The following is a 250,007-nucleotide window of genomic DNA, read 5'->3' on the forward strand; positions in this document are numbered from 1 at the left end:
ATTTGATCAGAGAAAACAGTGTATTCCAATTTTGAAATATATATATGTTTGTAAGAATTTCCTTATAGACACATGATTCAATCTTAATGACTAGTAAATGTTGAGTATTAGAGATTGCCGTCTTAGATTTGTAACATGTATATACAAGAAGAAATGAACAAGTTTTAAAAAATCTCAGTATTGAGTTTTACAACATAAAAAAATTCTGTCATTAATAACTGTTTGATTTTATCTGGAGCCATAAAAATCAATGCACAAAGTGTCATATTTATATTATTTGAAATGCGTGACACAAATAGGCAACCACTGAGTACCAGTGATGAGATGTAGGACATGGTGACATTTTATTTATTTATGATACACTCTGAAGTATGCTCTGTCTGCATTTTTGGGGTGTTATTTCATACATGTACATGCAATGCTTTGTTAATGCTCATCAATCCACAGAATGTTTTGCCTGCAAATCCTGTGTTGACCATCATGCAGTGTTATTTCACAGTTTATGCAAAACAAACTTGTTTATGATGCAACAGACTTGTTGATGTCCAAGGATCATCAATTGTTTATTGCAGTTGACAAGGCCATTTTGTCTTATGTGGCCTCTTTTGCAATTGGCTGAATAGAGGATCATTGAATTAAATACATAACAGTCGTGGCAATCAGATTATAACATGGAGTTAAAACGTCTATAGAACACCAACTATTGTGATCGTCTTTAATAACATTACTTTAATTTCCAAAATTGTATAAACATTTAAATAACATGATCTTCACAACGTAACTCTTTAGTTGCAAAAGATTAGAGCCTCTATCCCCTTAAAAAAAAGACGTTCTGTCAAACGCTTACTACATTTTACTTGTTTGTGGCATGAATATACCTACTGGAGTTTTCCTCTAAGAGGACTGCAACATACACAGTCATTCCTATTGGATTTCGGATCAGTTTCATAGAAAGTTTTTCAGAAGTGGCGAAACATTAAGTTATCACAAATACTCGAAGAGCAATTAAATTGATAGCATGGGCCTCGTCATACTTATTGGACGTAATGTTGGATAAAATTAATTTTCTAATAGTACCGCATGGATAGTTTTATGGCATATCCTTGTAAAGCTACACAGTGATGACTCTCGAGGAGACAACGGATTGGCCATTGCATGTGTAATGATATCAGAAGTGGATAAATGTAAATAGTTTCTGTATTTGGTAAAAGTTCATTACATATATTGAAAAAGAGTTTTCTTGTGTGAGTTGAGCACTTACTGCTATAGGTGTAAAGAGTGGCATTTTGAGTAAAAAGGGTCTGACGTGGGGTTCAATGATTGGAGACATTTAATAGAATTCAATCAAGTAGACACCTATTGAGAGTTTAAGCCGCAAAGGATGTGATATTATACATTTTGATCCAGGGAAGGGATGGAGTTTTTCAGTTCTGTATAATAGTAAGCTTATACCCATTTTACTGTGTGACAAGTTCATTAAAAGACGAACTCAGGCATTCTGAAATCCACCAAAGAATAGACGATAATTAGACTATATTCATTGGCTGAAGACTGGATTTAATTCCAAAATTTGTATAGTGGATGGATAGTGTTTTTGATTGATGTGATTTTCATCCATTTTATTTTGACGTAAAGTCAGTTAATTATCGGCTAACTGGAGAGCAGTTAAAGTCTATATTGCATTGTACTCTCTGGAATGCGCACAGAGAAAGTCTGATTTTTATGAGGCACTAAAACGTATGATTAAAAATGGAAGTGAATTAAGAAGTTACAAAGCATTGGATGTAACATTGTGATAATTAATTTGGTTTATGCAAAATGGAGGACAAGTCCAAAGGGCGTCGATTTAGCGTGGCTCCTGGTCAGGGAGGCCGGCGGGGAAGTATCCTAATTCCGGACAAAGTCTACAGGGTAAGTAATAGAAACAGTGGATAGGACACAATCTCCAGTATTTCTTTTTTTTTTTTTTTTAACAAAAAGGCAAATGTAAAGTATTCTTTTGAAAACATATTGAATAGGTTTCTAGGAGTTTTTCAAATTTTTTGAAAGTTTGAGAATAGTTTTTAATTTTTTTTTAATAAATCAAATTGCAATATACTTATTTTAGAAATACAAATTCTTCATACTATGTTTTGAGGATGATATTTAATGGAATTTGTAGTTATCCCATTATCCCATTACCAGCAAAGGATTATTTATTAACTTAATGCGTAAAATAGCCTTTTTGATTTCCAGTTTAAACAAATGCCCACTTGTCTATGATTTTAAGCAGAATTTTAAGTAGAGAATTCATATATTATTATACTCTAAAGCAATCATTGAAATTCATTTATTTAAGAACATGGGCATTTGTATTTCAATGAGGTTGTGCTCAGTGCAGAATTCTGAAGCATATATGATTTTTTAAAAACTATTTTGAACAAAAATCTGACAAAATGGCTTATCTATAATAGCTAAATGATGTCTGAATTAATGCATAAACTACCTTTAAAATTATGTCTTAATCAGAGATTTGTAATCACAAGGTACTTTCTTGATATTTTATATCCTGAAAAGTAAAAATCATCAATTTTATTTAATATTTTTCACAAATTGACAGGGTTAAATAAGGCTTGAAAGTGTGTTCTGCTGAAGTTGTAGAATTCCTGAATATATATGGGCAATTATTATTTTAAATTATTTCATTGTGGTCATACTATTTCTGTGATGTTTAAAAAACAAATTTTATCTCTTGCTTATGAAATATGCATTCAGATAAGTCCCCCTGTTTCAATGTCTTTTTTAAAGTTCTTTTTATTTTGGACATTTACCGTCAACAAATGATTGAATTTCTAGATCTAGATATCAATCATTCACCTGTCACTTATTTCATTGGCCTTATTGAAGGAAAGTTTTAAAGTATTTTGTAGTTATGGGAACATTCGAATTTACAGATTAAAGTCGCTTAGGCGAGGAACAGTTACGTACAGTTATTAAAGTAGTTTTACAAAAGATGTTCATTCAGGTTTCCTATTCTCATAGATGCTAACAAATACTGTGTGAAAACATCACACAATGTTGAAAAGATTGTTAGCTATTAAGAAATATTATTTCAAGCATTTCAGTCCGCATTTGTAGTATCTGATGAACTTTTAATTTTGGAAAGTTTTATATTTAATCTTAATGAGCTTATATCGAAATACGATCACCATGAGGGCAATTTTCTGGATTCTCCATTGAATGCAGCAGAACTAAACAGGTTCTTGTATGTTTTACATCATTGATTGGCTTTGTGGGTGTGTCCCATACAAAGGAAAATAATTTCTTTTGTCATCCTGAATATTGGTCCCTTTTTCAACATGGAGGATTAGTCTACCAGTAAGCCATAGTGTAATTGTATTTCCAACAGAATTTTATCTCCATGACTCCTGGGTCAGAGGTTCAGACTCTAGGGTGGGGCACTATATGGATCATAAATTGAAAATGCATTGAATATTTTTCTAACTCCTGAACATTTAGCACATTTAAAACTGGGTATATATAGATATAATGAACTATGAAGTCTCCTTCAACTTTGTGAGATGCATTGTCTCATGGACAAGGATTCAGACCCCAAAGCAGTCGGGAAAGGTTGGGAGGGGGTACTGGGAGGCGATATTGATTGCATCAGTAAAAATGAGATCTTTTAAAAAATTTTTTATTTACTCTAGAGCAATTTAGCAAGTAAGCTCGGAGCATGTTTAGACCCCCTGCAAACAGTGTAGGTAACAAGGAATTTCCCTATGTGTCTGTTGTTCTGTCCTTGAGTATTACAACATTGTGTGTGTACTGTGAGTTGGGGTCATGACTTTAATGGAGTCAGACATCATTAGGTCATTACAATATTCAATGTTTAACATTAACTAATCAGACAGTGTGTCAATTTAACCGAGAGCATTAAGTTAATTTAACATGCTCTGTTTACTGGTATAATGAATCATATTTGAAAAATGATAATTGAAACCTATATCCTTGGGGGCTTCACTCATTCCTTCGTTCATTTGGCGTTCTTTCCAGGGGAATTCTACCCCCAAGTCTATATTTGGTTTTGCTTATTATTATGGTATATACCACAGTTTTATCATCACATATAACTTATTGTACATAGGTAGTTTGTTAAATTTTTAATAGAATTTGACTAGTATGTAGTGTTTTCTTAGACTAACAGAGTTTTATGCCTACTGGGAATCAGTCCCAGGAATACGTTATCGCTCCTGGGTTCAGCTCAGAGTACTTGTTCCCTTTTGTTGCCTGCTGGGATCAGCCCCGGGCATGGGTCACTTTCTTTGATGCCTGCTGGGATCAGCCCCCGGGCATGGTTCACTTTCTTTGATGCCTGCTGGGATCAGCCCCGGGCATGGTTCACTTTCTTTGATGCCTGCTGGGATCAGCCCCGGGCATGGTTCACTTGTTCTGTGATGTCTGCTGGGATCAGCCGTAGATGCCTGCTGGGATCAGCCCCAGTCATACACTCCTGGGATCAGCCCAGAGTGCAGTCTGCGTATATTAATAATAATAATAATAATGATTGGTTTTATATAGCGCCTTATCCAGCGTATGCTGCTCTAAGCGCTTTACAATAATCAATGTACATTATTACCCCGGCAGACCTTATATCAATCTAGAACTTTCTCAGCCTCCTAGGAAGCATACAGTGCAAGCTGCCATTACAAGCGCTAGAGCACTAACATTCTAACAATATCTTTCACTGTCTATAGCCAGGTACCCCTTTTACACTTGGGTGGAGTGAGGAAATTCATGTAAAGTGCCTTTCCCAAGGACACAACGTCAGCCCTGCCGCGGCCAGGACTCGAACCCACGACCTTTTGGTCGAGAGTCTGACGGCCTAACCACTCGGCCACCGACGCCACAATATTGACCCTAGGCAGGGTTGTTTACTCTTTTACTTCAGACAGTTTTGATGATAGGATCAAGCCAGATATTTTTATTAATAATAGATTGTTAAGAAAGGAATGAGTAGCCCCCAAGACGCCAAATTATTAGATAACTTTGTTCAGAAATTCTTAAAAATATTAAGGTGTAATATGAATGAATTTGAAAGTGAGGTCTTTACCAAGGTCAAGTTAGAAATATTTGTCTGGGCCATACTTTCATAATTTAGAGATTATATGTTACTGAATAAAAGTTTGCACTGGAACAAAGACATTTTATGATTCGGGTTAGAATAGGACCTCAGTACCCCTTACTTGTTGTAAGAGGTGATTAAATGGGGCGGTCCTTCGGATGAGACCGCAAAAACTGAGGTCCCTGTCATAGCAGGTGTTGCATGATAAAGATCCCTACCTGCTCAAAGGCCATAAGCGCCGAGCATAGGCTTAAATTTTGCAGCCCTTCATCAGCAGTGGTGACGTCTCCATATGAGTGAAATCTTCTCGAAAGGGACAGTTAAACAATAATTAATGAATCTTATGGCTACACATTGTGCCCTGACCCTTGTTAGAAGTTAGTATTTGGCATAAAGGCAGCTTATGATTAGGGAGTAAGTCTTAAAATGTCTACTGGCTAAAGTCATGGTCACTTGGCAAAATTGTTAGAATTATAATATTCCAAGCCATTTCAGGTACTTAGTATTATTAGGAGACTGTGGAAGCTCATATCGCTAATAGGTTGTTTCATATGAACAGACAGATGTAGTGATTGGCTCAGAAAAGCTTAGTGTTATGAACAGATCTAGTGATTGACTCAGAACAGCTTAGTGTAATGAACAGATCTAGTGATTGGCTCAGAACAGCTTAGTGTTATGAACAGATCTAGTGATTGGCTCAGAACAGCTTAGTGTTATGAACAGATCTAGTGATTGGCTCAGAAAAGCTTAGTGTTATGAACAGATCTAGTGATTGGCTCAGAACAGCTTAGTGTTATGAACAGATCTAGTGATTGGCTCAGAAAAGCTTAGTGTTATGAACAGATCTAGTGATTGACTCAGAACAGCTTATAAGTGTAATGAACAGATCTAGTGATTGGCTCAGAAAAGCTTAGTGTTATGAACAGATCTAGTGATTGGCTCAGAACAGCTTAGTGTTATGAACAGATCTAGTGATTGGCTCAGAAAAGCTTAGTGTTATGAACAGATCTAGTGATTGGCTCAGAACAGCTTATAAGTGTAATGAACAGATCTAGTGATTGGCTCAGAAAAGCTTAGTGTTATGAACAGATCTAGTGATTGGCTCAGAACAGCTTATAAGTGTAATGAACAGATCTAGTGATTGGCTCAGAAAAGCTTACTACATACATGGCAACTTTTAAAAATCCCCATGGGGGATTTTGCGCGCGACGACCTTTTTTCAAAGCTCAATATTCACGACATTTTACCATGAAAATAAATATTTGTCTTTTCAAATAAAATATAAATCTAATCATTGTACAAGTATCATATATTAACACAACATCAAGTGTGTTTGACCATTAACTTTAACAAAACTATACAACAACAAAAAAACACTTTGAAAGATATCCATAAATATTTTATTAAAATCATCTATTCAGCAAAAAATCCTCTCCAACAACAAGTCACATACATATTATCAAATCCTTTTACACTATATAAACAATGGCTGGTCTATATATCAAAATTTAAATGAAAGCACATGCATTTAGGTACGACTACAAAGGCGATCTTGCTTGTCTGTAAACATGGGCTTGCAGAGTCTGGTGGAACAATCTGCATTGCAACCAGAAAAGAAGTGATCTGCCCTGCTATGAAGTTTGCGAACAAAAGCTTTGCACCCATGACATCTGAAATAATTACCTGGAAAAACACATCAAAATATACGTTTTTACTTGTAAATTAAGGCTACTTGCTAATATTAAATTCAGTACAGACTTGTGCGAATTACTCATCACAAAGTCTATTGAATACTACACTATATAGACTATATAATACATCGCTATGGACAGATATATTCGGATAGCCTATATTATTATAGTTGGAAAAAATATATATTTGACGTACCTTATTGCATATTTTGGATGCTGTCAGCGAGAGGCAAAAATCGGGAATGTCCGATTGTTTGGTGGTGACATTATCATCGTTGTCATTCACGTTTGTGCAAAGGATATGTCAATTTGAAATCCGTCTTCTCGATTAGTAATACTAGTGTTATGAACAGATCTAGTGATTGGCTCAGAACAATGCTCATTTTCATGCAGTGTAGTTCATGGTCTCCTGTCATGTTATAGTATTATGTTACATAGGAATATTTAGGATTTTTAAAGATTTTCATTCATTTGAAAGCACAAATGCCTTAAGAAGAATCTGTGTTGTGCATTCTTTGTCCTTTCAAATTTTGTTACCCAGCTGGCATTAGATAAGTGGGCTAAGTAACAATATGTAGATTGTGAGTTCGAGTCCCACAGGGGTTTTTCAATGTATTTTTTCCTAAGTGGCTAAATTTTTTATTAAATAATGTGAATTGTAGTTTTCAATTTCAAATATTTTTGTGCACTTCATCCAATTTTCATCTGATAGTTTTTGGATAGTGTAATGAAGTCTTTATTTCAAGAAGGTAGTTATTGATATGAGGTAGTTATTGATATGAAAGTGTTTTTATATAGTATTGGTTTAATTTTCTTCATTCCATAACTTGCAGTCAAAACAGGTTTGACTCAAGTGAGCACTTTGGCCCAAATGCCTATTGTTTATGATCATTGTAAAAGTTTGTATGAGTACCTTTGATATTAACTATTTGTTTTGACAGAGAACGAATTCAATGGTTTTTAAACCCAGAATGACAGCTAAATATTCCATTTACAATTGTGTTAATGTTGCTAATGTATTGAAGAAAAAACCTGATCACACAGTCTATAATTTGAAATAGCTTACATTGAAAAAGCACATATATTTATTGAAGTAAGTTTGCACTCTGCTATTCAACCCGGATACTGTATGGTTATCATAATGATTATTTTGAATTCAAGATAGTAACTGTTGATGGGTGTAAGATTTTAGAATCTTACAATGGTTTACGATATTCAGTGTGATATGATAATCAAAGTTTAGAAATTAGGAGATAAAGCGGATGCATGTACAGCAAGAATGACCGTATTTTGAGCGGGAGTGACCGTATTTTGAGCGGGAGTGACCGTATTTTGAGCGAAAATTACCATATTTTGATTGTGAGTAGTGGTAATTAAAAGGCAGAGTGACAAAAAGGCCCACTCCAGAGGGATTCAGGAAGCAGTTAGAAAGCTTGTTTTACAATATTTGAGGAGAGAATATATTAAGATACAAGATATTTTGATTTTAGGATTGTATTAAATCAAAAACAGTTATTTTTGTGTTTCTGCTACATGTAACATCCTAGACAAAATTGAGGTATGTATGTAGGAAATAAATTGCTTAAGTATGATTTCTTCCTCAAACTTTACAATCTTCTTGCGACATATTATAACATAGAGCACAAGAGGCTCATTTATCATTGTTAATTTAAGTAATTACCTCTGAAGTTGATAAAAGTGTCAACTGTATAACAATGTTGATTCAATAATCTCTTCATAACAATTTGTTAAACATTACATTTGTAGGGTAGGGGTTAGAGTGGGTCAGGTTAGCAGAAACATGGAAGCCTCATTTTATTTAAAAGATATGCATGTTGTAACCATGCAAGCAGTAATGGATATATTTGGATCTATTGTGACATTTAGAATGCAATGGAATAATTTGGTCCCCTTTTTTGGTCATATAGAAATTTTTGTTAGCTGAGGTTCCTTGAATCTTCAACATATCCAGGGAAGGTTGCATTCACCAAGATTTCTTTCAAAAGAATATGGAAAAATGGACTATTCCACAGAGATGCTGATATATATACATGTCAACTGCAGCTTGAAAATACTTGCTATTTTCTGCAGGGTAGCAGACTTCAGTATATCATGTTAATTAGGTTAAGACTAAGCACTGGATTTCACCAATGTAAACAGAAGAAGACCCTTTCAGCAAATTCACCCAAAGGACTTTGTGTTAGTTTTGTGAATGATTTAATCACTGAACATCTGGTGAATTTTGAGGCAGTGCTGTATGTATTCCATTTAAAGTTTTTCAGATCAGTAATGCAATAATTGACATTCTATAACTTCCTAACTTCCATTTAGATGCCTACAATTAAACCACTATGGAGGTGGAATATCTCAATTCATTAATGTTATAGTTCAGATCCATTCAGCAACTAACTACAAGTGTTTTGAAGAGCAGTAACATAAATAAACTTTTGCAGTTACTTCCCTTTGCATGTGAGGAAAATGAAAGTATTTTGTTATGTTGTTGCTAGGCGATCATGAGCTTATCGCTCTCTAACCACCCTATTGTAAACTGAACAGAACTTTAAAGTGTAAATAGATACTTATACCTAGACTGTCAAAATGAAATTTTTATGAGGTAGACCAGAAAATTCACATAACAAACAAAAGCCAGCATTTTAACAGCTGTTTTAATTGAACATAATGCATATGAATACATAGAACGCAGAATATGAAAAGACTTGGAGATTGAGAGGAATGATTAAAGATATACAAAAACAAACTTAAATTTTTTTTCAACTACAAAACTTCTCTGTCTGACTCATGGTTGCCAAGGAACATCACTCTTACATAATGGAGGGGGAGAACGGAGTCCTGGATATTTGATGAGGCAATTTTGTGTTAGAGGGAAAGAGGAAGAAAACTGCATGGTCTGAATTTAACCGTGAAGTTGGAATGAATGAGTTTAATAAATTTTTGATCAATACAGACTAGGCAGTGTTTATATGGGAAAATTATTGGAGATTTCCTGTCGTAGATTGTGGTTCATCGATTGATCCAATTAATTGTTATATGAAATGATACATTTGTCGTGGAGTTGTAAAAGTATAGATTATTGATAATGTCACTCTCATTAAAGATCAATGTTTAATTATAGATTGTCTGTACTAAATTATACAACCAACTATCATAAATTAGCATGTAATCATTCAGTATATGGGAGGTTTTATGACTTATCTATAAATTGAGAAAATAATCAAATAATATTATGAATGAATTTTTCATCTTGATGTTGGAATACATAGGCTTCTTATAATGAAATAGATAAACTGCCAAATTAAGTATTTTGATGACTTTTTGATCAACACATGTCATTCTTCTATTCACATGTGTTAACAGGATGTCTTATGGTAAATTGATAGCTGTATAGAACCTACTCCTCCATTTTGTATATAGAGCTCACTCCATCATTAACTCTACGATCAAGATGACCTTAATTTTTTTGTTACTTATACCAGGCAGTCTCTCCAAAATATACCATTTATATAAACATTTTGGCCACCAAACAGTCCAGTGTGATAGCTCATTTCATTGTCCAGATTGATAGAATTATAAACTCATTTATTATATAGGATGGTTGCATGATTGTATATTGTTAATAACATCCCGCCACTCAAGAATTCTCCACTCATATGGAGACATCACCATTGCTGGTGAAGGGCTACAAAATTTAGGCCTATGCTTGGTGCTTACGGCCTTTGAGCAGGAAGGAATCTTTAAAACACTTGCTATGATGCTTGGCCTTGGTTTTTGCGGTCTCATCTGAGGCACCGCCCCGTTTAGTCGCCTCTTACGACAAGCAAGGGGTATTGTATAGGATATTAGATTTGATTAATTTGCCAAGTGAAAGGTTTGTGTTTCAAAAAACTCTATAATTATGGTAAAGGCTTTGAATTTTATCAGCTGGAACTGACTTTTAATATTTTAAAGCAAAAGATTTGTTTTGATGAATAGTATCAAAAAGATGTTGTAGGTCAAGGTCACAGTCATTGATTTTATTTGTAATAATGTTGTGAAAAGATTATCATCCAATCAAAAGCTTTTGTTCTCATTCTTGCTCATTATTGCTTCAAAGAATGCTGATAAGAAGAAAACAGTCCAATTGACTACTGTATGGGGTCAGAGGGCCATAAAGGAAAAATTCAGTGGGTGCTAATATATAAGATACTTAAATTTCTCTTTTCATTAGTTAGTGAGTTAGTAAGACTGGGAAGAGAGGATGCCTATTAATTTTATATTCAAAAGCTGGACTTGTGTCAAGGTTATAATAGTCAGAAATGCTGTTCCAAAATTAGAAAGGATACGATTTGATTATATCATGTATACTGTAGATGGGAGGATTTTGTTTTTGTATGTTGATTTACACCCCTATTGAGAATTTTGCCTTTAGAAATAGATTCATCAGATTTAGGTAAAAAGACACAATTTTTGCCAAGATGCATGGCACCCAAGGTCACAGCAGTATGATATATTTATCATGCCGACACCTACTGTAACACAAGACCTCTGTTTTTAAGATGAAATCCAAAGCCCCTTGACTTGCACTAATGTTGGGTGCTTTGTTTGCTAGGTTTGATGTGGTGCTGGGATTGAGAATCGAACACAGGCCTCTATGTGAAGCAAACTCCCTAGTAACCACTAGACTAACAATGACCAGAGATACCTGTAAATTTCTAAGTCAAAAAGTTATAGGTCAAGGTCATATACTATACATGACAAACAATGTTGTAGGCACAATGAAATTTAAAATAACATTCAATCTTTCAGCTTCATACATTCTATGTGAGAATCAGTATTTAATAATCTGGGTCAAAGGTTAAGGTTTTAGTAATTAATCTTTGAATATTAATGGTGGTGCAAAGTTGCAAGAGGATGGTTTTTTTTTGGTGGTGCCCTTGTCATATATTGATTTTGAGGGGAGTTTTTGGTTGTGTAAATAGGGTATTAAAATCTGGATCTCCTCAGTGGTGTTCTCTCAAAATTAGGGCCCCACGAAGACACAGGAGTGCTGGATTTCACTGTTTAAAAAATCTTATATTAGACTTGTAGTGTGAATGAATTTTAATGATTGCATGTATTCTTGTTGCTTTGGATTCAGTTTTGATCCATTGAACATCAAAGTCAATAATCCTTGTTTCATAGAATTATGAACCTGACTTTATTTTGATAGCTCTCTGGCAATTAATTGCTGAAACATAAAATATGGAATACAGAAAGCTTATAAAAACAATGCATTGTTAATTTCCTCAGAGTATCATATGCCCCGAAGTGAGAATCTGTCATTATAGATATATATATTGGTGAGTTGCTGCAACACATAATTCCTGTAGTTCTAAGTGTGAGGTTAGCTTTAACCCTAACCCTGAAGTTTGGTTAATTCTGTGAACAAGACATCTCGTGTGTAATAGGATGTATCTCCGGTGAAAATGGTTGATTTTATAAACAAAGGATTTGTGGATCACTTTAGCACAACTCTGTGAGCCCAAACCCAAAATATAACATTTTGAAATCGGTGTGATTCATGCATGGTGACAAACCATTCTCGAGGAAATGTGAAGTTTTTCCTGACTTGTACAAATATCAAAAATTGAATTTAAAAAATGATTTGAAGACTTAAATTTGTGTAATAAAGATTCCTTTGGTGTTTTTAAAATGGGTAAATTGCCTGATATCAAAAGAAAATCGAGATGAACTGGAATTAAAAAGCAAAAAGGATTTTAAAACCATTTTATTGACTGCATGGTATGAAGCTGCGGTAGACCATATGAAATTAGTGACAATTTGATGCAAATATTATGACCTCCGTGTGAAGGGGAAAAAAGAATTGGAGATTTTACTTTCATGGTTTATCTTCGAGTACAACCACAGGAGATCAAAGAAAAATCTTACTGTCACATTATTATGAAAAAGTCAATATTGTATCATTAGGATTTTGTGTAAGAAAACATGTTCAAATTGGAAGTTAATTGCTTCTGAACATTTGGGAGTGAAAAGCTGAAAAATGTGGAAGTCAAGTGGTAAATGGAAAGTGTTAACTGCAAAAGCTCTGGGTAAAAACCCACAGGAAGCACTCAAAGGAAGACCTCGTGTTCAGGGAAGCATCTCCATCTTAAATCTGCAGGTATTGGGGGGGATTGTTTACAAGGGGTATTTCATGATACATTTACATGTATAGTTATCAATTCTTCTTTCTATCCAGATGAGCTGATATATCGTCGACTGCCCTATTTCAATGACTGACCAGAATTGGTGACCTTTTGTTTACGTGTTCGTGTTGTCGTTTCCGGGTGTAGATTGTATCATCAATTTCACCATAGTGTTTGCAAACATATATAGAGTACGTCTTCAATTTTTTTCTCCAAAAATGAACTACTAGAAGGAGAGCATGCAAAAAATCAACATGGGGACCTCAAAAATAAACCCATTTACTTATTACTTTTTCAAGCAAACCTTCAAATTAATATGAAGTATACCAAAAATCTAGAATTCTACACTATGTTATTTTATTCATTGACGTTTAGTTGCACATTCCTCCTATATATATTTTTAACAGTTACAAACTTTTGGCATAGGTGATGTCACCGGTTTAGGAGCACTAAGTGTCATGTTTACGAAAATATATTTAATTTAACGTACCAATGGAATTGGAATTTTTGGATGAAAGTAAAGGAATTTAATTACTTTAAAGGTAGGTGTATTATTTATTTATTTAATCCAAGAGATTAATGAGAAAATTGTGGTTTATCACTAAAGTCACCGAAACTGGTCAGTCGACGATATATATTCATATAGTTTCTTGAAAAAATCTGAATGAAAAATAAAATTGGGAACACTCCCATTATCTTTTCGTAATTATAATTTTTATGCCCCCCTTTGAAAAAGAGGGGGTATATTGTTTTGCAACTGTCGGTCAGTCGGTCTGTAGACCATGTGTTGTCCGCTCAATATCTTTTGACCTCTTTGCTTGATAACAACCAAACTTGGTACAGGGGTTGCCCCTGGAGAGTAGATGATCCTTATTGATTTTCAGGTCACATGGTCAAAGGTCAAGGTCAAACTGCTGGTCTTTACCCCATGTGGTAGACCATGTTTTGTCCACTCAATAACTTTTGACTCCTATGCATGATAAATACCAAACTTGGTACAAGGGTTGCCCTTGGAGAGTAGATGATCCCTATTGACCTTCAGGTCACATGGTCAAAGGTCAAGGTCAAACCTCTGGTCTTAAGCCCATGTGTTGTCCGCTCAATATCTTTTGACCCCTTTGCTTGATAATAGCCAAAATTGATACAGAGGCTTTCCTTAGAGAGTAGATGATCCATATGGATTTTCAGGTCATGTAGTCAAAGGTCAAGGTCAAACTCTTGGTCTTAACCCCATGTAGTAGACCATGAGTTGTCCGCTCAATATCTTGAGAACCATTCACTTGATTGTAATGATATTTCATATGTAGGTTGGTTATAAAAAGAAGAGGACCCATATTGTTTTTCAGGTCAAAAGGTTAAAGGTCAAGGGTCAATCTACTCTGGACATAGGAATATACTGTCCGCTCAATATCTTGAGAACCCTTTGCTTGACAGACATCAGACTTGGTACACTGGTATATCTTTAGAAGAAGATGACCCATATTGATTTTGAGGTCACATGGTCAAAGGTCAAGGGTCAAACTGGACATAGGAATATACTGTCCGGTCAATATCTTGAGAACCCTTTGCTTGACAGACATTGAACTTGGTACACTGGTACATCTTCAGGAAAAGATGACCCCTAATGATTTTGAGGTCACATGGTCAAGGGTCAAACTGGACATAGGAATATACTGTCTGTTCAATATCTTGAGAACCCTTTGCTTGACAGACTTTAAACTTGGTACACTAGTACATCTTCAGGAAAAGATGACCCCTATTGAATTTGAGGTCACATGGTCAAAGGTCAAGGGTCAAACTGGACATAGGAATATACTGTCTGTTCAATATCTTGAGAACCCTTTGCTTGACAGACATCAAACTTGGTACACTGGTACATCATCAGGAGAAGATGACTACTAATGAATTTGAGGTCACATGGTCAAAGGTCAAGGGTCAAACTGGACATAGGAATATACTGTCCCTTCAATATCTTGAGAACCCTTTACTTGACAGACATCAAACTTGGTACACTGGTACATCTTCAGGAGTTGATGACCCCTATTGATTTTTAGGTCACATGGTCAATCCACTCTTGACATAGGAAGATATTGTCTGCTCAATATTTTGAATTGATGATACTACTCTCAATTAAATGATGTGTGTGTGTATAACCCTTTTCAATTTTGCACCATGGGGGGCATATGTGTTTTACAAACATCTCTTGTTTAAAATTAACTTTGAAAATGTTATTGTAGTTTGATAAAAGAACTATGCGCACTAACTATGGATTCCTGCCTACATTTTCAGCTCATATATTTTTAAAAGCTTTGCAATTTTGCTAATGATATTTGCTTAATAGGGCTATTGATAATCAGGTGACCAATAAGGCCTGTGGGCCTCTGATTATATTGATTGTAAGAGAAATCACTTTTTAAGAAGTCTGCACAGTAGGTGTTTCCGACGTAGTCATTTTTAACAGATACATCATGCACATACTAGTTTATGTTTTAATATTTTGGAAATTGGTAACATAAAACATGTTAGAGAAAAAAGCTTGGATATTTTAAAACTTGATGTTAAAACTTGATGTTAGAAGTGTTAGTTTATAAAGTTGATGCTCATGCATTCGTTCAAGGTATTGGGCATCTCTTCAATTATTAATTTCATCTGATGAGATGCAAGGAGATAAAATTTCAACTTTTCTAAGCTAACAAAAGCAGAAAATTCTTGACTTCATGAATAATTCCTTGAATTATCTAGTGTACATTTGATACTGCGGCTTTGAAACAGGGAGGCCCACCCTCCCGCTTATATTGAGTTTTAAATTATTGCAATAAACTTTCAAAATCAAGGAAGGCAAATATAACCCCTGTAATATTATAACAGGTGCCCTAAAAGTTAATCATTGAGAAATACCAGGTACCTCAGAAGGACTTGTCACAGATAGATGTTGTATGGCCACAGATATTTCAAAGCAATAAAAGGGAGTGACCCTGGAAATTCTATTGCAGTTTTTTTTTTCATTTGGATTAATGTGTGAAAAGTGTTGATGTTTTAAACATTAACTGTGTGTGAATAATTTTACCTTCTACCAGTGAAATTTTCAATCTGCAAAGTCTTCGATGCACTGTTGATACTTTAATTGATGTGGAACAAAAATTGGATTTTGAGAATAGTACTTCGTTTGGCCATATTAGTCAGTGTTAAGTTGGACTTGAAATCTTTATTTAGACCAAATCATCCTGGTTAATGCTGCTGTATGACTGTCTAACAGTAATGCATGACTGAGTACTGTGGTGCTTTATCACCTTTCCATTTCATCAAAGTTAACTCTCCAAAATAGGAGCGATTATCTTCATTACTTCAGCAAGGCTCCACCATTAATTAAACTGTTATTGCAACCATTGATTACACTGTGCCAAGAGATGCTTTTCCATGCGTAATAAATTGTTCAGATATGGACAATGTCAATTTTGTGCAATAAGATAAAGCCTCGCTCTCTAGATATTGCCATAAAATTCCTTGTCATTGATGCAAATCAGAAGAACTAAGTGTTGTTATGCACTCTCCTCTGTATTAATCTCCAAGTAATTTACATTGGATTGTTTCATAATAGTGTCAGAAATACGTTCTAAGCTCTCCTGATGCTGTTAAGCGCTCTAAGCCATTGAGTATGTCAAAGACTTCCTATGACTGTTTTCCGGAGTGTATCTGCAATTCCGTCTTGAAGGATCCAAATTGGCTCTTGCTGGTCTGCAGTACAGGTTTGTAGTGAGGGAAGTCAGACACAGTTGTGTGAAGGCTTGTACTGTAAAGTGATGGACAAGGATCAGAATGGGATTTAAATATTTGAAATTGGAAAATATCAAAGTTGATGATTATTGTGGTAGTCCACTCTGAAAAGAGGAGACAGGAACGTAATTGAGAGTCACTGTATTTTGGCAATGTCCAGAATAATGAAGAAAGCTGTTCTTCGAGTGAGGACCCGGATACGGCAGCAGAGAGTTCTGGATGTGATTGTAAGTTATGTACATGCATGGAAAGAATAATATACATGTATTGTACATCCTGATACACTGCAACAGTCATTAGATAAGTAGCAGTAAAATTGTAATTCAAATTGAACATACATGTATGCCTGGTGTCCATTTATAGGATTGAGGGGGTTAAAGGCAAGGGCTTCTGTTCCCTCTTTCACAGTTGATAGATATGATATTTTCTACATTATGATTATTGAAATGCTTGTTCAGCTTGTTGGTACTTCTTGTCTACAGTTTGAGCTTCAGTGACTGGTAGAGTGTGTCCACTTATGTCTGTTCTCACAAACTAAACTTCTTCATATGACATCTTAAGAGATTGATCACTGTTCGTCATCTTCGCCTATCATCTTTCACCTCATGGTTTTGAATGCTTTATATGACCTACATTTTGTTCTTCAGTGAATCTGGTTAAGGATAAAATTGGAAGCTTTTCTAGCTTATTATTTTATCAAGTGATATATCAACAAAACTCACTCATGGCAACAGCAGTTGAATGCATTTTGGTATAGCTATTATTTAATATCTTCAGACTTCTAAGATGAACACAAGGGGAGATAATTAATCTTGTTAGGACAGCTGTGGTTGATTTAGACATGTTCTTCTAGCGCTCTCTCTAATTCTGTTCGAAATTGATGTTACTGAATTAAAGGTCTCTGCAAGTGAATTAGAATTCTCTTTAGATTCAGTTGAAGTGAGTTTCCATATGAGCTCTCGCTCTCTCCCCCCAATCTCTCTCTTTACATACATATACATACAGGTACTTTGACAATAGTAAACTTTCTCTAATTATTCTAAGATATTTAATTTTTTTGCTTTATATAATTTCTATTTTGACCTTATATCTAGATTGGTTCCGACACTTTCGGGTTTAAGTTTTTAGTATTTCTTGTATCTGTCCATCGTTGGTTACCCACGGGTGCTTCTAATCGATTCTCTCCATCTACATCATTTTGAGGGAGTGTGTGTGGACTCAAAACCGTGGTTTGCGACGATGGTAACTGTCTATCTTTGTATAATTTCCAAATCATATCAAAGCTAAGAATGAATGTGTTAGGTATATGAGGGATATGATTTTTTAAAAACAATTATTTACAAATTCAACCCCACATTTCCATTATTTTCGTATGCCATATAGCCCAATACTATCAATAACCTATACATTTTTACATGCACATTAAACAGAGATTATTAGTATCTAATTAGTATTCAGAAATGACATTATCCTATATAGTGTGCTTCTGTTTGTTTGCCATCAGCCTTGGGACAGTTTGATGATAAAATGTGAATTGTCCTGTGCACATCATATCATGTAACTGCAGAGCATCACAGATTGTGGAGTTGTTATGATCTTTTGAAATCAGCTGCCTCCACTAATTATGTTTAAATTTCTGCTTCTTCAACCATTGCACAAAACTACCCATGTCTGCACTCTGAAGAGCCGGATCAACATTTATTGTAATTTGAAGCAATTTGTGTTGTCCCAGGTAGAATTGGCCATTTCCATGTTGTGCACGGATATGATGTTCTTCCATTTCCTTGGTGGCTTCTCCTGTGAATTTATTATTTATGTCATTGTCATTCAGAGAAGGTGACCGAGACAGACGAATCATCATTACCCTCGACCACCTGATAAATAGTTATTGGAAAACAGTAAGAAATCAGTTGTAAATTCCCCAGAGACTGTACAAATGCCGCAAAGGTATCATGAACGGCCCATAGTCTATCATTGCCTGGAACATAATGCGCTTTTTCACGACATGGTCTATCATGCTTTGGGTGTGCTTGGTACATAAATTGGCTATTTTGATTTTGTGACTCTCTTGAATGTGCTTTTTCACAAGAGTGACATGCTATAGAGTACGTACTTTTGATGGCTGTATCTGTCACGCTGAAGATTTTATGGTTCTGTCAAACTTTGCACTCTAACAGTAACTGTTGAGGAACTATGGTGAAATGTGAAGACTCTGTTTACCTGTGGTATTGAATGAATTTGTCTACTGGAGCACTGATTAATTGCAAAGGAAATAAGTTTTTAAAAAAATCATGGCATCGTGGAAACAGATGATAAATCTCCATAGGGAGAGAATAGCCCGTCTCTCTGCTGTTGGGTCCAGGGGCAAATATCGAATTGCTCAGCAGTTGGTAAGATGCAGTCATTGCAAGTCTGGAATATTCTAAGTACATGTTCAAGATTAAGTAAAAATAACCAACTTTTCATGTGATAATAATGGAAAAGTATGATACATATGAAAAAAAAATGGAGGAGGGGCAAACATAATTATTTTTGTGTACATTTGAGTAATTGCAATGCAGGTCGAGCTGGCTAAAAGTTTTGTACAGTTATATAATTTCTGGAAATTACTCTTTAATTCTTAGAAAATTCTGTAATTGACACTTAATTACATTCAGATATAGAAAATTTTCTATCTGTATTCCCTATATTGATGCTATGAATTGAGGATTGTGTCCGCTGTATTCAGGGGAAATAACTTGTGCCGCATTTTGATTGATTGATTGAATATTGTTTAACGTCCCTCTTGAGAATATTTCACTCACGTGGAGACGTCACCACTGCCGGTGAAGGGCTGCAAAATTTTGGTCATGCCACACCAGGTGCTGTGACACGGGATCTCGGTTTTTGCGGTCTCATCCGAAGGACCGCCCCATTTAGTTGCCTTTTACGACAGGCAAGGGGTGCTGAGAACCTTTTCTAACCTGGATCCCCACAAGATTGCATTTTGAAAAATGTATCTCTATACATGTATACTTCAGATGTAACTAAAGTAAATTGGTCTATAATTTGATGTTATTTTTGTTAGTTAATTTTGACTAAAGGATCCCCCCCCAGTTTTGTAAATTCTAAGAATCAAAATAATTCCAGAATCTTAATACACAGAATCTGATATATATGATTTCATACGCTCTAATCTCGGTGTGTGTGTGTGTGTGTATATTTACTAGGGTTGAGTCTCTCCATTGGGCCTGTAATACGCAATTTCCGAGTTGCCCAATAGTTCTCTCCCTTTGTGGAACTCTTATGCACAGTGAGACGCAAACATATTATTGCCAACATTCGATGGGTACAAATGCTTATCGCTGCCTTGATATATTGTCTAATTAGGCCGATTATCAGACATCATGCAACCACCCAAACTGCAGGGACACACAATATTAGTAAATTTATTAGTATTTAATAATAAAATAGTTCAAACAAAAATCGATAATCACCATTTCACTTGTGCAGAAGAGGAAATAAAAGATAATTTCATTTAATTTCATGGCCTAATTCAATCAAATATTATTCTTGATATGGTCAGTTTAATGTATACCAGCGGCTGATATAAACAAAATTGACACTTTCATTACTGTTATCCGTATTATCGCAATTCACCTTTGAATTAGAATGCTTTACCTGATATAGTATTGCGTTGTGTGACGACACAATTGAATGAGACGATCGAACAGTTTGAATGACATGTTCGATGTAATACAACAAGAGTTTTCATTGGCCGATTACAGCCCGCCCATTTTCTTGGGCTGATTCAGGTGACCGGTGATCATGCAGATAAGATGGACGGACTAGAAAATTATTACCTGGAGAACTGTAGCTCTCTGAAAAAATATTGTGACGGAACAGAGCTACAGATCCAGCTCTTATAAAAACCTTCGATTTACGGGGCACCAAAAGCTGCGCACGGTTGAGGCCTGATATCGCGTTATCGGTGTATTCTTGTGTTGCTGTCTCATAAATTCAATATAAAAAAATCTTATTAATAACATATTTTCCTACTATACTTGTGTCCAAACATACCTTCAAATATTCATTAAAGCCACACATGACCCGAAAACTCGCAGCTTCAAATGATTTTGTTTGTTGACGTAACCATGTTAGGTAGCCGGTCAATTCGAACTCTGTTACTATTGGTATCTATTCATAAAATTGGTTGCAAGTAATGTATTCGCTCTTCATTTATTATCAACACGAATAATTAATAGAAATTAAAAAATAATAGTTTTTGTATAGGTAAAATAAGCTCTTGGTTAATGAAAATGCTACATAAGCCCATTATGGCCCTTAACACTCGTGTGGCAGAGATGGAGACCGGCCCTGACTAATGAAAGCAGTGAGTTTAGCTATTTGAATAATTATCATTTAATGGAACTGGGATGATATATTATTTAAAATATTTAGCTAAAATATTTGTGGGGGTATTAGTTCACATCTAGACGCTATTGTGCCAGTATGGAAATGAAACGGGATTCGAATTGACTGGCTACCTAACATGGCTACGTCTACGAACGAAATCATCAAAAGCTGTGGGTTTTTGGGTTGTATGGGGCTTTAATAAATATTTGAAGGTATGTTTGGACACAAGTATAGTAGGAAAATATGTTAGGAATATTTTGATATTAAATTTATGAGACAACAACACGAGAATACAACTTTTTCTCTTTCTTCCTTTGAAGTTTGTTTCCATTTGGCCTTCATGTTTTGTAATGCTGACTACTCCCATATAAGGGAATTTGGGCGGACTTATACATATGGACCAATGAGAGTTTCTGTTGCATTTCGCAATTGTATTACAAACAGATTCAATTGTGTCGTCACACAACGCAATACTATATCGGTCAAAGCGTTCTAATTCAAAGGTGAATTGCGATAACATAGCTAGTCCATAGTATGTGTATACATCTTGTACCCACCCAAGCATTCATCAGAACACTGAACGTACCTCTATCACAGAAGAGCTGATATCTTGGAAGTTGCGTATTATTTGGGGGGGGAGATCAGTCAGTGAGAATTTGTCCACAAGCATATTTTATTCTCCTCCTCGTCCCCTTCCTATGAACTTTTCTACAAGCTATTCTACAACTCTAAGTAAGATCAAATTGCCTATTAAGGATTAACTTTAATTTTGAGTATTGAGAATTTTTTTAAACTTCAATAATTCAGGAAAAAATAAATGAATTTTGACATCGTGTATTCTTACTGTCGTAACTGCCATATATCATCATATGTACATACTAAATGGTAACTGCAATGTTTATCAATGTTATAAAATCCGAAAGAACTATTCAAATCAAATTTATTTTGAAAATGAAGGAAAATTAAGAAAGAAAATTGTAGATAACTTTACCACTGAGAATGGAGTTGTCAATTTCAGGCTAGCTACACACACCTTTTCTCATACAGTCAGTTTCAGGCTAGCTACACACACCTTTTCTCATACAGTCAGTTTCAGGCTAGTACACACACCTTTTCTCATACAGTCAGTTTCAGGGTAGCTACACACACCTTTTCTCATACAGTCAGTTTCAGGCTAGCTACACACACCTTTTCTCATACAGTCAGTTTCAGGCTAGCTACACACACCTTTTCTCATACAGTTTCAGGCTAGCTACACACACCTTTTCTCATACAGTTTCATTCATGTTTTTGAATAATTATATTATTATCTTCAAATTGTAATGATTGCCATTTCCTCATAAATTTGTTGCAGTTTTAAAGAATGTGTGTATGAGTACAGATAAATATAGTATGTCTATTTAATTGCTAAAAACTCTTACAGAAATGAAAGTGGAGTGTGAATTTAAGAAATGAACTTCATTAAGTACAGGAGGGTAGGAACAACAAAGCTTCATGCTGGCATACTTTTCATAAACTGCACATGCCAGCGTGAATCATTGCAATTCATACCCGCATGTAATTTATTTCTTAAATATCTGTACTAAAATGATATATGTACTTAATGTGGCGTCGGTGGCCTAGTGGTTAAGGCTGTCAGACTCTCAACCGAAAGGTCGTGGGGTCGAGTCCTGGCCATGGCAGGACCGATGTTGTGTCCTTGGGAAAGGCACTTCACACGAATTTCCTCACTCCACCCAAGTGTAAAAGGGGTACCTGGCTATAGACAGTAAAAGATATTGTTAGAATGTTAGTTCTTTAGCACCTGCAATGACAGCTTGCACTGTATGCTTCCCAGGAAGCTGAGAAAGTTCTAGATTGATATAAGGTCTGCTGGGGTAATAATGTATTGTAAAGCGCTTTGAGCAGCATGCGCTGGGAAAGTGCTATATATAAAAACCAATCATTTTTATTATTATTAAAATGATATGTAAAAAATTGCATTGTAAAAAGAATTCCATCTGTAAGTATATTCAAATCGCTAGTGCTTTCTGGATTTTAACATCCATCCTCAGGTGAATATTACATGATATGGACTGAGGATGCCGCAAATTAATTGAGTACCAATATTATTTATATTTAATTATTTAAATATTTAATTGACAGGGAGTGATACTTTATCTATTTATAGTTATAAGTATAATTCATGAGCATGCATTTCATGTACTTTAAATGTATATGTTTACGTATTACCAGCATGTAGTGTATGTACACCTTAATAATTTACCTATGAATAAGCTATTAAGAGGATTAATATTACATTAAACATTAATCGGGCATTAATGAGAGAAAATTAGGTCTTTAATTGACCGATGCTGGATTAATAAATAATGTTGATACTTCAGTGTATCTCACAGAGTGGTTGAACTAGAACATTAATACTATTATAATCCAATAGTTCTCCAGATTTGGCCTCGGTTACTTTTTTCCATCTTGAACAATGCAGTTGATTAAACCCCTTAAACAATATTTGTACTTGAAGAGAAGTTGTATACCAGTAGACAATGGCTTGTGAAGAACTACTCGGGATATGTACCGGTAGATAAAACTGATCTGTCCATGCAAGTTAGAGAAATTGACATTTAAATTTGGAACAGTATGCCGGCTTTGTATTTGGGCACTGACTATTCATATTTTGTTTGATCGTTTTACTCTCTTATAGTTCTTATCTGTGACATGATTGGTTAATTTTCTCAATGTACGGCACATGGAAACCGTTCAGTTATGTACTGTTTGTATATGCTTGTTATGTAGAGAGAAATGAATCCTGTCCAATATTTAATGTGGCTTTATGTTAGCTTTGGTCACCAGATTTGACAATTCACCACTACGGGCGATTATAATATTTACAAAACACCAAAACTTGTCTGCCTGTTAATGTCAGTTCAGTCACAGTGATATTGGATTTTATTTATGGATTTTCACCTGCGGTATGGATTTGTTTTAATTAGTATATATCCAGAGGAATTATAATACAAAAAAATCAAAATGGCAGCGACTTCAACGGTGAAAGCCAATAGGGAACTTCAAATGGTGAGTTTTGACAATTAGAATTGATATTGTACAAATGTATGTGCAAGCTATGTATCAGGGCTCAATGTTCATAAAATTCTGTTAATTGGTATAAAAAGGGGAAAGTATGAGAACATGTTCTCTTCCAGAAGTATAGTTACTGTTGAATCAATGTTTGGCATTATTAACTGAGAAATAAAAGTTTTGGAATAATACTGGATAATGATTTATATGAAAGTTTGATTATGTTTATTTAATAAATGAATGTTGAAACCTTCAAACGGTGACTCATCATAGGGTATTCTACATGCAGTTACAATTCACACAATTCAAAAGCTAAATGAACACTAAATGTATGTTTTTACAGAATTGTTTGTGATATTGGCTGTGTAATTATGTAGATTTTGATAAAGGGATGGGATCCAGAGGACTGTGGGAATGGCTCTGTTTATCTATCAGATAATGTCTCCATTTACACTGGGATTCATGCATGATTTCATGTTCTCCCTATTACAGTATTGGACTAAATTTAATTTGCTGTTGTTTATAAATAGTTTGGGAAGGCATCTGTCAAAAGAGATCTACTGATTTATTAAAGTCCTGACCTAATCAGAGATTTAATCGAGGAAAACAGCTTTGTTACATAACTTGAAGAATTGCATTTAAAACATGTGTGTCTACAATAGATGCATTCTTGAAAAACAATGTTGAACTTATTGATTAAATTTCATTACAGTGATTCAGAAAAAGAACCCATGATAGTGGCTCTGAGAATAAAATCTCTGTCAACTGTTTAGCATCAAAATAATCTTGGTTGCCATGCACAGATATGTATAATTTTTTCCCAAGTAGGAGGATGGATGGTTACCACCCCAGACAATTTCTTTCAGGGGATCCAACTGAAATTACAAAGGTTCTAAGAATTGGTTGCATTTTTTAGCAATCTCTTGGGGAGAGGGGAGGGTATGTGTGTGGCTTAGACTACTCTCACCTTATCAGAAATTACAGGCATTGTATGTAGCATTTTTGAGGGTTAGAGGAGAGAGAGGGAATAAAAATTGTGATTTCGTAGTCCTTGTCCCTTTTGGCCCTTATTAGGCTTGGGTCGCTTGGGCCAAGACCTCTTAAAACGGAGCAATTTAAAAACAAATGAGCCCAACTTGGGATGAGGTATACAAGCCCAAATTGGGAACCATACATCATAGAAGTTCAGACAAGTTGTCAGCATGGCATCATTCTAAAAGAATTAATCAGAGAGCACAATTTGAGAGATGGTCATTCTAGGGGTGGGAGGGATGGAGTCACCAAGTAAGGTCTTAGTAAGGTAGTTGCATGGTGTATCATTGGAAAGGTTGTAAAGAGGGGATGTGGTGAAGCGTGGTGTACCAAGTGCAGAACTTCAAGTATTGACATCGTGATGCTTCAGGTCCTAGTTGTGCACCTGAGAAACATAAGCACCACTTCTTGGTTTAGTTTCAAATTGTTATGTACATGACTAATTGCACCTCTCATGTCATGAATCAACACTAATATTCATTTTAACTAGATGATGCTGTAAAAGAATAGGTGTTTCAAATTGTAGAACAAATATTAATCAATTGTCATGTTTCCATTTCCCAGTTTCATTGTAATATAGAGAGTGGATCATCATAATTTGCTTCATAGAATATTTGCACTCATTGCTTTTGATGTGTGCAAATGGATGACAATATTATAGATGTCTTGCATTCTTTTTAAATATTAAATGTTACAATGCCAACTTTTGCATCAACTATTTGAAATGCCCCATGTATACTTGAATTTATGAAACTGCAAGGACATACCATTTTCAGATTATATAGCAAGCTTTAGTACTTGATATTGTGAAATGACTTGTATATGTCAAACCGCGAGAATATAAATTCGCGAGTGCTCTGTTGATCATGCAAGAGTCTTTACATGTATTTTAGCAATATAAAAATAAAAGCGAATAATTTTGAATTGCGAGTGATGCTTCTCGCGAAATTACAAGATAAAATAAATTCCTCGCTTATGTTTAGGAATTTACAGTAATGTTAATCTGATCATAGAACTATGGTCCAATGTTTGGGCTTTATTTTGAGGACAGCACCACTGCTTGACAAGGCAGCAGTATTGACTTTTCTTCTGAATATATCTGTAAACATTCTAATACACAAATCCCTGGCATCTTTTAAAGCTTATTCACCTTAATTCCATAGACACTGCCCTCCATTGTGCCACCTTTCTGACCAGGTGAAAGAAAGCACCCTTCCATTTAATTATACTCTGTACATTTGTAAGTGACAAAACAGTGGGTAGATTTTTGTATAATTTGTTATTGATTGTCCTTGTAAAACTGTCAGTCAACATTGAAATGTACAACAAATTCTGTACAGAAAAAGCAGAAAAGCTGGCTTACATAGAAACCTACAATCAATGTCAGATCAGCAGGTATTTTATTGGCCAGATCATGGACTTATCAGGTTATCACCAAGAAATCTTAACTGTTAGATAAACTTTAATAAATTATCATGACATCAACATTTTTCAAGGACCAGGTTTAAGTAAATACGGTGAAAGTCTAGAACAGTTTCATCTCAGTGTTAAATGAGATTAGTCACTGAATGGATCGAGGAGAGCACCTAAATAAATGGATGAACAAATTTTCAAGAGTTTGTTTTAGGTAGGTTGGCAAGTAAACCCCAACTGGTTTGTTCATGGAATTGGTTATTTCAAGTACTGTTTCCTTGAACGATTTTTTTTTCTTGGTTTGATATTGATTGTCTGTTTGGTCGTCTGTTAGCAGGATTATCTCCCAATACATATCAAAGACAAACATACTTTGGGACACAATTAAAAAGGGACTTTTTTAGGGGTGGCCTGTCATTACCCGATGGGGTTTCTCAACCTTGTTCGAGGTTGTGGTCTGTAAATGACTCTTGATTTACAAGGTACTAAATTCTGTTAAGTTTCCACTTTGTATGGAAATGTCAGTGTGTTTTCTTGCAAGTTATTCTATTTGCAAGCTTAAAAAGAAACTCAAGGTCATGTGGAATTTCAATAAGGCTTGTAAAGGTATTCAGGATCTGACAAAAATGTATTGAATTCTATTTTAGTTTAAGTTCACATTATGTAGCAGGCAAAAACTTCAAAGAACAGAGCCCAAATTACTTTCAAGTCAATACTTGTTCAATTTACACTGCCACTGCTTGTAAAAATACAATAGTGCATTGTTATACATGTTAAGAAGAAATAAACGTACAGGTATCATATTTTTGTGTCGATGAACACTGAGTGTGTGGTGAATGCTGGTCAGAACCAGTACATTTCAGTCATATATTATAGTACATGTAGATCTATCTACTTCTGTTAATAGCTAATTGGACATTAGCAATAAAATCTGTTTGACACAATGGTTGGAAAAGAACTTGGCAATAGTGGTTGCAACAGATAAGATAAGTTTATTCCAATTTTGGGCCCAGAGGGCATAACAGCAAGACAGCTTATAAAGAAGGAAATTTAAAAAAAAAAGTTTACAACATTATAACTACAGATTACATGAACTGCAAACTACATGTGGATGTAGCATGTGGGGGAAACAAGTACATACATATGAATTGCAAATCAGGTGAACATTTCATACATGTAATGGCCTGATGAAATCACTTTCTAATAGGATTCATGTTAGTAACAGTGATAAATATCCAATGAGAAGTCACTAAGAAGAATGATCTCTGAACATTTCTTTCTTTTTTCTCCAGCAAAAGCTGAAGGAGGAGAGGGAGGCCAAGCGAGCGCATCTAGATGAACGTCACTTCTACATCCTCCAGACGGTGGCCGACAGCCTGGGTCTGGAGCTCACAGAGGTGGAGGATGCCATATTGGAGGGAAACCAGGTAAGTCATCTCTGGAGTCAGGGGTTCTACAAAAATTGTAAGTTAGACCTAAATATTTTTGTTGCACACCAGGCGGGAAGTTATTGAAATAATGGTGAGGAGAGATGATAGCATCATAGTGTTGATCAATCTGATTGTAATCAGATCTTTATCTTTTCTTAGTAGTAGGAGCAAATGAGTATATCTCATTGTAATTAGATTGTAGTAGGGTCTAGTTTTTATGTAGATGGTAATAAGAGCAAGAAAGATATAATTTTATCAGACTTAACTTGAAGGAACAGTCTAAATAACATATATGCTGAAGTAAATGACATTTTGTTTGATTCATGTGCAAGTCCATCTTTGTCACTGATCATAGCAATCTGGTTCTTTCAATCTAATCTCTCCCTCTCTGGTTGTAGATTGAAATGATGGACCAATTTCTGAGTCCCAACAGTGTCAGCCAACTGTTATTCTACTACCAGGAACCAGAACATGTGGAACCAGGTATGGTGCTGCCATGGTGATAATAGTCTGCAGTGTGGCTAGTCAAAGTGTAGAGAACAATTGTATCAGAAAATATCTAGGAATGAAACGATCTTTTAATGGAATGATTGTTTGATAGTTCTATCAATTGTGCAATGTATTTAGATGCTAGATATTGACTGTGAATTACCTGTAAATCGTACTGCGATATCAAATGCTGATATTGGTAATGGTGGATGATAGCTAGCTAGTGCACAATTTTGTCAGTAAATGTTCTGTAAGGTGCTTTGACTCTGCACTATTTGTTGTATTGTCTCCGAATTCTAGTCATTATTTTTCTATTCCTTCCAGTGCACGCAGGCATTTACATTCCACTATCAAACCGAAGAAAAGAATCAAATATATGTATGATCATTCAGAAATTTGGGTGAATTTGTTTCCCTTGAAAAAGGAACACACTGGTTGGAATGACTATTCACTACTCAAATGTTTGAAAACTTACTGAGTTACTAATCATAGACGTGACCGGCAATTTTCTTCACATTAATTTTTGTTCAAACACTGTATGAAATCTAGGGTGGTAGCTATGTGCTTGGATCAGTCCAACATGATGGGGAGTCGTCGCTTCAAATGACGCACCAATAAGAATTATACAGTACATGTAGACCATTAGTTCCAATCTATTCTACAATAAAAATTTAAAATTTGCACAAAACCATTGATTTATGTATTTTTGTGAGTTGTTTGGTATGGTTTGCCAGTGGTCAACACTTATAAAACAACATGAGTTTTTCATTATATTTGCTGTGAAAACGGAATGAAAATACTGAAGTTGTCACCAAATATGAGTCATGTCCTTGTTGAATGTATTATTAATTTATAAAACATTATACTGAACGAAATTACAAAAAATATAAATGAAAGGCAGATATTTCATATGAATGGCGATTGGATGTATAACTTTCAAATAGTATGATCTAAACCATACCTTGCTACTCAGGTTTAGATGCTCATGATATTTCACCACATTTGGCAATATAAGTACCACAATTCCTTTATTTTGATAAGATATTTTTCCACCACTAGAACTGAAGTTTACATGTAATGGTTTCTAACTGCTTTAAACAATGACTTTCCGCACTGTTGGATTTAAACAAACATATATAGGCCTGCCATAGATGCCATACAGTATCCATTGTGGAATTTGAAAATCTTAAATCTTAAATTTCTTTTCATACTTAATATTTTAAAAATGTTTGGAGTGAAAACAGAGTGCGCACAGGTGATGGTTCTAAGTTCAGGGATTGGACAGGGCAAAAAATAGATATTCAAAATACATATATTCATGGAACAATTACCCTCATTGCTTTCATAAAGAAACTTGTGTGTTACTAATGTAATTGTTCTAAATATTTAAATTTTATTTTAGCAACTGGAGTACAATGTGATTTAAATTGAATTTTGAATTATTGTTAGGTCCAGTTGGCATGGAGATAAGACTCTGGGGTTTGTGTTGAGGGGTGTTTATGTAGGAGTTGACTGTATTTAGTTATAACCAAACATTTGTCCTTCTGGCATTTCAGTGGCTGTTGGATTTCATATTCCACAAACTGCTGAGTCAAGGAAAAAAGACCAGAATATTTGTATGGTTCAAAGTCATCTACTTCAGGCTCTGATATGGACTTTCTAATTAGTCACCATATATCATTTTGAAATTCCAATTTCTATAGCCATGATTGGCAATTTGTCAATATTTGGCATTTCACTGTACACAAAGCCATTAGGTGTAAAAGTAATGGGTATATTTAGATATAGGGGAATAAAAGGCATGAGGCCATGCTTAAAAATTTATTGCTTGCTGTGATGTGACTGATTCATTCATAATCTAACCCCTCCCTATTTCAATGTCCAGTGTTTTGTGCTTTTAACTGAATTGTTCAACTTTCAAAAGAGTCATATCGTCAGTGACAATCAATGTATTGAACTTTGATATGTAGTATACTTAATTGTTTGGATTATATAAAAAAAATGGCTTCAATGTGTAATTTTGAGTTTGACCAAAAATGAAATTACCCACCTCCCTTCTTACTACTAAAATGATGAGTCACTTTACAAGAAAAAAGGATGGCCTTAGTTCGTGTGTTAGAATTTGGAAGCACAAGGGGTTCAATGTCCATATCAGAACCTCTCCTATGTACCTGTATAGTCAGAACATAGAGATGTTCTCAAATATTATCTCTCAATTTTTTTTTAATGTAGAAATTATTCACTACAGCTTAGTTTGAAGCTTTCACCCTTAGACAATGAGTCAGATATTCTCATATAAAACCATTGGAATGTATGCTGCAATCTGTAAAAGTGAAATAAAAGAGAATGCCACAAGCTTCATCTCAAAGCTGCACACCTAACTTTTGCATTCAGTTTATTTCAAATTATTCTTTTCTTCACGTATTGATTTTAACTGAAACTCTCTTGTTCTAAATCCCCCCTTCGTCAGCTGTAACCTTAATTACACTTTAACCCCTTTCTCACTTGTTCATGCAGGCAATTTAACCAGAGAATTTTAAGTATTGTTTTGTTTTGATTTTTAGAATGAATTCTTCTTTTTACCATTTTTTTTTTGTTAATATTTTATTTTCATGTTATATACTTTAGCTAGGAAATGTGTTTGTTGTATTTTAATCTTATGGTTAAGTTTGAATTTCAAAATAGAATTTTTATGCCACATAGCAAATTTCATAAACATTTTATTGGTACAAATTGTGTTTTTGTGAATTGTACAAGATTACTAGGATGTCAACCAAGAGCACAATACTGTAAGAGTTTTCACAGAAAAATCACATTGGTCAGTATTGCATATATAAAATGATAAACGAAAACAGGGTGATTGAGTAGAATACATGTGCTTTCATTTCATCTTCAGATATTTTAAAAAGTCATTTTACACTTATATTAGTTTTTAACTCAAGTACACGATTTATTATGCCTATGTAATCCTTCTGTTAAAGAACATTATGAAAACACATAGTGTAGTATTTAACTTACTAAACTGAATTGAGATAGGTTTTAGTGATTATGCATGATTAATGTAGAATTGGACAATGTAGTTATTCATAGACTCATAATTTCATGTAAGCAGTCTGAAATAAAAATGAAATCAGATACTTAAATTATATTATTTTTGTACTTTGGAATAAGAGAAAAAACTGTATTAGTACATGTGGTTGTTATAACAGTTTCTAAACAGTGTACCCTGCTTTTGACAGTGGACCATTTGAGAGTGGGCCCCCCACAACCCAAAGTTTCCAAAACATCCAAACCAAAAGTGTTTGTCACCAATGGCCGTGACACTCCATTACGAGGAGTGGCCCTTGTGTTTACCAAAGTGGCTGATGCAGACGTCACTATAACGGAAGCCAACATCATGAAGGTAGTAATTTTCGAAGAACTGCTATAATCACATGACTATATAGTCCAATGAAATCTAGTTGGAATGAGACAACTTAGTTGACTCCCGATCATTAAAACATACAAAGGTTGACTTTTAAACATATCTTTGCACAATTCTAAGCTACTTTCTGTAATTGTGACTTTGAAAAATTCCTTTCATTAAAGTTGTATGGTCCGAATTTCTACAAAGGTTTTCCACTGTGTAAAAACGCTGTTAAATCATTGGACGTACATATTTATGAAGCTGTACGACATGTTATACATTATTTCACCTGTTTTTACCAGAATTATTTGAATTGAAATCGGTGTTTACAAACAACCGTCACTCTGCCGTTTCAAGTAACAGTCGCGTGTTCAGACTTTCAGATCATCAGTGATCGTATCTGTGTAAAGCTGTGTATTTTGTTACAACAGTACCGTGCTATAAGTTTAAGAGAAATAAAAATATAAAATACCTCTTAGTAATTTGTTTTAAGCTCTTTCAGCCTTAAAGTTAGACAGATGTGTCGGAGTTACACACATTATGTTGAGATTCCCCTGACACATGTGGGGGCTATTTTTAGACGCATAACAGACAATGTAATTTATGTGTACCCGCTATATTTAATTTTTAAGTAATCTTTTCACTGTTTTCTTTTACATGCATTTGTTTTCAAGCAATTAAGGGAAAGTTAATAACTTTAAAAACTAACAGATCTGCTTTAAAGTCATTCTTTACTTGAACATTGGATCATACAGCTTTAAATTTCCTTATTTTTATACTGGCATGAAGTACTGTCCCTCTTTATGACAATTGTAATTTTACACTGCTGACAACTGTAATTTTACCTATCATTATGCCTTAATGAATATTTTATAACTCATATAGGGCAGTATTTGCTGTCATTTTGTCATGATTTGTATAATCATTTCTATATCACAAATATTGAATCTGGATAAACACCTAGACAAAGTGATACTGTATGTAAAAATTTGTTGCCTAACATCTGATCATCATTCATGATTGAGATAGAGGTATCGTAAATGAATATAGGAAATGTAGCAATAACATCCGCATTTCTGTAAAACTCTATCCTTGTAAAATCTCATAAAAAGACCACCTGTCATTTGGAAATTTTTAAAATTATCTCCCTTGATTGGCCAATTTATGTGGGTTTGACTTCTGGTACTTCTTAAAATCACTGCTGGATACTTTGTTACAAAGGCAAAAGGTAGAACAGGGGGAGCTAAATGATTTAGCTATTGATATTTTGGATTGTTTGACTGAAACACGTATATCACATTACATATACTGGGTGATTTGTGATGACAGGAAGTGACCTTCACACGTTTGGACACCAGTGGCAATGGGAAGAATGGAAGCGGCCTTCTGCATGCTGTGGAGACGCTTCTATCTTCCATCTTTATCCCCGCCCTGAAGAACCTTGATAAAGGATGGGGAGCCTTAGGGACTCCCTCTGGTGAACAAGTCAAGCAGGATTTCCTGAACACACTGGACTCATTTGTCTCAGTTCTAGTGGGTGAGTACTTGTAAAATAGTTCAGGTAAATTTGTAAATTCTTATCACTTCATATCTTTAAATCAAGTAAATTACACATTGCTTGATGAAATAAAACAAATAGAATGGGAAATATTTATGTCCAAACTACATGTAGCTTTTACTCTGCACATTCCTTAAAATGACAATGTACATCTTATAGACTGTGTGTAGGTTCCTCAGTGTATTACAGAAATGTTTTGTTTTTCAGGTGCACAAGAAAGTTTGGAGGAAAAGGTGACTCTCAAGCCCTGTGAAACCTATGACCTGTCTAAGATTCAGACCCCAGCAGACTACCAGGCAGTGGCTAACAGCTCAGAGGCACTGGAGGGGATAGAGAGCACCATGAATGTCTGGCTCAAACAGCTGGAACAGGTCCTGGCAGAAAGCGAACAGATGAGGAAGGAAGCAGACGACATTGGACCTCGTGCAGAGCTGGACCATTGGAAGAAACGCATGTCTCGCTTTAACTACCTCCTGGATCAGATCAAAGGTCCTGATGTCAAAGCTGTTCTGGGTGTTTTGCATGCATCACAGTCCAAGCTCATAAAGGTATATGAATTTTGGGAATATGTCAACACATCTACCATAGACACATTTGAAAAAAAATCAGAACAGGAAGTATCTTTATTTTGTGTGAATTTTGTGTTGCAGCAATGGCAAGAACATGATAGACGAATCACTGACCTAGCCAATGAGGCTCGTGACAACGTCAAATTCCTGTATACCCTGGAAAAATTCTGTGATCCTCTGTACAACAGTGACCCTGTATGTTCATCTCTGCACTTCAGCTTTTTCTGCTCTGTCCATTTTGTAGTATCTCTGTATTACAGATTTTGATTGGCATTACAGGTCGGCATGTTGGAAGGCATTCCTGGTCTGATCAATGCTATCAGAATGATCCACTCCATCTCAAGGTACTACAACACCTCCGAGAGGATGACCTCTTTGTTTGTCAAGGTAAGCAGCCCTATTCTTAATCTCTATATCGACATAAGCTATACCATATTACAAATCAGCACTCAAAGGTAGTGCCAAAATACTGGTTTGCTCTACCAACGAATTTAGATAAGATTTAATTGAAAACCAATTTAAAAACAATGAAAGGATCAAGGAGGTACTGGACATTGTCATAATTAAAGGCTGACTTCCTTTTAAAACATGGATGAAAATATGATAATCAGCAATATTTGTCTATTCATGTAAAACATTATCGCCTAGCTGAGTAGCGCAGTAGGTTAGCACGTCGACTGCTGAACTGTAGATCGCGGGTTCGAGTCCAGCAGGGGTTTTAAATTTTTTTTCAGATTGCTTTCTACTAAAACTTCATATTTTGACTAAATAAAATAAATTTGGAAGTTTTCAATTTCAAAATATTGTTGTACATATCCTCCACTTTTCATCCATATCAAATTTCTCTAATGTGTATATGTATGTAGATGAATATGTGATATATTAATTTGATATAAAATGTGATAGTTGACTAAATATTAGAAATTAAAAAATTTTTCTCTGGTGTAGCATACCTCCTTAAATTGAATAAAATTTTGTTTGCAGATTACCAACCAAATGATCACGGCCTGTAAGTCCTACATCAGCTGTCAGAAGACCGAGACTGTCTGGACACAGCCCCAGGCAGAGGTCGTCCGCAAACTCAATGACTGCATCAAGCTGAATGAGGAGTACCAACGCTGTTTCCACAAAACTAAGGAAAAGCTCGAGAAGATGCCTAACGAGAGGCCATTCGAATTCTCCGAGATGTACATATTTGGAAAGTTTGACACCTTCACCAGGAGGCTGAAGAAAATTATCGAGATGTTTGAGACTATCTCCATGTACTCCCATCTGTCCGAGTCCAAAATTGAAGGTATATGTTGTTGTCATTTACTTTCTTGATACCGTTTATTGTACTGAATTTTGTTTGTATCAGCCATTGATATAAATAATCATCTACTTGTATTCAGGGTTGAGATATTGTAAATTATATCAAATTTTTTAACAGGAATTGAGCAGTCAGCAACAAGATTCAATGTCATTGTTACAAACATGAAGAAGAAACCGTATGATTTCCTGGATCAAAGAAAGACGGAATTTGAGGTGGACTTTGATGAATTCAAGAGAATGGTAGCAGAGCTTCATGTAAGTTAGTGAGAGGGTCTAGTGTGTATGCAGCAGAGCTTCATGTAAGTTAGTGAGAGGGTGTAGTGTATATGTAGCAGAGCTTCATGTAAGTTAGTGAGAGGGTCTAGTGTATATGTAGCAGAGCTTGATGTAAGTTAGTGAGAGGGTGTAGTGTATATGTAGCAGAGCTTCATGTAAGTTAGTGAGAGAGTCTAGTGTATATGTAGCAAGTCTAGTGTATATGTAGCAGAGTTTCATGTAAGTTAGTGAGAGAGTGTAGTGTATATGTAGCAAAGTTTCATGTAAGTTAGTGAGAGGGTGTAGTGTATATGTAGCAGAGCTTCATGTAAGTTAGTGAGAGAGTCGAGTGTTTTAACAATATCGTATTCTAATTACATCAGCTGTTACTGATCGGATATTTTCAAATTTCAGCAAAACATCCAGCTGTTTATGGATCAGAAGTTTGAGAGAATTGTCAGCACCACCAGAGCCCTGGTTCTGCTCCAGAGGTTTGAGAAATTGAATTTGCCAGGACTGGGTATCTATGACAAATATCAGAGAATCCTCAGCCATTATGGGAAGGATATTGAGAATGTTTCCAAACTGTACCAGAAAAACAAAAATGATCCACCTGTGGCCAGAGATCTACCTCCCATTGCTGGTAAGCCTAACTAAATTAGTTACTATAGATTCCTTATTTTATCAATATGGCGAAATGACTCGTATATGTCAAATCGTGTGCATGCCTGTTAATCAAGAGTACTTGCATGTATTGTAGCACCAGAAAATTAAAAGCAAATAATTTTATTTCGCGAGTGATGCCTCTCGCAAAATTATGTGATAATAAATTTCTCACATATATTTAGGAATCTACATTAATGATTATATGAGAACGTTGGTTAATAAGATGCCCATTTGTCCTTTTAACTATTTTAGGTGCTGTAAACAGATCATGTACAGAGTATTTGAAATTTTTTTGAATTTTATAAAACAGGCAAAATAGCATGGGCTAGACAGTTGTATCGTCGTATTCAGGATCCCATGGAGGTTTTCAAACAACAAGGTAAACTCCTTGAAATTCCTGAGGCGAAAAAAATTATCAAGAACTTCAACAAACTGGCCAAAGTCCTACTGGAGTTTGAGATGCTGTATCACAGGGGATGGCTTCGACAGGTACGTTACTCAGTGTTATAGTCTGTTGGTATGAAGATTAAAAAAATATAAATCTCAGTACAGCTGTGCTCGTAATTTCTTGGTGCTGATTTCTTGAATGAAATATTCTTGCAACTTTTTGTAGATTGAGGCTGCTAGATCTGGCCTGCAGGCATCACTCCTGATCAAACACCCAGAAACTGCCGAATTGTTTGTGAACTTTGACCCCCAGATTCTGACCATGGTGAGAGAGACTGAGTGCATGGCCAGACTGGGGCAAGAGATCCCACCTCTGGCAGTCACGATGAGGGCCAAGCAGACCGAGTACAAGGAAAATTATAATGCATTGCAGGTAATGTGTAGATGTTTGAAAATCTGAACCATGTTGTATGGTGAAGCGGAAAACTGACATTATTTTTAATATTTGTTGCCATAATCTGCAATCTACGTTTCAATATGAATAAACTTTGTTGTACGTTATAGATGCTACTGCAAGAGAACAAGCGGGTGAGAAGCAAGATTCCAACAGCCTTTGAAAGTTTGATGGGTCCCCACATCAGTAAAGTGGACAAAAGACTGGAATCTGGCCTTAACAAACTGTCGTGGACCTCGCTCAACATCCAAGACTACATACAGGAAGTGTACGGTGTGCTGGGTGAACTAGAACTGCTGATGGACCGTGCCCATGACCTGATGGAATTCCGTATTGATGCTGTCCTGAAAGAGATGGCCACCACTAAGTTGTGTCAGCTACCAGAGGATGAACCTTGGCTGTGTGATGCCTTCATAGAGAACACTCAGGTAGGAAGTGTGCCAGTACATTAGACTTCTAAGTTTGTCATTGTGAACAAGGGGAAGGAACTCTAACTGTATTGTGTGGATTATAAATGTAGACTTGTAAGTTTGTCATTGTGATCAAGGGGAAGGAACTCTAACTGTGTATTGTGTGGATTATAGATGTAGACTTGTAAGTTTGTCATTGTGAACAAGGGGAAGGAACTCTAACTGTGTATTGTATGGATTATATATTTAGACTTGTAAGTTTGTCCTTGTAATCAAGGGGAAGGAACTCTAACTGTGTATTGTGTGGATTATAGATGTAGACTTGTAAGTTTGTCCTTGTAATCAAGGGGAAGGAACTCTAACTGTGTATTGTATGGATTATATATTTAGACTTGTAAGTTTGTCCTTGTAATCATGGGGAAGGAACTCTAACTGTGTATTGTGTGGATTATAGATGTAGACTTGTAAGTTTGTCCTTGTAATCAAGGGGAAGGAACTCTAACTGTGTATCGTGTGGATTATAGATGCTGTGTGCCAAAGGAGCAGTTGCCCTGCAGACAAAGTCTTTGGTAGTAGAAGAAGCAGCCAATGAGTTGATCAACATGTTGTGTCCTGCTGATATGGAGGTGGATGAGGAAAAGATGGAGATTGAGGAGGATGAAGGCAAGATTTAGAATAAAAAAACAAACCAGTAACACTATGATAATACAGACCTATTTAAATCAGAAAGATAAATGTAACTTTTTGTGGTCCTTGCATCTTATTCTTGTGTAGAATTTGAATTGGCTTTTGAAATGATATGTGTACCTGAATAGATGAACAGCGGAGCCAGAGTGGTAGCCCCACTGAATCTCAGGGTGCTAGGACAAGTAGCAGGAAGTCGCGGCCAGTGTCCTCAAAAGCTAATCTTGTCGCCAAGAAGAAACGAGAAATGAGGGAGAACATTGAAGAAGCAGCCAATGAGCTGCTAGCTCACTTCAACCACAGGAACCAGGATGCTCTCCTAAAGGTCACCAAGAACACGCTCGAATCTCTACGTAAACGAATCACGTCCAGCTCGATGGTCCATTATCTGGGTAGGATGACAATCGTATTCAAATTTTGTATTTTTCTGAGTAGTAATAGATTTGATGGAATACACAGCTATTCTTATAGGTAAATGAAATGATTCATTTTATGATCTTTGTAGGAGATACTGGAAACTTTGGTGATTCTAAGAAAGACAGTGGCCCTTTCTTTAAGACTTTTGCTACCTTAGCCATCCCAAACATTGTCATGCAACCTGCCTTAGATGAAGTTCAACAAACTGTAAACAAAGCAGCCCAAATGATCATCTCAGTAAGCAAGGGTGTGGCTAAATGGAGTGAGGAAAGAAAACGTACCCAGAAGTCAGCAGCTGAGCGGGAGCATGCTGCAGCTGCAGAACGTAGACATAGTGTTGTCAGTGCTGCTTCTGATGCTGCAGGAGAGAAGAAGGAGGAGGAAGCCGAAATAAGGGTCTACACCATCACACAGCAGGCCAAAAACTACTTCAAAGCTGTGTCTGAAAACAAGGATGTCACCAAATTAGTGTCTCTTTTGTCCACCTCCATTAACTCTACAAAGAAGGTAAACAATGATAAACAATCGAATTATTTTGTAGAAATCTTCTGATGTGAATGCTGTTGTGTGTTATTTTGGCATGAACGGCAGGTATCCAATAGGTTTGATTGTACTTTACAATTCTACAGGAGGTTACCACTGCCTTGGACAGATTCTCTGGTTATCATCCAATCTGGGAGAAGGACAGAGAGGAGGATCTGGTGGAATTCAACAAAGAGGACCCCAAACTATCGGAATATGAAACCAAGATCAATCACTACGAGGAGCTGGAGGTGGAAATCAATGGACTTCCAGAGTTTTATGATGTCGGACCAATTGCCTTGTACACAGGTACGACAGAAGTAGCTTAGGTGCACCCAAACATTTTTCATAGGCAACGGTGAACAAGGAAGTTTAAGTTCAACCTGAAGTTTAATGGATGTTAAGATACAATATATCATTTTTCAGATCCTTAGTATATATCTTTAATTTGTCAGTTAGCAAAAGAATTTGGAAGTTAGTAATATTTCAATTTCTTTACATGATTTTTCAGAGAATCTCAAGCTTGGTTTGACCACAGAGACTAGAGCCTGGAAGCTTCACTATGGTAAAGCTTGTAACCAGAAATACAGTATGGAGATGGAAAGAATCTTTACCTTTATTGAGGACCTCACCAAGCGTTTGGCTCGTCCCCTCAAGGACCTAGATGACGTCAGGTTTGCCATGGCAGCCCTCAGAGAGATCAGAGATGATGAGATTAGGATAGACATGCTGATTGGTCCTATTGAGGTTAGTGGACTTAAACCTTTCTCAGAGAAGAAATTGGAAGATATGCTAATTGAAAAACAAAAATTCATGTTTTACCAAGTGATTCTGATAATTGGACAACATTTTATTTGACAGTATTTGGGTTGTAAATTATCTTAAATCTCTTTGATGCTTAGGAATCTTATGCCATGTTGATCAAACATGACCTCCCGGTCAACAAGGAGGAGACCGAGAGATGTGACACGCTGCGTTACTCCTGGGAGAAACTTCAGGTTCAGACTTCAGAAGTTCAAACTGAGCTTCTACAAGTTCAACCACAATTCAAATCCGAGCTCATCGAAAATGTCAAAGTGTTTAATGTCGACAGTGCAGACTTCTATGCAAAATATGACGAAGTAAGTATAAGAGTGATCAGAAATTTAAATAAGTATAAGAGTTGTTAGAAATTTAAATAAGTATAAGAGTGGTTAGAAATTTAAATAAGTATAAGAGTGGTTAGAAATTTAAATAAGTATAAGAGTGGTTAGAAATTTAAATAAATATAAGAGTGATCAGAAATTTAAATAAGTATAAGAGTGGTTAGAAATTTTTTATTCTGAATTTTGTGTGTGATAAATACTTTAGTACGAAAACAATTTTTGACTCATTTTTAATGACAGATATCTCTTTGCTTGCTTGTGATTTGTGCATTGGCTTATCACTTGATATATTTTCGTTCCATTTTGCAGCAAGGACCCATGGTGGCTGGAGTTCCCCCACGGGAGGCTTCTGACAGACTTGTCATCTTTCAGAACAACTTTGATGTTCTCTATAAGAAGTTCATCACCTACACTGGTGGTGAGGAGCTATTTGGGTTACCAGTGTCAGACTATCCCAAGCTTGGCCAGATCAAGAAAGAACTCAATCTGCTGCAGAAACTGTACAACTTGTACAACAACGTGCTGGAAACTGTGCATGGATATTATGATATACTGTGGACTGACATTAATATTGAGAAAATTAACAATGAACTGCTGGAGTTTCAAAACAAGTAAGGATTCTAACAGGAATGTAGAAAGAGGTGCATTTGGACAGTATCATATATTGTTTGTTTTTTTCCCCCGTGGGTGTAAAATATAGTGATTTTATAGCTTATTGGTATACAAATAATTTTCGGGGAATAAATTTTGGCAGACATGGAGTTCCAAAACATAAGAATAGATAAGCAGTGTAGTGCTTATAACTTATTCTGTAAAATGTTTTACTGTTGACAGAATCAACTGACCGAATAAACAACAACAAAAAACTGCTATACAGAGTTATCTTTCCTGCAAAAATATAGCAAAGTTACTTGTAGCTATTAAAAATTTGGTGTCATGATAAAAAACTGCTAAAATAAGCCAAAATGATCACTCCTTGGAAAAAAAATACTATGCAGTATATTATATAGCTCTGAAAAGGACAAAGGAAAGTTAGTGAAAATGCAAGCAAACATTTTTGATAAAGATTTTTACCACTTACTCAAAAGCATGTTGGTAAAATATATATTCTGTTGAATAGATGCAGAAAACTTCCCCGTGCCTTAAAGGACTGGCCTGCTTTTGAGGATCTGAAGAAAACAATTGATAATTTCAATGAAATGGTGCCTCTCCTGGAGCTGATGACTAACAAAGCCATGAAGCCTCGTCACTGGAACAGAATGGCTGAGGTCACAGGTCACGTGTTTGATGTGGAGAGTGATAACTTTGCACTGAAGAACATTCTGGAAGCTCCTCTTCTTGAATTCAAGGAAGATATTGAGGTTTGTCTTATTTTTGTTTTTTAAACATAGACTTCATTCAAACATTGCAAGGATTTTTTTAAATTTATGATGAAAGGATGGTCAGTAGAAAACACTCAGAGTAAAACAATTTCATTAAGATTGTAATGCATTGCAGGATATATGTATCTCAGCTGTAAAGGAAAAAGATATTGAGGCCAAACTGAAGCAGGTCATTGCCGATTGGAACAACAAGGAATTCACCTTCGGACAATTCAAGAACAGAGGAGAGCTCTTGCTCAGGGGAGACAACACATCAGAAATTGTCTCGCTCATGGAAGATTCATTAATGGTTCTCAGCTCGCTGCTCAGCAACAGGCATGAAATACTTTAAAACTTAGCAGTATAAGAATGTAAAAATATATATACATTTTTGCTTTAAATAAAACCATCATTGAAATACTCGATGGAGTTAATACATAGTGTTGGAAATAATGCTGGCAAGTAATATCACCCTTACTTAGTGTTGGAGAAATACTGGCATATACTATTACTTCTGATGTAATTTACATTGACAGAATGTGCCTCTTCTTTATAGGTACAATGCTCCATTTAAGAAGAACATCCAATTATGGGTGCAGAATCTGACCAACTCCTCTGAGATCATCGAGAACTGGATGACTGTACAAAACTTGTGGGTGTACCTCGAGGCTGTGTTTGTGGGTGGAGATATTGCTAAACAACTGCCAAAGGTAAGTTATTCTTTGTAATTTTTTAAAGTTATCATTATTACATCTCGGTATCCATAAATACAGTAAAACAGTTAAAGCAAATCTCCAGGCCGGTGAAAAACAGTTCGTTATAACCAAACATTGGTTATAACCAATTAATGTTTTGTTATTTTCTTCTCATAGGGTAAGAAATATGACTTTAATTATGAGCATGTTTTACTGTAGTTTATGCAGGTTAACAATATATAATTTATCTTCTTACCTTAAATAGGAAGCCAAACGATTCAGCAACATTGACAAATCGTGGATTAAGATCATGACCCGAGCTCATGAGACCCCCAATGTTGTCCAATGTTGTGTGGGAGATGAAACACTGATGCAACTGTTGCCTCATCTTCTGGAGCAGCTCGAGCTCTGTCAGAAATCACTCACCGGGTAAGCTAAATGTTTAACGAAACAAATGGTTACAAAATCAGGAATCACTCACCGGGTAAGCTAAATGTTTAACGAAACAAATGGTTACAAAATCAGGAATCACTCACCGGGTAAGCTAAATGTTTAACGAAACAAATGGTTACAAAATCAGGAATCACTCACCGAGTAAGCTAAATGTTTAACGAAACAAATGGTTACAAATTTTGTACCGTTTGACAGAATTTTTTTTAGAATGATTCTTTTTCAGAGTAAACTGACCTATATATGTCTTTCATTTATGTTGTTAAAACAATTATCAAATACAATGTTATTTTTCCACGATAGATACTTGGAGAAGAAGCGACTGCTGTTCCCACGATTCTTCTTTGTGTCTGATCCCGCCTTGCTTGAGATTCTGGGTCAGGCTAGTGACCCACACACTATCCAAGCTCACCTGCTGTCTGTGTTTGACAACATCAAATCAGTCAAGTTCCATGAAAAATTCTATGACCAGATCTTGGCTATCTACTCCTCAGAAAATGAAACTATTGATGTAAGCTATTATTAGATTTGCTTATGTTGACCGGGGAATTAAAGCTATTTTGATTTTCAAATGACCCTGGGTATGATTTATCTTCATTTTGTTGCAGATTACATACATTAATAAACTATTATATCAAATTTTCATGAATATTACTGAAATACTTAGCAAAGTTTTAAAAATATTTCACGTTATCATACCTCTGCTGATTTTTCACTGTATAAATGTAAATCGACATTACCATACAACCTTGTCAAATACTGTTGATTCCAAAAAACTTATTTGAAAAATTTCTAGATTGAAATTGTATTTTGTTAATATAAAAAAAGTCTTTCTTTGGTTGATACGAGATTTTTTTAAAACTTTTACCTTTGATAAAGAATGTTTTTGCCAGTAGTAATCAACAAACAGTATATTAATCATTTATATGAAATATCTTCTCTATTCTTTAAGCTTGAGAAGCATGTCAAGGCAGAAGGCAATGTTGAAAACTGGCTGATGTCTCTGATGTTGATGTCACAAAAATCTCTTCATGGAGTCATTCGTACCGCTGCCATGTCAATCCAGGACAGCAGCTTCCAGCTCCTGGAATTCTTAAACATGTTTCCTGCTCAGGTACACATCCCACACGGTTCCTCATAGAGTGTTCTTTTTCTAGCTCATAAAGCCTATGGCTCTAGTGAGATTTACTGCTCAGAATTTGTCCATCGTCATTTACTTTTCACATTTTCAATTTCAACCAAACTTGACATGAAGTTTTCTTGGTAAAGGGCAATTGAAAGGTCAAGCTTCTTTCCGAGGGGAGATGATGTGAAAATATGGTGGTCTGTGTAAAAATTTAACTCTTATCAAGAAACACTGAATCTGGAAAGCCAAAGTTTGTATACATGAAAATTTCCTTATATAGTAGATTAAGGTTTTTTTCAGTCAGTACCCTTGGAGCCACAATAAGGGTTTTAAATTTTGCATTGGAATGTATAGGGGATATTTTCAAAAGATGTTCTTATCAAGAACCACAAGGATACCATTTACCCAATTAGTATGCTAGCATCTTCATCTAATGTAGATTTATGTGTGTCCTGGCCATAACTGAGAATAGACTTAAGTCAAAATTTTGATCACATATATCTTAAAGGGAAAGGCAACCCTAACCACATTGTTGCATTTATGAATAAAGTATTACTTACTGATATCGTAAATGACAGTCTTTAACAACAAAAATCCTTGCTCAACAATTAAATCAATATTAATCTATCATATATTACAAATTACCCGCCGCTAAGAGAGCGGCCATTGAAGTTTAATTTATTACGTCACACCGTCGGTTCCAATTTATTTTATCAGCAGCAATGTAAACATGACAAGTCACGAACAGTTAAGTTTGGAGCTGTATAGATTTGAGGCCGTTCTTTCGCAAGAAGAATTTAAGAAAAGAAGACGTTCAGTCGAGTCGCAGACCAGGCAGATGGTACTCGTTTCTTTATACATGTAAATGTCTCAAACCTGAACTTGTCATTACACAAATGATGGATCTACAGTTTACATAGTATTTTCTTTTTCAAATAACTTTGTTGGGTCAGGAATTTCGGGGGAAAAAACTTTTTTCACATCTCCCCTTCGCATTGTAGTGTAATTAACTGCTTGACAGGAAGGCATCCACATATTTACAATGTATTCAGGATTAAAAATATTCAAATGCAAACATATACTGAAAATTGTATTTGTTTATGAAAATTATTTCAAAAGTTAGTTGGATATGAAATTTAGACTTAACTATTCTCAGTTTGTGGTCTTGAGTCCTGGGCTCTGGACAGGGTCTCCGTAGTGGTTTAATATTTCACAAAGAAGTATACAGAAATACTTTTCAAGAACTTCAAGTACAGTTAGTATTAATAGTATGAAAGTGTCATCATGTGGTGCAGATTCAATCTCTCTCATCTTTAACCCTGTGAGAGTGAGACAACTCGGGTGAGCATTGTGGCCCATTGGTCTCTCTTTGATTTTTTCCTTTTAAGGCAAACATTTTTACATTATATTTCTTTTAAATGCAGTATGAATTTTTATTTGTAAATGAATACAAAAGCAACATTTATTCTATATTTAGTGATCTTCTGGTAAACTTGTTTTTAGCCTTCCTTAATTTGGTGTTTATGTATTGAATTATTAGGTTGGAATTCTGGGTATCCAGATGATCTGGACGCGCGATTCCACGGAAGCCTTGACCCATGCCCGCTACGACAGAAAAATCATGCAGCAGACAAACCAAGCCTTCTTGGATCTGCTGAACATCCTCATTAACCAGACAACACAGGACCTCACCAAAGTAGAGAGGACCAAGTTTGAAACACTCATTACCATTCATGTGCATCAAAAGGACATTTTTGATGACCTGGTATGAATGCAATCGAATACCATATAGCGGGTTTTTTTCTGCGGGGTTATAAATTTGGCTTATTTTAGCGGTTAGATAACTTTCTGCCAAAATTTCACTTGCCAAATATGCACCCAGTTGTGACTTCAGTATTTAAAAGAGAGACTACTCTTCCCTGTCTGCCAAAATTTACTATGCTAAAATTATTAGCATACATATTTTGAGCCAGCAAATCGGCAAATTTTAGACCCGGGGAATAAACCCAGTATGCGGTATTAGATGTTTGATTTTAATGAATTCTTAATGCTTATTTAAATGATTGTTGACTTTAATATCAAAGACAGTCCATTAGTTAACAAAATTGATGGGAGAAGTAAGACAGAATTTTTCTTTTGTAGTGTCGCATGCATGTCAAGTCCCCCACAGACTTTGAATGGATGAAGCAGTCCAGATTCTACTTTTTGGAAGACCAGGACAAGTGTCAGATCTCTGTTACAGATGTGGATTTTATCTACCAGAACGAGTTTTTGGGCTGTACAGAGCGTCTGGTCATTACCCCTCTTACTGACAGGTAAGCTCACTGTTATCATTCACTGACAGATCTATTTCTTCATGCTCTGTTGGTTTTATTTCAATATTTATTTTGATAAAGCCCAATTCTGTGAAATTATATGATATTTGTCTTGCAGATGTTACATCACTCTCGCCCAAGCTCTTGGAATGTCAATGGGTGGTGCCCCAGCTGGTCCCGCTGGTACTGGAAAAACAGAGACCGTCAAAGATATGGGTCGATGTCTTGGTAAATATGTGGTTGTCTTCAACTGCTCTGACCAGATGGACTTCAGAGGTTTAGGACGTATTTACAAGGGTCTGGCTCAGTCCGGGTCTTGGGGATGCTTTGACGAGTTCAATCGTATTGATTTGCCTGTATTATCTGTGGCTGCTCAGCAGATCGCTATTGTGCTGACGGCGAAGAAAGAGAGGAAGAAGGCTTTCATCTTCACTGATGGTGATAATGTGCTGCTCAATCCTGAATTTGGAATTTTCCTGACCATGGTATGTAATTTATACCATAAATTTTTTAAATTTTGTACTGGTTTGGTTTTTAAAAAATTAAATTAGGACAAAGTGCGATAGGTTTATTTTTTGTGCTGAAAGACGTTGTTTTAAGGATTATTTTTTTTGCATACAAAAATCTCTTTGAATTCAGTAGACTGGCAAAATTGCTACAAAATTTGATTTATATGCAGCAAAATTATCAGATTTAAGATTTTTTTCAATGGAATCATGAAGTGATTTTTCAATCAAAAGTTGCAATTTTTATCAGATATTTAAAGAATTAATTCACAAATTCATTCATACAGAACCCTGGTTATGCGGGTCGTCAGGAGTTGCCAGAAAATCTTAAGATCAACTTCCGTACAGTTGCCATGATGGTACCCGACAGGCAGATCATCATCCGTGTAAAGCTTGCCTCAGTTGGTTTCCTTGACAATGTCACCTTAGCCAGAAAATTCTTCACCCTATACAAGCTCTGCGAGGAACAGCTTACAAAACAGGTCCACTACGACTTTGGTCTGAGAAACATTTTGTCGTGTTTGAGAACCCTCGGTACTGTCAAAAGGCAGAATAAAGATGACCCAGAGGCCATGAGTGTGATGAGAGTGCTAAGAGACATGAACCTCTCCAAGCTTGTAGATCAAGATGAACCTCTATTCTTGTCCCTGATCAACGACTTGTTCCCAGGAATTACACTGGACAAGGGAGGCTACCCAGATCTGGAGGGTGCTATTGCCAGACAGATTGATGATGCCAAATTAGTAGCTCATCCTCCATGGACTCTCAAACTAATCCAGGTGTGTATGAATATATGAGAAGTAGAAATTTTATATTTTAAATAATACAGTACATCCTGTGTACATCTTTACCCATGATTTACATACACAATCTTGGTTGAAAGTCCTAGGGTGTTTAATTGTTTGGCTTTTGACATAGTACTTATAAAGTGAAATCCCTGTATATTTATTTGTGTTGGACTATATGTTGATTGTAGCTGTTTGAGACCCAGAGAGTAAGACATGGTATGATGACCTTAGGACCCAGCGGAGCAGGCAAAACCTGTTGTATTCATATCCTGATGAAGGCCATGACAGACTGTGGCGAACTCCACAAAGAAATGAGAATGAACCCCAAGGCCATCACAGCCCCTCAGATGTTTGGTCGTCTGGATGTGGCAACCAATGACTGGACGGATGGTATCTTCTCTACTCTGTGGAGGAGAACTCTCAGAGCCAAGAAAGGTACTCTTCTGCTTTATAAAGTCATACTCTACGTGATATTTCTTACACATTGTATAATATTATACCCATTTCTATACATAGCCAAAGCTTCTCTGTGTCAACACCAATATCTTTTACATTTCGTAAATTAATTTTCATGCAATGTACTTGAAAAAAAATGATTTGAAATGTTAAAGGTGAGCATGTCTGGCTGGTGTTGGATGGACCGGTGGATGCTATCTGGATTGAGAATTTGAACTCTGTGTTGGATGACAATAAGACTTTGACCCTGGCTAATGGTGACCGTATCCCTATGGCCCCCAACTGTAAGATCATCTTTGAGCCTCACAACATTGACAATGCCTCTCCTGCCACAGTCTCCAGGAATGGCATGGTGTACATGTCCAGCTCAGGATTAGACTGGAAACCAATTCTGCAGGTAACAGGAATAAGATGTATCTTTATTCTTGGAAATTCTACTTTGATTTATTTGAATTCTGAATGATAATTTCATTTGTTTTGATGGAAATTTGTGAGGGGCAAACTAGCTTGCATGGAAACTTTTGATTTAAACATTTCTGTTTCAGTGCTGGCTGAATTCCAGACCTATTAATGAGCAAGCCATCATCATGGACCTGTTTGAGAGATCTTTCCCATTGGTGCTGCAGTTTGCTGTTCAGAACTTGACTTTCAAGATGGAAGTTTTGGAAGCTTTCATAATTTCCCAGGCCTGCAAACTTCTGGAAGGATTGATCCCGTCAAAGGACGACAAGGACACCGGCTCTGTGAGTCAGTCTCACTATGAACATTTGTACATCTTCACTCTTATGTGGACCATTGGTGCTTTCTTAGAGTGGGATGATAGGATAAAAGTAGAGGAATTCCTTCGACACAGTGATGACATCACCTTGAATTTGCCACCCACCAATAAGGACGCTGATGAGACTATGTTTGATTACATGGTGGATACCTCTGGTATGTGGGTCATTGCTGGCAGAACTTGTCATTTACTGCAAATCCAGTAAACTGTTAAAAAAGGTAAATACCCCAGATATTCAGAATGCTTTCAATTTTTTTTGTACAGGCCAATGGCAACACTGGAGCAACAAAGTGGAGCCCTATCACTACCCCTCCGACAGCACACCAGAGTATGGCTCTATCTTAGTTCCTATGGTGGACAACGTCCGTACAGAATTCCTCATCAACACTGTTTCCAAGCAAGGAAAGGCTGTGCTGTTGATCGGAGAACAAGGAACAGCAAAGACTGTGATGATTAACGGTTACATGGGCAAATATAACCCAGAATACCACATTGCTCAATCACTCAACTTTTCCTCTGCCACTACACCTCTCATGTTCCAGGTGAGTGTCAGTTTTATGCTTGATTAAAAAAGGCAAATTAAGGCATAAACATGCATAAAAAGACTTTAATAAAATGCTACCATGAACTTTGCCTATACATGTACATATAATAGAAAATGAATATGGTTTTCTTTTGGATTAAAATGAGCATCTTTTGAATTTATGCAGAGAACAGTTGAGAGCTATGTTGACAAAAGAGTGGGCACCACATATGGCCCGCCGGCTGGTAAGAAGATGACCGTCTTTGTTGACGATATTAACATGCCAGTCATCAATGAATGGGGTGACCAGATCGCTAATGAAATTGTCAGACAACTGATGGAGTACAAAGGATTCTACAATCTGGAAAAACCAGGAGATTTTACCAACATTGCCGATGTCCAGGTATTTAACATGAATAGAGAGTGTCTCCCATTTTCAGGATGGGCAAAGTGAAACATTCAAAGATGGGTTCACTGTCTACCAAGGAAATGCATGTATTCAAATTATAGGATTTTATTCATTTTCACTCTAAAATGTGTATACATGTACTTGATAGTGATATTTATGAACACGTGGTTTGATTTTTTGTAGTTTCTGGCCGCCATGATCCAGCCAGGAGGAGGTCGTAACGATATCCCCCAGAGGCTAAAGAGACAATTTGTTATCATTAACTGCACCCTTCCCTCCAATCCATCCATTGACAAGATCTTCAGTTGTATCGGCTGTGGTCATTACGTGAAGGACAGGGGATTCACACAAAACGTCATCGACATGACAGCTAACCTGGTCCCCATCACCAGGAGACTCTGGCAGCTGACCAAGGTTAGTGATTCATTGATTGTATATTGTTTAACATCTCTCTTGAGAATATTTCACCCATATGGAGATGTCACCATTGCCGGTGAAGGGCTGCAAAATTTAGACCTATGCTTAGTATATATATTTATGGAGGAATCTTTGTCGTGCCACACTTGCTGTGACACGGGGCTTCAGTATTTGTGGTTTTATCCCAAGGACCACCTCATTTAGTTGCCTCTTATGACAGGCAAGGGGTACTGAGGACCTATTCTAACCTGGATCCCCGGGGGTGGGGTACTGAGGACCTATTCTAACCTGGATCCCCGGTGGTGGGGTACTGAGGACCTATTCTAACCTGGATCCCTATGCGATCCAAGGTTAGAGTGCCAGGTATTGGGTGATATTGGAAATGAATCTAATACACAAAACATGATGTTTCTGTTCCAGACTTTAGATTTGAAATCTTTATTATTATCTCCTTGGAATACAGATCAAGATGTTGCCAACTCCAGCCAAGTTCCATTACATCTTCAACTTGCGTGACTTATCCAGAATATGGCAGGGCATGATTAACACAGATAACACCGTCATCACATCCGAGAAAGAACTACTGTGGTTATGGAAGCACGAGTGTAGCCGAGTTGTTGCTGATAGGTCAGTCTGGTTTTGTTTTGAGAAAGTTCTGTCAACAACTTGAGAATTTTATGATAATGAATATTATGGTACAGTAAAACATGCTTATAGTGAAGTGCTGGGGATGAAGAGTCGCTATAAATATAATTCGTTATATCTAATAAGTTCATAATAAAACTTCAGGGAATGAAAAATCCATTTGCTGTAAGCGTAAATTCATTATAAGCGTGTTTGCTGTAACCATGTTTTATTGTGACAAAAGAAATTTAAGTATGCATAATAAATTGATCTGTTATGAATGGAATATTGATGTTGCAATTGTGTTGATCAGATTTACAAACTTTGAGGACCTGGCATGGTTTAATAAAACCATGATTCGGGTCATCAATGAAGAACTGGGTGAGGCAAATGGAACAATGGTTGAATCTACCCATTATTTTGTGGACTTCATGAAGTGAGTTACCTCCACCTAACAGTCTCTCTGTGGATTGCACAACCTGGGGGTGACCTCACCCTGGCTTTCTCCCTTTAATTTGCTTATCTTACCATCACCAAATGATGCTTTCACATCCTGAGGACCATGAATGATGGAAGCATCTGACACAGTGATTTAGCGTCACTCCTTTTTTCTTTACTGTAGTTTTCTTTCATTTGAACTTTTGTTTTTTTTTTCTACTAACACACAAATGACAGGTTCACGACAGCAGAAGATGCACAATGGTTTGAGAAAACCTTGTTGCGAGTTATAGGGGATGAGATGGGGGAAGACAATATAGAAATTGTCAAACCCACTTACTACTTTGGAGATTTTATGAGGTACTTAATTTTTCATTTACATATTCATGATATGGATAGTGAAATTTGGTTGATATGCTAAGGGCTATTCCAGAAATAAATACATGGGGGGGGGGGGGGGGGGGGGGGGGGGTCGGGAGGCACCTTTTGTATATACCAAGCACCCATAAAAAAAATATAAAAAATTACCCCATGATCCATCAAATTAATAAACTCATTTTACAATGACCCATCTAATAAAAAAAAAAAAAACTAACCAGATCCACCACAAAAATATTTTTAAAAATGAAAACGGTACAAATCTCGCGAGGTTTTTGGAACAAACATTCTAGTCAATGACGCGGTAATGCCTGTGCGACATTGTATCACAGTAGTTCTGAAGAAACAATGTCACATCAACAATCAAAGGCATCAATGGCGGGAATGTTGGAAAGATTGGGAGTCCAAACGATGCTATTATCATGAAATGGGTATGGATATGTTTTTCCACGAATCGTTCGTCTTCTAATGGAGCCCGCGCCCGGAGGCCTCTATATCACCATCACACCGACTGATAAATATAACGCATCGGTACCCTCGTATAAATCAACTAAGGTTTGCCTATTTTTATTAGAAAACGGAATACCTATTGGTTTCAAAATATTCCCAAAATCGATGCACTGTAAACTGTAATAATCTACAGAATCAGAGTTCGCCGCCATCACGTCCAAAGGGACCCTACTAAACGCGCCTCTAATTTGAAGAGTGCCGTAATGGAAAGTTATGCGCTGCAAAGAGCGACAACTCGAATAGTTCTATGTTACTTCCGATTTCCGATTTCGAAAGTAGCATTTCGAAAGCACGTTTTCAATTTTCCCTCCGACGTTTTGTAACCAACACGACAAGAGCGACAATAAAAATATTCTGAAAACTCAACACCCACGTGGCACAAAATAAAACAATAGAAACTACCCACTACCCATAATAAATATTTTTTTAACAGTCCAACCACGGACCAATTAAAATATGAAAAAATATGACCACCCACACAAAAAAATATCATTTGCCACCCGACCCCCCCATTTGATCATTTCTGGAACAGCCCTAACTGGTTTTTAGCAAGTCGGGTCACAATAATGATTACATGTAATTGAGGAAAAGTTGAACTAAAATGACATGTAGATAGTTTTCAGTCCTGATGACAAGGTTTTGGTAAGACCTAATAGAATTAAATTTTGAAGAAGATGGATTATGGGGGAAAAAAAGCCTTTCCCTCTAGAAGTGATGCTTTTTTGATATAGAAAATTTATTAGATGTAATATCTTTGTTCCTCTTGCTTTGAAAATTTTGAAAGATAATTACTGACAATTTTTAAAAAGCTTGTATTTCCAAATGGTGTTTGGTTTGGTAGGCACAGCATCTATTTTGCATTTGTTTTTAAAACTGCATTCATTCGCAAATTTTATTTCATTGTGTTATAGTTTCTTGATTTCCATGTTATAATGCACAATTTAATATTTGATATACTTTCAATTTTTCATAATTTTGTACATCACAATGCCCCCTCTGTATGCACAGGTTCATAACTTCCTTATTAACAGTGTCTTAGAATTTAAATCTGCATTTCCTTTCCAATTCTTTTTTATGCATAGAACTGTATCTAGGACATAAACTTAGATCAGTATAATACTAAACATACTTCAACAGAAAATTATATAACACAACTTTATCAATAAACGTTTATTGAATCATTCATGTTTTATAAAGTATGTCTGTTTATCTTTAAGAACTTTTATTTATCCATGAATATAAATCCTTGTAGACCATATGACTTTGTTTAGACCTCATGACTTTCGCCGCTGGTTAAATTGACTCTCCGTTTTTCTGTAGGGATGCACCGGAAGCTACTGGTGATGAACCAGATGATACAGACTTTGACATGCCAAAGGTTTACGAGCCGGTTAGTTTATTGTATTGTGTGATTTATAAAGCGGCTAAGTTGTGAGAAGTACCGTACATACATGTAACTAAGTCAATACTCTACACTTAATATTCGTTTATTGGAAATCAAGGTACATGTATACATACAGGGTTTGACACTAAGGCACGTCCGACCGACTGAGTCTACTAAATGATAGGTCCGGTCGGGTAAAATGTCGATTTACTAGTCCGACTGGTCGTGTTGAAAATATAAACAAGAAACTTTACTTTAAACCATAAGATATTTTATTCTTACCAAAAAATGAATAACTGTAGAGTTTGCGAGAAATTTTGAACCGCATGATGACACAATCTCTTTGTTTAGTTCTAATAAATAAGTCGCGGTTGGAAATGATGTTTTACATCTACTCTATGTAAATGTGTGTAAAGTGATGTTTTAGATGAATTTATTTTCATTTTTTTTTTAAAACCCAGTTTATTTGAATCAAATATAAGAAAGTGCATGTTTATCAAATTAATAAATTACGTCGTAAACAGCCATTTTTTGGTGTTGACATATGTGCGGGAATGTCTCTATATTCAAATACGACTTCTCGTCCTCAAGGAAAGATGTTCCAAAAAAAAAAGTAAAGAAGAAACAAAGCAGGGCTTATGAAATAGAGATTTAAAAAAAAAACCGGTTGAGGTCATTTTATTTTAAATAGACTAGAGAATTTCTGTGCCGGGTAGAATTTAAAGAAACAGAAATTGTGTTTGAAAATGAAAGCATTAAATTGAATGACGAGACTAATTTGTAAAGCTCTTTTTTGAGACAATTAAGTACGTTTTAGTTCATGCAAACTTAATGTTTGTCATTTGAATTAAGTACATTTAAATATGGAGAAACTATCAGTTTTTGGAAAGTTGGTCGGGGCTAGTGGATGTAAGGTCAGGTCTAGCAAAAATCATTTGAAGTAGCCCGACTGGTCTAGTGCTCAAAAAAGTAAATGTCAAACCCTGACATATTTAAGTTATAAAAAAATACACCATGAAAGTAGACAAGTTTATACATTTTCCTGTGTTATTACTTCAAGAGAAAAGATCTTTTTTAAGTCCTGCTATTTTATGACAGATTCCCAGCTTTGAGGTCCTCGAGGAGAGATTACAAATGTTCTTACAACAGTATAACGAGGGCATCAGAGGATCTGGCATGGACTTGGTGTTCTTCAAGGATGCCATGATACATTTGGTCAAGGTGTCTAGAATCATCCGAACACCTCGTGGTAACGCCTTGCTGGTTGGTGTTGGGGGTTCAGGAAAACAGTCCCTCACCAAACTAGCTTCTTTCATTGCCGGCTACAAGACATTCCAGATAACCCTCACTAGGTAGGTAGCTTCAGATAGAGTGTAAAGGGACCCTTCTGCAAAACCCTAATTTTAATGACGTAGACTCAACAGTATTGATGAAATTTTCATTGCAGTTTTAAAAATTTACCCCATTTTGTATTTGTGATTCATTTTTCATCCAATTATCTGCCAGTGGGGATGGTGGAAAGAAACAATGGTAAAATTGTCCACTCAGTATTGTATAGAAAAGTGTACGGTATAAAGTATGGTGTCAAGTCACAAATCACTGCATGCCCAGGTTCTCGAAACAGTAGCACATAACACTGAAAAGCTTGGTTGTGAGTAAACACTGAGAGATTACAAAGTACGTTGTTGTCAGCTGCTCCACACCGGAGTGTATCTGATATTGTGTAACTTACCCATTCTGGGATATTGTTTGGTTTCAACAAGTTCCTTTTTACATAATCTACAACATATAAAAGTACCATGCTGAACGTCTTATATATAATTAAGACAGTTACTTCTTCGGTTGCCCTTTCTACAGAATTTTTAGACAAATTTCATCAACATTGATAAATTACAGGTCCTACAATGTGTCCAATTTACTGGAGGATCTGAAGTACCTGTATCGTACAGCGGGCGCTCAGGGCAAAGGGATCACCTTCATCTTCACTGACCAGGAGATCAAGGACGAGGCCTTCCTCGAGTACCTCAACAATGTCCTCTCCTCGGGAATTGTAAGTATAATGACTAGGGTACCTCAATATTGTCCTCTCTAAGGTACCTCAACAGTGTACTCTCCCTGGGAAGCACGCTAACTAGGAGTTTTCATGAAGTATTATTGGATTGCTTTTTATTTCAATGAAATTGAAATGTTCTTTGCAACTGCAAAATCACAGTTATACTGTGAAGAAATGTTTGTTGTGTCAGAACAGTGATTGTAAACAGGTCCATTGTCAAATTTATTTAGTGCCATATCAGAACACAACAATTTGATGAAGTATTAAGTTTGAATGATATTCCTGATCTTGAAAATCAATTTGCAATAGAATTTCATTTGTAAAACTGCTGTGCCAATTGAGAACAACGGGCTGTATCCCTGAACTGTAAAGATACGCAACAGTCAAAATATTTTGTTTCCCAACAGATGTTAATGTTTCTTATTTTGACAGATGTTAATGTTTCTTATTTTGACAGGTGGCTAACTTGTTTGCAAGAGATGAGATGGATGAGATCATGGGTGAACTTATACCAGTAATGAAGAAGGAATTCCCCAAACGACCCCCTTCTAATGAGAATCTCTACGAGTACTATCTGACCAGAGTCCGGAACAACCTTCATGTTGTTCTCTGTTTCTCACCAGTAAGTCCTTGTCAATTTGTGGATAACTATCTGTTAAAGGCAGTGGTTTTAAGTATGGGAAGAGAATGTTATCACTAGGTCACTTCAGTGTCCTATGACAATTACTTTCAAGATCTGTCACTTACATTTACTCAATGAAAGAAGAGGAGATGAATGTTATTCCTCTGAAAAACTCAAAACACCTTCAAGTATATCAACAGCAATTTTCACGGTCTCCATTTCTTCTCCCCTCTTCAGTTTTGAAATACATTTAGTGTCACATATCATTAGTAAATCTAATGTAATAAAAAAAAAATATCTGTGTATTCTCAACTAGAAAGTTTCAACATATCTGATTATTTTCCTCAAGGTTGGAGAGAAATTCCGAGCTCGAGCCTTGAAGTTCCCTGGTCTGATCTCTGGTTGTACAATGGACTGGTTCCAGCGCTGGCCAAAGGATGCTTTGATCGCAGTAGCCGACCACTTCCTGTCTAACTTTAACATTGAATGCACAGCTGAAGTTAAGAAGCAGGTCATCCAAACCATGGGTCTGATCCATGATGGGGTAGCAGAATCTTGTGTTAACTACTTCCAGAGGTAATTGCCAAATCTTTTTGAAATTGATGTATAATAATCTTGATGTGCATTTTGCAAAACAGTATTTACTTGATGCTATTTTCAAATATATATGGCCCTTTTTCCTCTTAGGTACCGTCGTTCCACCCATGTTACTCCAAAGTCCTACCTGTCATTTATTAATGGTTACAAGACAATCTACTCAGACAAGAAGAATGAAATTGGTGAATTGGCAGAAAGAATGAACACTGGATTGGAAAAACTCATTGAAGCAGGACAGCAGGTTGCTAAACTAAAGGAGGAATTGGCAGAGAAAGAAAAAGAACTTGCTATTGCTTCTGAAAAGGCAGACAAAGTGTTGAAAGAAGTGACAGTCAAAGCTCAAGCTGCTGAAAAAGTGAAAGAGCAAGTGCAGAAGGTCAAGGACAAAGCTCAGGGCATTGTAGATGCCATTGAGAAAGACAAAGTCATTGCATATGAGAAGCTGGAGAAGGCTCGACCTGCTTTAGAAGAGGCAGAAGCTGCCTTGAACACCATCAAACCGGCTGATATTGCTACTGTCAGGAAGCTGGGTAAGCCTCCACATCTCATCATGAGGATCATGGACTCCGTACTGCTGCTGTTCCAAAAGAGGGTGAACACAGTGGAGATGGATGCTGAGAGACCCTGTGTCAAGCCATCGTGGTCTGAAGCACTCAAGGTATAATTTGAAGGTTTTCTTTTCCATAATCTGCAGGCTCTTTATTATTTCAAAAATGATTCTAAACTTTCAAGCTTTGATATTTCATTTATAAAGTAAATGTATTGAGAATGTCATCATCTACAGCATGTATGCATAAGAAAATCTGGAAGTTACTTGTAATGCGTTTCTTTTTTCTGTAGCTTATGTCGGGAACCAACTTCCTGCAGACTTTGATCAACTTCCCGAAAGACAGCATTAATGATGAGACTGTAGAATTGCTGGACCCCTACCTCTCACAAGAAGATTACACCCTAGAGGTGGCCAAACGTGTCTGTGGTAATGTGGCTGGTCTGCTTTCCTGGACACGGTCCATGGCTGTGTTCTTTGAAATCAACAAAGAGGTCTTGCCACTGAAGGTATAATTGATAAAAAACTTCAAACCTTCTTTTCTTACCCTTTGTCATTTTGTATTTAGGGGATCATGTATTTAAGGTTTACTTTACTTCTATTTCTTTGAATTTTTCTCAAGGCAAACTTGACCGTTCAAGAAGCCAGACTGAGTGTTGCTATGGGTGATCTGCAGAAAGCTCAAGCACAATTGGATGAAAAAGAGGCTGAGTTAGCCAAAGTGAGGGCCATGTACGAACAAGCCATGAGAGAGAAACAAGTGAGTTTTTCAATAAGTTTAAAGAATGGTACAAAATATTATTATACCCCCCGCAACAAGTTGTGGGGGGGTATACTGGAATCGGGTTGTCCGTCTGTCTGTCCGTCCGTCCGTCTGTAGACGCAATGGTTTCCGGACTCTAAAGCATTATCCTTTCCACCTACCATCACCATATCATATATATGGACTACCCATGGGATGAAGATGTTCCCTATCGATTTTGGGGTCAAAAGGTCAAAGGTCAAGCGCACTAGACATCGAAGTAGCAATATGGTTTCCGGGCTCTAAAGCGTTATCCTTTCCACCTACAGTCACCATATCATACATATGGACTACCCATGGGATGAAGATGTTCCCTATTGATTTTGGGGTCAAAAGGTCAAGCACACTGGACATCGAAGTAGCAATATGGTTTCCGGGCTCTAAAGCGTTATCCTTTCCACCTACCATCACCATATCGTACATATGGACTACCCATGGGATGAAGATGTTCCCTATTGATTTTGGGGTCAAAAGGTCAAAGGTCAAACGCACTGGACATCGAAGTATCAATATGGTTTCCGGGCTCTAAAGCGTTATCCATTCCACCTACAGTCACCATATCATACATATGGACTACCCATGGGATGAAGATATTCCCTATCGATTTTGGGGTCAAAAGGTCAAAGGTCAAACGCACTGGACATCGAAGTATCAATATGGTTTCCGGGCTCTAAAGCGTTATCCATTCCACCTACAGTCACCATATCGTACATATGGACTACCCATGGGATGAAGATGTTCCCTATCGATTTTGGGGTCAAAAGGTCAAAGGTCACGTGCACTGGACATCGAAGTAGCAATATGGTTTCCATTTAAATTCTTTAATGGCTTTTTTCATCGCATGGAGATGCTGTGTTCCTAGATACCTTTTGGATCATAATACTGAAGTTTTACCTATTACCAACACCCTTTGGGAGATTGGGGTAAGCGGGGGGTATTCTTAGTGAGCATTGCTCACAGTACCTCTTGTTCTAAACAGACACATGCCATTGATTCTTGTTTGACATTTATTTTGTGGTGTTGTAGACCTTGCTGGATGATGCAGAGACATGTCGTAGGAAGATGACTGCTGCTGCAGCTTTGATTAATGGTCTGCAGGGAGAGAGAGACAGATGGACAGAGCAGAGCAAAGAATTCAGGGCACAGATTGGAAGGTCAGTGGTCATTTTTTATCAATATTGTGGCCTTGAACTTTAATCAATGATGTCAGTTTTTACCTTTCTTATTATTCTTTTAATGACATGTTTTCATGTAGTAGCAGTTGTCCTGTCAGTAGTGTTACAGACTACTGCCATCCTTTACATCAAAATTTCCTTCTGTAGCTTTAACAAAATCAAATTGTTTTCCTTTATACTAACAAACTCATTAATTAGTTTGCAAAGTTTATCAGTGATATTCGTGTATTAACTTTTTACCAGTGACAGCGGTGGTAGCAGGTGATCTGTATTGTGTCACGATTGTATTATTTGTATGGTATTATTTGTTCATATTATCTTCACAAGTGTGTATAATGAAAACTTTAATTAAGAAAAGACGTTTAATACTTCAAATTGTACTTCACAAGTGTATGCTGTTAGTACATGTGTCCGTAAAGCAACATAGGGACTGCATGATTTGTTCGTATTCATTTACAAGTGGCACTGAAAATTGGTTTTACTACAGCCCCAAAATGATCTTATTCCTCACTCACAGGAGATAAATCAATGTACTGTAGTAGGTTACCTATATTAATAAAGAATTGATAGTTCATACATGTTGCATGTATTGGGCAAAATTCTCTCACTGTGTTTGCATGGATTTTTGATAAGGAATATCTATATGAACAATTTTTGTGTTCTCATTCTGAAGTCGTGAAATGCAGTTTCTGACATAGTTTGCACCTAGATTTCCATGTCAATTGGATTTTATTTGATTTACAGACTGGTTGGAGATGTTTTGGTTTGTACTGCTTTCTTGTCATACGCTGGTCCATTCAACCAGGATTTCAGACTTCTGTTGAACCAGAAATGGTTCAAGGAGTTGAAGAACCGGAAGATTCCATGCACACTAAACCTGAGCGTCATCGATATGTTGACTGACCCCACAGTTGTAAGTTATAAACCCTAACTTTCTGTACGTGTACCTGTATTTTGGCCGAGTTTGGGTTGCTCATCTTAGAAATTATTTCATTACTTAATGAGTGGTTTTTTGTCTGTACATTTAAATATTGATGGTACTGCTGTTTTATAGATTGGTGAATGGAACTTGCAAGGTCTGCCCAATGATGAACTGTCCACACAGAATGGTATCATTGTCACAAAGGCCTCCAGATATCCGCTCCTCATTGATCCGCAGGGTCAGGGAAAGAACTGGATCAAGAATAGAGAAATGCACAATGAACTCCAGGTAAGCATTACACAAGATCAATCGGAACTCCTCGAATGTCATTAGACAAGATAAATGAATATGTTTTCAAAGGTGACATGGATGTTTTCAGCTTTTCTTTATCTTAACTGTTGCTTATTTCAAATATACTTACATAGAGGTGCCTCATGTAATATGGTGTTAGTTATACTGTAAAATGGGGCTAATTTTTCAATGAGACTATAGGTGCAAACCAAAGAGTGTTTTCAATGTCTGTTTGTCACATTTTTACAATGTTTACCCAGTTTCATATTCTTAAGGAGCACTTTCCATATGTTAATATATCCTACATGTGATAATGTACACATCATATTTTAAGAAAACACCAAATAGCAATTTTACCAGAGGATAGCATTGTTTAGATTTTGTCAAAAAGAAGGCTTTATTGATAAAGTTGTTATATTGTTATAGTCAACAATATTTTGAAATGCAAAAACAATGTATAGTGAATTACATATCAAAGCCATGTGCAATGGAACGTAATTCATGAAATTAGACAATTTTCCCTTCCGTAAAACTGACCATGTAGATGCAAACATATTCTGTGTCCTCATCAATCTGTGACAGTCTACTGAAGAAAAAATCTTTTATTTCATAACAGTTGACTTCTCTGAACCACAAATATTTCCGGACCCACCTTGAGGACTCCATGTCTCTAGGGCGACCATTACTGATTGAGGATGTAGCAGAAGAACTGGACCCTGCCTTAGATAATGTACTGGAGAAGAACTTCATCAAAGTTGGGTCAACACTGAAGGTCAAGGTTGGAGACAAAGAATGTGACATTATGAAAGGTTTTGTCCTGTATATCACAACCAAGCTGGGTAACCCATCCTACACTCCAGAGGTGTCAGCTAAGACATCCATCATTGATTTCACCGTCACCATGAAGGGACTTGAGGATCAGTTGCTTGGAAGAGTCATCTTGACAGAGAAAGCTGTAAGTTTCGCAGTTTTCATATTAAGAATGAAAAAAAGATTTTTAAGGGTTTCAAACAAGAGGTGTCTTTCTTGCATCACAGTTTCCTGCACAAAATCACGTTGATAACTATTCTGTCTGTTTTAGGAACTTGAATCAGAAAGGGTGAAATTGATGGAAGATGTCCAGTCCAACAAGAAGAAGATGAAGGAACTTGAGGACAACTTGCTGTACAGATTGACCAGTACAAAGGTAATGGACACTGATCATCTAATTGAAATTTTGAAGCGATTTAAGTTTTCAAAATAAAAGCTTTCATTCCATACATATTTGTAAAGTGGATAATTTCTCCTGAATTTCTGTGTAGCTATGGCAGAGTTAGTGTAAATGTTAGTGATGTATTTTGTGTAAATGTTAGTGATGTATTTTGTGAACAGGGCTCTCTTGTTGATGATGAAGATTTGATCAATGTCTTGAACACAACCAAAACTACTGCACAAGACGTCAGTCAGAAGCTGCAGGTAGCAGCTGAAACTCAGACCAAGATTACCACGGCCAGAGAAGAATTCCGACCTGTTGCCGCCCGAGGCAGTATTCTGTATTTCTTGATTGTGGAGATGGGATTGGTCAACTGCATGTACCAGACGTCTCTCAAACAGTTCTTGTACCTGTTTGATTTATCTATGGCTAGGTAAGAACCTTGCTTTGCTTGCTCACAAATTTATTACAAAAAATTTAAATAGCCCCTTGTGTTTTGATCTAGCCTTCATTTGAATACCATATCAGCAGAGTTTTTAGCAAAGACCCAATTTTGGCATTATTGAGGTGGCTGAAATGGCTAAGATTAGTATTTATAGTGAATAGAGAGAAACATGAATGCGCATAATGAGAGTAAGATGATGGCTCAAATACATTAGAGGTTTAACAGTTAATTAGGGATCATTGTTGTAGGATTACAGGTACTTACAAGCAGACAGGCTAGTTCACACTTTCTCTATAACCTCTGCCCTCCAATTGTACATAAAAAAAAGTTAATGTCTGGATTGTTGACTTAATTTTGAAAAAAAAAATTAAACTCTTGAACATTGTAATGTGTCATAATTTTTTAAAGTTCTGAATCATTTGCTAAAAATAGATACCCAATTTTTTTTGGGGGGGGTGGTGTGGCTAACTTTGTATGTATTTAGAATGACACTTACATGGTAATCCCATTGGAAAACAGGTCTGCCAAATCTCCAATCACACAAAAAAGAATTCAGAACATCATCGAGTATATGACCTTTGAGGTCTTCAAGTATGCTGTGCGTGGCCTCTATGAAGAGGACAAAAACACATTCACTCTGCTGCTGGCCCTGAAGATAGATCTGGCACTCGGAAAAATCAAGCATGACGAATTCATGACTCTCATCAAGGGAGGCGCCTCACTAGATCTGAATGTTGTACAACCCAAACCTCACAAATGGATTGTAGATCTGACCTGGCTCAACCTGGTGGAACTTAGCAACCTTCACCAGTTCTCAGGAATTTTGGAACAGGTAATTTTGTGTAGTTAGAAACTTTACATTTTAGTATTATTTTGAAATACATGTAAGTGTCTAGTTTTGGGTATCGACATTAGACAGTCAATTGTGAAACACATGCTGAAATCTGTATTACAACTGACAAACTACCTGCAAATGTAAATGTTTCCATTGGAGAAGTCGATTTTCTCTAACTTTGCACTGTAGAACATACACTGCCAGGTAGAAATGTTCCAGAGATTACAGGTATATATGTACTTGAATAGGTGAGCCGAAATGAGAAGCAGTGGAGACAGTGGTTTGACAAGGAGGCTCCAGAGGAGGAAATTATCCCAGATGGCTACAACAATTCACTGGATGTATTCCGTCGTCTGCTGTTGGTCAGATCCTGGTGTCCCGACAGAACCATGTCCCAGGCCAGAAAGTACATCGCTGACACTCTGGGTGAGAAATATGCTGAGGGAGTGATTCTGGACTTGGAGAAAATGTGGAATGAGAGCTCAAGCAGAACTCCTATGGTGTGTCTTCTGTCTATGGGATCAGATCCCACTAACAACATTGAAGCCCTTGCCAAGAAACTCAAACTAGGTTAGTGGAGATTTCAATATGGAAACTTATATTTGCATTGAAATAGAAATTTAAAATGAAATTCTTTTTAGTCTGTACTGTATAGACTGAGACAGAATCGCTCTTGGTATTGCTCACACAGCCTTTGAAAATGGATCATTTTCTGCTTTCAGAATGCAGAAACATTTCAATGGGTCAAGGTCAGGAGGTCCATGCTCGTCGTTTGATGGCCCAGGGAATGGCTAATGGTGGATGGCTGCTACTTCAGAACTGCCACTTGTCCCTGGATTATGTGGAAGAAGTTCTTGATCAGCTGATAGAGACTGAGACCATTCACCAGGAATTCAGACTGTGGGTCACCACGGAGGTTCACAAAAAGTTTCCTATCAATTTCTTACAGGTAAAGATTTCTTAAAGATATGTGTGTGATTTACATGTACAGTGACACATGTCGAATGCAACAAGCTCTGGAAGATGAATTTTGTGTCAGATGTTGGATTGCCTAGTGTAAAGAACATTAAAAAAACAACTAACAATTTAGAACGAAAATAGGATCAGAATTAACAAGAGTACACAGGTGTCAGACAGGGTTTACTGTATGTGTACTAATCACACCTGATTATACCTATAATACCTATATAATAATGTGTACTAATTACCTGTTTTCAGCTCCTTTTGAAAAACAATAAAAGCATACAGTGTACACCTGGAATTCTTATGTACCTTGCACAATTTTTTCCACACTACATTTACATTACATGATTAATACAAACATTCACAAATTCCTGATAAGCACTGTTTTAATACCACTTCTGTTGTTTTGAAAGATTTCCATTAAATTCACCAATGAACCCCCACAAGGCATAAAGGCTGGTCTGAAGAGAACTTACACTGGACTGAGCCAGGATTTCCTAGATATTTCCAACATGCCTCAATGGAAACCAATGTTGTATGGAGTGGCCTTCATGCATACTGTGGTACAGGAAAGAAGGAAATTTGGACCCCTGGGATGGAACATTCCATATGAATTCAATGCATCTGACTTCAATGCCAGTGTGCAGTTTGTCCAGAACCACCTTGATGATATGGACATCAAAAAGGTAAAAGCTTTCAAACTTCAAGCTGAGGTTGGATGGAGCTCTGTTTTCTCTCACATATGTTCAATTTTCTTGGGACTTGGATTATTCAAACTAGTTGTTAAGTCAAAATTTTCCAAAAAATGGGTAAACACGAAAGTAATTATGATATTTTTCTGTTGTAGGGAGTTAACTGGACGTGTGTCCGCTACATGTTTGGTGAAATCCAGTATGGAGGTCGTGTGACAGATGACTATGACAAGAGGCTGCTGAATACGTTCTGTAAAGTTTGGTTTGGAGAGAACATGTTCCAGAGTAACTTTTTATTCTACAAGGGCTACATCATTCCAAAGTGTGTCAAAATGCAGGAATACATGGAGTATATCAACAACTTGCCCGGCACGGACACTCCCGAGGCATTCGGACTGCACTCCAATGCCGACATCACGTAAGCTAGGACTAAGTCATGTACACAGTGTTATTCTTGACATGATACTGAATTTGATAGAAGCATGCACAATATGAGAGGATACACACATGGTACGGTAAAACAAATGATTATCATGAGAAGTGCAAAATGTGAGGAACGAGTTTGACAAAACATGCAAAATGTGACACTAACGATCTTTACGCTACACACAGATACCAGTAGGATATGTGATGTACATTTTATTGACAGTAATTGTTTATTAAGGAAATTTAACTATATTTAGATTTTTTAAAAATTGTAATTAATGAAATAGATCAAATTTAAAATCCTTTCATTATCATTTGTATTAAATGTAGAATAATTGAAATTAAAGTAAGAATACTTAGTAAACTACTTCAGAAAACTATTTTAACAAAATCTTTTTAAAAAAACATCGAAAAACATATAAAAATTTTAATATTCAATACACGAGTAATGGAAATAAAACTGAGTAATGTAAGAGGTCTCCAATGTGTTTTGCACAAATTTATAAACAAACAATTGTCTGCATACCAAGATTGATACACTAGTAAATAAACATGGCGATTCATAGACAATTTGACCCTTTTGTTAAAGTCACATTGATATAATCCATCAACTCAAACTAAATACTTGGAATAGTGTTCAAAATAGTAGACCTTACAATTTCAGTTTTTTCGTCAACAAAACACATCTTGCGTTTCGGAAGCTGCCATGACGACACGAATTGACCTAATTCATAGCTGTACAAAGAAGCAATCAGCTGTGTACGCCTGAGCCAAAGTAGAATAGAAATAAAGTCCTGGTTTTCGTGAATGATCTTAAAAGTTGTTCGGCAAATGTCACAGCTTTTATATTTCAATACATTTCTCGACCTCAGAGGTTATCCTACAACATCCACAAAAATGTATACGTTAAATATGATGGATGTTAAATCCTGGAACCTTGTATATACAGGAGAAACGGAACACACAGTATATATTGCTGATAAATGACGAACCTGATACATGTAAATGCAAATCAAGATAAACTAAAAATCTGATATCGTACACTCACTATTTGATAGGATACAAACACAACAAAGTTGTCAAGAATTATGTTGTTGGTACTCTACCATCATTTAAAAGTGTCTCTCACAATATCATGGGAAAATCTTAAAAATTCTGATTTATATTTCCAAAATGTACGTTTTTTTTTCTGACAGTTTAAAATGTATTGTAAATGATATGACAGAAATTATCTTTAATCCACAAATAAAGCCAAAAAGAAATAATGCAAGATCAAATACATTTTATCCGTGAAACTTTAGCATTTCTGTTGTGTAACTACAGGTACCAGAGTAAATCAGCAAAGACTGTGTTGGACACAATTCTAGAAATCCAGCCCAAGGACAGCAGTGCGGGAGGTAGTGGGGAGACTCGCGAGTCCATTGTCTACCGCATCTGTGACGACATGTTGGAGAAACTACCCAATGACTACGTACCATTTGAGGTCAGGGCCAGATTAGAGAAAATGGGTCGTCTGCAGCCAATGAACATTTTCCTAAAACAGGAAATAGACCGCATGCAGCGTGTCATTTCAACAGTCAGAAACACTCTTAGTGACCTGAAACTAGCCATTGATGGAACCATCATTATGAGCGAGGCTTTGCGTGATGCCCTAGACTGCATGTATGATGCCAGGATTCCCAAGCTGTGGCAGAAGGTTGGTTCAAATTCCGTGTGTTCTGTAACTTAACAGAAAGAAATTGTCAATGGAAACCATGTTCATTTTTGGTCTTTAGAAATACGAGTAAAGATTGTTACATGTATAACATTTATTCTTCAACTTGTGCAGATTTCCTGGGATTCCAGCACACTTGGTTTCTGGTTTACCGAGTTGATTGACAGAAACGGCCAGTTCCACACTTGGTGCTTTGATGGTCGACCGGTCACTTTCTGGATGACCGGATTTTTCAACGCTCAAGGATTCCTCACAGCAATGAGACAGGTAAATTACCAACAATCACAACATGGGCAGAGTTAATGATACTCATCAAACAAGAATGTAATCAAAAAACAAATTTTTAATATATATTAATATTAATAAATATATCAGATTGTTTTTTTCATATCCAAAGTAGGTCAAGATCTTGCCGATATATTATGTTTGATGATTGTGTTTCAGGAGGTGACTCGAGCCCACAAAGGCTGGGCGTTAGATGGAGTGATCCTACACAATGACGTTACTCGCCAGATGAAGGATGATATCACCACACCACCCTCAGAGGGTGTGTATGTGTATGGACTCTTCCTTGAAGGGGCTGGATGGGACAAGAGAGGCAGCAAGCTCATTGAACCAAAACCCAAAATCCTGTTTGAGCCCATGCCGGTTATCCACATTTACGCCATCAACACTACATCAGACAAAGAAGACTCGAGAATGTACAAGTGTCCAATCTACAAGAAACCGCGCAGAACGGACTTGACCTACATTGCAGCAGTCTACCTGAAGACCAATCAGAATCCTGATCACTGGGTATTGCGTGGTGTTGCACTGCTCTGTGACATTAAGTAAACGGTTTTTACTGAACGATTATAAACCAAAGTGAATGTTCCCAAACAGCAGATGCACAGTTTCTAGTGATATCTGGATACAAAGTTTATATTTTCTTAATTATCAATAGCATGCAGTTACAGAAATAGTAATATTTATATGACATAGCTCATTTTTAGTCATTTACTCTATTGCCAGAATATTTGTTTAAGAAGATGAACAGATTATACATTTTGATTTCCTCCGTCCATTGCTTTATTTGTTTACGTTGGATACATGTTGTTATTAGTATTGGTGAGGTCTTAGTTGTGTCTAACATTCAGCTGCCTTTCGTTGCACATTAGCTTGATATTGTTTAAAATCTAAAACACACGAAGCTATTTGTACATCTTTTCAGACTGGATTCTTCTTCTGAAGACCTTACTTATATTAAAAAGGTCGCAATCATAATTTTGCAGATTATGCAGAGAAAGGATTGAAATGTTGACACAAACATGTTATTTTTCTTGAAAGTATAGCGTAGTTCTTAAAAAGTTAGCATATTGAATTGATCCAGTGAACTGTGATATAATTGGTCAGTGACCTTAGTCATATGACTAAATTAACCGTCCATTAATTCTTTTAGATTTCAGCGCGTTATGTTGTTGTTTAAAAGATATTTATTCTTCATTAGTAACAGATTTTTTTTTTTACATCTTTTTATCTGTAGCATACGTTAATAATTTATCTGATCTTCACATCTCGAGGTGAAATGTTCATATTATTTTATACCAATGTTTTCAGCCGACTACTTCTGTAGTTCTGTTAGATAATAAAATATATTAATAATCCCTGTTTCATGTGTGGTGATCTATTACAAGCTCTTTTGATGTAAAAACAAGGTGTTACTTTTTAATTACATCATGAGTTTAGTAAACTGTGGTCTTGCACTTCAGAACCTTGCTGGCTTAGGAATCTAGATAATTAGTATGTATAAGCACTCCGCCTGTGAGTGTGAAACATCACAAAGTTTACATACAAATCACTAGCAAAGATATTAATTTTACCACCTCAGAACTGCACTTGTTGCACCAACTTGCAGTTAATTCCACTGCTCGTGATTATTTGGAATTTAGAATTTCTAATATGTATGTGATGATTTTTTTCAAATCTAACAACAGATGAAACACAGACCTACTTCTTGTATCTGATTTACCATCACAATATACAACTGATGGTGCTCACCAAAGTGGTGACTGTAGATTTGCTGGTCAATGAGTGAATGTTTGTACATGATAATTAAAGTCTTGAATTGACTGATAGTAGACAGATTCCTTGTCCAATCTAAAGCTGGCCAATGAAAATGTTCTCAGCAAAAGTCTTTGATTTGCTGGTCAGCAAGAGGATTCTTGGGTAGAATCAATTTCCTGGTCAATTAAAGTATTCTTCGTGTACATGAAGAAATTTTGATTTATTGGTTAGAGGTTTTCTAGTTCATCTTCAATTTGCTGGCCAATGAAAGGGTCCCTTGTTTGAGAATCTTCAATTTGCTGGCCAATGAGAGGGTCCCTTGTTTGAAAATCTTCAATTTGCTGGCCAATGAGAGGGTCCCTTGTTTGAAAATCTTCAATTTGCTGGCCAATGAGAGGGTCCCTTCTTTGAGAATCTTTAATTTGCTGGCCAATGAAAGAGTTTCATATTAAAATCTTTGATTTATGGGCCAGTGAAGAAGTTCTTATTTACAATCTTTGAATCTTCAATTCATTCACCAATGAGAGGGTGTTCTATTTCTGGCTGATAAGGGTTCCTAGTTAGAACCTTTGGATTCCCTGGTTAACGAGACAGTTCCCAAATAAAATCTTTAATTTACTCGCCAAGGATGGAGCGTAATAAGAATCTTTGATTTTGTTGGTCAATGAGAGAGTTTCTAGTTAGAATCTTTGACTTGTGGGTCAATGAGAGGGTTTCTAGTTCTAGAATCTTTTATTTGTTCAAGGAGAGGGTTCCCAGTTAGAATCTTTTGATTTGCTTGTAAAGAAGAGACCTAGAGGTTCCCAGTTGGAATCTTTTAACTTTCTGGACAGTGCGGGTTCCTAGTTAGATTCCTGAATTTGCTTGTTAAGGCGAAGGTTAATTTAGTCTTTGATTTGCTTGTCTAGGTTAGGCCTAGGGGTTCCTTGTTGGAAACTTGGTTTGCTGATCAGTTTAAAGGGGGTTTTCCGTTACAATATTGGATTTGTTGTTGAGGAGAATTTTCTCTATTGTAAGCTTGATTTGCTGGCAAATGAGGGTTCCTAGTTATAGTCTTTAATACCGTGGCCAATTTCAAGTTAGTTTGTCAAGGTTCAGTTAGTATTTGATTTACTTGTCAAGGTGAGAGTTCAGTTAGTATTAATTTGATTTGTTTGTCAAGGTGATGGTTCAGTTAGTATTTGATTTGCTTGTCAAGGTGAAAGTTCAGTTAGTATTTGATTTTCTTGTCAAGGTGAGGGTTCAGTTAGTCTTTGATCTGTTTGTCAAGGTGAGGGTTCACTTTGCCTTTAATTGTCCTGTTTGCCAAGGTGAGAGTTCAGTTTGCCTTTGATCTGCTTGTCAAGGTGAGAGGTCAGTTTGCCTTTTATCTGCTTATCAAGGTGAGGCCTAGGAGCTCCTTGTTAGAAATCTCCGATTTGCTGATATATCCTTTTGACTGGCGGAGATTTAAAAGGATGTTCTGCTGAAGGGGGTGGGTAGAAAAAAATCCATGAAAAATGTGAACCACTGTATCAATACATACTCTGCATCAAGGAAAAGTATGTTTAACGTCCTACAGAATGAGCATCAGAATCTGTCTTATAGTGCTAAAAGGCCACGGTGAAGGGGTCACTATTACAAGTGTGTGGGAAAGACAAAATAATTTTTTTTTGTTTTTTTTTGTTTTTTGCTTTTAGGATGTAGTTTTTTCCCACCTTTCATCCTCCCCTTCTTTTGTCACCTATCGAGTTTTCTCTTTTGATGCCTGGATTGTGTGTGTGCCTAATAACCAGAACCTACATGTATACTTGTCCAATTCTGAAGGGTATGTAAATCCGGAAAAATGCTTTCATGAAAGTCCTCTGCTTGACACATAATTAAAGATCTACAGAATTGGAAAGAATAAAAGCAGACTTGTAATTTTCACAACCAATAGAATACAAATCCCTCTTCCGAACTATGCTAAATATTAATGGTATCCTCCCTTAGAGCCCATGCAGTGCTGCTGGTCATGGTTTCTGTTTTTTGGCCATTATGCATTTCTATGCTATGGCTGTGGAAAGGATATGAGAAATTTACCAGTTGGAATCTTTGATTTGCTTGCCAGAGAGTTCTCCAGTCTTTTATTTGCCGAAGAGTTCTCCAGTCTTTTATTTGCCGGAGAGTTCTCCAGTCCTTGACTTGCCGGAGAGTTCTCCTGTCTTTGATTTGCCGGAGAGTTCTCCAGTCTTTGATTTGCTTGTCAATGAGAGGGTTCCCAGTTACATGTATAATCTATAATAATTTAAAATTGTGACAGGGGATGATGTTTATATTTTTGATCTGCTTGGTTGGAGAATATACTTTATTGATTTCTTCTGTTTATTGGTGCCAACAGAACAGTTTTGGATTTTTTGCCTGGGACCTGGTATCCAATATTTTAAATACCCAACAATTTTAAATGTTTAAAAATTAAATGCATGTATTGGCCAAGTGAACTATTGAAAATGACATGCTTTAACTGATGAAAATATCACAATGGCTAAATTTGCATTCTTCTTAATACACATGTATCAAAGAGATAATCAGGGAAAGGCTATGGGTCCTTATAGTCTTTATACCAAAAACTAGTACTTGAACATCCTAATGCCATTCCATGATACTTGTAGCTATTGTGAGATATTAACTGAACAATTGAACAGAATTGCTTGTGTATTCTGGATTAGTCACTGATCATCTTAAAAAAACCCACCCAAAACAACAGATGGACAGGATGAGAAAACACATTTAACAGTCTCAATATCAATACAGGCTCAACTACCACTGACACTAATCTTTTGATCTTTTATGAATGGTATCCATTTTTTAATATTAAACAGGCAGAAATGTTTTCATAATGTAAATCTTATTTACACAAGTTATATATCAAAACGTATTCAATACATCGGAGAAGGTTGTAATTTATATGATGTAGATAATTCAAAGGAAATACACAAATAGTTTATAATTATTGTATACAAATTACAAAACAGACATTACGTATTGGATAAAAGTGCACAACATCAAGCCTAAATCTGTATACACAACATCAAGCCTAAATCTGTATACAGCTTGGGGATTTGGTGCAACAAGTTTTCTTTGTGTTGATATCAAATTTGATAAATGAGTGTACTTTCTTTCGACACCTAGAAGAAAAAGTAATAAACACACGTCTATCAGAATAAAACCCATGTATCTATACCAAATTAATTGGGTCTCATAACCACTATAATTGCTGTTTACTGTGATGAATTGTGTAACATGTGTGCATGAAAAAGCTTAAAATCAACAGTGGACATGATGATAAATTCCACCAAAATCATTATCAACATTGATTTCGAAGACAGAAAGTGAGTTTATATGTAGAGCAAAATTTATGGTTGGATATCTGGTTAACAGCTGGGCCTTTCATGTTTTAGCTTTTCAATCAAATAATGTCAAATCTTGCATATTAGCATGATCATGTGTATGATGTATGTTTTCTTTTTCTTTACACATTACTCCAGAAAAAAATTAAACAAGAGGCCCATGGGCCATATTGTTCACTGGAGTCACCTTGGCCCTTTTGTTGAGATTTTTAATTTAAAGATATTTTGCAATCTTTAATACCATGAAAATTTTGATCCCATATTGTGGCCCCACAAAGGATCATGACATATATAGCCATGATACAAGATTACAAACCATGTTATGAAATGTAAGGTCTATAAACACCAAAACCCTACCTTGAACAGTTCAGATTAACTTTTAGTTGGTCAGAATCCAAAGTCAAGGTTACAAGGTTAAAAACCACCAAAAGAAAAGTCTTGTCACAACATATATGAAATATGAAAGATATGTCACTCACTGGCTATGAACAAGGTTATTATAAAGTTCTGAAATCTGGATTAAACTCCAAGGTCACACATCATAGCATCAAAAGAAAGTTCTTGCCTTAATGAATCTATATTCAAAAATATGAAAGCCCTACCTTAAATAGGCATGGGGATATTATCTAGGCTAGGTTCTCTTAAAAATAGGTCAAATGCCAAGGCCAAGAGGTTAAAAACCTTGGTACCAAAAAGAAAGGTCTTGTCACAAGGAATGCACACTTGAAATATGAGAGCCATATCATTCACAATTCAAAAGTTGCGAGTAAGGTTAAAGTTTTAGACAGAAAATGCCCTGCCCCCCCCCCCCCCCCCCCCCACTTCCCATCTTTAGTCACGGGGCATTTAAAAAAAATTGAATCCACACATCTTAGGAATGTTTGCATTTTGATATGATTTAGGTGTCCCTGCTAATCTTGAAAAGAATTTATTTTAATCAATTTTCTATACAATCCCATATAACACTTTGATCTCATGTTGTTGGCCCCACCTTTCTCCTGGTTACCCTGAATTAAACAAACTTGAATTTGCACTACCTGAAGATGCTTGCATATTAATGACGTATCATGCATGGCCCTGCCGTACTTGAGAAGAAGAGTTTGAAAGTGGTTTTAAAGATGTTTCACTATTATATATTCCTATATAACTTCGATCTTGAGATCCTGTTGTGGCTCCACTTACCCAGCCTTGAGGGTCATGATATAAACAAACTTTAACCTGTAGTTCCTGAAGATGCTTGCATATGGATACGAGTTTTCATAGCTCTACTGTTATTGAAAAGGTCTATAAAGATTTTTCCTATATATTCCCATGTAAAACTTTAATACCCTATTGTGGCCCCGACCTACCTCTGGGGACCAAAATTTGAACAAACTTGAATCTGACTACTTTGGGATGCTTGCATATTAATATGAGTAACAATGGTCCTGTTGTTCTTGAGAAGAAGCTTTTTTAAAAAAAAAATTCCTGTACATCCCCATGTAAAACTTTGATCATCTATCAATTGTGACCCCAACTGGGGAACTTGATTTGAACAAATATTACAAATACCTGCATGATCAAGATATAGGGCTCACAGTGGGTGTGACCGGTCGACAGGGGATGCTTACTCCTCCTAGACACCTGATCCCACCTCTGATGTGTCCAGGGGTCTGTGTTTGCCCAGCTATCTATTTTGTATTGCTTATGGATTTATGATATTGATCACTGTTCATTATCCCCACCTTTCATGCATGTAAATTTCAACTTTTCTGCCAAAAGATTTCAAAATGACCCAATCCTATTTTTCGCCCCCTTTCCTTGATTATTTTTATTTGGAGGGAGCATGACCCTTCATTTGAACCAACTTCAATCCCCTTTACCCAACAAGAGGCCCATGGGCCACATCACTCACTTGAGTCACCTTCGCCCAGATTTTCCATATATATTCGCATGTAAAACTTGGTCCCGATTCTGGCCCCAACGGCCATAATTTTTACAAATTTGAATCTGCACTATGTCAGGAAGCTTTCATATGTTAATGTAAACGTCTTTGACCCAATGAATCTTGAAAAGAATATTTTCTCCATATACTAGTATGTAAAACTTTGATCCCCTATTGTGGCCCCGTCCTACCCCTGGAGGGCCATGATTTTAACAAACTTGATTCTGCACTATGCAAGGAAGCTTTCATGTAAAAGTAAACTTTTCTGGTCCAGTGATTCGTCAGAAGATTTTTAATGATTTCTCTATATATTTGTATGTAAAATTTTGAACCCCTATTGTGGCCCCGTCCTACCCCTGGGGGGGCCATGATTTAAACAAACTTGATTCCGCACTATGAAAGGAAGCTTTCATGTAAATGTAAACTTTTCTGGTCCAGTGATTCTTCAAAAGATTTTTAATGATTTCCCTATATTTCTGTATGTGAAAATTTGATCCCCTATTGTGGTCCCATCCTACTCCTGGGGGGGGGGGGGGGGGGGGGGGCTATGATTTTAACAAACTTGAATCTGCACTATGTCAGGAAGCTATCATGTAAACTTCTACTTTCCTGGCCCAGTGGTTCTTGAGAAGATTTTTAAAAGATTTTCCCTATATATATTTGCATGTAAAACTTTGATCTCCTATTGTGACCCATCCTACCCCTGGGGGCAATGAGGTTTACAAACTTGAATCTGCACAATGTCAGAAAGCTTTCACGTAAATGTAAATTTCTTTGGCCTAATGGTTCTTGAGAAGAAGATTTTAAAGATTTTTTTCTATACATGTGTATTAGTATGTAAAATTTTGATCCCCTATAGTGGCCCCATCCTACCCCCAGTGGCTATGAGTTTAACAAACTTTATTCTGCACTATGTTAGGAAGCCTTCATGTAAATTTCAGCTTTTCTGGCCCAATGTTTCTTGAGAAGATGATTTTAAAAGATTTTCCCTACATATTTGTAAGTAAAACTTTGATCCCTTATTGTGGCCCCATCCTACTCCCAGGGGTCACGGTTTTAACAAACTTGAATCTGCACTATGTCAGGAAGATTTCATGTAAATTTGAACTCCTATGGCCCAGTGGTTCTTGAGAAGATTTTTAAATGACCCCACCCTACTTTTGCATTTTTGTGATTATCTCCCATTTGAAGGGGGCATGACCCTTCAAACTTCTTTATTCTCGGGAAGAAGTAAAAAATGATTTGAGTTTACAGATGGATGGATGCCAGACAAAAAGTTACCAGAAAAGCCCTCTTGAGCTTTAAGCTCAGCTAGGTGAGCTAAAGACCAGCATACCTTTGCAGCATGTTTAAATAAATCTTTTTTCTACTTTGGAAAACGATTTTATTAATAATGATAGCAAAATCATTTGGCTTCTATTAAAGTTGTCGTGTCAAAATACAAAATTCTTTTACTACTACAGTCTGTTATTTTCATGCACCTTTTTCCTTTACATCATAATACCTCACTCAATGAAGTTGCGGAAGGTATAATGTTCTTAACCCATCTGTCAGTCCCTTTTTTGCAGGCACAACTCCTCTGAGACCACTCAACAGAATTTCGTGAAACTTTGTAGTTGATAAGGACACACAGTGCAGATTCAAAATTTTTTCTGGAAGTTATGCCCCTTTTGAACTTAGGATTTCGAGCCTGTCTGTCCTGTTCTTGTCAGCACAACGTCTGTGAAACAGCTCAATAGAATTTCATGAAACTTTGTAGTTAATAAGGAAACATTTTGTAGGTGTGCATATTCCCATAAAATCCTGATTCAATAATTTTTCTGGGAGTTATGCTCCTTTTGAACTTATAATTTCGAGCCCGTCTGTCCTGTTCTTGTCAGCGCAACTCCTCTGAGACGGCTCAACAGAATTTCGTGAAACTTTCTAAATAATAAGGACACACTGTGTAGATGTGCATATTCCAGAAAATTCTGATTCCATAATTTTTCTGGGAGTTATGCCCCTTTTGAACTTGGAATTTCGAGCCAGTCTGTCCTGTTCTTGCAGTAATGCATAGCATTACCATTCATTATGTGAGGCATTGTCAAGCAATGTTGGAGCGTGGGGTATGTGAGCTTGTTCATTTTTGCTTTCTTTCATTAAATCTCAAATGGTCATTCGTAATTGGGAGGTCTTGAGTTCAATCCCGACTCGTGCCATGACCACGTCAAACCTCATTGGTTCATTAAGAAATGAATATCTAGATAAATTAATCAACCATGATCACAGCAGGTTTTATTCCCAATAGATATATTGGAGAAAATACAAGGCTTACTTATGATATGCATTACACCGAGGAAGAAATTGAAAATATACCAGGTTTATTATCACTTATCGATTTCAAAAAAGCTTTCAATAGTGTCCTGGGATTTTACTCAAAAAACACTTTCTTTAACTTTGGTACCTCTATTCAAAACTGGGTTTTACTATTTTGTAAAGTATAAAATCAAGGTGGTGATCTCTCTGAAAGAATCAATATTCAGAGAGGGTGCAGGGAAGGTGACCCTTTGTCACCATATACTTTCTTAATTTATGCAGAAATACTTGCAATTAAGATTAGATTAAAAACTATTAGGGGTATCACTGTAAACAATATAGAAAAGAAGATTTCCCAGTTGACTGATGACACTTCACTTATCTCTCTTAGAAACATTGGAAACACTAAAACAATTTTTAGAAATGTGTGGACTCCATATCAATTTTGACAAACTCCATATAGTTTCTATTGGTATCATGTGGGAGAAAAGGATTTTGACTCCCATGGGAAAAATCAGTTTAAACCATATCTTAACGACAATTCCAAAGCCCTCTGAACAATACTGTAAAACTAAAACATTTTTTTCTTTCATATGGAATAATTCAATTCACAGGGTATAAAAGAAGTAATTGTTAAAAGATATGAAAATGGGATATTGAAAAAGGTAAATCCAATGTCTTTTATAGCTTCCAAGTTATTTTGAATAAGACATCTTACCGGGTACTCAATCGGAATCTTGCACACTCGACATAGATCTCGGATGTAATACGATGGTATCCATGAGGGAATTTGATGCATTTTAATCTGTGACATATGTAGTGTAGTGGTCTGTGATGTCATAGTTAACAATACATCAATTTCTCTAATGGATGCCATCGTATTACATCCGAAATTTATGTTGAGTGCGCGAGACATTCAAGGATTTCCGATTGATATCTTACTCCTAAGACATCCCTCAAGTAGAGGGATGGGACTGTTTATTCCCAATTTTCAGTTGAACAAATTTATTAACTGGGATTAAATATATCACCACTTTCTTGAAAACATTGAAAAATTAATTTTGGATTGATGTATTCAAGTCCTACATCATATTACATAATCTTATTGATGAGTCTACTGTTGCTGCTGATTCACGTCTGTTTTATGATCCACTTTTTAATAAACAAATGTTTGACAGTAACATCAGACTGATTAATGATGTTATTGATGTGTTCAAGATGGTTCTCATTTTAGCTTTGAACATTTTAGTGATAGTTATACAAATTTTAAGATAAACTTTTTAGAATACAACAGCATTTTATCCATGCAATAAGAGCGTGGATTACATGTATAAAAATTTTGGCCCTAAAAACATAATTTGAAGCTTACAAGTCCATAAACTATGTCAAATATATGTACTTGTACAATTTTTAAATGTTAGAAATCAAAATTATGCTATGGATCAACAAAATAACTCGGGTCTCCGGTGGCAGAACAAACAAGAGCTAAATTGGATGAAGACAATAGGGAATGGAGAATAATCCACAAAATCTCCTTCAGAGTGACAAATGACTGTAAACTCCACCAGTGTCAGTACAGAATTATAAACCTAGCTACAAACTCATTCTTATTCAAAATAAAAAGAATAGAGTGACTCTAAATACTGGGAACCTTTGCTACTCTGAGGAGGAAACAGCACGTCTTTTATGGGAATGCGATAGTTTACAACTATATCTAGTAAATTTTCAACAACTTTTGGAAGATAAGACTCGGGGACAGATATCAATCACAAAGAAATCCTTTATTTTAGCTTGATATATAGAATACTATCATTTTAAGGCTGAGGTATTAGGTTTATACTACAAACTGCACCGAGAAAGAAACCTCCAAACTTGTCATCAGCTGTAATGTCACAAATGGAATTTTTTTTATGAAACACTGAAATATATCTTTTATAAAAATGGTGAAAAGGAAAAGTTTGGTACTCAATGGAACAGAAGGAACTAATATTTACTTAAAACATGCCCACATCTCTCCCCCTCTACACATAATGATACTTAAAGGGACTGATTCACGATTTTCCTCCAAAGAACAAGGTACGATTGTATGCATAAAATGGCCCAACATTTTTCTCTCCATAAAATGTGTCTGGAATTAACTTTAATAAGTGTTTTAAGAAAGTAAAATATATGCCAGGTATACTATGTCAACAAAATCAGAATGATATTTCTAATTGGATAGCATTATGACATCATGAATAAGAGATTTCCCACCTTTTTTTCAAAATAAGCCCGAAAACTGTCAAATGTCATACAGATTATTGCTCAGGAAAAGATGTGCGCATTTGTCGAGCAAAATAAAAATGATATATATTGTGTATTATTTTAAGATGAAAAACATACTTGAATATGAATTTGCTCGACACATTCGCTGTATGTTTTCTGAAAAGAAAACCACCTGAATTTGTGGATATTTTCATTGAAAATGGCATTTTTGCAATTTTATGCCAACTTCTAGCTCTCGTCATATGACACAAATCATTTTGCTGATCAAACTGAGCGGATTTTGGGTTTGCTAATCCATTTGAATGCCAGGGTTTGAGCTCCAAGTGAAATCATCGATATTTTGGGCCAAATGACTTTAGAGACTGTACCTACTTCTTTGTTTTTCACTTTAAATGATCAAAATCTACAGTCTAATATGTATAGAAGGTTTCACAAAAAAATTAAAGTTATTCATCATGACAGAAGCTCATTATAGAGAGTTTGTTATTTGCTTTGAAAACAAAGATTCAGGTGCGTTATTGTTTACGGGGTTTTCAAAATAAATGGATATTGATCCAAGTTTATTATTATACGTAAGGTAAAATGTGTCATTTAAAAGTTAAAATTTGTGATTGCACAAAATGAAGATGCTTTAAATTACAAAATTAACGTTTGACTGGTTTATTTGTTTACATAAAAAGACTCGAGTCTTTGTTTACATAACACAGAATCAAAGCTAAAATATTGCTCTTATCCTTGCATTCAGACGGTCCAAATATTGGTTGTCAACATTAAATGAGCTACATCTATAATATTTAACATCAAAAATGAAAAACATTTCTTTCGAAAAACATGAACCAGTCCCTTTAAAGTATTCATGTGCTTTATTTTGTGAAGAAAAGCCAATAAAACTTTAAAAAAAAATTCATTTTGAAAATATATGAGCACATGAACTGTGATGCTTCATGCAGGCATACTTCATGAAGCGTGTTGGTTCTTCATGAAAGGCATGCTGGCTTGAAGCATTGCAGTTAATACTCTCAAGTATTTTAAAAATGAAGTTTGATTTTCATATTTACATTATAAATACTTTCATTTCTGTTGGAATTCCCAGCTATTTAATAGATGTACTATATTTTTCCGTTCTCATATGGACATTCTTTACAACTGCAGCATGTTCGTAAGGAAATCCTGCGGTGGTCAAGATAGTGACATCAAAGCCGTGTGTCGATAATAATAAAGTTTTGTTAGGTAAAAGTAACTACCAGTCTTAACAACTTAGGTCTGGCTTTGATGTCACTATCTTATATTCTGCAAGCGGAAGGTCAGGGTTCAAATCCCGGCCGCAACAGACTTAAGTTGTCAAGACTGGTAGTTACTTTTACCTTGACCTGAAATAAGCTTTGATCTTGGCCTTCTGAGTCACCAAATTAATGATTAGTTGTGGACAAACATAAAGGCAAAAAGGATAAAACCCAATATTCAATAGTGGGGATATAAGCACAATATGGCTTTCAAACTTATAAATTACCGATGACACTTGACTTCAATGAGAGTGTTCTGATTTATTCTACGTAAAATCTTTCATAAAAATACATCAGATTGATCAGATCAATAAACTCTTTTAAAGACTAAAAGATTTTCACTGGAAAAATTATCACTCTTCAAAATGGAGTGCGGTTAGCGTCACTACATTTATTTCTGCATATCTGGAAACTGCACAGGTCATACATCACATCATGAGTCATATCACACATGTCACAAGTCCAGGCGTGTCTCGAGATTTTACTAGCGTTACACGTCATAGATGTGTTCACTATAAAGCTCATGTGCTTTACAAGTACAAATAAGCCCGCCTCTCTTTCGAGTCCATCAAACCTTTCCCATCATCCTTTCATCAGTCATCATCAGTTCTAGCTCGTTTCGCAGCTATTTCTCTCTCCTAAAAAAGAAACAAAATTTTATTATAGAACTGACACACGGCTTTGATGTCACTATTATATTTTGACTTCACTGTGATCAGAGATTTAGTATGTCTACGCACTATACCAATTTATCAATAGGTAAATATTATCTACCTTCTATTCCCATCCTCAAAAAGGATCTACCCATTAATTAATTCTTGTTCATTAATTCATCCTCTGTCAGCACTTTGCTCAAACCATTAAGTTACACTGTTACCACCTTTTCTAAAGGAATAAGCTTTCATTATTTACAGGATCCATTGAAGATTCTTTGGAAGAAGCTGTTTATCCTGAAATTACTGTTAGATTTTGTGTATACATATGAGAGTAGCACAGCCATTTTCCCTGTGGTTAGATTTTGTGTATACATATGAGAGTAGCACAGCCATTTTCCCTGTGGTTAGATTTTGTGTATACATATGAGAGTAGCACAGCCATTTTCCCTGTGGTTAGATTTTGTATATACATATGAGAGTAGCACAGCCATTTTCCCTGTGGTTAGATTTTGTATATACATATGAGAGTAGCACAGCCATTTTCCCTGTGGTTAGATTTTGTATATACATATGAGAGTAGCACATCCATTTTCCCTGTGGTTAGATTTTGTATATACATATGAGAGTAGCACATCCATTTTCCCTGTGGTTAGATTTTGTATATACATATGAGAGTAGCACATCCATTTTCCCTGTGGTTAGATTTTGTATATACATATGAGAGTAGCACAGCCATTTTCCCTGTGGTTATACACTCTGACTGCACATGAAGCATTACATTTATACTGAGGATTCTATCAAGTAATCAACTCTGCTCATAAATGAACATATGAGTTGTGGTAGTTTGGGTTTTACTTTTACTTTTATTTCTGGATTTCGATGCCGATGTAAATTATTCACCCGTTGTATTTGACCATGCCCACTTTATCTTTTAGCCAATAACTTTAATGACAGCTTATATATTGTTTAATTTGCTATATAAAGCCATGCAGCTTACAATTCGTGGAAGCGAGACAGCTGGCCTTGCTTGCTACATTTCTCCTTCCAATATTCCTATATTGGAATTACGTCTTCTTCATCTACTTTGCCCCTTTTTACTTACTAAATTATTATTATATTTGGGTTGGGAGATTTCTTGATAGATTCTAGGCTTTAGGAGTGTGTTTTGTCACATTCATACTGGTAATAAATTCGTAAAGTGTTATTTATCTTATTTTCATTTCTATTTGAATTTATTTTCAAGTTTCTAATCATAGTGTAGTTGGGTCATTTCGAAGTCGCCACTATCAAAATAAAATAAAACAAACACAACGCGAAGTACAGACTATACGAACGCCAGACCTGCTACAGAGTACTTTTCAATCAAATTACCCAACAGAGAATTTAATTTTTGATAAATCCACAAAAATTGATGCCCACAAAGATCATAAAACCAAAGTTATTCAATAATTCATTGACAAATGAGAATTCAATTTGACATCAACAATGAAAAACACATAAAATGCTTTACACCATCCAAGAAATAAATGTTCAATTATCAATGTTCAATAATGTTCTCCTCTTTCACTACACACAAGGGGGTTCATAACTCTCAGCTCTAACATTTAAATTATAAAGTTGTTCTTTTTAATATCATATCAGAGTCCTCTGAACCAGATTTGGATTTCTCAAAAGAATTTTAAGTTGGAGATTTCTTTTATTTCAGCAGTCAAAATTGGAGTAAAATCTGAGACTTAATCTTTTTTTTTTGTTTTTTTGTGTTGAGAAATCCAGGTCAGACTGTAGATCTTAAATTTTGCTGCCATGCTATAGAACATTTATACAATCTACAGCTACGAATGTCACTCCAAGTTAATTTATTTTTCTAATCTGTCCCTGCACTTAACAATAATATTTTGTTGAAGCTTAAAAATACAAAACAAGAAGCCCATGGGCCACATCGCTCATCCGAGTCACCTTGGCCCATATTCAAAGATTTTCCTTATATATATATTCACATGTAAAACTTTAAATCCCTATTGTGGCCCCACCCTACCCCCAGGAACCATGATTTTATATTAGAAACTTGAATCTTCACTATGTCAGGAAGCTGCCATGTAAATTTGATTTTTTCTGGCTCAGTAATTTTTTAGAAGATTTTTAAAAAATTTTCCTACATATTTGCATGTAAAACTTTGATTCCCTATTGTGGCCTCACCCTGACCCCTGGGGCCATGATTTTTACAAACTAGAGTTGACACTATGTCAGGAAGTCTCCATGTAAATTTAAACTATTCTGGCTTCTTGGTTCTTGAGAAGATTTTTAAATGACCCATCCTATTTTTGAGATTATCTCCCTTTTGATTGGAGCATGGCCCTTCATTTGTAAAAAACAAAAACAAACCATGAATCCCTTTTACCCAAAGATAATTTGTACCAAGTTTGATTTAAATTGGCCTGCTTCTTCTGGAGAAGATTTTTAAAATCTGTCGGTGTATTTTCACTATTATCTCCCCTTCGAGAAGAGTGTTGCCCTCATTTGATCAAACTTGAATCTCCTTCACCCAAGGATGATTTATGCCAAGTTTGGTAGTGATTGGCAAAGTGGTTCTGGATAAGAAGATGAAAATGTGAAAAGTTTACAACAACGACAGACAACAGAAAGTTTTGATCAGAAAAGTTCACTTGCGCCTTTGGCTCAGGTGAGCTAACATTAATACTTTCATTACTGAAAGACAATGATTATTGTAGTTGACCACTTTTGCCATTACTAACAAGAGGGCCCAGAACCACAATGCTCACTAGAGCCACTTTGTTTTTACAGAAATATATGATTTCTATAGGCTTTGAAGTTGTACGTCTACAACAAGACCTATATTGGACAACTGTCAGAATACATGCCATGAAAAATACATCTAGAGGACAAACCCATTAAATACAGAAAAGAACATTATTTGTTAGTTACACAGTCAGTTTGGGGCATGATATGGAGACATCCAGGGTGTGAAATGGAAATCGGTATTGGGCAAGGCAAAGTTGAATTTATCCCGCTGAAGACCTTTAGAAAGTTTGTTAAGATTTCAGTAACATATTTGATAAATATTATTCAATTACTAAATGGGCGAAGGAAAGGGAAGGGGTGGAGGGGATCAACAGGGTTACAGAAATTTCAGGCCTTATAAGCGAGATAACCTAGATCTAGCCCAGTACTAGACAGAATAGTGTGATTATATCATGTGTTAATTTAATACCAGTGGCATAGCTTGCTCTTTAAGGAGGTACACTGCATTGTTATAATGGCTGAAATCTTAATAGACAGACCTAAATATATCTGTCTGTATTCACTCCTGAGAGACAGCGTCTAGAGAATAACTGGTACTTACAGTTCCAAATTGGTAGAAGTGGGGAGCCAATTCAGACAACCAGTCTGGTTCAATGACTGTGATGTCCCTCATGTAGTCTCTGTTAGTCTGGACAACATCATTAAATACCACCCTAAAACAAAATTCAAAAGGTTATGTTTCCCCCTCATTTCCAACAAGGAATTTCAAATTGGAAAGAATTGGTGGGTATCACACACATGTCTGTCCATGTAAAACACATTTTCTGAAGATCATTACTTACACAACAAAGATACTAATCAAGATTGAACAATGTAAATCTGAATTACATTGATGTTCTAGATGAAGTTACAGGTGATAATTTTCATTCACAGTTGCATTGTAGAAAATGAGGAATTTGAGCTTACAATGAGCTTTGTTCTTAGCATTTGTTAAACTTCCTTTCACAATGAAACTCTAGCAGAGAAACAAACATCTCATTTATTTTGACAAACAACAAAGTGTAGGAGTACAAGTGTATTGCAAAAACATTTCTGGTATTTGCAATGGTGTCAAGCGACCTGCCATTATCTCAGTGGTAGTTTGTAAGGTACTGTTTATCAGGAATTTTATCAAATGTCTGTTTTGTTCTCGACCACTTTCAAAAAGTATATAAAAAAGTATAGAAAACAATTAAGAATGTAAAAAGTTCAGTCAACCATGAAGAAGTCTTACAATCTTTGCTAGAATAAGTCAGCTGTAATGATAATAAACCTTAACATGTATCAATCTACTCATTTCCTAAGTTAACACATAAAAATAAAAAGTCCGGTAAATTACATTTTGCACAAAGTCTAACAAATATCGTAAAAATTCAGTTTTGTCACAATAGACTGCTTTTTAGTTTAGGAATGAAATATCTATAAAGCAACACTAACAAGCTAATTCAGGTAATTTACTTTCCCCGCTAAAGGACAAAATAAGTGAGTGGATTACCTAAATACATGCAGATGGAGCAATTACCCATGGTACCCCCCCCCCCCCCCTCTCATAAATGATATGTGCATGTATCAGCCCCAATAATGATATGTATCAGCCCCAATAATGATATGTGTCAGCCCCAATAATGATATGTGTCAGCCCCAATAATGATATGTCAGCCCCAATAATGATATGTCAGCCCCAATAATGATATGTATCAGCCCCAATAATGATATGTATCAGCCCCAATAATGATATGTCAGCCCCAATAATGATATGTCAGCCCCAATAATGATATGTATCAGCCCCAATAATGATATGTCAGCCCCAATAATGATATGTATCAGTCCCAATAATGATATGTATCAGCCCCAATAATGATATGTCAGCCCCAATAATGATATGTCAGCCCCAATAATGATATGTATTAGCCCCAATAATGATATGTATCAGTCCCAATAATGATATGTCAGCCCCAATAATGATATGTCAGCCCCAATAATGATATATATCAGCCCCAATAATGATATGTCAGCCCCAATAATGATATGTCAGCCCCAATAATGATATATATCAGCCCCAATAATGATATGTCAGCCCCAATAATGATATGTATCAGTCCCAGTAATGATATGTCAGCCCCAATAATGATATGTATCAGCCCCAATAATGATATTTTGATCCCATATTGTAGCCCCACTCTAATCCTGGGGACCATGATTTGCACAAACTTAGATCTACTCTATGTCAGGAAGCTTTCAGTGGTTTTTGAGAAGAAGATTTTAAAAGATTTTCCCTATATATTCACATGTTAAACTGTGGCCCTATACCCTACCCTGTTGGCCATGATTTTAACAAACATGAATCTGCACTATATAAGGAAGGTTTTATGTAAATTTGAACTTTTCTCACCCTGTGGTTCTTGAGAAAATTTTAAAAGATTTTCCCTATATATTTGTATATAAAACTTTGATCCCCTACTGTGGCCTCATCTTACCCCCAGGGGCCATCATTTTAACAAACTTAAATCTGCACTATGTCAGGAAGTTTTCATGTAAATTTCCACTTTCCTGGCCCAGTAGTTCTTGAGAAGAAGATTTTAAAATATTTCCCCATTATATTTGTATAAAAAACTCTGAGATCCCCTGTTGTGGCCCCTATCTTCAGGGACCATGATTTTAAAAATCATGAATCTGCACTATGCCAGGAACTTTTCATGTAAAATTGAACTTTTCTCACCTTGTGGTTCTTGAGAAAAAGATTTTTAAATGAACCCATCCTATTTTTGTGATTATCTCCCCTTTGAAGGGGGCATGGTCCTTCATGTGAGCAAATTTAAATGCCCTACACTCATGGATGATTTGTACCAAGTTTGACTGAAATTGGCCAAGTGGTTTTGGAAAGGAAGGTGAAAATGTGAAAACTTTATGGACAGACGGATGGGCAGACAGACAACAGACAGGTGATCAGAATAGCTCACTCGAGCTTTCAGCCATCATCAGAACCCACAGGTTTCCTCCCTGTTACACTACATAATGGAGAGAAAACCTGTGGGTTCTAACAATGAGGTGAGCAAAATGTGGCTAAATAGGAGACATATTTCAAGCCCTATAAAATTCAGGGGCTTTACCCCTGAACCCAATGGGGCAATAAGCCGGCCCTCAGACTCCCTGCCTCATGAAGTTACATCCCCCTCCCAACTTCAATTCCTGGAATCAAGACATGATATCCCCAACTGCATGCTAAAGCTGGGGACAAAAATCAGTTAACTGATGAAACATATTGGTACAATAGCAAATCAAATTAAAAATTTCAGCTTCCTAAATCAATACATGGTGAAACTAGAGATTGTTTTCATGAAAAACTAATGTCTCCCCATCTCCCCAAATTGGAAGTGCTCCAAATGAAAGGTTCCTTCTCCCTTTAATGTACTGCATGGTATGGAGGAGAAAGCATGAGCAGGAACATAGACATTATGAACTTCCATAACCACATAGGAAATGTGTTCACAAACTGTTTTACACCCTCCACCCCTCAGATCCACTATAACTTAAGGAAAACAATTGGATCCTCCTGTCCCTACAATATGCACATCTGCAAATGGCATTGAAGTATTGTACAAAATTTCAAGTCTATCGGAGAAGACATATAGGATGAAAAGCATTCACAAGCTATTCTAATATCCTCCATCCCTCTTAGATCCACTATAACTTTTAGGAAAATAATTGGATCCTCCCGTCCAACAAATATGCACATCTACAAATGGCAATGAAGCATTGTACAAAGTCTCAAATCTATCAGATAAGCCATATAGGAGGAGAAGTGTTCACAAACTATTTTACATCCTCCATCCTTCTTAGATTCACTATAACTTTTAGGAAAATAATTGGATCCTCCTGTCCCAACAATATGCACATCTACAAATGGCAATGAAGCATTGTACAAAGTTTCAAGTCTATCCAATAACCCATATAGGAGGAGAAGTGTTCACAAACTATTTTACATCCTCCACCCCCCTTAGATCCACTATAACTTTTAGGAAAATAATTGGATCCTCCCATCCCACAAATATGCACATCTACAAATGGCAATGAAGCATTGTACAAAGTCTCAAATCTATCAGATAAGCCATATAGGAGGAGAAGTGTTCACAAACTATTTTACATCCTCCATCCTTCTTAGATTCACTATAACTTTTAGGAAAATAATTGGATCCTCCTGTCCCAACAATATGCACATCTACAAATGGCAATGAAGCATTGTACAAAGTTTCAAGTCTATCCAATAACCCATATAGGAGGAGAAGTGTTCACAAACTATTTTACATCCTCCACCCCCCTTAGATCCACTATAACTTTTAGGAAAATAATTGGATCCTCCTGTTCCGACAATATGCACACCTACAAATGGCAATGAAGCATTGTACAAAGTTTCAAGTCTATCCGATTACCCATATAGGAGGAGAAGTGTTCACAAGATTTTGTGACAGATGGACGGACTGAAAGTACTCAAAAAAATATGTCTCCCCCTGAAAGAGGGGAGACATAAATAGTCCTGGAAACTGAGTTGTAACTGATAGAGGGAGAGGAAACTAGTAGTCCCTTGCAGCTTTACTGGTACGGGACTTAAAATTGCATGGGTTAGTCCAAAGTCAGAAAAATGAGTGCAGGTTCATATTGCTGCAATCCCTCATATTTATACCTAATCCTTATTACTTTATCAAATATTCCGAGGTAAACAAAACATTCATTTAAACAAGAAAATGCTTTCTTTGTTGTTTCATTGGATGATGAAGGTAGCTTGCATTGCAGAAAAAAATGTGGGTTAGGGCAATGCTAGCTACCTTCATTACCCGGTGAAACAACAAAGAAAGACATTTTATTGTTTATATTTTTATGTATTTTCTAAAAACATAAATTACAGACCCTGAAGCGTGCTACTACACCTCCAAAGCGTTTCGTTTCGTTCTGTGCAAACCGTTCACCGTTCCGTGCAGACCGCTCAGCGTTTCGTGCAAATCGTTCAGCGTTTCATGCAAATCGTTCACCGTTCCGTGCAAACCGTTCCCCGTTCCGTGCAGCGTTTCGTGCAAACTGTTCCGTGCAGATCGTTCAGCGTTTCATGCAAACCGTTCACCGTTCCATGCAAGAATCGTTTTGTACCGTTCCGTGCAAGTGGTGTAGTAGTACGCTTCAGGGTCTGTAGAATTAAGTTCTAAAATATCATGGTTGACCCATTTGTTACGTTAAACCGAATACCCTTTGACCTTGATGATGGTCCATAATTTGTAATGATTATGCAGACAGGTGGTACTAGAAAAACAGATCGAACTAGTTTGCAACAAACATGAATTCATTGTATGATGAAAGCAATGTCAATTTAAAAAAAAATATGAGAGAAAAGATTTAGTGAATGTAAATGTTTCCAATTGTTTTCTCTGTAACCACTTTTTGAAGTGAATCAATGCATTATTTTTCCAAATACTAAATCAGTATGTAAATTTCTCGCATGCAAATCAGCAACTTGTCATGACATCAGTGGGCGGGGATTATGGAAATTAACATCAATTGCCATGCTATTAAAATTTTTGACATTCGATTTTATATTTCATTTCATCTTTATTTCAAATATATCAAGAGGTACTGTGAGCAATGCTCACTAAGAATACCCCCCGCTTACCCCAATCTTCCAAAGGGTGTTGTTAATAGGTATAAATTACATCTTTCCTGAGTGTAAAAATATGGTATGCCTTTGTAGAAGAAAATGGAAGATATAGTCCGAACACAAATCCATGGCATAAACCTATAATTTTGACCTTGAGATCAAAGGTCAAGGTCATAAAGAGGTCATGAATGTACATGACACAGTCTCATGGTGATACACCCATGTCTTATGGTATGACTATGTCAAAACCCTATAAACAATTTTGACCTTGAGGTCAAAGTTCAAGGTCATATAGAGGTCATGAAGGTACTCAACACATCGTCTCATGGTGATACACTCATGTATCAAACATGATATGCCTATGTCAAAGAACAAAGAAGTCATGGCCCTGACATGAATCCATTGTCAAAACCTTTAATTTTGACCTTGAGGTCAAGGTCATATGGAGGTCATGAAGGTACATGATACATCGTCTCATGGTGATACACTCATGTGTCAAATATGGTATGTCTATGTCAAAGAACAAAGAAGTTATGGCCCGGACACGAATCCATTGTAAAAAACCTTTAATTTTGACCTTAAGGTCAAGGGTCAAGGTCATATAGAGGTCATGAAGGTACTCAACACATCGTCTCATGGTGATCCACCTGTGTACCAAATATGGTATGCCTAAGTCAAAGAACAAAGAAGTTATGGCCCGGACACGAATCTGCACAGACGGACAGACGGATGGACGGACATACAGAGTGATTCCTATATAATTAACTACAATGAAAAACATGAAAGGCTTCATTAATCACTCCATTTCGCCAACAAACTAGACAGTGATTCCTTAATTCATAGCAATGATATTGCCTAATGTCAATAGACCCTAGTGATGTATCGATTGTCGCCGACTTTCGATTGTTGGTCGCTATAACTGAAACGATGTGAATAATCGATTGTCATTTTGAAAATCGAAAATTGCCGACGTCGGTATTTTTTTTTTAATGATACGAATATTCCTGCCGCGACTTATCAAATATGGATGATGAAGCTGAATCATCCGATAAGATTGAATGTTTGAATATTGTTTAACGTTTCTCTTGAGAATCTTTCACTCACATGGAGACGTCACCATTGCCGGTAAAGGCCTGCAAAATTTAGGCCTATGCTCGACGCTTACAGTCTTTGAACAGGGAGGGATCTTTATCGTGTCACACCTGTTGTGACACGGGGCCTCGGATTTTGCCTCTTACAACAAGCAAGGGGTAATGAGGCTCTATTCTAACCCGGATCCCATAAGAACAACAAAAGTCGAGAGATCTATCCCTATCCTGGGAAAATAAAATCGAAAGTATGGGATTATTAACTTCATATTTCAAATTATGATTTTTGACGTCTCCATATGAGTGAAAAATTCTCGAGAGAGATGTTAAACAAGATACAATCAATCTAATTATTTTATTCTAATTAACTTGATATCTAGGGTAAAACATAAAGTAAATTTAATATATTTATGCCATAAATTTGTAATCATTAAAATTTGATTATTTTTCGATTAATCAATTGAAAAGGTACATCCGATTAATCCGATCTTCGATTAACCTTTTTTTTCCCGATTGCCCATCACTAATAGACCCAAATGCATAATCAGATTTTTAATGTAAAATCTACCCAAAATATTTGTAAAATATATATGGCCCCTCACCCAAACTGAATCCATGTATAAAATATAAGGTGTCAACTTTCAGACAATGGAGATATGCATGCTTGTGTAGCTGACAGACATGTACAGGTTCGATCACCAATAGCCATATAGCTCAGCTCATAGATCACCTGACTGGAGATTCAGGGGGTCTGGGTTCAAATTCTGGTATGGTCAGATGCATTTTCTCCATTCCTATTACATTTAGTGCCGTAGACCAGTCCCTGGAACTGACAGGTGAAAATGCCTGCCAGGTAATAAAGATCCCGGGTTGATGTATTCAAGTGTGAAGACATTTAAGGAGGGAGAATGTAGCAGTCAGGCAGGCTTGATCGCTGGTGGCCATTTAGCTCATTTGGTAGCTAGAGCACCTGACTAGAAATTCAGGGGGCCCAGGTTCAAATCCTGGTCTGGTCCATTGCATTTTCTTCTTTCTTGTTACACTTGCATGGTAGAAAATGTCAAAACTTCAAACCTTTTAACTTGAAAAATTGTCACCTATGACCAACCTGCCTATAAAGTTTGCCAACTATCAGTTAAAGAGCTTTCTTGGAATCAGTCTGATAGGATATTGTTTACCAACCTATCAACATACATGTAATTTGAATGAGCAACCAACATGTGCAAAGCAATATGATTAGGTGCTGATTTGCAGGAAATGAGATTGTGATTAAAACTCAACCAATTAAAATCAATCACCATTATAAAAGATGAAACATATTGCAGCATAGTGAGAAATGTACTGACCATTTTGGTGGATCTGTAAAAGTGAGTACGGATGTAGGATGGATGTGAATTTCGTGGTCATCTCTGACAGTTCTGTAAGTTCCTGTGTAGTGGAGGTAGGCAGCATTAGCAAAGAATCCAGAGGTTATACAACGTCTGACCAGGTCTACATTTTCTGCAAGACAAAATAACAATGTTGATTTTATTTGCTCTTTCAGAGGAGTGCTGCACTTGCACAGTAGATGTAGTGTTAAAATATTCAAATAATGATCTTAAAGTCATTCTCCCATTATAATTTTTTTGTTTCATCTCTATATTGTTCGTTTCATGGTTTAACTAACATGTTATAAAACACCTGGAACAATTCTGATAAATTGTTTTTCATTTTTCAATCTTAAAACTTTTCCCTTGTATGCAAATGTATTTCATTTCAACAGATCACCAAGAGCACTTGCATGTAAATGTACATTTCAATACAGTGACATTAGCAATGAACAACCCCCAAGTCCTGCGAGTTGAAATCAGCGCGTCCGCACGCCCACATATCAATCCTGACCTTGAGGTTATAAAACTTTTACCATACTCATACTCAAACACAGCCATGTTTGTTTTGAGTACAACTCTGAGCAAGCCCCGAAGTATACTCGAAAAATCTTGAACTTTGAAGAGCCATAGAGAGAAAGCTCTTTGGAATAAATGTGAAATCTTCATCTGAATTTATATACATGTGTGTGTGTGTGTGTGTGTGTATATATATATATAGATGTACTAATTTCCAACAACACAAGATACCTATAGAAGTGTCAGATCCACAATGCGGTTACAAAGTCGCAAATACTAAATAATTATATAAAGCACTAAAATGACCAACAACAATCATCTGGTTGTTCGTGTTATTGGTCATTAATTAGTGCTTTGTATATATATATATATATATATATATATATATATATATATATATATATACATGTATATATAAATATATATATTGAACTTGTGTAACCTCCAATTAAATGAGAGTGCTCTGCCTGCTGAGCCATAGATGCAAAGTTGATAGATGAAATATAGAATATCTAAGGAATGAAATAGAAATGTGACTATTTAATCAAGATTTTACAATGAACTGTCTGCCATGAAAATTAACTCTTATTTGAAGAACTCTGAGGAAGCCACTTTAACATCTAAGTCTTCTCTGTCAGAGCTTTGCGTCATGTACTCGTACTATCCCTTATCTTAAGCAAAATTCATGCTGTAACGTAAGGCATTCAGGAAATTAATTATTAAGATTTTTACAGATTCATAATCACCAGCAATTTATCATTTCACAAATTTAATTTGGAGATTGTCCAACCTTTTTTCCCCTGTGTATATTAAGTAGAATTATTTCCAAAAAGCATCTCTTCTGTGATTATGAAGTTGTTTGGTACATTTTCCTAGTTCGATGAAATTTTTCAAAGAGTGTTTTGAAACAAATGTGCATGGCTATATGGAGATGACATCTGTAAGTACTATACGAAATACAGGTACTTCAGTTTTCAAAGAACTAGTTCAGTTTCAAAGGACTAGGAGGTCTCCATATGAGTGAAAAATTCTCGAGTGGGACATTAGCAATATACAATCACCAATCAATTAAAGAACTAGACATTTTATGAATGTGATATGAACTGTGACATATTTAATGAAGCGAGTCAGCACTACATGAAAAGTATGCTGGCGTGAGGCATTGCTGTTTATACCCTCATGTATTTTCAAAAATGACATTAATTTTATTTTTTATATTATCATTCTATTTTGAAAATCGTTTCTGTTGGAAAAATCCCAGCCATTAAAATAGTTCTGCTGTATCTATCACGATTCATACGCACACGTTCACTTTCATTTCAATTAATAAAAATATCAAAGGCAAAAACATTGGTAATATATATAGATTACTTAATATCATGTTTAAAACAAAATGACAGACAGACATACAGACACACTGCTTTAAACAAAACTTTTACTACTGTATTTAACCTATATAAATAAAAACATGACACAAGCTTTGTTTACATAACAAACAACTATGAGCTCTGTATCTCTCTTATAATTCGACAACTGACATTCAAATTTTTACCAACCATTAGAAATACCTTATAGTTAAGCATTGTAAACGTTAGAAATGGAAAAATGATGCCTCTTTAACATGAAGAAAAAATGAAGATAATATGATTTTTTTTTTTAACATTTTAACAAATATTCCGCTCATTCAATTAATGTTTAAAGAGGGTGTTGCACCAAAGCGGGAATTTTCCCTAATCGGAGCTCCGTGACAGCACTCGTGACGTAGAACTGACCTTCATCCATATTTATACTCTTATTGCGTATTTGCCATTTAAATACCTGTAGGATTCCCCAGTACTAAGGGCAAGCCTAATACATTTTATGTGTCAATACATTATACATGTAGTCTAAACATAATTTTTGTATTCGTGAAAATAGAATTGTCTTTTTAAGCGCTAAGCGTAGCTTAAGCGCTTATTGCCGCCATGCAGTTGGATTTTGCTTTCATCATCATGTTTCCGGTTTATCGCCACCTATAGGCGAATTTATGCATCGCTGTAGTCAACAAGTCGTGTTTAAAGTAGTCGTAATTTTGCAACCGATCTAGCACGGGGATAACATTCATATCTGCAGTTGCATTTTCCCCCCGGAAATACAGTTCGTTGAACAGTGAATAAAATATGTATAAAAAGGGTGATATTTTTGTCCTCATTCTTGGGGAAAGTGAGACACAGATGCAGGTCATTCTTCAGTTAAAATTCCCATTTGAATCTGCGTCTGTAATAATTAAAGTGATTCAAAATCTAAAATTGAATAAGAATATGTATATGAAACTGTTTTAGCTAGGGTGCCTTTGCATTGTTACCTTCGCATGGCGCTTAGAGGCCAGGAAAATCAATTTGCATGGTGCAATCTATAATTAGAAGCCATGTCATTAAGCTATACATGATAAGTCAGGAGGGTTTTCCACTTGTGTTTTGGCTGCTGTTCCGACTCAGTAAAATTTTTGTCCGACGCAGCAAAAATGTGTGCAACACAGTAAAAAATTAACTGATCCGCGTCCATTGTGAATGAGAAAGAATTTGTGCACGATTATGCTTTGACAGCGAAGGACAGAGATCGGTGTCTCAGAAGGATGATATTGCGTAACTGCTTACACCTTCCCCGATCATATATGTAAGTCGGTCATGCAGAAATTTAGAGGATGCAACAGTGTAACTTAAGCTTACTTTATTATTTCTAAACGACCAAGACATTCTTCAGAATCATCGTCAACACAATCAAATTTGATTTCGTGATTTAGTTTCAAAAATGAGACTAAAAATAATAGTCTTGGGGCAAGGAAAAGATAAAAGGTACAACATTATATTATATTATATTATGGAAGACAATACCCCGGTTTCAAAACACCGCGTGGAATTTTACGAGGGCTGTATACTGAAATACATATGTTTAGATAAACATTGCCATTGTGTCAAGCATGAATGTGAAATGGTTTGCGGTCCACAGCACGCTACATACAAAGAAAAGTAATCGTGTTTTCAATTTCTTTGTACCTCAAACAAACAATTGACAATGACATGCATATTCTACATGTATTTCCGAATGTACAAATGATAAAGAAGGGGGAGGGGCATGGATGTACTGTCATTGTTCCCTGTCCCCACATTTTGTTTTCGCTGAACGATCTTTTCATATAAAAAAGATGCATTTAGTTTTTTGGTGAGATGCCTCTTCATTATTTCTAACAGCGGTTTGAACATTACCGTTTGAAAATTACTTTTGTAACTTTTCAGTGCCTAGTTTGGGATTCTCATTTAGCTACATTTACATGTTGTAAATCTTGCATATTTATTGCGAGTCACTTCTGTTATGTTTTTTTTTTCATATTAGAACTCCTACACAAGCTTCAAATCTTATGGTTTTTTGCTAAGGTTATTAGCATTTTCATATACAGAACTGTTTTATAAAATTAAAACAATAGCAATGTGTATTATGTCTCATTCAGACAAACGGACGAGTCTCCTTTGCAATATGAATATGAGCTTTTACACAAGAAGTGTAATACACACAAGTTGATGAGTACAGCGTTTAATGTACCTGTGTACAAACTCTTGGTTTTTGTTGTTGTTTTTTTTAGATTTACATATAACAAACAATCACTACAATTGCTAAATGTAAATCCATGCTTATATGTTAGTCTAATTCATCATCATATTTGAATTAGTATATCCTCTTGCACTAACTTTCATGTTAAAAATGAGCTATCTCCACTCTTGTTGATGACACAGTATTCAGTTTCAAAGTAATATTGCACATGTATAATGAACATCTTTTCTAAATATAACTTCCTAAATTTTGTTTTCAGTTATACATGTATTTATCGGACTTATTTGGATTCAGATTCTCTCCAACCTGATTTTGAATTGAAAATAACTTCATTATTGATTACAAAAAATAATTCCACTTTCATGGTTTGATTGCTATTTACAGATAATTATGCACTGGATTCTGTAGTACAAGTCATACAGATGCATGTTTATTTGTGTATTTAAATGATTTCTGGTAAGGTAATGAAATGGATGTAAAGCGTTTCATAATCCTGCATTATTGATGTGTTTTGACATGTGGCATTTGTTAGTGTATGTGGTTATGTGTAATTTTCTTTTTTGTCCAGTTTGTTTGTTCCTTTCTATTATAAGTAACTTACATATATGTATCAAACTATTGATTTGTTTCATTTCAGTTGTATTCTAAAAATATTTCATACACTATTTAACTGGAACACAGCAGTAAGTTAGTTGCGTATATAATAACAATTGAACACTTTATACCGAAAACTACCATTACAACTGTTTTCACATTTTCTGTCAAACCTTGACAAATTTCCCAAAAATATTCTCCTCTACAGCATCACATCTGTAAGGGAAAAACATGCATAGTCATGTAGATCATTTAATGATCCAGGGACCGGAGCAGAGCGGATCAGAAACCCTTGCCTTGGGAAGATGGGTGGGAGCTAAACAGGATATAAAGTGTTCATTTGTCAAATATTTGAATAACATAGCCTTAAATGCTATTGATTGATTGTATCTTGTTTAACGTTCTTCTCAATAATTTTTAATTCATATGGAGACGTCACCAAGACCGGTGAAGGGCTTCAAATTTAGGCCTATGCTCGGCGCTTACGGCCATTGAGCAGTGAGGGTTCTTTAGCGTGCCACACCTACTGTGACACGGGACATCCGTTTTAAAGGCCATCTCCGAGGACCCGTGACATTCACACTTGATGCCGAGAGTTTGGTGATGGAACTGTCACTACCTGTTTAACGAACTAGGTCTGTCGCAGCCAGGATTCGAACCCCGACCGCCCGCATACAGAGCGAACACTTTACCTCTGGACCACCGCAGCGGTGCATGGTAATGCTATTGATACTAAATTCTGATTATAGATATTTAATAAGAACAGGTGTCCTTTACCAAAATTGTAAATTTCATGATCCAAGGACAGGGTTTTAGTTTAGTGTGGGATCAAAATTATCATAGTGACCATTGTTTTAACCACATCATATAAAATTTATATTTCAATGTGTTGAAAAGTTTCAGGACATTGCTTCTAATCCATATTTTTTATTTTCTTACAGAAAATGTACTACTTAGTTATGCGAAAATAAAGAATAATGCATAAACCTTTTTTTAATGTTGTTCCTGCTCATTAACATTACATACAGAATTCATGAAGTCAGCTTAGCGCTTTTCAGTACTTTGATTCTTCTTCTGAGTATCAGATACACTTAATGTATACGATTATATGTTACTAGTGTATCAACTATTTATCGCAATTCACCTTTGAATTAGAACACTTTACCTGATATAGTATTGCGTTGTGTGACGACACAATTGAATGAGACGATTGAACAGTTTGATGTAATAGAACAAGAGTTTTCATTGGCCGATTACAGCCCGCCCACTTTCTCGAGCGGATTCAGGTTGACGGACTAGAAAATTACTAGCTAGAAAACTGTAGCTCTCTGAAATTTTTTTATGACGGAACAGAGAGCTACAGATCCAACTCTTATAAAAACCTTTGATTTACGGGTCACAAAAAGCTGCGCACGGTTGAGGCCTGATATCGGTGTATTCTTGTGTTGTTGTCTCAAAAATTCAATATTTAAACAAGAGGCCCAGGGGCCTTATAGGTCACCTGAGTATCATGTAACAACCTTCCAATGTTTGAATTAGGTTTGTGTTTAAATATAAGAATTTTACTTTTGGATGGAAGAAACATTGAATAGCTATGTGGTCAGCCCCAGCTTTGCACCAGAACCCCTGACCCAGGGGCCATAAATTTCAGTTTTGAAAGAAGCATCCTTGATCATCATTATCATACTATTAGTTTGTCTACTTAATACCCAGCAGCAGAGGAGAAGATTTTCAAAGAAATAAAATGCATTTTCACTATATGATCAATAGGGCCCCACCCTAATACCAGAACCCCTGACCCAGGGGCCATGAATTTCACAATTTTGAAAGAGGCATCCTTGCTCATCATAACCATGCTATTGGTTTGTCTACTTAATACCCAAGGACAGAGAAGAAGATTTTCAAAGAAATAATGCATTTTCACTATATGACTTATAGAGCCCCACCCTAGCACCAGAACCCCTGATCCAGGGGCCATGAATTTCACAAATTTTAACAAGAGGTACTGTGAGCTATGCTCACTAAGAATACCCCCCCCCTACCCCAATCTCCCAAAGGGTGTTGGTAATAGGTATAAACTACCTCTTTTCTGAGTGTTGCTACTTTGATGTCCAGTGAGCATGACCTTTGACCTTTTGACCCCAAAATCGATAGGGATCATCTTCATCCCATTAGTAGTCCATATATATGATATGGTGACTGTAGGTGGAAAGGATAACGCTTTAGAGCCCGGAAACCATATTGCTACTTCAATGTCCAGTGCGCTTGACCTTTGACCTTTTGACCCCAAAATCGATAGGGAACATCTTCATCCCATGGGTAGTCCATATGTTTGATATGGTGACTGTAGGTGGAAAGGATAACGCTTTAGAGCCCGGAAACCATATTGCTACTTCAATGTCCAGTGCACTTGACCTTTGACCTTTTGACCCTAAAATCGATAGGGAACATCTTCATCCTATGGGTAGTCCATATGTATGATATGGTGACTGTAGGTGGAAAGGATAACACTTTAAAGCCCGGAAACCATATTGCTACTTCGATGTCCAGTGTGCTTGACCTTTGACCTTTTGACCCCAAAATCGATAGGGAACATCTTCATCCCATGGGTAGTCCATATATATGATATGGTGACGGTAGGTGGAAAGGATAATGCTTTAGAGCCCGGAAACCATTGCGTCTACAGACGGACGGACAGACGGACAACTCGATTCCAGTATACCCCCCACAACTTGTTGCGGGGGGTATAAAGAGGCATCCTTGCTCATCATTACCATGCTATTAGTTTGTCTACTTAATACCCAGAGACAGAGAGGATTTTCAAAGAATTTCTACATTTTCACTATATGTCCAATAGAGCCCCACCCTAACACAAGAACCCCTGCCCCAGGGGCCATGAATTTCACAATTTTGGTAGAGGGCTCATTGCTCATTATAATTATGCCCACAGTTTGGCTTCTTGATGTCCAGGAGTAAAGAAGAAGATTTTTTAAAATTACACTCATTTTGATGGTTTTTGCCATTTTCACTATATGACCAATAGAGCCCCACCCTAACACAAGAACCCCTGTCCCAGGGGCCATGAATTTCACAATTTTGGTAGAGGGCTCAATGCTCATTATAATTATGCCCACAGTTTGGCTTCTTGATGTCCAGGAGTAAAGAAGAAGATTTTTTAAAATTACACTCATTTTGATGGTTTTTGCCCCACCCCTCAGGCCCCAGGGGGGCAGGGACCACGAATTTCACAATTTTTGTTCCCCTTCACCCACAGATGCTATATGCCAAAATTGGTTGAAATTGGTTCAGGGGTTTCAGAGAAGAAGCTGAAAATGTTCAAATGTTAACGCACGACGACGGACAAAAACAGATAGCAATAGATCACCTGAATGAATTCAGGTGACCTAAAAATCTTAACATATTTTCCTACTATACTTGTGTCCAAACATACCTTCAAATATTAACGCTGTGTGAACGCTATTTAATTTAAATTAATTCAATGTGCATTATTTTACTTTGCATTAGATTTGATGTGAAGTAAAATTGAATGCGCATCCGTGTGAACAAATTAATTAAGGCATAAAATTTGAAAATTTTCAGCTCAAAATGTTTCCATGCCCCGGCCTTTAAAATATGAAATAGAACTTCAAAAAGTGGGATTGTAGCTCAAATTTTGGAATTATTGGTCAAAATGCTGAATGTTGGTTTAATTAATTTAGATTATTTTTAAGAATTGCTACTCTGTTTGGAAAAGTATATCAACTATTAAATCAATGAATTTACAACATTTGAATTAGTTCCACTTAGTCTCTACTACTTGTATCACATAAAATACAAACTTGAAATGAACCTTTAGGAGTATAAATTAATAGATATGAGTATTTATTGATATACTGGATAAATCAGAAACTCAGATTGGAACTTTCTGATTAAACAATCTAAACCCTTTCAAAATTTGAATTGAAAAAAAAAATTAACTGGATAGATTTAAATTTGGATCAATAAAATAAGAATTGAATCTGAGTATTTACATAAAACACTATATCTGACTGATATGAACATCTTGAAATTGGGTGAAACTACTCAACATGCACTGTCAATACCCTTGAACAATTAAGCTTGATGTATTTCCCCTTCCATGTATATAATGATTAGTTACATAAAGATGAAGGGAGGGGGTGGAAAGGAAGGAGGAAGGTAAGTACGAGAGAATAGGAAGGAGAGAAGAAATGACAATATCATTAGTAATGGAGTGACATATGAATTGAACTTATGCACGGCTCCTAATGAACCCTGTCTGTATCATATATTTCAAACATATTCCCCTTAATACGAAGTGTTCAATGCTTAGTACCCTAGATTAATAGATGTAACCATGGATTGTCCATCGATAAAGTTCTTACAATGTTTTATCAGTTAAATCTTAATTTATAGTGCATCAAAACTCTGTGAGCTTTTTGGACAACCTTGATACTTTTTCTTTTTAGATATTTGAATTTCATATTCAGATGAAGGTCTCATAATTAATCTGCATCAGGAGGTCCATCACTCACAAAGGAGTGTCCATTTGTTTCTGTTGACAGGAGAGGAAGTGACTATCGGTCTCCTCCGGTCAATACCCAGTGTTTGTTACTCTGCTATCCACATGAGAGCAATCTCAAGATGATATTATAAAGACCAACAAAATGATTACAGCAGTTCGTTCATCTGAGGATGCAGATACAGGTACTACCAACAGAGCTTACAGAACGGTATGCCTGTAGTATTTAGGGCTAAGTATGCAACAGAAGTAATAATTAATCGACAGATGCTATGCCCCACACAAAACTGTAATGCTAAAACTCACAGTGAGGCTATAATTAATTTATAGGCTCTGGTAGTGAAGAAGATGGAAAAATCATTTGCAATAATTTTTCATTAATACTTTGCAAATGATGAGTCTATCAATATATGCTCAGCTTCACTGGACATTGCAAAATATTTACCTTTCACACAGGTCTGAGATGAAAATGAGAGTTAATTGCAAAAATTGAACTATAACTGCCATAAATGGGGAAAATATCCCTTGCAGTGTGCATACCATGAAATGGACATACTCAAACTCTAAATTTATACTCCTTCCAGGGCCCTTCACCTTTGAGATACCTGATTTGCTATCTATGAACTAATATTTTAGGTTAACAACAGTGGTGGATTTAGGGGGGTTTGAACCCCCCCCCCTCTTCTTTTTTTCCCCCCATACCCGAACCTATAAAGGATGTGGCGACTATAAATGAAAGGAGGAAGGAACAAGAATTTCAGTAGAAAATGCATCATTTTAAAATTTTTGGACCACTGGACCCCCCCCCCCCCTATGGGAGGGGGTTAATCCCTCCCATGCCCTTTCCCTTTGACCTTCAACTCCCCCCCCCCTCCCCAGTAAGATCTAGATCAACCACTGAACAACATACTTTCTCCCATGTTGCATCAACAAAGTTTGATAGTCTTACGCCTCACAGTGTGAAAAATATGATCCAGACACTATTTTTATAATTTCAGAAGATTGACAGTGACCAATGTTTGGTTACATGTAATATGTCACATTTCCCCCTCAAAGATGCATCAACTGACAATGTTTGGTAGTCCTCGTCCTTACAGTGTGAAAGATATGAACAGATCAATGCATGCATGGACTCAAAAACATTTTACCATATAATATGGCCCATCAAAAGACAGGCTCAACAGATGGGTGTATACAATGTATCAGAGACCACATTAACATCCAGCCTATTTTTCAAATTAAGAGTAAGGAAATTTAATCCTCATTTTTATACAAGATAAAATGTAAATAAAAAATAAAACCAAACAGTTTCATTTGATACTGAACATCTGTCAAGTTTCATTCCAATCAAATTTAAATTGTTAGCAGACACTGCATTCACAATTATACCTACATGTAGCTGGTATCACAATTACTAAATTCCATATCATTATGTACTGAAAATTTCAAAAAACTGATTTCATCCCCACCCCCCCAAAAACCAGTGTCTTAATATTGCATAACTAGAAAAACCTTAGTTATAAGGCAGGACAAAAACAATGCATATGTCTATCCCAGAGGGTGGGGGAGACGTAATTAAATATTTCATTCCCAAACTACAGAATGGTAAATCCAGTGATTTTAGGTCTGGGGTTCCCATCCCTAAACATGTGCCATTTCCCATGAATATCTAGAAAACTATATTAGCTTGTCCTGTTGACACAGTTGTCTTGCTGTTCTAACCAACAAATCATTTCTGCATTGAGACCTGCATTTCTGTTTTAAATTTGAAGAATATGAAATCTGAATTATAATGCAACTTCATATAATGTTATCGATTGACAGGAAATTTTATGAGCCTTCCAGCAAAATTATTGAACTGACTTAATAAAGAAATTAAAATCTATCACAAAACAAGAAGCCTATGGGCCACAATGTTCACCTGAGTCACCTTGACCCTGGTATTCTTCAAAGACTTTTAACAGATCTTCTTCACCTTCTTTGATCCACTATAATGACCACACTGTAACCCTATGGGGTTATGACTTAACCAATGCTATTAATATTACTAACATAGCCTTCAGCTCAAGTGAGGTCAGAAAAACCAACAGGCTACTACATGAAAGTCTCAGTAGCCCCAATTAGAACTATGAGATCTATAATAATTTTCCTGTTCTGCTTTTTAAAGCTAAAAATGATTTATTCATCAGTATAAAACAACAAGTGTTCTTAATACACAAGTGCTCCCCAAAATGCCCATACTGATGAAAGACTTAATTTACATAATATCAAATCTTAACACTATTCATGGTGAGCTTACTCTGGATATTGAAATTCTAGGGACCATTCATCAACCTTTTTCTTTCAATATAACAGAAGTTCAAAATTAAGACAAAATCAGAATTAAATGTTGACCATGTTGGAATCTTTGGTTTAATTTGCATCTCAATTCCAAATATGAAAACAGAATGCATTTATAACAAAATTTACAACATTTGCATAATAGAATAAAATTATCATAGCCCATTCAGATTTTGTTTTTAAAAAATCTGTGAGTTTTGATTACTTTTGTTTCATATTGAACTGATTCAACAATGAATATTTCAAATTCTTGCCAGTGTACAAACACTTTGTCATCAACATTTGGGTAGTTTCTGTATGTACAAATACAATCGCGAGTTTGATTGTAGGTCACAATTTACAAATACATCCCGAGCTTGATTGAAAGTGCACAATTTACAAACACAATCATGAGCTTGACTGTAGGTCACACTTTACAAATACAATCGCGAGTTTGACTGTAGGTTACGTTTTACAAACACGATCGCGAGTTTGCTTGTAGGTCACAATTTACAAATACAATCGCGAGCTTGATTGTAGGTCACGTTTTACAAATACAATCGCAAGCTTGATTGTAGGTAACATTTTCGTCTGGAATGTCTAAATTTTCCTTCTTACTCTCGTTGCCAATATTATCCTCGCAGTATGATTCTACAATTATAACATCAGTCTACTAGTTCCTTCCTGGAGATAATCGCTGTGTCAATATTTGTACAGTCTACCATCAGAATTTCAGAACCGTACTTTTCTTTCAAGTTCACTATACGATCAGCAAGTGGCATATCTGTTATAGGGACTTTAGTTTGTGACTCAGGTGAACTAAAACTGTTGAGACCATTCCGAGCCATCAATATCAGATTTTGGACTGCATAAGAGCCTTCATGCACACATTCCAATCACACATCTGAACAGCAGTTAGGACTGTCCATCTGTCAATTCCAGACCACATCAGTTTGACCTTAATCTTTTGTAATTCAACACCAGCAACAATCACTGGTAAGAAAGTTGTCAATTTCATAGTCTGAATTTCAAAATCATGCATGTAGATAACTTTTGACCTTAATTACTAGTCAGATAAGTTCAAAAAGTTCAAAAGGGCATTCAATTATGTGTCATGAGGGGTGATTGCATGAACCTCTTTAACACTAGTACCAATGTTTGAACTGAATTTCATTTATAAGCTTGTATATTGAAGACTAATCAATTACATATATTTAGGTCAATTTTCACACCCGATAGTTGTCACTACAATATCGGACTGATTAAGAAAACAATTCTGATGGCCTGGACAGCCCAATATTAGGAACTTTATTGTGGAATTTAAAAGATTAATTTAGTCTGTACATGCATGTAGTTATAATGTATTTGTTCAAAGTGGTAGTGGGTTATCGAAACAAGAGCATCTCTCCTGCTGCAAAATCTGTCCATCCAGTAAAGCAGTGTTATTTTCTCCCTCAGTGCCTTCGTCCGAAAATAAATATTTTCTTGACTATTTGATTATAAAACAAAACAGAAAAAGTAAATAGGTAAATGTAAACTTTTCTGGCCGAGTGATTTTCAGAAGATTTTTTATGATTTTCACTATATGTAAAACTGTAATCCCCTATTGTGGCCCTATCCTATCCCCAAAGGTCAAAATTTTCATTAGAACATTTGCCCTTCATTGAATAAATTTGAAAGCCCTTCCCCCAAGAATGCTTTTTACCAAGTTTGGTTGAAATTGGCCCAGTGATGAAAATGTGAAAAATTTACGACGACACCGACGACGACAGACAACGGACAAATTTCAATCAGAAAAGCTCACTCAAGCCTTTGGCTCAGGTGAGCTAAAAAGGCCAGAAAACTCTGGAAAACTGTCAATGCATTGAAACAAACAGTCGGACTGATAAAGTGGGGGGGGGGGGGGGGTCTGAATTATATATTTACACTTGTTTACACCATGAACTCATAAATAATTCACTGTTTTGAAGAAAACGATTTCTTTTCAATAGAATTACGTAGAAGTTCTAATTTACCTGTCCTCTCCCCCTGTACTTATCTCTCTGGGTGAAAAATTCCTTGCCATAACAAACCTAATTATTGTATTGTCTATTTACTTCTGTGTGAGATGTGGGTACTCTTGATAATCAACGAGATCTAGGATTCAGGAAGTGATTAGCTTTGTTACACAGTGGAATATACAAGGCGGCCACAAACCCACGCAAAAACCTGTACTCTCTACTCTGACAACAGGGAATTCTCATTTGTTGACAAACTTGATTTTGAAAAACAATAATTATTATCAGACACAAAACAGCAGAAAACAGAAAAAAAAGTAATGCTGCTGCAAATCCATTGCTGGTGCTTTTAAGATGAATTTGTCACATAGAAGTGGGTTATCTCCCCTTCCTTAAGGTACAATAAAGTACCTGATCAACTCCTGGCTAGTAGTGCATCTGTCTGCAGTGTCATACAAATTTGACAAATAGATTCCCCAAAGACAAATATGTTAACAGGGACCAATAGCTTACACAGAGAGAGAATCACCTCATGCTGAGGGGTAAATCAACAGGCACAAGTTTTCAATTAGACAAAACCTGAAAAATGGCTGGATCTCACAGCAAGTAATATTGTATCAGACTGCTGTCAGATTAACCTTAAATATTTGCTATTGCATCTTCATCTTTCCTGGAGTCCCATTGCTTTTTCTATCATGATAACCTCTCTAAATCATTATATAACAATGATCATTAACCCTGGGATTTTAACCAACTTTGAACAACATCCTAACACACAAAGGTTGTCTACAGCATCTCTTGGTAAATGTAAGAATATTTTTTTTTAAAGAATTTGGCGTGGAATCTTCTTGTTATGTTGTAACTACACAGATAACAGAATTAAAATTTTTACAAACAATGCCTACACTGCGGATCACCTGAAACTTACCACACACAACTTGTTCTTTTCAAACATCACAAGAATGCAGGTACCACACAGACACATAGAGGTTATTAACAATTGTTATCTCATAGGCATCCTCTACGTGCAACTTCTACATCTTCTTCCCTCAAGAGAATAATCATTACAGAAGTCAAATATCTTTCCTAACTCAATCTCTTTTGGTTTTTACTTTAAAAAAAAAAAAAATTTCGGAGACACCTACAAAATTACAATGGCAGTTTTCTGTTTTGTTCTGCCATATTCTTTCCATTAAAATAAATCTTCAAACATTGAGTTCACAAAGCCCCAATGAAAATTTATCTCATCAAAAAACAAAATTATATATTCTCTATTGCCGTGTGCAGTAAAACTGAACATCTGTGATGTTTTTATTAGAGCTACCCAAAAGTGCACAGAAGCTGGTACGCTTGCAATTTGTGATAGTATAAATCAACTAATTGAAATTTGTGGAGCAAAAATCTAATTTCTCTTGCATTTATGAAAAGTTTAATGTGGCATGTCATTGCCTCATTATATATCTCCACCTTAATGATGAGATTGTGATAACAGTGAAATGCTATGAAATATAGCTAGATGCAATGGCCCTGTTATTGGTACATACCACAATACTCATTTCAAATCTAGCTGAGAATATTAAGCACTTTCTGTTGCATTACGCTTCATTAAATTCTAGTCTCATTTCGTCATTAAACTTTGCTACGATTACAGGGAAATTGGTAAACAAACTATGAGATGACCCACTGCCAAACAATTGATGAGTCATTAATTTGTGTTCCTTCAGAAAATAGGACGTCATTTCAAAAGTGCAAATCAAATCATAGCTAAAATATATCGATAAATGATTTGATAAAATTCTTCAATTATTACACTTATGATGAGTCTTGAACACAGTGTTCATTTGGAACAGCAAATTTTTATTGGATCTTGCTCAGTTATGTACTCAAGAATACCAGTAAAAATAGCTCATGAGAATGCATGAGTACTTATAAAAAACATTTGAAACTGATTTGAATTAAGGTACTTTAATATATCATAAATGACCTTTTTCTATATATTACAGGGTAGCGATTTCCCCCAAGTCTCGAATCATCTTGCAGCCCACTGTACATTGGTAAATGCACATCAATTTAAATCACATAATACAATGCTTAATAATTAAAGCCATCAAGTTCAAACCTTCTAAATCTTTGAACATAAAGAAAACAAATCTCACTTAAAATAGCATTGCTGTGCACAACTTCATTTATATTCATATAAGACATACACAAAGTTTAATTAAACCTGTTCATCAGTGCTAATGATATACTCTGGACAAATGACGTCTCTGGATGAACAACTGACAGAAAAGAAATTATTTCAGTATACCCCACCTAAACAAACATTGAAACTGATACAATCATTCCGATAAATACCCTAACCTAAACTAATGCAGTGGTCTCTGTGAGGGAACATGTCATTAAAAAATCTAAAATTAAATGATTAAGTCTACTAAAAGTTGAAAAAAAAAAATATCCATAACTTCCTTGAATGTTAAAAAATTGCAATCAAAACAGCAGCTAGGTGCACAAAATACAAAGTTATCATCAAATCTGTTCATCAGTGTAAAGATATACAATTGGGCAAATTATGTCTATTGACGGACAGACAGACCATTGGGATGTGATTCCAGTATACCCCCTTACACTTCGTTACATGAAAGTCCATACCATAACATAGTCTGCATGCATAGCTGTCAAAAGACAACAGATAACAACGGTCATTTATTAGGTTAGAATTAATGCAAAATAAAAAAAAAGAAGAAAAGAATAAAAAAAGTACACATTCTTTAGTTAAAATATGAAAAGGGTAGGGGTTCAGAATCCAAGGTGGTCCTGTACCAATAAACTAGATAATGTGAAATCTCCCATCTTTCTTACATTCAATGATTTTAATTTGTCAGACTTGCCAAAAGGCCAATATCTCAATTTCTGCATACATTTTGTCACAGTTCTTTCATTTGTTTGTATGGCTACAATGTACTTTAATTTTAATACATGTGAAAAGTTCATTCATTAGATTCACAAATACAATGTACCTTTACACAATCTTCCGTTTGGATGTGTTTTTTGTTTGTTAGCTTGCTTACATTAGTCAGTAATTTACACTCTGATAAAACATCACTGACATTAATACATAGAGATACATGATTATTGTTTTTAAAAGAATACTAACTTAATTTCCAGGTCAGACACATTAATGCTTTAAATATGCCTTACATCTTAATAAATAAATAATTGCCTATGAATAAGTTCCTCAGTGAAGTTTGTTTATGAAAGAACAAACTGTTCTTCCATAAACAAAATGCAAACAGCAAAAGTCTAGAGTTCTTGAAATTTTTTTTATTAAAAAATGCTGTATTTTACAAATGAATACAGACAATATGAATATAATAGGGCACTTCCAAAAAATAAGTTTTCAAACTTCGTTTGGGACACTTAACAATTAAGAGATCAGCAAGGTGGGGCATATCCCTTCACAATGATACAAGCTTTACCTATGAAGTACTGTAGTGACCTTGACCTTTGACTCCAAAATCAATAAAGGTCTTCCTCTCTTGATAGCAAATATACATGTGAAGTATGAAACAAGAGGCCCAAGGGTCTAGAATCGCTCTTCTGATAAATTGTACAACCCCACCATTTCTATTCTTAGCCTCTTAGTATTCTAAATCTTTAGTTAAATCCTAAGAATTCAAAAAAAGTAGGTCAATGTGACCTACTTTTTGGTTTACACATTTTGAGAACCCAAGAAATATCAACTGACAAAGTTTGATGATTTTAAGCCCGAATTAGTATCTGAATATTGAAATATAGCTGTCAAATTCCAATCGTAGGTCATGGTGACCTACTTTTTGGTCAGCGAACTCCGAACATGCAAGACCCATCAACTGACAAAGTTTGATGACTGTAGGTCAAATAGTATCTGAATTATATAAATATAGCCATCCAATTTCAAAAGTAGGTCAAGGTGACCTACTTTTTGGTCGACACTCTTTGAACATGCAAGACGCATCAACTGACAAAGTTTGATGACTGTAGGTCAAATAGTAACTGAAATATATAAATATAGCCGTCCAATTCCAAAAGTAGGTCACGGTGACCTACTTTTTGGTCGAAACCCTTCGAACATGCAAGACCCAACAACTGACAAAGTTTGATGACTGTAGGTCAAATAGTATCTGAAATATATAAATATAGCCGTCCAATTCCAAAAGTAGGTCAAGGTGACCTACTTTTTGGTCGAAACCTTTCGAACATGCAAGACCCATCAACTGACAAAGTTTGATGACTGTACTACACTCCGAAGACTCAAGACGCATCAACTGACAAAGTTTGATTATCCTAGGTTTTATAGTGCCCAAAATATGCATCTAAAATTGAAAATGTGAAATTTGAATATCTGCAAAATTCAAAAAGTAGGTCACTGTGACCTACTTTTTTATAAATATGTTTCAAGGCATCAAGATGCATTAACTTACCAGATTTGATGATTCTAAACCTCTCGGTATTTGAAATAACAACTTAAAATATATCTATAAATGATAAGCCATAAAATTCAGAAAGTAGGTCACGGTGACCTATTTTTCAGTTGACACATTTCAAGGTCCCATGATCCACCAACTGACAAGTTTTGATGATCATAGGCTTCAAAGTGTCCAAGATATGCATCAAAATTATTTTTAAAATAAATACCTGCAAAATTCAAAAAGTAGGTCACCGTGACCTACTTTTGAAACAACTTGACACAAGGTTCTAAGATGCATCAACTGTCAAAATTTGATGATCCTAGTCCTTATAATGACTAAAATATCAAAGATTTAAGGAAATATAAATTTAGGTCAACTTTGAAGTGACTTTGAGACCACGCCCTTTGCCCCAGGGTAATGCCTTGAACAATTTTTAATCTACAACATATCCTCATCCTTATGTGTAAGTTTGGTGATAATCTGCCCAGTGGTTCTTGAGAAGAAGATTTTTTAGCAACCACTACTTTTGTTTGTATTTTCCTGATTATCTCCCCTTGTTAAAGGGTCACATCCCTCTATTTAGTATGTATGAAAGCCCTTGGGCCAATGATACCCTGTAACAAATTTGAAAAGAATTGGCCAAGGGGTTCTTGAGTTATAGCCCTTTTCCTAAAAAGTTTACGCACACCGCACAAATGGCCATAGCATTAGCTCTTTGAGCCTTCGGCTAATAAAGAGCTAATAAAGGGTGTCCGGGTAGTATAGAGTTAACATTATCTTGTTAAATCTATAAACATACATAAAAACCAGAACAAACGCAATGCTCTATATGATAAACCTTGTACAAATTTTTAAAAATGAGTTTAATTTTTGGCTACTTTAAACAAAAATCTGAAAAATGGCTATAATGCAGTATTTTGTGACTTCATAATACCTGCAAATACAAACTACTGTGTAAATTTAATGTTATCACTTATAATTGATTCATTGATTGTAACTTGCTTATAACGTCTCGCTCGAGAATTTTTCACTCATATGGAGATATCATCAAGACCGGTGAAGGGCTTCAAACACTTATCATGATGCACTTTCTAAATATCTTTCATGCCAATTATTTCAAACATGGGCCTATGTGAATATCAACTAGTTTTAAATGAATTAATTGAAATTTCATTTTGTCGATTTTTTAAATGAATATTTTTTATTCAAATATTCATAATTTCTTTAAAAAGTATATCAAAAATTCTGTCCAAATGTCAATCATGCCACAGAATTTCATAGCATACACCACAGACTGCAAGATAAATTTATATACAAGAAACAGGTTGACACAATTTTAAGTGTCAAACAATGGCTGTAAATAATTTGTTTCATTTTACTGACCATATAAAATGTTAATTTTTGCATGAGCACAATTAAAGTGTATCAATATGCAGATTAATTTCCTTCTAAAATTTGATCCCCTACTGTTGCTTCACCTTACCCTCCAGGTTCATGATATGAATAAATTGGGATCTACTCTACCTGATGATGCTTGCATATTAATATGACTAACTATGGCTCTGCTGGTCTTGAGAAGAGGATTTCTCCCCATACATTTGTATGTAAAACTTTGATCCCTTATTTTATAACTCCATCCTGAACTCCAGGGACATGATTTAAATAAACTTGAATCTGCACTACCTGTGGATGCTTGCAATATGACTAACAACCACGGCATCTTTGCTTTAAATAAGATTTTTATGCATCCCATCCCCCTTTTGAAAAAAAGGGGGCATTATAATTGTTTTGCACCTATCGGTCAGTCAGTCTGTACAGGAAGTCTTGTCTGCTCAATATCTTGAGGACCCTTTGCTTGAAAGACATCAAACTAAAATAGTACACTGGTAAATCTTAAGGAGTAGACGACCCCCTTTTGATTTGAGGTTGTGGTCAAGGGTCAATCCACTCTGGACATAGGAATATACATGTACTGTCCACTCAATATCTTGAGAACCCTTTGCTTGTCAGATAATTCAAACCTGGTATACTGGTACATCCTAAGTAGTAGATGAACCACATTGCTTTTGAGTTCACATGGTCAAAGGTCAAGGTTCAATCCACTTTCTACTCCTTAGGATGTACAAGTATACCAAGTTTGATGTCTGTCAAATATCTTTTTATGTCCAGAGTGGACTGACCCTTGACCTTTGACCATGTGACTTCAAAATCAATAGAGTTCATCTACTCCTTAGGATGTTCCAGTGTAATAAGTTTGATGTCTGTCAAGCAAAGGGTTCTTAAGATATTGAGTGGATAGTATATTCCTATGTCTATATATAGTTAGAACATTGACCATGTGACCTCAAAATCAATAGCCTTAGGGGTCATCTTTTCCTTTGCATGTACCAATGTACCAACTTTGATGTCTGTCAAGCAAAAGGTTCTCAAGATATTGAGTGGGCAGTATATTCCTATGTCCAGTTTGACCCTTGACCTCAACATTTATTCCTTTGATGTACCAAGTTTGATGTCTGTCAAGTAAAAGGTTCTCAAGATATTGAGTGGACAGTACATGTATATTCCTATGTCCAGAGTGGATTGACCCTTGACCTGAAAATCAATAGGGGTCCACTTCTACTCATGAAATATCATAACAATGAATGGTTCTCAAGATATTGAGTGGACAACATGTGGTCTACTGACCGATATGCTAATGGACCAACAGACAGGTGTAAAGGAAAACATCACTTCTGTGAAGGGGGGGGGGGGCACAAATATAGGAGACAATATATTACTATGTCCAGTTTGACCCTTGAACTTTTATCATGTAAATCTAAAATTGATAGGGGTCATCTACTCTTTATGATGTAACAGTGTACCAAGTTTGATGTCTGTCAAGCAAAGGGTTCTCATGATATTGAGTGGACAGTATCTTCCTATGTCCAGTTTGACCCTTGACCATGTGACCTCAAAATCAATAGGGGTCATCTATACTCTTTAGGATGTACCAGTGTACCAAGTTTGATGCCTCACTCACTCAAGCAAAGGGTTCTTAAGATATTGAGCTGACAAGACTTGGTCTACAGACTGACCAATGGGTGCAAAACAATTAATATGTCCCCCTTTTCCAAAGAAGGGCATAAAAATATAGAAAGTGTATGTAAGGATTTCATGCCAAACACCCTAGGCACAATGTAATCCTGGACAAACATTGAAATGACTCTATCTGATTTGGATTAGATGAAACAATGCTTTAGACCTTGTTTCCATTGTCAAAAATAAATAAACAAAATAAATTTTTGTCAAGAATCATTAATACTATCAAAAATACTTATGATAAGATACGTTTCTGTGGTTTTTTACTATACATGAAATATTTTATCCCACACAAATGCATAGCCTAAAAAACTTTCATATCATTATAACTGACTGCCTCCTAGTGACCGTAATAAAGTAACACAGTATATATCTTAGAAAACAGTGACATTGTGGAGACGATAATAGTCCATGCATAAAATCCCCCATTTCCTCTAGGTCTTCAACTCTTGGAGCAGAATACCAATTCAGTTTTAACTTACTTATAGTTATATCTATTCCAGAGATAAGCTACAATAAACAAATTAGCAAATATTTCATGAACATAAACCCTTGACTACAGTGCATTACTGAGAGATAAACTAGCAGTTACTGACGTTGCTTGTCCTATCATATGAACAATAATTGTTTGAAGTTTGCTGATGTCATCTAATGTGGTGACAGTTAGACCAAAGGAGGCCATTTCCAACAATCCTCTGGTGTTGCAGAGGCAGGATGGGATAAACTGAAGCGAAGAATATTCTTTACAGTCAGATTTCGCTGACGACACCCAAATGAGTACTCCAGCATATAGTAGTCTATCTGAGGAAATCAATGGTTGCTTAATACAATTGTTTCATGCACACTCAAATCCCTTTTTCATGATTGATGGTCAAAATAAATGAAATTGTTACATTATATCCAGACTTATCAAGATCAATATGGGTGTAGAGTACTTTTAAGGGATTTCACTATCACCATGACAATCATCACACTACACATTACATACTTATTTAAAATTTTGTTTCAATATATCTACCAATCAATCTTTTAACATTGGAGAATCTTCAGAAGCAATTTAACATCAACGGCTCCTCTATAGAATTTTACCAATTGAAAGTTCATGTACAGTACCGTATTTGTCATGATTGGCAATATGTATCATAATCAAGTGACCTAATAAAAGTTAGGATAAATAAAATGAATAGAATTCACTTAAGAGATGAACTGGATTGGTATATGATCAATTCTAGCAATAACCTACGGCTTGTCCTAATGGGAGTGGACCCCCCCCCCCCACCCCAGGGATCATCCAATATGGAACATGTTTGAAAGCATTTATAGCTGTGCATGACCAGAAAGGCAAGAGTTTCACTTTTCATGTTTCACCTGAATACAAATTACAGAATATACTAAATTCATTTAACCTCAATATTTATCAACAAGAGGTCCAAGGGCCACATCACTCACCTGAGTCATTTTGGCCCAAATTTAAAGATTTTCCCTAGTTGTATGTAAAACTTTGATCCCTACTGTGGCCCCAACCTACCCCTGGGGCCATGATTTTTACAAACTTGAATCTGCACTATGGTCAGGAAGTTTTCATGTAAATGTAAACTTCTTTGGCCCAATGGTTCTTGAAAAGATTTTTAAAGATTTTCTCTACATATTTGTATGTAAAACTTTGATCCCCTATTGTGGGCCTCATCCTATCCCTGGAGGCCTTATTTTAACAAACTTGAATCTGCACTATGTCAGAAAGCTTTCATGTAAAATTCTACCTTCCTAGCCCAGTGGTTCTTGAGAAGATTTTTAAAGATTTTCGCTATACATTTTTATGTACAACTTTGATCCCCTATTGTGACCCCATCCAGCTCCCGGGGGTCATGATTTGAATAAACTTGAATCTGCAATATGTCAGGAAGCTTTCATATAAATTTCTACTTCCCTAGCCAAGTGGTTCTTGAGATGAATATTTTCCCTATATATTTGCATGTAAAACTTTGATCCCCTATCGTGGCCCCATCCTACCCCCTGGGGCCATGATTTGAACAAACTTGAATCTGCACTATGTCAGGAAGCTTTCATGTAAATTTCTACTTTCCTAGCCCAGTGGTCTTGAGAAGATTTTTAAAGATTTTCCCTATATATTTGTATGTAAAACTTTGATCCCCTATTGTGGCCCCATCCTGCCCCCCTGGGGCCATGATTTGAACAAACTTGAATCTGCATTATGTCAGGAAGCTTTCATGTAAAATTCAGCTCAGTTCTGGCTCACTGGTTCATGAGAATATTTTTAAATGACGTACCCCATCCTATTTTTGCATTTTTGTGCTTATCTCCCCTTTGATGGAAGCATGGCCCTTCATTTGAACAAACTTGAAAGCCCTTCACCCAAAGATGCTTTTGCTTAAGTTTGGTTGAAATTGGCCCTTTGGTTCTGGAGAAGAAGTTGAAAATGTGAAAAATTTACAAACCGACAGAAGACAGACAACAGGCGATCAGAAAAGCCCACTTAAGCTTTCAGATCAGGTGAGCTAAAACTCAAGAGGCCAAAAGATCAAAACAAGGTATGGCCAAGAAAATTGGCGATTTTTCAACTATGGTGTTATGTGTTTATCTATCTCTTATGTTTTGTTTTTACTTACCAAAGCTAAAGTCAACTAGACTTAAAGTATGAAAATGACATATAATATTTGATAGTGATGTCATAAAATCACGTCATATGGAGGGCATTTGGTGAAATCTGCTTATTTTCAATGTAATATCAGTAAACTTATTATAAGATCCTAAAGATATTCCTCCATTATTAAATTTGTGGCGGTTATTGCGTGTGAAAGTTAATTATTTCTATAAACAGTAAATCCAGAAATAAAATTGCAACACTATCGTTTACACGCTTACATCATATATATATACGTTGGAAAGTAATACTACATTAATAAACTTAGTATTATTAAATAGGTGTGTATATGTACTGCACATCATCCTCATGCATCGTAATAACATCTACGCACCTACAATTGTGTCATCAGTTTGAAAGAAATCATCTGCACTGCAAACAGTATTCTCTTTAAACAACAGGCCCATGGGCCACATTGCTCACCCGAGTCACATTGGCCCATATCTTAAGATTTTCCATACATATTCACATGCAAAACTTTGGTCTCCATTGTAACCCCAATCTATTCCCGAGGGTTATGATCTTTACAAACTTGAATCTGCACAAAGTCAGGAAGCTTTCATGTAAATTTTTCTGCCCCAGTGATTCTTCAGAAGAAGATTTTTAATGATTTTTCCTATAAATTTGTATGGAAAACTTTAATCCCCTATTGTGGCCGCATTCTACCCCCGAGGGCCATGATTTTAACAAACTTGAATCTGCACTATGCCAGGAAGCTTTCATGTAAATTTCTACTTGCCTAGTCCAGTGGTTCTTGAGAAGAAGATTATAAAAGATTTTCCCTATATATATTTGTATGGAAAACTTTGATCCCCTATTGTGGCCCCATCGTATCCTCGGGGGCAACGAGTTTTACAAACTTTAATCTGCACTATGTGAGGAAGCTTTCACGTAAATGTAAACTTCTTTGGCCCAATGGTTCTTGAGAAGATTTTTAAAGATTTTTTTCTATATACAGCTTACTCCATTTGTATTGAAGTCGCTTATTTTGAAATATCGCTTAGTTTGAAGTAAAACAAAATCCCCAGTCTCAGTCTCTTATTTTCTTTGCATTAAAATATTGGTTAAATTGAAATTGCTTATATTGAAATATCCCTTATTTTGAAATCAATTATTGGTCCACTGAGTAGATAATGTATTGTTTTTATAATGGCTATATTGAAGTCACCTGTAAAGGTAGTCACATGCACCTAAAATGGTGGCTTCATAATTACACAGGTAGGTGTCAGTTAATTAGTTTCCCATGGATTACTTTTCAGTGTGTGTTTTTATAGAAATAAAATTACAGTGGGGTATAAACACTCTTTTAACAGCTTGATGACAGGATCATTTGTAAAATTTGACCTCACCACAAAAAAAAAGGAAAACTTTATCATTGGACAACAAATACAAATTAGTAACTGCAATAGATATAAGATATAATCTGAAATGACAATTTTGCTTAACCCCAGTAATTTCAAACACCTTACTGCTATCACGGTGCATTAAAAATAGTTTTTGCAAGACTGGATTCACATGAAAATCTCTAAATAAAGTCTATAACATCTGACTCGGACAACGACAATGTCTTTACAGACAACACGATGCCACTTGCTTATGTTAGTGAACTTTATTTATGAAAAAAAACTTGTTCTGAAATTCTGAAGGTATAGACATACATGTACGTGTGTCAAACGTTTTCATGGCGATCGTTTCCAGGGAAGAACTTACTTCCGATATTATATACATGTACATACTGCAAGGGAAATATCGGTGGCGAGAGCAAAAACAAAATTCCGGATGAAAATGTGATGTACAATCAATCTCGTAATTGTAAGCGTAAATTTAAAAAGAAAAGAAGATTATGTACAGACGCTACCTAAAGTAGGTGACGAAATTTTTGTATACATCAGAAATTGAAATATTCATTCTTGGTCAACTCAATAAGAAACAAAAGTTAACAAAACTCACATATTTTTTTTTAGAAATAAAAATCTTCAGTGGACTAATTTCAATCAATTATCTAAATGTTGTAAATTAATTGTGTAATGTAATAAATTCATATTTCTGCTTTCATAATCGGGATTGAGATGCCAAATGAAGCCTCCGATATGGTCGACATTTCCGATTTCGCTTATTTTGAACTTCGGTTATATTGAAAGAAAAAGATTGGTCCCCTGAATTTCAATATATTCGGAGTAAACTGTATTAGTGTGTAAAATTTTGATCCCCTATCGTGGCCCCATCCTACCACTGGGTGGGTGGGTGGGTGGGTGGGTGGTTGGGGGGGGGGGGGGGGCATGATTTTAACAAACTTGATTCTGCACTATGTCAGGAAGCCTTCATGTAATCTCAGCTTTTCTGGCCGAGTGTTTCTTAAGAAGTAGATTTTTAAAACTTTTCACTATATATTTGTATGTAAAACTTTGATCCCCTATTGTGGCCCCATCCTACCCTCAGGGGTCATGATTTTAACAATGTGACTCTGCACTATGTCAGGAAGGTTTCATGTGAATTTCAGCTCCTCTGGCCCAGTGGTTTAATTGATCTTGAGAAGAAGATTTTTAAATGACACCATCCTATTTTTGCATTTTTGTGATTATCTCCTCTTTGAAGAAGGCATGGCCCTTTATTTGACCACACTTGAAAGCCCTTCACCCAAGGATGCTTTTTGCCAAGTTTGGTTGAAATTAGCCCAGTGGTTCTGGAGAAGAAAATGAAAAGGTGAAACAAATTTTGATCAGAAAAGCTCAATTGAGCCGAAGGCTCAGGTGAACTAAAAAGTGGACAGGCATATCCTATATTCAGGATGTAGGCTATCGCCTGTACACTTCTCTAAAAAGAATATAATAATATAAGAAAGTTAAATAACAAACGTAGTAAATCTATTCTACAATTGATTACAAAATTAATTATTGTGAATGCGCTGTCATTCCCGTACAATTACTACAGACCCTGAAGCGTGTACTACACCTTCAAATCATTTCGTTTCGTTCAGTGCAAAGCGTTCACCATTCTTTGCAGACTGTTCAGCGTTTCGTGCAAACCGTTCACCGTTTCGTGCAGACTGTTCAGTGTTTCATGCAAACTGTTTCATACAAGAATCATTCCGTACATGACCAAGCCACCACCACAGAAACGTGCAGACCGTTCAAACCATGCCCTAAGAAACTTCAGATCGTGCAAAACATGCAAGTCATTTCGGCATGGGATCTAGGACAGGTGTACATTGTGGGGAATGCAAGCAATTATTTCAAAATTTCTCTAAGACGGACTTACAACTATGAAAAGCAAATAATTGAAACGAAACCGTCATTTTAATACCACCAGACAAAACAAAATCCAATACATTCCTAGCCCTTGAAGCAATTTTAACACCCTTGGTAATCTCCAGCAAGTGCAGAGAAATGATATATCTCTGCCCTTGGTAGTTTAGTGTTGTATGTAGGAATAATTTGTCTTGATACTTGTTTGATTAATTTTCTTTTTTCAAAATAAAAGATATATTTTTATTAAAATTTGTTTATCGAAACTGTCTCCATAATGCAAAGACCAACCTGTGTATAACTTGAATATTCTACACAAATTCCCATTTTTTTTTTTACCACAATAGAGGTATTTGAAATTAACATTCGTACAGAAGGTTTGAAAATTAATTGGAGGGGGCAATTTAAAGACAAATACCACAATGTAATTAAAATAGATGTTAGATCTGCACCCATACTCGTATAAATAATTGAAGAATCTGTAAAGTTGCTGTAGTAAGTCATTATTTGTTAATACTTATTCATTCATATATTTGATTTATTTCTCAATCTATTTCCACCATATTTTATTGTTCCTTTTTGTTTTGTATTGCTCTTTTTTATCCAAGGTGACGGTTTCTTATCGACTGACTACTATGATGCCTATATGTACCCCCCTCCCCGCCCCACCTGAGAATATGTTTCAGTCTTGCCTGATGAGATGTTTTTTAAAATCATTTCATCTGTTGTCATACATGTATACTGAAATGTTTATGTAACATCTGTGTTTGAGAAGAGACCTGTAATATACAAATTGCACATGCATTTTAACGACACTCAGAATGAATACACATGCAAACAGCAAAACAGACGCGACCATTTCATTTTCAGTTTGAATGAATTGAATAGAGCAATGAATCAATAAAAGTTGAATAATCGATATTGATACAATTTTTACATCTTTTTCTTTTATATACAAAGCTAAAAAATATTCATTTGTTTTTATCCTAATTAATGTGTTCAGAAGTCATTGAGCTAATATGTAACAATGGAATTGAAACCACACCGTGTATGAGCAATCATATTCAAAAATGGATAATCACCATTTCTTTCTCAATCTTTTTCAATATCTAGAATATTATCATTATATTGAAATTATTTCATGTTTAAACAAACCCCAGGGAGAACCAAATAATGTCGATAAAAATGAAAGCCTGCAGGCCATGCCTACCATTTTGTGCAGACCATTCAAAAAGCATGCAAGCCATGCCTACAAAGTGGTCAGCATTTTGTGAAAAGCATTCCATGCAAACAGTTTACCATTCCAAACAGACAGTTCAGCATTTCATTCACTATTCCGTGCAAGTGGTGTGGTAGTATGCATCAGTTAGGGTCTGTATGATGTCAGAAAAAAATGACACTTTGCATATATGGCCGCCATTTTCAGCATAGAAGTTTTATTATCTAATCTGAATTACATAAATCATAGATACCATTGAATTGAGCAGAACCTACGCTTTTAACCCAGTTAAGCTTTATGGAGCTAAATAACGTGGCATATTCTGCCAACAACGTACCTTTTTCTTTTGGGGAAAATCCACATACTAGTCTCTCACATGTTCAGACAAAATCATGTTTACAGACAGACAGATGGATGGACAATCTTATTCTAATATAACCCCCACCTCGGGCTGGTTATATTAGTTTATTATCTCCCTGCAAACAGAGCCATGCAGTTCATTTCCTACTGAATTTTTAAATCTAATTGTTAATAATTTCTTAAAGAATAAAAGTCTTAAAAGGTGCAGCATCAGCCTATTTTGACCCAAAGGTTGCAGACCTCATATTTCTAATTCAATACTAGGAATTTTAATGCAATTGTTACAAATTTATGCAGTGTGACTTAATAAACACAAGTGCAGCTAGTTTATGCTCCCTTCCTCAATTTTCATAAAATAATTACAAATCATTCTTTTTATGTCTATAGTTTATATCTCTAGGTCTTCTATGTGCATGACCCTCTGTCATGAAGTCCTGGATCTACCATTGAAGCTTTTTGTTTATTGTTTAGTTGAGAATATTTCAATCACTTGCTGTAGGTGAATTTAATGCCACAAATTTTGACCCAATTGCATGACCCACAGGGCCAAATTAGTGCAAGTTCTTCAATGTGCCAATGTTTAATGTGATACAGGATATTAGTTTTTAAGGTCATATTCAAAAGACCTGGCCTACGACTTGCCCTCTAATGCTGACCACTAAAGTGTTGAAGGAACAGTCACTTACCAATGTAATAGATCAGAATTTAACCTGGGATCTCTTGGTTGTGAAGCCAACACTACTGCAGTTGTGTCGTGATAAGCATAGTCTAATTAAAATTAGCCCCTAAATTTTATTATTTGTTATGCCATAGGAAACGTAGGGGCTAATTCTAATACACCGGTTTTGAGATACACCAGAGTTATTTCCTTTTGGAGAACTCTCGTATATAGTGAGGCGCGAAACAATTTCTTTACACGCGGGAGTGGGACTAATATTCATCACTGCATAAGTGAATATACCCAGTAAGTTTCTCATACACTGTTTGATCACCCGAATTCGACTGATACACAAACTAAGTAAGTTATAAGTATTTAGGGAGTAATTAAATACATAGAATTCTTATCATATGTTATTTCGTTGGTCATAAGTACCATATCTAAGATTACTTGCAAATATGACATTGTTTTTGTCTCCACTTTAGTAAAACATTTCTTTCGATAGTATTTTGTATTTCCCACATTTACATATTAAAAGAGAAGCAGCTTTTAATACATTTCATCGTCTTCCTTGCTGACTGTAGGTCCACTCTGTCCCACTTAGTCATTCAAAGTTCTGCTAAATGCAACTCCTACACAGAAGAGTTCATATCTCGAAACTGGCGTATTAGACTGCATGGTGATAAGCAGTGTAGGAAATCAATGATATTGCATATATATGCATTTTTTCTTCCACTATTTCATACTATTTAACAGCAATGCCTATATCCTTGTGATCACGACCAATCACAGTGATACAATATATTTCTTTTTTTCATACTTTGTGTAGCTTTTGAGATGTTTGGTATACCCCCCCCCCCCCCCCCCCCAACATTATAGATAATTTTTTATACACCAGTGATGCAATTTGTATCAGTAATGAATGCTTAACATTATGGTTGATATATATATATATGATACAATTAAGTTTTTCAGATAATTGATAAAAACAAAAAATTGAAATTTGTAAAATGATACGTGAACATTTCAAACTTTTTGTTTTAAAAATCAAAAGTGAGTAACTCAGTAATCCTTTTATTAGATATTTTTGTAGCTTCACTTGGATGTGAGTTAAATTATTTACATTTATGGCTGATAACTGAAACAATAGTTTTAAGCGCTTAAAACCGTTGATTAATCATACTCATCAAGGGAAGTACATTTAATTTAATTCTCCTAATCTACTTAAATTCTCTCAGGTCTATATATATATATCTTGTCAATCAAAAGGACTATAAACAACAAGGTCAAGGTCGTCATTGGATGACCAGTACTTTCTCTGTTATGTCATTATGTGAACATTATCTTGTACCTTAGCGGAGTTTAGGCTTCTATAAGCTTCTCTTTCAGCCCAATCCTTATTATGTTTTACATAATGGAATATTGTTTAGGTATAAATCAAAGGGCTACAAGTGCATTATATTTGTGGAGAATTTTCATCCCTAGTGTTGAGTACTATAGTGATAAACGGTGGCTGACACTCGGTTGGTTAAGGAAGTGCATAGATTTAACAATCTTTTTCTCACAGTTTTGTTTTAAAACACTTGCATTTCATCAACTCTACCACTATGGAGAGAATCACCATTCAATGTTTTGTGCAAATACAAACATTGAATGCAAAGGTATTAATGTGCTGTATAAATTACAGAAACCCTTTCATACTGGAATCTGCTTTGTTAATCACCAACTTATATAATTTTGACACTCATTTTAAACACATTCATAAAGTCAAGGTTGTCAAGCCTTATGATAAATGATACTACAGATCTATAGTTTTAAATAAACTATCTAACAGATTTCACGGAGATCAAGGTTAAATTCAGTTTTGGTCAAGGAAAACTCTTCTTTTGAAGCAGCGTTACCTGTCACAAGAAACAAACATGTCTGTCGTCATTTTACAATCAGCAAGTGACATCGATATTCTTTTTCTAATTCGTTATGCCGGGATATTTTTTGAAGTTTTGGATCAAATAAACATAAACTGCAATCATTGTCTTGTCTGTGCATATCATCACACAAACTTTTTTTTGTATTCATGCTTAGGTAAGTATTGAAATTTGATATGCACGCCAGCCATATTTACCAAATATGAATTAATCACCAAAAAATGTAAAAACCACAAAACCACAATAACTGAAGTAGACTAATATGAATATAAAGATTTGACAAGGAGTCCACTCTTAGTCAGTAAAGAGTTTGTGGTTTGCTTCACATAGATGATCTCCGAGACTAAACTCAGCATGGATTGAACCAAGGAGCCATTAGCCATCAACTCACAGGTAAATAAAGGACCTAGCCCTTAGGTACTCAGGGCTATCTGTCGTTATCTGACATTTTGTTCTGTGTAGATTGATGATTTTCTGTGACAACCTCTGATCCGTTTGCCTCTGATTGCAGTTAATGGCAATTTGGATCATTTGTTCTACAATGATAACGGAATCAGCCATAAAATATCATATTCAAAATGTGGATGATTATTGACAATGACTGTAATCCTCTTGAATTGATGACTTTTAGAGCACTTTTTTGTTTCCACCTGATACATTTCGCAAGTTTTATTTGTCTTTCTTTAATGTTTTTAAGTGTTTTCCCAACAGATTGCTTAAAACTCTTTTATTTGCTACATATTGCATGTGTAAAAATTATTGTCATCTAGGAACAATGTCTTGAATGCCCCGAGGATTATTCTGTACTAAGGAGAAATTTTACCCAATGTTTATTCTGATACACATCTTGATTGCCATAAATCCCATGATACATCTCAAAATATCTTAACAGATATTTCAAAATATATTTTCATGTTTCTGAAGGTCTAAAGGAAACAACTTCAAATGAAAACTGCTTTAACTTCATCCAAATATCAAACATAACAGTGATTTTATAAGACCCAGTTAGGTCTGAATATCGGCCCTTTCCCCTCCCAAAAATGACCAATTTCCCCCCAATTTAACTTGCACTTTTCCCAATAATAAAAACTGGCGCAAAACGTATTTGTTAGAGAATAAGTTCAATGAGAATAGTTTATGAACGACATGACAAAGACGCATCAATTCTAGATCATGATGATCGATTTAGAAAGAATAGTCGAAAATTTTAAGAGCTTATAAAGAAAAGAAAGTTAAATATGTAAAATAAAAGAAGAATGTTTGATTTCTTGTTTGATATGATATATTTTAATAGCATATTTACAATAATGACTAGGTTTTCCCAATTTGATCAAAATGTTGACAATTTTTCCCAATTCGAAAGGCACAGAACCCTTTTGAAAAATGTTGAAAAATCACTGCATATTAATGTAAACATTTATAATTGTTTTAAAACATCAGTTCAAACTGAATGATTAAGCTGCACTAAGCAGTGTATATATTTCTTGATATGTTTTTCTACCCAAATACTACTCAATCCCACAAGTTGTTCAAATCTATACAGTCAATTTCAACTGAATCTAGTTCATCAATTCAAACTGATACACAAATACCAAGTAATACCTTTTAATCATTAATGATCTTAATACCATTACACCCTGTGACCTTTTATCTGATGAAATTTTGTATCTTTTGAACAATCCTGCAATTTGTATTACAAGAATTATTCCAATCATGTTCCAACCTAAGGAGCAATATAAGCATTCTACCACTCAATAGTTACACTTCTGAACAGAAATTAAACCACAAAAAATACACACAAGTGATCTCACAAAATCTCAAGTGCTGCTACTTCAGAAGGGAGAAGAAGTGCTTTGGATAGATTCCATTAATTTTTGTGTGACCATCCTTGTGGAGTTTCCCACCGACAGATGCAGTACTTGTTATTTCTTTTGTCTTCACTTTCTTTCAATTCTTCATAAATAAGTGCATCATTAGTTTAGTTTCCTTGCAATACCACGCCTTCTGTTTCAGCTGCATCTGCTGAGGATGATATAACGTAGTAAAACAACAAATAGGGCTACAGAAGCTCTGTTGATCAGCCTCCACAAGGTAATCGAAAACTCCTGTTCCTTAAGAAATTAAAATACCAATAAATCAGAACAGATAAATCAACTGAAATAATTGTGAAAAAAAGGTAAAATTGGGTGAAATTAGACACTGGTTCAGACCAATGGAGAGGTTACATCCTCATCCAACGGCTGAATCTCTAGTGGTGGCAGGTAATTGGTCAATTTTCAGCAGACCTGTGCTAATGACTGCCCAATCAGAAAATCTATGCTAAAATGACAAAGGTTTGATTTCTGACGTCAATCAGTCTGCAACTGAATTTACAATAATAAGGTTTACCAAAGGGCTTTGTGTATGTGATGCCACAAAACAACAAACAGTACAAGTAAACATTTCTTGGAATATATTCTCTTTGTGAACTATCAAACACGTTTTAATTCTTGAACATGAAATCTTCTTGACTCCAAGAAATTAGAAGGAAAAAATGTCTTGAAATAAAAAACATATATACTTCATTTACCGATCCTGTTTTTCTCCCCCAAATACTATTCAATGTGAGTAGTATGCTTTCTTCCTAAGATAAGAGCATTGTGAGGTAATGCCAGGATTTGGGTTAAGCGAATGGAAGATGAAAAAAGCTGTGAAACAACATGAAATGGATAATATCTTATTATATTCGTAATAAATCAAACATGATTGTTTATATAAAAATTTGAACAGTGCACATGTCCTAAGATAAATATAGTAAAACTAGTAAACAACTTATAGAGGATATTGTCAGTGAAAACTGGTTATAAATGACACTACACTGCAAAACCAGTTTAACATTATAAAGTATATTGATCCTATACTCTGCCTTTGTTGTCAAGTTCTGTTTAAGGTGATGGATTTTAGATTATTTTACTAAGTGAAATGGTCACACTCTCCAGACTGAAAAATCTGTTGGGTGTTACATTCCACAACTTCTACTCCACAAAACAACCTGTTGGGTGTTTTTACATAGCCAAACAATTTGTTGGGTGTTACATCTTATATCTTACACTTACTGGTATAAGTATATGTTGATAAATTTTTCTCCAGTACCAAAAGATTTATTTGGTGCTGAACGAAGTGAGTGTCTAAATCGAGTGGCGAGAGAAAAGTTTAACAATGTAACTTAATTGGTACATGTTTCGCAGGAGTAATTAAACTCTTTGTGGTTTCTGTTTAACTTTTCATGACTCTTCTGTATTTCTTATCCTTTAATTAAAATCATCAGAAGTTATCTTGATTGGTGCATATTCTGTGAGTTAGATTTCTGGGTGTGTCACTTTGTGAACGAAACCCCGAAAACAAAATGGTGAGTATACACTCTTTATGCTATTTTAATGAAGTGTTAGTGAAGGCCCAATGGGGCAAACTGGAGACTTCAAGAGAGAGAGAAAGTGAAAGAGAGATCCTAACTGGAGTACCGATTTATATATCACTTTATCAGCAAAATTGATCTCTTAATGCTTCTGTTGGTTGTCCAGGCAACCCAAACATTTACTAATGCTTGTGTGTGTGTTTTTTTTAAAAAAAATTCAATGTTTACTCAGTAAGTGCAAACACTATGTTCATGGAGCATGTCACTCTGTTCTTGAATACTACCAATCATTGATAATTATTGGTTTAATACACATTTTTGCGCCATTTGGAGAAGTGTTGGTGAAGATTGGTTGTATATTGTTTAACGTCCCTCTCAAGAATTTTTCACTCATATGGAGACATCACCATTGCTGGTGAAGGGCTGCAAAATTTAGACCAATGCTCAGCGCTTCTGGCCTTTGAGCAGGGAGGGATCTTTATCGTGCCATACCTGCTGTAACACGGGGCCTCAGTTTTTGCGGTCTCATCCGAAGGATGTCACCTCTTACAACAAGCAAGGGGTACTGAGGACCTATTCTAACCCGGATCCCAATGGGATGTTGGTGAAGGAAAATTATGAAAATTAAGTTCTTTTTCCATTGACAGTGCAGTTAAGGCAAGGTCCATTTGTGCTCTGTCATGTAAGTGTGCAGTATGTTTTGTGTTAGAGTATGTAGAAGTACAGGTGTCGTCTCCTGTGGCAGCTAGCTGGTGGAGGGTTGTATTGTGCTAGTCAAACGTGGGTAGCATGTAGATGATCAACATACTCTATAGGAAATCCCCATCTTAATTATCACAGTCACAACACACTCTGTTCCTCATCTCTGGGTTTGAGAACAAAATTGAGTTGTCACTTTCCGCAAAGCATGACATCTTCGTACACTTTCAGTCTTTCACAATGTCTCAAGGTGTTATATATACAATCAAGAAAAAACTTGAAATTTCCAACAACAAAAAACCGAATTAAGATTTCTTTTAAAAAGCAATTTCATTGGCTAACAAAAAGGTAGCTCTCCTTGTATAGTGAACTGCGTGAGTGGAAAGGATCCAAAGATTTTTAGACTGTGTTGGGTGTTGCATTCCATAACTTTTATTTCACAAAACAGTTAATTTTGTTGTGTTTTACATTCCATAATGTTTACTTAAAAACAACAACAACTCAGTTCTGTTTAAGGAGGTATACTACATCGTCATAATGGCTGACTTCCAATTCAAACTTGAATGAAAATATAAATATCAGAATTTGTTATTATATCAATTGCTAAACTATCGATCGCAGGTTCAAGTACAGCAGGGTTTTTAAATTTTCCCCCCCAGATTACTTTCTACTAAAACTGCATTTTTTGACTAAATAAAGTAAGTTTGAAAAATTTCAATTAAAAAAAAATTGTATATGTCCTCTACTTTCCATCCACATCAAATTTCTCTCGTGTAACATTCCCCTTTAAGCCATCCATTCACAAGCTGCCAAATTTTTCTTTTGGGACAGACCCCCCCCCCCCCCCCAGAGAGAGAGAGAGAGAGAGAGAGAGAGAGAGAGAGAGAGTGGCAGAGTGAGTGTACATTTGGCTTTAAATCCCATTCAAGAGTTTTTGACTTGTATTCTAAGTGCCACAAATATGACCTACGAATGTACTAATTAAGGCTGTAGCAGCAAGGTTTCTTTATCATGTCAATGCCTACTGTGATCTTTGTTTTTAAGGTAGCTCCATCCTCATGTGACTTAATTACCAATATTAATGGTTGAAAGTGGAAAAACTGTATTAACTTCCACTCAATATAGTTTGATTTGATTAATAACCAAAAAAAATGTTGCCACCTTTTAAAAGATATCAGACATACAAAAACAGTCTGAGAGGTAACATCAGAAAATCACACATTTTCGTAATACAGAATAATAGAAATAGATTTTATCTATTTGTTAAGATGACAAATTTATAATGCCAACAGTTTATAAAAACTGCCAATTCATATAAACATATAAATCAATTGTGGATACATGTATATCAGGGAAATCATTGAATAATAGACTTACAGTAGAAGAAATACCAGCATAGGAGTTATTGCCCTTGATAACATCTATGGAAAATATAATTTAAATTACCAGATTTTTTATTTTTTAATCTAGTGAGTAAAATTCCTATGAAAAATATATTTCTTTCATGCCAAAGTTTAATTTAATAAAGATTTTTGCAAAAACCCATGACATCACATGGGGATCGATCATAACAAAAAACTTGGTAAAGGAATAATCACAACCTATGTTAAATATTGCAAGTTTGACATGGCATCAAGATCAAGAATCAAACCTCGTTGCAAGGCAAGCACCCTTATAACCACTAGGCTGTATATTTTGCCTATCACTGGTATTAAACTGATGATAGTAATGATCGTTACTATCATCCCAAGATGGTGGAAGGAAATTCCGGAAAGACCACGTTTACTTCTTATATCTATTTGTATTGTTTATTTGCGAATGATATGTAGGCAAGAAATATCATACACTAGCAACAATTACGATCAGGTGTTATTTTATCTTTTATACAGTTCATATGAACAGAAAATTCGTAGTAATGAAAGTTCTTACGTTAATTACTATCATCATTCATTTCCGTTACTATCATCCTTGCTGTTTTTTCAACGACGAATTTTCTGTTCATATGAACTGTATAAAAGATAAAATAACACCTATAATCGTAATTGTTGCTAGTGTATGATATTTCTTACCTACATATCATTCACAAATAAACAATACAAATAGATATAAGAAGTAAACGTGGTCTTTCCGGAATTTCCTTCCACCATCTTGGGATGATAGTAACGATCGTTACTACCATCAGTTTAATACCGGTGCCTATAGAGATTAAAAGAGTAAACATAAGATATATGATTAATATATGTAGCAGGTGAATCAAGAGGGCTAGGTGTTTTATGATGGGTCCTATCTGTAACACTTTTTAAAACATTCCTTTTTCCCCAATTCCCAACTTTCTAAAAATGTCCAAATCATTAGCATTCACTAAATTTGTAGGAGTTAGAATGTATCTATAATAATAATGATACATTGTAATAGCCTTTATTTATCCAGGATAACACAAATTAGCATATAGCTAGTTTCCATTCTGGTCCTGCAGTACTATAAAAGTATCTAAAACATTATATAACACAATACTAATTACATGTCAATGCATGAATTCAAGGGGAAAGCAATGCCTATCAAATGTGAAAGGAAGCTAGAACTTGCATGACCTCTGTTGGTCATATTCACTGAAACTGATACTCCAATGACAGAGAATTTAGGTATTATACCTACTACTACTGGTATGTCAATCATTTAAAGCATTACCGGAGCCTCCCACACACAAACTCTCTGTTCAAAATAATATCAGCTGAATATGAAATGATAGCCTGACTCGTGGTTCTTTCAATAACTGGAAATATAATCTTGTTTTGAGGCATAATTCCAAATCACATGTGTTAGCTTTTTTTTCACCCCTAAGATTAACAGGGTATTTTAATATCTTTCTCAAGAACAATAGCCAGCTAGCGCAAGACCACAAAAATGGCACAACAGGAGCTTCATTCATAAGTGTGTATTATCCAACCAAATCAACGTGAACTATCCTAAATTAACCAATCAAATTAACGGAAGCAACAAAGAGGCTGTTTGGCTCCTCCTACTTATGACACAGACTTCTAAAATGGCTAATTGATCTGTAGATCATCTCTATACCAACTTATATCAACTGGTGAACTTGTTTCTAAATTCACTACAATAGCAGCATGTTACAGAATAAAGTGATTACACTGTGACTTAACTAAAATAAAACGCTTCAAAGGAAAATACTTATAACGGTTCTTTTAACTCAATTTACACAAAGGTAAGTGAAATACTTTGATGTGAAACTTTAGAAAGTGTGACAATTAAAATACTATAATCTAAGGAAACATTCCTCTTCTGGATATATATATAAACAGATGTACACACATCAGCAATGAAATCTTGATTTATAACAAAAAAAATATTGAGTTAAATCACATATTTTTTTTATCAGACGTGAATTAATAATAAAGGTGTAAATTACATTTGCACCCAAAAAACCTTGTATGAGTAAAGTGACTAAGTTGAAAACACATGCAATAATTGTTAAACAGCCTGTCAAAGTCTGAACAAAATCAGGAGAACTCATGCATGACTCTTTACTTATAATACACCAGGAGAATTTGTCAGAAAGCAGTGGAAGCCAATTAAGTGTATTGTTAAAGTAAAGCAAAATTATCCCTCGGCACCATGTAATGAAAAACGTTTCTTAATCATATATTTAGCAAAGTTAGCTGTTAAAGCGGAGGAGCAATTGAGAATTCAATCTTTAAAAAAAATTTGAATTTTCAATCCAAGTTCTTGATGTACTGATTATCAGCACCATACTCAGTATCTAGGCAGGTCCAAGAAAACTAATTACCTGACTTGTTTAATCAATTGGACAGGCAATCAGCTTTATAGAGACTATATTTTCCAATACCCATGCAGTGTGAGTGATGTGCAAAATAATCATCATCCTGCAGTCTCTACTAATTTGTATTCTGGTAATGTACACAAAATTGTACAGTCCCCAATTATAGTCAAACTCTCCTCGGGGGAAATCATTCTATTGATAATTAACTTAATTGTATTGCTTTGGATTTAAACAAATATTTTATCATCATCATATTGCAAAATTCAAATAAAATCCTCTGGAAAAACCACAATCAAGAAAATTAATGGATGAGTTCTTCAAAACCATTGGGGGTCAAATACTGGATACAAAAATTTGATTCCCAATTGAGCTTAAATAAAAAGAAGGTGAAAAAAGTTTACACAAAAATTTTGATGCTTAGGGTTGATGGATTTGAAATGCAAAGACAGAGTTAATAAGATAAATATACGTGTCCCATGTGCTATACAGTTTTCCATTATGTGTACCAATGAAAAGGCTTTGTCACAAGGATTATATTTACTAAATATGAAAATCTCTATACTAACATTTAAAAAGTTAAACACAATGTTAATGAATTCCATGTGTGGGTCGATGTCAAGGTCAGTGTTATGAAATGTGGCAATGATGGAAAAACTTATCAAATCCCTCTCCCTAACAGTTATATGCAATAGCAAAGAGAGGATCTTTGCATGATATACCAGTATAAGTATACTCACGTTAAAACACCAGTCAAACGTAGAAACACCCCTCAATGCAAGGTGGCAGAGACATTTATTTCAATAGACAATAAATCTTCTCTTTATTTCCTTCTAAGAGAGTTTCAGAAACTGAACCTCCTTATGATGACAGTTTTAGCAGCAGTTTTGTATAACAAGTTACAGCCATCACAGTTGTTCTGATTTTCTGACACTAACAATACATGGCAGCCAAATTCTACTCACATAAAAATATCAGAATGTTGGTTTTTTGTTTGTGGGTTGTTTTTTTTCTTCTTTCTTTTCTTTTATTTTTAAGGATTCCACCAATATCTGGGTTTGTATGATAAAGAGATTTGACATATAATACCAGAACCACTTTCTCTCTTTGAATGTATACACCCTGGGTTTCAATTATCAATAACCCAGGTCAGTTTCTGTAATCATCTCATTTTCTCAGGACTTGGGGATAATTAAAAAGGAGGAGTGCTTACAGCCTGCATATGTAGATCACTGGCCAGTATTTAATGAGTGTGTGTATACTATAATACAATGGTTCACCTATAGGTATCTGAGATACACAGGGCTAATTATCAGAGGAAACATTTGTGGAGGAGGCAAACCCTGCCAAAATACCCCCTGAAGACTACCACATATATGTTATATCTTGGGTCATTTCAGGACAAGATGTTCTGTGCAATGTTTATCTACTTTCTGATAAACATTTGTTTTATTTTTTATCTTAAAAGCTCTTGTTCAAATTACTGTAACGTCAGCCAGTATACTTAAAAATTAATGATATATAACCTTTAAATGGCAGGAAATTAAGTGTAGCAGAAAATGATTAGGAAATCAACAAACATGTACAAGCTAGAACAAACAATTTCTTTATTATTGGTCAAACTCAAAGCATGATTTTATCACTTTAACCCCCCTCCATTTGGCAACTATATATATAGTGTTGCAAATTAAAGTATTGAATAATTCAAAATCTTGACAATTTCTCCATGAAATTCACACTGAAAGCTATATAACTGAGAGAGATTATATTAGAAACCAAATCAAGACACAAATAGACAAACATTATGACCTGAATGTTCTTTATAATATCAATGTTAAGGTTGTTCTTGTAACCATGGTGTACCCTTAAATTCACTGAAATCAGATTAATTCCAAAAGACAAATCTAACCATGAACACTCAGATTTCAAAATCTGTTCACATTCTTTGATCATTTGTCACTCTTGCTTGTGTCTTTGAAAAACGTTTCAAGTTCAGATCAGATACACCATTTGTAAGGAATGTTAAATTTCCTCTATTTGTGGCACCACAAGGAGCTTTAAAAAATTCAGGTGAAAAATGTGCGAAACCGTTTCTTCTTTGGCATTTAAAAATGATCTTCGCCCTCTCTATATTCAGCTGTGCCAAATCAAGGGGAAAATTATAAATAAAATATGTACATAAATACATTTAATAATCCAAGGGCAATGGTTTCTACCCTGTACATGTGAAGTTTAAATGAAAGTTTGGGCTGCCGTTCAAAACACAGGTAAATATACAATATGTCATGTTTATTTCTCCCACAAAATTTTAAAATCTTTTAGCATACTTAATAGACAAAATATGTTCTGAACTATCCATAAACACAAGTAATATAAACGTACTAATCATTCAAGAACAACCATGTCAAAAAAGTGATGTTGAAAATCAATCTTGGTTCATATTTCATATCTAAATAGTAGTTTGGTAAAAAAAAATATCAATCGATTACTCTGTTTTTTAAACAAAAGATTTTCTTAGCTGCACTCTATCTTCCTTCTCCCATTACCCAATAAATTCTCTCAAAGGTTATATTTGTCAAACTGAACTAAAAATTATCCGCAAAGCAATATTTAATTGTGGAATGTTTGATTTTTTCTTCATAGAAAATATTCCCTCAAAATAAGACCTTAAATGGGAATCTAACACAAGGGGTCATTTCTATGTTCATTTGCCTGCATTTTCTATACAAGTTGTCAAGAGCAATTGATTCCCTGCAAAGATTATCTCAATGACTTCCTCTGCTCTGGGATTAAACTCCACAAATCTAATGGTCCCTCATAATCGCTAAATCATCCCTCATGATGGTAATATGTCACACAATACAGCTTTGATCTTTCCTGTACTCCGATACCTTATGAAAGAAGAAATTCTTGATTTTGATAATTGGAATCTATTTAAAACATTGTTTTAAAGATGCTAAAATAATCAATTTTCATACATGATTATTTCCCAAGTTTATAACAATAGCATGGGATTCTGAAAAGTTAATTACCCAAATCAATTAACAGTCTCCTTTTCTTCAGACTTGCTCTCATTACTACAATAGTATTATTTTCTTACGATACACACCAGTACATGTTTAATCCTCTTACTAATAGAGCTTTGAATTCATGTTCTGTGCATATTACAAAACTAATTAGGTTGCAGTGTGCTAGAAACTAAGATAAGCTGCTTTCTACTACAAGATAAGATCTGTTGATTTTTATCTCTGTCAGGTGTTATCATATTCAAGCAGATTTATAAATAAAAAACACATCTATACAGGTAGAGCTATCATTTTCTCAATTCAATTGTACAAAGTGAATTTGATTCCAATTTTTATAAATTCAAACATGTATTATACTTCCAACACATGCGACATGTGTAAAATTTTCACCAGTGTCCTCTGAATTATCTATCTAAAGCCACTGACAATTGAATCTGCATGTTCAAGTAATTGTCAGAAATACATTTGTAAAGAGTTGAAACCAGTAGCAGACACAGAGTATGCAGGTAATAAGAAAATCTACAATGTGAGTTTGTTTTCAAATGACCCAGCAGCTATTTCTTTTAAGAGGATCATGGAGACCATAAGTGACTGATGTGTGATGAATGCACCATGTAAAACATTATACCTAAAACTTAAAGATATACACAAGCTATCACACAATACTACATTGCACTGGCTAACTCACAACCTAAATAGCTATATTCACAGCACACCATGTCAAACTCAATTATCAATACACTTTCCCTTTCCAATATGTTACATGGTTATTTTTTGACCCACTCAAAACAATCCAAGTTGAAAAATCTCTGACCCATTTCAAACTCTGCAGCAATTAAGAGTAATTAGTTGTCTTACTTTGGCACACTGAGCGCTGAATATTTACACAAAGTGAAACAAGACATATCCCCCATGATGGCAGATGCTTGCCAAAGTTACAAGTTGTTTAGAATTATGTAACTATTCAGAGAGATTTTTTCCCCTCATTTCACATTTTCAAGACACAGGTGGACACTGCAGAATAGATGCCAGAATTTAAAGCAAAATTTTGCATTGCTTTACTGATCGTGTCATATCAATATGAACCTTACACACATTTCTGGAACATGTCAATTAATGTCATATTGTGAAATTTAACTGTAAAAATCAATTGACAAGTGGAAAACCCCCTGAAATTGTGTAATTAACAAAGCTCTCTTGATATTCTACATATTCTGCAACTATTTAAGGATGCCTATGTATTTTTTAGAGGTTATTGAAAGAATATACCCCTTTCAGAACAGTTAGTTCTGTTGATATGTTACAAATTTGAGAATATCTCATGCAACTTGGACATAAAATATATTATAATACTAAACTTTGTTTCTTTTTAGGTGCAGTGAAGAAATGAAACCAACCATCATATGCTCCCTAACCATCTACAAAGAAAACTAGAAATAAGACCAACATCACTATGTCATCTGCCATTAGTTTTATTAATACAACTGATCCAGAATACATTATGAATTTCACTGAGAATAGCACAATGGACAACCTATCTACCACATTAGCCCCTCTTGCCACTGCAAAGACTCACCCAATTGTGGCATTAGTAGTGTACACTTACCTGGGGCCTATAATTTGTGCCATGGGAATGCTGTTCAACATTATAAACTTTGCTGTCCTGATGCAGCATCAGTTGAAGGAGTCACCCTATACATACCTTACCGGACTGGCCATGGTGGACTTTTCTGCACTGACACTTTCCTTCATCTACATGGTCATCTCCCACAAGGCACCTGGGGTGCAATTCTGGAGATATTTTGATGCTTACATTTTCCTACCATTTGTCAATGTATGTACGACGTCTAGCGTGTGGATAATTGTCCTACTGACAATAGAGAGGTTCCTATTTGTCATGCATCCACTGTGGGCTAAAGCAAAATGTGACCGAGCCAGTGCGAAAGTCAAGAACCTCATCATAGTGGCAGTGGCACTGGTTACCAACATCCCGAGATTTTTGGTTTTCCAAGTCGTTGAGGACCCTCCAGGATTCTGGAAGTTGAAGCATACAGCTTTTCGCAAGAGTGACTTCTTCTTGGGCACTAACTGGTTTTACAGTGGCAGTGTTCAGATTACCCCCCTTTTCATTCTCCTGTTTGCCAACACCTATCTTGTATTTGCTGTTATGAGAGCTCGCAAGCAAAGAGAACAACTTCAAATTCGCAACAACAAAGAGGCAACCTGGCATCGAGATCAAATTCGTCTTACCATCACGCTGATCAGCATTGTGTGTCTCTTCATCATCTGCATTTTACCCTCTGCATTCTCAGATTTTCCCATTGCGTTCTTCTTCTTTGGTGGAGAGAAAGATGAAAATCAGTTTCGCACATCAGAATTTTACCTCATTCTTCAGTATGTTGCCAACTTCTTGGTATGGTGCAACCTTTCCCTAAACTTTGTTCTATACTGTGCGTTCAATGAAAAGTTTCGTCGTGTCATGCGTCACATGATCAAAAGATGGCTGAAATTAGGCTGCATCAAGCAATCTTACAGACCCTTCAAGGTCAGCTTCAACATCAATGGCATCACAAGGAATAACAGTAGTCAGACCAACAGTTTAACACAACAAACAAAATGTTCCATGAGCATGGGACCACATGAGATTTTAAAGTTGGAAAAGGTAGACAACTCTGTCAGTCAAACTACAGCTTTGTTTGACAAAAGTGATGCTGACAACTAAATTTGTTACTAAATATAAAAGTATAAAGTTTCTTGTTGGCACAAAGTTCAAGTAGTCTATGAAATCTTAAAATATTTTTTAAATTGTTACTAGCATTTCCATATTGATTTGACCTCAGCTGATTGTATATGTCTATATGATTTGACCTCACTTGCCTACATCTATAGTAATGTATTATCATTTTATCTTATAAATATATTCATGATATTACAGATTAAACAATTTTAAAAACCATTTTACAATCAAACAGCTTTATTTATGCTACAAAAATTAGGGCAATTTACTTAATATATTTACTTAAGATTAACACATCATTTACTGTGAATGTATATATTTAACATGTTGTCGTCTTTAACTCTGTAACACTGAAATGTTATTTTACATAGTTTTGTCTACCATGATAATATGAGACTGTGAATGCACAAAATGTAACAGAGGGATACATTTATGTCACATAAATCACACTCTGCAAACAGTCTCTTTTAATGCTTTTAGAATATTAAGTATCTAATGAGTAATTTTTCACACATTTCATTGCAAGTCAGCTGTCTGTAAAGAAGCAGCCTTACCACTAAGCTTGAGTATTTCTGAAATTTTTGGCCAAAACTGTTTTTCACTAAATGCTAATGTAAAATCCTTTCTTTATCTGACTGCAATACTGTCCATAATCTGGATTCATAAAGACCAAGCTTTGAAGAGAATTGTCTGTTTCTGATATATCAAGAAGTTTTAATCCACTTTTTTATTTTTTTTTTCATCCTCTGAAAATAGTCATCAACATTTACCTCTTTGATTTGTGAATAATCTATTTTATAATATGTACTCTTATTGTTACTCTGTTGTGAAATCATATGTATATCCCGGTATGTCAAAATGAATAAAAGATTGTTACTGTGACAGCTAGTGACTGTTTCATAAAACTCTGTCTTAATCTTCCCCCAGTCAATGACAAAACTTTTTGTCCTCTATATTTATTTAATCTCGTTCTCTCTCCCCCTCCCCCCATCAATGACAAAATGTTTTGTCCTCTATATTATTTATTTAATCTAGATCTCCCCCCACCCCATCCCCACCCAATGACAAAACTTTGTCCTCTATATTATTAATTTAATCCCGATCTTTCTCCAGTTGATGACAATACTTTTTGTCCTCTATATTATTGATCTCTAGATCTTTCTTGAGAGTCTGCCGAGTCTGATATTCCCCTGTATTCAGCAGTAGAGTGAAAGATTGAGCAGTCCAGTTTAATGTCCACTTATGTGACCTGTAGATAACAATGCTCACCTGAAACACATTCGAAAGGTCTGTAATTTTATGACCTGAGAAGTGTTCTGAAAATGTAAATGTAAGGATAAAACCAACAAGACTTGGCATACTTGATTCTAACGATCTGGCACACCCAGGTTAATCGGCGCTGACCGGTGGCACACTTGATTGTGAGCCGGAATTGTGCACGCATCCTGCTGGGTAAGCTGATTGAGCCAGAAAATTTTGATAGGCGAAGGCGGCTTCAAGCTGGCGTCCATGGAGACAGTAGTATCAAGAGTTGCTTATTCTAAGACATGTTTTTAATTTTTACACTGGTGAAATAAACAGGATTTGTAAATATGTTGGTCATTCTATGCCGAATAATGTTATATACAATAGAAGGTCAGCATTTTCATTACTGTGCTTTAGCCGGGTCACTTGATTCTAGTGCGACCTTAGTTCAATTTGGTCGGATTTTATCAGAATCAAGTATGCTATTTAAAGCTGATCACATTAGCAAGTAACACTCCTGAACTAAGTGGGGCAGATCTGAAGAGGAGCATTCCTGACATAAGTTAAGTGACATCATGATAAACAATTGAGAGACCAATCGGACACATCAGTCACCTTCAACCTGCTGCTGGTCAGCTCTTGTGAGTTTTAAAACATTCTTTTTAAGGTTGTCAACGAGTAACCGGTCACTCGCGTACTCATTGGAAGGTCCAAGTATCAAATACAAAGTCAGTTAGTTCTCAGAAAAAAATCAACTCATTCAATACTTTTTCTTTGTCGTTCCTGCAGAGCACTTTCAATTTTCGGAGATCACCGTACCATTATCTCAATTACCAAATTCCAATCATGGTATGACAATAATTAATTTAATATACATGTACATGAAATAAACAACTGTCTGTATTAAACTTTCTAACTTCGCTGTGAAACAGAAATTTATATTACAAGAGCCATGGGCAATTATATCGCTTGAGTTCAAATTTACTATTAAATTAACATCATTATTATAAATCGTCAAACACCTGCATTAATGTAGTTTGGATAAAAATAGAAATAATTTAAGACATTTGTATGAAAGGCAAAGATAACGAACAGTGATCAGTCTCATAACTCCTTGTATCTTTAAAAATACTTGTTATTAGCATAATTTATATACTAAAATGAATTAATATTGATAAAAATTAGTATATCAGTCTCTAAATCAATATGGGTCCTTTAATTAATTACTTTTTGGGTAATTAATTGCACCAGCCAAGATGGTTGTGATAAGTGAGAGTGTAGACAGTTTTACAATTTTCATTCACTTGGAGCTATAACGGACTTCAGATTAGGAATTGGGGTAAGAAATTCAACTTAAAAATGAGATCTAATGCTGCATATTCTAAGTAATAGCTTGTAGCAATACTCAAATATTCTGATTAGTCTTATATTGCCAGGACCCAGCTAAAATTCAACCAAAAAATAATAAACATTTTACCGAATTCATTTCTGCATATATTGGGAAGTATACGGAAATTTGGGATGAACTTTGGTAGTAATGTAGATTGATTATGTAGGAATATATTAGAATACAGTGTAGAATTTTATACCATTTGGTTTATTGTTTTTACATCGGCTAACTTGGGTACCCTATATTTTGAGTTCTATACCTTTACTCTTTAATAATAAGCTCGAACCAAATTAAATCAATATAACTGCCTGTGACACGAGCCATTATAGACATAATTGCACTAGATTACATGTCATTGCAAATGGTTGACATAAACATCTTCACTTTCTGTCCGACACACAGCAAAAACTGGCAATCAATAATCTGGAGTTTGCATGAAGAAGTTCCTTTAAAACTAATCATTACCTAATCTACTATATAAATTGATATTACATATTTTTTTTCTGTTTTCCAACTTTAATCAGCAGAGGAAGGTACACAAAATGAGCGGGGTGAAACAGTTCATTATGTGACCTACTATTACCCGATCACGCGATGTAACTGTTTTCCGGTCATGTGACGAACTGTTTCCCAGTCACATGATAAACTATTGATTAGGTAATAAAACAATTATTGAACTTTATTGTATATATAAGACAAAGGTATGGACAAAGTATTTCTTTGTTTACATTTACAAAGTATTTTAATAGGTAAATTTATAAACGATTTCGTTCCATCATTTTTCAAACACGAAACTGCAATAAGTATGTACACTCAGTAGATCTTGAGTGAGTGGCATTCAATCACTAAAATTAACAGTGCTTAGTAGTACAGTGGAATTCGGTTTGGTCACAATAAAATAACATAATACTGGAGACAGCAATATAAAAGTTGCTAGTGAAATCTATAAATATAAACAAGAGGCCCACAGGCCTTATCGGTCACCTGAATACTAGTGAAAAAGTATCACTACTTCCATGAGCTATGAAATCTAGAAAAAAATTTCCTGTTCTGAATATCTAAGCTAAATTCTAATCTTCAGCAACAGTATAAAACAAGATGTGTTCTTAAAACTTCACTGCCCTCAAAAGTGCATACACTGATGAAAGGTTTAAATAATAGGTTTATTAACATTAAAACATCTGCAAGTATATATGCATTTAGATTTTATACAGTATCAGCAAACTTACACATAAATACTATATACTAAGTTTGGCCCTACCCTGAGGTCAGAACCCTTACTCTGGGGATCATCAAATTTACAATTTTGGTAAAAGACTACCTGCTCTATCCATTTAGTTTCAATTTAGTATAAAAAAGTTAAAAATGTCTTTTGTTTACACATTTGATAACTGACTATTTTGGCCCCACCCTGATACCAAAACACCTACCCCTGGGACCATCAAATTTACAATTTTGGTAAAGGACTACCTGCTCTTTCTAAATATCTATTTACTTTCAATTTAGTATCAATAGCACAAAAGATGTTATTTAAGTGTTTTACATATAAACACTATATAACAAGTTTGGCCCCGCCCTGGGGTCAGAACCCCTACCCCGGGGATCATGAAATTTACAATTTTTTTTGTAGAGGCCTTCCTGCTCTACATCACTATGCATTTACTTTTTCTTACACATGTGCAGTTCTAGAGAAGATTTTTGAAAATTTGTCAATTTTGGGCAGTTTTTGCCCCACCCCTAAGACCCCAGGGGTGCAGGAATCCTGAAATTTACAATTTATGTCCCCCCTTGTTCCAAATATGTTTCATACCAGCTTTGAAAAGAATTGGAATGATAGTTAGGCCAATTCAACTTAATTAGTAGATTATCATCCAGGGTCAGCAAAAGGTATGGGGCGGGTGGGAGGATTTTATTTTTTAATTTTTATTTTCTGAGAAAAATATTAAAGAAACTTCTTCAAGATTTACGTCTGTAAGAACGCGATAAATTAAGAAAACCATATACATGTAAATCTATTTTCTTCACGTGACTTTTCACATTCCTATACCGGAAATGTAAACAAGAAGTGTAAATACCGGAGTCGGACATGAAAATATTCCGGAAATCGCAAGTTTCGCAAAATAAAAAAATTCGGGGAGGGCCAATTTTTGAGGGGTGGGCGGGGATGATAATCTATCTATTAAGTTGAATTGGCCTTATCAAGAAGAAGTTAAAAATGTCTATTGTTCACACATTTAATAACTGACCATTTTGGCCACCCCAATACCAAAACCCCTACCCCTGGGATCATCAAATTTACAAATTTGATAAAAGGACTACCTGTTCTTTCTAAATATCTATTTACTTTGAAGTCAGTATCAATAGCACAAAAGAAGATGTTATTTAAGTGTTTTACACATAAACACTATATACCAAGTTTGGCCCCGCCCTAGGGTCAGAACCTCTACCCTGGGGATCATGAAATTTATAATTTTGGTAGAGGCCTTCCTGCTCTACATCACCATGCATTTAGTTTTTTTTGTTACACATGTGTGGTTCTTGAGAAGAAGATTTTTGAAAATTGGTCAATTTTGGGCAGTTTTTGCCCCGCCCCTAAGGTCCCAGGGGTGCTGGAGTCCTGAAATTTACAATTGATGTCCCCCTTGTCCCAATGATGCTTCATATCAAATTTGAAAAGAATTGGAATGGTAGTTATCAAGAAGAAGTTAAAAATGTTCAATTGTTAACGCACGATGGACAAAAACTCAGGTGACCTAAAAAAAGGTTAGAAATCGCATTTTCTCTGTAATAATGAGGATATTTCTTTATTGTTAAGTCTTCTTCTAAACATTGTCAGGACATCTTCATGTAAGAGGTTTTGATGGCTTGAGAAAAAGAAAGGGATTCCAAAATAGACTGCCAAATGGAGAACTTCTATTTCAAATCCATCAAAGTATGTACAACATTTGAAATGTGTACTTTCTACCATAAAAGTGGAATTTTTAGCGAGACACAAATTTAGTGATTTTTTCATAAAATTCAGTGACAGCTAATTTTAGCAACTTTATAATCTCAAGAAAGATAAATATGACCTACGATACGGAAACAGTTGTCAGCGATATTCAATTTTAGTGATTTCAACACCTTCGCTTATAATGCCAAAATTAAATTCTCGCTAAAAATGCATGCTGCTTATACTGTATATAATCTGTTTCTGACACCAGGCGTTGCAAGTTTGCAAATATTTCAATATGTCATCTTCAGATTTAGAAACCTGCATGATGCAGATTAAAAGTAATTTTCCAATTCTATTTATGACCAAAGATTATTGACCACATAGTGTGTCTGTTTGAATTATGTTCCAAGAAATCTTTTAAGGTTTTAGAACATAGATCAATTTTGCTATGATCCTCAGTAAAAATGCTGGCAAAACAAAGGTTACAAACTAAACCTAGGGCATTATGTCTTACCGGGGTAATCTTTATCCATATCTGATACTAAAAAAGCAAAATTTCACATGAGCATTTTGGGCAAAATCACTACCTTAAATTGCCCTGACCTACCTCATATATATCTATTGGAAGCTACAATATAAGTTTTAAAACGGCTCTTGAAAAGAAGTTTTTGAATTACTCTAACCAGTATATTGTAATAGCAGGTGCAACTTGTCTAGCCCAGGGCTACTGGAATATGAAATATCTGATCTGAAAGATTTTTTTCTGGTACCAAGAATGTCTGGATTAGATAAGCATCATTGTGTAATGATCTCCTTTCAGAGGAAGGCATGGCTTAATTGGGTTGAAATCAGTTCAGTAGTTCAAATTAACACTTAATTGGAGCTTCAATGACTTTCGACTACACATTATAAATGTACAGCAAAACTTGGATATCGCAAATATGGATGTAATGATTAATGGGTAAAACTGATAAATTTTGATTCCCCAGTGAACTGCACATTTAACTTTTGTCCTTTCTTTCATTTGCAATGAATACTGATATTATGACAATGATGAAGTAACTAAATTCTAATACATGATCAATGAAAATGTAAACAAATGGATATTTTTTTTTACAATTTAAAACAAAACCCTCATCAGATGTCTCTCCTTCAAAGTTTGGTTTTCTTATAATAGGGCAGGGGGCCTCCATGGCCGAGTGGTTAGAGCATTGTGCTCAAAATCACACAGACTCTCACCTCTGTCGGCACGGGTTCAAATCTCGCTTGCGCCGACAAGTGAGAAAGTTTCCCAGTTTACTTTCGGAAGGTCGGTGGTCTCTTCCCAGGTACATTGTATCTGGGTTCTCTCTTCCACCAATAAAAACTGGGCGCCACCAGATAACTGAAAAATTATTGAGTGTGGCGGAAAACATCAATCAATATAATAGGGCAACAATGATGCGGGCAATATGAAGGGCCAGTGTAAATGTTTCGGTACAGTGCTCCTGTGCATCTTGTATTAATGTCCTCTTTCCATGTTCCAAGTCTGCATTTGGTTGTTTTTTTGCTCGTTTTATGTCCCGTCGAGAATTTTTCATTCACACTGAGACGTCAACAGCTGTAAGTGAAGTACCACAAATTTAGACCCATGCTTAGCGCTCAGAGTTGTAGCAGTCAAAGTTTATAAATGTGCAAATGCCTGTCAAAACAATGGATCGCTGATTTTAAGGTCATATCCAAAAGACCCATGATTCTCATTTCTAACAAAATGACTGAGCTACCCGCGGTCCAAGTTTGATGTCCTAATGCCAAATGGTTCTTAAGATAACTGACCTTTTTTGATATTTTTATAATTTGACTTGGAGAAAATTTGTCAAGGTCAAATATTGTAATGCAGTGAATCTTGCCATAATCTCATTGATGGGTGTTTCAACTTTCAAGCCTTCATGTCAAAAGGCTTTAAAACTATGGCTGGAATGCATTTTTCTTAACTTGACCTTGAATGAAAAAATGGATCAAGGTAAAAAAAAAATGGTATAGTATGTCTTACTGTCCTCTTTCAATGTTTCAAGACTGAACTTCTTATGTCAAAGGGCTCTCAAGTTATGGCCTGAACCAGATTCTGACGTAAAACTGGGTCAAGGTAAAAAAAATTTGGTGCCATGCAACCATCCTTAATACCACCTCCTCATGTTCTAAGTTTGGACCAGATTCTGATGTAAAAGATTCACCTTGACTTTACAAATAAATCAAGGTATAAAAGAGACCCATGGGCCACATTGCTCATCTTAAGACACCTTGGCCCTGCCATTGTTCAGCTGTTGTGATATAAATTAAAAGATTTTATTATCAATTCCATTTTCCCATGAAAATTAGCTTGAGCTAAAGGATCACAACATAACTGAAAATGAATTCAGATAACTACCGAGATGCCTCAACGCCAATATGACTAACATGATATTGCTGTTTTGGATAAGACCAAGGTCGCATGGTCATAGATCATGGTATGATATGAAAGACCTTAGGGGTGAGATCAAAAGATCAATGTCGGATAAAAATCTACATTCAAATAGTTAGGGGAAGGGGGCATAAAATCTCCTTTAAGTTTCTGTCACCTGACATCGATTAGACTTTAGAGGAATAAGAAAAGACAAGCAACTGTTAAAAACCACATAATAATATTACATTTTAATGAACACTTAATAGTTTTAATGTACACTTTCATTTGTGAATTAACAGTAGAAAAGGTATACAGACTATTTTTATAATCGTGTGTTTTTACTTGTTAATCAATTAGGTTCAATGTTCATCATATTTAGTTTTAAAGGGGGAGGGGGTGTTTCACATGGTGAAAACTATGTGAATTAATTTTTTTGTCAGACAGTGAACTTTTGATCTTGCCCCTTACCATAAGAAATCTATATACAAAGTATAAAAGCTCTACCCTCTTAAATAGTTCAGGAGATATTGAATAGATTTTTATCAAAAGTAGGTCAAACTTCCAGGTCAGGATCACAAGGTCAAATACCAAAGTATGAGGTCTTGCCATAAAGAATCTATACACAATATATGAAGGTTTTATCTTAAATGGTTCTGAAGATGTTGGTTAGGTCATGTTTTTAAAAAGTAGGTCAAGGTCAAAGGATCACAAGGTCCTGTCATAATTAACAGGTTACATTTTTAAAGTAATGTCACAAGGTTAAAGGTCAGAAGCGAAGCTTCATTAGGCTCGAGCCTAAACATTATTTCTAACTGTCATAATATATTTTAACATTGAATATGCACATAATGAAAAGTTGATACATGTTTCTAGTGTTAAATATATTTTCAGTCCCTCTTCAAACTAAACAGCCTTTAAAAAATCTATGAAAATTGCACGATTGTTTAAATCGATTGTAATAAATTTGACGTTCATATTAGCATGAAACTGCCTACAAATCAATTAAAACAATGCTAGTAAAATCTATCTTTTGAAAATTTCTCCCCTTTTATGAACTCTTTGTTGCACCAACTCGAATTTGGTCCTGACATGTCCGGGCTTTTTGTAATATTAAACGTCGCAGTGAGGGTATTGTCTAGACATGGTTGTGGGCACTTTTGTCACACCCCAACTCCAATGGAAGAGTGCAAGTATTGCATTGACTTTTGAACTGTTTATTATACAATGGTTCTATTTCACCACATCACACAGCCATGCCAACCATGAACTTATACCATACATTGTACAATGTGCACCTTGTGCATTGTTATTACAACAGGAATGGAAATCACTTGATGTTAACAATGACTTCATTATAAGTGTGAATGCTGGGGAACAAAAGGACTAAGATAAAAATTGATTGAATCCACGAAAGATCATAATCTAAGGTCACCGAGATGTGACTTTGTGAGATCAAAATGGACAGTTGATTTGATTTGTGGGAGTCTTTACACAACATAACAGATCTATTGGGTGAATAGTAGACTCCGATTTTCTCTGTCCTAATCTTTAAAGCTTGCTGATATTGTTATCACCCACGTAATGATTTTCAGAATTATTATCCTTAAGTGACATTTTTTTGCAGCCTTTAAAATTCTGATTTGTGAATGGCTATTGGCATTGAACGTTTTTGTTTTCCACCAGTTAAAAACTCGTGGCTCTGCATCATGATGCTAAAAACTGGAAGCCTTTGTCAAAATATAAATAAATAGTGGGTGTAGTGATACAGCCTCATTACAGTGTACCACTTTGCCCCAAGTCAAGAACTTGACCCCGAGTTCAAATACAAATACAAGTCATAGCATATCATACATGCCACAATCAATATCACCTGATTCTATGATTATAGTTACAATGTTGAAGCCTGACAATTTTCCCACTATCTTAAAAACCAGACTCAAATTTGAAGACCACATGCATATTCAATTACATGTCATATCATATAATAAATATGCCACCATAAAATCGCCTAGATATCATAGCATAGAAAATGTGCACACACTATCTAGACACAGGTCTCGTGTCTAAAACCCAAATACACAACTACAAGTCATACGAAACCATATGCTACTATATATCAAATCTTTTAATTGAAAGATGAAGATAACAAACAGTGATTAATCTCATAACTCATATAAGCAATATAAAATAGAGAGTTGGGCAAACACCGACCCCTGGACACACCAGAGGTGGGATCAGGTGCCAAGGAGAGCATCCCTTGTTGACCAGTCACACCCGCCATGAGCCCTATATCTTGATCAAGTAAACAGAGTTATCCGTAGTCAAAATCAGTATGCTAAGAACGGTCTAACAATTGGTATGAAACATGTCAGCGCCCTGTTTCATTTCAAATTTCTGTTTTTATGTCTATGCATGCAATTATATATCATTAGTGCTTTGTGTTTTTTATGCTATATAGTCGGTTAAAGAGCTCTTAGTTCATGTTTATTGTTACCTGTATATAGTTCCGACTTTAAATAAAAATTACTTACTATTTTTACTTACTTGCCCACATTTCTGTCCATCCCAGGGTCTTTCTTTCATACAATTTTATCTTTCAAATATTTTATTTTGATTACCTCAACTCCACTATAATCATTTTAATTCATACATTGATATTTAATTATGGTGATTAAGTCAACAGTCAATGTTGACCAAGCTGAGATGACAAGATATCCAATTCATTAAGGATTTTAGCTTTTCCACTTCACTGTATAAACAAAGCGTGCAACACTGCATATTTTCAGAGAAAAAAATACATTAAAATGTACATAATAATAATTAAATCACTGAGGGGATGTGATAATGTCTAGATTCTACGAAACTGTACTATATTTCCCCCATCAATTTAAATACTACCACAGATAGCAATTGATTTCTTCCTTTACTTTGACAAAATTATGCCACTTGGGACATCGAGACAATCCACAGCCTGATTATCCGAGTAAAAACGGACCAGCGTTATCTTTTACACCTTTAAAAGGGTTGCAATCGCTTCAGTATTGTGCTGCCTGACAGTTGCCTTGATGACTTACTGATTCCTGGCATTAAAACACATCAATATTTGAGTTAATAGGTAATGTTGTGCCTGATTTTATCATCTTCTGGTTTGAATACTATATATTGGGTTTCGGAGCATCCTCTTATCATATTCTTGTCAATACAAAAGTTCATGTACCCATTTATCAATGGGTAAAACAAGTACTACCTAAAATAGCCAACTGATATTTTTTTATGACAATATAATTATCATCATTTTAACTAAACCAGGACTGAGATAAGGGAATTCAAAACCCAATAGTTCATTTGATGCATTCATAGTGAAAACTCTGATTTCATGAAATGTTTATAAAAATAGTTGATACTAGTACACCAACTAAAATTCAAAATGAAGGAAATCTGATGTTCAAAACTTTGTCAGAATACTCAATTTTCACTTGATCATCAGTGATAAACCAATGATTAACCTGTTGTAGTAATATAGAAATTCCTATTTTTAAAGTTCATCAAAATTTAATACCAAGAGATGCAACCAAGATATATATATATATAAGTAATGAAAATCAGAATGACACATTCCATAAAAAACAATCATTTACTGCTAGCGCTTTCTCCATGTCTACATGGTTCATCAGGCAGTTGAAATATTTTTGGAATTTGATGTTTATAAAGGTCATGAAATTTGAATGTCTGTAAAATTCAAAAAGTAGGTCACTGTGACCTACTTTTTTTTATAAATATGTTTTGAGGCCTCTAGACGCATCAACTTACAAGGTTTGATGATCCTAAACTTCTCGGTATCTGAAATAACAACCTAAAATGTATTCATAAATGATTAGCCATATAATTCAGAAAGTAGGTCATGGTGACATACTTTTCAAATGACGCAGTTCAAGGTTCCATGATCCATCAACTGACAACTTTTGATGATCAAGGCTCAAAAGTGTCCAAGACATGCATCAAAATCCATTTAATAATAATTACATACGAAATTCAAAAAGTAGGTCACCATGACCTACTTTTGAGACAACATTATATTAGGTCCTAAGATGCATCAACTGACAAAATTTGATGATCCTAGTCCTTATACTAAGCAAAATATCAAGGTTTTAACAAAACAAAATTTAAGGTCAACTTTGAAGTGACCTTGAGACCACACCCTTTGCCCCAGGATGATGCCTTGAACAATATTTTTATCTACAACCTATCCTCATCCTTATGCATAAGTTTGGTGATAATTTTCCCAGTGGTTCTTGAGAAGATTTTTTAGCAACCACTACTTTAGTTTGCATTTTCCTAATTATCTCCCCTTGTTAAAGGGTCACAACCCTAGTTTTAGTACAAATGAAAGCCCTTGGGCCAAGGATACCCTGTGACAAATTTGACAAAAATTGGCCAATGGGTTCTTGAGATATAGCCCTTTTCCCAAAAAGTTGACACACACAGCACGCCAGACATATGGCCATATGATTAGCTCCTTGAGCCTTCGGCTCAGAAGAGCTAAAAATGTTTAGCGACATGTTTGTTGTGACAATCAGTTAGATGAATCCTTTAAGACATCAAAATAACATTAACAGCTAGTAGCGTTTGGTATTGTCAACAATTCCTACAAATTTTGTAAAAAAGATGGGTAATTTGTAGTTGCATTGTTAAAATAACTATTATAGCATTAAACATTCTTTTTGAAATATTTATCAATGTGTAAACTCCGGACATTTTGCTCAAACTGAATAAAATTGCGAAGCACTTTTATGTCAAGTTTGTGAGTAAAATGTCTGTCCGGAGTTTACACATTGATAAATTTTTCAAAAATGTTTAATCCTCTTAATTCCAATTCATTCATCATATCAATAATCATTAAAAATTTGAATAGTTTCCCTGCACCACATTTTTTGATTTTAGGCGCGTATGGATACATCATGTTTTCGGATTTATTGATGTGTAAACTCTCATCCAGCTTTATTTTTGTCCAATCCAACAATTATAATAAATAACATTGGAATAATTTTCTATTAAGGCTTAGATTCAAAAGTTTTATAGAACAGTCCTCTTTGGCTTTGTGAGTTATTTCATTTTCAGCCCACATGTTAAAGAACGGAAACACTTTAAATTTAGCACCCCTGCATTCCGCAAAATGATCACTACATGGGGTGTTCCACACACCAAGATCTTAAATCAGTGGCTTATGCACCTTCACTCACGCATTAAGTTGGTCAGTTTGTCCTATATGATATTGTTTTCTTCACAAGTTGGGCAAGTGGCACAGTAAATAAGATTTAAAGTTTTTCAATATTTTCCCCAATTTTAAAGTTATGGAATTACCCCCTCTTCTATGTGTTTGCACGTCTCACAACATGGGTCACCACATTTTTAAATTTGCTCTATACAGTTAGGAGTATTTTTTAGGTTTGGTACCTGATGCCGGCTGTCAATAATTTGAGATGATCTTTAAAGTTTACCGCATTTTTCATATTGATGGATTGTTTCATTATTTTATTTTGATAATCTTACAGATATAAGATCTTACATGTACCATGTAATTCCATTTAATTGTTTTATTGTTTTATGCCTCTCCTTACTATTGAAAATTAAGCGTAATTTGTTTTATATAATGCACTGTATAAATTTTATTATTATATCATATCATTTATAATTCCAAAATTGGATCGCTGTATTTTCAAGATATTGTGATTTCTTGGATTATGTGTGATGATGAAAGGGAGGCACATTGTTGTTCTTTTTTTGGCATCCTTTTGGCAGGTTTTCCGAAGTTCTGAAATCGATATTTTTTCTGCGTGTTGGATTCCAGGGTCAGTTAAGTTTTCTAGGTAATGTTGTCATGTTAAATGTATCGTTAATTCTTTTAATTTCTTTCTACCTAAGGTTGAACCGGTAATGATGGTGCATATATATCTGGCCATATTGTATTGGGATATTATGTTTAGTGTGTGATGGGTGACGTGATCTAAAATCTAGATTTTGATGAGTGTCCGTTTCTTTGCTGTTTTATAAATCAGTGGTAATATGATGGCCCTCTTTTATGATAAATAAATCGAGAAATGGTAGATTTTCAAATTTTGAATTTTAGATATTTTGGTCGCTTCCATTATGAATTGAGTTGATTCATGTAGATTATCTAAAATAGAATGAAATCATGAAAGAGGGCAATCACATTTGGTCAGAAAATACCAATCATATACAGAAATGTGGTGATCCTTGAGGGCCTTGCGATATCTTACGTGAAGGCCAAAAGTTCATTTCTAAAAACGGCATACAACTTCAACATGAACTGCGAAATGAAATTAAAACCTAATATACTGTGACATTTGCCCTACCTGCAAAGAATACTATAAGGCAAAAAGAAAAACTTATAAACATGCACAACCAGGGTTCATAAACACTAAAAGAAAAACTCATAAACATGCACAACCTGGGTTCATAAACACTAAATAAAGGACCCTAAAACTCATAACACACAGTATGGTGAAAATTTTCAAATTGTGGAATAAGATATTTCAAGATACTTCCATTCTTTAAAATAGGAATTGAAAAATCAATATCTGCAATTATAGCCATGCAAGGAGGACGAATTCATTAGACACTTTAATCCAAAAGTCAACTGCATTTAATTCTGTGGATATGATTTTTTCTAATGTATACATTACAATTGTATTTTTCATCTAAATTTACTAAACTGTATAATATTTCTAACATTACAATGAAATAGCCTTTATGATGTCACAGATTTGCTACTGCACCGCTGTTGCACGTCACCTCAAACAATTACTTTTAAGACATCATAATTTTACAGATTTTAACAGTTGTTTCATAGAAAAGATTTTGGGAACAGCCTGTAGAGCCACTTCTGGAAGGTGAAGATAACAGTGATCAATCTCCTAACTCCTATAAGCAATATAAAATATGATAGTTGGCAAACACGGACCCCTGGATACACCAGAGGTGGGATCAGGTGCCTAGGAGGAGTAAGCATCCCTTGTCGACCGGTCACACCCGCCGTAAGCCCTATATCCTGATCACATAAACGGAGTTGTCCGTAGTCAAAATCAGTATACCAAGAACGGCCTAACAATCTGTATGAAACACGTCAGACAGCAACCCTGGCTGAAAAACAGTAAAATTCAGTAACATATGTATATTCTGTGATGTTATTCAAAGACGAATCTTTAATCATAAACTGGGGTATATGCATTTCTCTTTGTGTGTGAGTCTGTGTGTGATTGTATGTGCACACATGTGCATGCATGTGTAAGAGAGAAAGATTGGTATAATTAATTTATAATGCATTCTTCAGGATCAAGCAGTTCATAGAATCATACATTTACACCTTAGTAGTAATTCTTATACCATTTCTACATAAATCTCACTGTACCAGAAACATTTCTCCAATTACCCTTTTCTTAATAATTTACTTACTCTTCAAATTTGCAGTATAGATAACTGGATTTTCTACTTCATTAACTGTATAGTTGGCATAAAGCATAAGACTAGAACTACCAAATTGTTCTTATGACAAAATTAAACAGAAAATCATTGCTTAACTACAACACTCCGGAACCAATCTTCTGCACATAAAACTGAAATCCCTATTCTTGCTTCATTGACCTGAAAAATCAATGCCCTATCCCCATCCATCACCCCAGAAAAGGAGCATCACCCATCCAGATGTTGATTCCGCAAAATTCATCATAAAAACTAAGAGGATAATAAAAATGCTTTTGATTTTTAAGTTTACCTAAAGAATATCATGGCTCATTATCTTGCTTGATTAGCAAGTATGTTTAGAGGAAACGAGGAAGAAGCAGAATTCCTTCATAATCGTGGGATCATCACAGCCCTCCTACGAAAAAAATCCCAGCAAACATATGTTCACAGATAATAAATGAGCAGAATGATAAGTCAGATTATGTCTCTGATAAATTCAAATAGTTATACCTACGTCACAGTAGAAAAGTAAATTAATACATCATTAGGCTCAATTAACGTTTCAAAAATCCTGATTACCAAAACAATGGTTTAAAATACCATGGAAGCATTCCATCACCCCAACATCTCATCAGATTTATTCAGTTTTCAATTTGATATTGAGTTAATCTTGAAAGTTTGTTCTTTACCATTGCAAGATCAATTTTTATTTAATTAATATACGGACATGATAATTAATTGAACCAATCTAAATGTTAGTATTTATAGTAGCAATGACTTAAGACTGTTAGTATTAATTCAACAAACATCTTGGCCAGAATGCTCCCCATGCTTGTAATGGGTGGATGGAGGTCTATAGACTAGACTATTATGTGACACTTCTGTTACAAGGCTAGGTTATCAATATCACTCGAGAAAGTTACACGAACATTCCCATTCGTAATCTGCAAAGAAAATCCATCAAGTTCTCTAAAGATTTAGATCAGAGTCCATAAAAACCAATAGCATCACCCTGAAAATGTGATTCCATTTGTGATTGTTAAGAATTGATAGATAACCTGCGATTTTCATGATTGATAGTTGTAGCCGCACCACGGTTACTATTGATGAAAACTATAAAGGTGTACCTAATATCCCCCCTCTCTGACATCACAATGACTCAGCAGTGATACACCACTATACTGCTATCATACGCTGCCAGATTTTCAACTTGTGCAGATCTTGACATAAAATGGTGATGTAAAAGAACCCGGCAAAACAACAACAGATGTCGATGGATAATCCCCATTCTGAATACCTACCCCCTAATGACAGGTGCCTCATCCTACTCCTCCCCCACGATAAAACAAGTAAAGTAAGTACTATTTTCAGTGAAACCTGCCATCTCCATCTTCCAAAAATACTCACATAGTCATATTTTTGGTACATACATTGATGCATTTAGCTTCCTATCTACAAATATACACCACACACCTGCTAATGAGTCTCACTGCAACCTACATAAATCTATTCTCATTAGCAATCTTATTCATTTGACATCTTAATTTATATCATATAAATCATCAATCAACTTGTTTTTACCATGAACTACTTCAATAGTACAGTTCTGGTTTTCAAAATGAGAATTCTTAAGAGTGTTTATGTCATTGGCTTAGTACTTTATCCCTAACTTCAGTCTTGGACTAATGATTATAGTGTTATGTAATTAACTGACTTCTGTCAATCTCAGTGAAGCATGGTATGACATCTTATTGCCTAGCTAAGGAGTGATTTGACAATGAGATGATGAATTAGACATACCAGAAGCTAATGTGCAATCATTCCAGCTCTTCATTTAGGTTCATTGGTAACATTTACACATGGTGAATCCCACACCAGAGACAGATTTGATTGTTAACTGTGCAGTTCAGCGTACACTTTACAGAAGACAGAATTCATTCCAGGAAGCAATATCTAAACATGCAAGTTGTATTTCAGACCCATGGAAACTTTCCTGTTTCAGGGGAAGAAAATTGTACATATACCTTCTACAATAAACATACATTAGTTTTCAATATTAATTTTGTCCTAAATGTATCTATAATTCTTTGAAAACTCCAAAATGCAACAGGTATGGATTTGAGTACTTATACATAAAAAATCTTACTCATATACAAAAAGAAAAACATCTGATGTAGGATTGGGCTCTCAACACATTCATACTTTCTCTATTTCAATTTGACAGTTGTCTATCCCATAATAACTTGTACAGGAAGTTATTCTTTGCCATCCTTCTAGCACATCTAGAACTGCAGTATGTGGTTAAGGTGGTATTAGCATGCATTATCTATGCTTATCCCCAGAAGCCATCTAATCAACAGAAATACTCCATCATCCTGCTAATTTTCATAGAGCTCAAAATACTGCATGCAAATTAGATTTTTTTGCTATACATTAATGTTACATCAGTTCTTTCAATCACACAAGTTTGCAAATTTGTTCTACACTTCAGATGAAAGGATGCATCATTTGGATGCTTAATGGCCTTGCAATAACTGGGACTGTCTCCCTTCCATCAAATATGTACACTAGCTTTTTTGCTAGAATTTTCCCCCATGAAGCACTCATGCTCTTAACTCGCATATTTCATGCTTAAAGGGGGTGGAAAATATTCTAAATATATTCTGATAATTGTTTCTTCTTCATTTCCTCAATGTGTAGTTTGTTAGAAGCCATTACGGAAACTATTTAGGCCAGAGACGAAACAACTCAGCCACGCAATATGATGTCAGAGGATTCAAAATCAAAAAGGGGTCTAACATATCTCTAGTCTAATGTTTCTAATTATTAAGTTTTCCTTAGTTGATAAGGCAAGTCGTCAGAATCGAAACAAGGAAACAAACCCCAGCAACAGAGAGAAATCTCCCCACACAAATCAGCCAAACTACTTGTGTTTTATCAACTACTTAGCTTTAATTAAATTATTTTTACACACAAAAAAAGACAATGTTAAAGCTACTGCCAAGCACATAATGCCGAATAATTACAAGTTAAAGGCAAACCCACGAAGCAACATTACTGTCACAGCATGCAACAACTTCATAAAGAGTTCCAATCATTGTCAAAATTTTCACAAAGATAATTCAAATCAAGACAGCTAGTACAATGAAAATTCAATTTTCCAACTAACTAGGGCATCTCCAGAAGAAAAAAAATATAGTACATTCAGAAAGAATTGGATACTCAATTCCAGCTAAACTAAAGAATTCACAAATGGCATGAGATCAAGAATGCCATCTTGATATCCTCAGATTGATCTGTGTTTTTTGAGTAAACTGCTTACATATCTGCCCAAAACAAAACTTTCTCACACAATGCTTTTTTATGTAACAAGTATACATTTGAATTGTAAATGTAAACCCTCAAGTATAGATAAAATGATGTAATCCTATATACAAAAAATCCAAGGAAGAAATTCAGATGTTCAATTCCCATCCAACTTGCTCCACTAACAACACAAAATTAAAATACTAAAATAAACATTGGCATCTCAATTATGAGTTCATAAAGTTCCTAGATGACTTGATGCATCCTTTTCATTTTATCATCTATCAGTAATGTAATTAGTTTGAGAACTTTTTTTCTTTTGAACTTAAGTTTTAGAAATATAGTACCAAGCTCTAATTTCCATTCCTTTGAATACACTGTATATGAGCTACAATATCAACACATTACCACAAATCCTTCATTTTGCAACCAATCCATATATTTATTTGCTTTTCTGTTAACCCAGGAGCTCATTAAATGATGTTTAAGATGATAAAGCTCACTTAAAACACCTGGCAATATTTTTCACACACCCTTTACTTACTACAGCACTTAAACTACAAACAATTATTGAGACAGTAAGTTTATTGTTTGCATTCATACAAAATTTTGGAAAACAAGACTTTTTTTTAACAACTAGTGCATTGAGTACAGATGTCCTGCATGATATTCCATCCCTTCATTCATATAATTACTCACTGAACATATGCCAAATCAATACTATACATTTCATACCATCAATGAATGAAAAATTCTATCTTCAATTCCCCTTTCCCACAATGATGAGGACATACAACTTATAACTGAAATTACCCCCTATTTGAAGAATATAGATTACTGGTAATATATTTTTTCATGAAAGAGTGCAGTCTTAAAGATCTGATGAATTAGAGCACCACATTGATTTAATCATTTGATTATAACCCTAATTATAAGAATTATTCACAATCTTTTCTAATGAAGAGAAAATCATACAACATCCGGAATCATATTGTACATCATAAAAGTACAGAGGAAATACACTCAAGAACATTATAAGGTGTAGGCTAGGAGGAAAACAAAAAATATCTAATATCATAATGAATTTAATTTGCAACATCTTTTATTCCAAATTCGTTAATGGAAAATCCTTCATGACTAATGGACTTGTATTCACGAGATGTGCCTTCATTTAAGGATTGAATGATTATTTTTTGACATCTACAATAGTGTGCAGACACATTGAATAATACACATTAGCACATTATAATACACGTAATACAAAGTTTGCAGTGATGTTCAGTGGAATGAGAGCAATGCTCGTGCTGCAAACTACACCCATCCGACACATTCAGTAATGCAGTACAGTAATCCAAGAAAGGATTTCCATCCAAATAAAGCATTTGTCAGAAATTGGCTCTGACAGATGTTCTTTAAACACTTTCTCTAATATCAGAGAGAACGACTAAAACATAGCAGCTTTGTTAATTTAACATCACAATGTGGAAAGAATTCACCCTGATAAAAAGTGTAACTTCTGATGCAACATTATAACTTTTCAAAATATACTTAGCACCAACACCATGGGGAACATGAACACCAAGACTGATGATCTTTTTAGTACTGCTTTTCCTTCATTAAAAAAACTCCATAGAGTCTTCCATATCTGCTTCAAATTTGGATATTTTATTGAACATGGATGTTAATGGCAAACTGACAATTCTACTTCATGACAAACAATGACAGGTGATATCGTAACGGGTCTCGTTCGTGTGTGGGCGAGTGTGTGTGTGTGTAACACTAGTTTGTAAACACTCTAAGGCCACATTATTTGCTCCATTGGCTTCACATGTAGCATTGTTATCAAAAAAGGAATAACCCTATTGATTTGTGGGTCAAAAAGTCAAAGGTCAAGATCACTACCGGACTTCATAGAAAAATCTTGTAGACATGCTCTCATTGTGAGGGGATATGCACTACTTTGTGGAGTTTTTTGTTTTAATATATTTTGCTACCTGTCAAAATTTTTAGACAATTGTGAAGACAACTTCTGCGACTGCCTCCCCTTTTCACTCTTTGAAGAGAGTATTTTGTTGGGCAAGTGTCCTAGAGTCATCCAAAACCCTATTTCTTAACTGTTTTATATCTATAACTATTGAGATCCTGACCCCTAAACCATATACAGACCCCGAAGCCTACTACTACACCACTTGCATGGAATATTATGAAATTATTCTTACAAGAAAGGTGAACAGTTTGCATGGAAAGGTGAGCAATTTGCAAGCAATGGTGAAAGATCTGCAGGGAACGGTGAATGGTTTGCACGGAATGCTTCGTACGAAATGTTGAATGCTTTTTAAGTGTTCTGCATGATATGGTAGGCATGTCTTGCATGGTTTGATTTTTCTGGCAGTTTACAGACAGACATATGGACAGAGTGAATGCTATATGGTGCCCATCATACGGCGGGGCATCTATTACTTCTTTCAGGTGAAACAGGCCACAGTATGACATATGTCAATATGAATCCGCAACAGATGATCAATAGATAAGCAAATAGTAAAGAGGGCTCAGGAATGAATTATTCTCCCTCTTGATTTACACAAAATAAATAAAAAAGAATCATCTGTAACCATACAAACAAACATAGCAAAGCGGTTATTTCAAGCCTGTATTAAGCCATTCTGTTAGAGAAGAAGCAACAAAAATATCTGTTTATATAGAAGAAACAAATAATACAAACATATCTATTTATCACGAAATTCAAATAACTGTCCACGACATTTTGATGAAATCACGCACACCATTCTCAAAATTAATTAACAGAAAATCTGTCAACTCCTCAGAGAATTTCCTCTAATTGTAAATGACACTTTCAAACCGAGACCTCTTCAAACTGGCCATGACAGAATGCCAACAACATAGTCATGCTTTTGTTGGTTATCAATATACTGAAATCTGATTATTCCTTGCTAATTTCATGAATTACCAATCTATTGCAGATCTATCATCCATAAATGATTTCATTGGTTGCTACTGAGTTCTCTTGCATCAGGAATGAAAATACAGGATACCGTATATCACATTGAAAAATTCCCCTAGGGACATTGAAAATCATCCCAGTTCAGTTCAGATAAACCATAGAAATTCAACAAAATACCCTATACAAAAATATATCATCTAGTTACATTATTTTTTTTGGTCTTCTAAATGTTGCAATATAAAAACAAAATGAAATAAAATTCATTGTGATTATACATGTATGGCGTACATAGTGAGGTTTAAAATTTTGGACCGATAAATAACTCAAATCCACATATACATGTACATACAATGAATTTCAACACGCAACCCGCAATCCTATCATCTCGCTAAGTCACATCTCATTCACATCAAATTATGAACTTATTTGAATTGTGTAAATTTCATCCTAGTCTTGTGATCCCATGCAAAATGCAGTGCACAAAACGGATTAAAAATGAGCAGGTCTAATGCATTTAGTGAATCAAAGGCCTCAAGGGCCTCAGCGTCGACTCATCCACGATTTCCAACAGGGGGAGGGGGGGGGGGGGGGGGTTGGTGGTTTATATACATACAGCGCCATCTTATAAACTTATTCTGAATCTTTAAAGTACGGTAAACAAAATGTACATGCATAAATATATCCATCTTCCCAAGCCAAGGGTTTCTGATCCGCTCTGCTCCACATATGGGGCAGATCAGAATCCCTTGACTTGGGAAGGTGAAGTATATTATGCTTAACTAGATATCTATGTAATTTTAACGTCACACACAAACAAAAAACATATAAATAGATAACATGTAGCAAACTTGAATATCGTATTGTGTGTGTATCCTATCGTATTGTGTGTGTATCCTATCGTATTGTGTGTGTATCCTATCGTATCGAGTGTGTATCCTATCGTATTGTGCATGTATCCTATCATATTGTGTGTGTATTCTATCGTATCGTGAGTATCCTATTGTATCAAGTGAGTATCCTATCGTCCTATCATATCGAGTGAGTATCCCATCATATCTTACGTGTATCCTATCATATTGTGCGTGTATCCTATCGTATCGTGCGCATATCCTATCCTATCGTGCATGTATCCTATCATATTGTGTTTGTATCCTATCCTATAGTGCGAGTATTCTATCGTATCGTGTGAGTATCCTATCGTATCGTGTGAGTATCCTATTGTATCGTGTGAGTATCCTATTGTATCGTGTGAGTATCCCATCATATCTTACGTGTACCCTATCATATCATGCATGTATCCTATCGTATAGTGTGTGTATCCTATCGTATCGTGCGTGTATCCTATCCTATCATGCATGTATCCTATCATATTGTGTTTGTATCCTATCCTATAGTGTGAGTATCCTATTCTATCGTGTGTGTATCCTATCGTATCGTGCATGCATCGTGATCTATCGTTTATCATGTCAAGAATAACATTGCGGGTACTGTATGAGGAAAGGGGTCTGTGTCTTTCTACCCCTCCACACTTGGTAGAATATAAGTTCATCTGCATTTCTTATGCACTTTCAGTTGTAAGATATTAAGTGTTAGTCCCTATAATAAAAGCTATTCCATTTAGTGTGATCTTACACTTTGCAAAGTATAAAATCAATTTCATCCAACTAGCTATCCCATTTAACAGTCACCCAATAATATTTCATAGTCCCTGCACACAATGACAAAGATGCATGCAGTAGCTAAAGTTCTCCATCTTCTGATTCAATGCATTTATAAACACTCTCCATCTTAGTTTATTAGGACGACTACACATGACACCTTTACAGCTTGCAGGTGTATATACTAAACCTGATTTTGTTACTTGCAATATCTACAAAGGGCAGGTGCAGTGCTGACTTACCTTGACATGATATTAATGGAACCTGGAACTTTCTAAGTAGACGATGTAGTTGCTGCTGTATTTCAATTGCACGACAGAGGCCTTTGTAGTTCAGAAAATTTTCTTTGCACCACTTGGAATTCTTCTTATACTATTCAGCAGAAAAGGTAATTTTCAGTGTAACAAAAAAAAATTCAACATATCAAAGAGGAGAAAATGATTTTCAACATTAACTGCCAATCATACAGGGCGGAGAGAGCTACCAAGAGGCCCTGGGTAGATCCAGGGCAAAACCCTCACAGAGAAACAAGAAAGTTTCACAAAGCCCTCACAGAGAAACAAGAAAGTTTCACAAAGCCCCCATGAAGGAAAACACCATTGCAGTAAAAACCATATTGAATGAAGTCTTTACTTTCACAAAATAACATTTCTCTCAAATGTTGTTGTTACTAACTTTATATTTGATTTAATAAAGACTTTGATATTACAATAATACATTAAATTTTGTTGTGTGTAAGAGGGGTCAGGATTGCACCCATTGTAACCTCCTTCTGTTTAACAGCCCTACAATTTACATCTATAAACCAAAAACACCACCTCGACAACAATATTACACCAAAAGCAGCAGCTGAAGGTTTTCATTCATAAAACTGCATTAACATCAAATCCTCATTTGATCTGTTATATCAACAAAGGACAGTAAATTTGAATGTTTTGCATATCATTACTGAAAATGTTTATACAACAGGATCTTCCAATTGCACAATAACAAAAGTGCTTTGCTTCTTTTGCGTATACAGAAGGCTAGTTTTTACCTACACCAAAAGCATATTACATACCTTGATTTTACATACCTACCTTGATAAAAGTGCGAAACACATTTAGTAAACTAACATGGTCACCTTCCTCAACAGAAAAATTTCTCTTGGCACGATTCTGCAAGAAAAGAAAATCAATTTAATAGGTGTATGTTATTTTTGTATGACAAAGCATGCCAAAATACATATATCATATGTTAGGCTCTGCTCCGCACCCTTAGATTGATGTATTATTATGATTTGTATAATGTTTCACCCACAGCTTTCTTGACAAGCAAATAAACATTTCAATATTTTTACAAGATAAATGTACGTCAAAACAGAACCATAGCACTGTTAAAAAAAAAATCATTCTGTACGTAATGCCGGGCAATACAAGTCCCCTACAAACCCAAGTCAATTTAAGTTGTTTGCAAATCACTGTTTGAAAGATTAAAAGTTAACAGTTTATGCATATAATCAAAATAAATATTATACAAACAAAAATAACCAAAATGTATTTGTAAAACACTTGATGAAAAATGTTCATCTCAGAAATGAATTTCAATTTTGAAAATACATGAGGTTATAAGAACAGCCAATTTCATGCCAGCTAGCATACTTCATGAAGCATGTTAGCGCTTCAAGAAATGCTTGCTAGTGTAAAGTGTTGCAGTTCATAACTTCATACTCATGTATTTTTAAAAAAGAAATTTCTTTTTTATATTTACATTCTACTTTCATTTCTGTTAGAACTCCCAGAGCCATTTATAAACAATCAACCAGAAGGGTACAGTTTAAAATTTTATTGGGTCTTTACAAACCCAAACATCACTACATATAAACAAATGCTGCCATATAATGTTGTACATATACACATACTACACCTACAATAACTAATAATTTGGCATCTTGGGGGCTACTCATTCCTTTCTTAACAATCTATTATTAATAACAATATTTGGCTTGATCCTATCATCAAAATTGTCCGAAAGAAAAGAGTAAACAACCCTGCCTAGGGTCAATATAAACCCAGACTCATGCACTCTGGGCTGATCCCAGGAGTATGCCTGGGGCTGATCCCAGCAGGCATCACAGAACAAGTGAACCATGCCCGGGGCTGATCCCAGCAGGCATAAAAGAAAGTGAACCATGCCCGGGGCTGATCCCAGCAGGCATCAAAGAAAGTGACCTATGCCAGGAGCTGATCCCAGCAGGCAACGAAAGGGAACGAGTACTCTGAGCTGAACCCAGGAGCGATAACGTATTCCTGGGACTGAACCAGCAGGCATAAAACTTGTGTTAGTCTAAGAAAACACTACATACTAGTCAAAATCTATTAAAAAAATTAACAAACTACCTACGTACAATAAGTTATATGTGATGATAAAACTGTGGTATATACCGTAATAATAAGCAAAACCAAACATAGACTTGGGGGTAGAATTCCCCTGGAATGAACGCCAAATGAACGAAGGAATGAGTGATGCCCCCAAGTATATCGGTTACAAGACATTTTTTAATGGATTGTTGACAAAAAATTGTTTATTTTAGTTTTTTAAACTTAGTAAACCTTCTTTTGAGATTCAAAAATACAAAGTTTTTGTTGAGCTTTTTTAAGAACCTCAGGATCAGTTCTGATATATCTCACATAACAGTCAGATGTCCATCTACTTAAGTCTTTGATAATGTGGTCTTCCACCCCCGCTGCAGCAGCAGCTGTGGCAGCTCCTATTCTAAAGGAGTGACCTGCATATTTTGTGTCATTCAGGCCAACTTGCATGAGTAAAGATCTCAGATGCTGTATAAATGTATCCCTAAGCATCGGTACATGGTTAAATTCACCAGTGATAAACAATGGTGACTGCATGAGGATAGCACATGGCAAAGAATTTCTAATTTGCAGATATGAACACATGATATGTACAGGTTTAAAAACATAATTTTCATAAATAGTAATATTTACACCTCGTGAAAATGGATCTGTTTTATTTCAATTAAAATAGATGTACTATATCTATCAAGATGTGCATGGTTACAACTGCAGTGCATTCATGAGGAAATGGCTATCATTGCAAAAGACAAAGACATCAAAACGGCAAAAACATTGGAAACGTAACCCAATCTAATTAAAATCAGATCCTAGGATACGCTCACAATCGCTATAATAGGATCTGACATAACCCCATTGGGGGGTCATGTCCACATGACCTTTTGCTTGGAATATTCAGGAGAACTATCAGCCAGTAAGATTGCGCCATACAGACAATGATGGGTATTCAGGCGGTTCCTGGCAATTCGTAATCAAGTTGTAGTAATCGATTTCCCACGAAGTTTATTGCACTGCACTATAAAATTGTATATTCTCACATAAAGAATTTTAAACTTTCGCAATAATGCCCAATCTATTCCGTCCATACAAACAACAAAACGTACGAGATAAAATACACCCAAATCAAATTAATTGTGAATTGCGATTTATGTATGAATAGGGATGGATACGATTTGAATAGTTTTCAAAATAGTTTACTTAATTAACGCGAGGAATATAACGCCAGTCGACGTAAACGGTGCATTGTGACGTCACATCTAGCTGCGATGTGTTTTCTTTCAAACCAAACAATCACAGCCGTTTTCCTTGAATTGTAAACATCGATGGTTTCAAAGCAGACGCGCTGATTGGCTGATATAAAGTTCATCTGAACATAACCCCTAATCGGGTTATGCAAGATCTTCTTACGCAGAGTATACGGTGCGGATCTAAGAAGTCTGATTTTAATTAGATTGAAACGTAATCATATAAATGTAACTGCTCGGACTGTATCTGCATTACTGTCTCACAAAAAGTAGGCCATCTTTAACCTATACGGAAATTAAAGCCTTCATTAGATATATGCAATAAAAATATATTATATAGACAAGATTTTAATATCCTCTTATACAAATGTTAAAACATACTTATTTAGAAATAAAGTCAAAACTGGAGACCAATTTCACCTTAGGGTTAAAATTCTTTTTTTTCTTATATTACAATGCATAGAAATTAATTTGAATGAAATCTTTTTAATTCAAAGCAAATGAACAGTCCACTTAGCTCATAATGAATTGTTTTCATATTGAAGTACTCATCATCATCAACCCTCTCTGCATTGTGGACTATACAGATTAAATAAAACCCACCACATTTAATGCCTGCAAAACTATTCCTGTTCTAATGATACTAACACTCTCTGCATTGTGAACTATACAGATTAAATAAAAACCACCACATTTAATACCTACAAAACTATTTCTGTCCTAATGGTACTACATGTAACACCCTCGGCAGGGCTCATCCACATTTGTGCATGTATTTGAAATATTGTATAACTGAAGACCACAGAAAGACACGAATTACAACATTATATTCATGTTTCACCTGAAAACAAGTTAAACGATACACTAAATTCCTTTGATCTTCATTTTTATCAATGTTCATGGTGTGAAAAGCAGGAAATGTAAATCTGATGAACACAGTATAGATCTTTGGTCACCAACTTGAATCTATACACTTAACTATGTGAAACCAATTAATTGTCCCTGTAACAGATGGATGGATGAATAGACAGACAGACATGGTTGAACCATTATGCCCCTAAACATTTGTGAGGATACTGGCAGAATGTATACTATCAGAAATACCATAAAATATAACTACAAATGGCCATAACTTTCTCAAAATTGAACGAATCAACATGAAAATATAATTTCTTTTTGTTAAATACATTTAAATGTCTCCCCAAATTGAAAGTGTTCCAAATTATACTCTTTCCCCTTAATGTACTGCATGGTATGGAGAAGAAATCATGTGCAGAAACATAGACATTGTGAATTGCACTATGTGCACTGAGGAAAAAGATGCAGAAGAGATTCAACATCAAAGTCACCAATGTCATTGTTGTATATGATACAAAAATACTGACTATATGCAGAAATACCAGTAGGAAAGTGAACATACCCTTGTACAAGAAAAAAAAGAACTATAAAACACTCCTCTTTGATCCATTGTAAATTGTAGGAAAATATTAGATCCATCAGTCAAAGCAATGTGAACACCATGAAATGATAATGAATCATAGTACAAAGTTTCAAGTCTTTTCGATAAGCCAATATATTGGAGGAGAGGCGTTCAAAAGCTATTTTACCCCCTCCACTGCATCTGGTGCAGGGGATGTATGTCAATGCTCGTAGCTGTGTTCCCGTTGGTGACAGCTACAGTGAGGAGTTTGCTGTGAAGGTCGGAGTTCATCAGGGGTCAGTACTCAGCCCTCTGCTTTTCATCATCGTGCTCGAGGCTCTTTCATGTAAATATTGTACCAGTGTCCCCTGTGAGGATCTGTATGCAGATGACCTGGTTATCATTGTTGACTCATTAGATGATGTGTCAAGAGGCTCCTGACTTGGAAAGAAGCTATGTAAAGGAAAGGACTGAGAGTGAATGCGGGCAAAACCAAGATCATGATCTGCGGTACGGGTGTTGACCTACTTCAGGACTCAGACAGCTTCCCATGTGCTGTCTGCCATACAGGTGTAAGCAGCAATAGTATTTTCTGCAATGGCTGCAAGCACTGGGTGCACAAGAAATGCAGAGGACTCATGCACCTGTTTGTGGACCCTGACTTTCGATGCTCAAGATGCAGGGGAATGACTCGCCCTCTTGACGGCAGGCCACAGAGTGATGTCCAAGTTGGTCTGAACAAGTTGTAGGTTCCTTCTGCTACCTCGGAGACATACTTTCTGCAGCTGGTGGCTGTGACCTTGCAACCACTACGCATGTGAAGACCGCTTGGAAGAAGTTCAGGGAGCTGCTACCGGTCCTGACATATCACACCACCTGTTGTATACGACTCGTGGTCAAGTGTATAGCACTTGTGTACGGAGCACTATGCTACATGCCAGTTAAACCTGCATGGGCACTGACCAAGCTAAATCTTCATTGCATACAGCGCAATGACAGGGCCATGATCAGACAGATCTGCAACATCAAGACAGAAGATATCGCCACTGTAGGTTCAACTGAATTGCTGAGGCGGCTTGGTCTCGATGACCTTGACCTCATCTTAAGGGAAAGGAGACTTCACTGGTACGGCCATATTGTCAGATCCAGCAGTGCAGTCAAGTGCGCTCTCAATATACAAGTTCCTGGTAGGCGTAGAGTTTGTCGGCCAATGATATCATGGAGAGGGCTGATGGAGAAAGATCAAAGAGAATGGAATCTCTCTACTGCCGACCCTCATGACCGGCAAAAAAGGAGATCTAAAGTGATATCTGCCATGCATGCAGCTAGCCAGATACCTGGAAGGGGGCCCACTAGGGTGCATAGACAATACCCGTACATCTGCACGTAAATGAAAAGGAACCTACAACAACACCCCTCTTAGATCCACTATAACTTTAAGGGTAACAATTGAATCCTGACGTAAATGACATGTACCGATAATATACACATCTGCAAATGGCTATGAAGCATTGTAAAAGTTTCAAGTCTATCAGATAAGCCATATAGAAGAAATGTTCATAATTAAGCTATTTCACATTCCCCCACCCCTCTTAGAACCACCATAACTTTTAGGAAAATAATTGGATCCTCATGTCCCAACAATATGCACATGCATCTACAAATGGCAATGAAGCATTGTACAAAGTTTCAAGTCTATCTGATAAGCAATATAGGAAGAGAAGCATTCACAAGATTTTGTGACAGACAGACAGACAGACAGACTGATTTGTAATATTCTGTAATATTTTAAATCCACCACTGTGGTATCTTAATAGGTGAAAACAAAACAATTATATAGATGAAATTAGCATTACAGTTCACATTACATTCCCTATGTGTATTTTGTCTTCTCTGTTCTATAAATATTATATCATCAAAACCTGTGTTCTATAGCTAGTAACAGAATATGGTAATTATACTAAAGAAAATATGACAGACTTTCCTCAAAGTGATGGTTCTCAAATTACTCAATGCACATACAATGGAAAAGATACAAACAAGAACCAAAATGCTGTCTGGTTTCTCTTTTTTCAAACAAAGCAGCTTAATTAACAAGGAAGGACCCTGACAATGAGAGGTTGTGATGTATGTTTAACCAAACATAGTTTATATATAATTAAAATAAAAGTTTATATATAAAATAAAATGTTTGTACTACTATATGCCTATATAATAGAAGGAATTAAATAACTACAAGATTATTATATCCAATCTAAAATTTACTCTGCTGTGTGACAATAACCGAATCATCATGCATTCATAATTCCTAGCAATCCTCAAAATCGGCACAAGAAATGATATAAGCCAATGATGGGCTTTCAAATTTCTTTCCAACATAAAATATTTCAGTATAATTCTTGCTTGCAATATGAGAAATCAATTCCAAATTGGCTATTTCAAGTAGTCCAGAATCAAAGTCGATCAACGTAGTCCGAGAAGACTTGCGGAAATTGACAGAGAAATATGAACTCTGTTGTTTTCCACATCAACAAATCAACTAATCCGTTCTAGGAAAGTGCAGTGGAGTTTGCCAAATAGGTAACAAGTCACCTAAAATAAAAGCTGGAAATGTGGGTGGGGTTTTATTTGAAATTCACAATGTGTGTAAATACAATACCATTGGTACCCCGAGAATAATTCTGATATTACACTTTGACATCATGATTGCATGACAAGGTTACTAGAATGCTAGGTTATTTCAGGACACAGAACTCACTGCTTTGAAAGTTGGTTCCTTTTATATTTTTTCTTCCATATCAGGATAATTTGGTATTTAATTGACACTTTGAAAGCCGACATACAGGGAACCTGTCCCATTAACTTTCTGATTAGTTAATGAAGAAAGCCAATGAAAATGTATGATCTTCTGTTTTTGTGATACAGAGGCATGAATGCTGTCAGAATGCCCTGGTCCTGTGTCAATCAACTAAACAAATCCCATGATGCTTCAGCAACAGCTTAAGCAATTAAAGCCCTGCTGTATATTTTACGATTGACATTCTCACTAGATGACTACGTAAAACACTATGCTCTTCATTCAAAATTCATTTCACTTCTTTGTAGATATTTTCATCTAATGCATGTATTATCACAACAATGAAGAATCATCCTTAAACTTGAGACACTGTACTGCACGCAATGTTCTGCAAAACACGAGCTTCCCATTAACGTTATACAAGTACGGTGAGCCAAAGTATTAGTAAATATTTTGAAGCATATATGCTTTTTAATTCTCAGATCATATTTACGAGATTTCACTACATCCAAAGATTAAGATGTTTTAAATTTGTGAATCATGTCCAGTAAAATAATGGGAAAAGATGATACCATCACTGATGGCCCCTGAACTCCATCCTCAATTCACAATCTGAAATAAATATCTGCAAGAGCAGAGGAAAAAAGTGTGGAAAACTGATTGACTAGACTGAGGACATGAGACAGACAGATGGATGCATGGATAGACGGAGCACAAACCTAAAGTCCCCTTAATTCGACTTCGTTGGTGGGGGACAAATAGGAGAAAAGATGCTACCCCGACTCTGATCTCGATCCTCAAATTACAATCTGATTAAAATCAACTCCTTAATCCGCTCCTCTTTTTTTTAAATTGTCGCTACAGCGTGTAGCAACAATAAAAAGAACAAGAGGCCCATGGGCCACATCGCTCACCTGAGTCACCTTGGTCCATATCAGAAGACTTTCTATATATATTTGCATGTAAAACCGTAGTCCTTATTATGGCCCCAACCTACCCCTGGAGGCCATAGTTTTTGCAAACTTGAATCTACACTATGTCAGAAAGCTTTCATGTAAATGTGAACTTCTTTGGCCCAATGGTTCACGAGAAGAAGATATTTGAAGATTTTTCCTATATATTTGTATGTAAAACTTTGATGCCCCCCTTGTGGCCCCATCCTACCCCCAGGGGCCATGATTTGAACAAACTTGAATCTGCACTATATCAGAAAGCTTTCATGTAAATATCAGCTTTTCTGGCTCAGTGGTTCTTGAGAAGATTTTTTTTAAAAAAATTCCTATATATTTGTATGTAAAACATTGATCCCCTATTGTGGCCCCATCCTACAACAAGGGGCCATGATTTGAACAAACTTAACTCTGCTCTATGTTAGGAAGCTGTTCATGTGAATATCAGCTTTTCTGGCTCAGTGGTTCTTGAGAAGAAGATTCTTAAAGAATGTCGCTATATATTTGTATGTAAAACTTTGATCCCCCCTTGTAGCCCCATCCAACCCCCAGGGGCCATGATTTGAACAAACTTGAATCTGCACTATGTCAGAAAGCTTTCATGTATATATCAGCTTTTCTGGCTTAGTGGTTCCTGAGTAGAAGATTTTTAAAGATTTTTCCTATATATTTGTATGTAAAACTTTGATCCCCTATTGTAGCCCCATCCGACCCCGGGGGCCAGGATTTTAATAATTTAGAATCTGTACTATATCAGGAAGCTTTCATATAAATCTCAGCTTTTCTGGCACAGTGGTTCTTGAGAAGAAGATTTTTAAAGATTTTTCCTATATATTTGTATGTAAAACTTTGATCCCCTATTGTGGCCCCATCTGACCCCCGGGGGCCATGATTTTAACAATTTAGAATCTGCACTACCTAATAAAGCTTATCTATAAATTTCATCTTTTCTAGCCCAGTGGTTCTTGAGAAGAAGATTTTTTAATGACCCTACCCTATTTTTACCTTTTCTTGATTATCTCCCCTTGGAAGGTGGCCTGGCCCTTTATTTTAACAATTTAGAATTCCCTTTACCTAAGGATGCTTTGTGCCAACTTTGGTTGAAATTGGCCCAGTGGTTTTTGAGAAGAAGTTAAAAATGTTAAAAGTTTACAGACGGACGGACAGACGGATGGACGCCGGAATACGGGTGATCAGAAAAGCTCACTTGAGCTTTTAGCTCAGGTGAGCTAAAAATAGAGGAGCGGATCGAGGAACAGATTTTAATCAGATTTGCTGAATACAGTATGTATACACCTGCATGTACAGTGAAATCTCTCAAATCTGAAATGGCAGACAAATTTTGTGTCATATTATCTATGAATACGTGTCAGATTCTATAGAACACAGAAGCTAGGGGAAAAAAAGTGAATTGGGAATGAAAATTAGCTTTGGAATACAAAGTTAATCTGTACATGTGCCTATAATGCTAGATATGTGTAACTGTATTACAGACCCTGAGGCATGCTACTATACACCTCCAAAACGTTTCATTTCGTTCCGTGCAAACCGTTCATCGTTCCGTGCCAACCATTCACCATTTCATGCAAATGGTTTCGTGCAAGAATCGTTCCGTGCATGGTCAAGCCACGCCCATAGAAATGTGCAGACCATTCAAACCATGCCCTAAAACTTACAGACTGTGTAAATCGATCAAGTCATTTCGGCTTGGGATGCAAGACATGTGGACATTGTGGGAATTCGAGCAATTATTTAAAAATTTCTCTAAGACAGACTTTCATCAGTGTAAATCTGCAAATAATAATAAAAAAAAAAAGACCTAATTATTTTAAAACCATCAGGCAGAACAAAATCTGATACATTTGTAGCTCTCGATAGAGATATGATATACATGCATCTATCTCTACCCTTAATAGTTTTTTTTTTGTATACAGGAATAATTTGTCTTGTTACACTTGTTTGATTAAGTTTCTTTTTTTAAATAAAAAATATTTTTATCAAAATTGTTTATCGGAACTGTCTGCATACTGCAAAGACCAACCTCTGAATAACTTGTATATTGTAAGGTTGTTTTTATTTTTACCACAATGGAGGTCAGCTAATCCGGGTATTTGAAATTAACATTTGTACAAAAGGTGGGAAATTTGTCGGCCCCTGTGTGCTTATGAATTTTGTCTCGCAAAAATGAATGCAGTTTTCTATAGGTTTAAAATTGAGGCACATACAACAATCTAATTAAAACAAGAGGTACTGTGAGCAATGCTCACTAAGAATACCCCCCGCTTACCCCAATCTCCCAAAGGGTGTTGGTAATAGGTATAAACTACCTCTTTTCTGAGTGTAAAAAACAAATGACATGACAAACCGAACCATATTGCTACTTCGATGTCCAGTGCACATGACCTTTGACCTTTTGACCCCAAAATCGATAGGGAACATCTTCATCCCATGGGTAGTCCATATGTATGATATGGTGACTGTAGGTGGAAAGGATAACGCTTTAGAGCCCGGAAACCATATTGCTACTTCAATGTCCAGTGTGCTTGACCTTTGACCTTTTGACCCCAAAATCAATAGGGAACATCTTCATCCCATGGGTAGTCCATATATATGATATGGTGACGGTAGGTGGAAAGGATAATGCTTTAGTGCCCGGAAACCATTGCGTCTACAGACGGACGGACGAACAGACAGACGGACAACCCGATTCCAGTATACCCCCCCACAACTTGTTGCGGGGGGTATAATTAGATGTTAGATCCTGCTCGCATACATATATGTAGTGAATAATCTGTTGATCATTACTGTATACAGTAGTTAGTCATTATTTGTTTTATTTATTCATTTATATATTTAATTTATTTCTTAATCTGTTTATATTTTATTTATTTCACAATCTATTTCAGTCATATTTTGATTATTTCTTTTGTTTTGTATATAATTCCTTCTAAATATCCAAGGTGACAGGTTCTTATTGACTGGTTAATATGATGTCTAGATGCACCCCCGCCCCTTCCCCACCTGAGAATGTGTCAGTCTTGCCTGATGAGAAGCTGTTTTAAATTATTTTATCTGTTGCCATACACGTAATTATATAAATGTGTAGGTTTATCTAACATCTGTCATTGAAGAGATCTGGAATATACAAATTGCACATGCATTCTAATGATACTCAGATGGAACGTACAAAGATTGTGAAACAGATGCGACCATTTCATTAAATGATTTTCAGTTTGAATGAATTTGACATACCTGTAGCAATAAATCAATAAAAGTTCAATAATCAATATTCCATGACGCTACAATTTTTGCACCTTTTCCTTTTATTTCCGAAGTTAAAAAAATATTTATTTGTTTTTATCCAAACGTGTTCATAAGTCATTGAGTTAATGAGTAAAAATGAAATTTACCCGCATTGTACATGAGCAATCATTTTAAAATGGATCAATATCATTTCTTCCTCAACCTTTTTTGATATCTAGAATTTTACCATTATATTGGAAATTATTTCTTGTTTAAACTAATCCAGAAAGAACCAAATAATGGTGAGAAAATCAAAGCGTGCAGGCCATGCCTACCATTTCGTGCAGACCATGCATTCACAAAGCATGCAAGTCATGCCTACAAATTGGTCTGCATTTCGTGCAAAGCGCTCCGTGCAAACCAGTCAATGTTCCTTGCAGACCGTTTAGTGTTCCGTGCAAACTGTTCACATTCCGTGAAGACCGTTCAACGTTCTGTGCAAACCGTTCATTGTTCCGTGCAAGAATCGTTTCATACTGTTCTGTGCAAGTGGTGTAGTAGTACGCTTCTGGGTCTGTAAGAATATTGCTTTGTGTATGCCTCTGCTCTTTCATTACTAATTTTGTTTCCGTCAAAATTCCCAGCCATTAATTGAAACAAACATACATGTACTTTAACAAGATTATTTACAACTGCAGCACATTCATGAAGAAATGGCTACCTTTACAATTTGTAAAGATATCAAAGACAAAAACATCGGAAATGTATTAGTTAAAATTCACATCAGTGTTTTTATTTTAATTTTGTCCTTAATGCACACCAGAATTTGTTCACACTGTCTATACTAAATACACTAAAATGGCTACTGATTTTGGATCTTGAGAGGGAAACTTCATGTAAATATTCTTTCATTCCCTAGTGTAAATCAGACTTTGAAATGGCTGTGACATAATAACACAAGTAACATTCCAAAAATTACTAAGTAAATAAGAGGGAATAAAGATCTGCTACTCAAGAGAAGGTCAAAAACTTGCATACATTGTGATACAAAATCAGACACTTCCAAGAACAAACTTCAACACCTTAACGCTGTTGTTTATCTCAGACAAAGCCAGTTCTTCCTAAGAGTCTGTCTTTACACTGTACTTTGTTAATTCATGACAATAATTTACATCGATTGATTGGCTCACCAACACGCATATACTTCTTTTTATAAAATGGAATATACTTATCATTATCGCTTTCCACTAACTTCTACATAGTTCACACTTCAATCTGGTATGCAGATTTTGAAGTTATCAGTTTTAGAGCCTCTGTAGTTTCACTTTTGAAGTTATCAGTTTTAGAGCCTCTGTAGTTTCACTTAATTTCTTACATCATACCTGTAGGCCTGATTTCTCAGATTGGCTAATCTGTCATTGGTGACCTTCAAATATCTTGATATCATTGATTTATAAAGTCTGTAAAGTACATTCAAAATGTGTTATCTTTCAACAGAATTATGTCAGATAATACTTCCTAATGAAATGGGACGATAGTAGATATTTATATGCCCATGGGCCACATCACTCTCCTGAGTATTGTGATTTTTTATCATACTACATCAGTATGTTTACAAACTGTATCAATTTAATCATATGATTCGTGTACAGCGGACTTCAGATACGAGATTCATGGGATGTGATAAAAATCTCGCTTATATTTGTAGTCTGTTATATCCAGATATGGCATTGTCAAAATATTTCCAAGATAATGCAAGTTTTCAAAATGCATCGTGTATACTTTATACGGAACAAAGTCATTGGATAGACAAATAGCATATTGCCCGACGATGCCCGTGGCAACCATATTTTAGAGTCGGGCAGGTAGAATTACAAGGAGATCTTGTCCATGGGAAAGTGAATTTTGACAGTAAAATAAAAATATGATAATAATATTAAATGTTAATGTGTTGACATTGTCAATCATCAATAAACTTAAAAGCATTCATCCGCCGATTTAATAAAATTACACACACCCCTTTAGTGAGAAATGACACAAATCACCAAAAATGCTTAAATGTACGACGACGAAGTTAAAATTGATAACAAAGTGCTGAATCTTCTTAGACACAATGTCAAGGTCAGCGCGCATTAGGATGAAGAATTAAAACATGGGCAATTCTGAAAAGGAAGGACCCTGAATGTAATAACAATCAACCGTCTGTATCTACAAAGCATGCAGAGTACGATGAAGCGAAGAGAATCCAGGGATATTCTCAAATCATTGGAGGAAACTTGATTGTGACTATATTACAATGAGCACAGAAATAGATATGAATGAATTGTCTTCATTAAATACAACAAGATAAACAATTTCAAATAGTTTTATGTATGTCTTAATTAAGGTGGGACAAGTGAATTTTGTGGCAGGCAAGCAAATTTAGTGTTTCTACCGGTCCTTGGACAAGTACTTCAAAAATCTATTTGTCCACCCCTGTCATTTCATTCATATGTTAAAAATCTCTACAAATTAAATAATCTGGGAAATTTTTTAACCTGTCACATTTCTTCGCAAGAGTTTATTAAAAAAAATCCAATCTTATTATTATTTTTTTTTAAAATGACCACATCGACGATTATCCAGTACGGTCTCCAAGGAAAAATGTCGTGCTTCTGTATCTGAAAACCATCAATGCCATCTTTCTATTTGTGAATAGCTGCAAGTTCTCATTAACACAATAGCTTTATTCCAATCCTGCTTCAGTTTGGTCATTTTTTTAATTGTTGTGTCCGTACCCATGTTGTTAATGTGTCAGGACACCTCCAGGATAGCCTGCAATCTCTATTCAGAGATTTACATGAATTCTGTTTTCAGCTTTATTTGTAAATCATTTCAGCTTTGGCATTTTGACTAGATTTACCTCTCTTTAAGGAATATAGCCATGGGTCAAAATGAGCATATTTTGTTATATCCAATATTTGATTTTCATTAATTCATTTTTCGAGTATATCAATTTTATAAATTATCCTTCATGGTTCTTAAGAAGATTTTTCCATGTAACACTTCAAACCCCAGAAGTCATGGTTTGAACAAACCTATATCGTCCTTATATAATAAGGGCTGTTCCATTAAAACATATGAGGTACCCGGGGACGGCAATTAAAAAAAAAATCTATGGGTGCTTGTCATTGGTAGAAAATTGCATATATGGTGGGTACCTACTGCCAGAAAACTGCATCTGTGGGTGGTTGTTTTGATAAAATCTTTATTTTTTACCGAAACTGAGAGGAACGCAACAAGAGAAGGGAAGGGTTGAAAGTAGAATGTGAAACAAACGCCGTTTTCTGTCTTCATTTTATCTCGGTCGATGAGGTTCCGCGATCCGGTTATCGTTTCCAGTTTGACTCTAAAATTATAGCGACCGGAAATTAGGATTATCTACCTTGTCCAAAATGGAAAACGAAACGTGTTCGTGGTCCATTGAAACGGTTTTTGATTTTTTCTAGCTGCAATAATGTAGCCCTATCCAATTTTTTTTTATTCTGACGTTTTCGGGATGAGGCTACAATTCCATAGGATCTCCGTAATGGTGCAAAATAATTTATGAATAACCGATAATAAACTCTGCACTGTGTATTAGTCCCAAATGTTGTTTACACCAAAAGGAGTACCAACTTTGTGCTCGGGCATGTCTAATAAAGGTGTTTTTCATTAAATATATTGTACAGCATGCACAATTCTTTGTCTGCTCCGCCATGCTTGTTGTCGCGAAATCTCGTAGGTGGATCTAATGAAAAAGCTAAACATTGACAATCGGCGCGAAAATGTAGTTACTTGAGCCACTTCGACAAAGAAAGGAAAATCATATTGTTGCAGAAAGAATTTACACTCTGCTGTTCGGTTTTTAACTTGATATTAAATTCAATACCGACGAAATAGCTTTCGCCTCCATACTTGTCCATACGTCCATTAATGTAAATACTACTTTATATGACATATGCAAATGACTTGACAATCGGAAGTTGAAACTTCAGTACATCAAACTTGGCGCACAAATATGAATCGAGAAATTGGAATTTATCGAAATTGTTGAAAACGGTAGAATAGAGCCTCACAAATCTTAAGTTGCAGGTTGTAAATTTATATATTGACTAAGAAACATAGAATATCATTTTATTTATGTAAAGAGACACATTTTCTTGTTTTTTAAACTCAAAATACTAGTCAATTTTAAAACTTTTAAGGTAGGTCCCTAGTCCTGGACCTACTTGTGATTTCTCAAAAATTTGAGTTTAAATACTTAGATTGTTCATTTGAGGGTATGATAAAAACAAAAAAATGGGGGATTGTCAGTATAATGAGTAAATTATGGTATTTTTATTATGTGTACCCCTATTTATCAAACGGCAATATCAGAATTCATTGAAGAAGTCCTAGAATATGTCCATAAAATTTTGTTTGAGGTATGATGCTGCAATTTTTTCCCCTCAATTATGAAATAAATATGTCTAAATAAATAATTAAAAGTGACATTTTAACACAGTTTCATGGTTTTTTATAATGGTGGTACAAAACTGAACTCAATACAGGCCCTCGGCAGTCAAAAATACGGCACTGCAACACCACTAATATGAATATTTTAAAAATTTGACTTGTGATTTTTCATTCAAACTCACTTATTATTTTCATATATGAATGCTTGTTAAAATACATTTTTAAAATCTGCCCTTTCTCAGCATAATATTTTCACAGCATCTCAATTTATATTTTTTGTCCAAAATAGCCATTTTGAAGATGATTTTCACATAATAGAATATAACAAGTGCAGAATTGTTTTATTTAATTCCACAAGTGCATTATTGCATATCATGAATTTTTTTTAATTTACAGATAATTTTAACATGTAATACCCCTGTATATCAATTAAACAAATATGTACCTCTGGTTTTATGTGTGAATTAGATGACAAAAAATGGAAAGAAGATTGGAGCCATAGTCTACTCAAATATAAGTGATTGAGTGTTATTGTATTCATTTTACTAAATTAAAAAACATCCAGGTAAATGTATAAATACATTTGATAATAATAGTACGTGAACCAATACCGGAGTTCGATCCGGACATGACGTCACGCTACTAGACCCCTACTTTAATAGTTGTTTTTTAACATTTACAATACTAGACTTTTTATGAACAGGTAGACTTATAAAATTAATTTAGTTCATCATGTTTAAGAAGACAGTCTTGATAAAATAAATTGATGGTTCTATGATCAAGCTTCATTGATGGCCAGTTATTTGAATGGTGATGACACCCAAGATACTCTTCTCTTTACTATCATGCTTGGGAACATCTGAAAATAGACCTCTATTCAGGGGTTATAAATAGTCATTCATACATATTGAATTTAAAGAAAAAGTGTATTTCACATTTATTTCACTTCTATGGGTGGTGACGCACTATCTAAAATTGCTTCTGTGAGTGGTCCCTCATTACATTTTTATGCTTCTATGGGTGGTTACCCAAATTTTAAAGTGCCTTCCCCGGGTACCTCATATGTTAATGGAACAGCCCTAAAGCTTTCAATGGAAGATTTGACTCAGTTCTAAGAGAGCTTTCAATGCAAGATATGACTCAATTCTAAGAAAGTGACTCAATTCTAAGAAAACTTTCAATGCAAGATTTGACTCAATTCTAAGAAAGCGACTCAATTCTAAGAAAGCTTTCAATACAAGATTTGACTCAATTCTAAGAAAGCTTTCAATGGAAGATTTGACTCAATTTTAAGAAAGCTTTCAATGCAAGATTTGACTTTTCTGGTACAGCTGTTCTTGATTTTTCTTTTAAACTACCAACCCCTATACATGTGTATATAATTTTCAATCTCTCCTTGAAAGAGGGCATGATCCTTCTCATGAACAAATCTGAAACTCTGTTACCCACGGTTACTTTATGATAAGACTGTCTAGTATTGGCACAATAGTCCTAGAATATACAGTGTCAAATGGACAAACACATGAAGACAGAGGAGAAAACTTGATCAAAGAAGCGATCACTTGAGCTCTTGGCTCAGGTGAGCTATAAACACTGCTAAACTCAAACACTTTAAAGATTGTGATAAAAATTTAAGTAAAAAGATTTGCAGGATTAAATGCTCATTACATGTATATTTTCTATATCAACACAACAAAATATTGAATTAAAAGTACTGCATATTAATGGTGTATAAACTCCTCTAACCAGATATTGGATTTTTCTGTTGTGGTGGGGATCATTATTTCAAAATTGTTTCTCCATTTAATGGATATATATTTCAAACATTTTATTGTGACCTTCATCTTGGCCTTAGATCAAGGTCTTTGCTAATAGTCTAATCTTAATACAGCTTTGCACTAAATATAAACTCCTCTCTCTATTACAATGTTATGGCTTGTGACAAATAATTCAAACTTTTTTCACCTGTACCCTTTTCCACAGTAATGTAACTATCGATCTAATCTGCCACTGTCCACTCTGGTCACGGTGGTTAATATAATTACAAGCATTTGATATTTCTCCATCACAAAGAAGTTTCCTGTGCAGTTCTTTCTATCTTTTATATATCTGGTGAAGGTCATGCGATCTTGATTTAGAACCAAAATCAAATGCCTAGCTATAAGCAACCTTTGTGTCAAGATGTTCTGGAGTAAAGAAATTTTCAATACCTTTTCAAACATTGCCTATAAGTCCAGCCCTGTGACCTGAACCTCTAACCCCAGGATTCACAAGAGTCCTAATCTTAGTGAATGTCTCCATGCTCATCATAACTATATACATGTACATACATGATACACTATTTAGTCATAATCAGTCATTCCTAGTATGAATTTTTTATTATCCTTCACTATAGACTACAACAAAAACGTTTTAACAATGACCTTGGTCAATCAGCAGTAGAAATTTTAAGTTGTGCCTATAAATTACCCCTGCCCCTTAAGTTTGACCTTGGCCTTTGACCTTGGAAAACAAATGCCTTCTTCCTTTAATGATGAGGAATATGTTTGATGATCGTAGCTTTATAAGTACTGTTTTTATCTGATCCACATAGTGCTGACAGGTGAACATATGCACTTCCCCATATCACGATCGGTCTTTGGCAGGCATATAAAAATAAGCCAATAAAATTGGACGTAATAAAGTTTTCAATGTTAAGACAGGACTCTTTGATTTACCCTTGTATTTCAAACAAGGTATATTTTTTACATAAAATGTCCTCTTTTTCTTCCAGTTCAAACCAGATGGAAAATTAAAGTGAGATAGAGTTGGAATGATTTTTACAATACTCCAAACCAGCACATTTTCAACAAAATTGCACAAAAATTCAAATCACCTTTTGGGTTGATTTCTTAACAAATGCAAAGTGTACTTTTATTATTATTCAAATGGATAATTGTAGGAGAGAGAGGGGGGTGGGTGGTGTTAATACAAGTTAACTACACTAAATCTTCCTTTCTAATGAAATGGTTGTATATCATGTTATCATAGACATTTTGTCAAGTGTTTCTGTTGCCAAAACATGTTCTCTTTTTTAACTTCTAACATTACATGTACATTGAGAACAGCATGATTACGGGATAATCACATCATCAAAACCTGAAATCATTCTAATGAATTTCCTTTCAAACAGAAAAATATCAATTCTAAATGGAATCTTGGCCTTTCTTAACTATAATTTCTTACAACCTCTGTGATCATATCCTTTGTGAAGGATTGAAGTCCACAAAAGTATTCATCACCCATTTCCCCCACAATCTCCACATCAACGTAACACTCAGAACAGCGTCAGTTTTGGGAGTGTTTTAGTATAAAAACATGTATGGAAGAAATTTTAACCATGCATTTAATGTGTCACAAAACTCCCACAACAAAGAATAGTAACTCTTCAATTTACAGACACTTACAGCTGCGAATTTCTCTCCAAGTGGCGTTATAAACACATTCTGTATCTGTGTCATGGCTGCAATTATCACCGCCTCTTCAGAGCACTGAAATTCACCTAAACAAAATTCATTAAAATAAGACAACATCCTAAACTGAACGTTTTACATAAGAAAAATATTCAACATTTTGTGTAGCAAATAGAATGACTGAGTAAGAATTACAAATCTAAACAAATTTTTCATTTAACCCATATGCTCTCTTATCATTATGAATACAAGATTTTTGCACATGCTGAAGACTGAAGGAAGCAAATGTTTTATAATCTATTAGTTTAAAAAACTCTTTGGAACACAAAATGCAATATACTGAAGAACTTTCTGATCTCACTTTCTGCACCTCAATTCTTCATGGCCAATGCAACGGTAAAGATATAGTAAATTTAATCTACACCATGAATATGAGATATGGCAAATTCTTGCCTTACTGTTCACCATGAATTTTTTCAACAAATGTATATTAAGGATGTATGCTACATCTTCACAATGGCTGACTTCCTATTAAAACATGAATCAAAATACAAGTACTGAATAAGTGGAATTTTTAGTGAGACACAAATTTAGCGATGTTCCCATAAAAATGGGTATATAATTTAGCGAGGGCTAATTCTAGCGAATTCATAATTCCAAGAAAGATAACTATTACTTTATGCCAAAATTAAATCCTTCAACAAAAAACTGCTTTAATACGGTATCAGCAACATTTGTCTATTCCTTTGAGATTTAACAGCCTAGCTGAGTAGCTCAGTAGGTTAACATGTTGACTGCTGAAATGAGCAGGAGCTTTAAAATTTGTTTAGATTACTTTATACTAACACTGCATATTTTGAATGAAGTAAATTTGAAAGTTTTTAATTTCAGAGTATTGTTGTACACATGGTCAACTTTTTCATCCATATGAAAGGTCTCATGTGGCATGTCACATTTTACCATCACAAGGCACATCAAGCATACACAAGGAGTTGAAATCAGCAGTTGCTACTTTTAGATGTGGAAAAACCAGAGGTTTGTATTTTCTATTGCACAGAACATGATGTCAAAACATTGATCATGACATCACACATATCATCTTGCCCCAGCTAAGGTTTGTTGCACATTAGGATTACTTCTTTCTTTATTTTGTCTGTTAACTGAAGAATGACATGTTTTGGAAACTTATACATTCATTGAGTTCTACATCTGTCAAAGTGTCAAGAACTTCACTTCTCTCTCTAAAAATTCAATGAGGATGTGGAGGTTTGTCCCGTGGAGATCCGGGTTAGAATAGGTCCTCATTACCCCTTGCTTGCCATAAGAGGTGACTTAATGGGACGGTCCTTCGTATGAGATTGACAAAATCTGAGTTCCCGTGTCACAGCAGGTGTGGCACGATAAAGATCCCTCCCTGCTCAAAGGTCGTGTAAGTGCTGAGCATAGGCCTAAATTTTGTACCCCTTCAGGGGGCAATGGTGATGTCTCCATATTAGTGAAAGATTCTTGAGAGGTATGTTAAACAATATACAATCAATCATTTTCTCTCAGAATATTCTGGAGTATTAAACAGCAAGATCAGGGCAGGTATTTCTAATTAGTTGAAAAAAAAAACTCAAGAAAAAACCTTAACTTAGGATAGCCCATAGGCTATCGTAAAGTTACCATGACTTTTTAACATAATTCAAACAAGAGATGTTTGTAAAACATATATGCCCCCATGGTGCAAAATTGAGAAGGATTATACACATGCATTATGTAATATTGATAGTAGTATCACCAATTCAAAATACTGAGCAGACAATATCTTCTTATGTCAGGGGTGGATTGACCAAGTGACCTAAAAATCAATAGGGATCATCTACTCCCTATGCTGTACCAGTGTCCCAAGTTTGGTGTCAATCAAGCAAAAAATTCTTTAAAAATAGGAGACAATATATTACTATGTCCAGTTTAACCCTTGACCATGTGACCTCAAAATCAATACAGGTCATCTTCTCCTGAAAATGTACCAGTGTACCAAGTCTGATGCCTGTCAAGCAGAGGGTTCTCAAGATATTGAGCAGACAGTATATTACTATGTCCAGTTTGACCTTTCACCATGTGACCTCAACATCAATAGGGGTCATATTCTCCTGAAGATGTACCAGTGAACCAAGTTTGATGTCTGTCAAGCAAAGGGTTCTCAAGATATTGAGCGGACAGTATATATTCCTATGCCCAGTTTGACCCTTGACCATGTGACCTCAAAATCAAGAGGGGTCATCTTCTCCTGCAGATATACGAGTGTACCAAGTTTGATGTCTGTCAAGCAAAGGGTTTGCTAGATATTGAGTGGTCAGTATATTCCTATGTCCAGTTTGACTCTTGACTTTTGACCATGTGACCTCAAAATCAATATGGGTCATCTTCTCCTGAAGATGTACCAGTGTACTGAGTTTGATGTCTGTCAAGCAAAGGGTTCTCAAGATATTGAGTGGACAGTGTCTTCCTATGTCCAGAGTAGATTGACCCTTGACCTTTTGACCTGAAAAACATTAGGGGTCCTCTTCTACTCATAACCAACCCACATACATATAATGTATGAAATATCATTGCAATCAAGTAAATGGTTCAGAATTCAAGATATTGAGCGGACAATATGTGGTCCACTGACTCACCAACCGACATACCGACCGACTGACAGGTGCAAAGCAATATGCCCCTATTCTTTAAAGGGGGCATAATTAAGAAGTTTATTAAGATGGGAATTTATCATAACTTAAGTTTGCAACGAAATCTTGAACTTAAAAAATTTAGCAAAACTCAAGCCTGGACAGTAGATCTACACGCTTTTCCACGTCCACATTACGCGTAGGGAAAAAATATGCAGTAGCTGAATATAATAACAATGTATATCAAATATTTAAAACTATACGCATGAGGAAACTTTACACGCTTATTACGTGTCTCCATCATTAGCGTAAATTTCCCCACACATAAATAACCACTTTTACAGCAGATGACAGAAACTTTCAATCAGAAAAGTTCCATCACTTCAGCATTCAGTTCTGGTGAGCTAAATGTGGTCAATCTACATTATCTAAGCTCCACACATAAAGAGAAAGAGAGACAACTCTGAAGGCATATTTACCTGACATGAGCAGCATCTTGGAGAACATGGGCGGTAGGGGGAATTCTGCCATTTGCAGCCCTAGTGGTGACGTTAGGTTGCCATTGTTATCCAAAGCTGGGAATGAGATATATGTCAACATCACCTGCTTATACTACTGTCCTTGTCTTCATGACTAGTTCTAGGTGATAACAGCAGAATTAATCGGATCATGTTGTCTACTGTAATTATCTTTAAGTTTATGAAGATTTGCCTTTTGTTCATCAGGTTTGTTTTTATGCAAAAAACGTATCCATTACATAATAGGTGTTGTTGAGGAACTTATACATAGTTTTCTAATTAGGTTAGATTTGATAGTTATTTGGTTAGGATAGTAATGAGTAGTCCCAGAATGCCAAACTTCAATTTCTGTTTTATATGTGTTGGTATTTTATACAAGAGATATTGATATGTCCATGTATGTAGTGAACCCAAATAAACTCTAAACTTAAACTCTATTCGTTGTTTATAAAATGGACACACCTTGAAGTGCGTAGAGTAATTCCAGGCCTCTAATCATGTTCTGCGCAGGAGGAGGCTGCAGGTGATAAAGGCAAAGATTTCATGAAAAATGTCACATGAATGGGTTGATTATATGTATGTATAAACACTTACAATAACAATAACATTGATACATGTAAATGCTTTTAACAGCTAGGATTCCAGATTACCAAAAGCATACAGTCCTTTCATCACTTTGGAAATGTGACTTCATCAGAAGACAGAATAATTTTGCTTTGTGACCTGTCCATTAGGTATACTACCGATAAGAAGTTGAATCTGACGATGTTGGACACTCCTAGAGCCTTCATCTGAAGGATCACAGGGGCGAGGTCTGACCGCTGCATTTCTGGGACAGTTGATGCTTCAAGTCCACCATAACCATCCTCTACAGCAAAAAGTATAATATATACCACCAACAACAAGCTTTTTAAAACTAAATAGTTCAGTTTAAAGGAAATCAATTTTATGATAACCATAAACTGAATTTGTTTTGTGATGGGATGGGCTTTGATAACAGCCATTTCAGAAGTTTTAGGAACACTTCTAAATTGTGACACAAATTCCTCATCATCTATGTGACAAAATCAGATTCAAGCTCTGAGGTGATTCATATCTGCACAGAATTAGCTCACTATTGCACCTGATATTTACATGTAGCACCCAGTGAAGAACATCCACTTTTAAACTGATTTGAGTTTGTATGCAGTAATGTTCAGCAGTATAAAACAAGATAATTGTTCTTCTAAAACACACAAATATAAAAAAAAAAAGCCCAAATTGATGAAAAACTTACATAATATATAATGTTATATTAACACTATATAACTATCTTTGACCCGCCCTAAAATCATTCACAATTTTGGTACATTCCTTTCTGTTTTTCCTTCATATGCATTTAGGTTAATTCGAGAGATCAAGTGTAAATTTGCTTTATACTTATATAAAGAATAAAATCAGGACCATGATTTCACTTTGAGAGATCAAAGTTCCGACTATTGAGAGTCACCTGTATAGTGAAAAAAATTACCACCTTGACACCTTAAAGCTTAATCATCCCATTTCTTGTTTAAACTATGCTTAAGATTATGATAAATTTACCATGTTTCTTTAATATTAAGGGATCAAGCTTTTCCAGATCTGTAAAAGTGTGGACAAGGCCAAATACCTAGGAGAATTTTAGCTAAAGAGGAAATCAATGCTTGACTAAACATCTCACACGAAACATGATGTACGATACACCACAACAGACACAGACCAATTAAAATAGGTCACCTAAGTGATGCAGTTGACCTAACAAAGTTAATGTCTTAGTTGAAAGAATTATGACCTTGTTCAAAATAAATGGACAAACCTGTGTACAGTCTGAATGCCTTTCCAGCCCTCACTTTACCTGCCCTTCCAGCCCTCACTCTATCTGCCCTCCCTGCCCTGGACTAACCTGTGTACAGTTTGAATACCTTTCTAGCCCTCACCCTACCAGCCCTCACTCTACCCCCCCCCCAATCTATCCGCCCTCCCAGCCCTCACTCTACCCGCCCTCCCTCTATCTGCCCTCCCTGCCCTGGACTAACCTGTGTACAGTCTGAATGCCTTTCTAGTCCTCACCCTACCAGCCCCCAGCCCTCACTCTACCCACCCCCCACTTTATCCGCCCTCCCAGCCCTCACTCTACCCGACCTCCCAGCCCACCCTCACTCTACCCGCCCTCCTCCCTGCCCTCACTCTACCCGCCCTCCCAGCCCTCACTCTTCCCACCCTCCCTGCCCTCACTCTACCCGCCCTCCCAGCCCTGGACTAACCTGTGAACAGTCTGTATGCCTTTCCTGCCCTCACTCTTCCTGCCCTCCCAGCCCTTTGTTCTGCTGAGGCCTTGGAGACAGGAATGGTCACCAGAGATTCTGAAATTGATTTAGTCGTCACTTAACTAATCATTAAAGAAAAGTGGTTCATGATCTATTATTCTAATTCCCTCACAGCGATATAGATCTTTAGGTTATGAATTAGACCCTCTTATAATTGACTTATAAATAATATTTTCAAAAAGATGGTACAATACTCAGCACAATTTGGTGTACAATGGGGGAAAATGAAGAGTATTATAGCATTACCTTAATTAACTTGTATGATTTTTAAATAAGCTTACCAACTCCTGATTTTGGATTATATGCCTTCAACTTCACAAATCCACAATCTACAACTATAAAGTAGTCAAATTAATTCAAACTGAAACCATTTAATTTTTTTTAACAATGTAATGGCCTCTTACCACTTATCACCACTTTTTCAATATTATCTTATAAGATTTCCTATTTGTGAATGGCAGACTATGTCATATCTTCATATAATGTAATAAGAATATTTTAAGAATTATCAAAATTACAATGTCATACAGTATATTGGTGTTATTAAAAGGGTTGGTATTTTGAGGATTTGCCAATCTAGATTAAGTACTGAATACTACCACTTCTTCACTGACTTTAAATTATTTTCTAAAAATAATCCAAATTAGCTGATGATATTCATTGATAATATTACTATATGTATATACACTGTAGCACATATTTTCACAATGTTAATTTGAACTAATTGCCACATTGCAATTTTACATGTACTTTCAATAGATTAGTTAGCAATAACAAGTTATTTCTAATGATGAATGATAAAATTCCTTTCGATGATTCATTGATAAATATTTACATTTCCAATGTTGATGCCTTTGATATCTTTACAAATTGAAATGATAGGCATTTCCTAATGAACATGATGCAATTGTAAACAATATTGGTAGGTTGAATATTGTTTAACGTCCCTCTCAAAAATATTTCACTCACATGGAGACGTCACCATTGCCAGTGATGGGCTGCAAAATCTAGGCCTATGCTTGGTTCTTATGGCCTTTATCGTGCCACATCTGCTGTGACACAGGGCCTTGGTTTTTGCGGTCTCGTCCAAAGGACTGCCCCATTTAGTCAGCTCTTACAAGCAAGGGGTACTGAGGACCTATTCTAACCCAGATCCCCAACAATGTATGTTTGAATACAGAACTGCTTGATAAATATAGTATGTATATTTTAACATCTGGGAATTCTAACTGTAATGAAAGTGGAATGTAATTTAATAAATTTCATTTTTGACAAGATGTGTTTGTGAAACACAAATGCCCCAGATAATGGCCAATTCCAAATATGGCCAAGGTCACAAGAACAAATATTTTGGTACCAATAGAAAGATCTAGTTAAAATGCTGTGGTATTCATACCTACTTCTTTCATATTTCTTTAGGTGGTTTCACATTATAATGAGAAATTAAAGGCAATACATGCCATTTTGAATCTTGACTAGCATTTTGAAAATCATTTAGATGGAATTCAAAGTTGAATAAGCATACATCTTAAATTAACTAGTGCTAGGCAAATTTCAACCAAGAGGTTGCACATGAGTTTCAAAAGAACAGAGCTGGTGAAAAACTTGTCATACTAGGTGTAATGTATACAGTTCGCATTCAATGTATAGTTTCCCCAAGTTTTCCGACTCACATTAAATTTAGTTTTAATTTTGTCATTTTGAAAATTGAAAATTGCCGACGTAGGTATTTTTTTTAAATGATACGAATATTCCTGTCGCAACTAAACTAAAATAAAAAAATGGATGACGAAGCTGAATCATCCAATAAGATTGAATATTGTTTAACGTCCCTCTTGAGAATCTTTCACTCATATGGAGACGTACTTAGAGTCTTTGAGCAGGGATGCATCTTTATCGTGCCACACCTGCTGTGGCACAGGGCCTCGGATTTTGCCTCTTACAACAAGCAAGGCGTACTGAGGCTCTATTGTAACCCGAATTTCATAAGAACTACAACAAAAGTCGAGATATCTATCCCTAACCCGGGCAATCTAATTAAAATTAGATCCTATGATCCGCTCATCTGTACTATCCCTATAGTAGAGGAGCAGATCATAGGATCTAATTTTAAAATGTATCCCGGAAAAACAAAATCAAACGTATAGGGTTATTAACTTCAAATTTCTAATGATTTTATTCTAATTAATACAGATTAATTTGCCTTCATGCCAGATTAATCTCATTTAATTGACGGAAGAACTGTTTCCAATGTTGGCCGATCTAAAAATCGAACGAATTAATCAAAACCAAAGCCATCATAGTACGAGTTAATGTGCACATAGCACTTCCTTTTCCATCCCAGACACGAGCAGATTAGCACTGAAACATAGCAGATGCTCTCTAAGAATTTTCCATCGACATCATCATCATGCCTCACAATCGGAGAATTTCCCAGCGACATCATGAGAAGTACTACTCGGTTCTGTGGTGTAGTGGTTATCACGTTTGCTTTACACGAAGAAGGTCAGATTAGCACTGAAACATAACAGCCGCTCTCTAAGAATTTTCCATCGACATCATGGTCATGCCTCACAATAGGAGAATTTTCCACACCAATTCGGGAATGCATCGCCGAGGAAACAGGCTCTCTATTGGGTGAGTCAGAAACCAATTTTTTGCTACCTCCAGCTCCAGTCGACAAAATATTCACACATACCCCAATTGGCGCCCACGTGCCACAATATAAAATCAAAATATTCCCACATACAACACTAAAAGTAGTGCCGAAATCAGGGCTCGCCATTTCATAAATCTAATTCAAACCCCGAGTTTTTTCAACCCAATTGGCGCCCACGTGCCACGTAAAATCTGGGAGGGTATATATATTCATCGGTCTATCCTTTAAAATCTGCGTGGGAAATCTAGGATCCCGTGGACACGCTCGGTCAGATTCATATACAGTGTTTTACTAAATTCATCATAACAAATAGAGCCATGTACTCTACTATTCCTCAGATCTCCATTCTTTCCGGTCATGAGGGTCGGCAGTAGAGAGCTTCCACTCCCTATGATCTTTCTCCGTCAGCTCTCTCCAAAATAGCATTGGCCGACCAACTCTATGTCTCCCAGGAACTTGTATATTTGAGCGCCTTTACGATGCTAGTATACTATACATCTATATATATATATCTACTACATTGGTGCCGTTGACCACCCCTTCAGGGCTCGAATTAACATATGCACGTCAGTCTGTGACTGGTTAAAAGTCTGGCGGACTGACCGACATTTGTTTTAGTCAGTCTGATGGGACTGGTTAATTTTCTAATGCTTCATTTTGGAAAATATACTTATGAAATCTTATACACACATTTGGCATCCTTTTGTAGATATCAGATGAACCCGATTAATAAACATTAATCTCACACAAGTGTTACAATATTGTCAGAGACATATTGAGTTAAATTTCATTTTATAATTTAAACATCTGTTGGACTGGTAATTTTCTGCGGACTGGTTGAAATTATACCCCATCAGTCCACCTGGACTGGTGAAATAAAAAGTTCGCTTCAAGCCCTGCCTTGGTCTTGCAGGTGAAGGTCCTGTCAGGGGCCAGAAGAATCTGGGTTAGGTGTCTTCGAGGGCGAAGACTGTTTAAGGCAGGAGGAATGTAGTAATTAGGGCTATGCGGTCCGTGGATATCGACCTGGATAGCTCAGTGGTTAGAGCACCTGTCTGGTAGTGCAGGGGGTCCTTGGTTCGATTCCCGGTCCAGACAAAGAGTTTCTCCCCTCTCCTATATATACTAATCATTATATATTTACTACATTTGGTGCTGTTGACTACCCCTGGTCTTGCAGTCGCAGGTCCTGTCAGGGGTCAGAATCTGGGTTGTGTCTTCGAGGGCGAAGACTGTTTAAGGAGGGAGGAATGTAGTAATTGGGCTATACGGACCGTGAATGTCGGCCTGGATAGCTCAGTGGTTAGAGCACCTGACTAGTAATGTAGGGGTTCCCGGTATAGCCGAAGCGAGTTTCTCCTCTCACCTATATATAATTCAATATATTATACTACAAATTTGTTGGTACTTCCGTAGCTGAGCTTTGCAACACATCTTTATAATCATCTAACAAAGGGTTTGTTGTCCCCTATCCTGGGGGAAAGTATCCCCTGAGTAATGGAGGAACATCATATCGATGTATGTGGCGGGTCCGTAGGGATGGATGGGAGGGTTGTGGGCATATCTGGCTCGTGGTTTCCCTGCCCAGCCATTATGCATAGTGGTGGGCGCAATGTTGGGTAGACAGGTTGTCTACAAATGTATGCCATGTAGAGCATGTTATCAAGTAAAAAATGTTGGGTAGACAGGTTGTCTACAAATGTATGCCATGTAAGGCAAAGTTTTCGATTGGGGTCATAGCAAAGCCTGCAGGCTTGGGGCCCTCTCCACCTCTCATAACAGGAGGGGAGACTTAGTACTGGAGTACTTGGGTAGAGAAGTACTACTAACCAGAAGCAATCACCGGGAAGCGGGTATACGGATGTGCTCTCAACAATCTCGGACCCAAATGTCTAGTACCACCTAAATTTGGGATCCTTGGCACCTGCGCCCAACGCAGGGCCATTGGTTTTGCCCGGTACTTATTAGTCGGTATACCAGCTATCCCTTCTGGACCCAGTTTTTTATTGTATATCCCACAATGCGGCCGTTTCAATGCCAATTCCCTAATGTCCATCACAGTTCGGAACATATGTTGTACCCTTTTGATTAGTCTTTAATAAACATAATAAACTATAATACTCTTGTTGTCTAGTTGGCATCAGGAATGGTAATGGGTATGTGAATATCACCAAATGCAAGGAATCTTATGTTTGTAAGCATTCCTACCTGACTGTTCAATTAATTTAATATTTAGGGTAAAAAATAAAATAAATTTAATATATTTATGCCATAATTTGAAATGAATAAAATTCGATTATTTTTCGATTAATCAATCGAAAAGGTGTATCCGATTAATCCGATTGAATTCTTTTTCCTGATTGCCCATCACTAGAAGTCCAGCATACTGTATACCGACTTACTCCAGCATGCTAGAGGTTCATGGCGAAATACTTTTGACTTGGCACTGCTTCTGAGGTATATAAGGGACGTTAACAGAGTCTAACTTGTTGGAGTACCGACTTACTATACACAATGCCTGGGATGGTGATCGAGGTCTCTGCTATGTTTGTAGCCACAACAATCTTCCTTGTCGTCCTTCCACATCTCTCAAACACCTTCATCTACAGCAAGTATTACAAAACTTTTTAGATATCAATTTTTTCTTAACAATGCACCAGTTTAGTATACAAGTACATACTGTATCTTTTCCTCTCAAAACCACAAGATGAACAAATATCCGTTCCCCCCTACAGAGAATTTTTCACATACCTGCTCTGAAGCAGGTAGACTACCATACATTGGTAAAACCTTCATTTTCATGGCAGCTTGGGTCCTTATGCACTCCTTGGCCACTTCTCTAAGATGATTAATCATTAAATTTAAATATTTTACCCTATTACCCTGTATTTGTACCATATACATGTATCAATGACCATGCACATCATCAAAATTGAGCCATTCCTAGCAAAAAAAGGCACTTATTTTATCCAACGTTTTTCAAAAAACGTCATAATCAAAAAACGTATGTAACATCATTTTTTGCATACTTGAAAAGAAAAAGGTCATGATTACCAATCACGAGTTGGTTGATCTTTGATTGACTGTAATATCTCAACGACAATCAACATTGCATGCTCTAATATTTTGAGGGATGTTCTCTATAGTTCTCACTTTAGCACTAATACACTTAAGGGCCCTTTTTGCTAGGAACAGCTCAAATATTTTACCCTATTACCCTATATGTGTACAATATACATGTATCAGTAATCATTACATGTATCAGGTAAGTTAGGCAGACTAGAAGGGTTGACTCAAAGGCGGATCAGGAAAATTCACCAAAAATAAAGCGCCAACATTTCTATTTACCGTACATAGATAACACACTTGTTAGATGAAATTGCATTAAAAAAAACAAAGGTAAAATTTCAGACCACTTTTTTTCTTTTTTTTAAAAAGAAAAATCCACTGAATATTCCTGATGGCCAAATTACCTGATGTCTGGTATATGATGCACTATTCATTTATGTACTTTTTAAAAATAATATTCATGAAATTCAGTTGTGTATAATATTACATTTTTTTTATATATATATTTACTGATGCTCTTACATTAATTGTCTTGTCACAGTTTCAACTTCATCCTAAAAGAAAAGAATCATTCAACTTGTATTATATTGAAAATAGTTTAGCAGAAATTTATATACTCTAGCACTTTTCATGCTTGTCTTATATACATCATTAAAACACTGGTCTATACATGTATGTATCTAATTTTCTATTCAAACTATGAAACATATCAACTAAATACAAACAATGCAGTTATTTCTGCCCTCTTTAAAAAATCACTTATTATGTTTATGGCCAATATAGAATTATATTTAATCTTTTTAAAACAATTTTAAATGCTCCCTCTCTGGAGCCCCTTTCTTACAAGGTAGCTTGCATGCATGACCTGAAGTGCCCTATTACAGAATGAGCTAACATAAACAACTAAGAGATTCAACATGGCACACCATCATCGTGACCATGATAAACCTCAGCAGAAGATGACAGTAGGAATGTGGAAAGAATGTTGGAATACCCCAAATGTGGAGTTCCATAACCCAGATCTGAATGAGTTGTTCGTGAAATATAACAACAGAATGCTAACAAGGCCAGGCATGAGGATATTTGTGCCAATGTGTGGAAAAGCAGTGGAGATGAAATGGCTGTTGGATCATGGATATAAGGTTGTAGGGCTGGAGGTAGCTCCTGTTCCATGCAAGGCATTCTTTGAGGAGAACAATATTCCTTATCATATCAAAGATATCCACGACATTCATGGGGAGAAATATGAAAGCTTAGATGGCAATATTGTCATATATTGCTGTGACTTTTTTCACTTTTCCAGAGAGATTTGTGGAGATTTTGAAGCAATCTGGGACAGCGGTGGACTAAATTCTATGGATGTTGAAGACAGGCCAGTATATGTTCACAGAATCCGAACACTGATGGGCCAGGGGTGTGTAAATATGACAGAGTTTGTGAATTTTGATCCCTCAATTGTCGATATTCCTTGGAGCATGACAACAGTAGACCTACAGAAGTGCTTTGGAGAGGGATATAGTATTGAAGATGTATCAAAGATGGAGGCCTCTAAGAGATTACAAGATCAAGGCTGTAATTCGGTGCAACTGTTCACTATTACTAAGACCTAAATTTATATACATGTATAGACACTAATGTGTCTAAATGAAATCTTTTTATTTTGTTTGCTCAATTCAACACCTTGAGAACAGATGTACCACAAAGACAACAGCATCCACAATTCCTAATGTATAACAAACAGGAACTTTTTTTGAAACTGTAGAGTACGTTGGTTTTTTTTTTTTAATTTTACTCAAAAAAGAGAGACTTTTTTCAAACAGGAGAAGTATAAAAAATATATACCCCTTTCAGGATTATCTTAGTAACAGTAGTGTAATTCATATTGAAGATTAATACCATGAAAATTGTTAACAGCCATGTATTATATATTATTTGATCAGGTATTTACCATTATGTGATCAATGTTTACCGACTTCTACATGCACTATCAGGGACGGGAAACAATTCTGCAGTATATGCAAGCAGTGTTAGTTTGGGTTGTGTTTACTTTCACCATTGTTTAAAGTCAGCTTTTTGTTATTCCCCAAATCCAATGTTTACTAAAAATCAGGTTTATTGTTGCCATAGAAATGTGTGTTTGTTTCCAGTGATAAGCTCTTTACAAACTTAGTGTACCGGTAACACGTATATTTACTTCCTCAAATCCAAGTTACACATTTTCCTTACTGAAGGGATAAGTTACATATTTAGATGAAAAGTAACTTTCATTGTTTTTCACATCAAATACAGGGCAAATGAATAACTTTAACTAATTTGACAATTTTTGCCAAAACGAGTGCCATATTTATTTATTTTTATATGGTGAATGTTGCATTTATTAGATTGCTACATTACATTATATGTATATGCTTGATGTGTTTTGTTTGATATATTTTATGAATAAAGATGATTGTAAATGATAAATGTATACAATTCAATCAAATAAATTCTTGAAATTAAGCATACTATCATATGTATTCATTATTATTGGGATATTAAAACTCATTTTAAAAGATCCAAAATTAAGAGAGCCCTAATCTTTCAATTGGTGACAGAACTTCATCTTTATTGTGAATTTTCATTGTCAAAGATTATGCCAGATGATGGGCTAAATATGAAGAAGATTAGAACAAGATATTTTGTCAGAATGGATAAAGAGTATACTGTTACGAGAAATATATTAAAATCTAATATTAAGACACGATAAAAGTAAAAACAAAAGTGTTTAGCATTTATCCTTCTGTGTTTAGTACACCAGAAGTGATCGAAGTTACAGATTAAGGTTTAATACAAGAGGAATATGTACTGGTTCCAGCTAACAAAGCCTGTTCTCAGAGGGTAACAATATGTTTTTTTTCAAATGCTTCTCAACCTATCAGATTTGGGTATTTCACATGAAAGTATAATACAATTTGTAGAGATATTAAAAGCAGAAACATTGGAAATGTGAATATTGTTTGATGAATACTCTGTTCTTGTATATAGGGTGACTGGAGTGATGCGTAAATGCAGTATTTATCGCAATTCACCTTTGAATTAGAACGCTTTACCCGATATAGTATTTCGTTGTGTGACGACACAATAGTTTACGCCAGCACCGTTTCCGGTTTTAAATATTAGTCACGGTTTATGGGGGATACTGAAAACGCTTTATCAATTAGACGCTTGAAGTAAACAATGGTGAAATATTGTTGTGTTCCACTTTGTGGTGGTTTTGGGGGTCACAAGTTTCCCACAGATCAGGAATTACTCTTGAAATGGAGGGTAGCGATCAAACAGATGGATAGGAAAACAAAAAAATTATGGAACCCAGGAAAAGAAGACGTTGTTTGCCATATACACTTCACAGAAGATGACTACAAAATCACCGAATCAGGTTAGATCGAGGTCCTATCAATCAGTTATATAAAGCTGCATCGTCAATTGATTTGTTGAATTGTTTGAATTTTTCCTTCTTTCAAATATTGATTTATAAAGTTTCTTCATTTTGTCTTGTATTCGTGTATTGATAACGTTCTTTTTTACATTCTTGAATGCGTTGCTTTGTGGTTTGTTTTTACTCTTTTTCAGGTGCAACTACTGACATGTGGTATGTATCACAGTATTCATTTAATATAATACTAGGCTATATGACGAGACATATACTGCTTTGATAAAACGTTACAGGATGAAAGAGTGCTATGATACCATATATGTATATATATATACACACATATAACCAGCTGAGTCCTGGTCTCCACACAATGTAATTAAAATTAGATCTTCCATCCGCTCCCCAAACTGGGGAGCTGATGGAAGATCTAATTTTAATTAGATTGGGTCTCCACATTAACAATCACCATTTTCTGGTGTTATTTTCATATATTTGGTGACACCCCCCCCCCCCCCCACCTAATATTTTTTACAGTAGAAGTGACTGCTAAAAATGCAAGGTTGAATTTGCTACATGACTATTTATGTAAATCAATTATAACAAATCTAGTTTATAATTAGCGAATCTTAAAGCTTTTAAATATAAAGTATAACTTACAACCAACATTCCTGTAACATATTCAATTTGTGACAGGTGAACGAAGACGACTTAAGTATGGAGCTGCGCCCTCTGTTTTTGACTTCAAGAATACCAGTACTACCCAGGAGTCTGACAGAGCTAAGCGAAAGAGGCTGCGAGAGTCTACTCAAGATACATGTACTCCAATGATTGAAGACCTGCCCATGTATATGGATGAATTGATTGTACATCACGAAGTTGTCGTAGATCAGTCATCTACAAGTATGTCCACATCCATGCCAGAAGAAATGTGTTCAACAGCTGAGAAAGAAATCCAGTGTGACATACCTACCTTAGGTAGATTTTCAATTGAAGGTATGAAACTGGACACTAAGATGCTTTCTTATTACACTGGTTTGAATGGCTATGATCATTTCATGCTTCTCTTTAATATTCTTGGGCCAGCAGCTTTTGACTTGAATTACAAATGTGGCTTATTAAGTCCACAAGATCAGTTGTTTTTAACTCTGATGAAACTCAGACAAGCAAAAGAAGATGTGGAACTTGCTATGCTCTTTAAAGTCTGTGAATCTACTGTTTCTAAAATTGTAACAACTTGGATTAACTTTTTGTATTTTCAATTAAAAGAGTTAGAGGAACAATTCTGGCCTTCTAAAGACATCATTAAAGAACATATGCCAACAGATTTTGCTAAAAAGTTTCCCAATACACGCGTAATTTTAGATGCAACCGAGCAACCAATTCACAAACCATCAAATGTTGAGGCACAATCCAAAACATGGTCTTCTTATAAACACAAAAACACGTTGAAAACCATGGTAGGTGTAACTCCAAATGGAGCAGTATCTTATGTATCCTCTACTTATGGGGGCTCTGTGTCTGACAGACAAATCATTGAACACTCTACTCTGCTAGATGTAGGCAAATTTGATGCTGGTGACAGCATTATGGCAGATCGGGGAATTCTTGTTCAAGATTTATTTGCGAATCAGAATGTTTTTATTAATACACCTACGTTTCTCAAGGGCAAAAGCCAACTTGACCCCGAAGAAATAGTTAGAGATAGGCGAGTTGCCTCAAAACGTATTCATGTAGAGAGGGTGATTGGGCTTGCAAAGAGGTTCAAAATTTTGAAACATGAGCTACCAATGTCAAAAATCCCCCTAGCTTCCAGAATTGTGTACATTTGTTTTATGTTGTCAAATTTTAGGAATTGCATTGTTGATAAAAGTGCTTAAACATGTGCCAGTAGTATATCAAAATGTACATGCATACATGTCTAAGTTTAATAAATGTATGCCCTGCACATACAGTGAATCCCTTGAGAGTTGTGTTCATATTTCTGCTTACAAGTTTTAAATGTATCGTACCTTTTTTGTATCCTTTATGCAACATGTGCTGTCAATATTCAAAGGGATACATCATACAAGGATCTTGGTAGACATATCAACTTTTAAGTGTAAAAGCTATTTACCTTGAAAGGGTCAAAGTACAATATCTTTTTTTAAAAATCAATTTAAAAAGTTTAACACTTTATATAACCAACATCTATGCATTGTTACATGTATATTGTCAATACAGAAAATTTCATATCATGGATATGCAATGTATTTCATCTGAAATTGATTGGCATTCTGGGCAGAAACTTAGGCAAAAAAACATGAAGAATCATTTGCAGACTCTAATGAAATCATGAATACAAAAAAGATTCTGTATAAAAAAAATGAACTGTCTCGATAAATCATTTAGAAGAAACTTTTACACAAGTTTGCATATATGCTTCCACTTTACAGCAAGGATAACAAGTATGGCATGAAAAATTTATCATAGAATACATCAAGCTTTGGAAGAAGAGAATTCTGGCAACATTCTACATCAATATGTACTTTCTGGATGAACAAATCTTTGAAAGTGTATACAACAAAATAGCAAATTTGTTTTTTGGCAATAAGCATTTGGCCTTGTATTTGGAAAAAATATTTAGAGGTGGGTTTCAATTTCATTTCACCAGTTACAGAGTCCATTGTTAGATATGGGAAGTACTTTCCAGGCTGAATCTTCTCAAAGCGACCAGCAAAGGGACATTTGACTTCAATTAGTGCATCATTGCCAACGAGTCCATCCGGTGATGCCCCCAAGTAAGGTCGATCCATATCAACAAAGAAACCACATCTTTGAACACCTTGGCCAGTCTCTCTTTCAAAGGATCTGTAATGAGAGATAAAAATAAGAAAAGGCATATAATATATGTAAATAATAATTTACTGATTTGACCAATGCTTATATAGAGCGTTAAGATTTACAAACCAGGTCTCTGCTGTACACGTGATTGTCTGACTAGCTCACACTAAAACATACCTAATAGCACGTGTCTCGTAGGTACTTCCATGGACTAGAGCTTCACTGCGAAATACAGCAGCAGAAGGCTGGTATAGGGACTCGCAGAGTTTCTGCCTATTACGCCTGTCTGTAGCTAAACAGATATCTCCAAATCTTGAGGCTGTGATCCGCCATGATCTCTCCTTGAACCAATTATTTGAGCTGGCTTGTCCACGTGTCTGCTCCTCAATGGCAACTACTTTATCTGCTGTTACCTTTAAAAAATTGTATATAACAAAAACCATATATCTTGTACTGTGTTTTGTAGTATAAAATTGCATGGTATTAGTAATACATATGAACATGAGAAAAAATCCTTGCAATCAATTTACATTGCACATTATATCTTATTTTAACACATATACAACATTTGCACAAATGTCATAAAATTTAATTTTGTTGAAATGCAGTTTAAGCCAATTAACAAAAGACCTACCTCAACAGCTCGTTGAACCCAATACTCTGTGAAGGGTCTTTCCAAATAATCATGGTCCAATACTGCTGCCTAGTGAAACAAAAGGTGTTACAGTTTGTTTGTTATTAAACACTTTATTTTATATGTGCAGTTTTACCCATCACTACTTACTGCTTTAGATTAACAGACTTATAATTTTAAAATCAACATTTTATATGCATTACTAATATAGCTTGCTATAAGTTCACTATCGAGATACTTTTGACTTGACACTGCTTATAATTAGCGATGTACAGGGACATTAAGTGAGATTCTTGCTTGTGTGAGTAATGCATTTTCATGCTTATGTTTACCTGAATATTTGCTTTCTCGATGAGATATCTGTATGTCAGATTGTCTGAGGTCTCTGCACAATGGTTTAAGACCATATTGCGAACCCTATCCGGGTAACCAGCTACACCTTTTAGATGTTCAGGGCGGGGATCATTTAAAAAATCATCAGTCAGATTCCGCTTCCTGGGCAGATCTTCAGTTTTGACTGGTGAACCTATATCAAAATTTGAATATGTTAAACATGTGGAAAAAAAATAAATTATTGTACTTGATTCAATATATGGTCATAAAACTATTGCTTCTGTTCATCATGGAACATCACATAATATTCATGTATTTTTACCTGAGTATGAATGTTTGGGTTTATGAAATGTCTGCAGGTTTTCTGTGCATGATCTCTGAATCCTCAAACCTTTTCCTTCACAACAAGAGAGTAAAACTATGGCAACAGCAGCAAGATGCTTGCAAGTTCCATGGGGACCTCGTCCTGCAGGACACTCACAATGGCTGTTCAAGATGTCTCCCGAGTTTTTGTCAAATTTTAATTTGAAGTTGTATGTTACCTTTAATTTGAAATACATACATGTATTCTGGGTAATATAATTTTTTTTAGTTATTTTTACAAAAATATCTCAGTACAGAGTAATAAAATAAGAGAAAATAACTGATAACATACATGGTACATGTACAATTAGTACTACAATGTATATTATATCCACAAATTAAATGTAATACTTGCCTTTGTTTTCATGGCTGCGCCAACAATGCCTGTAAAGAACAGGGAATTATCTTCCTTTAAATATGACACAGCCAAGACTCTATCACTTTCAACAAGCAGCCTTCCTTTCTCGATAGCCTTGACATCACCAGTGCTTTGTCTGTCACCTACACATAAGTACAAGCTCATGATTTTAAAATTTATTTACTTATAAACACATAATTATATATATGTACAAATTATTCTATAAGATATTGCACATTCATTAAATGACTCCTAATGTTAGATGTATGTTTTACAAAAATGTTGTTCTTAATCATACAAGTAAATTATAAGAACAAACCTGCTAATCTATGTACAAAATACATGTCTATCTGCTCAATGCCTATCTCTGGGATTTCTTCTTTATGTGATTCCTGGAGCTGTTGAAATCCCCTCGTTGGCCAATCAACTTCCAAAGGCTCAGGTATATGAATTGGGTCATTCTTGAAATCTTTATTTCTATCATATGCCTTAAGCCTACAATAAAGTACTGTACAATGTCCACTTCCCATAAAAAAAATATTAGGTACCAAGACGTACTAGTACATGTCAGTGAATGCCATTGTATCATGTATTACAATATTAACAACAGTCCGTATAGTACTATAATTATTACGTATAATTGATGACATAAATATAACTTATATCACATTAATTTATTGAATTTTGATGCATTTTGATAAAAGAATTGTCGCACTGAGCATCAAAACAATATTTAGGCATAATCATGCCGGCGTAAACATCCTCCGTCGTCTGCATGGGTGCAGAGCTACGAATTTGTTGAAATATTACAAACGAAAATAACGGCTATGAGGTATGAAACTACAAACCTGTCTATAAGGTCGGCTTTTCTGCCTCTCGTGGTGGCTCCTTTTTTCTTTAACTTGTCTTTGAGTCGAGAGACGGAAAACTTTACGTAAGTTTCTCTTTCCATTTCAGTGTTTACAAGCGTCTAAGTGAAATAAAGCGTTTTAACGTATCCCCCATAACGACATAATTTTTAGAACCGGTAACGGTCGTCGGCGAATACCATTGAATGAGACGATCGAGCAGTTTGAATGACATGTTTGATGTAATACAACAAGAGTTTTCATTGGCCGATTACAGCCCGCCCACTTTCTCGAGCTGATTCAGGTGACCGGTGATCAGATAAGATGGACGGACTAGAAAATTACTAGTTGGAGAACTGTAGCTCTCTGAAAAAATATTGTGACGGAACAGAGCTACAGATCCAGCTCTTATAAAAACCTTCGATTTACAGGGCACCAAAAGCTGCGCACGGTTGAGGAGACATCGCGTTATCGGTGTATTCTTGTGTTGCTGTCTCGTAAATTCAATATTTAAAAAATCTTAACATATTTTCCTACTATACCTGTGTCCAAACATACCTTCAAATATTCATTAAAGCCACACACAACCCGAAAACTCGCAGTTTCAAATGATTTCGTTTGTTGACGTAGCCATATTAGGTAGCCGGTCAATTCGAACTCTGTTGCTATTTCAAATTTGTACAATTATTAAATGTTCATATAGATGTACACGAACTTTGTAATTTTGGGAAATATTTATGTCTTACACTTAAGTTACGAGAAAACTTTGTTTTAAAGTTATTCTCCATTGTTTGAATTTGTACATCGCCATACATTGCCATTTTTGTGTATTTATGTATACATACATGTATTGTAACTTATATGATAAGACATATGTCTTAAGCTATAAAGATAGTACATGTAACTGTATTTAAATCTATAAAGTGATCTTTGTACACTTTACATCATACTACAATGCTTCTTTTGTATCAAAGCCATGGATGGCAAATATTCCAATGCTTAAATTATGTCTGCTGTTTCTTGTTTTATAGCATCAGACAGATAATTCTTTGTTTTCCCTAGTTTTAACAAGATTACTGGAAGCACTATATAATATGCCTGTCACGAGCATAATTTAGGCTCTTTTTCTTAAGCTATGAGTTGTAGAACTTTACTTAAGGTAGTATCAGCCAACATCAAGCTGTGATATATACTTCACTTTTGATTGTATGAATATAAGGTCCTAGCTTAAAAACTGTGACAGGAGGTAGATGCATATAAAACAAGAATGTGTGTAAAATGTTTCCCCAAATAAACCAAGTTCAACAACTTGTCAATTTTTTCTCATTGATTGATAGATTGTATATTGTTTAATGTCTCTCTCTCGAGAATATTTCACTCATATGGAGACATCACCATTGCTGGTGAGTTTGGGCTGCAAAATTTAGGCCTATATATATGCTTGTAAAGAACGATAACTATACTGGTAATTGTCAAGATAACTTGTACGTTGATCACGTGAATATTCAACAAACAACTTGTTGAAACAACAAAAATGGCCGCGTTCTGTATCGCATTGCGTACTGGTAATTGCTGCTTTATTGCATTGTCCAATTAAAATGAACTTCGTCAATTGCTGTTATCTCTCATTTTATGCAATTTCTATATATTATAGAATTACATTTGATGTTGGTAGAGAACTCGGATTACTTCCTAAGGTGCACTCGGGCTGTTTTCAAGTTTGTGAAAAATACATGAATTTGTAGTCTTGTTGTTTGGGGGGAAGAGAGAGAGAGAGAGAGAGAGAGAGAGAGAGAGAGAGAAAATGTGTGGTGTTGTTTTTCTGGAATCGACAGAAAGGATGTCTTGGGGTGGATATGAATATATGGTAGTTTCAGTAAATTAATTGTACAATTTTACAATGCATTCCATAACGTATGTGATAAACATGTACTATGAAAATTTGGGGGGCCAGTAAATTCAGACAGTTCACTGGTCCGACTGGCCAGCAAGTTTTAAATGTTTTCATGAAGACTGTATGCCACAAGGAATACACATGTGAAAGCCCTATCCTATAACCATTCAAAAGTTATGGCCAAAGTTAAATTTTTTCAAAAGTAGGTCAAACTTCAAGGTCATGATGTCAAATTTTCTTTAGTACAATAAGAAAGGTCTTGTCAAAAGGATCTAAACACAGGTGTACAAAAATCACAACATGGCCATCATCTATGGTAAATGGATACATCTTTTGGTTATTCTATGACTTAAGGAAATTCAGTATCAAACTTATCCTGGAATACTTGTGGATAATATGATGTGTCTTCAGTATCTATTTAAACTTCATTTCTTTCTTGTTGGCCTACATTAAAATTTTAAAGATAGCAAAGCAGAAAAAAATACCCAGATCTCTGATCTGTCTTAAATATTTTCTCAGAGAGCTACAGTTCTGCATTTACACAGCATGTATATAAAAGATAAAACAAACCTGAAATTCTATAGCGTGTAGTTTCATTTTCAAACCTTTTTATACCAAATTTTCTAAAAAACACACAGAAATATTTGTTTAATAGGCCAATTAAAATTAATTGATAGATTATCATCCCCGCCCGCCCCTCAAAAAAGGGCCCCATACCGATTTTTTATATTTTCACAAAAATTACGATTTCAAACAAACTTGCTTCCCAGTGACATGAGGGAATGATTAAAGTCACCGAACGTTGGTTTTATATCTTTTACCAAGGACTATTTGAATGTTAACTTGATTTAATAACTCTTTGTGTGATGTCTTTTGTCATTAATTTTTTTTTTCTCAGGGGAAATAAAAATTTAAAAATAAAACCCTCCCACCCACCCCATATTTTTTTTTGACCCCAGATGATAATCTACTACATTAAGTTGAATTGGCCTTATCATTATTTAACTTAATTCACAACTGAAAGTTTGGAAAAGTACTGAATCACAATAAAAAAATGAATCACTATCAATCTCAGAAACCAATTTCTTGGTCTTATCATTAAGGACAGATGATACAAACAATTTTTTTCTTTCGAAGAGACTTTATATGATGTCATTCTTTTATAAAAGTGGATAATTCCTTGAATTCTTTTCCCCTTTGACTTGGAGAGTGAAATATTTTCTGTATTTCCAAAAAAGTACAAAACAATAGTTGTCATGGTAAATCAGTTTATTCTTCATTTCTTTACCTTCTTTATCCCTCAAAAAATGATTGTCAAGGAGAACAGAGTGTACTGATATTAGATTTACAACATAACATGTAAAATATTAATTCATTACAAATTTTGCACTTGGAAAATACTAGTTGCTGCTTCAATAAAATTACATATATGGACATTGCACCCTCAGTAAAGGTTTACAAATTAAAATAAACTTCATATGTTGACTTAATGTTTAAAGTGTAATATAAACTTAAAAAACATATACCATACGGGGTGAATTTTCTGAGTAGAAGCAAAATTGTAAAAATCACATTGGCTGATTTTCTCAAGACAAAGAAGAGTTGTCTCCCATAATATAACTTATAAGAGTAAAATTTAACAACTTCTGAAAATAATTTACAATGGCATATATGATTTTTACTATTTTTTGTCACTCTTGGTTTTCCTTTGCTATTCATCTCTGAAAATAATAAAGAAATGCCTAATACAGGTTCTCTTTGATGTGCCATTTTACGTTAGTTTCTGCATTACGACGTTTCCCAGTAGAAACAGGAGAAAGATGACTGCATGTTTCCTGCTGACATCTTATATATAGCAATGATCCAAGTCCATAGCATTTTTCGTCCTCACAATGTCTTAAATCTAGTGGTCTACCACACGCAGCACAACCTTTTTCCAAATTGTCCACTAGAATTCCAAGTTCCACAACTCGTCTCCCACATCTCCAACAAATCATCTCCTCATGCTCTTCTTCACTCTCTGATGCATCAGATGGATACGTGTCTTCATTTCCTAGGTATTCTTGTGAATTATCACCAGACGAACAATTTTTTCTTGATTCATCCAGCTTCTCCTCGATAACCACGTTGTTATTGGCATCAACATTCACTATCTTACATCCAAGGGATAATACATAACCTGTCCTAGCATTCTGTAACCTTTGAGGATTTTTTTACCAATAAATCTTCCTGATTTTTTCCTCCTGAATGATTCTGGCACCATAATTGTTTACATTGTTTACTGACCCCTGCTCTTAAAACACAGAAGAGTTCCAAACAACTATAAATGAGAAAACCAAAACCAACCAAAATATTTTTTTACCATGGGAACTCTTCAGAGCTAAAGGTAGAAAAATTTGTATATATCATCTGGCCTTAAGGTGGACAATGAATGCGGCCACTCTAATTTCATAGAATATGGCGATGCATGATAATTTCGGTTCACTTCAATCACTTCAATTTGACGCTACCATAAATCAATTGATGCTAGCTGATTGATTTCCCGATTGTGGGCACGTAGGTATATATCTTTTGATTTGAAATGTCCATGCAATTTACACAAAATTCATCTTTTGCTGGAGGAGGAGACTCATCACTTTGCGTAATATGCGCAGTATCAAAGACACCGAAATTCACAAGGTGACAGAACAATTGTTAGAAAGAAAATGCCACACTGACTAGGTCAGTCGGAGCTTTTGAAACATCATCAAAAAAATAAATAAACAAATTATAACGAGGATTAATAGCAATTAAAATATCGATAAGACTTACTCCACAAATTACATACTAATTCGATTATTTAACAAAATTATTCATTGGAAGCAAATTATAACGAGGATTAATAGCAATTAAAATATCGATAAGACTTACTCCACAAATTACATACTAATTCGATTATTTAACAAAATTATTCATTGGAAGACAAAATCACCTCATTCAAGCAATCTAAAATTGCCCATGGGATATAGATCTAGAGATTGGATACTCAATATCTTTATAGTATTCTGCAAAATGTACAGCACATTATATTCACAAGATACCATTTACTCTGTGTGACATTGTGAAAATACACCTTGACACTTCGTGAACACACCGAGGGCTTTCAGAGTCTAGGGATGTGCAGGAACCGCAACTTCGTTTTTATTTTACTTGAATAAAGCTTATTTGTTAAGGTAGACCTATACTCGGCCTTAAATGGACTCAATCATGAAAAAATTGCCTATATAAGATAGATATATATTCCAGTAATAGATAAACATTGAAAAATGTATAATGTTAACATGCTAATTTCATTGTTATTGCTTCTCAAAAGTAAGTACCCCATCCACATATAATCAGCATTAATGAAAATGTATTCCTCCTTCTTATTTTTCTTAATAATTATTATTTTTACAAAACAAAAGGGCTGTAATAAGCAACATAGACTATATACCATTATTTAATGATATGTGATCATTTATTTTAATAAATTTGAATAACTATTTTCATAATGTACACTTTATGAGCCCAAACATTTTAAAAGAAGTACTGTTGAAAATGTCATTTGATTTCAATATTGGTCTTTCCTCCCAATTTTTATGGACTAAACCTTGAATAAATTGTTTCTAATTTACAGATTATTATCTCAGAAAAAGGATTTGCGTAAGAAAATCATATGTCGACGTATCATTTTAAAAGCTATAAGCTCTATAACAAGTACTTGAATAACTTGAATAAACTTGAATAACTTGAATAACAATAACAAGGGGGGGGGGCCTCCAAAAAAAATCTTGAATTATACATTATCATATTTTCATATGACATGTGAAATTTTAGTATATTTACAACCTTGGATAATAATTTGAACTATGTTATACTATGAGTATTAAAGATACATGTGGGTTGCAATTAGATTTTACATTTTATCTGAAAACAAATTTTGAATTTTGATGGTTTTGCTATTATGATTAATGCATGTGTGTAATGTGTGTTATATCTTTTATCGTGAAATCATTTGCATGTACATAAATTGGATATACGTACATGTACATGTACACTTACGTCGATCTATGTAGATGCAATCTCAATAAGGAACTAATCACGTTGTACAGATGCTGCCCCAATAATTTTGAAAAAATGGAGAGGGGTTGAGGAAAAAATGACAAATTTATGACGGTCGGTGAAATAAAACAAATTATTTGCAGCCGTTCTTTGAAGCTTGCGTCAATATCTGCAACATTGGCGCAGCAAAGTGTGAACTTTTATTTTTACACAAGCTTACCATGTATTTGTTCTGACATGATAATTTCGATTCAACAGCTGCATAGTTTTGAATTAGCAATTATTACGCTCGAGAATTTATTACTCATATGGAGACGTTACCATTGCCGGTGAAGGGCTGCAAAACTTAGGCCTATGCTCGATGGCCTTTGAGTAGGGATTTTTAGCGTGCCATACCTGCTGTGACATGGGGCCTCTGTTTTTGTGGTCTCATCCGAAGGACCGTCCCATTTAGTCGCCTCTTGCGACAAGCATGGGGTACTGAGGACCTATTTTAACCCGGATCCTCACAAAAGAAATAATATTATTATTATGATGCTGGTGGAAATATGAATTGGTCCCCCTTTCCCATCCGTCTCTCCATCTTTCTGATGCCCGCATAATTCCATATGTTGAACATGGATCATTGTAAAACTTTTACATACATGAATAGTCAATGTATCTCACGGACGCCCTTATCTGCCAAAATATTGTCTGTTCAGCTCCAACCAATTTTTTTCTAAAGCTTGAATCATCTTTGGCCCCCCTCCCTTTTTATTTAAATACAAAATTTGACCACAGCTGATAAGAACGCATTAGAAGGAATCAATATCGGACAATCATATCGCCATGTAAAAATCAAACCGATATCTTTAGAATACCACATTTCGGAAAATGGACGCATGGTTCTGCATTTACATTTGATTGTGACGTAAGCCGTGTATAGGTCTACTTTAATTTGTTGTTGTACACTGACTCTGTGATATGATATGAAATTCCGTCCCCCGCCGCGCCTGCCTTAGAAATAGTTGATCTGTAATTTCTAACCTTGCATGTTGATAATTAAACTATACTAATGAAATCATGGCATGAAATGAGAAGGGATATAACTTTTAGAATTCTTTAAATTAAAAACTGACCTGTCCCGTTAGAAAAGCCAGAATGTTTCCCTCCTTTTCCTGATGGTGAATTTTAGTGATGGTCTCTACTGTAGCCTTAATGTAATCAGGAACTGGGCTGAAAACAAGTACACAAAAAGAATAAATGAATACAGAGCATCTTCAATATAGCCCTCCTTCTGAAAAAGGTTTTTAAAACATTGTATTTAGATTTTCAAGTATCATCATGCTTCTTAAACACAGCTAGTATATACAACGCTATGCAGGTGACTTGAGATGGTTCAAACTTCAATCCCTTGGAAGTTCTCAATCTCAAATTCCCGATCTCCCAACACCTTCAATCTTTCGAAGTAAAATTAAGATTCTTTACACTTTACTCTCAATATTTGGAAGTGCTGTTTACACCGGCCAATGGTCATTAATGTGCCCGTTTCGAGATGGATCCGAGTTATTTCCCTTTGGAGAACTCTCGTAGATAGTAAGGCACAAAACAACTTGTCTACATGTGGGAGTGGGACAAATATTCATCACTTCATAACTAAATGTGCTCAGTTTCTCATACGCAGTTTTATCACGCGAATTCAACTGATACACAAACAAAGTAAATCATAAGCATTTGGGGAGTAATTGAATACATGGAATTCTTATTATATCACTTTCTTTCATTGCTCATATGTATCACATCCAGGATATTACTTGCAAATATGATAATATGTTTTACGGCATGACCGTGTTTGAGGGCGAAGCAAAAAAGTTTTGGCATTAGTATATATATCCAAAACAGGACAAAAACATCCCGACGTTAGCACGCGGACGGAGCTGTATCAAAGCATCCTAATTTTGGGCATTTGATCCGCCTATATATTGAACGCGGGAAATATAACGCAATTAATGTAAACAGTACATTGTGACGTCATATTCAGCAAATTTACAATCATAGCGTTTGAACCACAACAAAAAACATGGCGTTAAACGTAGAGTGATTATATATGATTAAGAAAATAAGATTTACATGCTTTTACGGATTTTATGTAACATCTCAGAACGACGTGAACTAGGGTAGACGAGATTCAAAATGGAGGAATACATGTCCACGCGCTAATATTCGAATCGACGCCATTGGTACCAAACTTTTCAAGTTCCATAGGTATGGTTTAATTTTTCATTATTTTCCTATATTTTCCTTTTAAACATGTATATATGTGTTACCTATAGGGAGAGCTCCGCTCTCACGGCCCTTCGGGCCGTGAGAGGGCTTCGCCCTCTATTATGTTTCCACTTAAGTAAAACATTTCTTTCGATAGTATTTTGTATTTCCTACATTTACATATTTAAAGAGAGGTTGCTTTTAATACATTTTATCATCTTCCTCACTGTCTGTAGGTCGACTCTGTCCCCTAACAGGCATTCAAAATTCCACTAAATGCACCTCCTACACCTAAGAGTTCTTATTTCAAAACTGGTGTATTAACACAGCATGGACTATTCCTATGTTGGCCATAGTTATGATAGCACAGCTTGATTAAGGGCCTAATTAGCAATGAATATTTACTTCCGGTAAGTATCCCAACCATGGGATTAGTTGTTCTGTGTAAAGATTGGTAGCAATTATTAATTTACGTAATTAAAGCTTGAGAGTTAGACTATAATTATGAAACCTGACACTAATTCTAAGATGTATTTATTGCTGCATCTGTTTGTCTGGTGACTTACGATAATACACTATGTATTACGAAGCTTTTACCATAAAAGATATTAAAATGCGAATTTTCATAGTCTTTCTTATCTATATGTAGATTAATTTTACTTTTCTAAACCTGGTCTACAATGGGTAAAAGTTTGCTTTTTCATAAACCTAACATGATATTTTTTACCTGCAAAACCGATAGACTATGTTTTAAATTTAATCCTTTTGATTATTCGTCGACCGCGGGACAAAGTACACTGCATGCACAAGGTCATACACTGCATGCAAGGCTGACTACTTGCAAAAGCTGTAAGCTCTGATAAAGATATGCAAGCCCTGACAATGTAAAAGGTTTTTCTGGGGTGTGATTTTTAAAATAAATTACTCTTTAATTTTTAAGCATGAGAAATGTAATGAATCCAAGAAGGCACAATTTTCCTTACGTTTGGTGTCTCTGTACTGTAAACATGGACATTTTTTTTTACAGTATACTTGATAATACTTAATAAGGATTTGTTTGTTAATAATAGGTTTTAATGACAGCACGCTTCATCGAATAAATGGTATTGTACTGTTACTTAACTGGTTTAGCAAGAATTGCAGATATGCAACATTGTTTATACTTCATATGTATAAGGGGCGAGATCAAGATCAATGTCGGATAAAAATCTAAATTCAAATAGTTAGGGGGAGGGAGGGAGGGAGGATAAAATCTCCCATAAGTTTCTGTCATCCGACATCGATTACACTTTAGTTGAAAAAGAAAAAAGACAAGTGACTGTTAAAAACCTCATAATAATATTACATTTTAATGAACATTTAAATGGTTTTGATGTACACTTTCATTTGTGAATTAACAGTAGAAAAGGTATGCAGAGTGTTATTTATAATCGTATGTTTTTAAATGTTAATGGATTAGGTTCAACATTCATCATATTTAGTTTTAAAGGGAAGGGGGGGGGGGGGGGGGTCTTGGTGAAAACTGTGAATTTAGTTTTTTGTCAGACATTGAACTTTTCATCTCACCCCTAATATGTAATTTTTAAGTGATCACAAACAATTTGGGGAATTCCTCAGAAAAACTCTCCCAGTAGGCTATGCTAGATATCTGTAAGGATTATATCAAGGAGAAAAACTTCGACCACATGCGTAGATTATCTCAACTTTGATAAACCACCTTGCTGCTTCGGTTGAAAATTGTCTAATGAATGGGTTCGATCTCAGGGAGTACCAGGCGTGACGTAGAGCATACAGAGTAACTCGTACGCTGTAGCAGATAAGTCACGTAGACCCAACATACATAGTGTATCTACATTAATACGGACTATTTGATATAAAATCAAATAATCTCGATTGTTTATACTTCATATGTATACTATGTAATTTTTAAGTGATCACAAACAACGAAAATTAATCCACACGAAATTGTGTTCACTACAAAAACAACAAAAATATTTCCCAATGAAGTTAAATACGTCTACAGTAATTTAATGTAAAATCTTCGTTACTGAAAGCTGGAAAATTTAGTGTGACAAAAATTGCAATTAAGAAATAGTAGTTTCATTATCAGTGTAATCTTGATACTCATTAAAATTAAAGTCATCAAATATTTCAGCATGTCCCACGGGGCATCGAAATAGTGTATTAATTTATGCATCTATACAGTCAGCCATTTGAAGCATCCATTTTATGATATGTAGTATTTACAAATTTTACAATGTGCAATGCGATAGATAGTTATGATATTTAGTATTTACAAATTTTACAATGTGCAATGCGATAGATAGTTATGATATGTAGTATTTACAAATTTTACAATGTGCGATGCGATAGATATGATATGTAGTATTTACAAATTTTACAATGTGCGATAGATAGTTATGATATGTAGTATTTACAAATTTTACAATGTGTGATGCGATAGATAGTTATGATATGTAGTATTTACAAATTTTACAATGTGCGATGCGATAGATAGTTATGATATTTAGTATTTACAAATTTTACAATGTGCAATGCGATAGATAGTTATGATATGTAGTATTTACAAATTTACAATGTGCAATGCGATAGATATGATATGTAGTATTTACAAATTTTACAATGTGCGATAGATAGTTATGATATGTAGTATTTACAAATTTTACAATGTGCGATGCGATAGATAGTTATGATATTTAGTATTTACAAATTTTACAATGTGCGATGCGATAGATAGTAATGATATGTAGTATTTACAAATTTTACAATGTGCGATGCGATAGATATGATATGTAGTATTTACAAATTTTACAATGTGCGATGCGATAGATAGTTATGATATGTAGTATTTACAAATTTTACAATGTGCGATGCGATAGATAGTAATGATATGTAGTATTTACAAATTTTACAATGTGTGATAGATAGTTATGATATGTAGTATTTACAAATTTTACAATGTGCAATGCGATAGATAGTACCCACTCAGACAATTTTAACTTCAGATGCCAATTCCAGGATGAGCGTTCCCTGAATTCTCGAGGCAAGTCAAAATTAAATGTTTTCATTTCTAAAGTTATTACATATGTTATAAATACTTACTCAATAGTGTAATGGATATCCACAGGAAAATTTCTACCTTCCACACTCAATATGGCAGCAGTGTCTTTGCTGTATTTATAAAGTGAAACATGTTATCAAACTAAAGCATCCAAAGGCAAAATTACATGTCATATGTAAATTGTTTTCTTATACACTTCTTGGAATGTGCGATACTGTACAAAACCACGAGAAAATACTCACTCTGGATTCCCTGATGAGTTGCTATTAAAGAAGTCTTTCATTTCCTAAAAAAGTACATCAATAATATACGTCAACACCGATTTTTAACATAAATTCTACAGTAGTACATGCAATTAGTATAGCACACTTTCATAAAAATTTCAATTGATTCGAGTTTTACAATTTCAATCCAAAATTACTGTAAAGAAATCAATTAATATTTAAAGGACATATTGCATGTTTCCAAAGTATACAAAATTACATGCATTTTGTCTTTCTTTACTTATAGTAATTAATTCTAATAGTTAGTTCACCAAAATTTTGCAATAATTAGCCACAACACGGATTTAAATCTATAAAGCCCCAATTTCTTAAAGTCTAATTAATTAGTTAGGTAGTCACATGGTACAGTAACGTCACATGCGCCCTTCTTCAATCAACTGATTGTGAAAGTAGTGCGAGATATTGATTAAAAACTCAGCTTTTAGGGACCTAATTTATTCATCACGGACAACATTTAAATTGGTGTTGACAAATTTCCCTAGTCTTATATGTTTTATCCACCAGTGCATACAAATAGCGATGTAAATACCCAAATATAGCAAGGAAAGCAAGTATGAAAGAGGCAATATTGCGAGTAAATAATGTTTGAATATGGGTCACTGTCTCCACACTATTTGGTAATGTTATTCCTTTATACATCTGTAATTGGTGCTGTTTTTCAAAAATAAACAGTGCAATTATTATTTATTTTTGGATTAGACAAATTATGATATGTTACATTGTTGACAACTAGGCATAGCTACTGCCACGAGTGCATTTTGGAAAGGGAAAAAACAACAACACAGAAATCAATAAAAACAATCAAATTTAAAGCGGAAATTAATCACAATATTTTACTTTAATAAAGTAGTCTTATTATTATTTTTGAATTGTGATTTGCACATCGTTAGGAAGTGGGAGCACAGCATTATAGGCCTATTGAAGCACTCAAGATGTTATGAGTTCAATGAGGCATAATTTTATAATTCAATTTAAAGTTAGGAAATACAATATTTTATTATTTATGATTATAAGTTAAATTATTTTTCATCTTTAATTTTTTTGTAAATCTACCAGTTGGTAGGGAGCATAAGTTACATTGTATATGTTGTTACAAAGTGAAGGTCAGTTGATCCGAGTGTGTATTGAATTTGAAAACCAGAACAGAATGTATATGCTGTAGGCCTAGCAGTACTTATAGCTTCAATATATCCATTTTATCGCAGTTTATCTGGGTCTCTGTCCAAGTGGTTTTTGAAAAAGTACAGGGACAAACATGACTGGGTGTTTTGTTAAAGGTAAAGTTCTTGCTCCAACAAAAAATTATCCAGGTCTTTTTTCTAATGCCTTCCTTCGAAAAATACTCAGTCTAAATCCTTTCTACTGACAACAATGAACTAGTACACCCTTAAACGGCACAAAACACCTTAATGCAATCTTATTTACAAGCCGTCAACGTGAGACTTTTTTTTATAAATTAAATCAAATCTGTTTATGAAATCGTTAATAAATGTTTTCAAACCCCAGGGAGCAGAGGACATCACACACAATGGTGTGTAAAATAGCGAAAGCAAATATGCATATTGCAAAATTTGAATTTTATCACTTTCAAACTCGAAAACTATGCAAATAATTTTCATTAAAAACACATTTAAAGTAGTTTTAGGCATGAAAAGAATTAATTTTGCTGAAAAAATGAAAAGTTTAGAAACATGCGTTGTGTCCTTTAAGTTTGAATAAGTACACGTATAGCATAGAAATTTTAAAATATCTCTATCACATCCATATTATCCTTTTTTTATAGACTTAAATGCATTCACAGTCCATTTTAATGTAGTTCTGTACCTCCGCATCCAGTGTGGCTGACGCAACAATCAGCTTGAGATCCTCTCTTTTTTTCTGAATCTGCAAGGATATCAAACATGTGATTGAAATATACTAAAACTCAGCAAATGACATCAAGACCCTTCTGATCATGCAACTTTTGTGACTAATAAGTGTTGGACTTATAATCTAAAAACAAATGATCTCGAACCTTTCGTAGAAGCCCCATTATCAAATCTGTGTTTAGTGATCTTTCATGTGCCTCATCCAACATAACAACACTAAAATTGAAAACAAAAATACATTATTACACTGTATGAATAGCTACAGAAACACTGATAAACCACAATGTAAAATCCTTCTATTTACAAGTTTCTCTGCTAGCGATTCAGATGTACTACAAACACGCTCTGATATCGCCACCTTAAAATTTTAACAAAAAAAATCTCCAACATATTTTCCAACTACATACATCTGTTAAGACATATCTTAAGACATTTATCAAAGCCTCATTCAAACTGAAATATCAAAGCTTCAATTGTCAATACAAAAATATTACACCTGAATCCTGCACAGAAAAAAATGTGCCGTAGATCAAAGGGAAATAACTTGATGCACATCAATAAACACAATAACAAACTTCATCTTGTACACACAAATGCAAAACAACAACAAACTTCATCCTGCATGCACAAATGCAAGCATATGCTCAATTTGAGAATCAACATGGAATTCAAAAGGGGTGAAAATTGTAAATTCCCATTCTATCATCTATAAAAATAGTGCAATGCATCGATCATATAACAACACCATAATGAACAATTCACATAGCAAGTTTACACTTAGCACTCATCGAATGTGAGTAAACATTCATGTGGGCCTATCAAATTGATAACTCACTCACTAAATATTGAATAAATCATGTGGTGTATTTGCATTCTGTAACAATTTGATCAAGTTCGATGTTAAAAATGCAGATACTGGTTAAGTTTAATGTTCAGACCTGTACTTCTTCAAGAGCGGGTCCTCCATAATTTCTCTAATCATCAAACCATCTGTCAAAAACTGTAAAAGAACAAGAAATGTTTTAGAAACATATATGCCCCCTGTGTGGTAATATTTATAAGTAGCAATACTGAAAAAATATGGGTTATCTACTAGTGAGGGGCAACCATAATACGTCTCTCAAGATACTGAGCAGGTATTTCCAAATAACCAGTCATTTGAGTCACGACCTTTGACCTTGTAACTTGAAAACCAGTGGGGGCCATCTACTCTTTAGGGGACACCAATGAACCAAGTTTGATGTCAGTCAAGCAAAGGGTTCTTAAGATATTGAATGGACAATATCTTATGCCCAGAGTAGTTTTACCAATGACCTTGTGACCTTAAAATCAAGAGGAGTCATCTACTCCTTAGGTAGAACAAGTGTACCAAGTTTTCTGTAAAAAAAAAAAGGGGTTCTCAAGATAATGAGCATACAATATCTGACTATGTCCAGTTTGACCCTTTACCTTGTGACCTCAAACTGAAAATAGGACATCTACTTCATAGGAGGAAACAGTATGGAAGTTTGATGTCTGTCAAGCAAAGGGTTTTCAAGAAATAAGTGGATAATACCTTAGTACATTCTGTTTGACCTTGAGACTTCAGAATCAATTGGGGTCATCTACTCCTTAGGGTGTACCAGTGTACCAAGTTTAAGGTTTGTATAATATCTCAGCCATTTGAATATGTTCCTGTTTTCGAAACAGACTATTTATATTTTATCCTATGAACCTGTAGTTCTGTACTGGAGTATGCAAAACATACTGTAGAATAACTTCTTTTCAATTTTTAAGATTTTAGGAAAACCAGCATAACTGGGGAGGGGGGGGGGTCAATTTCATGGTTGTGGAGTAGAGGACAATTTCAATATCCATGAATTTGTTTGTACCACAATAATTAGTCATCCACGAGAATCAATAATCCACAATAGATTAATCAGGTAAAAAACTTAAGTGATTTTACTTTGTATGTATAACTAAACATAATAATTCACTACTTGGCTTAGGACGAACCACAATTGTTAATAGCAGTCCAAACGGTTAGAAATACTTGACCGCATAGACCATTCTAAACCAGTGATTGGGAAGGTCATGCGTCCTGCACCATATTCAGGTGAAAATTGGCGCATTAAATTATCTAATCCATGCGCCAAAGTGCGCATTCATTATCAATTGTAACTTACGGTTTTTTTTCTCTAGAAGTGAATTGGGTACGACTTTCTTATCATTTTTATACTTGCGTTTTTAATTCCTATGTATTCTGATACACCGAATCTCATTGGTTGAACCAATACAAATCAAACTAGATAACCAATAAACTGTTTCCTCTTACACCATGCGCTCGTCTTCTCATGCTTATACTTTAGCGTTTAAGCTTTGAAAGTCCAAGTACAGATATAGAAACGAAAGAAAGTGAAAAAAAAACAACAAAAAACAAATAATGAAAAAAACAACAAGAGACTGTCTTCAAATACCAATGCCGATAAAAGCAATGATACCGTTGAGAAGGGGACATTGAAACAAAGAAGAAACATTTTCAAGAGCGGTGGAAAAGATTGTGGTCATGGTTCAGATTTTCATTTCAAAACAAAAATGTTCCACTGCACATTTATTTATTGAAAATGGCCATTCAAAATATGTTGATGGCCCATTAAATCTGAAAATGGCCCATTGAAAACTAACCGTGGGGCCATAGTCCCATAGGCCATTTTGGCCTTCTCAATCACTGCTAAACAAAGATGATCCAAGCCTTTTAGATTCTCACAATCTTATATTATCACAACAACCCAATGGGGTTACGACGTGCTTGGGTACTAGTAATTATTGCGATAGAATGAATGTGTGCCATATTTGTTTGCTGATGATCACAATTCCGACATGTACAATGTACCCATACTCACACCTAATGACTGACACTAAGCAGACAACATACTCGTACTTTACTTACTTATCCTCTTCGTCCCCGGTGGGACATAAGGCTTCAACAAGTTGTCTCCATCTACCTCTGTCCTTGGCAATATACTGTGCCTGTCCCCATGAGTAGCCCATTTCCTCAATTTCTGATGTTACGGTTCTCCTCCAGGTGGTACGTGGTCTGCCTCTTTTCCTCTTTCCAGGTGGTGTCCAGTGTAGAGCTACTTTGGGAATCCTGTTCTGGGGCATTCTCATTACGTGACCAAGCCATCTCATTCTTCTTTGTTTAATCTCTGTGCTGATGTTCTTGCTTTTGCACTTTTGGTGTAGGTTTTTATAACTGATTTTGTTTGGCCAAAAGATTCTGTTTATTTTTCTAAGGCAGCTGTTGTGGAAGGCCTCAATTTTTCTCATATCACTGTCTATAACACGCCAGCATTCAGACCCATACAGGAGGACTGATTTCACATTGCTGTTATAAAGTTGGACTTTGGTCCTCAGACTGTAGCTGTTTGATTTCCAGATGGTTTGGAGTTGGGCGAATGCTGCACGTGCTTTGTTGAGTCTTGCCTTTATGTCTTTCCCGGCACCGTTGTCCTTGCTAAGTATGCTTCCTAGGTAGGTGAAGTCCTCTACCTCCTCTAGCGGTTCTCCATTTAAAACCACAGGTTCCACTGGAGCATTTATTGTCATCACCTTGGTCTTTTTGGTGTTGATGTTAAGACCAGTTTGTTTGGCAAACTAAAGCACAATGGATTGCCCGGACTTTTGCAGCCTTGCGTTTTAAACAATACACAATTTAGGTCTGGGATGCGTCCACAGACTCATCATTGTGTCCCAAATAATTATTTTGCATCTAGGACACAGATTCGAAAAACCAGTGATAGCAAATCAAGTAATTGTTCAACCTCCTTCATAAAAGTTAAATGAATTATTATGAGTACAGCAAACTAATGTTACAGAGTTTTTACTGCACTTGTATCACATTGATACTAGCTGCTGGTAAATGCATATTGTATGATTTTCTTACTTTGATTCGAGTGCGTGTAGGATCTGACGTGTCGTCAAATCTGATTGTGTATCCCACTTCATCCCCTAAAAGAGCCCCTCTTTCCTCTGCAACTCGTGTGGCAACCTTCCAAAATACATAGACAAAATTAGCATGAAAAAAGTCTGACATACGTCTAAAGAAATTTTGTATTTTCTGTATACTTTACGATCACAATAATAATACATATGTACGCATAACTCACAGTGACAGCAGCCACTCGTCGCGGCTGAGTGACCCCAATCAAGTGACCTTCTGCTCCCCATCCAGCCTCCAGTAAATACTGAAACATTTCAATAGTACAAATACCAATGGTACTACATTATACTGCAAATATCCATTAAAGGTATTTCTGACATTTCATTTTAAACAGACAAATGTGTTGCATATAAAAACATACAAATAAAAAAAATAAATAAATAAATGTTTATTCAGTATATACATACATACAAACATAAATACCAAGGATAACCCATGAAAGCTTGAAAGCTTATTTCCAATGGGGTCCTTTGATGCATGGATGTTTACACTAGGGGGTCATTTATGTGGGAGGAAACCGGAGTACCCGGAGGAAACCAACGTGTCCAAGCGGGCGACCGACATACCCTCTCACATACAACTACTGCCAATCACGGGGATCAAACTTGGGTCGCAGCGGTGAGAAGCGAGAGCACTATTAAATGTATGGTTTTCACTGTCACACAAGGTATGGCTGAATATTATTTTTTTTCCCTTTTTTTTTTAAATTTTAAGAAATTAGAATTTACATTTTTTCACATACCTGAGGTATCTGAGTAGATTTTCCACATCCTGTCTCTCCAACAATTACCACTGTCTGGTACTTCTCCACCAAATACAGGATATGATTCCTCAGCTGTTAAATCAAAAACACTGCATTAGTAAGTGGCACCTTGAAACCATCTTCTGAAATACTTTTGTATTTCAGGTATATATACAGATAAACTCTAATTGACACATTTCAAACTCTCATGCCTTAAACACTGGAAGTTTTTGTCGCTGTTGCTCAAGAGACAGGGATACATTTTGATTGTACACCACAGTAGTCCCCCCTTCCTCAGCAATTGTAGTCCTCTCCTCCTTCAAAGCCTGGCCCGGAGCTTCAGCACCTGATAGTGACAACACAAAACCCTTCATAAATCGACATGTGAATTGGTTCAATGCAGTCATAAACTGGTTACCTATAATCAATGTGTAACTGTAAGGATGATGTACTTAGACACGGAAAGAACAACACAACCCTCAAGATTATTCTGGCAGTGTCACTGGGTGTGTGCACATTCAACAATTGTATGCTTGTAGTTTACAGTAGAAATTATTTACCAGGCTTCCAAAACTTTGGTGCAAACGATGACATTTGCAGATTAATTTAATTTAATTCCAGACTTGACATTAGGTGATAAGCTGTAATCACGTTGGGTACGTGTCTTTCTCCACGTGCACTTCGTTTGTCTGACGGCTAATATTTGTTTACTTCCGTTTTATTTTGCTCATGCGCTTCACGCGTTTGAAAGCCCGCGAAAAAAAAAAAAAGTTCGGCGAAACTCGGTTCTGCCGATCTAATACGGGGCACTTTCAAGGGGAAACTCATAATCTACCTATTATATAACATACATTATGACAATAAAAGGTGTTAGAAAATTATAGGGGAGCACTGGGACTAAAATTATTTTCTCATAAGAAAGACTAGAGACATGTAGGCCCTATATGGTATATATTATATATCTCTGATCAGATATTGACTTTTTAAAGTTTGATACCAAGTTACTGCAATTTTGATGGCTTCATATAATACATTTACATCCTTGATTAAATGAATGCTGTTGCTATATATAATTTCCTAGTTTAAAGATGCAATACACACTTTTTCGAGTAAGTAGCAGTGTAATGTATTTTGGGAAATTCCATATTGGAATAAAATAGCCCGCACGATGAAAATAGAATGAGGGACTTAGTCTTTAAATATTTAAAGGATTCTGATTCCTGCATAGTTGGTCCTTAATTGTTTGATACCTTTTCTCCATGTCAAATTTCTACTCTATCGAGCCTCGTAGTTCATGCCCTGATGTATTTTCAAAAATGAAATCTGGAACCAGTTGCTCAAAAGTTTAAATTATTTTATGATTTAATTTATTACAGTAAAATACATGTAGTTCTTATAGCTATGAATTTCATAAGAATAATAAACGATAAAAGAAGCTATAATTTTTCCCACTCTCAGAGAAATAAATGACAAGATCTTTTGATATTGGGAGAACTTATATTTTATTGAATGAAAACCTTAAAATTTGTGTCATTTTGTTGATATCACCTCACTAAAAAATGGACAGAAAATAGTAAAAATGACTACATTGGTGACATATTTCAAGCCCTGTTAAACCCAGGAGCTGCCGGGGGCTTCGCCCCCTGGACTCCGTCCTGGGAGAACACCAAAGCAGCCCCAGACCCCCAGATTATAAAATTGTGCCCGTCACTTCATTTCCTGGATCCGCACCTCCCACCGGTTAAAAGTTTTGAGGAACTGGGACCCGAGTTGGTTTTTTTTATTATTATTATTATGTTTTACACAATTTTCGATCAAAATTATCCTTTGACAGAGGGCTAAAAATAGATTGGGGATTTCCTGAATACGGGGGTGAATCAACTTGTGATACTTTCACCATAGATGCTAGCTAGTGATAATAATCTTTTAAAATATGTTTAGAATATCCCTATTTCTTAATGTGTCATGAGTAACATTTTTTCAATTTTTGCATGGTTTTCTCGTAGACATGCACTTAAGAAAACGGCACACACAAACACCTGCAAATGCGACATAGGGACACACAATCCTAGAAGAAGATTGCGGTGTGCTGAGGCGTTTCTTCCCCTGCGGCAGCAAGCTGTCTCGTGGTGCATTGGGAATTACCCTTAATCGTCAATCGTCTCCAGTAGTTGCGACACCGGCCAAATGCGTTTCTTATACAAATGGGCCATGTACTTTTCTCGATCTGACAAGCCTAGGTTCATTTCATGCTTTACCGCTTAAAGATGGGCGTGCTATACAGGCACTTGTTTCATACATGAGTCCCCCCCCCCCCCCCCCCCCCCCCCCCCCGTGGTATTATTAAGGAGGGGAACTCATGTATAAAACAAGTGCCTGTGGCGTGCTACACCGGTAACTGCATGGTGGGATGTGATATTTTTGGTGGTTTTCATACTATCATTACCTAAATTTAAAGCGGGACAAAAAATTTTGGGGAATTCAATGAAAGACTGACTAAGAGGGAACTTATAGTCCAATCCTATTAACATTCAAGAGGCAAATTAACATCGGTTTAACTATTTCCAAATTCTTATCTATAATTTTTCTGTTCGTACATCATATATTCTGACAACCAGTAGTATTGACTATAATCTCTCTGGTATTTGATATTTTCTGTCGGGTTTTCTCCCTTCCATTTGATCAATATAGGGATATCCCCAATTTCAATGGACAAAATTATAAGTGATTAACAATTACACACACATGCCTTCTTGCGCGATTGGTTATTTCATCTGTCGTGTAATTGATCTGAATTCGGTAATTAATGAGTCGATCTCATCCAGATCAGTGCATCAGGGCTTAGGAAAATTTATAGACGGAAATATTTTCACAAGAACTTAACCAAGCGTAATTATCATTGATACTATTGGGGAAATGTGTTGGAATCGTGATAGACTTTGTAACCCGAGGTTGTAGTCCATATGAAGAGGTTGTACATGTGTCTTCCGAACAACGATGTGTTTAGTTTCCGTGTCATTGACTGAAGTAAAGTTCCACCTTCAATATGAGACCAGAGATGTAGAAAAGATACAGTTAGAGTTTATAAAATCTGTTTTAGGCGTGCGAAAAAACATAACTTCTGTCTCGGTGTATTTTGAAACTGGGAGGTTTCCTATGAAAATCATTCGATTCTTCAGAATGTTCAATTTTTGGTTTAAAGTGTTGCGTAGTGAAAATTGTATAATTAGAAATTGTTACGATGAATTATATTACAACTGTGATAGAATGAAAAAATGTAGCAAAAATTGGGCCTATTCTATTAAACAAAAATTGTTCGAGATAGGATTAGGATATATTTTGTTATTTAAGTTATTAAATATAGTTTATACAAGTTTATTCTGTATCGTAGTTATCGGGTCTATATTTAGAATCTGGCAGATCATGTGATCAAATGGACCAATCAGTATTAATCTGTATAGCATCACTGCATCAGTTTGAAGTTCTTCTGTGGCTAAACAAAGCAATGTTCTACCCTAGAAGAAATAAGTTTAGGGAACACAAACCAGCAGCATTTTACACATGCATGTTTACATAGCTATAATTCATATACCTTGCAGAAACTCAATTTCAATGCAGGTTATCAGATATTTTCATTGTAAGACCATCAGCTATTCTTGGTACAAGGCCATCGGCCATTTACATATTACAGGGCCATCGGCCACTTGCATATTACAGGGCCATCGGCCTCTTACATATTACAGGGCCATCGGCCACTTATACTCAAGACCATCGGCCTCTCACCATTACATGCATGGCCATCGGCTATGCTCTTAGCAAGCATTTCAGCTTAAGCTTTCAACTTGACTGATCTTGTTTTAATTTGAGATGCATGTTAGAGTTGATATTTATCTTGGATGTTAAAAATCATGCATGTGTTTTTTGATGTATCTTGTTATTCTGTAATTCGCTGAGTAGTACCCAAAAGGCAAAGTTTGAATAAAATATAATAACTTTTCATCTGTGTTATTTATATAAATGGTGTGATCAGGAGAATGCAACTTCTAATTTTTTCTTTCCTATTATAAAACAGATGTTGACCGATATGTTTGTTCAAAGTTTAGTTGAACAAATTAATTGTTCTTCAAAGTGTATTATTTACAAACATGTTATTGATCACTTTTCTTTACAGTATTACCTTTGTAAACCTATACCTAGTATGTACAAAAGGCACATTTGTGGAATCAGACTATCTTCTCACAATCTTGAAATTGAAACAGGCCGCCACAACAATATACTTAGAGAAAATAGAGTATGTAAATTTTGTAAAAATGACATAGAGGACGAATACCACTTCGTATTAATTTGCTCTCATTGCGAGGAATTTCGTCATAAACATATCAAAAAGTATTATTGGCAAAAACCATCTGTTTTCAAATTTGTACAATTATTAAGTGTTCATAATGTACACGAACTTTGTAATTTAGGGAAATATTTATGTCTTGCATTTAAATTGCGAGAAAACCTTGTTTAAAAGTTATTCTCCGTTGCTTGCTTGAATTTGTACACCCCCTACAATGCCATTTTTATGTAATTATATATACATATGTGGACTGTTAGTCCCCGAGGGTCTATACAGCCCAGTAGCTAAGTACTTCGTTACTAGCTTGAAAATACGGATGTATATTTAATTGCTGTTATAAAATTTAGAAATTCATTTCAAAATTAAGGATTATCTCCCTCATGCATAGCTCTTATCCTTGGACGAATTTGGCTCCACTTTTTGGCACGCTGTTTTTGGCTATATTTAGCTCTAAAACTTCATAGTTATTTCGGATTTCAAACATTTCGGTTGAGCATCACTGAAGAGACATTATTTGTCGAAATGCGCATCTGGTGCATCAAAATCGGTACCGTATAAGTTTTACATACATGTATTGTAACTGATGTGATAAGACAATGTCTTAAGCAATAAAGAGAGTATGATTTTTTAGAACAGACAGTGACGAAGATGTTTGTCATTTGTTTGATGGCATTATGAAGGGACACATTCTTCTACGTTTTTAATGACGGGATGACAAGCAGGAATTTACTCGTGGAACTCGCCACTTTTATTTCTTTAAAATTGCTATAGCTAGTACATGTACGAAACCCACTCACTTTTTAGGGAACCATCCTCCACATCCGCTATATAAAATGCGTGGTAATGATCTAGTCAATACTGTTCATCCTCAGCTTATATAGCAAGAATAGAGCCAACTCCATCGTTTCTATCTCCATGTATATAGTTTGCAAAATGTGCAGACCAGAAGCGACATACAACTTCCTTACATGTACATGTATTTCAATTTCTTTACATGATTTTTCAGAGAATCTCAAGCTTGGTTTGACCCCAGAGACTAGAGCCTAGAAGCTTCACTAATTTGGGATTTTTTTGACCAGCATATAGCAGTTGGTGAAAATCATAACCCATGACCAAAACATTGGAGATTCTATACATTTATTTTTCCCCAGTAATTTAACAGGACACATTGAAATCGATTAAGCGTGTGGAAAATCAAATCAAGATGACATGCAAATTAGTAATACATGGAAAAAATCCCGAGATGGTTATTTCGCACTTAAAGTAAAATAAACGTGTGCTGTAAGTTGTCATATAATTCAGCCTACCGAAACTTGTTATAAATTACATGTTGTAACATAATGAAGTTGCATGGATATCAATCCTCAAAGAAAAGATTGATTCAACAAGTAAGTTTTATTTCAAATACCTGACTGTGTTGCTTCTCTTCATAGATTGCATTTATAACTCAATTTCAAACAGGAAAGAACATTAGATTTTGTGTTTATCTCGCTCCCATTTCCACTAATCATTGAAAAATAATAAGTCTGAAATGCCCTTTGGGTGCCCCTTTGACATGCATGGTATGATAGGTTATCGATTCAGAGCAGGTAAGATGGCAGACACCGAAGAAAATGAGCAAAAGATGACCGTAGACAAGTGGAAGGAATCGTGGAGTTCTCCAGATGTGGATTTCCATAACCCTGATCTGAATGGAGTGTTCTTAAAATATAACAACAGAATGCTTACAAAGCCAGACATGAGGATATTTGTGCCCCTGTGTGGAAAAGCAGTGGAGATGAAATGGTTGTTGGATCATGGATATAAGGTTGTAGGGCTGGAGGTAGCTCCTGTTCCATGCAAGGCATTCTTTGAGGAGAACAACATTCCTTATCAAGTCAAAGAAATTGGGGCCATTCCCGGGGAGAAATATGAAAGCTTAGACGGCAATTGTGCTATCTATTGCTGTGACTTTTTTCAAATTTCTGTGGACATTTGTGGAGAATTTGATGGAATCTGGGACAGCGGCGGACTAAATGCCATGGAAATTGAAGATAGGGCGAAATACATTAACATAATTCGATCACTGATGGGCAAGGGATGTGTAAACATGACAGAGTTTAACAACTTTGATTTTGACACCAACTGGAGCATGTCAACGACCGATCTGAAGAAGTGCTTCGGTGAGGGATACCAGATTGAAGATGTGGCAAAAATGGATGCCCCTGAGAAAATGAAGGACATAGGCTGTATAGCCGTGCTGTTGTTCACGATAACCAGGATATAAAGTTATATTAAATGTATGCTTTCTTGTGACTGAGTGCAATCCGTACGACTTCATTTGCACTGTCACCTTGAAAGCAATACAAGGTCCATTAGCTAGTATTCCGTGGCCTCTGTATATGTTAATCGTTACCAGGTCGAGTTTGTGAACTTTTGTGAAAGTTCTTTTGAAATGTGTGCAATGGATTTATTTGTTCAGTACATGTCTTATGTGCCATAGACGATGGCAGTTTGTATTGAGGGATCTCAACAAAAACGCCTACAAACCTCATTTTCACAAGCTGTACATGAACATTTAAAGCCATTAATCATTAGGTTCAGTGTCATGCATGTGTGTAACAGTACATTGCATTTAGAATGTTTTTACCTAAATGTATGTGATTGCACATGGTCTATAGAAATGATCAAACTTGACTCCTAATCACTCTGGCTAGATTGAGTCAATTTGAGTGGCTGCTAGCCTCAGCCTAGTATCATTCTGAATGTCCTTGATAAAAAGTAAACCAGAATTGCATTAATTTTTGTTTCAATAGCGTTTTGTAAAGGATATTAAAATGCATTGTCACTTTTATTTTTGTACTATTGTTAATAAAGTGTAGGAAACCGGAATTGTATTATGTTTGTATGAAAGGTGAATATAACGAACAGTGATCAATCTCATAATTATGTGTAGACAGTGTAAAATGGTAACAAATGAAACATCCACCAGTATCTCTCCTCCGCAAGGTGTGACTTCTTACAACAGCAGAGAACCTGTTTTAGGTGCTAAGCACAAGAACAAATATAATTTCCAGGGTCCATCACCAGTATCAAATCTACATGACCCTTGCCTACCAATGAATTTTCACTCATATCTCTGGATAAGCCTACCAATGAATTTTCACTCATATCTCTGGATAAGCCTACCAATGAATTATTTTCACTCATATCTCTGGATACGCCTACCAATGAATTATTTTCAATCATATCTCTGGATACGCCTACCAATGAATTATTTTCACTCATATCTCTGGATAAGCCTACCAATGAATTATTTTCACTCATATCTCTGGATACGCCTACCAATGAATTATTTTCACTCATATCTCTGGATACGCCTACCAATGAATTATTTTCAATCATATATCTGGATACGCCTACCAATGAATTATTTTCACTCATATCTCTGGATACGCCTACCAATGAATTATTTTCAATCATATATCTGGATACGCCTACCAATGAATTATTTTCACTCATATCTCTGGATACGCCTACCAATGAATTACATGTATTTTCACTCATATCTCATGATACGCCTACCAATGAATTATTTTCACTCATATCTCTGGATACGCCTACCAATGAATTATTTTCACTCATATCTCTGGATACGCCTACCAATGAATTATTTTCAATCATATATCTGGATACGCCTACCAATGAATTATTTTCACTCATATCTCATGATACGCCTACCAATGAATTATTTTCAATCATATATCTGGATACGCCTACCAATGTATTATTTTCACTCATATCTCTGGATACATCAAAGATACAAGTAGATTACACCTGTCTTGTCAGAAAAGCTAGCTTGCCCTTTTTTCCTGTGGTGAAATCAGTGATTGCATATATTGTGGACTTTGCGAATCCGAACATCTCGAACTCGGAATGACCAAAATTCTTTTCTATAAGACCGAGGGTTAGTAATACTTCAAACATGAATTTGTTTCACATTGTTTACCTATTCAGTCATATGCAGCAGGTGAGGAATATGGCTGAATAAGTAGCTAGACCACTCAGATTATTGGAACCTCACATTTCAACGGGAAAATATAGGCTTTGTTGTAGTTTCCACAGCATTATACCACGAACTCCAAGCATGATATAGACAGTGGCCTGTGTAGAGTATTCGGGGAGTGCTTGCTATGGATTTCCTGGGTAGTCTCTCAAGTGAGAACACGGAGACGGTGAAACTTCTACTCAAAAGGATAGAGAACACGTAACGGTAGAACTGTTAGCTTTCTGAGACGATATTGGGACCTATCTGATCTGTCCCAACATTCTCTCAGAGAGCTAGATAACAAGAAGTTTGATACAAACTATTTTATTATTTACATTTTCTCCTTTGAGCCCCTTTTGAATGACTGCAAGACTTGAAAATTTAAAGCACAATAAATAAATACATGTATCAGACGATTCAGCATGGCAGATCACGAAATACATGAACAAAATATGACAATAAAAAAGTAGAAGGAATGTTGGAGTACTCCAGATGTGGATTTTCATAACCTTGATCTGAATGAGTTGTTCGTGAAATATAAAAACAGAATGCGTACAAAGCCAGGCATGAGGATATTTGTGCCAATGTGTGGAAAAGCAGTGGAGATGAAATGGCTGTTGGATCATGGATATAAGGTTGTAGGGCTGGAGGTAGCTCCTGTTCCATGCTTTGAGGAGAACAATATTCCTTATCAAGTCAAAGAAACTGGGGTCATTCCCGGGGAGAAATACATGTATGAAAGCTTAGACGGCAATTGTGCTATCTATTGCTGTGACATTTTAAAATACATGTACTTCTGTGGGCATTTGGGGATATTTTGATAGAATCTGGGACAGTGGCAGTCTAAATTCTATGGAAGCTAAATTCTATGGAAGCCAACGACAGGGCAAAATACGTTAACAAAATTCGTGCATTGATGGGCAAGCGTTGTGTTAATACATGGTACGACAAAATTTGTTAACTTTCATTGTGACACTAACTGGAGCATGACAAGAGCAGATGTAGAGAAGTGTTTAATGATGGATACCATGTTGAAGACGCAATACAGATGCCCCTAAACGTTTAAAGGATCTAGACTGTATCTACATACAATTGTTAGACTTAAATTTAATACATGTGTATTAGTATATATTCTCTGTAACTACAATTCAACAATATCAGTTTGACAAAAATACAATGAAGATTTGAGAAACACCTATGATTTATGGGTTGGTTATGTTATTGTACTGTACGAAGCAACACTTAACAGGTGAATAATCATGCACAGAGAAGAGATATGATTTATGGGTTGATTATGTTATTGTATTGAAACACTGAACAGGTGATTAACCACGCACAGAGAAGAGATCTGATTTAGGAACACAAGAGCATTATCAATAAAGACGGCGAAAAGAAGATTTTAAGTATACATCCATTTTATAATCGGCCCGGTACAAGGACTATGCAAAGGTGTACTGAATGGTGAAGATAACGAACAGCGATCAATCTCATAAACTTTAAAATCAGACAGAACTTTTTACATGTACGTCGTAAGTTAATTTTCTACATGTACATTGTCTATGTTTACAGTATATACCAATGCCTGTATTCATCACATTGTGTTTAGTGACTTGTATATTCAATGTTAACATCGGGGACTAGAGATATTTTAGGTTCTTTCAATGTCCGTTGTAATATTTCACCACTCGTACTTCTTTTCCTTTTAAAGTGCTCCAGACTGGTACAGTTTGCACTGAAACAATTCGTACACAACAACGTGCGTGGGGAAGAACTAGGAAGAATTGTCTGATAAACTGATGTCTCCCCTCCCATTTTCTCTTGTTTTTAAAATATTTTATAGGGATGATCTTTAAAGTGGAAAATTAAGAGTTATCGTACATAGCAGTCACCAATATGTACACATGTGTGTGTTTCAATCAAGGAACAGTGTTGTGAACATATGATAGTAAATTAAACTTACCAATATACCAAATATTAAAGGCTTATGTCAAAAGACAAACAAAAAACAACCCATTATGGTTCAGACAAAATATGCCCCAAAATTCTATTACTTGACCTTTATTTACATGATAGGTCAAAGTCAAAGGCCACCAAACATGGCATATAGCACACTGTCTTATCATGGTCTACCAACATACCATATATCAATGGCCTAGCCCAAAAATTCTATTATTTGACCTTTACATAAAAGGTCAGAAGTAATAAAAAGGGCATGCGACAAATGGTATACCCACACACCATATATCAAAGGCCAATGTCAAAACAAAAAGTTGCTATATGTGGTCCGAACAAAAAATGCCTAAAAGGTCAATGAAAAATGGTACGCGACAAACTGTCTTATCATGTATACCGACATACAAAATATCAAAGGCCCATGTCCAAAGACAATAAAATTGGGGTCCGGACAAAAAAGTACCTTTACCTGGCCAATATAGCCTCAGGGCTGCTGCTCAGGGGTACAAAAACACTAATACCTAAACAAATAGAGTTAACTGTTTTCACCTTTCCAACAGAATAAATTGTTATCCAAACAAAAGGAAATGTTCAGATGGCAACTTAGCAATGCAAATATGTCCAAGTCACCACTTCGATTTTTTGAAATTCCAACTAGAGTAGAAGGACAGTGAAAGCTACATGTAAATGCATATTATGCACTTCCACGATATTTGGAAACACAAAAATCACCCCAATTTCCTTAAACAATTAAAGGTATGAAGAAAAAATATCAGTACATTTGTAATAAATATTATGCTTAAAGCATGGAATTGTGAACATTTATAATGACATTACTTCTATTCAAATAATTTAAAAGCAATAGTACTTGCAAAACATAAGATGTGAAAACTGCTATTTGTAAAAATATGAGGTGAATAATTTACACTCTGGGTTTGAAATCACTGGAAATATTTTATACACCAAATAAGGAACAATTTGTCATTAAAACATTTATGGACACAGGGAAAAGGTATTCTTCTTCAGAATTTTGCCAACGCAACATTACTAGTGCTCTCCTTCATTTCATTGCTGGGGACCTCATGCCATTTCCCCTTGTTAACAGTCAGAATTGCAGGGCTTTCGTCCAGAAAAACGCAGACTTGGGGACAAAACATTTCATCAACGAATGCAATTTAAATGTTGAAATAATTATTTTTCAAATGAATGTTATGTAATGGCCATGCACTTCATCAAACATATCTTGATAAAGCACTCAAATGTAATCATGATTAATTCAGAAAAAGTAATGAATATAATCAATTACTACCTAAAAGAGAAGTAATTTAATAGTAACTGTAATTATGAAATTTCAAAGTAATTGTTATTTAATCAATTACTTTTCAAAGCAATTGACCACATATCTGTTCATTATAGGTTTCCTGCCCTATTGGATAGCGCACTCGCGTAGCAAGATTTGTAAGTATTTTTCTGAAGTATTTGGGTTATTTCAATTTACTCTTTATGACAAGGAAAAAAAATGAAGACACACAAAATATTTACGTTTATGTGTGCTCTGTGTGAAAATTTGGATGTCGAGTATATAGGAAGAAAATAACAGGAAACATAGTCATTGATATTTTAGCCTTCAAATTGATCACCACCGAAAATTCTTCCTGTATAATGAAGGCCCATTGTTTTCGATTTTCTGTATGTACATTGGAAGTTGTAACTTGGAAGTAGACGTACTGTTACTTCTGAAAGATTGTTTAATTCGTATAACGAGTGTTGGGCTAACATCTATGACACCAAGTCTGTACATGTATGTAATAGTTAAGTTTCATTTTTAGCATTGTCTGGATGATAGAGGTAAAACCTTCGTCTTCATGTATCAGATATGCATCGTGTGTTGTTTATTCGTGTCAGAAGACCTTTAGATAATAGATCCTTGATGATACGAAAAAGATGTATTGATCTCAAAGTCAAACGTAAAATTAAGGAAGGTTTAAATCCTGGAAACCCGACAAAATTCTTGAACTTTGATTTGATATATATCTGCGTGTACGTAATCATTTTTCGATCGTTAGGATGAACCATTCAGAGACAGTATTGTTTGAACTTGGATTTACTTCCTCTCTATTGTGTTCTTGACATTTTAGGTGAGTATCTCTATGTACACAGATGAAATAAATATTTTTGATATTTCCGACGCATTGGTAAGGTAAGGGTATTATTCCAAGTCATTAAGCAATGATATACATGTATGTCGATGTTATCATCACTTATTTCACCATAATTTCAACTTCCACAGACCCAGGATGACGAACGCCTTACAGAATGATAGCAGCATCGGACATTACCTCGTTGCATCTGGTATGTTAGGTGGATATTTTGCCCTGATACTCACCTTCGGAGAAGCGGAGCATGAAGCCGAGCACATTGTAGGATATGTTTGTCTGTTTGTCCAGTTGTTGGCTTGTATTGGCATTCTGTACGCTTGTATTGCCATGAACAGAAGACGAAACGATTGGATCAAGGAAAAGCGAAGATCGACAGTAATCATTACAAAAGTTGTTGTTTTGTGGATTTTTGGATTTGCCCAGTGTTTCCTCCATGTGGTGTACGACAACCTTCGTTTAAATTGTGGTGATATATACATCCTATTATCTCAAAACGTAGCAAGATACAATTACATCGTGTTTACATTTTTGCAGACACTTTTTATTTCTTACTGCAGTCAATATACTTTCTTTGACTCCTGGAAAATGAGGTATATTATTTCGCTTTTGACCATTTCGAATCTGTTCAAATGGTTAGAGGCCAATATATTCAGTATCTTTGTGAAGACATCATCGGATATTTCAAACTATTATGAAACGATGCAGAATTGTTCATACATAAAAGAAAACAATTTGGAGTGGGTGTTTAGAGTAACGGACATGTTGCTCACTCCTCTTCTGATGGAATTCAGTATTCTGGCGGCTACACTTATTTTTGGCCTTTCCCTTTCAGGAAATTCTAGAAATCCCCAACACCACCTTGACAGATTTCGTGGTCAACCTGAATCCTATAGAGAAGCCGCCATTAATATACAGCTCTCCAGAAAACACAAATTAACCACAGTTGTTATTGGAACCATTTTGAATGCTCCTTTTGTATTTTACGCTATCATGTTTACAGTGGATGAACATCTATTAGTCGAGATGATTTTTCCATGGCTACTTTCAATCCTCGGAGCGAAGATAGTTATATTTTTTCTTATTCTTATTGCTTTTCATATCTTCCATAGAATACTGCAGATACAAATAGAAAACCGACACTTAAATTTTGATAGCGCCGCTCTTATCTTATGCTCTTGTGTGGTAAGTTTGTCTGGTGTTGTCAATTTTTTGTTTCCACACGGAAGAAATCTACCTTTGATAACATTCCACACCTGGTTCAACGTCATTTACACAATTTATCAGACAATTTTCATCTTGTTTGGAACATCGGTGGAAATTCGAAGAGGGGATCCAAGGGTATTAACCACGGCTAGAGTGATTGTGATAACTCTAATCAGCTACAACCTCTTGTATTGGATGAAGGATTCACTATTTTTTCAAAGATCAATTGAAAATGATACGCGTAATAATTTCATACGTACTATATTTTTTGTGTTGTACCCTTTTCAGTCATTTTATAGATTTCAATCTGCAATGGAACTGCTTCTACTGTACTCCAAATTATGCGCGCCACATCTCCGTATGTCGCACCATACATTAAGATAAATCTCATTCACGCTTATAGATACATTTTACAATGTTACTTTATATCTGTTTTACTTTGCCCACGTTATGCAAGTATATGCATCTAAATCAATTCCAAGTATTATTTGTTCAATATATTGTGCATTTATTGGCTTCTTCACATTTTAATGAACAAGTGAAGATAACGAATAGTGATCAATCTCATAATTCCAATAAAAATTCAAATTTAAGAGTAGGGCAAACACGGTCCCCTGGATATACCAGAGGTGGAATCAGGTGTCTAGGAGGAGTAAGCATCCACTGTCGACCGATCACACTCTCCGTGAGTCATATATCTTGATCAGGTAAACCGAGTAATCCCTAGTCAAAATCAGTATGTAAAGAACGGCCTAACAATTCGTATAAAACATGTCAGACAGTATTCGACCCAATGATAGCATGCATCTGCAAATAAGATCATTATAACGGGTATCGAATTTGTGAAATGCTGACTTAAATGAGACTGTTGAAACCCCTGGAACATCAAGGAACATCAACGTATTTATCAGTAACCTGCCTCGATTTTAAATTTATCATATGCAGATCGTGTATCGATTCAGTTTAAAGACCTAAACACCATCTCGTTGTCATATGATTGTGTTGTTAGTTTGCTGTTGACATATATAAATGTATTTAATAAAATATTCAAATATGAAGCAGATTTAGAAGATTATGTGCGTATTTCGAGTTCCCCGAGATATGCATCGTCGGTTACCCACGCGTGCTTCTACTCAATTCTCTCCATCATCATGAGGGAGCGTGAGTGGACTCAAAACCGTGGTTTGCGACGATGCGAGATATGTCGCATGGACATATAAATACAAATGAGAATTATTGATTGATAAGATCTTCAACTATTGTCGTCTTTACGTGGTAATTCAATCATACTGTTTGAAGACCACCTAAGACTACGTAAATATTGTCAATGTGGAACTCCAGCATCTTATAAATATCAACAAAGTACTTGTGCATAGAATCAGAATGGTGTTTAACAATATTTTTGGGATGACTGAGCACAGGATATGAATCTAATCTCAGGTATTGAAATGTTTTATGTCTGTATAATACGTTGATGTTACAGTGGTTCCAACAGTCTCGTTTAAAGTCAGCAATTAGCAAATTCTATAGCCGTTATAATGGTATTATTTGCCAATACAACCTCGCATTGGGTCAAATGCTGTCTGACGTGTTTCATACCGATTGTTGGGTCGTTCTTGACACATTGATTTTGACTACGGATTACTAGGTTTACCTAATCAAGATATAGGGCTCACGGTGGATGTACCCGGTCTACAGGAGATGCTTACTCCTCCTAGGCACCTGATCCCACCTCTGGTGTGTCCAGGGGTACGCGTTTGCCCACTCTCTATTTTGTATTGCTTAGGAGTTATAAGATTGATCACTGTTCGTTATCTTCACCTTTCATGCACGAATTGTGCTCCTTTGTTAGCTGACCTGTTTCTATATTCATATGAAGCAGAATTTATTCAAAAAACTTCTATGCGAGAAGAAAAAATCTCTCGCTGTGGCCTTCAATTCGACATTTAGATATATCGATGACGTTTTGTCTATTAACAATAATAGCTTTCATTCATATGTCGATTTGATATATCCCTGTGAGCTCGAAATAAAGGACACTACAGAGTCGTCCACTTCTGCTTCATACTTAGATATTTTATTGAAAGTAGACATTAACGGCAAACTGACAACTCAACTGTATGACAAACGGGATGATTTCAGCTTCTCCATTGTCAACTTCCCATATTTATGTAGCAATATTCCATTATAATAATAATAATGTGCGGCATTTATATAGCGCATACTATAATTTGTAATTACTCTAAGCGCTTTAACAATGTAAAATGTAAAACATGATAAGATTAATCAGAGCATAAAATATAAAATCCAATAAAATAAAACAATTTAAACATTACGAGTTCATGCGACAAACCAGCCTTTACTTTAAAAAAGAATATATTACAAAATGTTTAAAAGCCTGCATATTATCACCTGCATATGGTGTTTATATATCTCAACTGATTCGATATGCAAGAGCTTGTTCTGCGTATAGTCAGTTTTTTATATCGAGGTAAGCTACTGACAAACAAGTTGATGGTACAGGGATTTCAACAGTCTCGATTGAAGTCAGCATTTCGCAAATTCTATGGTCGTTATAACGATCTAGTTCGTCAATACAACCTCGCATTGGGTCAAATGCTGTCTGACGTGTTTCATACCGATTGTTAAGCCGTTCTTGGCACACTGATTTTGACTGCGGATAACTCCGTTTACTTGATCAGGATATAGGTCTCACGGCGGGTGTGACCGGTCAACAGGGGATGCTTACTCCTCCTAGGCACCTGATCCCACCTCTGGTGTGTCCAGGGGTCCGTGTTTGCCCAACTATCTATTTTGTATTGCTGATAGGAGTTCTGAGATTGATCACTGTTCGTTATCTTCACCTTGCATGCATCCATGTGCATTGGATGTTTGGTATAAAATCAGTTGAACTGTCGAAGTCTTACTGTTTTGCTTTTCAATGAAAGTGTTTGAGATTTATAATGTACATGTATTTTTTGTATTGAGGCTCTTCGTTATGATTTGATAGAAGAAAAAAATCTTTTGCTGTGACCTTCAATTCGACATTTAGATATATCGACGACGTTTTGTCTATTAACAATAATACCTTTTATTCATATGTCCATTCGATATACCCCTGTGAGCTCGAAATAAGACACCACAGAGTCGTACACTTCTGCTTCATACTTAGATATTCTATTGAAAGTAGATATTAACGGCAAACTGACAACTCAACTGTATGACAAACGGAATGATTTCAGCTTCTTCATCGTCAACTTCCCATATTTATGTAGCAATATTCCATTATCACCTGCATATGGTGTTTATATCTCTCAACTGATTCGATACCGAAGAGCTTATTCTACGTATAGTCAGTTTTTAAATTGATGCAAGCTACTGACAAACACGTTGATGGTACAGGGGTTTCAACAGTCTCAATTGAAGTCAGCATTTCGCAAATTCTATGGTCGTTATAACGATCTAGTTCGTCAGTACAACCTATCATTGGGTCAAATGCTGTCTGACATGTTTCATACCGATTGTTGAGCCGCTCTTGGCACACTGATTTTGACTACGGATAACTCCGTTTACCTGATCAGGATATAGGTCTCACGGCGGGTGTGACCGGTCGACAGGGGATGCTTACTCTCCCTAGGCACCTGATCCCACCTGTGGTGTGTCCAGGGGTCCGTGTTTGCCCAACTATCTATTTTGTACATTATAGTCAGTGCTCCTTCGCCAATCGTCGGACATCACAAGTGAATATGTAAATTCTTTTGAATATGACCATAGAAAGGGAGGGCCCTTGTCACGGAAAAAGAACTCTTACTACTATGACTGAAAGTATCATGGATAGGGAAAAATATATTCATGTGAGGTAAAACTGGTGGCGTTTCTACAGAAGTAAATAAAAATTAAATGGCATGTCAACATACTAATCATCCAAAACTTACAAAGCTAATCAAGCGTGAAATGTTAAAAGAATCATTTATGATTGATTTTATGCATTGGTTAGTGCATTATCACAGGTGATTACGCAAATGAATGATTAATAGTATGCAATTACGGTCGTTATCCATGATTTTTGCTGTCAATGCACTTTGAATGACCATTATGTGATAGCTATTGAGGAACTTGCAAATTATGTATTTTATGAGCACATTAAGGAAATATTCTCATTTGTGAACACTTCGTTTCCATGGTAATTCATTGTGTTTCTTGTAAAACAAGTCTGAGCCAATTCTAAAAAAAAAATCATACGGACGTATCGTGTTACTAGTCTTATTATGATTAAATAAGCTTTTAAAAAAACTTGTTCAGTGTGTAGATTTGAAAGCTTTCAATACATAATGGCGTTTCAATTGATTATTTCCTTGTGAAGATTAAGACGCTTCACCTGAATCATTAACAATTTGTATTTCAGTTTGCTTTTAAAGATTAGGATACCATTCGGAAGGTAAGTACACTTTTTACATTTTGATTAAACAGTTATGATACGCCATCTTTTGTTCTTTATATAATCCGTTTTTAAATCGGGACAGGCTACTGACAAACAAGTTGATGGTACAGGGGTTTCAACAGCCCGTTTAAAGTCAGTATTCAGGGATTTTCCACACCATTTTGGGAATGGGGCCTGGGCCTTTAGAATTGGGAATTTTAACGCCATTTTGTCCAAATTAGGAATTTTAGAAATTCACAGTTTTACAACATATTTCTTAAAATACGCTTTTTTTCAATAAAAAGATGAACATTTTCTCTTCATTCATAGAAGTTTTTCTTATCATAACATTCTGTTTTTCATTGCAATCAGGGTTAAATGACACTTAAACCTATTTTTCAATGATGCATGGACTGACGGAACACCAGCTTTCAAATTTCCAAGTGACCCTAGCTTGTAGATCTCAGATGGTTCTTCAAAAATGTCAGGAAGAGAAAAGAGACAGCATTTTCCCCATTTTACTTGCAATTCATGGCTAATAATATTGTGTATTTATACTTTCGAATACTAGATGGATTTTTTTTCAATTACAGTTGAATTAAATTTAGATTTAATCATGGAATTTCAATTACATATTGTATTGCTTTGAAATTTGACATAAACAGCCTAACCATATATAAATTATTTTTCAAATCATGATCTAGTTCATCATGAAACTCTCTGTGATACTATCTATGCCAATATACTTGTTCAATCAGTAGGAAAAGCACCAGGCTTGGGAATTAAGTTATATTTTCATATCCAGTAAAATCATTTTGTAAAGTAAATATATCTCTAAATGTACATATGTTAATATTAATGATAAAAGTAAGCTAAATTTGAACTAATGCTGCTTTATACAATGCAGCATACAATATCACAATTTCTGGTGATTAGACTCTCCAAACGAAGTGTGCTGCTTCAAAGATTAAAAGAATTATTTTCACTAAAAGTACACTGAAAATACATTCTAAATATATATGATATTTACCTAATAACTCTCAGATAAGTTAAGGAAGTGGGTACAATAAGTAAAGCAACAATATAGCACGAATTAATCAAAGAAAAAATGGAGGAAATTCGGATTTATCGAACAGTTGTCGATATTTCTGGAGTGTTTTATAAAATGAACTATGATGGTAGTGCTGTTGAATTACATTGAATCATTCCACTTTCCCCATGACAATATTCCAAAACAAGACAATTTTTTATTTGACTTGAATTGGGAAATTATGTAGACAAATTGGGAAAAAATACTACTATTTTGCATTGGGAATGGGGCCGAATTTCCGCCCCCTACAACAGGGTGGAAAATCCCTGTAGTATTTCGCAAATTCTATGGTCGTTATAACGCTCTAGTTTGTCAATACAACCTGTCATTGGGTTAAATGCTGCCTGACGTATTCCATACCGATTGTTAGGCCGTTATTGGCACACTGCTTTTGATTACGGATAACCCTGTTTACTTCATCAAGATATAGAGCTCACAGTGGGTGTGACCGGTTGACAAGGGATGCTTACTCCTCCTAGGCACCAGATCCCACCTCTGGTATATCCAAGGGTCCGTGTTTGCCGAACTATCTTTTTTGTATTGCTTAAAGGAGTTACGAAATTAATCACTGTTGATTATATTCACATTTCAAAGTGCTCACTGTTTAATCTGACACATGTGATATCAGGCACTCTGGGATTTCCGACCTAATGTGCTATTGAAAAAATAATCTTTATAATTTAACTAGAACCAGTATAACAAGGGCAATAACTCAGGTGATCGAATTACTAAAATATATGTCAAGTGGCAGGAAATAGAGTAGGATATTCCATAACTATGACCAACACTTCGTAATGAAAACACAAGTATAAGTTTAAAATTCATTAGAAAATATAAAGGTTAATTTACTGTAAACGTATTATATTTGGCGTGTACGATATTTGGCGGAAATCGTTTTTTCAACAAGTTAGCGTAGATTTGATTTAGCGCATTCGTGAATTACTTCAAAATCTAGATTTACGGATGGCATTTAGCGATGTACTTGATTTAGCGGAAGCTGTGTTCCGCCAAAGGCGCTAAATAGAATACACAGCCAAATGTAATACATTTACAGTATATCATTACAGGTTCCATAAAAACAAATAACAAAGAGTAAAGTGCAAGCACGGTTTTATTATAACGAAATGGCGGAGAACAGATTTTAAAGTCAATATAATTGATTTGTGTATGAATATTTTAACGGTTTAGACTCTTCAATCGAATGAAGAAAATCTACTGATAACTCAGGTGATCGATATCTGTCACGTCTACTATATCCCACAAAATAATAGGTCATTACAAATTGACATGATGGGCGACGAATTTTGGAAGATAACGTGCGAAAATGCGATCTCATGGTAAGAATTTGTTAATATCAGAGTCTTTGGGGGAATTTCCCTTCTGGAACATTTGGTTTTAGACAGTTTGTTCTGTCGAAAGAATTACAGCACCAATGAAATGATTTGTCAGTTAACTTTTGTTTTACGCTTTATTAATAATGAGGATGTGTGAAACATCTATTGTCGTAAAAATATATAATATGTCGCATTGTTGACTTGTTTTGGTAATACTATCCATGGCTTTCAAACAGAAGATGCACGTGAATGTTTTCAAACTATGAATATTTGCTATCAAAGTTTTTAGTCTATTAATACATTAAAAATATTTCAGAGGTGACATCATCTTGACAACATGAGAAGCATTTCTAGTGATGGGACCTCCGTCTATGAAGAAATGGGCTTTTCTTTGGCAGCATCTGTCTTCGGAGGGATCCTTATCGTTCCAATAGTTTTTTATGGAGTGCTACCTGGAACGTATATCCTTAGCTCAAAGATCACCCTAGGAATAAATGTTTCTACTAGAATGCTTGGTCTTGCAACAATGATTTACATGGTTTTATCTCTAGTTCGTGGCAGAAGAGACTGGATATTGAGTACAAATCACTCGCTAGTGAGGAGGATCAGACTAGGGTTTCTATGGGTGTTTTGTGTTTTAAAATGCACAACATCTGTAATGCATAGCCTTTTGCGCATTTTCTGTTTAAAGGGTGAAGGTATGCCTTCTTCCGTGATCGCTGTTCTTCTGGTTGAGAGTTCCACATTAGTCTCATATGCCTTCCTTCAGATGGGGTTCATTACATATACTAGAAGATACATCTTTTATAATTTGACATCCGTTAAATGTGTGACTTTCATTGTTGCTCTGTCCAACATCATCGAAGGACTGACGTCACTTTCACGTCATATATCTGAAGACATGAACGGTATAGTCAGAATGTACAATTGCTCATTTGTATCTAATACACCAGGACGACGCTTTGCGAGGGCGATAGATCTCTTTAGAGCACCCATATCCCTTGAATTTTCTATTCTAGCAACCACAGTGGTTCTCGCATTGAGATCGGGAAGTGGATGGACCATGGAAATAAACCGCGTAGAATTGATCGCCACTTATAGATATTTTCGGAGAAGAATTGCTATGGTATTGAACATTATTATAAGCGTGGTTGTCAATTTGATAATTTTGGTAACTGACGTTACTTGGGTGGTGTGGCCACACAATAAGATAGGTGGAGATATTCACCACTACGCCGTACTCACACAGAAAGGTCTTGCATTATTGCATGTTTTAATCATTCACTACTGTCTCTTTAAAAAACTGAATTTACAGATACGAAATACTATGCTGAACTTCAATGATATATCATTGTTAATAGGTGCAGCTGCTGTCGTTGTTTATATCATGATATCACACGTCATCGCCTATCTTGATGTGCCATTTGTTGTGTTAAACTTTCTCTTCACATTTTACCAAACAAATTTCCTTCTTTACGGAAGACGAATAGCGTATGCGGAAGTTGACAATATTTCTTCGTATACTCTTAAAGGAAGTCTAGCAACTTTGATTGGAATTAATATGACGTCATGGTTTAATAATTCATTTTTCACGCTTATAAATATATCTCGCTGGAAGCCAATACCGTTGATCAAAGATAACAACTACATTCTCTATATGATTTACCCTTTCTTGGCATATTTCCGATTTCAGTCTTCAATGGAACTTCTAGAATTCTACAGAAAGATATGACGACATTTGGTAATGCTTACACTCATGTTCTTATTCAACTCTTGTATACGTATTTAAGAGTATTTAAGGAATGACTTTAGTTATGGGGCAATTATTCGAGTATAAACTGGTTTGGGTCAGTTTACGCTTTATAATCCGCGAAGCGAATTATAAAAAAGCGTAAACTTACCCAAAGCAGGTTATACTCGTATAAATTGCCCCAGGATTAAAGTGATTCCTTATTATTTAATGCAAGAGACAAAGATACTTACCTTCGTTTATCAAAAAGTACATAAACTCGAAAAAATACAAGTCAACTGAGCCGCGCAATGATTCACTTAGCAACAACGACGAAGCGTCTAGCTGTGAAGCATTCTCTCACCAGAGGGCGCGTTACGCAAGCTTCACATACACCTCTGTCAACGCTTGGAATCACGTGACAATATAATCACATGATATAAACATTCATTCTCGGTTTCCTTTCTCTTTAAAAGTTCAGGCAACAGGTGATACATCAGGCTCTTTTCATAGCCAACTGACACTTTAAAAAGTGCATATTTACCGTTTAGCTGTTTGTCTCTTATTTTGCAAGTTTTATCGTATTTTTACAGCCTTTCTTACTTTTGATTCCATGTTTACATTTAAATCTCCACCACGTGTATACCCTACATTCATACGCATATTACGAAGTAGTTCGAAATTTATGATCAGAAAACGGCGATTTTAAACAATTTACAGTAAGCATCAATTTGATTGCACCAAAAACATATCATAATATGACTAAATATTTAGTCCAAAACATAAATGTTGGATCAAAGAAACTTTTACAAGATTTCTGTAAAAAGCCGTTGACAGAGGTGTAGTGCGAGGAGCGCACGGAACTCTGGGTAGAGAATGGCTGTGAAGGTCGCCATCTTTAATCTTAGTTCTTCTGATGTTTGTCATGATAGAAATTATGTTTAGACTATGCATGTAATGCGTATTTCGCTGCCCTTTAGAGATAGAGATCGAATTTGAAGTCGCTCATCTCCAACAGATTGAAAAAATACGGGAAATTGCATTGTTTAGGCATTGTTTAAGCCTACCCAAAATGAATCTTCAAATATCAGAAAATGCAATAATTTGTGGCTTTTAACTCTGTGAAAAAACTTCTACTACATAAAAACTTACCATTCCATGCAACATTGTCGCTAATAGTAAATCCAACATGTGTATAAGCAAGTGGCGAATTGCGATTCACATGTCAATGTGACTAACGTGATGTGATAAAATGTGACGCATGAATTTTTGTTTGCTTTGTTGAAAGGCGGATCAAGCAATGAAACACCCCCACCCTTTTCCCAGTGAGAAATGTATTTCAAAATGAACAAGGCAATGCTTACTTGGTAAATCATTAATTCGAATATAATATCTTTGTTTTAATCTATTATCCGACCATCATACAGAGAAGGATGTTTTAGAACAGTGATTTGCGAACAAGTAAATGCTAATATTGACAACGGGAAAACAATATGTGTATCAAACCGAAGAAACTTATTGTACACGTTGACTTTTCATAGAAGGATGCCAACAATGCTGCGATGTAAATTTAGAGGGAGAGAAAAAAAATTCCTGCATCTGGTTGTCAAGGGTGTGTGTCCCCCAACCAAACCAGGTTATACAAAAATAACCTGCGTTCCTCAATTGGAATTTGACCAATCAGAGACTAGGATACATTAAGAATTAAATTATTGAAAATTATTTAAAATCACTGTTTAAAAATATTTCTTGTCATGGTAATAGTGTATGAGGTTATAGAAAAGATGGTTGTTCGTGGCTTAAAATACATTGTGGTTTTAGAAAGTGTGTTTGTTATTAGTATCCTGTTCAATTCATTTCGCAAAAAATAGCCCCAAATCGTCGTAAAACTGGTGCACACACACGCACGCACGCGTGCACACGCGCACACCCACCCATCCACACACAAACACACACGAGATTATTTGTAGTGAAATCAGTGTGCCAGGAACGGCGTAACAATCGGCATGAAGCACGTCAGACATCATTTGACCCAATGATAAGGTTGTATTGGCAAACTAGATCGTTATAACGACCATAAAATTTGCGAAATGCTAACTTTAAACGAGATTGTTGAAACCCCTGCACCATCAACGTGTTTGTCAGTAGCCATATGCAGGTGATAATGGAATATTGCTACATAAATATGGGAAATTGAGGATGGAGAAGCTGAACTCATCCCGTTTGTCATAAAGTTGAGTTGTTAGTTTGCCGTTAATATTTACCTTCAAGAAAATATATAAGTATGAACCAGAGTTGCAATACTCTGTTGTGTCTTTTATTTCGAGTTGACTGGGATCTACCGAATCGACATAAGAAGGAAAATTATTATTGTTAATAAATAATTCGTCGTATATATATCTAAATGTCGAATTGAAGGCAATAGCAAGATATTTCTCTTTTCAGGTAGAAGTTTTTTAAAAATCAATTCTGCTTCATAGGAATATAAAAACAGGTAAGCTAACAAAGAAGCACAGTTCGTACCCATGGGAATTCCAACAGATTGTTGGAAGACCTGATCACCAAAGACTACGATAATATTGTCAATGAGGAACTCCAGCACATTTTTTATTTCAACTTCAAAGTACTTGTGCGTGGAATCAGAGTTGTGTTTAACAAAAGATTTTTTTGGATGACTGATCACTAGATATGAATGTTTCCGTTTTCCATTTTTGTGGCAGAAGCAACTTTTTATGATGTCAAAAAGTCTAGTCTTTAATTTATCGTGAGGAATGGTCGTGTAAAGTGTTGAAAAATCATACGTTTCTATGTTATTGAATTGAGAAAAGTTTGCGATTTAAAATCCATTGAAAGTGCTTTAGAATTGTTTAGAATCCACATTTGATTTACACTACTTCTGGCATTTGTAGTCGCACATTACGTTTGAAGTTTCTCCTTCACAGCTCTTGATATTTTTGTGAGGAGGAAAGATAGAGGCTTGGTAGAACACTTACTGGATCCAGCAATGTATCTTTGTTTGTAAGGGTTTTTATGAAGTTTAGGAATCCAGTATAGGTACAGAAACTCATATTCATCTAACCCATTGACTTGGATATCGAATGTGTCTAAAACTGAAGCATGGTTTTAAAGAAGCTCATCTTTTGAAAGGAAACGATTAACAAAAGTAGAATTAATGTCAAGTTCATTTAACGAAATCGTACTGCACTTCCCGTAATATACCTCTAGAATAGTAGAGATCATTCTAGCATCTATGAAATGGCCTAAGTCCCGTTTGAAAGCGATGTAAAATAATGAAATCGATGTACTTCATAATTACCGAGTTTCGTCCCGAAATTCCTCGTTCATTCTCAGGCGCCGAATTTTACCATATCCATCCAGTTATTATTACACACGCAGGTGATAATCTATGTCTATCACCTATGTTGACATTATTTGCTTATCCGGGGATCTCGTTCCACACGCGCAGATTCCATTCACTACGTATAAACAATACACAGTTAACATCCTTGTAAATGGCGGCTAACACTAACACGCCATGACGTCATACAATCGAGCTCGACATCAACCAAATGGCGGAGAACAGGTTTCAAATTCAATATAATTGATTTGTGAATGAATATTTAACGGTTCAGACTCTTTGATAGAGTAAAGAAAACCTACTATATCCCCCAAAATCATTATAGGTCATTACATATTGACACGATGAGAGTCGATGTTTGGAAAATAACGCGCGAAAATGCGATCTCTTTCTCGTGACATTAGGCTAAGAATTTGTTAATATAAATCTTTTAGGGGGAGTTCTTTTCTGGAACTTTTAGTTTTAGACAGTTTATGCTATGGAAACAATTACAGGACCCATTCTTTGATGATACTACCTGGTATACTTTTCATTAAATAATAAAATCAAATAATTTGTCAGTTATCTTTTCTTACACTTTATTGATAATGAGGATGGTGTGAAACATCTATTGTCCATCGTCGGAAACCCACGGTCGATCGCTCTCCGTTTACCTCCCATGGGACACAACGCCTATATTTTCGCATAACTCATTAAAATGCATGACCTTACGTGACCTATCGAGGACCATTGGGAATCACCGTAAGTATTCCCGGAACTCAAAGTGTCAGCTGTAATGGCGGCGCCCATGAAAGTGTGTGTGTTTTTGGTTTTGCCAAAATCAAACATAGGTAAAAATTCCAGATTTGGCACCGTATATGGCTGATTATTTTGGCTAATACTTCACTTTCACATGTGCCCCCTTTCGGAAATCCTGGATCCGCCTCTGGTGTGTTTATTATCATCACTACTTCATAAATATATAATCAGTCATGCATGATACAATTTAAAAGTTAGATGCAAATTTGAATTAAAATATGGTCCTACAATACGCAATACGCAAGTTCCGAGTTACCCAAAAGTTATTTCCCTTTGTCGAACTCTTTCGCATTTTATGACGTTTGGTGGGTACACAATGTATACATTATATCATAGACTGGCATTGTACATAACGATTACGTACGATTAATGTAATAAAAACGTAACTTTTGTTTATATCAATCACTGGTATGCATATTCTGGCCATATCAAGCATAATGTGTTATTAATAAGATCATCAAATTGGCTATTGAATCATTATTCGTTTCCTCTTCTACATGAGTGACGCTTTTATCAAAGAAAGATGGCAATTAACAATATTTGTTTGAGCCATTTTGTTATCCAATACTCATAAACACACTAAAGTTGCCTTTTCCCTGAGATAGGATGGTCTCAGAAACTCTGGATATCATCTTTTAAGAAATAATACAACGATAGTAATTAGCAAATGTACCCACTGTCATCATATTTTACGTCATAATTTACGGAAGAGTTCGACAAAGGGAAATAACTCTTGGGGAACTCGGAACTTCCGTATTCTGTTCACATGCCATTTTATAATAGCGTAGTTGAAACATCAATTGTGTTTACACGAGAGAGGTGTGTAAAGAAGGTCACAATTACTGGCTCAAATTGTTCCCACAACACAATTGGAATAAATCACGGCAGTACTTTATACGCAAGTAAGTTTAACATACCCATATAAACCGATGAAATACCAATTCCATTAAAAAACACATTGAAAGATGTTTTTAGACACTATAAACAGCAGAAATGCAATATTTTATAAATGAAATAATAGAAATGAATGGGGTTATGAAGTTTGTTATAATTCTTTTGCATCAAACTCGAGAGGAATAGCTATTTTATTCAATAATAATTTTGATTTCCAAATACATGAGGAAATAGCTCATAGCTTTGGTAATTTACTGGCATTGAATGTGACATTGGCAAATAAAACTTCAAATCACTCGCCCTTGGTTACAGGTGGCGCACGATACGTTAACGTCCAAGGCGTTTCTAACCTCAAGTTTAAGAGAGCGTCGGAAGGACACGTTTAGATTAGAAAGTTGTTGAATATTTAGTAACGAAGGCGGATTACGTGATGACGTCACGGTAGGTAAACAGTCCTTGCGATTAACTTTTTTATTAGTCAATAGGTAAGCGAGAGCATAAAAATTGGCAGGTCAAATAAATTTTATTACCCCATATGCTAGCTGTACAATGAGGATTCAAAATTTCGAAGAAAATTACCCTAATTACCATATATGGCCCAAACGAAGATTCTGCTGCTTTCTATCAAAATATGTCAAATACTATTGTAAACTCTAATAAAAATGAAATTATCATAGTTGGTGATTTTAATCTTGTGTTGGATACAAAAAAAAAAGATTACTACAACTATTTACATATCAATAACCCAACAGCCAGAGAAAAGGTTTTAGAACAAATAAATTATTTTAATTTAATAGATGTATATAGAAAATTCCATCCAGATGAGAATAGATATACATGGAGAAGGCCAACCCCTAAAGCAGGCACGTTTAGATTTTTTTCTTGCCTCTGAATCACTTTTACCAAATGTGCTAAACTGTAACATTTTGAAAAGTTACGGATCCGACCATTCTCCAATTCTCTTAACATTGAAACTAAATGAGCTCGAACATGGAAAAGGAAATTTAATAAATATCTCCTAAAAGAACCAGAAGACATTGAATTGATAAACAACTATATAATTCAAATTAAAAGACAATATGCCTTGACAATATACAAAAATGCCTCCCTAATGGATATGCCAGATTCTGAAATACGATTCTCGATTAATGGACAGCTATTTTTAGAGACCCTGTTGATGGAAATTAGAGCAAAACAATATCCTTTGCAAGCTATGTAAAAAAAGAATAGAGTGAAAAAGGAAAAAGAACTGTTAGCTGACCTTTTAGAATTAGAAGATGATTATGAACATAATATGGATACCATCAATGAAAAGAAAAAAAGAATTAGAAACATTAAGAATGCAGAAACTTATGGGTAATCTGGTGAGATCCCGTGCTAAATGGATTAATGAAGGCGAAAAACCAACAAATTACTTTCTAAATCTTGAAAATCGCAATTATACAAGTAAGATAATACTTAAGATAATTAAAACAGAGTCGTCTACTTCTGCTTCATACTTAGATATTTTATTGAAAGTAGACATTAACGGCAAACTGACAACTCAACTGTATGACAAACGGGATGATTTCAGCTTCTCCATCTTCAACTTCCCATATTTGTGTAGCAATATTCCATTATCACCTGCATATGGTGTTTATATATCTCAGTTGATTCGATTTGCAAGAGCTTGTTCTGGGTATAGTCAGTTTTTAAATCGAGGTAAGCTACTGACAAACAAGTTGATGGTACAGGGATTTCAACAGTCTCGATTGAAGTCAGCATTTCGCAAATTCTATGGTCGTTATAACGATCTAGTTCGTCAATACAACTTCACATTGGGTCAAATGCTGTCTGACGTGTTTCATACCGATTGTTAAGCCGTTCTTGGCACACTGATTTTGACTGCGGATAACTCCGTTTACCTGATCAGGATATAGGTCTCACGGCGGGTGTGACCGGTCAACAGGGGATGCTTACTCCTCCTAGGCACCTGATCCCACCTCTGGTGTGTCCAGGGGTCCGTGTTTGCCCAACTATCTATTTTGTATTAGTTATAGGAGTTATGAGATTGATCACTGTTCGTTATCTTCACCTTGCATGGATAAGGAGAATAATTAGGAATGATAACTCTAAGTTGAAAATTTTATTGGAGAGGTTGATTGATATTGATAAGTTGTTAAACACAGGATCAAACTATATTCACCATATTAAGGAAAACATACAAAATACTTTTTGGATAGATGTATTGGTGGCTTTTTCAAGGAAATTCAAGATAATTCTGTCATTGAAACTTGGCAAGATTATACATGCCAACCACTATGGTATATTAATAGAATTGGAAACCATTCTGTGTTTTTAAAGTCTTGTATGAAAAAGGTATACAATTTGTCCATGATTTATTAGATAGAAATAGTAATATATTACGTCTTGTAAAATCAATTCAATATTAAAATTAACCATTTGACTTACACAGGAATTAGGAAAGCCATACTGACCGATATAAAGAAGTTTAATTTCTATAGAGAGGAAACCATTATTAAACCATACATTCCATTGAATATCAAAGTTTTTGTATTATCAAAAAAGGGTTCTAAACCCATGTATAAAATTTAAGATCAACAGATGGCGAAGCCAGTGGGTGAAAAAAGTAGGATAGATATTTCAACATCACTCAAAAACAGTGGGAAATATTATATGATCTGCCTTTTTCAACCACACATAATAGTAAATTACAATGGTTACAATTCAGAATTAATCATTACATTCTCACTACATATAGTTTTATGTTTCAAATTGGCAAAGTAAGCTCATTTATGTAAAAACGAAGAAGAAAGAATCTATCATCTGTTGTGGGACATTGTCCAAAAGTTACTTGGAGAGTTCATTAATCTTTGTAATTCAAAAAAAGGTTATTTTAAACCTGGATGCCATTACCTTCATATTTGGAGAATTGAACAAAAGTGAATCAGCCAAAACATTCAATATCATGTTAATGTCCATAAAACATTATACATGTATATAAAAATGAGATGTTTAAAAAATAACCTATCCATGAAAAGTCTGACATACAAGAGTATGCTAAGAGCTTTAAAGCAAATTGCATATGAAACAAATAAAATTATAGATTTCAATACTAACTGGAAGAAATTGTCCTTTATTCTCTCTCTCTCTCTCTCTCTCTCTCTCTCTCTCTCTGAAAACGACACTAAATATAGGCCGAGATGATTATGTGATATTGTGATATTAAATATGATATTAAAGATCTAAATATGTTTACCATATATTTATGCTTGACATCAATGATATATACTTATGTTTTGTCATCATATATTAACATACATGTATAATAGTGTATATGTTCATATGGAAATAAATGAGATTACGAGTGCTGAACATGTAGACCTGTACATAGACTCGTACGCAGTAGTAAACGCTTGGTAACACAGGCTTTTTCCTCCCCTGTCTTTATAGACACAATTACACCCTCCGCTTCAATAATGTAGATAAAGCATCTCGCCGAAATTTTGTAACTTGTCCAACTTAAACTTAATTAAAATCTTTGCTTGGAAAGCATGTTTTTCTATGCTACCGAGGACTGCAAATAAGGGGCCTTTTCATTGGTTGAATATCGCAATAAGGAATGGTAAAGCGACCAATCGCATATAGAAGCCGAGACACACCTTGCAGCGAAAATAATGGCGTTGTATCCCACAATAGGTAAACGGAGAGTCACCGACCGTGGTTTCCGACGATGCCTATATTGTCATGAAATTATATAATATTTTGCATTGTTGACCTGTGTTGGTAATACGATCCATGGTTTTTATTTTAAGAACACTATTTCAAACACAAAATGTACGTATATGGTTTCAAACTATAAATTTTTGCTCAAGTTTCCAGTCTAATAAAGCTTTCAAAATATTTCAGAGGTGACATCATCTTGTAAACATGACAAGCATTCCTAGTGATGGGACCTCCGTCTATGAAGAAATGGGCTTTTCTTTGGCAGCATCTGTCTCCGGAGGAATCATCGTTCCAATAGTTTTATATGGAACATTACCTAAACCTTCTTTTATCACCTCAAATATCACCCTAGGAATAAATGTTTCTGCAAGAATGTTTGGTCTTGCAACAATGATTTACATGGTTTTATCTCTAGTTCGTGGCAGAAGAGACTGGATATTGAGTACAAATAATTCGTTTGTGAGGAGGATCAGACTAGGGTTTCTATGGGTGTTTTGTGTTTTAAAATGCACAACATCTGTGATGCATAGCCTTTTGCACATTTTCTGTTTAAAGGGTGAAGGTATGCCTTCTGCCGGGATCGCTGTTCTTCTGGTTGAGAGTTTCACATTAGTCTCATATGCCTTCCTTCAGATGGGGTTCATTACATATACTAGAAGATACACCTTTTATAATTTGACATCCGTTAAATGTGTGACTTTCATTGTTGCTCTGTCCAACATCATAGAGGGACTGACGTCACTTTCACGTCATATATCTGAAGACATGATGGTGAACGATATGGTCAGTATGTACAATTGTTCATTTGTATCTAATACACCAGGACGACGCTTTGCGAGGGCGATATATCTCTTTAGAGCGCCCATATCCCTTGAATTTTCTATTCTAGCAACCACATTGGTTTTCGCATTGAGATCGGGAAGTGGATGGACCATGGCAATAAACCGCATAGAATTGATCGCTACTTCTACATATTTTCGGAGAGGAATTGCTATGGTATTGAACATTATAAACGTGGTTGTCAATTTGATAATTGTGATAGTTGATGGTACTTGGGTGGTGTGGCCACACAATAAGATAGGTGGAGATATTCACCACTACGCCGTACTCAC

At 35.5% G+C, this 250,007-nt stretch overlaps 10 protein-coding genes, 2 long non-coding RNA genes and 1 other non-coding gene across 23 annotated transcripts in view; 8 read left to right on the forward strand and 5 right to left on the reverse strand.

The window, feature by feature from the left end:
- The window catches only part of LOC125680555 (dynein axonemal heavy chain 5-like), an 81,476-nt gene extending 13,031 nt beyond the window's left edge, over nucleotides 1-68,445 (forward strand). Inside the window, exons 1-62 of one of the 6 annotated variants that reach the window (XM_056160950.1) lie at nucleotides 1,122-1,911; nucleotides 27,959-28,093; nucleotides 28,495-28,579; nucleotides 30,142-30,201; nucleotides 31,825-31,988; nucleotides 33,321-33,528; nucleotides 33,757-34,097; nucleotides 34,200-34,313; nucleotides 34,398-34,505; nucleotides 35,103-35,412; nucleotides 35,548-35,684; nucleotides 36,099-36,327; nucleotides 36,661-36,839; nucleotides 36,964-37,170; nucleotides 37,302-37,619; nucleotides 38,126-38,264; nucleotides 38,417-38,677; nucleotides 38,791-39,209; nucleotides 39,332-39,533; nucleotides 39,736-39,971; nucleotides 40,127-40,345; nucleotides 40,679-40,980; nucleotides 41,490-41,730; nucleotides 41,867-42,066; nucleotides 42,287-42,440; nucleotides 42,691-42,854; nucleotides 43,179-43,386; nucleotides 43,828-43,989; nucleotides 45,542-45,766; nucleotides 46,144-46,316; nucleotides 46,435-46,801; nucleotides 47,110-47,601; nucleotides 47,799-48,045; nucleotides 48,222-48,463; nucleotides 48,612-48,999; nucleotides 49,109-49,386; nucleotides 49,555-49,770; nucleotides 49,960-50,190; nucleotides 50,657-50,820; nucleotides 51,131-51,253; nucleotides 53,464-53,533; nucleotides 54,626-54,879; nucleotides 55,424-55,577; nucleotides 56,038-56,202; nucleotides 56,552-56,778; nucleotides 56,890-57,457; nucleotides 57,640-57,855; nucleotides 57,969-58,106; nucleotides 59,175-59,302; nucleotides 60,068-60,236; nucleotides 60,378-60,533; nucleotides 61,153-61,491; nucleotides 61,618-61,722; nucleotides 61,908-62,161; nucleotides 62,693-63,005; nucleotides 63,257-63,578; nucleotides 63,731-63,957; nucleotides 64,385-64,657; nucleotides 64,819-65,081; nucleotides 66,413-66,785; nucleotides 66,918-67,070; nucleotides 67,248-68,445. In XM_056160950.1, coding sequence (XP_056016925.1) covers nucleotides 1,819-1,911; nucleotides 27,959-28,093; nucleotides 28,495-28,579; nucleotides 30,142-30,201; nucleotides 31,825-31,988; nucleotides 33,321-33,528; nucleotides 33,757-34,097; nucleotides 34,200-34,313; nucleotides 34,398-34,505; nucleotides 35,103-35,412; nucleotides 35,548-35,684; nucleotides 36,099-36,327; nucleotides 36,661-36,839; nucleotides 36,964-37,170; nucleotides 37,302-37,619; nucleotides 38,126-38,264; nucleotides 38,417-38,677; nucleotides 38,791-39,209; nucleotides 39,332-39,533; nucleotides 39,736-39,971; nucleotides 40,127-40,345; nucleotides 40,679-40,980; nucleotides 41,490-41,730; nucleotides 41,867-42,066; nucleotides 42,287-42,440; nucleotides 42,691-42,854; nucleotides 43,179-43,386; nucleotides 43,828-43,989; nucleotides 45,542-45,766; nucleotides 46,144-46,316; nucleotides 46,435-46,801; nucleotides 47,110-47,601; nucleotides 47,799-48,045; nucleotides 48,222-48,463; nucleotides 48,612-48,999; nucleotides 49,109-49,386; nucleotides 49,555-49,770; nucleotides 49,960-50,190; nucleotides 50,657-50,820; nucleotides 51,131-51,253; nucleotides 53,464-53,533; nucleotides 54,626-54,879; nucleotides 55,424-55,577; nucleotides 56,038-56,202; nucleotides 56,552-56,778; nucleotides 56,890-57,457; nucleotides 57,640-57,855; nucleotides 57,969-58,106; nucleotides 59,175-59,302; nucleotides 60,068-60,236; nucleotides 60,378-60,533; nucleotides 61,153-61,491; nucleotides 61,618-61,722; nucleotides 61,908-62,161; nucleotides 62,693-63,005; nucleotides 63,257-63,578; nucleotides 63,731-63,957; nucleotides 64,385-64,657; nucleotides 64,819-65,081; nucleotides 66,413-66,785; nucleotides 66,918-67,070; nucleotides 67,248-67,637 — 13,998 coding nt within the window. In that variant the 5' untranslated portion in view covers nucleotides 1,122-1,818 and the 3' untranslated portion in view covers nucleotides 67,638-68,445. Of the gene's footprint in view, nucleotides 1-1,121; nucleotides 1,912-23,757; nucleotides 24,219-27,958; nucleotides 28,094-28,494; nucleotides 28,580-30,141; nucleotides 30,202-31,824; nucleotides 31,989-33,320; nucleotides 33,529-33,756; nucleotides 34,098-34,199; nucleotides 34,314-34,397; nucleotides 34,506-35,102; nucleotides 35,413-35,547; nucleotides 35,685-36,098; nucleotides 36,328-36,660; nucleotides 36,840-36,963; nucleotides 37,171-37,301; nucleotides 37,620-38,125; nucleotides 38,265-38,416; nucleotides 38,678-38,790; nucleotides 39,210-39,331; nucleotides 39,534-39,735; nucleotides 39,972-40,126; nucleotides 40,346-40,678; nucleotides 40,981-41,489; nucleotides 41,731-41,866; nucleotides 42,067-42,286; nucleotides 42,441-42,690; nucleotides 42,855-43,178; nucleotides 43,387-43,827; nucleotides 43,990-45,541; nucleotides 45,767-46,143; nucleotides 46,317-46,434; nucleotides 46,802-47,109; nucleotides 47,602-47,798; nucleotides 48,046-48,221; nucleotides 48,464-48,611; nucleotides 49,000-49,108; nucleotides 49,387-49,554; nucleotides 49,771-49,959; nucleotides 50,191-50,656; nucleotides 50,821-51,130; nucleotides 51,254-51,492; nucleotides 51,616-53,463; nucleotides 53,534-54,625; nucleotides 54,880-55,423; nucleotides 55,578-56,037; nucleotides 56,203-56,551; nucleotides 56,779-56,889; nucleotides 57,458-57,639; nucleotides 57,856-57,968; nucleotides 58,107-59,174; nucleotides 59,303-60,067; nucleotides 60,237-60,377; nucleotides 60,534-61,152; nucleotides 61,492-61,617; nucleotides 61,723-61,907; nucleotides 62,162-62,692; nucleotides 63,006-63,256; nucleotides 63,579-63,730; nucleotides 63,958-64,384; nucleotides 64,658-64,818; nucleotides 65,082-66,412; nucleotides 66,786-66,917; nucleotides 67,071-67,247 lie in introns of those variants that run through there. The other 5 variants (XM_056160952.1, XM_056160944.1, XM_056160947.1 and 2 more) reach the window with 5 other exon arrangements.
- On the reverse strand, nucleotides 6,482-7,162 carry LOC125680589 (uncharacterized). The gene is made up of 2 exons (XR_007372005.2): nucleotides 6,992-7,162; nucleotides 6,482-6,787 (listed from the first exon to the last, which is right to left on the reverse strand). It is a non-coding gene; the product is annotated as an uncharacterized LOC125680589 (long non-coding RNA).
- Nucleotides 27,642-28,885, reverse strand: LOC130053752 (uncharacterized). Its single transcript, XR_008802109.1, has 2 exons — nucleotides 28,749-28,885; nucleotides 27,642-28,617 (listed from the first exon to the last, which is right to left on the reverse strand). It is a non-coding gene; the product is annotated as an uncharacterized LOC130053752 (long non-coding RNA).
- An 11,782-nt stretch (nucleotides 68,446-80,227) lies between the features above and the next one.
- LOC125680442 (probable ATP-dependent RNA helicase DHX35) lies at nucleotides 80,228-218,582 on the reverse strand. 5 transcript variants are annotated; one of them, XR_008802114.1, is made up of 26 exons: nucleotides 218,423-218,582; nucleotides 218,075-218,208; nucleotides 217,863-217,955; nucleotides 217,287-217,364; nucleotides 217,064-217,168; nucleotides 214,077-214,138; nucleotides 213,285-213,354; nucleotides 213,095-213,154; nucleotides 211,229-211,272; nucleotides 211,028-211,096; nucleotides 206,779-206,875; nucleotides 191,441-191,472; nucleotides 190,601-190,688; nucleotides 190,356-190,452; nucleotides 185,472-185,525; nucleotides 185,128-185,226; nucleotides 183,589-183,713; nucleotides 183,308-183,362; nucleotides 182,807-182,902; nucleotides 179,668-179,762; nucleotides 160,820-160,897; nucleotides 159,983-160,112; nucleotides 123,080-123,224; nucleotides 91,516-91,669; nucleotides 90,900-91,211; nucleotides 83,999-84,111 (listed from the first exon to the last, which is right to left on the reverse strand). XR_008802114.1 is itself a non-coding variant. In XM_048920045.2 (25 exons), the coding sequence occupies exons 1-25, from the start codon at nucleotides 218,454-218,456 to the stop codon at nucleotides 80,575-80,577; spliced, it is 2,106 nt and encodes a 701-aa protein (XP_048776002.2). In that variant the 5' UTR covers nucleotides 218,457-218,582; the 3' UTR covers nucleotides 80,228-80,574. The 5 variants fall into 5 exon arrangements, 2 of the variants coding, with proteins under 2 accessions (XP_048776002.2, XP_048776032.2); XM_048920045.2 differs by lacking the exons at nucleotides 90,900-91,211; nucleotides 123,080-123,224 and adding an exon at nucleotides 80,228-80,619 and having other exon boundaries at nucleotides 84,000-84,111; XR_008802113.1 differs by lacking the exon at nucleotides 123,080-123,224 and having other exon boundaries at nucleotides 218,423-218,562.
- LOC125680502 (FMRFamide receptor-like) lies at nucleotides 129,809-137,222 on the forward strand. The gene is made up of 2 exons (XM_048920156.2): nucleotides 129,809-130,004; nucleotides 134,977-137,222. Exon 2 carries the CDS (start codon nucleotides 135,057-135,059, stop codon nucleotides 136,323-136,325), a length of 1,269 nt encoding a protein of 422 aa, XP_048776113.1. The 5' UTR covers nucleotides 129,809-130,004; nucleotides 134,977-135,056; the 3' UTR covers nucleotides 136,326-137,222.
- Trnat-ggu (transfer RNA threonine (anticodon GGU)) lies at nucleotides 188,874-188,947 on the forward strand. Its single transcript has one exon. It is a non-coding gene; the product is annotated as a tRNA-Thr (tRNA).
- On the forward strand, nucleotides 191,529-193,417 carry LOC125680511 (thiopurine S-methyltransferase-like). The gene has a single exon (XM_048920180.2). It carries the CDS (start codon nucleotides 191,836-191,838, stop codon nucleotides 192,526-192,528), a length of 693 nt encoding a protein of 230 aa, XP_048776137.1. The 5' UTR covers nucleotides 191,529-191,835; the 3' UTR covers nucleotides 192,529-193,417.
- On the forward strand, nucleotides 194,242-197,778 carry LOC130053759 (uncharacterized). 2 transcript variants are annotated; one of them, XM_056161309.1, is made up of 4 exons: nucleotides 194,242-194,333; nucleotides 194,528-194,546; nucleotides 195,024-195,323; nucleotides 197,759-197,778. In XM_056161309.1, exons 1-4 carry the CDS (start codon nucleotides 194,310-194,312, stop codon nucleotides 197,761-197,763), a joined length of 348 nt encoding a protein of 115 aa, XP_056017284.1. In that variant the 5' UTR covers nucleotides 194,242-194,309; the 3' UTR covers nucleotides 197,764-197,778. The 2 variants fall into 2 exon arrangements, with proteins under 2 accessions (XP_056017284.1, XP_056017281.1); XM_056161306.1 differs by lacking the exon at nucleotides 197,759-197,778 and having other exon boundaries at nucleotides 194,268-194,333; nucleotides 195,024-196,207.
- Nucleotides 195,321-198,250, reverse strand: LOC130053763 (uncharacterized). The gene is made up of 4 exons (XM_056161317.1): nucleotides 198,117-198,250; nucleotides 197,785-197,853; nucleotides 197,328-197,563; nucleotides 195,321-197,177 (listed from the first exon to the last, which is right to left on the reverse strand). Exons 1-4 carry the CDS (start codon nucleotides 198,189-198,191, stop codon nucleotides 196,757-196,759), a joined length of 801 nt encoding a protein of 266 aa, XP_056017292.1. The 5' UTR covers nucleotides 198,192-198,250; the 3' UTR covers nucleotides 195,321-196,756.
- On the reverse strand, nucleotides 198,375-201,010 carry LOC130053768 (uncharacterized). The gene is made up of 3 exons (XM_056161329.1): nucleotides 199,158-201,010; nucleotides 198,836-198,981; nucleotides 198,375-198,659 (listed from the first exon to the last, which is right to left on the reverse strand). Exons 1-3 carry the CDS (start codon nucleotides 199,366-199,368, stop codon nucleotides 198,426-198,428), a joined length of 591 nt encoding a protein of 196 aa, XP_056017304.1. The 5' UTR covers nucleotides 199,369-201,010; the 3' UTR covers nucleotides 198,375-198,425.
- Nucleotides 218,583-223,690: 5,108 nt separating the features above from the next.
- LOC125664843 (probable thiopurine S-methyltransferase) lies at nucleotides 223,691-225,075 on the forward strand. The gene has a single exon (XM_048897643.2). The coding sequence runs from the start codon at nucleotides 223,736-223,738 to the stop codon at nucleotides 224,468-224,470; it is 735 nt and encodes a 244-aa protein (XP_048753600.2). The 5' UTR covers nucleotides 223,691-223,735; the 3' UTR covers nucleotides 224,471-225,075.
- Nucleotides 225,076-229,853: 4,778 nt separating this feature from the next.
- LOC125680426 (uncharacterized) lies at nucleotides 229,854-232,604 on the forward strand. The gene is made up of 2 exons (XM_048920023.2): nucleotides 229,854-230,322; nucleotides 230,475-232,604. The coding sequence occupies exon 2, from the start codon at nucleotides 230,482-230,484 to the stop codon at nucleotides 231,928-231,930; it is 1,449 nt and encodes a 482-aa protein (XP_048775980.1). The 5' UTR covers nucleotides 229,854-230,322; nucleotides 230,475-230,481; the 3' UTR covers nucleotides 231,931-232,604.
- A 3,178-nt stretch (nucleotides 232,605-235,782) lies between these two features.
- On the forward strand, nucleotides 235,783-242,254 carry LOC125680420 (uncharacterized). The gene is made up of 2 exons (XM_048920010.2): nucleotides 235,783-235,984; nucleotides 238,707-242,254. Exon 2 carries the CDS (start codon nucleotides 238,728-238,730, stop codon nucleotides 240,120-240,122), a length of 1,395 nt encoding a protein of 464 aa, XP_048775967.2. The 5' UTR covers nucleotides 235,783-235,984; nucleotides 238,707-238,727; the 3' UTR covers nucleotides 240,123-242,254.
- Nucleotides 242,255-250,007: the final 7,753 nt, after the last annotated feature.

Source organism: Ostrea edulis, chromosome 1 (assembly GCF_947568905.1).
Source record: "Ostrea edulis chromosome 1, xbOstEdul1.1, whole genome shotgun sequence".
NCBI lineage: Eukaryota > Metazoa > Mollusca > Bivalvia > Ostreida > Ostreidae > Ostrea > Ostrea edulis.

Bases quoted from the DNA above. Each gene is read 5' to 3' on its own strand.
- LOC125680420 (XM_048920010.2), top strand. From the start codon at position 238,728: ATGAGAAGCATTTCTAGTGATGGGACCTCCGTCTATGAAGAAATGGGC.
- LOC130053759 (XM_056161306.1), top strand. From the start codon at position 194,310: ATGACTACAAAATCACCGAATCAG.
- LOC130053763 (XM_056161317.1), bottom strand. From the start codon at position 198,191: ATGGTCTTAAACCATTGTGCAGAGACCTCAGACAATCTGACATACAGA. The intron at 197,854-198,116 runs GTAAACATAAGC...TTGTTTCACTAG, and splicing joins TCGAGAAAGCAAATATTCAG to GCAGCAGTATTGGACCATGA. The intron at 197,178-197,327 runs GTATGTTTTAGT...CTCTCATTACAG, and splicing joins TACGAGACACGTGCTATTAG to ATCCTTTGAAAGAGAGACTG.
- LOC125680426 (XM_048920023.2), top strand. From the start codon at position 230,482: ATGACGAACGCCTTACAGAATGATAGCAGCATCGGACATTACCTCGTT.
- LOC130053768 (XM_056161329.1), bottom strand. From the start codon at position 199,368: ATGGGAAGTGGACATTGTACAGTACTTTATTGTAGGCTTAAGGCATAT. The intron at 198,982-199,157 runs GTTTGTTCTTAT...ACTTATGTGTAG, and splicing joins TTTTGTACATAGATTAGCAG to GTGACAGACAAAGCACTGGT. The intron at 198,660-198,835 runs GCAAGTATTACA...TTCAAATTAAAG, and splicing joins GCGCAGCCATGAAAACAAAG to GTAACATACAACTTCAAATT.
- LOC125664843 (XM_048897643.2), top strand. From the start codon at position 223,736: ATGCCCTTTGGGTGCCCCTTTGACATGCATGGTATGATAGGTTATCGA.
- LOC125680442 (XM_048920045.2), bottom strand. From the start codon at position 218,456: ATGTCATCGTTTGCACCAAAGTTTTGGAAGCCTG. The intron at 190,689-191,440 runs GTAAGAGCATCA...TAATCATCTTAG, and splicing joins ACTGTGACAAGACAATTAAT to AGAAGTGGCCAAGGAGTGCA. The intron at 185,526-190,355 runs GTAAGTCGGTAC...ACTACTTTATAG, and splicing joins CATCCCAGGCATTGTGTATA to TTGTAGATTGTGGATTTGTG.
- LOC125680502 (XM_048920156.2), top strand. From the start codon at position 135,057: ATGTCATCTGCCATTAGTTTTATTAATACAACTGATCCAGAATACATT.
- LOC125680511 (XM_048920180.2), top strand. From the start codon at position 191,836: ATGGCACACCATCATCGTGACCATGATAAACCTCAGCAGAAGATGACA.